General features: G+C 43.3%; 2 protein-coding genes across 5 annotated transcripts; both read left to right on the top strand.

The window, feature by feature from the left end:
* Positions 1-67,215: 67,215 nt before the first annotated feature.
* C9orf72 (C9orf72-SMCR8 complex subunit) lies at positions 67,216-93,520 on the top strand. 3 transcript variants are annotated; one of them, XM_045021976.1, is made up of 11 exons: positions 67,216-67,337; positions 72,367-72,853; positions 76,353-76,412; positions 77,380-77,475; positions 78,173-78,237; positions 81,254-81,326; positions 87,112-87,228; positions 88,719-88,954; positions 89,511-89,568; positions 90,636-90,745; positions 90,842-93,520. In XM_045021976.1, the coding sequence occupies exons 2-11, from the start codon at positions 72,410-72,412 to the stop codon at positions 91,026-91,028; spliced, it is 1,446 nt and encodes a 481-aa protein (XP_044877911.1). In that variant the 5' UTR covers positions 67,216-67,337; positions 72,367-72,409; the 3' UTR covers positions 91,029-93,520. The 3 variants fall into 3 exon arrangements, with proteins under 3 accessions (XP_044877911.1, XP_044877910.1, XP_044877912.1); XM_045021975.1 differs by lacking the exon at positions 67,216-67,337 and adding an exon at positions 67,420-67,599; XM_045021977.1 differs by lacking the exon at positions 67,216-67,337 and adding an exon at positions 67,634-67,875.
* Positions 93,521-124,970: 31,450 nt separating this feature from the next.
* MOB3B (MOB kinase activator 3B) lies at positions 124,971-285,482 on the top strand. Of its 2 annotated transcripts, none has more exons than XM_045022309.1 (4): positions 124,971-125,067; positions 190,411-190,990; positions 261,497-261,699; positions 280,386-285,482. In XM_045022309.1, exons 2-4 carry the CDS (start codon positions 190,573-190,575, stop codon positions 280,413-280,415), a joined length of 651 nt encoding a protein of 216 aa, XP_044878244.1. In that variant the 5' UTR covers positions 124,971-125,067; positions 190,411-190,572; the 3' UTR covers positions 280,416-285,482. The 2 variants fall into 2 exon arrangements, with proteins under 2 accessions (XP_044878244.1, XP_044878243.1); XM_045022308.1 differs by lacking the exon at positions 280,386-285,482 and adding an exon at positions 262,686-262,814.
* The last annotated feature ends 2,876 nt before the right edge of the window (positions 285,483-288,358 follow it).

Below are 288,358 nucleotides of genomic sequence, written 5' to 3'. Positions count from 1 at the left end.
CTGCTGGTGGGTGCAGAGCACGCACTAACTTTTCCCCATGGGTGCTCCAGCCCTGGAGCACCCATGGAGTCAGCGCCTATGCCTGTCCCTCTACCTTAGTGCATGGATCACATGCCCAAGAAATCTCTCAAAGCTATTAGAGTGCATTCTGTCTCACCAGCAGCCATGCACGAGCCTTACACCAATGCACTGCAAAGCGTTAGCACCTTTTAATTTTGAAAGTGTTATTGAACATGTGCTCCAGGAATGAGTCTTTTAAAATGTTAGCATCTTAGTCTTTTTTTCTTTGAAATGGGGGAACTTGACTTTGAATTCTTTAAATGGACCACATTTTTTTTATTATTTAGTGTGTATGCGTATGTGTATATGTGTAAATTTGGCCCATTTAAAGAATATATGTGTATAACTTTAATTGCCGGGGGGAGGGAACGTTTCAGGTTGAGGCCCTGTGGGTCAAGTTTCGGTGAATTTTTATGGCTGGGTCAAACTCGTAACCCGCCTGACAATAAAAGTTTATAATAGAACTGATGACACCACCTTAACTCTAATAGCAGAAATATGCTGCTATGATTTTCTTTGCTAGTTAATCTCCTGGTACAATAACCGCAGTTGCCCTGGGGAATTTTAAATCTCTATAGGAGGGAGGGTGGGGAAAGTGTTCTCTTGCGAGTGTAAAAAGAGGATAATAAACCAAATTAATATCAGCGGTGATTTCATGGAGTCTTTAGAGCATATTAAACGAGTGCTTTCATGTGCTAAGCTATCCAGAGGTACTGTTCTCAGTTCTTTGCTTTATATGTGCATTTAAAGAGTTGTTTCCTTACACAGGTAGGTGAAAATGTAGTTCTTTTACCTTCCCCCTTCTAATTTTTGTTCTTGTCATGTATCTCTTGGATCCCAAGGTCACCCAAGCTAAGCTCTTCCCACAGAGAGCTGGTTTTTGACTGACACAATGCCGCACTCTCATTTCTGGTAGATCCTCGTGCAGGCATCCATAATTCTCTTTATTGTTCATTTGAAATGCAACTTTCTTATCTCTGCACAGCAAAAAGGGCTGGTCTCCCTGTCAGCAGGGACTTGTGGAACAGCAGCACCATCTGCTGGATTATTCCAGCATGGTTCACCTTTGCAGCAATACCCAGGTGATCTCTGGTTTTGCTGCTGTTTGCAATGTCTTCTGTTTGTTTCTGTGGAGGATAAAATCACTTCGCCATAGCATATCTGTTTAGCTTGTTACTGACTTAAGGCCAAGTTCTTCCCTCAGCTGTGTCTGCGCAGCTTCTCCTGACTTCAGAAAGAGCTGCGTCCAGCCAAGCATCTGAGGGCAGAATTAGGTCCTCAGGGAAAATGAGATCATTTAAATTTGTGTCCCTTTACCAAAGCAGCAGGTGGGATTTGGAGGACCTCAGACAGACACAGAAGCAGGCCCCACTGCCTTGCTCTCCATCTTGTTTCTCTTTCCCTAGGATCAGCAATCTCCCCAGCTTGATTTTTTTTTCTTCTTCCCCTCAGACCAGTTTTTTTTTTTCAATTTGTCCCCAGTTTCTTTCCTTTCTCCCACCCTTTCCCTTGCTTCTTACTCCTCCATATGCCGCCTCCTTTGTTTTTCTTTTCTTTTCTTTTCCTTTCCATATGCCCCTTCCCTTCAGCCACATTTCCCCTTCCACTCTTACTAAGAGATACAAATGGAAGTGACACAACCAGCCAGGTCCCTACTATCTTGCTAACACTAAACCTCCATAATTCTCTATTATGCTCCCCTCTGCTATTATGCTGATCTGTTTGGACTCAAGCAGAACTGCATGTATCCAAAATTGCACTCACCCCTTGCTGGCCCTCCTTAGTGCGAGAGGCGAAGCAGGCAGCAACCCTGCTTCTACCTGTATACTACACCTGACACGGTTTAAACTGACCTACTTGCAGAGGCATTTATGGCCCTGGATTCCTGCCTGGACCTGGCCCACAAAAACATGTGGCAGTAGCCCTGTTCTTTGCTACCTACATTCAAGGTTATGTAGCCCCTTGGCTTCTTGATACACAATCAAGGAGGTCAAAGAAAAGCTTCACTGGATTTCTTGTCTGTTCCTTCATTATTTTCACAGGCCTAGTGTGTCTTCTTGACTGGAATAGGGCCTATTTGCAAACTAGGGAATCCTCCCATAGCACCAAAATATATGGCTGGCTTCTGTTTGTACTTGTGCACAAACAAAGGGTCATCTGACAAGTGTTGAGCTGTTACTGCAAGCAGAGAAGTGCAAAGCACCAGAGCAAACCCAGCTAATGGACATGTGCTCATCTGTAAAGATACCACAAAACTGAAACAACTACTTGGGCTGCCGCTGACTGACCAACCAGTTTTTATTAATGAGTATCACAGAGGAAAGCAATTAAGCCTCGTTTGGGTAGCCTCTACTGTATGCTTTATGTATTGGAGGTCATGTTTCTGCTCACATGGCATTTGCATTGTGCTGCAGAGGAGCAATAGGGTTTCTTCTGCACTCTGCTACAAGGCAGAAATCTAATCAAGTTCCTGATTAAGTAAGATCTCTTTGGTAACAGGGAATCATGAGCAATAAGATGGTGTACAAAGTCTCTTCTTTTTGTATAGGGCTGCTGGAACCTGGTGGCTTTTACAATCTCCTGAGCTGGTTTTTTGCATTTGCAAAGTTGGATTTGATTTGCAGACATCCTTTGTTTTTCATTTTTTGCAACAGATTCATTTAAAAACAAAAAGATTTCCAACCCATATAGAGACCTGTGCTGTGTATTTAAGATCCTCACTCTTCCCATAATAGTATGGTATAAATACTTGCTATAGTGTGTGTGTGTACATGAGAGAGAGGGAGATAAAACCACATCTATCCTGTCATAAGCATTTTTCTCTTTTCCACTCCTTCGGCCAGTCTCTGCTCATTGGAATACAAACACAATCATGTCTGAGTTCAAGTTAAACTTCTGAACCCACAGTGCTTCAGTGGGTTCCAAATTAGGCAAAATGAGTTCACCCATTGCTAATACTGGATTCATAGCAACTTGAAAACCTGGTTGAAGGATGCCCCTATGTACATACACCGTTTCAAATAGTGCTTCCATCTCCTGGACAAAGAGCTAAGCTTTACCTTGGTTAGCACCTCTTCATCCCCTCCCATCAAGCCTCTCCGCTTTTGTCTAACTATGTCCTTTCTGAAATTCCATGTGGATCCCACAATTGCTCTTTAGCACTATCCCTCTTCCAGTTTGTGGCTGCTGGGAAGGGAGGGCTCTGAGATCAGGGCAGAGGGAAGAATGTGCCAATCCGTGAGTTCAGCAACAGAACCACAGGGACCTACCTTCGGGGTCAGGAAGACAGACCTGGAATGAAACTTAGTCCCACAGTCCAACAACATGACTGGTGACAACCACATAGTTGGCCTTCAATGACTCCTGTGGCTAATTATTCATCTCACAGGAGCAACACAAGACTCCAAATACTTGTTTACATTCATGAAGGCCTGAGAGACCCAGGCAGTGTCTCACCATTTGACAATTTATTGCTGATGAGAACAATTCCTCCTCATCAGATTGCTCTAACTGTGCAATAAAAGGTATCTGCGGATAACTGGGTTTTGCCATTACTTAGTAGGCTAGCCACACCGCTGTGAGCTGCACTTGTGATTGTGAAGATTTGGACGGAAGAAGACACTGCCATTTATCACTTGTTGTTAATCTGGGTCAGTGGTCTCTCTAGCTCATTATTCTGAGACTATATTTGGCTTCCCTGTCCCTAGCTATAGTTTCTGAAGCACACAGCAACCCAGCTTCCCTTTAACAATGTATATATTTCTACTCATGCTTTTGTGAAGGTCAGAGAGAGATGAAACGTGATTTATCTGCAGTAGTGAAAGTCATAGGTTTGGTCACCTGCTGTAAACTATTGGCTTCTTGGCTTGAAATTCTGTTATTTTTAAGAAAACCACCTTATGTTAAATATAGGAGAAAGGACATGATATTTCACGTGTATACTGTTTGTTTCTACAGCTGAAGTTTGGAAGGAGGAAGACTGGGGGTGGAGGTAGGAGAAGAAAAATTGTTGGGAGGACAAAGATTTAGTGGACAGTGGTACTGGCCATCAGAATCTGTACTGAGCCAAGGCAGACTCTTCCATAGGAACTACTTGGGGAATCACATGGGGAGCTGCTAGCACCATGGACAGATCCTTAACCAAAAGCTTTTTAGGACTGTCATAAGAGCCAATTCCCCTATGTCCATATAGCAGGTTTCCAGAGGTGAGACCACCAGGACTTCAGGAAAAGGTGTATATTCCCTCGCCCTCTCATTATAACTTGTGGCCCAGACCTTCTGGACCAGCTAAGATGTAACCGGTGCAAATCCAGACAAAGGGCAAAGGTGGCTCTTTGCATTCCTCAGATCCTGGTTAAGGGCTAACTTGTCCTAAGATGAGCTGGCAAAGCACTTATCTCATAGCCTATGACGGTGTGCTGTTAATAGCTTCCATTTGGGCTCTATGGGAGCCAGCATCCTGCTCACTTAGAACACCCGTTGTCCTGGGGTTCTAAGATAGAAGGGAGCACTTACACCTGCTGGTAGCCTGATGAAATAATTAGCTCACCAGATGGAGAACAGGCAGCATACAAGGCTAACCTAGGGAGCAGGATAACTGCAGCTATATGATTGTATTGTACCTGGCATGTAAAAAGGAAACACACACACATAGTGACAGTAACTTGGTGGACCAGTGTGCTGCTTACTTCATCCAGAGGGCTTGCCAGCCAGGGTTTTCCGGGAAATAAATGGGGACTCTGTTTATATGGCCCAAAAGTTTGTTTCTCTTTACAGTGCTTCTCTGGAATCATTTGACGAAGGGGAAAATAACCTAGACACAGTGATAGCACTGAAAATACTCTGTTGCTGAAATTGGGACAGGAGGTCTTAAGGCTTTTGCAGTGGCATGTTCTAGATTATAGCTTTTTCTGCTCTATATAATCTAAGGTGTGGTGGCATTTTCTGTTACCAAACAATACATAAGAAACTTTTTGGACAAATCAAGCCTGCTGCAACAAGCTATGTGTGTTCTTTTTATCAAGGGTGTAGTAACTAGTGCAATACAAAATTTAGAGCATCTTCTAGTAGGTCAGCTGGATGGTCTGCACTGTCAAGAATCCAGATACAGTAGCAGGAAAGGTTAGTATTACTAAGACCCAGTGTCTCAAAATTAGGGTGCAGTCTACTAAGTGGGAAGGAGAGGACTATAAAATGGATTATACTGAGCAATAATGAAGATAATCATAAAATATTAGGGTTGGAAGAGACCTCAGGAGGTCATCTAGTCCAACCCCCTGCTCAAAGCAGGACCAACCCCAACTAAATCATCCCAGCCAGGACTTTGTCAAGCTGGGCCTTAAAAACCTCTAAAGAGGAGATTCCACTACCTCCCTAGGTAACCCATTCCAGTGCTTCACCACCCTCCTAGTGAAATAGTTTTTCCTAATATCTAACCTAGACCTCCCCCACTGCAACTTGAGACCATTGCTCCTTGTTCTGTCATCTGCCACCACTGAGAACAGCCTAGATCCATTCTTTTTGGAACCCCCCCCTTCAGGTAGTTGAAGGCTGCTATCAAATCCCCCCTCATTCTTCTCTTCTGCAGACTAAATAAGCCCAGTTCCCTCAGCCGCTCCTCGTAAGCCATGTGCCCCAGCCATAAATAATGCCCATTTATGAAGGTCAACTTGTGCTTCTGAGGCCATAGCTATTGCCCTATAGATAGTATGTAGCAGCAGTCAAAAAACTATGAGAATGTTAGAAACGATAAGGAAAGGGATAGATAATAAGACAATATCAGTATTGCTCTATATAAATCTATGGTACACCCACACCTTGAATACTGCGTGCAAGTTCTGGTTGTCCCATCTCAAAACAGATCTGTTAAAAATGGAAAAAGTACAACAAAGGGCAATGAAAATGATTAGGGGTATTGAACAGTTTACATATGAGGCAAGATTAAAAAGACTGGGATTTTTTTCAGCTTGGAAAAGAGACAACTAAGGGGAGATATTATTGAAGTCTTTAAAATAATGAATAGTGTGGAGAAAATGAATAAGGAAATGTTATTTACTCTTTCACCTAGCATAAGAACCAGGAGTCACCCAATGAAATTAATAGGCAGCACATTTAAAATAAACAAAAGGAAGTATTTCTTCACACAATGTACAGTCAACCTGTGGAACCCTTTGCCAGGGGATACTCCAAAGGCCAAAACTATAATGGGGTTCAAAAAAGAATTAGATAAGTTTAAGGAGGATAGGTCCATCAATGGCTATTAGCCAATATGGACAGGGATGCAACCCAGTGCTCTGGGTGTCCCTAGCTTCTGACTGCCAGAAGCTGGGAGTGTATAATTGCCTGTTCGTTCCCTCTGAAGCTTTGGGCATTGAGCACTGTCAGAAGACAGCATACTGGGCTAGATGGATCATTGGTCGGATCCAGTGTGGCTGTTCTTATGTTGTTAGTACTATGTGTGGGAACATGGGTTTAAAGGAAACCCGAGAATGGATCTGCATTGTAGTGGGTATTCAAGTACAATACAGTGTCTCTCTAGGAATTAAGAGGAGAAATGAGGAATGTATCCTATGGAGTGCGGTAGTAATAGAGCTGTCATAAACAGTTAGTTAAGGGTTAAGGTTTTTGTCTACCTGTAAAGGGTTAACAAGCAGTACCTGTGGACACCTGACCAGAGGACCAATGAGGGACAAGATTATTTTCAAATCCGGGTGGAGGGAAGTTTTTTTTTTCCCTGTTTTTTGTTTTCTTAGAGAGTCTCTCTTGGGTATTAAGAGAGTCCAGACATCTTAATCAAGTCCTCCCAGGTTTCTGCAACAAATTCTTCTATTCAAGCTAGTGAGTATTAGCAAGGAACTAGTATTCTTATACTTTTATTTCTGTATTTGCAATTCTGTGTTTTGCTATAGAATTTCTTTAAGTCTGTACTGATATTGCTTTTACTGAGAAAGGGGGAGGGGGAATTCTCTCCAGAGATTGATAAGTTTAGACCCTGTATTGTTCTATCTTGGTTACAGAGACAGTGACTTTTCTTTTTTTATTCTTTAATAAATTCTTTTCTATTAAGGACTTGGTTGGTCTTTCCTTGGGTGGATTCTCAGGGAAAGAGAAGGGGGAGGTATCCCTCTGTAGTTAGATCCTGGTATCTCTCCTAGGAAAAGGGAGGGGGGAGGAAGCAGGGGGAATGGTTTATTTCTCCTGGGTGTAAGAACTCCATGGATTTGGGGCTCTTGGAATCCCCTAGGATTTAGGGGAAGGACTGTGTCTCAATCCACATCTCTGAGTGGTGGCAGCTTACTAGATCTAAACTAGGATTTTAGTTTAGAGGGAAACCAGTGCAGATCCCCACATTGGAACCCAACAGCTCCAAGTGGGGGTGAGACCTATGACAAGAGCCTTCAAGTAAATGCTAAAACAAGGGCTTGATCCTGTGCGGTGGGGTGAGTGTCTTGAACTCCAACTAATGGCAACTGATGGAGTGCTCAGTACCTTGCAGGATTGAGCCCAAGAAAGAGTGGATCAGTCTGCAAGTAAGTTATGAGCAGCAACCCCTTCCAAGCTGCCACCACCCAAACCTCTCCTCTTACTGAGGATGGGATGGAAGTGAGAGACTTTTCTTTGGCCTGAATGTCGAACAGAAAACATTTGCCCTTCTATATCCTTGTGGATGGGTTGAAGGCTAAACAAATGCTAAATCAGGAGGCTTCCAAAAGAGGGAACGACTTAAAAGGAATGAGTGCAACCCAGCTCTGGCTTTACAAAGAAAATGCATTACTAAAGCCTTCTCTGAATTGGCTCTAATGGGCATTCTGTGGTCCCAGAGCCACCTAAACACAGATCCTGGCAAAGAGAAAATGGTTGAGTGATAACTGTGAGACAAGGGAAAGCTCTAAACAAAAGAGGGGTGAGGGGGATGTATCTGTTCTGTTTCTTCTTGACCTTGGGAATGACTGACAGGTGTAAATATAAAGGAATGAAAGTTCCTGCCTAATGCTGCTTGCTTGTCTGCAGAGTGCCTAATAGCACACACTACCCAATGGTTAGAAGCCAATGTGCCAAACTTGGTGCAATTTCCCTGACACTTACAAGAACCAGCTTGACTAAAGCACATATCTGCTATGAAATTATTGGTGTGTACTTGACATTTAAATTTATTAGCTGACAAAAATTTTGTTGTACCATCTGCTACCCTGCACTAAACTTCCTGTAACTAAAGATGCACAAGCCCTGGAGAATTGGCATTAGGTAAAATAGATTCATTTAATATAATTGAACATAATTGTGCATGTAATGCTTTAAGTTAATATTACTCAACAGATGTGCAAATAATAGCAGGGTGATTCGCCACCAACCATATGCTGGCGATCAGATAGAAACAGCATTGTGACACTTAGCAAGACTGACTCATTATAGGGGATGAGTGGCTTGGGCAATGTATGGCAAGACAGGTATGGTTGTGACCTTGGGACACTAATGCGGGCTTCAAGGAATAGTGATGCTCTCAGTCTGGGAGAGGGCAGTTGTTATGCTTTTTCACCCTCTGTTGGTTGGAAGATATTTAGTTAAAACTCTAAGGACTGCTTCCAAATAGGCACCTAAGACTGTCCTAAGCACCAACTTTAAACGGTCCTTGTGTGGATTCCAGTACAATTTTGTTTCCTCTATAACACCTCTACTAGGTGAATGATCTTTCCTTGCTTTCCTGCATGGTCACTTCAAATTGTAGATGGAACCTACACTAAAATCATACATCCAAAACCCCCTGAACTTCGTGCTGATTTGGGGGTCAGTTTGTTTTTTAAATCCTGATATGAATTTTTCAGCTTATGCTTGTGTCACCTTAAAATAAGCTTTATTTATGTATCCTGTCCTAGGAGAGGGGTACTCCCAGCTATGAATGCAGTGCAGCAGTCATAATGATTGCCATAAGACTGGGGAAATTATACCAGAGCAGACAGGTGGGCTAAAATTGAAATTTCTGAAAAGTCCTCAGGGCTCCGTTTAGATTGCCACCTCTTTGATCTCAAGTATTAGCCAGTTTCCTTTTTAATATGCCCTGCGAGAGGTCTGACAGAGATGAATGCCTGGGGCATGTTTTGTTCTAAAACAAATGCATAAGAGAGAGATGTCAAAATATTGATATTTAATAGTACCTGACTCTGATGCTAATTGCTATGGACCGGATTCTGCCATTCTTGACTTTAATGGGACTTCCCGCAGAGTGAGGTATTACTCGTCAGGAAAAAGGGTGGTAGAATCTGACCCATGGTAACTAGCATCCTACTGACTTCAATGAGTCTAATTCTCCAGGAGACAGCCTTGCAAAACTGTCATGAAAGCTTGGCAGCACAGGCACAAACTCTACTTGACTCACTTGCTCTTTATCACAACGACTGATTTAATAATAAATTTTAAAAAACATTTACTTGCCCAATGAAAGTTTCACTGCCTGGGGTGAGTAAATGGAATTTTGTATGGCTGGCTTTCATAGTAATTCACTTATTTCTTAGTAATTAATGCCATTTATTATTGATTATGGTTGAATGTGTTAAGAGTGTTGCAGGGGGGTTAAATACCAAAACATGATGGATTTCCCCCTTCTAGTCATTTGGGGCAGATTTACAATTACAAGGTGTTCAAGCACCTATAGATGCAGATAGACACCTCATGGGAGTTTAAACTGCACCATGGATTTTCAACGGGAGTTTAGCACCCATCTGCATCTTATGTAGATAGATATAGTAAATCTGGCCCTTAAGGATCTATTTTTAAGCTCCTATTCAGCATTATTGAGCTCACGAGGAGTTCTGACATTAGTTTCAATGGGTGCTGCTTAGAGCAGGGATGGTGTGTCTTCTGCATTCTGCATTGCTCTGAACACACTGTCAATGCTTGACAAATTATACATGAAGAGAAAAAGAATATGGAATCAATGTGTGAGTTTGTTACAGTTTACATCCTTAAATAGTTTAATGCCTTAAGTTATAAATGTTGGCTGTTGTTTGCAAGCGAGTGTATATGTTGTTTGTTTGGTCTAGTGTTCTTTTTCTATGACCTGCAAATGGGAGGTTTACCAGTGTAAATATGGAGTATAAATAGGGTTTTTTTTAATGTTACCCATTTTGTTAAATTTCAGCCATCAAAGTGAGAGGAATGAAAAACACCGAATAGGTAATTGGAAGAAATTATTATTCATTACCGATGCTGTGCAAAATTGTGTTGGCTAGCTGTTTAGGGTTTCCTAAAGGTATAGAATAGTAGGCTATATGCAAAGACTGCCTGCTAGTAGCAGGAACAGAATGTCCTCTACAATAAAATGCTACTTATTCTCCACACCACTGAGATACTCACTCATTATTAGAACAAACACACAAAAGCTATACTGAAGTAACTGTAAGATTATGACAAAGTTTCAGGGCAAAGAAATGTGAGTTAAAAAAGCCACCATGGCTAAACAGAGAAAAAGAGGCAGTTGGAAGCAAAAGCTCATCCTTTTCAAAAACTGGAAGTCAAATCCTACTAAAGAAAATAAAGGAGCATAAATTCAAGTCAAGTGTAAAAGTATAATTAAGTAGACCAGAAATGACTCTGAAGCTCAACTAGCAAATGACACAAGTTAACAGCAAATTTTCTTTAAGTACATCAGAAGCAGGAAGCCTGCCAAACAATCGGTGAGGGCCACTGGATGAGTGAGAGGCTAAAGGAGTGCTCAAGGAAGACACGGTTGTTATGGCTAAGTTAAATGTATTATTTGCTTTGGTTTTCCCTGCAGAGAATGTGAGGGAGATTTCCATACCTGGGCCATTCTTTTTGCCTGACAAATCTGAGAAACTGTCCCAGACTGAGAGGTCAATAGAGGAGGTTTTAGAATAAACTGATAGTTTAAACAGTACCAGATGGTATTCATCCAAGTGTTCATATTAGAGTTCCTTCAGAAATTGCAGAACTACTAACTGCGGTATGTAACCTATTGCTTAAATCAGCCTCTGTATCAGATTACTAGAAGATAGCTAATGTAACACTTTTTTTTTACAGACTCCAGAGTCAATCCTTGCAAATATAGGCCAGTAAACGTAATTTCAGGACCAAGCAAATTGGTAAAAACTATAGTAAAGAACAAAATGATCATGTGTATAGATAAACACACTATGTTGGGGAAGAGTCAACATGGCTTTCATAAAGGGAAATCATGCCTTGCCAATCTATTGGAATTCTTTGAGGAGGTCAACTAACACATGGACAAGGTTAATCCGATGGATGTAGTGTACATGGACTTTCATAAAACCTTTGACACATTCCCACACCAAATGCTCCTAAGCAAAGTAAGTTGTCATGGGACAAGGAGGACGGTCCTCTCATGGATCAGTAACTGGTTAAGGATCATTTGTTCCTACCCTGTTTTTTTTTTGTCTGTTTTCACAGTGGAGAGAGGCAAAAAAGGGGTGAACAGTGAAGTGGCCAAGTTTGCACATGATACTAAATTACTCAAGATAGTTAAATCCAAAGCTGACTGTAAAGAGTTACAAAGGAATCTCATTAAACTGGGTGACTGGCCAAGAAAATGGCAATGGAATTCATGTTGAAAAAACTGTTCTATATAGGAATACAAAACATAATTACCAGGAATGGGAAAACTATTTTTGGGTAGAATAAGAACAAGACTAAACCTCTACCTCACCTTTACTTTTAAGCCAGTTTAAAACTTTTGATGAGCATGGTTTAATCTAAATAGAACATATATTAATTTAGATCACAGGTAAGTACATTCCTCCATGCCCTTCCAAAAAGTCCTTTTGCTCTACTGATAAAGCTACAGAACTGAGGAGCTGTGACAGGCTTTCTGTCAGATCCTGGTGTCTCCTCACTCAATGTTTAGATTTTCAAAGCACTGCACTGAGATTATGTAAAGTACTATATAAATGCACAGTAGTATTAGTTTACACACACTGTGTGCAAGGCATTCTGAGACACCCTGTTCTGAGGAAAGTTCTTGTGAGTAGCAGAGCACCTAGCTGAGTGGGTCATTGGAGGAAGTTGGTTTTCATGGAGCTGAGAATTCTGTAATTTTAATTTAGTCACTGACCTGGGCCCCCTGACATCTCCCATGATGCAACCTGCTTGCCTCTGACCAAGCTTCATGGCGCATCATTTGGGGGTGGCGGGGGGGGGGGGGAAATCGCATGACTGAGAGGTAGTCTGGTCAGGGAGCTCCGCTTATAGGGGATAATTAGTGTATGGGGCTACTGAATTACAACTCCTCTGAGGCACCACAAGTAGATGCATTTCAATATTGTACTGATGTTTTGAATCAGTTCAACAAATGGATATTAAACAGTTTTTTTCAGGAGTTATCAGTGTTTTATTTCCAGTGAAAATGCTGAAACTGTTTTTCCTTTTTCTAATCTGAATTTTTTTTTTGAAACTTTTCATTTTGTTTAAAAACTTTGCTACTTCCACTTTTTGTCCTGGTTCAGGACAAAAACAGATGTTGAAAAGTCAGAATTTCATGTGGGACAGAAATGCTAAATTTAGCTCAACTCTGTCATCATAAACCCTTGTTCAAAAATGCTCAGCTACCTATCACATCTGCTGTAAGCAGTGAAAAGGTAACAGGTGGTCCATCTGCTAAATTTCACGAGACTAGCATTTGGAAAAAGAGCTTTGTCTGGAATGGCACCTAGACACCTGTAGAAAATGACCAAGTTGACTGCTGTTTTACCAATGGGGTAAAGAATGAGATTTTCTGCATGACCTTGTCTCCATTGTTCTCTACATAATTTTACAGCATTAATAATTTTTTTGCCATTAGCATTCAGTTAGGTGACCTTCTCTGTGAAGTGAGACACCTCATTTGATGCCAGATTCATCCCTGGTATAATTATTAGCCTCCAAGGACTTTCTCCAGGATGAGTTTGTCCTATGCCATAGTTGTAAGTTCAGATGGTTGATCCTTATTGGCCAACTGGGGGTTTATGCTGATCATTTCCTTGTATGACACTTTTTGTAATATGGCCTCTCTCAGGACTATATTCTAGAATCATCAGAATGCAAAAGCAGTTCTGATTGTTAACATGAATTTACTGTGCAACATCATGAGTCATTGATATGCAAACAAACAAAATAATCATCAGCAGCAGTCATCTACATAGGAGAGGGAACTTCACATTTACCTTCATAAAACCAAATCTTTATAACAGGTTTGAACAAAAGCCTGAAATTACTGAATGTTATCAGGCAGCAAACCCCACGTGTTGTTTAGTGCATGCTAAGATAACAAGGCTAATAGAATCTGATACTCCAGAGAATAAACTTATTCTGACTGGAAGTATGGTGCTGTGGCTAGGGAACTTTGGAGATCTGGGTTTAATTCTCTGCTTCAAATAGGGAAGCACCACCAACTGTGAGCCTAGCTTCCCTTCAAAGCTTGTATAAAAATGTAGCATAGCTCAGGAGCCAGTTTTGATGTCCTTCGGAATACATTCTATACTGAGTCGCATCCCATGGACTCAGTGCACTGCCTTTTATTACTAGAATGATTGAACCTGGATGCTCTCTGTGGTGTATCTACCATAGGGTAAGTGAGGAGTAACTTCACTGAGGTCAAAGGAGCCACACTGGAGTAAATCCAGAAGAGCAGGTCATCGTATCTGTGCATTTAATTATATGTACTGTTTCTATAAAAGGTCTGATTTTTGAAAATTACATGCACCATTGCACATAAATTAGCAAGACTGCAAATACAAATCTGGTACATGGATGTGTAAAGAGGTACCCTGGTCGGTGCCCTTCTCTGCATCCTTTGGCCTCTGCAGAACCCTTTTGTATCTTTCTGCCTCGCTGACTTTGCATTTCCTCTTAAGTCTCTCCTAAAAACTCACTCAGCCATTGACTATACTTAATTTCTGAATCCCTGTTACATTGTTCCTGCATTTTTTTCTATATTCTGTAGCTATTATTTATTTTATTTAATGGAGCAACATTAAATCTGTCAAACATTGTGACCCCGGGCTATGAAAGGCTCTACATCAATAGCATGGTTTTTCAGAGCTGCTGAGCTCCCATAAATCCTGGTTAAGTCAACTGGAGCGGAGTGTGCTCAGCACTCTTAGAGAATCAGGCCAAAAAAGGGGTGGTGTTGCTATTGAGCATGTTCAGGGGTTCTCTGCTGCTGGATACCATCATAAAAATAACTCCTCTATTTACCCTCAAATTTTAAAGCACAAGTACAATAGAAAGCAGCCTTTGCTGGATTTAATCATATCAGAGGAAATATTAGATTTCAAAATAGACATTGTAACAAAAAGATCTGGTCTCTCAAACTCAGTTAATGAGGGACTCTCCTGAGCTCAAGTATCAGAGGGGTAGCCGTGTTAGTCTGGATCTGTAAAAGCAGCAAAGAATCCTGTGGCACCTTATAGACTAAAAGACGTTTTGCAGCATGAGCTTTCGTGGGTGAATACCCACTTCTTCGGATGCAAGTAGTGGAAATTTCCAGGGGCAGGTATACATATGCAAGCAAGAAGCAAGCTAGAGATAACGAGGTTAGTTCAATCAGGGAGGATGAGGCCCTGTTCCAGCAGTAGAGGTGTGAAAACCAAGGGAGGAGAAACATGAAAGGTGTCCCTAGACTCTGTTTGTACTCCAGCTGAGGCCTCACTAGTGCCAAGTAGCATAGGACTCCTGTGTCTTACATACGACATTCCTGTTAATACACCCCAAGATGTAAAGATATTCGCCTTTTTTGCAACTGCATCACATTATTGACTCTCATTCAATTTATGATCCATTCTACCCCCGCCCCCCCCCATCCTTTTCAGCAATACTACCCCCTAGCCAGAATCCCCCATTTTGTGATTGCACATTTGATTTTTTTTCCTTCCCAATTGTAGCGCTTTGCATTTGTCTTTATTGAATTTCACCATGTTGATTTCAGATCAATTCTCTAATTTGTCAAGGTCACTTGGAATTCTAATCCTGTGCTTGCAACCCCTCCCAGTTTGTCATCCAAAAAATGTATAAGCTTACTTTCCATCCATTATTCAAGTCATTAATGAAAATATTGAAGAGTACCAGACCCAGAACTGACCCCAGCAGGACCTTACCAGATCCACCCTCCCAGTCTGGCAGAAAATCATTGATAACTACTCTTTTGCATATGGTCTTTCAGCCAGTTGTTGTACACCAACCTCACACCTAGACCACATTTCACTAGTTGGCTTATGAGAATGTCATGTGGAGCTGTGTGAAAAGCTTTACTAAAAATCAAAATGTATCACTACTTCTACTCCCGACTCCCATCCACAGGCCAATAACCCCATCAAAGAAGGAATGGGGCTGATTTGGCATGATTTATTCTTGCTATTCCTTATAACCCTATTGGTGCTTACAAATAGATTGTTTAATAATGCATTCCAGTATCTTTTCAGGTATCGAAGTTAAGCGGATTGGTCTATAATTCCCTGGGTCCTGTTTGGGTATATCTATACCAGGATAAAAAATACCTATGGCTTGCCTGGTTCAGCTGACTTAGGCTTGCACAGTTCAGGCTCCAGGGCTGAAAAAGTGCTGTGTAGACATTTGGACTTGGGTGGGAGTCCGAGACTCAGGCTGGAGCCTGAGCCTGAACATCTACACTGCAATTTTTAACCCTGCAGCCAGAGGCCAAGTCAGCTGCCCTGGGTGAATCATAGCTATGCTGCAGGGCTTTTATCCCTATGTAGACGTACCCTTAGTTCTCCTTTTTTAAGGATAGGGACTATGCTTGCTCTTCTTCAGGCCTCTGGCACCTCACCCATCTTCCATGAATTCTCTACGATAGTGGCTAATGGTTCCAAGATTGCGTCAGCTATTTCTTTACATATCCTAGGATGAATTTCATCAGGTCCTGTTAACTTGAATACCTTAAACTTATTTCAATGTTCTTTAAGCTGTTCTTTCCCTATTTTAGTGTGTGCTCCTTCCCCCTTATTGTTTAATATTAAATTGGGTTGAGTATCTGGTCACCATTAACTTCTTTATTGAAGGCTGAAGCAAAACCTTCAGCCTTCTTGACATCAAATATTAGCTCTCCTTCCTCACTGTGGTGGGGCGGCTGCCCCACCCATATGAGAGATTGGACTAGGGCAGGCCAGAGCAGCTGCACCGAGAGGCAGCCAATCAGGGAAGGCCTGTGGGAGAGTCAATGAGGGCTGAGCAAGTGGCGGCCAATCAGGGCCAGGCTCAGCCCTATATAAAGGCTGCCTAGGAGAGGAGCAGGGAGTCTCTCCCAGACCTCTAACAGGGAAGGTCTGTCGCCTAAGCTAGGAGACCAGCACCTGGGACAGTGCAGTGTTCGGCAGGCTCGGGGAGCCGAAGGGAACTCCAGCCTGCTACCTGCCAGGCTGCAGGCCCTGAGGGAAGGGCCTAAAGGATGCAAAGGGTCAGAGGGGAAGTGACCCAGGGAGAGTGGACAGCAAGGAAGAGGTGAAAAGGAGGGCAGGAAGGCTGCTGCTAGAGGGTCCCTGGGTCAGGACCCAGAGTAGTGATTGGGCCTGGGTCCCCCCCTTCCCCCTTATATTGCACCTGGCCATGGGAAGTGGCCATATTGGACTATACCATACCCATGACGGAAGGGTTGGACTTTGGGATGTGGATGGCCACTGCAGCAGGTGGAGGACTGCTGTTAAACCCCCTCTCCCCCGTGGAAGGGGGCAAGAACGGACTAGGGGGCACTGCCGGAGGGCAGTGTCCTGAAGAGGATGCCGTGAGCAGAAGGGAGCAACGTGGATCCAGGCACCAATGGAGGGTGAGAGACGGATGGGACACCACCAGGAGAGGATGCTCCCTATGGACTGAGCTAATTCCTGGAGCAACCAGTGGGAGGTGCCCCAGGGGTGAGTCTCGCACCGTCACACTCACTAAGTAAAAGACCTACACTTTTTCCTTCATCTTTCTCTTGTTCCGAATATATATTTAATGAACCTCTTATTGCCTTTTATGTCCCTTGCTAGGTGTAACCCATGTTATGCCTTCAGCTTCCTGGGTTTTGTCTCTACATGCTTGTGCTATTCTGTTGTACTCCTCCATAGCAATTCATGTTTCCACTTTTTGTAGGATTCTTTTTTATTTTTTTCAGGTCACTAAAAGCCCCTGATGGAGCTATATAGGCCTCTTACTATTCTACCTGTCTTTCCTTCGTATCAGAATTGTTGAGCATTTAATATTGTCTCCTTAAGAAACTGCCAGTTCTCCTAGACTCCTTTAACCCTTAGATTTTCTTCCCATGAGACCCTACTTACCAGTCCTGTGTTTGTTAAAGTCTGGGGGTTTTTTTAAGTCCATTGTCCTTATTCTGCTGCTCTCACTCCTTCCTTTCCTTAGAATCATTAAATCATTGTTTCATGATCATTGTCACCGAAATTGCCTTCCACCTTCAGATTTGCTAACAATTCCTCCCTGTTGGTCAGAATCAAGTCTAAGATGGCTGTCCCCCTGGTTGCTTCCTCCACTTTCTAAAACAAAAAGTTGAGCCAATACCTTCCAAGAACTAATTGGATATTTTCTCTTTTGCTGTATTACTTTTCCAAAAGAGGTCTGGGTAGTTAAAGCTTCTCATCAACTACCAGATCTTGTCTTTTGGTTATTTTTGTTACTTGTTCTAGAAATACCTCATCAATCATCACTTCCTGATTTGGTGCTCCATAGTAGATCCCTACCAAGACACCTCCGCTATATTTTACTCTTTATGTTTACCCAGAGACTTCCAACTGGTCTGCTTCTGGACCCCAGAACCAGTGTGTATATTCTTGACATATAATGCAACACCTTCTTCCTTTTTATGCTGCCTCTCCTTCCTGGACAAGCCATATCCCTCTATATACCAGTAGTCTAGTTGTGAGACTTATCCCACCAAGTCTGTGACACCAATTAAGTCATAATTTAGTTTATGTACTAATACTTCCAGTTCTTCCTGTTTATTACCCAAACTACTCTTCGTATTTGTGTCTAAGATTTTGAGCAGATTTCATTCTTGTTGCTTCTATAACCCTATTGTAATTTTCCAGGTCACCCCCCAGTATCTAGCGCTTGTTAAGGTCCCTTTTTTTTTGTTTTTGTTTACCTGTGAGCTTTTGCTACCTGCCCTATTTTAGCCTAGTTTAAAGCTCTCCTCACTAGTTTTGGCTTCATTGAGTAGGTCAGGAGCTGTAAGAAAGGACAGGTGTAGAGAATAATCTCTGGCTATTAGAGATTTAATATATGGGGTGTGATATGGAAAAACAACATACCCTGCAGGTAGACCCTTCTAAGAGGAGGCCGTTTGCAATAAGGGGACTATGATGGGGTGTTCACCCCCACACCAGCCTGGAAGGGGTTAATGAGTCTGAGATGGGGCCAATTAACCAGATAGGCTACATCTGAGGGGAATTACATGGCCTAAGTAATCCCTTGAATGATAACTGGAGTCCAGCTGAGAAGGAACAGGTGGGGCTAGGCTAAAAAGCCAGGAAACTGTCTATAGGGAAGTAGTCTACAGTCACCCTCTGGGAATAGGGAGGCTACAGAGTTCAGTGGTCTGCAGTCCCTCTCTGGGAGTACAGAGTTTGAACTGGTACCCCCAGAGAGGTGGGGAGCCAGAAGCTATAGGGAGGAATCCAGGGAAAGCACAACAGGGTCAGATGTAAAGCCACAGTTGCCAGGTATAGGATCCCTGAATTGCAACCCGGAGTTGTGAGTCGGCCTGGGTTCCCTATCAGCCCCTGGGGAAGTGGCACCATCAGGGTAGTGCATGAGAAGACTGCCTGAGACTGTTGGTATGGAAAGACTTGGATACCCCAGAAGAGAAGACTTTAGTGAGCTGGCCAGAGGTCCAAGCCATGGAGACAGAGTACCCTGAGTCACAGAGAGTGAGAGAAGGGGAAATCAGACCTGCAAACAGCTAACCCCCAGAGTGGCCAAGAGGAGGCACTTCTAGTGGTGAGCAGACCCCATGACAGGAACCCAAACAACAGTCCGCTTTACAACTGTCCCCTCATTGGTAGCATCTGAATTATGGGCTCTTGGGTGCCACTGTATTCTCCTGCAGTTTTGCATGCACAGAAGTACAAGCTTCAGATGTGCATGCATACTGGCTTTCTAGGCAACTAATTACACCATTTGGATGAGCACGTGCCCTTACCCTGAACAGTGACATATATTCATGTAAACTCCCCCTTTGAGCCATCTTGAGTCTTTCCAAGTGCACTCTGTTCCATTGACAGGCCCTTTGCCTTCACTTGTCCTGGGGTGAAATCCCATGATTCTCCCATTATCAAACTGCGTCTTGGGCTACAGTATGGTGGCAGAGCTAATGGGGAGCAGACAGGGCGACAGCCCCTGCCATCTTTAGGTGTATATGTGGAGCCTTTTCAAGGCTATTCTGCAATTGACAAAAGGTGTATAACAAACTTTAACACAGGGCTGGAGATTGAGTCTACTCTCTACTCACCCAGCAGTGGCTCCTGTCCTAGGTGGCTGGGCCCAGATCCCTTCTCTAGATATTGGGATGTGACACATGACGTCTCATTGTGCTGTGACCCCATGTACTAGGTTGCAATGCGACTCACCCAAATTTGGCCCAGATACACGCGCTTCTGGGGGTGAGGTTCAGACTGCTCCCCAGTTATCTCTGCCTCCTTCTGTTAGGAAGTGTCACCAAAGTCCTTTGCCTGCCTTGTGTCTCTTGTACCTGGTTAAACTGGTTTAAGGCACACTTCACAGCAGTCGCTTTTCTTCATTGTCTCTGGTATTTGTAGGGCATCTGTGTAGTCTCTGCCTCCCTTCACGCCTCCCTTCCCTGCTTGAAGTTAACCCCCTTGTAAGCCTATAGCAAAATGACAAATGGATAGATATGTGATGATAAAATAATAGCAGCATTTCCTGTGTCCTTCACGCTCCTTGCAAGTTTTTCTAGCATCAAGATTCTGATATCTGCATGCAAGTGTAAAAATATGGCAGCAAATTCAGAGGCTGCAATTTCAAAATTGTCCTAAATAGCTATAACTACTGAAATGGGTCAGACTAACAAAAGAAAAGTGCATCTTCTAACACCTTAATCCTCCCTACCTTAGGGCAGCAGCAGCTGCACCCAATTATATAGTCTATGTTGTATATACCTAGTGTATATGTAGGACATGTATTTCATACTGTGTACTCTACATATTGCCATTCAAGGGCTCAGAAGCTCCCAGCTGCTGCTGCAGCTCTGGACTCCCTGCTCTTGTGTCCCCCGTCTCTTCCACTCCAACGAGAGGCCCACGGGGAAAAGGGGAATTATTGAGAAGCTGACAATACATTTCAGATTTGGAGGGAGTAGAATTGGCTCCACTCTATCTTGCACAGGAGGGGAGAGGGAGGCAGCCTAGGAGCTCAGGACCCTCCCTCCCTTCCTGTGTAAATAGTATCTGCTCTGCCTCTTTCCTATCTGGTGTGACTAAAGAGATATAAGCTTAGGTGGTATTGTAACACCAACAGACCACGGTCATTGGCAGGTGGGATTGAACCTGGGGCCTCTGGAGCTTAATGCATGAGCATCTACCCATGAGCTAAAAGCTAACTGGTTCTTAGCTAAGGCTGTAGAGCAGAGTCATTTAACTCTAAGTGGTGTGGGTGCCACTAGATGGGACAGAACACCACACCCAGGAGATGTGTGGGTTACACTCTCATCCTCATGCTAGTGAGGTAATCAGCTATTTGCTCCCATCTTTGATGCTACTACAAGGGCATAAATTGGTTGCCACACAACACTCTTAATGTAGCATCTCCTGCACTTTTTCCCTGCTCATAGCTTTTTTACTCTCTACTTTTATGCTGCTCTGGCCTGACCCTATGCAGAATCAAACCCTTCATGTTTTCTAAGGGCCCGACTTTGTCACCGTTACTGATGTTAGGTGGGACCTAATTCCACATGTAGCCCATTGATTGCTATGAGACTATCAACATGAGCAAGATGCAACACAATCTGAGTAAGGGTGGCCAAATCTGGCCCCCAAGACTCTGCACTATATGATCGAACACTGCTTGTAACTTTTGATTGGGTGGGGCAGCGGGAGGGAAAAGGGAGGGCCACATCATTAAGGGGTTAAAGAATTTCTAAAAAAGTAAGAAATTTGCAGTGAAAGCGACAGTGAAAAAGATTTGGAACTCAGAAACTTACCACAACACACAAGGAAGTCTGTGATCAATGACAAATTGGTACTTGGGAAATAGAATAAGTTTTAAGGAAAATAGATGCTTCTGCATTGAAAAGTAAGTCTTGAACTGATCAGAATTCCATGAATCTGCAGAGTTTTCGCCTTCGAGATTGGCTTTGCCGTAATTAAATTACATGAAGAATGGAGTCGTAGTTGGAGTCAATTACATTTCTGGAAAGCGATGCTGAAATGAGGAGCCCAGAATCTGTCAGCAAGTATAGAGAAAAATGAATGGGATCTGCAAGTGCTGTATGACAAGAAGGTAGGTTTGAGAAACTAGTTAACACAGAAGGTCAAAGCTGGAAGGGCCAATGAGACATAACATACTGCATGTTAGTGAACAGGAGAGTCTTTTATATGATTATTCAAACCAAAGGGGTCTCCTATTAAGTAGGCATTTATTATCAGAATGCTCATCACAAATAAATTTCTCTATTTTATAAAATATTAGAATGGCAGGTGGACAAGCAGTTTAAGGGACCAACAGATAGACTTGCTCCCTGGCCTGGGATTTTATATGTACTTAGCCTTTTATATGTACTTGGATATTCTGGGAGAACCGAATTTGTCTCTCTTCCCTCCTTCCTCCCCCCACCCTAGCAACCTACAATACAGCCAGAATGAAAAATGGTTGTGCTAGCATGGCTGTGCGCATACATACATGTTCGTGGGTATTTTTATGATCACATGACCATATTCCATATGCTATGTTTAGGCCATTGAAATCACAAACTGTTTTAGTGTGGTGGGGTGTTTTAAAAATCCCTGTATAAACTGTAAGGCCACACTCAAGAGATGGTGCATGAGATTTACACTTTGTTTTTTGTTGTTTTTTTTTAAATAGAGAGATCTTTAAAAAGGCTGACGGGCTTCTCTCAAACGTTATGGCTTAGCAGAGCCAAGGATGGGAAAGAGATTCAAAATTGGGAAGCCAAACAGATCTCCAGTTCTGATTTTTGTGCTTTTAGAGCTGACGATGCCTGGTGCATTGTAGTGGATCCCATGCGGTGCAAAAGACCTGCAGAAAATGCAACAGGAGTTATAAATTATGGTCTAGGTCAGTGACTCTCAATCTTCCCACACTACTGTGTCCCTTGCCAGAGTCGTCTGTGTCTTGCGTACCCTCCAAGTTACACCTCACTTACTAACTACTTGCTTATGAAATCAGACATAAAAATACAGAAGTGTCATAGCCCACTATTACTGAAAAAAATTATTCTTATTTTTACCATATAATTATAAAATAAATCAGTTGGGATATAAATATTGTACTCACAGTTCAGTGTATAGTATACAGAGCAGTAAACAAGTCATTGCATGTATGAAATTTTAGTTTGTACTGACTTCACCAGTGCTTTTTATGTAGCCTGTTGTAAAACTAGGCAAATATCTAGATGATTTGTTGTTCCCCCCGGGAAGACCTCTGCGAACCCCCAGAGGTGTGCATACCCCTGGTTGAGAACCACTGGTCTAGGTTATGACATTAAGTACAGGAATAGAGCAATGGTTCTTGCCTAAATGACACCATGCCAGACGTTGCCCAGAAGCATTGTGCCTGAGGGCAAGTCTACACTGAAATGCTTCATCGGCACATCTGCACTGCTGTAGTGCTTTAATGAAGACACTCTAAGCCTACAGGAGAGATCTCTCCCATCAGCGTCATTAATCCACCTCCCTGAGAGGCAATAGCTATGTTGGCAGGAGATCTCCCATTGACATAGCGCTGTCTACATAGGGGAAGGGGAGGGGGTAGATTGGTATAACTATATCGGTCAAGGGTGTGGATTTGTGTCACACCCTTAAATGACGTAGTTATACCGAGATAGGTCTGTAGTGTAGACCAGACCTCAGAATCACAGTTTCTCCTCTGCTTCCCCCCTTTTTTTTTTTTCTTCTTCCCCAAAATGGAGAGGGCCTCATAGTGTGCTGCTGACCTATAGCAAACTAGCCAATGATGGACAGGGTGAAGCCAAGGCCCATTTCCCACCCCTCTCTCCTCACTTGTTCTGCTTATTCCTGTGTGCCAGGACCCAAGGTCTATTAGAAGTAGAGGTGGACGGTAGTCCAATTCATTCCAGCCCCATGTAATTTGCTTTGCTGATGTGAGAATTGTGAAACTTGCCATCCACGTGCATACAGTGTAGAGCATGCATGTTGTGAAACGTTTGTTGTGTGGATGACTTTTCTGCCATATTCCCACCATGAGACATGAGTTGTGCATGTGATGTAGCTTTGTTTTGTTTTCTTAATGCTGTGGACTATTTTTTCTTGCAAACCTAAACATGTTGCATTTTTGCACCACAGGAATTTGCTGTAGAACTGAAAGGCCTGTGAGGAGAAACTTTTGTTAGTCCTTTAGCATTCCATTTTATTATGTCTAGCATGGTCACTGGCAAATACACTGTGATTCCTATCTAGTTCACTGGGTGGTGTGTGACTGAGTTACTGGGAAGAGCTACATAGATTGAATACATCAGAGAAGGCTTGGCTATGTTGCAATCATGTATGAAGTTTATATGAACCTAAGACAAATTGCACTGGCAAAATTGAAGCTGCCCTTTTGAAACTGTGACACAGTAGGTCTTTACCATCTCTAAGTGTGGTGATTCTATTTTGTCTGCAGGGAATAGAGCAACCTGTCCCCATTTTGTATGTGACACAGCAACTGAGGTGGAATAGGTTTTATTTTCTTCACTTGCCGTGGCCTCTTGAAAATCTTAAACATTTGTTTCCAGATATTTGAGCAGAACACAATGGATCATACATCCTGAGAATGTGTAATATTTTTCTTCTTGCTGAAGCTGATGCGATTTGATCTATGGTAATAAAAATGCATTGGTTGTTACACTTTGAGCAATGTGCTTCATTTTATGTTGTCAGTGAATGGAGCTGGCAGTCTTTCAGATGCTGACACTCCAGTTACTTTTCTAATACCCGATATTCCTTTTGCCACCTTATCAACTTAACTACATAGAGAGGGACTAAGAATGTGTTTGGGGGGTTTTTTGTTTGTTTTTCTTCTGCCTTTTCCCAGACTTGACACTCAATAAGGAGATGTAAAACTAAAAGTGCTCTTTTTAAGCCTGTTCTTGAATTAGTTCTTTCATATATTGCGAAAGTGTGTAACAGCAAATGGGCAGGAGTATGTATAGCCATGCACTTGTGACTCAAAAGATAGCAACCTGATAGCCCAGGCAATTCAGATGCTAAGCTTCTCTCTGTTGGATGTCCTTTTGTTTAGATATCTTACCTATTCCTTCCTCTGTTTTCACCAGTGGCATAAAATCATGGAAATTAGAGATAGCAGACATACAAGATCATCACTGTCTAGGGATTTCTCCAACACACTTGTATGTATCACTGCAGTGATGTGGCTTCCATCACTTCCCTCAGAAGAATATTTTACAGACTAGTAGAGCTCACTATCCAAATGTTTTTTCCTGATGATATTCAGTCTACATTTTTCCTTTCTTAATTCTGCCCTTATTGATTATTGGAATTCGTAGCCTGTGAATTCCATTGACTTGCAATTTCCCCCCTTTTCCAGATCATTAATGAAGATGTTGGCTAACACAACTAAGATCCTTGCAGTACTGCACCTCTCCCTGATTCCACCCCGGAGTCAATATACTACCAATTATCATTACACTCTTTGTTTTCCTGCAACTAGTTTTCTATCCATGTAACAGTGCTCATATTCTATTTTATTTTATGTAGGTTCTTATATTGTACCAATCACTGTAGTATCTGATGCCTGCCAGTAGTATGTGAAGTGGTGTGACTAATGTCTGTCAAGTGTGGTACGTTTTCTCTTTCTCTGCAAGGCAACGGTGTGTTCTGGCTGGGGTGGGTGGGTTTTTTGTTTTTTTGTTGGGGAGGAGTTGCGGGGGGGAGGCGGGGATTGTAACAAATGACTACATGCTGCTGTGTGTCTATATTAGAGAAGGCAGGTCAAAGAAGTGCATTTGGAGTGGAAGGTGGTAGGTGCGGCTTGCAATGGCTCTTACTTCCTGTGGGAGTTCTCTAGTCTGTCCCCGGAGCTCTGTCTTCTGCGGAGATGAGCTTGACCCTTGTGGTACAGTGATCCATTGTTCCTTAGGAGCAGAGTTGTTAACCATGGGCCTTATCCCAGACCTTTAAGAGAGATTTTAGATATGCTGAGCCAAGGTCACTGAACCCTTGAACTTGACTCTCCGGGGAAAGCAGTGGAGAGAATGGAGGACAAATTTGATCTGTTCAAGTAAGCTTTCAGGAGATGATGTATCAAATATATGACTAAAAATAGCTCTATTATATCTATTGTGCTCAGTTTATCCACTGAGAAAAGTGAGAACCTAACTCATAAATGTCACTTGGCTGCCTTACCAGAGCATGTCTCTTATGCACAGTTTTGGGTGCAGATATTTAAAACAAATTTGGTATTGCCTATTCAGCATGTAATCAAGGTTTTTACAGTCACGTACTTGGAAATAGATTGCACCTAATAAATGCCATTTTTACTGAGTTATTTAGAATGCACCAGTCATAATTAAATTAGTAAATAAATAATTGGCCTATCTTTTCTCAGTCAGGAAACAGTGCTGTGACTGCAAGATGGATGTAATATAATGCTGAGAACCCTTGAAACCAATTATGGACTATGATTATGATGCATCCTCAGGTGTTTAATATACTGTAACCACTGTAGCTAATGAGGTAGATAAGAAAATGTGTCTCTGTGTGTGTGTATATGTATGTTGATAGCAATGGCAGAAATCCCACTGCTGGCTAATAAAATAAAAACCATATCTGATAGCAATGTCGTCATCAGGAGGCTGCATTTCATGACTATGGAAATAAAGCTGTGAAACTTCTTTTCTTCTTACCTAGGGAAAGAAAGTCCAAGACAACTTTTTTTGCAGCATTTTAAACAAAAAGGGACTGCAAGTATGCAAATGAGTGAGGTGAACTCTGTGATGATTAGCAATGCTCTCTGAAGTCGCATTCCACTGCCTTTAAAATGCAAATTAAAACCAAAAAAATCTCAGGTGTATTTGTGGGGGAGGTGTTGTTTCTCTAATGCTCTACATTTGCTTTGTGCTTTCTTGTCAATGAAAGCAAGTCCTTATTCCTCTATTTTGTGTACCAACTCTCTAGTCCAGTCTATACAGGTTCATACACTGCTCTTGTCATCCTGGTATCAGTCACAGAGTAACTGCATAATCTTACATGACCCCAACATATTTTCCCCAGCAATCGTCTACGGTCTTGTTTTTTATCCTTGTTCATTATGTCTCCTGTTAATGTCTTGGGCAGCAATAATGGTTTGTTTTTAATCTGTACAGTAAAGCACCTGACACACTTTTGGGCACTGTGGGAAATAATAGGCAGAGGAACATCTTGTATATTTCAATCGTAAAAGGTCTTTTGCAGGGAGGTGGCATCTTTTGTTAAAATCCTAGAAAGTTGGGATTTAGTGATAGAAAAATAGCTCATCTAGGCCCTGATTTAGGACAGCACTTAACCACATGTTTAATTTTTAAGAGTGGTTAAGTGCTTTTCTGAGTAAGGCTGTTTTCCTGAATCAGGATCCAGACCTACTCGAGTATAATGTGAACCTGATCTAAAGCCTATTAAAGTCCATGGGAATCTCTGTAGTCACTTCAATAGACTTTGGATAAGGCCCTGTGTAAACAAGCAGGACACTGAATATTTCCTGATCTAGAATACTTCTAAATATTTGTAGTGATAGACCTTGCACAACTGACTTTAGAAGTTCATTCCACAGTCTTGGGGGGTTTCTTCTTTATTCCTTTAAGCAATTTCTTACTGTAATGGCAAGTGACATTTTCCTGCATCTTTCCCAATGTTTCCTTTCCCTCTTTGATGTTGGCACTGTGGGGTTGGAAGGAGCAGTTTTAAATTGTTGGCCACAACGTATTTTTGTTTTAAAAATTAATATTTAGTTTAAAGAAACAAGAAATGGTAGGCCAGGTTTTAGTAATTGTTTCTCTTGCTGCCATCTCAGGCATGCGGCCTCCACTATTTAGTCATGGGAGTTTTTTACATAGCTTAGGTGTCAGTGACAGCATGATCAAGACCAAGCAAAATAAGTACAGTTATTAACCATGGCTATTTTATTATTAAAGGAAAAGAGAACATTCAACACAAACAACGGAACACAGATGATTAACTGGTTGCTTCTGTTATAATTTCTTCAGTATATCTTAGTTTGTTTTTCTCTTGGTATTGGTGAAAACCAAAATACACTGTTTTCCAAAATTATTGTGAATCTGTTCTTTAGTGTAGCCTTAGATAACAAAGAATGTTTATAGATTGGGGGGTGGGGAGGGGGACTTTGTTTTGGAGCAGGTGGACCTATTGGCTAGTTATAAATAACCATCCAGTTTATAGTGAGTAAAGTCAGCTTTTTTAACTCCATCCTATGCAACCAAAGGAAACATTTAAATCAGTAACTTAGAAGAAGCCATTTAAGGAGCTGTCTTGAAACAGGGCAATTAATCAATATTAAGAATTTTAAATTAAATTAAATCCCACTTTTTCTGTTTAACAGTGATTAACCCATCTCCTGTCCAGACCCACATGGGTTAACCACTGGGTGATTAACAGTTAGTCTTAAATTACATCAGTATTTTGCAATGAGTTTGTTGGAAAATTAAGAGTGTTAAAGCTAATCTCTTGTCAATGTCTTACCTTCTTTTCACTAATCCATGTTGAGGTTTTGGAGTGGTTTCCTTGGATGGTTTTACATCAAGTCTTCTGTTTTTCTTATCTGTCTGTGGTAACTTGCTTGTAGACATGGACAGGATACGTTGTGGAGAGGTTGCGGTCTAAGCAGAGTAGCAGGGGGGTGTGAGTGTGGGGTGCTCACTTCAAAGGGTTTTTTATATACCCTTCTTATTTGTATTAAATGATAGGAAAACATACTACTTTTATTCTTGTTTGCCTTCAAGTTGGTTGCTATTACTCTTGCATTGGCTCCAGGCCTTTGGGGTTCGCTTAGGTGACTCGTTGAACTCCTGGATATGCAGTCTGTCCAATGAATATGCAACTTTTTTTAATTGCCTTTGTTCTTGTGGCAGAAAAGATTTAGATAACTTTCGTTTCATTCAGTCCATTTTCTGAGATTTTTTTTTTACTTTTATTAGTTTGAAAGTAAATGAAATTCTCTTTTCGAAAAGTCCTAATGCTCCAGTTCTTTATTTAAGAGGATCTCAGTTCTAAAAACAGTCTTAACTTTACATGACAATTTTGAGAAGGATGATTTTCTTGTCTTCCTGCATTGGATGAAGGCTGGCTTCACTGTATGTAATTAATTAATTAACTCTCCATTAATATATTCTATACTTAAGTGGCTTCTTACATTAGTAATTAGTCTAACATTTAATTACCTTTCTATATTTGTATAACCATGTCAGGCAGCTTGCATATGAAAACTTGCATTTAGATTGCAAATATATGTATTAAAAGATGCTTATGCCATCTTAAGCATTTGAGAAACTGCACAAGTTTTCACCTTCAAGTGAAAACATAAGTTGAAAGTAACCAATATTTTCTGTAAAACACTTTCCACCATAAATGTTTTCAAAGTTTAAAGAATAAAGATAGTAGTGTGTATACAAAAGAAATGAATTTCAGTAAGGCTATTTCTATGGTTTTGTGTGGGTTTAAACTTTGAAAAGATGGGAGAGGGTTAGTATAAGCCCTCTTTATTTGTAGATTTATTGCTCTGATAAAAACAACCCTGCATTCCTTTCACAATCAAGTTTCTTCCTAAAAGTGTGTGTGTGGTGTGTCTCCTTAACATTTGTTTGCCCTGGGGAGATAAAGGCAGAAACCTAATTAGAACTCCCTGGCTGCAGCGCTGGCTGAACACCTGGTCTGGTTGGGGTGTAGCGATTGCAGCGCTGGTGATCCAGCGCTGCTCGTCAAGTGTGGACACACACCAGCGCTGTAATTGGCCTCCAGGGTATTAGCAGATATCCCAGAATGCTTTTATAAATTACTCTCTTTGTTTTGTTATGCAGCCTCTCTTTGTTTTGTTGTGAACTCGGAGCTCCGTTGATCCGTTGATCCCAGAGCTGCTTATCTACAAACACAGCTCCTGTTTGCTGTGATCAATCTGTACCTGGCTGTGAACAATCAAATGAGATAATGAGGCAGGCAGGGAGTGACTGTTTGCTTGACAGAAACGGGGCAGACAGGAGAGAGGGAGTCCGTTGGCTGCAGGCTGTTTGCAGTTAAGAGTTAAGGGTAAGAGATCGGGAACATGTTCTGATTTTTCAAGGCAGGAAGGTAACACACAGTGTTGGCTCCAAAAATCCACTCTCTCTCTCTCGCCCGCTCCCTGTCACACTACGCCCCACCCTACCCCCCTCTTTTGAAAAGCACGTTGCTGCCACTTGAACGCTGGGATAGCTGCCCATAATGCATCACTCCCAACAGCGCTGCAAATGCTGCAAATGTGGCCACACACTAGCGCTGGTAGCTGTGAGTGTGGCCACACACCAGCGCTGTTCCTACACAGCTGGATGACCAGCACTGTAACTCCCAGCGCTGCAACTTTCAAGTGTAGCCAAGCCCTAATCAGTTGGGCAGGAACAGGAGGGGCCTGTTATAAAGCCCAGGAGCTGCTAGCAGAAAAGGGGGCTGCAGGGTAGGAGTCTGCAGTCACTCTCTGAGAGAATGGAGAGTGGACTGGCAAACCCAAAGAGAGAGGGGAGCCAGTTATGTAGGAAGAAGCCCAGGGGAAAAAGCAGCAAGGGCTAGAGCTGTACAGGCCTTGGCTGTATATTATAGGGTCCTGGGCTGGAACCCAGTGTAGAGGACAGGACTGGGTTCCCCTACCAGAGATTGGATAGTGGCACACGGCGTTGCAGACATCAGCCAGACAGCTAGTCCAGAAGGACACTGACTGACCAGAAAAGGAGGAACTTAGTGACTGGAAGTTACTGCTCCAAGAGCGAGAGAGACTACAGGCTGAGAGAGGATGGGTAGAGAGACCGCTGAGGAGAACGCACCACCTCGCAGAGCTAATCCCCAGAATGGCCAGGAGGAGGCAACACCAGTGGTGAGTGGACCCTGTCACACTACCCCAGATATGCAAAAAGATAAAGTGGCTTAAAAATCATGAGATTTACAAATAAACTTTATTTGCCTTCTGGTTTTTTTGAGCGGTTGGGTCACATTTTTAAGCTATTTTCTCCAACCATTAGGGCAATAATCTTTTTTTTTTTATTAAATGAAAGATGAGATTCTTACATAAATTAAAATGCAGAGTTATGCAATTAATTTAAGTGAAACTTCTTAAGCATTTTAAAAACCTTATTTACTTTACATACAACAATAGTTTAGCTATATATTATAGACTTAGAGAAAACGTCTAAAAAGGTTAAAATGTATGACTGGCACGCAAAACCTTAAATTAGAGTGAATAAATGAAGACTCGGCACATCACTTCTGAAAGGTTGCCGACCCCTGCCCTAGATTAAAGCTTCCCCTAGCCCAGAAGAGGGAGAACTGGTGCTTGCATTTAGCAGAGAAGGGGAGTTACCTTACTCCAGTATCCCCTTATTTAAGCCCCCATGTTAATTCTGCTCAATGCCCCCCCACAAGCCATTTTGTGGAGGGTATAGCACAGAAATTATTTTAAGCTTATCTCTTTAAATGCTTCCTCTTCGTCATCTGACCTGTAGCTCCCCAGACACTTCCTGGTTCTGTGGGGAAAGAAAATGGAAAGTATTGTTTTGTGAATCTGGTGGTAATCTACACAGTATTAATAATGGGGTTAGAAAACCAACTTTGGTATATCTCAGTATATCCTCATACATAAATAAAATCTGTTATGCACTGCAATATAATATACATGAGTGCAGGAGTATATAGCTAATTAAAGGCTTAATTTTTCAAAATTGGACAGGATCAATTATGCATGCACCTGTGCCTACTCTGCCTCAGCAGACGTACTATTGCAAATGTAAATCAAGTAACGACGCACAAGTGACCCACTAGAGGTGCAACTGGCCATCTGTATGCACAAGTACCTGATTTAAACATACAATCACAGAAGTTGCACACACAGTTTTATGTGGTATTAGTACATGCCTAATTTTGAATTGTTTTTCCACTTATTTAGTGTGTAGGGTGGAGCACTGTGTTCTGCTTCTATTTCCTAACACCATTTTTGTGACTATTTAGCCAATAGCTTTTTATAGGCTTGTGACAGTGTACACAGACATCGCACCAGGCAAGAAGGTGTTAAAGAGGAGCTTTGGGCTCCATCAGCCCTGTCCCACTGCACTTGCAAAGCCTGACAGTCTTGAAGGAGGAAACTTTAAAAAGCAGAAGTTCCATTCAGAAGATGGAGCTCTCATCCTCTGCTCCCAGAAAGGCGCACTGCAAGAGGGCCAACCTACCTTCAGTATCCTGTGCGCGCAGACTGGTAGGATAGAGGGCTGGAGGAATCTGGTAGGACAGAGGCGCTCGTGCTGCCTTTTATTTTCCTTTGTTGCCTTAAGAACTGGGAATAGGGGCTTGACCTTGGGGCAGAGCTCTGCTGAGAAAATGAGCCCTCTGAATAGAAAGTGGGCCAGTGCAGGAAATACCCCAAAGAAGAAGCAAGAGCTCTGGCCAGACAGACCTTAAGCACTTGCTGTAAGGATCCCTGGGCTGGAACCCAGGAGAGAGGCAGCCTCACCAGGAAGACTAGTGGGAAGACCTTAAACCGAAGGGGCCAGAAGGACTACTGGGTGTGGACCAGGGCTGTGGAGTTGGTGTGAGGTCCTGGGTCTATTGGTGAAAACCTGGTTTTACCCTGAAAGAGGTGAGAGCAAAGATCACCCAGGACAAGGGGGAGGGGGGAGATTCAGAAGGCAAATGGGAACGATCAGTGGACCTGGTTGGCAGGACTAGAGAGAGAACCCTGCAGTACTGCACCTAACCACAATGCAGTGCACCAGTAGATGAGTCACTTTGCCACAAGCTTAGATGTATGAATAAGCCTGATTTTTTTTTATTATTATATTATTTCTCCTCGACCTCCGCCTGCTGTTCATAGTTAAAGGAGCACAGTGATCTGAGGACAAAGGGAAGCAGCCTACTGTTACTGCATTTGATATTTGGTACTCTGACACCCCAGAGGGGCAGGGGACCACCCTTAACCCAGAACACTCTATGCCAACAAAACAGTAGTTACTTTGCTGTCAACATGAAGGATTTAGTTTTCCCTCTAAAACTAAACCATCAATTTCTTGTTAGGGTTGAGTTTTGAACTCTGTGGGAGACAACTGTAATTCAGATGAATAGATTTCTAAGGTCAGAAGGGACCATTATGACAATCTCATTTAACCTTCTGCATGACACACACAACCGCACCCTATGATTTCTGCATCAGGCCCATAGCATCACTTTCAGACTTGATGTAAAGACTGCAAGTGATGTAGAATCAACTTTAGAGGGTTTTGGCTGAATTCAGTCCTGAGCAGAACTTGACGTGTGCAACTGGATTCTCCTTTAAATAAGGAAACTTGACATATTTTAACACCTGCTGAACACTCTACAGCAGTAAATCTCTAGAGCTGCAGGGTCCATACAAAATGCTTGACTTATTAAAGATGTTGAATGAGACTCAGTGAAACACAGACTGTTCACAAGATGCAGCTGTGCTGTCACTTCCAAGTTCCTAATAGTAGCTACGTGCGTCAACACTGTGTTTACGTCACAGATCGTGCCTCTGTAATAATGCAAGCAGCACACGATGATTTGGATATTTAATATGTGCCAAAATAAAGGAGCCAGTTCTGTGCTTGGGTATCAAACGGTTCATGTGGAAGATAACTAAACACTACCAATGGAAACACGAATAGGAATCCTATATTTAAAAATGAAGCATTGCTGGCTCTGGTATACTTCATCATTACCTTACACTATAGTAAGAAAGGCATTTTAGTGTAAATTATAGTGAAAAGGGCAGTGAGGAGCAAATTCAAAAACTCTTAAGTGGCCACCTTAAAGTGATACTGTAGTCATGTTGGTCCCTGGATATTAGAAAGACAAGGTGGATACATATCTTGTACTGGACCATCTTCTGTTCATGAAAGGCAAGCTTGCAGTAATTTTCCCAAATCTCAAGAAGACCTCTGTGTAAGCTTGAAAGCTTGTCTCTTTTACCAACAGAAGTTGGTCCAATAAAAGATATTACCTCACCCACCTTGTCACTTTAAAGTAGGAGCGTAAATAGATCAGAGACAAAAAGAATCCTAACAATGGTAATGGCCCATTATTGGATGGTAGACTTATCAACAATGATGCAGACAAGGTAGAAGAGTTTAATAAATATTTCTGTTCTGTATTTGGGAGAAAAAAGCAGATGGTGTGTTCACCTCTGATAAATACTTTTCATTCCAACATAATTCAAGAGGAAGTGAAACAGCAGCTACTAAAGATTGATATTTTAAAATCAGTAGGTCCGCATAACTTAGATTCATAATTCTAAGGCCAGAAGGGACCATCGTCATCATGTAGTCTGACCTCTTTTATGGGTCATAGTTTTAAAAGAGCTGTCTAAAAATATAAGAATGGCCATAGTTGGTCAGACCAATGGTCCATCTGGCCTTGTATCCTGTCTTCCAACCACAGCCAATGCCAGATGCTTCAAAGGAAATGAACAGAACAGGGCAATTGTCATGTGAGCCATCCTCTGTCTTCCAGTCGCAGCATCTGGCAGTCAGAAGCTTGCACTAAGGCCACGTCTATACTTACCCGCCGGGTCGAAGCGGCGAGTTCGACTTCTCGGAGTTCGAACTATCGCGTCTGATCTAGACGCGATAGTTCGAACTCCGGAAGCGCCGCGGTCGACTCCGGTACTCCACCGCGGCAGGAGGAGTTGCCAGAGTCGACCTTGGAGCCGCGGAGTTCGCTTCCGCGGCGTCTGGACGGTAAGTCATTCGAACTAGGGTAGTTCGAATTCAGCTACGTTATTCACGTAGCTGAATTCGCGTACCCTAGTTCGAACCAGGGGCTGTGTGTAGACCAGGGCTAAGTCTTGGAACACTGGGGAAGATTCAGAAGACTTGAAGAAATCTCTTGTTGTGCCAATATTTAGGAAGTGTAAAGGGGATGACCTAGGTAATTATGTCAGGTTGACAGGCCTATCAATCCTGGACAAAATATTGGAATGGGTGATATGCAACTTGATTGATAAAGCATTAAAGGAGTGTAATACAATTAATGCTAATCAAACTGGGTTTATGGAAAATAGATCTTATCTAACTCATCTGTTTTTTTTCTTTTGTGATTACAAGTTTGGTTGATAAAGGTAATAACATGGACACTTTGGCTTCAATAGGCATTTGACTTGGTTCTGCATAACCTTTTGATTAAGAAACTAGAATTATGCAAATCAACATGGCATATTAAATAGACTAAAAACTTGCTAACTAATAGGTCTCAAAATGCAATTGCAAACAGGAAATTATCATCAACTGAGTGTATTTCTAGTGGGATCCCACAGGGATTGGTTCTTGGCTTTATTTAATTTAACATTTTGTCAATGACCTGGAAGAAAACATAAAATCATTGCTGAAGTTTGCAGGTGAGACAAAGATCTGAGGATTGGTAAATAATGAAGAGGACAGGTCACTGATTCAGAGTGATCTGGATCTCTTGGTAAGCTGGGTGCAATCAAACAATATGTTGCAATATAGCTAAATGTATACATCTAGGAATAAAGGTTGTAGGCCATGCTTACGGGATTGGGGACTCTATCCTGGGAAACAATGACTCTAAAAAGGATTGAGTGGTCATGGTGTATAATCAACCGAACATGAACTCAGTGTGATGCTGTGGCCAAAAGGGCTAACTGCAATCCTTTGACGTATAATAATTTGACTCAAATAAGAGTAAAGAGGTTATTTTACCTCTCTGTATTTGGCACTTGTATGACCACTGCTGGAATACTGTGTCCAGTTTTGGTGTCAACAATTCAAGAAGGATGTTAATAGATTGGAGAGGGTTCAGGGAAGAGCCATAAGAATGACTAAAGGATTGGAAAACATGTCTGACAGAGATATTCCATGAGCTCAATTTATTTTGCTTATCAAAGAGAAGATTAAGGAGGAGTAGAAAGTTGATGTCCAAGAGCTCTTCAGTCTAAGAAACAAAAAGTATACATTCCAATGGCTGGATCCTGAAGCCAGATCATTTTTAAAAATATATACCTTACATCCTAGTTTAACGATGAGGGTAATTAACCATTGGAACAACTTAACAAGATCTATTTTGTAGTGGATTCACCATTGCTGGAAATTATTTAATAAAATAGGAAGATTCTCTGAAACATAAGCTCTAATTCAAACAGGAATCAATTCAGTGAAGTTATGATCTGTATTATGTGAGAGGTCAGACTAGATGATCACAATGGTCCCTTCTGGCCTAATAGTCTATTAATTTTATGAAATATTCCCAAGTTGTGTGTGTGTGTGTTGGCTTGTTTGGGGTTTGTTTTTTTTTACACAATTTTGTTTTGAACTTTGACTAAAGACTGGCTCTGCTAAGAACCATTTTTTGCTGACCCCCTGGGTTGGCTGCATAAAACAGGCTTCACTCTATAAACAAAAATAGGATTTTCCCCCACCCCCTTGCATTTGCCATAATAAATATGTATCTTCAAGCTGGAAAAGAAAAGCCAGTTTGATTACAGGAAGTTTGTGTAGCTTCTGCATAATATTCATTGGAGGGATATTTTTAAAAACCATTCATCATATAATGCATAAACCTGGGTTGCTGCCAAGGTCAGTAAGACCTTAGGCTCATTGGGCTGTAAAATGCCTGTGATGACTTTATCTTGTGCATATGTTTCCTTTTAAAAAGAAGTGGTTATGAGTTTTCCATTTAACGATGATCACCCTTTGAAGGATCCTCCTCTCCACTTCTTTTCAGACTGTTGCAGAAATCCTCCCAGCATATAATGGAAGTGTATCTCCTAACATAGTGAGGGGGTCATATTAATGAATACATTGCTCCACTTGTGCAGGATACGTGAATAGTCTCCTAAAGATTGTCAAGCTGTTCTTCAATTCAGATGGTTTTTTTGTGGGGGGTGGAGGGAGGAGAGAGTATACATGAAGCTAAAGGGTTTTTTTGGTGCATATTTGATGTCTTGCAGTAATACTACTTAGGATTTATATAGCACTCTATCCAGGGCCGGCTCCAGACCCCAGCGCGCCAAGCAGGCGCGTGGGGCGGCATTCTCCCGGCAGGGCGGCATTTGGCTCCAGCGGACCTTCCCGCGGCTCTGCTTGAGCTCCCGCAGGCATGACTGCGGCGGGTGTGCTGGTCCCGCGGCTCGGACGGAGCTCCCGCAGGTATGCCTGCGGATGCTCCACCGGAGCCGCGAACCAGCGCACCCGCCGCAGACACTTCTGCCCCGGCCGCGGGACCGGGGAAGGGCGGCACAGCGCACCACCCTGCTTGGGGCGGTGTAATTTCTAGAGCCGCCCCTGACTCTATCATTTCAAAGTACAGAACAAACATTAATCAATCAGTCCTCACAACACAATTAGAAAAAAAAAAACCACCACCAAGAAGGAACCTTTTTTTTGTTCTTTTTACAGCTGCTATAGATCTAGAGGGAGTAAGTGTAGATTTTAGTTAAGACTGGACATTTCAGAGCTACTTCAGGACTGGAGGAAAAACATTATTATACATTGCAAGATGAAGAGCAGTTAATGGGATTTTTAATTACTACAAATTCCCTCGAGCAGAAGTAAAGAGGCTATTTTACCTCTGTATTTGGCACTGATGCGACCACTGCTAGAATACCAGTTCTGGTGCCCACAATTCAAGAAGGCTGTTGATAAATTGTAGAAGTGAAGAACCATGAGAATGATTAAAGGATTATAAAATATGCCTCATAAGGATAAACTAAATAGCTCTTTGAGTCTAGCAAAGAGAAGATTAAGGGGTGACTTTGTTACAGTCTATACATATATACATGGGGCCATATACTACTTAATGGACTCTTCAGTCTAGCAAAGAAAAGTAAAACATAATCCAATGACTGGAAGGTAAACAAATTCAGACTGGAAATAAGATGTTCATTTTTAAGCATGAGTAAATTACCATTGGAATAACTTACCTAGGGTTGTGGTGAATTGTCCATCACTGACTGATTTTTAAATCAAGATTGGCTATTTTTCTAAAAGCTATGTTCCAGGAGTTATTTTGGGGAATAATGTCCTGTTTTATGGGAAATTTTACAGGAGGTCAGACTAGATGATCACAATGGTCCCTTCTGGCCTGGGAATCTATACATCTCTGTCAAGTATTAGAGGGGTAGCCGTGTTAGTCTGGTTCTGTAAAAGCAGCAAAGAATCCTGTGGCACCTTATAGACTAACAGACGTTTTGCAGCATGAGCTTTCGTGGGTGAATACGGCTTGCATCCGAAGAAGTGGGTATTCACCCACGAAAGCTCATGCTGCAAAACGTCTGTTAGTCTATAAGGTGCCACAGGATTCTTTGCTGCTTCTATAAATCTCTGTGTATAGGTTCAGAAATTTGTGCTTATTCAAGACAACTTTACAAAGATTATTCACTTTCAACAGTGACCCCTTTATGCTGTGGATTGTCAGATATATCCATTTTTGTAATAACTACATTGAAAGTGTTACTTCTCAGTATTTACAATGTTTAGTTTAAAATTGTTGCCAAATACGGGGGAGGTGGGGGGAATGAACTAAATTTCTGTTTGTGTGGGTTTTTATTTAATGTCTCAAAGTGTTTCAGATTTCTTTTAAAAAAATCTCTTAATCAGAATGACTGGGTGTCCCAGTCAAGGGGGTTTTACTGTACAATTGTATAAACTAAAGAAGACTCTCTCAGAGTAATAGGAAGAACTCGAATGTGAAATTGCAGAACTACTAACTGTAGTCTGTAACCTATCATTTAAATCAGCTTCTGTACCAAGTGACTGGCTGATAGCTAATGTGACGCTAATTTTTAAAAAGAGCTCCAGGTGATCCCGGCAATTACAGGCTGGTAAGCCTGACTTCAGTACTGGACAAACTCATTGAAACTATAGTAAGGAACAAAATATAATGTTGATCTTTGCAGACTTGGTTAACATTTGTCTTAGGCATGTCATAATTTGGTTTCTCTTGATATATCTTTTAGGGACTGACTGACAGAGCCACATTAGACAAGAATTGTTTTTACTGGTAGAGCAGCTGTGCGAAATACCTTGTCATGTTCTTTGTGAAATGTAACAACCTACTCCATATAAGACCTTTTGTTTATTGGAGTATCAATGGAAACCAGCGTTTTGTTTTTACTTTGTGGAGGCCTGACCTGAGTAAACAAGATTCCAATGAAAATGTTACGTAGAGCGTAATGTTTGGGAGCAGATTTTTCTTGATCTGCTCACTGGAATGAACTCATGTTTCCATGACAGCAGCTATGAGCATTTACAAATAAGTGATTTCATTGAACTCCTCTGGACGTAAGTTTTTCAAATGGCCTATTTTCCATTTAGGCTCCTAGGAGAGACACCATTATTTCTGCAGACTCAACATCTGGGGTTGTTGGGTTTTTTATATAGAATTCTACATATGAAATATTTGACTCCTGGTCTTTGTAGTTATTTCAGAGATTTAATAAACATAGGTAATTTCTTTTTTTAAATCACCACAAAATATCAGTCAGTAAGAGCATGATATAAATTCAGTCTTGGTGTAAATAAATGCAATTCCATTGAGAGTCAATGGAGTAGCACCTGCTTTCCCCAGGTCTGAGTTTGGCCCTTTGTGTGGTAGGTTTAGCGTAGTTTTAATTATCCTTGGAGGAGGAGATGTATGCTTGTAAGATTCAAAAGAACAAAACACCAGCAGCGGGGGTTTGCCTGACTGATCGTATAGCATGCCAACACTTGCTGTGTGCCTGTAGAGACAGTGCTGCACTTGACGTGAGATACTCTCATGAAATACAACCCCTCTCTCAGTTAGACCCAGTAGAAGATATTAGGCTATTTAAATGAAACATTGCCAAGATAAAAATCTTACGTACTGTGGTAAGACAAGATGTATCAGTAGAATCCTCAGCTAAGACTTCTGATAAAGAGTGGGTGAAAGATTGGTAAATATCTAGGTCTAATTTACCTTGACAGATGCCCTGTTAAGAGAGAAATATCAGGTCTTCTGATCCCTATATATGTGGCCATTTAAGCAAACCTGGGACCCTCTGTGAAGTCACTTGATTAGGCCACAGGTCAGCAGTTCACGCTCACTTAGCCGTCTACTTGCAGTGGCATAGCTTGAACCACCTACACAGAACCACCAATAAGGAGGGAGAGGAAATACTGTGAGATAATATATCACCAGGAACAAATGAAGTTTGTGAGGGGCGGGGCCTGCAGATTCCAAAGTGGCTGCACTTAAGGCTTAGTCCTCATGTTATACGGAGTGACTGAAGGAGGATCACAGCAGGGAGAGGAGGAGAAGCAGCAATGGCAGCATACCTCCCCTCCCCTCTGCAAAACCGCTTGCATCTCAGAGCCATAGAGATGCTGGCTGCAGATGTTCTGAGGTCCTGGAACTCGAAGGACTAAGTCATGGCTATTACCTATTGATACAGAGCTATGGGTATGCAGAGTTCTTTAAAGACTCATAGAAAGACACGCCTCTGTCATGAACAATTAATAATATAATTTTCCATGGGGAGGGTAGCCTCTTCCTGCCTCTCCCCCAGTGCAGATCAGAGTGGGATATGTAATGGAAACCATGCAGCACTCCCTGGATCTGGCCTCCCTTTTGGTTTGACAGCATGTGTGCACTCCAAGTAGTGCCAGATGAGTCCTCTCCCATCTGGCCCCTTGGCCTGCGTGCACTCAGGCAGTGCCGCACTCCCCTCCCATCCTTCAGAGACCCTACCCTGGCCCCACAGCATGTCTGTGTGAGCCAGGCAGTGCTGCACTCCCTTGTCTCCCTGCAATGTTTACCATGTGCTCTCCCATCTGGCCCCTTGGCCTGCGTGCACTCAGGCAGTGCCGCACTCCCCTCCCATCCTTCAGAGACCCTACCCTGGCCCCACAGCATGTCTGTGTGAGCCAGGCAGTGCTGCACTCCCTTGTCTCCCTGCAATGTTTACCATGTGCATGAGTGCTTGGTCACCATCAGCACAGAGTATAACCAGTCCTGAAGTCAGAGTCTCCACAGGTCATCCAGTTGACCCTGTCAGGCATCCAGCAGCCCTAGCAGGAGCTGGACACTGTCACCTTGCAAAACCTCCAGGACCAGCTGCCTGGGTCAAGGAAAACCATAGGCAGATCAATGGTGTTAAGTCAGATGGGAATATGGAGTCTCATCTGGGCAGCCATTGGGCCCTCCACTGGTTCATCAGAGAGTTCCAGTCAAAATTGAATGAGTATGTGCTGATGAGGCCCAGCTATGGACCACCCTGCAGGGTGCCTAATAAGAATGCCTGAGTGAGCAGGGTGTGCAGTATGCCAAACTGCTGAACTCATCCAAGGTGTATGACAGTTGGAGGGCCTGCATGTCATCTTCAGTGCCACTACCGAAGAGCTCATGTGGCTGAACCAGGAGGAGAAGATGAACTGTGACCAGAGTGAGCTCAACTCCTATGTGACAGCCAAGAAGGGGCTGATGTGGAAATGGAAGATAAAGGAGATCCAGAGTTCTGGGGGTAGGCTGCTGCAGGAGGAGCACCTCAGCAAGCAGACATTAGAGGCTCATGCTTTTAGATCACAGGTCCCAGGTTCAGTCCCTGCTGCCAACAACACAACCAGGGGGTGCAGTATTTTTTACCCACACACCCCTACTCCAAAACCAACCCTTTGATAGCAACAACTCTTGATTTTTAAAAAATGGTCAAATTATAGGTGGAGCTTATCCACATTGACCCCTTAATGCAAACTGCCAGTGGAACTGTTGTATTTGGGTGCTTGCTTAAACATATAATAGGATCTATCCGCCAAACCGAGACAAAGATCTGTAAAACACTAACACAGACTTAGAAGTTTTTACTACAAAGCATTGATTGAAATACCCAGCAGTTAATCAACAGATTCAAAGAACAATGGCTAATTAACAGCCATTAGATTGGAGTATTTTACAGTTATATCAGGGTAATAACATCAAGAATTTATTGTGCCATCATGATGTTTTATGTTTACAATCATTGCAGGGAAATCTTAAGTAATCTTCACAAAGATAAATTAAAACTCTGTCTACTGAGATCAAGATGGTGGTTATTACTTGCAGCATTTGGAAAATGTCATTGTGCTAGGGCTTAATCAAACAGAAATATATTATACTTGTATATAAAAATTAATGGGCCCAGGCACCAATGAGTAAAATGTTTGAGGACTAGTGGCACAGTGGGGCAGTGCATTTGCTTTCTGCCTTTGGAAATCTGGTTTGTTTGGGTGTTTTTTGCCTCACTTTGTCCCGTTCACAACCTTTTGGAATGATTAGCAATCTGCTCAAGCAAAGTCATGGACTAGCCTGATGTTTCGCTGGTCAGAACTCAGGAGCACTAGCAGGAGTGTGGCAGTCACAGGGCAGGGCAAAGAGACAATGGTCCACGGACAGTCTTTTTGTTCTGTGTGTACACAGCACCTAGCGCAGTGGGGTCCATGACTAGGGCTCCTAGGCACTATCGTAAAACAGTAATAAGAAGAGTTGATTTCTGCTGCAGAGTATGTGCTGCTACCTTATTAAGTCCTCAACTACATTATGCAGTTTATCCTGTTAAAGCGGTGTGCCCCAGAGTTTTATAACAAGATCTGGTCTTGCTTGTGTGGACTTGCTGCATGTATGGTCCTGTTAAGGATGGAATCACTTAATTGTCAGGGCTACAGCCGGGTTATTTATGGTTATTACAGTTTGGCCACAACCATACAGGCTCCTGCCCTACTCACAACTGAGATGTTCAAACATGGTTACATTTCTGATGTAAATGAAGCCGTGAGAGAAGACCTTGCTCCAAGTGAGAGCACTTTCTTGGCTTCTTTCATTGGTTAATATTTGTACAGAGCTTTGATAATGTAAAGTGAGTATTAGTAGTATGAGTATTAATTTTTTACTCTGAAAGGACCAAAAAGGCTGGTTCAATTTCCAGTATATTCTGCTTGCTTGTTGTTAATTATCATCTTAACAAACGTAGTGCTTTCTTGAGTAGGGTGTCAGCCCTGAGTAGGCGGGTAAAGCAGACAGATGGAAACAGACTGAACTATATACATGTATCTAGGGGCACCAATAGACTGCTACCAAATCTCTGACAACAGTGGACTTCAAAAGTCATAAGCCATCCCTTTCAAGTAAGTAAAGTGTGTCTATGTGTGTTTTAAAGTAAAACCCATAGTGCTACCACCATAGTGGCATTAGAATCTCATTAGGAATAAACGTGCTCTAAAACTTTCTATCATAATACATCCATAAAATTGTCAGTATATTACTTGGAAAAAACACACTGGAAGAACCCAGCCCAGCCTTTTGGCCATCTTAAAACAGTTTCAAAACATTCACAAATAGCCAGATTGCTAATCACACTGAAAACTCTGCAACAGTGTGTCCTCTTTCAAACAAATGGCATTGCATCCACTTATACCAAGACCTACTTTGGCCTGGAGAATTTAATTTAAAAAACTACATCTGACAGTTCAGCTGGGAAGGTGCAGGGGGGAAGTTCCTGGGAGAAATATGTTGTTTACTGCTGTGTATTTTCTTAATTTCTCTAACCTTTTCAATATGACAGGAAAGGTTACCTGCATTAAATTATGTTTCTAAGCTTCTCTTTTCAATGAGCGCCTTCCTTCATTAAATCTTATTAAGGTGTTTTCCTATTAAAATTGCCTAATGTTGTGGTTACAATATACTGTAGCGGAATGAGCCACGCTGAAGATAGGAAAAGAAACCAAAAACCAGAAATTGCAGAACACTGATTCTTTTTAAAAGAAACCAACCAAATATTGAGGTTGCAAATTTCTTCATAGCTCTTTCAAAATCCTTTTTCTTTGGGTTCCTCTATTTTCAATAACTTATGACAACCATCTCCACAGCCTTCCCCAGCCCCTTCCCCCACACATACATTTGCTAGATTTTTTTTTCTAACCCAATACACAATTTTCAGCCTAGTCCTGAATATCGGATTAAACCTCCTGTAGAACTCATGCAGGCAAAACTCACATTGACGTTACTGGGGCCAGGATTTCACCTAGTCTTAACTGTGCCTCCCACTGAAACTACTAGGCAGACCATGCCAGGAGCCAGCCAGTGCTCTAAACAATGTACCTCTTAGAGTTTGTCTGGAACTGCTCACATTCTGCGCCTGGAGATTTGGAATGAGGATCATTACTTTAAGACACTTTTTTTACCACTTGTGTGTATAATGAATAGAATACAATCCTATGGCATTTTGATCTTAGTTTCCCTATAGCTTCTATAAATTGGTAACCTGTGTTTGTTTGTTTGTTTGTTTTTTTAATGAAATTATCATTTTTATTTTTATTTTTTTAAACTTTTATTTTAGCAGGTTTTCCCCCACCCCCTTCCTATTCCATTAAGCAATGTAAGCACCATAGGGCCCCATCAGGCAGAGTTCCTGGAAATAATGATTAGCTGGATTAATTTTTCTGGAGGCTTTTGGAGGATATTTACAAAGGGACTTTTCAGTCTGAGTTGGGCAACTAACTTCCCTTTGTACATTTTTAAATTTCCCCATTAGTGTTCTTACTTTGGCATCTGTTATATTTTGGTTACTGCAATTCCAAATGAACTGTTTTCATTAATCACCCCTTGCTTCAAGGAGTTTGAATAGAACATGTACAGATCTCATACCTTTCTCTCGTGATACCTGGGAGACTAATAACCCCAGGAACTTCTGTATACTCTCTGTACCTCTAATTTGATCAAATTTTAAAATACCTTTGCTTAGCCTTTTTTAAAAACTTCTTTTTTTTAACTGCCACCCTGAGTGTGGTTATGTCTCTATTGCCTTGTGTTCTGAGACTCTGTTAGGCATCTGTGTGTTGTTTTTGCATAATAATAATATGGAAGTAGATTAAAGTTACACATTTCACTTAAGGTGATGTTTTAGCTTCAGATGTTACTAATTCTGAGTGTGTCTGTGCGTAATTAGTTACCCAGGGTACTTAATTATAGATCTTTCAGATGGCACCAGGACATATTTTAAAACAAATTACAATTAAAGTAATTTAAATGGTGAATTGTAGGCTTCATGATAGGAAGTTTCCAGATACTCAGGTATTGATTATTCTTTTAGGTTTGAAGTGGAAAGGAAATTTTTTTTTGACATTATATAAACATCTGAGTCACCAGCATATCTGCAATGTAAAAAACTGCATATTGGAGTTTGGCTTTGGATATTGAAGGACTGATTTAAAAAAAAAAACTGCAGATGTTGTCTAACTTGTGCACACACTAACTACAATTGCATGTCAGTTGAATGACTTTGTCCTCAAACGGCTATTTGTACATGAGTGATGGGATTTTCAAAGGGCACTAAGGAAATTCAGTGCCCAACTCTCATTGACTTTTTGGGGGGGAAAAGTTTTATCTTAATTTCCTTTGACCCATTCATTTTCTTAAAGGCTGTGGATCCAGTGTTACTAATCTGGCACTTCTCTCCATGCACATATAACCAAGGCTTATAAAAGAAGGCACTTTGTCTCACTCTAATGGCTAGACCACACGGAGGCCTGAATGCTGAGTGCATCCTTGAACATTGTTTAGGATGAACATATTTTAAAACTGTAAAGCACAGGAACCAAAACAGAGAAGGCTCACAGTTAGAGCATCAGTCATGGGATTGGAATGGTTCTGTAAAAGGTTATATCCTGCTGACATCAGAGTGGTGGAGATGTGACCCAGATGCTGTAGACTAGGGGTCGGCAACCTTTCAGAAGCGGTGTGCCGAGTCTTCATTTATTCACTCTAATTTAAGGTTTCGCGTGCCAGTAATACATTTTAATGTTTTTAGAAGGTCTCTTTCTATAAGTCTATAATATATAACTAAACTATTGTTGTATGTAAAGTAAATAAGGTTTTTTAAATGTTTAAGAAGCTTCATTTAAAATTAAATTAAAATGCAGAGCCCCCTGGACCGGTGGCCAGGACCTGGGCAGTGTGAGTGCCACTGAAAATCAGCTCGTGTGCCACCTTTGGCATGCATGCCATAGGTTGCCTACTCCGCTGTAGACAGATATATGGGTGGAATTTGTCCCACCCTGATTAGATGATGGTTCAATTACAGCAACCTTCTATTTATTTACATGCCATCTCTATGGGCAGAAGATAAAGGGAATGGTCTTTAGAGAGGACATACAATGGAGGTGGGAGATTAGTAACACTGGACTTGCCGCCTTTTAAAAAAATTAATGGGTAAAAGGAAATTAAGATAAAACTTTTTTCAGTCCCCAACTCCCATTGACTTTTGGGGGGGAATTTCCTTAGTGCTCTTTGAAAATCCCATCACTCATGTGCACTGGTAGATAAAGTACTGCTAGGAACACACTTAGCTATTGTGAACACAAGTGAATGGTTCTTTTGCTAAGAATTGCCATGCTTTTGTAGACTGTGGCCTGATCCTCTGAGATGCGAAGTGAGGTGCTGAGTACCAATGGGAGTGAAGGCTCTCAGGACCACACCTTATGAGCTAAAACTTTCTGCTTCCCACCCCTCACATTTAATGCAGCTCTGAGGAAAGAGGGAACTGAAGTAGCTACAAAATAGCTGTGCTTAGATTATGCAATATGGTGTTTGCATCTTCAGCATTTTCTTACTGGCTGCTTTACCAACAGAATGTTGTCCTCACCTCTCTCACACACATCCCCCAGACAAGTCTTGCATAACCTCTGAAAAGGAGAGAGACTGGCTTTGTACTTTAGGTACTAAAGATGTACCCGTTCAAATTTTTGTATAAAGTGTTTATAAAAAAGAACAGAGAGAGAATGGATAGCCAAGGAGATTGGTAATGGGTCTTTCAGATCTCAGTTATGAATCTAGTCTAGATTAGTAGAGTGCAGAAGTCCGCAACAGCAAGCGGCTATTTACTGGCCTGTGTAAAATGAGCAGGTGAGCTCAGTTTAGACAGACAACTAGTATCCACCACACAAAATTCACTGGTGGTGTTGTATTTAGCATTCTTGTTGGAATAACTGAATAGTTGAGGGGGGGGCGTTCTTTGAGTTTTAGTGGGAAAACATTTTGTCTGTCTATAGCCACCCTATAAATTAGAAAGGGGGGAAGGATAATTTAACATCTTCATTGATGAAGCTTTCTAAATTGTCTATGCTGCAGAAATTGTGGGATTCTCTGGATCAACTAACTTAAACCTCTGTAAGAATATATTCCGTTTCAGACATATGAAACCAACCAATATGGTGGGAGTGGTTTGTTTGCTTTGTTTTTTTTTTTATAGCTGATGAAAGGTACTCGACTGATAATCCTGGAAGTCAATCCCTTCTATTTACTCACAAAAGAGGCTCAGCATGAGCACCAGCAGGACAGGCTCCCACATAGTGTAGGGCTAGAGTGCCTCAACGCTGACCTGGACCAGGTCAGAAAGAATCATCTCTTGGGGTGAGAGAGTAGTTTAGCTTCTATGATCATTGCATCTGTGGACTCTCTGCTGGTTCTGCAGACAACTCTGCCAATACATGCCAACATTAATGTTTAAAGAAATCAGCACAACTTCACGAGAAAATTGAGTGAGCCTTTTGAACCCATTTTGCTGATGGCTCTGTAGGTTATGTCAAGTCAAATAGCAGTAGAATTTCACCTATTATATGGTGGATTATAAGAATCTCTTCACAATGCACCGCAGTGGCTCATGTCCTGAGTTCATGGCACCTGCCCACCGTGCAGGAAAGAGGATATTAAACTAAACCAGCTACATTTCTTCCAAAAAAGCCTTATTCCTGTTAGAAATTTCAAATGAACGGCAGCTGTTAAAATGCACGTGCACTTTCTGTAATGACATTGGAGGGTTTCAAGGACTTGGCTCAACTGTGAACTACTGTCAGAGATATTGAAGTCTTTACTGTATTAAGTACTCCAGCATGTAAATTAATGTGGCATCTGACCGACAAACAAAAACATTAGCAAGTATTAACCGAGATCCAAGCTGGTGGTGGTGGTAGTGCTTCACAGGCTACATAGGCAAAACATATCAGAAAATAGAGCCTCCAAGCAGCTAGGGAAGATTTGAACTACTGGAAGTGCTCATGCATTTGGTGGTATAGAGATGATCTACCATGTTCCCTTGCTTGGTTCTAGATGCTGAATGTGCTGTGGCCATGGGGGCAAATGGATTGTTCCCCTTTTCTAGTTGCACTGCAGCACGCAAGGTACCCCACCATGAACCTCTCTTAAACACCAGAGCTCAAATGTCAGCTGCTAACTGCTCATGAGCAGCTATCACTTATCCTTGTCCCTTAGGTACTTCTCAGCAATGGGCTATTGTGAAATCATTAGCAAGAGAAATGTATCCCCGCTGTGGCTTCCCATCTCCAATATTGATTTCAATAGAGAGAGAAGTTTAATCTCTGACATTGTTGCAATGTTTATTTATAGAGCACCAGTAGCTTAAGTGAGACCTTGGATTGAGTGAGGACTGCAGGATTTAGCCTTATGTGGTTTAATCTTTCTTCAGAGGGCATTGTAAGAATAGGCCAAGGGACAAGGGGGAAGTCCACTGTTTGTTTAGTCCATGTTGACTGACAGGTTATGTACATCCTCTGTATGAGAACAGATAAATAGGTTTTATGTTTTTAACCCACCTTCCCCCCCACAAAAAAAATATTTGAAGAGCAGTTTCTGATCTTGTCTGATGTCTGAATTTGGTTTAGAATAACAGATGGCAATCATACCCTTTTAATCCTTGCTTCCAATAAGTCTGCTGCTTGTGCAGTGGTATTAATAAATTCCTTTGATTTCCTGACAATAGTGATAGTGTGTTTACAAGGAAAATCAGTTGGACTAGAGTTCAAAGTCCCATCTAGTATTTTAGGCTTTTTAATGGGTGACTGTGAACCCCATCCACACTCATCATCAGAACCTAGATTTCTTGTGTTCCTCCTATGAAAACTATTTTTATAATACTACATACTTCTATTCCTCTGCTCTGTACAGTCTGCCAGCTACTTAGGAAACTATAAATTAAACTCTAATCTGCAAGGATATATGGGAATTCTACTTGGATTTACTTGAAAGTAGAGAGACAAAATATTCAATAACTTCCTGTGACATTTACTGTAGGGAAACAGACATATTACTGTCCTCCAGGGCAAAAGAAGATTGCTCAGGGATCCATTCTGTCTAATTACCAGTTTTGTTGTTGATCCATGTCTGGTTTAAATTTATGCCAATATTTTGGGCATTATTTAACACACCTTGCTCAGAAAAAGCTCCTTTAGAATTCAAGAGGATTTTTGCCTGAATGAAGAGTGTTAAAGGCCCTGTTTTTCAGTCTTAATTCTTCTCCCTTGTGTATAGAAAACAAAATGGAAAAAACTAGTTCCTAGTTTCCGTTTATCTTGTTTTTGACAGCAAATGCCAATGCAGTATATATTTTCTCTATAGTATCTATATCTAAGCACTTCTCGGTGTGTATGTTTTTTGTTTCACCAAAAAAATACTATAATTGGTGTCCAGATAATACTCTAAATTTCTATCTAAGAAAGTTAAGGAAAATTCTCCACATATCAAATTCAGCCCTGCATTCAACAATTATGTGATATTATAAGTGAGGCAATATCATAAAGTCACATGAGCATCAAATCTGTACAGAGATGTATTCATTTTTAATTTTTAAATGTTTGATACATTTTAACTGAGTCACTGGTAGAAACAGAGTAGCATGTATATTTATGCAGAACACTGAACATAAACAAGGTATTGTTTACAACCATATGACAATGACAATATTATAAGTGAATTATGCAGTCAAGGAATGCAGAATAAACCTTGATATAACACAGGAATATTTCTACCTTTATGGACTCCTTAACAGAAAATGCACAAGCCAAAATATATAAAACAGTAGCTTCCATCAGACGTAAAGCTACTCTTTGTGGCGTCTCCACAGTTAGTCAGAAACACAATTTCAATTAATTTTTCCCTTATTTTTCTAGCCACACTGTCTTCCTCTGATATATGGACACATGGAATTGAAGCACAAAGAAGGAATAATATCTGACAGACCTAGACAAGGCAGCATGTCCTAGACAAGGGCCATGATTCTCTGTTACCATGCACCTTGTGCAGTTATTTAGATAAAGGCAAATGGGTGTGAAATGCTACCCAATCAACATGGTAGCACTTTACACGCTTTTTGTAGTGGGGTAAATGACTGTACAAGTTACAGGGCAATGGAGAATCAGGCCCAAGGTTTCATTCAAAGGAAACCTTGCTCCTGGCAGCTATAGTGGGAAATTTCTTATCACACGTGGGGCCCAATACTGCTCTCATTCAAATCAAGGGGAGCTTTTGCTATAGACTTCTATGAGACCAAGGCTGATCACATGGAGAACAAACAGCCACAGCAAAATGACCGGAGCTTTAGGTTTAGCTTTCACTTTAGGCTCAAACTTCAATGGAAGTTTTGCCTGAGTCGCACTGCAGCAGTTGGCTCTAGTACATCTAGGATAGAAGCCAGTATCTGTAATGGTTTTAAAGGCATCCAAGCTGCACTGTTATTAATAAAAGGTGACAGTGCAGTCTGAGTAGTCCACGTATAACTTAAAGATCTTGCTAGATGTGTTTATAGGTGGAGTTTATTCACTCTAATGAAAGACATGCTCTCACATTTGGCTGTTTCCAAAAGACCATTATATAGTTGAGATGAATCCAGAGTTCTAGCACTTTTCCATACAGAAAGGATATGATTCTTGGCAACTGTGGTGGTACTGAGCAACTTGGCAACTGTGGTATCCTTCTTCTTGCTCTATAATTGCTTGGTGTGTCCAAGTGCAGCTAGAATTAGAGTCATAGTGAAATAACCATAATGATTTTGGGGGCACAATAGGAGAGGGGCAAGGAAATTTTAGTACTTGAGGATCCACGGTATTTGAAAATGTTTTTCAAACTATCCATAAATTCCAACTCTTTATTCTGCCACTGATCCAAATGTGGAAGCTCATGAAAACAGAGAAGCAATTAAGAGACTTGCATGCTACCCCTTCAGCACATTGTGTCTGGGAGACCACAGTACTTTTGGCAAAGTAAAATAACATACATCGCTAGTATCCACAAGCAGTGCTCCAGTCCTAAAAACAGTAGTGCTGGAATGCAAATACCGGAAGTACCATTCCAGCTTCCCAAAAAAACGGCCAAAATGACATTAAGCAGCATTGGGGCATGACTCAAGTGCTGTCTAGTAGTTGCTTAATGAGCACAAAGGAATCCTTATATGGAGCACTGAATGGCTGGGGACTATGCGACAAGAAAGAAAATCCATCTGCTGAGCTGGAGCATTCAGTGTTCATTAACTCCATGACTTTGATCATGGTCCAGCCAGTGCAAATTCAGACAGAGAACACTGGCTCCCATTAAAGTTCCTTAAAAGTATTTTATTGTGACAGACTGTGTGTTGAAATATAGCAGCACCAAAGGCACTATGATAACTGATCTGGGAATTGCTTTAAATACTTGTGAGATGGAAGAGTTAGCATTTGCCTTTTCCTAGAGTTATGAGATCTTAAATGAGAGGCAAAAGGGCAAATCTTCAGCTGGGGGTGTTGCATTGGCTTCAATGCAATCCAACAGAGGATTTGGTCTAAAATGTCTTGTTGTATACCTAACCAAGAGCAGCTTATGCATCCTTACTGCCCTCATAAGAAGTTTTTATCTGGAAATCAAAACAACTACCAACAAATATTTTGTCAATATCTGCCTTACTTGGTAAAAAGACTCCATGTTTTGGTTTTTAGGCTTTTGGTTCCCTGTAACTCTTAAGTTTTTTAATTTATTTAGATTTATAACTAACCCAGCTTTACAATAAATTCCATCTGCTGTTTGGCACTGCCTACACACACACAAATGTTGCAAGAACATTAAGTTCACAGAGTCAAGAACTCAAAAGTTAGGAAATGAATTAAAGTTGCCTATACAATGCTAATTAGGCTTGCTGTGAATATGTATTACGATCTTTAATTACATGATCACATATTATCTTTTTCCACAGGACCCCTGCCTCATTCAGTAATCTGAGAATTTAGTTGCCCAACTCTAACAAATCTCTGCTGAGCATGTGCAAACTCAGATTTTTAGGGACTCCTGATGGGCAGATATTCACAGGGATGTAAAAAATACATATCCCTGATGCCAGAGCAAATTCTTTCTCAAATTTTAAGTGCCTGCTCCAAAGCAAGCAAGAGCTTCTCAATGAAACAGGTATAAGAATTTTTCCAATATCAGCAAAACTTTTTTTCTGAAACTCATGCTTAGAATGGGCTAAATCATTTTTGCTGCACTGTCCACAAAAAATGCAGACACCTGACATAGACAACTTCAGATCAAATGGCAAAATTATAAGCAGCTGAAAACAGGATCTTATCATGGAAAGCATCAGGCAATCTTAATTATAGGTGTCACTACATCTGCTGCCTATAATAAATTGACTATCAATAACAAAGCCAACTAAATAATATGCTTTAAAAAGCCTGTCCAACTCTAGACAGTATTTATACCAGAGTTAATTTATAGACTGTTGCACTCGTTCTTGTCAACACTTTTGAGGACTCAGTCCTGTGAGTGGTGTAGTCAATGGGAACTGAAGGGTCTAATCACCTTGTACGAAGTGCTCAGCATCTTGCTGTATTGCATTCATCATGACTATTTTATTGTCGTCTAGTCCTTATATACAAAAAACCTCCCAGACAGACAGGGAATGAAAACCCCAGTACCTACAATTGAAATCTTAGCCCCATTGAAGTCAATGGGGCCAGGTTTTCACTCCTAATAGTCTAATCCTGCCCCCACTGATGTCAAGAGCAAAGTTAACATTGCCTTACTGATATCTATGTCCTTATGTGGCCCTTATCACCAGCACAGGGGTCTCTGTTCAAATAAAACAATGAATAGGGTGACCAGATGTCCCGATTTTTCACACTTGCTGTCTGGTCACCCTAACAATGAAGAGCACAAGTCTATCCTCAGATTGGTCCCTCACAACAATACTCAAGTCCAATGGGTTTCAAATTAAGGTCAGACTTTAACACTAACATCTTTAAACCCACAAAAAGTAGCAAATTTAGAGTTAAGACTGTAATACCATTCATACTGTGCTAACAGGGCAGCCAAAGATTAGACAATAATTCCCTGCAGTACGTTACATTTACATGTTATTTCAATGTCAAAGGAGATGATTATTATGCTGTGATTTTCCTGTAACACAATAATTCTTATTTTGATTGATCTGTGGATCTCTGTGAAACTTTCAACTCTCTTTTTGAAGGAAAGTGGAATATCCCATTTTCTTATGTGGTAGCCTTTCAGTGAGGCTAAAATATATTGCCATTCTGGTATTTTAACCTTCTAGCAAGCTTGCTCTGTACTGCATATGTGTAAGAGTCTCATGAACAACAACCTCATAATATCTTAATTCCGGACATTGTACTCAGGAAATGGATCTATTCATTACAAACCATTAATTCATACATACGTTCCTCCTGTGTGAAGTGTGCACTGACCACATTACCTTGTACATTAATTAAATTGACTGTAATAACGAGAACATGTCGATACAGTCAAGATTATAGGTGAATAGCAAATGGGATCTTATTGTGGAAATAATAAAACCTAATATATGCCAAAGTAAAGTATCTGCTTGCAAAAAGTTTCACATTTCAGTAAAAGAATTCAACAGGGGTATACAAATGACATGGAATCAGAGATGAAAGCCTCAGCCATGTGAAAAGGGAAAATATATGAATAGCAAAATCTTTCTATGCTATGGGGGTTCCTAATAATGATGAGCCTGTTTAACTTATAAATGCATTGGACAAAGCACAGGGCAAAAGGAATCTAGTTTGAGATGATAATCAACCTGAAATGCCACAGTCTATTTTTTTCATCATCTGTGGTTACAATGTGCTTCTCTGGGAACTCACCTTTGACTTTTTTCCTCATTTTTCATATCTTAAAATAATGTAAAGGGTTAAAGCAACAAAGCAGAAGTCTTGGGCAGCCACAGTCCTTGTATTTTGAGGCTGTCTGCCACTCCCCTGACAAATGTAAGTGGATTTTCCATTCACTGTGACTATACTACTGTGCTCGGAGTTGGCTTGAGCACGAGGGGCTAGCCAGATGATTCTTTAGGATATGCCCTAAACTAACAGTCATTTTAAATAAAAAAGTGTATGTGCTGAGGGGAGGAAGTTTAGGTTCCCATCCTTTTCCCCCCATACTCCACAACCTTCCTGATGCAGAAGTAGAGCTGAGTTCCTTGAGCTGGGATTTGTGCATCATTGCCAACCTTTTAAAAAATGTTCTGCATTTGAAAATTTTCCAAGTAAGCTTTTGGCCCATTAGGCCCTCTGCCGTGGGGAGGCATAGAATGCTAAAACCGTTCACTGCTTCCTCATCACAACAGTCGTCGTACTGTAGATCAGTAATATTACCCATGTCTTACAGATGGGGAAACTATGGCAGAGAAACTGGAGCCACCTTTGTCTTCTCCCCCGCCCCATTTTTAGTCCACTAGCCTCTGGTGCCTTTCACACTGTTGAGTTGCTTCTCCTGCCTAGAGATAATACTAGTTATTCTGTATTGGAACCAACTAAGGTGCAGGCAGTTGTTTGGGAGAGAGCTTCGGGCAGCCTAGTTTTCTTTCTAGGGTGGTCTCGATTCCATTCCTCCAACTCCAGCTGCAAAGTGATCTGAAGTCCTCGGAAAAATCAAGGCGCTATAGCCACTGTTCTGGCTCCAAAGCTCAGCCCTGGACAGCTGTGTTCATGGGGAAATATGAATAACCTGTGATCTTTAAGAAAAATCACCAGGCTCTTAAGCATAGTGATTCAGGGGGTTAGACTAGATGATGTCCTGAGGTCCCTTCCAACCCTGATATTTTATTATTTGTTTCCATTGGTTAAGACTGAAAAATGCTCCTACTTCTACCAGTGTTGAATTTGACCCCAGCAATGTTGAAAATAGTGTCAGTTAATGTGTTGGGGGAGGGGAGAGGCTCTTATCTTGTACCTTCCTTATCTTGCACCCTTAAATGTTTTTCCTGCTACACCTCTTTTGCATAGCCACCATCCCCAGATCAATGCAAGTTATGCTGCTTTACCACTTACACCCATTTTCTGACTATCTTATGTAATATGTAACTTAATCAGTTATTCACATCACCAGTGATTTTAGTCTCTTTGCCAACATATGATTTGAAAGAGTTTTGCAAGTTGTGAGAACAGTTCTGCAAGAAAGTGCTTATTTCCCTCAGCAATACCAAGTACGCACAGCAGCTAAAAATGTTAAGAAGGGGCCGGTCAACAAAGGGACAAAGAGTTTTAAAAACCAAAACTGTAATCTATTCAGCAGTAAATGGTATGATGAAAGTTATGACACTAAACTGGAAATACTGAAGAGGAAGCGGTTTTTTTTGAGAAAGGTGTCTCAATTATTTGTCGAATTGGAAGAAGCAAGAACTGGAAATGCTGGAGCACCATATGCTTTAGACATCTGAATATAACTATAATTGTGCAAGGGGATTACAAGCGCAGTTTGGAAATCTCAAAAGCTTGGATAAAGTTGAATAAGCATGTATTAACTTTGGGCTGTTGACCCCAAAAAACTCAAAACCTCCAAACACTATGAGAATCACACCTTGCTAGTATTGACATGAGGCACTCTCAGATTTTTAAACACCATTGTGAATGTTTTTATTGGCTTTCCTATCCCACCTTCATCAAATCCAAATATTCTTTTCTAGCATTGCCAGTGATACACATGCAAGTAATGGTAAGTAAACATTGAGACCAACATTTTCAAAAGTGCCTCTCCCAAGCTCCAGTGTCAGTGAAGCCACTCCATGGCAGCTGTGAGGCTGGGCTTCTGCTCTTTGAGATCATGGCAAATGGAGCATACTCAAGCCCAATTGCACGGGGTTGCAGAAGGAGTCTCATCAGACCAGGATTCTGCAGTTTGAAGGGGTGGAGATTCCCTGAATGGGTTTTCAAATCCCACCTCTCCCATGTAATAGTAATGAACCATCTGCACAGCAGGCAAGGGTCTCATCACCAGGGAGGAAGGAACAGGGTTCCTCCATGTAATTAACTCCTTGGAGCCAATGTCACTGCTTGAGGTGGATGCATAGTAGAAAACGTAGGAATGGTAAAATCTGAATCCTTGCACTGTGAGATAGGTAAATACTGCTGGAAACTTGCTGCCTCTTGAAAATGTTTTTTTCTCTGCATGGTGCTGTATGTAATGAACATACAACACATGGAAAAAAATATGCAACTGTGCCATCCTACCATCTACAGCTAATCAAACCAACATGTTTCCCAACACATCATCAGTCACCAGTGAATCACTGGGTCCTCCCTCGTTAAGAGAAGTAAAACTCAATAGAGGAAGTGAGTCTGAACAAGAAACAAACAAGGTCTTATATGAAATTACCAAAAAAGAGGAAGTTCTGCTATCACTTAAGCAGAAACATGCACTGTTTCCCATCAGTCTTAATTTATAATGAAGGTTAACATCCTTGATTTCATTGAGAGTTGTGTTTTAGAGAGTCTTTCAGTTTGAAAACCTTATCCACATGTCCTCTAGTTAGAAATGTTACACTAGGTTGCAATAGTCATTTTTGTTTGCTTGCTTTTGTAAATCAAATAAGTCACATGATTCTAACTGATATCTTTTGAATTTGAGAAAAAAGACCTACAGAGAAACCCCAAAATAGTGGCATGGCTGATGGACACAAGATCTAGTCCAAGTTATTGCTATATGTTTGGCAATCTCTGCTGTAGAGCATCAGTTTTGTGCATACATCCAGTGAGCCACAACATTTATTACTTATATTACATATATCACAGAATTTTGCAAGTATCTTGCTTCTTTTGTGAGCCAGTTTTCTGATGGGGATGGTGGCTTTCCCAAGATATACAATAGAGTTCCTGACCATGGTGGCCAATAAGGATTCTGCGTCTCTTTTAATAACATGGTCTTTATTCCCAATTTACAAGGAAATTCAGCCCTGCTTTCATTTTCAATTGGCTACAGTATCTGTCTTTTGTCTTTAATTCTTATCCTAAGCTGTGTAGTATTGCTGAGTGCTGTTAAATGCCTCCATTCTGGAGGTGGCTGCATTTCAATAATGAGTGAAGTGATCTCTGTACAAAATGGGCCAAATTCTGCTCAAACTATTGATATCAGAACCTTGATTTAACATCCCTTGTGTATTTAAAAAAATCCCATGATGTGTGTTGCTGTTGTTTTGTTTTTAAATTAGTGTGGTATGTCTCTCTACGTTTCCTAGTCAATTTCTCTTTGAGGCAATTACATTCTGCTTTCCTAATCTTCCTTCACTGCTTAAGTAAGCTTTCCTCCGTTACTTGTTGTCCTAAATGACCATATAGGGTTACTAAGTGCTGTTTAAAAACACCAAAGGTGGTTCCTTTCAATTGTAGGAGGAATGATTCTTCAACATATATAGTTTTGTAACTCTTTAAAGCTCTTTCAAAGTGATGATGAATACTATAGAAATAAGTGATGCTGATTCTGCATCCTTGCTATTGAAGTTTGCTTAGTTAGCTGTTAGGATTACTTTGGTGCTTACCTTAGCAGTTACTGTCTTGCTGAGATCTGAGAAATCACACCTCTGAGACCTACAATGAGCACTCTGTTCACCTCACCTTTGCGCTTTCCTGGTTAAAAATAATATATATATGTTCAGCAACTTTAACACCTCCCGGTTTCTTTGTTTTTTCTTCATCTTTCCATTTGTGACAATACCACTGTGATTGATGACTGGCAACAGTAATAGAGGCACTGCTTTTCCAAATGATCATAAGTGCGTAACTCTAAACTGCTCTCAGTCTAAACCCCACTTGTGAGGGCACTGTGGGAAACATATGCTGTTGCTGCCTGTGATATCTTTTTGGGAAATAGAGGGATTCAATTTCCAGGGCTCTTCAACTGGTGTATCTCATCTCTCAATTAAAAGAGGCAAATACAGCAGGGGTTCTCAAACTGGGGGTCATGACCCCTCAGGGGGTCACGATTATTACACGGGGGGGTCGCGAGCTGTCAGCCTCCACCCCAAACCCCACTTTGCTTCCAGCATTTATAATGGTGTTAAATATGTAAAGAAGTGTTTTTAATTTAAAAGGGGGGTTGCACACAGAGGCTTGCTATGTGAAAGGGGTCACCAGTACAAAAGTTTGAGAACCACTAAAATACAGGGTTGATGGACTTGTTGGCTCATTACTCTGGTAATGGCAATTTTGTCAATCAGCTCCAGTAATTGTACCACTGAGAGGAGTTGGGGAGTGGTCTGCAGTGTAAGGCAGTATTGGAAACCAAAGAAAATCACTGTGGCACAATCTTTGAGAACATAGATGTGCATAATAAGAAGCTAAGGGCAAAATTTGGGGGTGTGGAATTAATGCTTTACTAGTCATCTTTCATGTCACCATAGACAATCTGACCACTTCACATTCATGCTGGGTAAACAATTTACCCCACAACATATTGCTGTAGGTCGTAGTGTACTGCTTTTAATTTCCTTTTAATTTTAAAAATTTGAATCTTAAACTTCAAGCAGAAGTTTTCTTTCTTGAGCCTATTAACAATATAGAATTCTATCTCCATTGCTGTGATAGTGAGCATATTGGGGCAAATTCATCCCTGAATTCATATCCATTTTCATTACTGACTTCAATAGAGTTACATGTGGGATGAATATGGCCCAGGGTATGGAACCTGAGGGGAAAAAGGAGAAATCCATTTTTATTTTTCCAGGACAAATCACTTAGTATATCCACCCCATCTCACATCATAAATGGAAAAACAAGATAATGAAAATGCCTGCTTTTCCACCAGTCCTCACAGCGAAGATCTAGTAAATATTATTCAGTCTCTTTTCCATTCAGCCAAACCTCCCTTTATTTAAAAATGACATTATTCAGGAGAAGAGACCTTGCAAATGTTTTTAAAAGGGTGTTTCGTTTGGTTGTTTGCTTAAGCCCTGGCCCATAGCCTGAACTGAACCACCTCCTCCTTTTTGCTTTGTTTTATACTCTTTATAATTAACTTTGACATAGAAATGCAGGGTTAAGCTTTGCCACCAGCTGTATTTTCTGCTTGAAAAAATATCTGCTTACATAGCAGTCTGTCACTCACCACTTCTCTACTGTCTCTGCAAAACGCACCTGCATGCATATTTTTAGTCTTTTAAGATCATGTAAAATGGGATTCCTATTTTGTTGGCTGCATGAAGAAAACCCAAAGAGTTGGCAGAAAAACAAAAAGGCAAAGGGCAAAGTTGCTGCCACAGAAATGAATCGCCCTTGCAGATACCTCAACATGGCAACCAAACAGCAATATATATTAAGAGAAAAAATGTCTACTTATTTTAATAATGCTTAACGCTTATATAATTTTCATTCATAGCTTTCAAAGCAGGCTCCCCTTTTACTGATGGGAAAACTGAGGCACAGAGATGTTAAATTACTTGCCCAAGGTCACATAGCAACTCAACCTATAGAGCTTGCTGTTTGGCTCACACATCAGAGGTAGGCTTTACCCAATCTACTTTTGCTGTCCAAAAGGAGTGAAATGTAAACAGTAAACTGCATAAATAATGAACAAATAAATATATCATCCTTTCAATTTTAATAATTTAGGATGTTAGTAACTAGCATAACGAATTTTAAAAATATATATAAGGTCAAATTTAGTCCTGATGTAAGCAGCGCAAGTGCACTGTAGTCAAAATTGCTGAGCCTGTTCGTTAGCTTTGAGTTTGATGCCTGGTTTTTAGCCTGACAATTTAAATGTCAACAGCTTTTATCACTACAAGCTAGTTTTGCAACTTGTTTCACTGTTCAAAGAACAGTTGTACGCATTTGAGTGATTTTTTTTAAATTGAAATTTTACCGTTTACAAAACAATAGCATAATCCAATAAATGTACATAATTGATATAAAATAAAAATGTATATAGGCTTTTCTAAGTAATATTTTATAAAAAAATTAAAACCATGTCAACTACTAAAAACAAACTAAAAAAGGGCTATATTATAACAAAAGCACAGACGTGGTGTAAGAGTATGTTTAGAGATTTGCTTCTTGCCATGGCATGGCAAAAAGTTGCATAACACCATAGTGTATTCAGTCTTTATGAAACTAACATTATATTCTTTAATTTTAAAGGAATTTTGAGAGGAAGGATGATTTTGTGCTTGCAGTAGGAGACTGAAATTCAGTTCCGTGCTTTTGCCTTAAATTTCTTTTGTGCACATTGGCAAGTCACTTAAGCCAGGACCCCACAAAGAATTTCACTAAGCCACACCACAAGGGGCTCGTTCACCTGCACATCTACCAACAGGGGTGGCTCCAGGCACCAGCACGCCAAGCGCGTGCCTGGGGTGGCAAGCCGCGGGGGGGCGCTCTGCCTGTCGCCGCAAGAACGGCAGGCAGGTTGCCTTCAGCGGCATGCCTGCGGAGGGTCCGCTGGTCCCGCGGCTTTGGCGGACCTCCCACAGGCGGGCCGCCGAATCTGTGGGACCGGGGACCTCCCCCAGGCAAGCCGCCGAAGACAGCCTGCCTGTCGTGCTTGGGGCGGCAAAATACCTAGAGCCGCCCCTTTCTACCAATGTGATATGTGCCAGCAATGCACCTCTGCCATGTACATTGGCCAAACCGGACATTCTCTACGTAAAAAATAAATGGACACAAATCTGACATCAGGAATCATAACATTCAAAAACCATTAGGAGAAAACTTCAATCTCTCTGGTCACTCAACAACATCCAAGGGTATGTCTACACTACAAGAGTAGTTCGATTTAACCTAGGTCGAATTTGTGGATTCGACCTTATGAAGTCGAATTTGTGTATCCACACTAAGGACACTAATTCGACTTTGTGAGTCCACACTAACGGGGCAAGCGTCGACATTGGAAGCGGTGTATTCTGGGCAGCTATCCCACAGTTCCCGCAGTCCCCGCTTCCCATTGGAATGCTGGGTAGAGCCCCCAATGCCTGCTGGGGGAAAAATGTGTCGAGGGTGGTTTTGGGTAACTGTCATCATTCAACCGTCACTCCCGCCCTCCCTCCCTGAAAGCGCCGGCGGGAAATCTGTTAGCGCACTTTTCTGGTCAGTGACAGCGCGGACGCCACAGCACTGCGAGCATGGAGCCCGCTGTGATCATCGCTGCACTTATGGCCGTTGTCAACTCCTCGCACCTTATCATCCACCTCTTCCACAGTCAGCTGCTGAGAAATCGGGCGAGGAGGCTCCGGCAGCGCGGTGAGGACATGAAGTGTCAGAGTGGCACAGACCTCTCACAAAGCACGGGATCCCGCGCCGCGGAGATCATGGTGGCAATGGGTCACGTTCATGCTATGGGACGGCGATTCTGGGCCCGGGAAACAAGCACGGACTGGTGGGACCGCATAGTGCTGCAGGTCTGGGATGAATCACAGTGGCTGCGAAACTTCAGGATGCGTAAGGGCACTTTCCTTGAACTGTGTGACTTGCTGGCCCCTGCCCTGAAGCGCCAGGACACCCGGATGCGAGCAGCCCTGAGTGTGCAGAAGCGAGTGGCCATAGCCCTCTGGAAACTTGCAACGCCAGACAGGTACCGGTCAGTAGCGAACCACTTTGGCGTGGGCAAATCTACCGTGGGGGTTGCTGTGATGCAAGTAGCCCACGCAATCGTTGACCTACTGCTCTCAAAGGTAGTGACCCTGGGAAACGTCCAGGTCGTCATAGATGGCTTCGCCGTGATGGGATTCCCAAACTGCGGTGGGGCTATAGATGGGACTCACATCCCTATCCTGGGACCGGCCCACCAGGCCAGCCAGTATATTAACTGAAAGGGCTACTTTTCAATGGTGCTGCAAGCACTGGTGGACCATAGGGGACATTTTACCAACATCTACGTCGGGTGGCCGGGCAAGGTTCATGACGCGCGTGTGTTCAGGAACTCTGGTCTGTTTAAACGCCTCCAGGCAGGTAGTTTCTTCCCGGACCACAAAATAGCTGTTGGGGATGTGGAGATGCCTACAGTGATCCTCGGGGACCCAGCCTACCCGCTAATGCCCTGGCTCATGAAGCCCTATACAGGCGCCCTGGACAGTGACAAAGAACTCTTCAACTACCGGCTGAGCAAGTGCAGAATGGTGGTGGAGTGTGCTTTCGGACGTCTCAAGGGGAGATGGAGGAGCTTACTGACTCGCTCGGATCTCAGTGAAACCAATATTCCCATTGTTATTGCAGCTTGCTGTGTGCTCCACAATCTCTGTGAGAGCAAGGGGGAGACCTTTATGGCGGAATGGGAGGTTGAGGCAAATCGCCTGGCTGCTGATTACGCTCAGCCAGACACCCGTGCGATTAGAAGAGCCCAGCGGGAAGCGCTGTGCATCTGGGAGGCTTTGAAAGCTAGGTTCCTCAGAGAGCAGGGTAACCTATGACTGTCCAGTCTCTTTACAGAGAAGCTGAACCTGCCCCTGTTTCAGTTACTATGGACTTTTTTCAGCGGTTACATACCCTGTTCACCAGGTTTCCCCCCTTCCAACAGACGTTTAAAAATAAAGTTATTGGAACATTGTTAATTAACAAAGTTTCTTTACTAACAAATTCGCGTTAAAGGGTTCAAACAGGGATGCAGACTGTGGTGGGTGTGCAGTGATGTACAGACCACTTCTACACTCGAGGAATGACAGGCTCCTGCTCCTACAGCGGTCTCTGGGGGGAGGACGGTTACAGGAGGGTGTGCAGGAAGGGGTGGGTTTGCAGGAAGGGGTGAGAGGTGTGTGGGAAGGGTGAGTAGGTGTAGGGGGATGATGGCTCTGGCTGGGGCTCAGGGCATCGGAGAGGCTCATGGCTACGGTGGAAGGGCATGGTAAGGGCAGCCTGCCTTGCCATTTGTGGATGCCAGGCGCTCGGACCCTGGAGCAGCATACACCTCCCAGACTGACCTGGGGCAGCAGACACCTCCCAGAGTGACCCGGGTGCCTAGTGACTGCACTCTGTGTGTGACCTGCTGTTGATCCTGCCCCCATGTCTGTACCCTGGTAATGGTGGCTGTCCTATGCAATTAACAAACCCCTCCCCCCCTTCACACAAAGTCTTCTGCAGAGAAACATGACGGAAACAGTAATTAACAGCAAACTATTTTTAATACTCAACTACACAGTTGGGGGATGAAACTGGGATTGGGATTGGGTGAGCCAGGAAGGGAAGCAATTCTCATACTTTAGGGAAGGAGAGCTGTTTGGTACATGAGCGCTCTGCTGGGGTGGAGTGACAGTTTTCACGGCCCCTAGCGCCTCTCCTTCTTGTGATTTTGGGTGAGGGGGGGACAGGACTTTGTGGCGGGGGAGGGCGGTTGCAGATACAGTGCAGGGGGGCTCTCTCCTCCTGCCTGCGGTCCTGCAGAACATCCACAAGGCGCCGGAGCGTGTCCGTTTGCTCCCTCATTAGGCCAAGCAGCGTTTGAGTTGCCTGCTGGTCTTCCTGCCGCCACCTGTCCTCCCGTTCGCTGTGTGAGCGCTGCTGCTGAGAGAGGGTCTCCCTCCACTGGCTCTGCTGGGCCGCCTCGGCTCTGGAGCAGGCCATCAGTTCAGCGAACATCTCGTCCCAAGTCTCTTTCTTTCGCCGCCTAATCTGCGCCAACCTCTGTGAGGGGGATGCCGGGGCAGGTCGGGAAACAGACGCAGCTGTGTGATGGGAAAAAGGAAGTGATTTCCTTGCAAAGATACATGTTTGCGAACACTGAACACAGTCTAGTCTGTTTCTGTGAACAAGACCATACACGGCACCTATCTCATGCGCTCTCAGGACAAGTTCGAATTTTCGGCATTTGCTTTCATTGCCTGGGGTCTTGCACTGGAGATCAGACAAGAGGGGCAGGACAGCAGAATCCGTGTAGCAGCCAGGCCTGGTAAGCCGTAAACTTTAGGCTGCTTAAAAGTTAATGTATAGCAGTGCCCTCCTGCTGCAGGCAATCTGGAAAGCATAAACTCTGACCCTGTTCCACCCCCTCGCAGCTGTCCCCGGGAAAGATCCCTGTATGCTTCCCCTCTGCAGCCTCCACCACGTGGCTGTTAAACGACGCTTATTGTTATGCAAAGGAAAAGTGAAGCATTCCCAATAGTAACATTACACTAATTCCCCTAATTAGATGCAGCAGTCGCCGAGCGAGATCACCCTAAGGCGGGTCACTAAGAGAGACAGAGAGCGCATGCTGCGTGAAACCCTGCACAGACCAGGGCCCTATGCTGCCATGCTCGTCGAGCCAATGCTCCCACTGTACGTGAGGATAGCCTGGCGCGGAAGAGTGTGCTTCCACGGAGCACCCAATAAGGCACCTCTCCCCAGGAACCTCCTGCGGAGGCTTTTCGAGTACCTCTACGAGAGCTTCGTGGAACTTTCCCAAGAGGATTTCTGTTCTATCCCCATATGCACTGACCTTCTTTTCATATAGTTTTTATTCCTGTTTTTTAAAAAATAAATGTTTACATGTTTATAGCACTTACCGACTGATCCTTCCCCTGATTCAGAGTCCGGGTTAAAGGCCGGGGAGGGTTGGTAGGGGATCTCTGTGAGGCTGATGAAGAGATCCTGGCTGTCGGGGAAAGCAGTATTGTAAGCGCTGTCGCCTGCCTCGTCCTCCACAAACCCTTCCTCATCTTCCCCATCGGCGAACATCGCCGAGAAACTGCCCCTCGACACTATCCCATCCTCAGAGTCCACAGTCACTGGTGGGGCAGTGGTGGCAGTGTAGGGATATTAAAGAAGGTTTATATTAGACATGGTTTATATGAAAAATGACTTATTGTTAATTGATGCCTCATAACTAAAGGTTTATGTTAAAAGTAAATTTGTGATTCTAACCTGCAAGCCACCAGCTGTGTCTGTGTGAAGCCTGCTCAAAGAAATACTTTGTATAAAACTTGTTAAACATTAATTAACTCTAAGTAAGCCAAAACAGTAGCTGTTATAGTGTATAAATAGAGACCCCCACCCTCTGTAAGTTTTCATCTCACTTTATCTTTGATTGTTAAAAGACAGGGAGTCTCACATAAATTGGTAACACCCCAAAAAGTAAAGAAACAGTGAAATAGATGTGATTAAGATAGAGAATGTATGTGACTGAATGGTTAGGGAGTTACCAGTCTGAAGAATTCAGTGTTGGCTGAAGAAGGTGTCAAGTGGGATCAACCAGATGACCCACTACACCTCAAAGGAAGGAAAAACAAGCATCTGACAGAATGGAGCCAGCCATCTGCTGATTGATTTAGCAACAGCAGAATGAGGCAACTCCTATGAACTAACATAGGGAAAAATCCCTATAAAACTGGACTCTAAAGACTGAGGACTTTGAGTCTATGGTTCTGATACCAACCTCCAGGAGCATCAGATGCATCTGACACAGACTCGGCTCCATCCTCATGACCAAGGTACCTGGCCAGTAACTTGGCATGAGCAACATCTAGGCTGGTAACTATAACATCTATACAGAACCTGAATGAATGATTGTGTGGATGAATATGTGTGTGTGTTTGTACAAGGAATAATTAGTAATAGAAACAAGTAGGAAAACATTGTCTTTTGTTTTGTTATGGTATTTACAATAAATGTGGCATCTTTGCCTTATCCCTCTTAATAAGATCCTGCTGGTTTTTATTGGTACAACAGCAGACCCACCGAGAATGGCATGCAGTGCCTCGTAGAAGCGGCATGTCTGGGGCTGGGCTCTGGAGCGTCCGTTTGCCGCTTTGATTTTTTGGTAGCCTTGTCTCAGGTCCTTGATTTTCACGCGGCACTGCGTTGCATCCCGGCTGTATCCTCTGAGTGCCATGGCTTTGGAGACCTTCTCGTAGGTCTTTGCATTCCGTTTTTTGGAGCGCAGCTCCGAAAGCACAGACTCATCGCCCCACACAGCGATCAGATCCAAGACTTCACGGTCAGTCCATGCTGGGGCCCTCTTTCTACTCTGAGATTGCATGGACCCCTCTGCTGGAGAGCTCTGCATCGTTGCCGGTGCTGCTGAGCTCGCCCTGATGTCCAACCAGGAATTGAGGATCAAACTGGCCAGACAGGAAAAGGAATTCAAATTTTCCCGGGGCTTTTCCTGTATGGCTGATCAGAACATCTGAGCTTGGACTGCTGTCCAGAGCGTCAACACAGTGGTGCACTGTGGGATAGCTCCTGGAGCTACTAAGGTCGATTTCCGTCCACACATAGGCTAACTCGACATAGCCATGTCGAATTTAGCGCTACTCCCCTCGTCGGGGTGGAGTACCGAATTCGAACTAAAGAGCCCTCTAGGTCGAACTAATTAGCTTCCTGGTGTGGACGGTTGCACGGTTAAATCGAATTAACGCTGCTAAATTTGTCATAAACTCCTAGTGTAGACCAGGCCTAAAAGTGGCAATTCTTCAACAAAAAAAACTTCAAAAACAGACTCCAACGTAAAGCTGTAGAACTGAAATTAATTTGCAAACTGGATACCATCAAATTAGGCCTAAATAAAGACTGACAGTGATTGGGTCATTACAAAACCTAATTAATTTAAACTTAATTTCCCCAATACTAATTTCCCCCTACTGTTACTCACACCTTCTTGTCAACTGTCTGTAACGGGCCACTCTCTTACCACTTCAAAAGTCATTTTTCCTCCCTTGGTATCCTGTTGTTAATTGATTTATCTTGTTATTCTGACCTCACACTTGGTAAAGCAACCCCCATCTTTTCATGTATTTATACCTGCTCCTGTATTTTTCACTTCATACATCCGATGAAGTGGGTTCTAGCCCATGAAAGCTTATGCCCAAATATATTTGTTAGTCTCTAAGGTGCCACAAGGACTCCTCATGTTTTTACTAAATATCCAGACTCCTGGGCAGTTTTCAGCAGTAAAGCTGTAACCTCTCTGTGTCTCATTTGTAAAATAGGACTGTTTGTCTTGTCTGATCAGACTGTAAAATATTCAGGCCAGGGAGTGCAACACAGTGTTGCCAAATAGGATGGTGAGGTGTCCGGTTTTCCCTGTTGCCAACTCTTGTAATATTTGGTGTACATTTTTGTTTGTTTGTTTTTTTACAGATTCAGCTGCTGGAGTTATGTGATTACAAGGGACTATCATCTGATACTTGAAAAGAAAGTGTCTATCCTTCATGGTTATGGATGCTTGGAGTCCTTAATTTTGATAGGTCAAAACAGATAATTGCCTTAAAAATAATTTTTTATTTGATTATGAGTTTTGAATGCTTGGTATTGACTCTGTTACTGTATTTGTGTCAGAGTAGGGCATAAAGACCTAAACCAAGCTCCTGGTGTGAGGTGCTGCACATGGAATGACATGGGATTTTCATTTTTTAAAAAGAAAAAGGCATAGAGAGAAAAGCTTGAAAATGTGCCCTGACCCCTAAAGCCACAATCCAGGAGGCAAGTAAAAAGTACCCCTTCTTTTTAATGAATTATGAGCTAACTAACATGGTTTTTTATGCTGGGCAGGGGTTGAAAGCTGAGGGGTTGCAAAAATCAGTGCTACACAGTAACCTCCCACGACCCGGCAGCCCTCTCCGTACACGTAGACTGCCAGGGGGCAGCGACAGCAGCAGCACGCTCACGCGCACGGAGTGGCTTCTCTCCCGGCCTCGCGCGCCTGCGCGTGCGGGAGCGGGGGGGGAGCCCGCGCGCCACGGCGGCCAGCGCGCGGGCGCCCGCGAGACAGACGGGCCCGCGGGGGAGGGGCGCGGAGGCGCATGCGCGAGGGGATTTGCCTGAGGCCGGCGGCGAGCGTGGCTTGTGTGTCCGTACAGTGTGGTGGTTCCGGCGCGCGGCTGAGGGGAGTGCGGCTGCGCAGGTGAGGCTGGGGGGGCTGGGCGGGCGGATAACTGGGGCGAGTCCCCCTCCCGCGCAGGGGTTGAGGGGAACGTTGTGGCCGTGGCCGTCAGGGACAGCGGGCGCCTCCTGGGGGGGCGGGGCCGTGGACATCGCGCGGTTGGGGCTGCCCCCGAGAGCCGGGGGGGAGGCTGTGCGACGGAGAGTTACAGGGAGGCCGCCCGGGCCCGGTGGACCGAGCCCTGGACTGGGGCACGGGAGACCTGGGCTCGGCCGCTAGCCTGGTGGGTGACCGTGTGCGCCTCGCTTCACCCGCCCGTGCCTCAGTTTCTCCACCTGAGAAGTAGGGGATCGTGAGAGCGACCGCCCTTGGGAAGCGCCTCGAGCTCTAGCGGCACACGCGAGGCGGGTGGTGGTGTGAGTGGGGCATGGCTCTGTTGCCCACCTGTGGCCATTACCCACCGCCTTGGTGCAGTGAGTAGCCTCCTTCTCCAGTCGAGTGTGTCTCGTTGCTTTTGGTAGCTTATGTTTTCATGCCTCTGTGGTTTTGACACTCTGAGGTAAGGTGGGATCTGTCTCTCAGGCTGTGCAGTAACTTTCGCACCTCTTCCTCCTTTTGTGCTGTGGTGCCTTTCTTCTCCTTGTTGGGTAAGCTTTCTGCTTGAGCTTTGCAGATTTCACTCCAGTCAAAATAACCTGTTAGAAGGGAGAGGCTGGATAACTCAGTAGCGTCGCGCCTTCAAAAAATAAATACATTGTTTTTAGTTAAATCTAAATTCTATTAAATTTAAAGTTAAATTTTGAAATTGACAGCCTATGTTAAGGCCTAAGCTTGTTACAATCTATTGAAATTTAAATGAAATACAAAAAATATTAAGCGGTATGTGTTTGCTGCTGTAATAAAGTCAAACCACAGAACTGACAAAAGTCACTTGCCAGTTTTTTGACAGCAGTAGCCTCTTCTGCTGGTACAGAGAATATTTTCTTCAGTTCATTCAACTAGTTCAATGACTGGTTTATTAAGAAACCAATTGTGAGTTGAAGAAGCAAGAAAACTTGTTTTCCAGTCTATGAATAAAAATTAGGTATAAGGATGAGATCTAATAGTTCTAAAATCTTGGAGGACATGATGATCAGAAACAATCAATTCAGTTCACCAACGGCAGCTAATAATTCCTTTGTTTAATAAATGTTAGTTTTAAATGCAAAATATGTTTTGATACATTAATTTTTTTAAATACTGATACATAAGAAAAAAGTTTATTTGAATTTCCATTAGAGAATTTAATCATGTAAAAAAGTCATACACCATTTTCTAACAAAATAATGTATAAAAGAATATGAATAAATGTAAGTTATGTTAAATAACTTAAAATGTGTATAAATACAGCGTATCCTGGTTAACATTAAGAAGCACCAAGTTTAGTGCAAAGGCTTAGTTTTTAATCAACATGGCTTAATAGTTACCAGCCTGTGAGAATAAATAGTTATTTTCCTAAAGAAAGAACATACAAGCACAAAAATGAATTAAAATTGATTATTTAAATAATGATTAAAATCGGTGATTTTAAATTGCTTTTATTTAAGTCAGTACACTCTTTTTAGAAAATGAAAAGATTGAGGCTATGAGAAAAGAGAGGAGATTTTTTGGGGGAAAACTAGAGGGAGAGCTTGAAAGGCAAAGTGCACACAACACAAGAGTGGAATGGCGAGAGAGTGGCATACAAAGAGGAAGAGACTCTCAGATATAGATAGAGGCCTGGTCTACACTAGAAAATTAAATTGGCTTAACTATGTCAATCAGGGTGTGGATTTTTCACATGCCCTCTTAGGGAAGAGGATTATCTACACCAATGGGAGAATCCCTCCCTTTGGCGTAGGTAGTATACACTGAATTACTCCTGGGGGAATTCTGCACCACTGCGCATCCACAGAATTTATGTTCTACCGCAGATTACTTTGCTTCCCTGCAGAAAAATGACTTTCTGACAGGGAAGCCACGAGCAGTCATGTGACCCTCCCCAGCAGTATGTTTCGGAGGCCCAAGGCAGCCGGCAAAGAGGGAAATCACTGTGGAGCAAGAGGAGGGCTGGGGGATGACCTTTCTGGTGGCTCCTACTCTGCACCGGGCTCAGCTGCTAGGGCTGGGGAGGACAGAACTTCCTCTTCCCTTGCACAGCATCTGAGGCCGAGTCAGATCCACCCCCAGATTTCCCCCCCGGCTGAAGGAAGCTCTGCAAGCTCCACCCCCACTTCCTGCACCCATTGCTCCTCAGCTCTAGGGGGACAGATCCCCCCCCCCCTGTTCAGAGAGCTGCTCCCCCATTCATCCAGCTCCCGTGCATCCAGACCCCTTCATACGCAGACCCTCCTGCCAAGCATCACCCTCCCACCCGCACTCAGAAACCTCGCCCATGAGTCCCACTCCCCCTGTACCTGAACCACCTAGACAAGCCACCCAGATTCCCCCACCTCACCGAGTCCCAACCAGCTGCGTCTGGACACCGCTGCAGAGTCCCATTACCGTTGCACCCAGAACCCCGCAGCAAGCCCCTGTGCATCCAGATCCACCTCTGCACCTGGAACCCCCTCACTGAGCTGCCCTCATGCAGAACCCTCTCAACCCACACCTCGATCCCTCCGCACTTGGATCCTGCCTTGTTGAGCCTCCCTGTCCACACCTGGTGCACCCGACAGAGAGGGGCAGGGCCCTGGGGTGTTTCTGGGGCAGGCCCAGTCCTTGCGCTGTGACAGGGTTGGGTGCAGCCTCAATGCTGAGTCTGCCCCATGGAGAGCTTCACAGTGATCTCCCACCTCTGTGCAGCCAGTGGTCTGTGCTCCCCAGTGCCATGCTAGAGTTTCCAAATTTATTTGATAAATAAAATTTGCACAGTTTTTAATTTTTTGGTGCAGAATGCCCTCAGGAGTAACTGAGGGACTACAGTGGTGCAGCTGCAGCAGTGCTGCTGTAGCATTTCAAGTGTAGACAAACATAGGCTAGGGGGAAGAGGCAAACACTTAGGATACGTTGAAATTTTGTTTAATATACTGCTTAGTGCAAAAATATTACAACTAGAGCTGGTCAAAAACCTTTTTTTGAGAAAAGGTATCTTTTTTCAGCCAGGTGTAATGATAATAAGCCACCCAAGTGTTATGTTTTAAATAAAATGGATCAGATTGTAGATAGTAGGATGAAGGAGAAAAACGTTCTGAAATTTGCATAAGTCACTAAAACCAGAAAGCACTAGAGCTGTTTGAAAGAGTCAGTAGTCACTCAGGGTCTTGTGCTTTAAGAATGAAAAAATGTCAATAGTAATTTAATAAGTGCCTAGGGTCGGTACTGTCAATATTCCATTAGTACTGCTAATATCCTTCTATCTTGTGTTTTTCTCCATTGTGACGGGTTTCAGAGTGGTAGCCGTGTTAGTCTGTATAAGCAAAAACAACGAGGAGTCCTGGTGGCACCTTAGAGACTAACAAATTTATTTGGGCATAAGCTTTTAGCCCACGAAAGCTTATGCCCAGGTAAATTTGTTGGTCTCTAAGGTGCCACAGGGACTCCTTGTTGTTTCTCCATTGTGAGGAATTTTTTTCTGACTCACTATTTTTTTTAATATGTTGATCCTCATTGTGTTGAACTCTGCAAGTCCAACATATTTGTGAAGTAAACCCTGATTTACCTGCTTCAGACATGTTTTGAAGCTTGTTTGATTACAGTTTATAAAACATCTGTTTCCCCTCAATCCCAATTCAAGTTCTGTGGCAAGCAACCTTAAACTTCAGAGTCTTCAGTTTTCTCTTTGGAATATGCTAGTGTCTTTCCTGCAGACTCTATGCAGAGTGTTGCAGTTTAATATATGCTTTATCTGTTGCACACCCCAAATGTATATGTTGTCTAACTATGAACAAGTCTGTATTTCCTAAAATTATTTACATTTTGAGGCATTTACAGTTTGACACTTTTGGGGGTGAGGCAATAGTGTCTCGCCAGTATCTACGAAGTGCATCTGTCGTTACGCTATGTAATCTGTCTTAAGAAATTGAACTTGGTAAATGAATGTTTTTCTTCTTTTAAGCTCCAGTCATGCTCTGAAAACTGCAAGTACTCATAGATCTGCCTGCATGGTTCTCAGTGCAGGACCGGAAAATACTTAAGCAAATGTGCTATTTTTTAAGTGTATAAGCACTTATAATATTTTTTGCAGAGATGAGTAAAAAAATCTGACTTTTGTGGAAGAAATTTCTTCAGCTGTATATTATAAACAGCAGTAGCAATTGATGCTCGTGCAGAAATTGCAGGATGTAGATAACTATGTAACTGATTCAAGAGAGATGCTTTAGTGGTTGAGTGTTAGGTCCTTTCTGAGCAGAAACCTTTCTTACTCATATGGGGAAGATGTGGCTCCTCACTAAATCAATAGTGATTTTAACTTAATTATTCTTTTGTTTGTGTGTGGGGCAGGGAGACAACATATGCCAAATCATACCAAGTCTATCTGTTAATAATAGTACGTGGTATCTGTGTTTATTAAATAGCATTTATAAATTGTCTGTTTGTTGTCATGGTATCTAGATAGCATTTACAAATAAAATGGTCAAGATTTACAGCTTTCTAATTAGAAATCAACACTTTAAATTAAGTGTCTGGCACATAAACTTGATTTGTGAGTTTCATGAAAATATTCAATATATAAGTAATTTCTCAAAAATTAGCTGTAGCTTCATATTTGATGTATACTAATTGGTTTTAGTGTATTCATATAGGGAATTGAAAGAGCCTTAATCAACAATTATGTCGTTCAATTCAAACACAGGATTTATTTTATTATCCCACTGGTATGTAACAGATTTGTTACATACCATACTTAAATCAAACTATACTTAAGTCAAAAGTGTGCTAGTAGACTTCATTCATACACGGAGATTAGAATAGAGTCCCAAATGCGTAAGGTAGAAATCAAAATTTGTCTGTCATCTGTTTAGTGAAGAAGGAAAGGGGGAAACAAATAACCACTGCTAATCTCTTTTCTCTTTTAAAACTTGTTTTCTAGGTGATGGAAAAAATGTCTATGATGTGACAGTTAAGAAGCAGTCATGTCAGCTCTCTGTCCACCTCCTTCTCCTGCTGTTGCCAAGACAGAGATCTCCTTGAATGGGGACTCACCATTACTAGCTGCTACTTTTGCCTACTGGGACAATATTCTTGGACCTAGAGTCAGACACATCTGGGCCCCAAAGACAGAACAGATGCTTCTCAGTGATGGAGAAATAACTTTTCTTGCAAATCACACACTGAATGGGGAAATACTTAGGAATGCAGAGTGTGGAGCAATAGATGTGAAGTTTTTTGTCTTGGCAGAAAAAGGAGTAATTATTGTGTCATTAATCTTTGATGGAAACTGGAATGGGGACAGAAGTACATATGGACTATCAATTATACTTCCACAAAGTGAACTTGGCTTCTATCTTCCTCTTCACAGAGTGTGTGTTGATAGGTTAACGCATATTATAAGGAAAGGAAGAATATGGATGCATAAGGTAGGTTTGTTCTTCATTGCAACCAAATGTTAAAAACCTGATAAGACGTTTAATCAACACAGAGAACTTGCATAGTATAGAAAATAGGTATATGCTTTGTAAAGGCAACTATCTCCCTGAGTCACATTACTTAACAATCCAAGAAACAAACTCGCTTAGATCTATAAATAAAATCTCTACCTCAATACAACTGCTGGAGTTGTATGTTAAAAATTGATCCTAATGCTACCAAATTCAGGGCCTGCTCCTGAGTGCATGCAGCTCCTATCAGGGCTGGTAACGACTTGCCTGAAGTCCCCTACAGTTCTATTCAGTTAACGCTAGCCTTCTATGAAAACATTTTTTACCTCCCCGTGCTTATGATAAAAATTGTGTTGTTTTTATTTTTATAAAATAAAACACTGTGGGCACAAAAAACCCTGTGTAATTTCCTTATGCTGCACCGAAGCACCAGCTAAGAGAATGTATATGAGCCTTTAATGGTACTTGGATCTGTACGTCCTCAACACCTTTTGGAAAGATGCTATTAGTGTGTTTGATTCCAAAACACGAAAAGCTGAGTAAGCTGAATCCATAGACAGAGTATTAACATCCTGCACATAGGGTTTTTGAGACATATTGATGACTAACGTAAGTACTTAAAATGACAAGGAAATATGAACTTTTAGAATGATGCAGGAACGTTGCATAAAACTAACAGAACCAAGGGAAATGAAAAAAACACACTTTCATAACAAAAATCAAGGATTCAAGACACAAGTTCCCACTTAGTACAAGTACAGTTCATTTGGAATCCCAAAGGCAATTTTATTAATCAAATTGTGTGCAAGGATTACATAACTCAGTTCCGGTCTTGCTGTAAAAGCTTATTTGCAGACTGAATATGCTTTAGGGGAAAAAAAGAAAAAGCTGCTTTATCTTCATACAGTAAACGTTGTTTCAGTATAATTTTGTTGTGCAAGAGAATCCCAGTGCTTCATAGCTAATAAGTGTCTTATAATTTTGCTTGAAAAAGTGGTAAATTTTGACGTTGTTTTAAAGTGTCTGATGGGGGGAAATTCTAGTTTTATCTTTTGTACTAGGACCTAGACAATTAAAAAAAAAATCTTTTATAAAAGAGCACCTCTTAAAAGTTATTTGATTCTATTTTTGAGGTAGGAGACTCAAGTAATTTATCTCCTAATTCCCATTTGTCCGAGTACTCATTGATTCCATAGGATAACCTGTGGAAACTTGTCTTCCAGCATGTCTAGTCTTGATTTTTGTCATACTGTACAAAGGAAGAATAGGTATTTAAACTCTCATTTTCTCTAGATGAGGGCAATATCACAAATATTTCATGCCCAGTCCTATCTCCTAAAACTCAAATATGTTGTTTAGCAGTTAATTCTGTAACAACCATAGGTTAGTTATGTTTATCATGGTCTTGTGCTTGTGGACAGATCTTTAATTCATTTTGTGGTGTTCTGTGCTTTGACCTTTTTGAGGCAAAATGATCAAACTCAACATGATGCTTCATTTTTGGAAGAGTCATATATTTGTTTCCTGATGTACAGATTTAAAGATTTTCATGATGAAATCATGGAGTTGTAGCTGCACTGGAACTTGCAGAAAATGTTCTGTCAACCCCAAAAAACTAGTTGTGAGATCTTTGACTTTATTTATTTGTTTTCTCACCAGCTGTTCTTGGAACAGACAGGCTCAGTGGCAGAGTGCCAAGCTCTGAAAGAAAGTTATTTAGCTGTGGGTTTTTTTGTGCAGTTATGAGCCCTTCTACATACGTTATCTCTATCCCAGCTCAATCCTTGCCCGCAATAGAGACACCTCAGTGATAGATGCTCTAAAAATGTAGATTACAAATATAGCATTGTATACATTTTAGATACCAGTGTCTGACAGTTTCTGGGCATAATAATATAAAATTTAAATATTAATTATTAAAATGGGAAAATGTGTAATACTGTGTCTCTTGGAACAAATGTAGATTTCTGCATCAGTTATCAATTAACCCAACATGCCAGGTTAAAATGGAAAACAAATGTTTTGAAGTCTTGCCTTAATTGATGCCACCAGTGTGCGTAGGTATTCCTACCGGATACCTTATCTTCCAGGTTTTCAAGAGTTTTGTCATAGGATGGTCAGCAGTTCCAACCAGATTGTATTAGGAGAGAGAAACTCGCTACGAATTTGAAATAGCATCCTGCATTGACACATCCAATTAGATTCAGATGTATGCAGAGCAATGTTTAGAATGCTGGACATAGACAGACAAGCAACTGTTTAGAAGTCATTCCAAATAGGTCTAGAATCTTGTTTAGCTTTGTAAGAGCTAGATATTTGAAGTTTTATGTGTTTGTCCAATAATTCCTAGCAGCTGTATTTCAAAAGAGAAAAGGGATTCTAGTAATTTGTTCAGTTTCAAATACATGAAGACTGACATTTTTTTTAAAACCAAGAATCTTGTTTGTCAAGGAAGTTATTTCTCATTGAAGCCTAAGTCTAGGAGGGGAAGTGCCTTTAAGGGATCTATATAGCACCAATGTTGTTTTTCACAGGCATTTGTTTCAGATTCATTTAGGTTTTATCATTGGCAGGAGGAAATCTACTCTAACTTGTTTCTTTCCTCATCTATTCTGAGGAGGTATGTAAGCTTTCTGTTCTGCAGTTGATCAGCCTTGAGTTTCTCAGTCACGGGAGATTAATGAGTAAACCTGCAAAAGATGTGGCAACACTTCAGCTTCTATAAGAAGACATCTCTGGAGCATGCAGAATATTCATTGCCTATAATGTTGTTCTGACTGTGCCATTCATTAGGGCCAAGTTTTCATAGCATATTTTATGCTGAATTGTTGTAAATGATTACATTCATCATCATATTCACTACTGAGGTTCTGATGACTTGATGCTACCAGAGTTCTCGCTGAATTTTTGGTGTGTCCTCTTGTGTATCCTGTGGTGAAGTATCTTGACGTTTCCATGGATGTCTGCAATATTTAGTTCTAGAACAGTTAATGTGTTAAAGATTTGCCAGTATCTCAAGATATGGAACAAATCCCCTACCCAAAAGCAAATAAGTTTCCTCTTCTTGAAGATTGCATTTTTCCCTTGTTTTGTTAACTGGAACAACTTTACTCCTTTGCAGTGAAAAAAATAAGTAAAAATCAGCATAGCTGAATTCAGCATCTTTATTTTCCCTGAGACAGATCCATCCATTTTCGTGATCAGAGAGTGAAGGATATTTTTGTTTTATTTCAGCTTCCCCTCCCCGCCCCCGCAAGTTAGAGGTTTATGGGGAGGACGGGTGATGGGGAGTGGAGGGGTAGTATTTGCCACAAAATAACTCTATAAAGGAAAATGCCTTGAACATCAAAATGTGAATCAAAGAAGTGTGACTCTACAGGGAAGAAAATTTACCAGTTGACTGATGGGTGCAAAATTGTATAGCCAAATACTGGAGCTTTTATAACTTGTGTGAAAATTAACTGCTTCTCTTGCTCAGGAGAGGCAAGAACATTTCCAGAAGATTGTCTTGGAAAGCACAGAGAGAATGGAGGATCAGGTAAGAGTAACTGACTGACTGCATATGGCATACCATCAGAAAGCTATTACTGGAACTGTGGAAGTCGGTACTGCTGTTTATTTTTGGGATCCAGGAAGATATTTTTGGACTAGCAGAGTGAGCTGCCATGCACAGGAGGCAGTCTTTGTGAAGATAAGATGGTGGAAGCTCTGACCAAATTGAAGGAAATTATATCCCATCGCTTTATGGGTAAAGTGGAAATCTGTGAAGAATATTACCTTTCAGAAATGGGGAGGCCACTTACTTGAACATGATGTTCTCCAAAGGTAGCAGCTTCCTTACATTTATACTCTTCTACCCTTGTTTTCTCATGGGTAGGTTTTTGCTAGGTCATTAGTCAGCTGGATCAGAGTACTGATGCTTGGTAACTATTATCTTGTAACTGTCCAAGAGATAAGTCATTATAGATTTCATGGCTGAGATTACAAAGAAAATTTGGTTTCTGAAGCAATACTTGTGAAAGCACAACCCGAGAGCTTGTTGCAAAGTATAAGATCAGAGAAATTATCATTTGATTCCGATGCTAATCTAGCTAATGAGCCTGTATCTGTTTGTCTCCTTGTCTCTTAAAACATGTACTTTTTGAAATACAATACTGATAATTATATCTAATACACTATGATACAGTCACCTACTTCTAGATCTACCCTGTCCAAGTCAAGCCAAATTGATTGGGTATTTAGAATAAAAGCCTTGAAACTAATTATAAATATTCTTGTTACTGAGTCAGCTGCTTGTTTCCAGTTGGCTATTTTTGATGAGCAAAACTGAAAAACATATGTATCAGTTTCCTGCTCCCTTCTAGTCTTGTGGTCTTGCCACCTTCCCCACCAAAAAATAAAAAAGCTAAAATTGTTCTGTCTTTAGTGTTAAAAATTTCTGTTACTAGTAGCTTTCTATACTGCATGCTATGCTTTTATTTCACAACATGTTGTTTATTGCACAGGGCCAAAGCATCATTCCCATGCTGACAGGAGAAGTTATTCCTGTAATGGAACTTCTTTCATCTATGAAATCACACAGTGTTCCAGAAGAAATAAATGTAAGTCCTTATGTTTGCTGCATTTTGAAAAGGAAGCAACTATGCCACTCTTATTAATGCTGCCTTTGGTAATATAAATCATTGATACCATAAGTCATTATGCTCTTCAACTGTTTGGCAAGGAAACTCTCCTAAACGGTATTTTTGCTAATAGCAATTTCTCATAAATATCTGAGTAGTAGCAATAATTTTTGATCAACACTTAGCAAAATTGGCTGTCAACTGTATTATGCTTTTTAAAAAGGGAAAGGAAAGGATGTCATCAAATAAAATTAATATTAGGGGAAAGAGTTTTAATGGTGAGATCTATTAGAATGTGGAATAATCCTTCCCTGGACAGGAGAGGAAACACCATTACTTGGGCCAGTTTAAAATATTTTGATTGAAGCACTAAAAATATACTGTTGGGAATGATATCAGTGGTGGTTCAGCTGGGGAGAAATGGATTAGACGATATAATTACTCTTTTCTGTCTCTTAATATCTGTTGACCTTCAGAGGTTAATGGCTTAAAACAGGAAGAGCTGTATTTTTGTGAGTCTTAAACATGCTTGATTCCTCACAATTGTGAAACTGAGATTGTCTAGGATTCACTTAAGCTATCACCACATATCATTAAAAATCCAAAATAAAATGTTTTTAATGTGGCTTGTTATACCACATCATCTAACCCTTCTTTCTGTTCCTTTGCACTCCAGATAAGTGACACAGTGTTAAATGATGATGACATTGGGGACAGTTGCCATGAAGGTTTTCTCCTCAGGTACGGTCTTGTTCTGTTTTATGCTGTTATGAAACCACTTTAAAAGTAAATGATGCCAGTGTCTCTTAATTGGTTGTTTTTAGGCTTAGAAGGATTAGATTTCTATTGGTAAATGTTGATTTCTCCAGATATGCACAAAGCAAAAAAAAAAATCTGTCCATCAGTGTCTATCTGTAAATTTTGATTATCAAGTAAGAAAAATGCTGCTTAAGAGCTTGCAAGCATTTGATTTGATATTTGCTTTGTATATTTTGACATGAAATGTTGACAATTTGTGTTTTACCAGTAACAAAGCTTTTAACTTTTTGAATCTCAGTATCGTTTGTCATTAAATAATTGTTGTCTGAAACCCCTCTCCCTATAATTTCCCACCAATGTGAAAATTTAAATAGAAAAAATGGTTAAAAATAAACATCAGTATATGTCAAAATAATTTTTTTAAAATCCAATTCTGCAGAATCTAGTTGTATTGGTGGTTAAGGGTTAATTTGGGGTGAGGAGACATTAGCGCTCGTATCGCTTCTTTATATGTCTGCCTAAGCGATATCATTAAGATTGTTTCCTTTTTAAATGAATGGTCGTGGATTGATGGCTCTTAAAATTTGCGTGCTGATCTCTATCAACCCATTTTGGCATGAGTATAGGACAACTGCTCATTATCACTGGAATGACATGCTTAGATAAAGCATTAATTGATAAGGGTTATATTACTTTGAAAATGGCGTAGGAGCCTGGAAACTGTTAAAAGTATAAAGCGGGGGACATAGACAAAGGGTTTTGAGTTTCTTAACACAATAAGTCAGGTAGTGGTTATATCATAGGAAGTTTAGGAAAAGTCATGGGTTAAAGTCACAGATAAAGAATGACAAATCCATAAATATCATGCACATTCTTCTGTACTCAGAACGTTTAATTCTTCCATTTTCTTTAACATAAAAATAGTTAACCATTAGTAAATCAGTACACAAATGTCTCTTGTGTTAGGAAATCACATAACACACTCCCATCTTTAATGGGGGCGTTTATTGATCTTCTATCAGAGGGGTAGCTGTTAGTCTGGATCTGTAAAAGCAGCAAAGAGTCCTGTGGCACCTTATAGGCTAACAGATGTATTGGAGCATGAACTTTCGTGGGTGAATACCCACTTCGTCAGATGCATCCGACGAAGTAGGTATTCACCCACGAAAGCTCATGCTCCAATACATCTGTTAGTCTATAAGGTGCCACAGGACTCTTTGCTGCTTTTATTGATCTTCTGTCATTCCTCAAAACATCTCTGTATTGCCTGGTGAATTTAGATAGTCCGTAGCTCATAGAACTGTCACTGTGTTGTACAGCACCTAACACTCACAGTACTACACAAATAAAACATTGTCTGTGTTCATAATACCTAGCAGTTTCATAGCATTTAGTGTTCATAAAGCACTTTATTGCAAGGATTTAGTTAGGTTTTCAATCTTAAGGCAAGTTAGCTTTTAGAAAAATATAAGAATGGCCATACTGGGTCAGACAAAGGTCCATCTAGCCCAGTGTCTCGTCTTCCGATAGTGGCCAATGCCAGGTGCCTCAGAGGGAATGAACATAACAGGTTATCACCAAGTGATCCCTCCCCCGTCACCCATTCCCAGCTTCTGTCAAACAGAGGCTTGGGACATCATCCCTGCCCATCCTGGCTAATAGCCATTGACAATCCATCCTCCATTGATTTCTCTTTTTTTTTTTTTTTTTTTTTTTTAACCCTGTTATAGTCTTGGCCTTCACAACATCCTCTGGCAAAGAGTTCCACAGGTTGACTGTGCATTGCATGAAGAAATACTTCCTTTTGTTTGTTTTAAACCTGCTGCCTATTAATTTCATTTGGTGACCCCCTAGTTCTTGTGTTATGAGAAGGAGTAAATAACACTTCCTTATTTACTTTCTCCACACCAGTCATGATTTTACAGAGCACAATTTCACATTGAGTGCATATCACTACATGGTTTATTGTAGGTGAATTGATTTCCACCAAGACACATCAAGAGAAATTGATCCTGTAATAATGCATCATTCTATTAGTATGGCTCCGGTACAACAAATAACAGTACCTCACTCTTTTGTTTTTGATTAAGATATAGGTACAGAAAATAGCACTTGTTCACTGTATATTCTCATTACTGAATAGCTGCATTGTAACTGATTCAGTAAACCAAATGGTGTATGCACCAGAGCTACACATTGCAAATAGCCTGTTGCACTGAGCATCTTGTGCTGCACTACTCAGTTATGCCCTTAAGAAATAGGGGAGCTTCCTGGCTTTTGCCAGATTAAAATTTTAAACTTATTATGTCTTCAGTATATATTTTGATTTTTTTGTTCATTGAATAAAAATTGGACTTGACAAAGTGACTATAATCATTCTGACCGTGTAAGTTAAGCAGTCATGCATCCTTGTGGAACTCCAAAATGCAACTGCAGAAGTATATTCATACATACAAAGAACTCTTCAGTGTTGTGTACTACCTTAGATCCTGAAGTGGTGTTGGTTTTTTGTACTGAGATATGTGGTAACAGATGCTTGTGGGATCAAAGCCATGATGTGTTTAGTAATTGAAAGAAGCAAGACTCAGAACCTGTCATGCCTATATTCTTTACCAATGAAAGCTGTTTAATCACAGAATAATTCAAGTTCCCTTAATTTGAAGGTATAGTTTTACTTTTGCTTATCTAAATAAATTACCTTATACTCTTCGACACTAAACCCATAATTGAGTTAGCCTTCCAGTAACTTAATTCAGTTCAGCCAGGATGGCTTCATAGAAATATTTAAAAAATCAGATTGCTATTACTTAAATGAATCGTACTAAAATCTAGACGTTATGAAAATCCAAAAGTTTAGTAATGTAACTAAAGAAAAGTCTGTTTGAAGCCTGCTTCTTTTTGTTTTTGTTTTTCATTTCTGCATACAGAATTATGTTGAAGCACTTGTTTTGGAGTAGTCTGTTGTATTTATTAAGCTGTATTTCATTTTAATTTGCAGTGCCATCAGTTCACACCTGCAGACTTGTGGTTGCTCTGTGGTTGTAGGTAGCAGTGCAGAGAAAGTTAATAAGGTAAATGCATTTTATAATTCTTAAAATTGGATTCTGATTATTGTATTTGGACTGTCAGCAGATTATCTGCAGTAATGTAAAAGTGGCAATTAATGAGAAGTAAAATATTATTCAGTTACATTTTATATTTCCCTGAAATATATTTGATGTGGAGGGAGCAGCACTGTATTACTATTGAGCTTTTTTATTTGTATGATTGGTTGGCAATTGAGTATGAAAAATAATTTATCATTTGTATTCTGACAATTCTTAACAACTAATTTATTTTATTGTGTATATGAAAATATGGAAAATGAGGCTATAGTTTTAGGATTAGATTTTTTTTTTATTAGCCATATGCATAAACTGTTGGCATCTGGATTAACATTTAGCTCTTCAGCTATTGCAATGGATTTTATCTAAATAAATGAATCTATGCATAATTTTATCATATTGAATACCCGACTGCAGAGTAAAACTTGCTGTAATTCTGGATCATAAATCGCCTTTACACAATATCTAATGAGCACCAAACTATTTTGAGTCACTCATGCATATGTAAGATGCAAATTTCTACGTCTCCACCCTCAGGTCTTTGATTTCTCCTTGCACTTTTGTTTTGTACTATAGTTTCCCCATGATCCTCATAGTCTTAATCATAAATAAATGACATATTTTAAATAATTTAATGTAAAAAATAAAACAGGACTAACTGAATTCTGTTAGTGACTTGGTCAGTAAACTCAGTTAGGTTCTGAGTTTCAGTGGAAACATGAAGGATCCAAAGTGCAGGTGCAAACTTATAAAACTTGAGTCCTGCAATAGCAAGATGCCCATTGGTAGATTGGTATGTTTGCTGTCTGGAGTGTCTATGGAACTAACTTATCAAAAGGATGCTTGCTTTATGCTACCTACACCTCCATGATCAGAAAGTATAGGAAGCATTGGCTGAATGCCTTAATGGAAGAGGACTAAGGCGGAAGGCCAGGAATATCAAGATAATGCTCTTTATGCTTTCTCTCTGAAGACAGCCATCTCAGTGGTGCTACCATTAATCAGAAGAATAACTGGTTGCAGACTCCTATGGCAAACTGCCTTCTCCCCAGACCTACCACTTTTTTTGAAAAAAAGACAGGTGCAAAGGAACGGAGGGAGGGTTGGGGCGGTACCACCTCATGTAGCCGGGGGAAGGGCTACAGCTATGAGGCGCCAATACCACCTCTCTCTAAGTACTGCTAGGCACATTTATCCAGTTCTGGTGGGCTGAGCACATGCGCACCTAAATGGAATACATGTCTGCACCACATCTAGAAGAACCATAGTTACAGTAAGTAACTGTTTCTTCCTAAGCCTACTGACTTGTCAGGTGATTATACAGCTACAGGGTGGATAAAAATCCATGATTTTTTTTTTTTTAATTTAAAAATCGGATTTGTTTTATTTCAGTTGGATTTTTTTTTGTTGATAAAATGCTTTTTGAGGAAAAACCTATCTAAAGATACATTATAATTCAAAAATCTCATCATGGAATAGGAATTATAAATTCTGATTCTATAGTATGAGACAATATATTCATGTAATGTTTAAGAAAGGTTTTGTAAATAAGTTCTAATAGTTCATTGATTGGGAACACAATTTTATGGGGTTCACAGGCTTCTGTATAGATTATTTAGGTTAATATTTCTATCTTCCCAATGGGACTCAGTGCTCAGTCTAGAAGATATCATCAGAGATGCTTAGTTTTGCATTTCTCGCACTGGATTTGTCTCTCTAGAGGTAACATGCTTGTTAACAGCAAAAACGTTATTAAATAAATAAATAATATATAGAGGTGAGAAATAACAGACCTCAACTCTGTTGTCCCTCTGCAAATTTGTGTACATAGACTCAATCCCTTACCTCTCTATAAAAAGTGCAAAGTTTCAAAAAGTTCAATGAATAGAAGATTGTTGGGGGCGTAATAGATCTGGACAAGGAGAAGAAGTCTGGAGATAAATATGAGAAGTGAGGGACATATGCTTGTTTTTTTTAAATATTATATGTTTGCTGTTGAAGAGAAAAATCCAGAATACCTAACGTTGTTGTTTTAGTTAAATAAAACAATTTAAATGTCTGTTTGGTGATGTTCTCCTTCTAATACAGCATGGCAAGAAAATCCTCCAAATACTAATGATTAACCTGTTGAATTGGAGATAGTCCACCTCCCAATGACATCATAAATATCTGCTTCCATTACCTTTGGTAAATTAAATAACCAAACACCTATTCATTTTCTGATATAGCTATAAAACTAAAAAAGTTTTCAAAATAAATCATTGTTTAAAAATGTAGTGTACCTTCTAAAAATGAAACCTACATCTATCTCTGAATTGTGAAGCATATGTATCAAGGTTATAACAACCAACAAGAAAGCACTTTTATGTAGAAAACCATGATTAAATCGAGTCTTCCTGAGTAGTGATTTAAATTGTGATTTAAATCAAATCCACCCTGCATATCTACATATTTAAAAGAATAATACTTTTAGAAAACCTGCTCAGCTGTGTTTGGAAAAATGAAATGGAAGAAGCCCTTTTAAATCTGAGGCTTTCTGAATGGATTTGTATGTACAAATTGGTTACAGTTATGCAGATGTGCCAGTTTTACATGTATTGAGAGTCCCTATTAGAAAGGTTATTGGCATGATGATGTGGCAGTGTTGGTCCCAGGATATTAGAGAGGGAAGGGGGGTGACATACCATTTATTGGACCAACTTCTGTTGGTGAAAGAGACAAGCTTTTGAGCTACACAGAGGCGTCCGGACCTGAAGGAGAATTTCGTGTAGCTCGAAAGCTTGTCATGTTCACCCACAGAAGTTGATCCAATAAAAGATATTAATTTACTCACCTTGTGTTTTTATTAGAAAGGTGTCTTAAAATAGCAGGTTGATGCTAGGAGTTGAATTCACACTTTGACAAAACATTTTTCTTACATTCTTCTGGGATACATCAGATGCTTGGATCAGAAGGACTGTCCTTTGATTCCTATTTAATTAAGCCATTCTTCAGTCCACCCCCCATAGTGTGAATACTGCTAGTTAATCTCCTACAGTGAGAATTGCAGAGGCAACTCATGATGGAGAAAATAAAGCTATATTTATCAGTAAATTGAATTTTCCAGATGAATTCCCTCTCTGTCCTTCCACCAAAAGGGGGGCCTTTAATTTGCACCTTTAAGTCAGAGGAGCTGAGAAGGAATGGAGAGAAGGACTTTGTAGTAACATATAGTCCTAGAACATTTTAGGTGTGGGGCATGTGTGCCATTAATGACTGCTACCTGTACGCTGCTATTAGAGCTGGGGTTGTCCTTTGTGTGTCTGTATAGCACCCAGCACAATAGGGTTTCAATCTGTATTGGGGCCTCTGGGTTTGACAGTAATGTAAATACTTACTACTACTGCTGCTGTTTGTCTCATGAAACTATGGCATGACGCTGCAGTGTGGCTCTGTAGAGGCAATATATTCAGAGAACTCCATTCAGGGCCGGCTCTAGGCACCAGCGGGCCAAGCACCCGCTTGGGGCGGCATCCTGGGGAGGGCGGCAGAGGGCCCCGGTGGACCTCCCGCAGGCATGCCTGCGGGAGGTCCACCGGAGCCGCTGACCCGCAACCGCCAGAGCGCCGCCCCGCCCCAGCAAATCCTAGCCGCGGCTGGGAGTTAAAAGGCTCTGGACTGCCCGCCGCGGCGGGGAGCCCGGAGCCCTCTGATTCCCGGCCGCGGCTGGGAGTTAAAAGGCTCTGGGCTGCCCGCAGCGGCGGGGAGCCCGGAGCCCTCTGATTCCCGGCCACGGCTGGGAGTTAAAAGGCTCTGGGCTGCCCGCCGCGGCGGGGAGCCCGGAGCCCTCTGATTCCCGGCCGCGGCTGGGAGTTAAAAGGCTCTGGGCTGCCCGCAGCGGCGGGGAGCCCGGAGCCTTCTGATTCCCGGCCGCGGCTGGGAGTTAAAAGGCTCTGGGCTCCCCGCAGCGGCGGGCAGCCCGGAGCCCTCTGATTCCCAGCCGCGGCTGGGAGTTAAAAGGCTCTGGGCTCCCTGCCGCGGCGGGCAGCCCGGAGCCCTCTGATTCCCGGCCGCGGCTGGGAGTTAAAAGGCTCTGGGCTCCCGGCGGCTGGGAGTTAAAAGGCTCTGGACTCCCCGCAGGGGGAGCCCAGAGCCCTTTAGACACGCCTGCCGCCCTAAGGGCGCACGGACTGCCCCCCCCCCCACCCAGCCCAGGGCGGCAATTCAGTGCGCTGCTTGGGGCGGCAAAAACTCTAGAGCCGGCCCTGACTCCATTTATAAGTAAGAAACCCATATGCAGTCCTTTTATTTGATTATGCTTTGAATTAATGATGTGCCTCTTATTGAGTTCCAGTTTATTTTACAAGATTGAACTTTTCTTCATGTCAGACTTCTTTTTAGTTCTGGAAGCCAGTCTCTTAAGTGGGTGTGTGTAATACCCACTAATATTAATATAATATGCTTACAACAAGAGGACATGGTTATAGTAAGCTTTGAGGCTGGTACAGTCATCTTATTAGTTTGTACAGTGCCTAGCACAATAGGGTCCTGCTCCATGACTGGGAGTCCTAGGCACTACTGCAATATTAAATAATAATCTATATGTACATTGTTCAGTTAAAATACGTATGTATTCTAAACACGATACTTAAAATAACTAATTACTAAAGAGCTGTAGCTCTTCTTTTTTTTTTTGCGCTTAATACTTAGAGCATCTCTGATCAGATCAACAATTTCCTTGTTAGGAAATGAGAAGTAGATTAAACAGAGGAAAAAATAAAATGACTGAGCTCTCAGACAAAAGCTGCTGAACAGGGCTATTCAGCAATAATTTGGGGTTGTAGAAGCAGGAGAATGTACATATATCATGAAATGTGCATTATTGTGGCAAAAGAAGTCTGAATTAGTGAAAAAATTGTGGGCATCTAAATTGCATGCTGTGCATACACAGTATTTTTTTAAAAAGAATAGAAGCTGGGGAAATGCATGTCTGAAAACAGGTTAAGAGCATATTGTGTAACAACCACAGCAGCGCTTCTAAATACTCTCTCCTTGAACTATGTTTCTGTTAATGGTGCAGCTAGACGGAGTGCTTAAAATAAACATATACTTATGCCTTCAGGAAGTCTGATTTCATGATTTTTATTAGTTTTTCTGAAAATGCAAAAACACCTATCACTGCATCATTAAAGCAGGTTTTTGCATTTTCTGACATAAGTATTCGCTGTCAAAGTTCCTACAGCAAGAGCATCTTTTGAGCAAGACATTTGCTGAACAACTCAAATAATTGATTTGCTGCTCTATTTCATCGTGTCATTCAGCTGCTCATTATCTATTTCCACTCTATGTTCCGTGCAGCATGGACCATGCTTTTTCTCATCTTCTGAGTAAGAGCATTTAGAACACTTATTAAAGCATATCATAAAAATTATACTGGATGTACAACATGGCCAAAGCTGATGTTGCCGTGGTAACCTAAACTTCTGTTTCTTGACTCTAAGCAATTAAACTATGCCACCTTAGATGTTCCATTTAATATTTGTTCTGTTATTTTCATTTAATATATAGTCTTGAGTGTGGTTTAATTTTAATACCTCTACTTTTAGATGTCAGTATGTAACTATTTGACATAATTGTAGCATTCTTTTTTTCTAATGTGTGGTGAACTTCTTGGATAATCACTTATTTGAAATCTGTGCTGAATTGTGTTCTAAGATCAATACTTTCTTTACTATACATCTGCCTATTTTTTACAAAACTTTTTGTATTGCAGATAGTGAGGACATTATGTCTGTTTCTTACTCCATCAGAACGGAAGTGTTCCAGACTCTGTAGAAATGAATCTTCCTTCAAATATGAATCAGGACTCTTTGTACAAGGATTGCTCAAGGTAAGGCAATTTTATTGTGACTTTTGATTTTTTTTTTTCTAAATTCTTTTCTCCAGTATCCAGAAACCTACAATTTCTTAATATAATCATCTTAACTTGAAAATACCTAAATATGTTATTGTCTTAAGAAGTTTGTCCTCTTCACTTGTTGATTCCTGATGCTAATATTATAACCATGATTTCTCTCCTATGTCTGTATCCATCTGTTGCATCTTGTCTTATACTTAGAGCGAGAGCATTGTGAGGCAGGGACTGTCCTTTTTTCTTTGATGTTTGTACAGTTCATAGCACAATGAGGTCCTAGGCTACGACTAGAGCTCCTAGGTGCTATGGTAATACAAGTAATAAATTATTACCTATATTCCATGACTTAAAGCTGTTTCTAGGGATGCACGAATTTCAAGCAAACTTTTCCTCTGTACTGTCCGTTCCCTTTAGGAATAGTTTCTGTCATGTTCCTTCACTTTGGGAATAAATCTATAGATTTACTACTTTGGGGGGATCATAGACCCATATAGGCAAGAGTTTAAAATTTGCATATGCTAGCTAAATCAGACTCAGAGAAAAGAATGTTAGTCTCCAGCACTCCAGCATACTATGAAAAATAGTTTCAAAATATTTATGAAGGGCCATAGGAGTGAATGGTGCTTCATAGGCACCTGAGGGAACCACATTTTTACATTTAATGTTTATTGTATTTACCTAGCAGTACCAATATCGTTAGAGGGGGACAATGCCTTTTATCAAAACCAAATAAAAACTCAACCTGTTTGCCTCCTAACTAGGTAAACTAAGTAGTTCTTTGTTCTCAATAGCAAGTGTGCACTTGGGTGGAGGGTTCCTAACTTCAAATGCTGATTATGTGCACTATCTACTTACGTGTTGAGAGAATTTCTAAAGCTTTTCTACAAGGAGTGAAGATAAATGATGTTCTCTTCACTGAAAATATTTTTATGGAAAAAAACTTGTGCATGCTCAAACTTCTCAAATTCAGAAGGCTAAAGTTAAATGCTGTCATGCGTCCTCCATGATAAATATTGTATAATGCTGTATGGTATTCTCTCCTGACCTCTGTTCAATTCACTTGGTAGCAGATTTGCTCACTTAAAGCTGCATTCATTGCTGTGATGTTGCTGTTCTCCTTTCCCATACGGCTTTGTAACTCACTTTAATGTCAAGCATCATGCAGCATGAGAACTGGAAGGGTGTTACCAGCAACAAGACTGTTATGAAACAATGCAGTGATGTGCACGTCACTATTTTCCAACACCCCCTCCAAAAACTTTGATATTTTATGTGTATGCTGTTACTTTAAACAACCACCCTGTTTTACAACAGGGTTTAACTAGAATTATAAACACACAGACCCCTAAAATGAAATGCATTTAAACACGCTGTTTTAAACTTAAGACTGGTGCTTTAATGTTGTTTCAAATACCTGTATTTTTTTGTAACTCGGAGACTTCTCTAACTCTTTTTTGCTGTAACAGGATGCAACTGGAAGCTTTGTGTTGCCCTTCCGTCAAGTAATGTATGCTCCATATCCTACTACACATATAGATGTGGATGTCAACACAGTGAAGCAGATGCCCCCTTGCCATGAGCATATCTATAACCAACGGCGATACATGAGGTCCGAGCTGGCAGCATTTTGGAGAGCCAATTCAGATGAAGAGATGGCTCAGGATATCACTATCCATACAGATGAAAGCTTCACTCCTGATTTGTATGTACTATCCTTACTTTCAAAATTATACTGCTTAGGACAGCATAACAGTGTAGTTGCATTTTGTCAGACCTTTTCATATAAAATACAGTTCTGTTTTATTCAGCAAATGCTTTCCTCAATCAGGATAAACAGCCTGTGTTTTCTTCTTGGGGAATGGGTTATAAGAGGTTAAAAACACTTCAGAAGTAGTACCTGTTGCTCAGTATTTCATTAGCACTCCATCTCAATGAAATTACTGATAACATCCCATTCAATCTGATATGGTTGAATAATAATAAATAAGTATGCTATATAGCTAAGTACATTTACAGCTGACATTGGCTTACCTGGTTTTTGTTAAGTGCATCTGGGCTGAAAAAGTTCGGTTTCATATTCCAAAGTAACTTTTTTAAAATAAAGCCCATATCATAATTCACTAAAACTGACTTTTTTTTTTAATTTGTTTTAAATTCTGTCAGGCCCTTAACTATAATGCTATTACCAGGCACCAATATAATATATTTAGTGCCTCCTTATCACATTATGTCATGCTTTCTTTGTTGTCTCTTCACAGGAATGTATTTCAGGATGTCCTGCATCGTGATACATTAGTAAAAGCCTTCCTGGAGCAGGTAACAGCTGTTCTTTCAGAATGAGCAAAAGATGAAAAACAGTTCTCTACTCTCATATAACAAATATTTTAACACAAATGGATCCTTCCCTGCATTATTTGAAAGCACAACAATAGTAGTACAAGAGAGATTCCTCTAAACATGTGCAGAAATGTAATGACCTGCTGATTACAGGTTCCTATAAAATAGCTGTCATTCTATGACTATAATAATCAAAAAGTAGTATAATACGGAGTATGTACAGTGCCAACATGCCATTTTTGTTGAGCTGTGGTCTTTTTCTGGAAAGTACTTTACTGGAGGGACTGTGTCCAGAAATGACTACAGTGACTTTTGGAGGGTGAAAATGTGTAAGGGGGAGGGCGGAGCTAGAATCCCAGGTGCACTCAGCCTAGAACAGTACCTTTCAGCAGGGAATTGTTACCCAACCAGGCGTAGAATTAGAAATTGGTCTCAGTTTAGAATGTCTGACTGTGTAATAGAGACAAGGTGGGACCAAAACAGCTACAACAACACTGCATATTGTTGCATCCGATGAAGTGGGTATTCACCCACGAAAGCTCATGCTCCCAAACTTCTGTTAGTATAAGGTGCCACAGGATTCTTTGCTGCTTTTACGGATCCAGACTAACACGGCTACCCCTCTGATACTTAACACTGCATTTGTAACTGTGTAATACAAATAGATGGCTATTAAACACTGCAAGCTTAATTTGCAGTACTAATATAACACTGAAAATACTAGACACAGTTGTGAAGAATAAGGCACACCCCCTATTGCTGTATAATACTGCTTGAACTTGCAGCATTGTATAATCACTCAAGTCTGCTCCATTTCAAGTAATGTAAAAAAAGAGCAAAAACATGATTTGTCTTAATAGAATGGCAGAACAGCTTAACTTATCACATCTGTCCGAATAGAGTCTAAAATCCTTTCATGATTATACATTTCCTTTAGCATAATTAGGAACTGTTACATATATGTTAGTTCAGTGTTTTAGTTTCCACATTCCTGGAATGAAACTTGAGTTGCATGTAATTTAGTTTTCTACTGTAATTTTTAACAGGTCTTTCATTTGAAACCTGGCTTGTCTCTGAGGAGTACTTTCCTTGCCCAGTTTCTGCTAGTCCTTCATAGAAAAGCCTTAACTCTTATAAAGTACATAGAGGATGATACGTAAGTAAAAAAGATAATAGAAGGGAGGGGGTGGGAATTTCTTGTTCACTGGGAAATCTTCCTGTGTTGTAACAGTTTTTCTCTTTACTCTTGCAGGCAGAAAGGAAAAAAGCCTTTTAAGTCTCTCCGTAACTTAAAAATAGACCTTGACTTAACAGCAGAGGGCGATCTTAACATAATAATGGCTTTAGCTGAGAAGATCAAACCTGGTCTACATTCCTTTATCTTTGGGAGACCCTTCTACACTAGTGTACAAGAACGTGATGTACTAATGACATTTTAAAGATCCTGTATGCTGCTGAAAGAAAGCTAGTAATGTAAACACCATTTTTCCCTTTTTGATAAGCACAGTCTTGCACTCTAATGCAGTGACTGAAAGCAAGTTACACTACAATCCAGTCGAAATGGGGAGGGAGTATTAGAGGGAAAGTCACTTCAGTTAGGGAAGCACACTTCAAAAGAGCCTTTTTTGTTGTTTACAGTGAACGTAAATATTGCAGTAGTTTTTATGATATTTTGGGTTTGTTGTGTAAACTTTGCCACAGTTCTGGCTTAAACTGATTTAAAGGGAGGCTTTTGTATTGACTCTTTTGAGAGATCATACAGCTTCCCCACCATTTCTCTTCTTTTTGTGTCCCTCCTTATCTTATCAGTATTTCCCAGTGTTGTCATAGAAAATCATACTTCTTATCCTCTCCATTATGGAGGGCACTGCCTTTTGTGAAACAGAAACTGGAAGAACAGTTTTAACGCTTTTTTTTGTTCTGTCTTCTTTCTTATGTGTGGGGCTAGTGTGAAAAACACCTTCCCTGCTCCCCATTCCAACCTCACCAGAAACTTTTTTTGCTACTTTATGTGATGCATTTAAAAGGATATTAAAAAAAACAAAACTAAAGATGAAAGAAAACTGTACAGCATTATCCTTGGGAGGCAGAGTGCTGTCTTCTAGTGGATTGTAAAGCCAAACTGATCTGAAGAATGCTGCTTTTAAAACGGGGTCATTTTTTAAGCTGTTTTGCGTGTATAAGTGCCCACCAGGATTTTCTGTCACTGACTGTGTTGAACCATCATGCATTTCAGTGCTTAATGACCCAACGTAATTGAGCTCTTTCAGAAAACAAAACAGGAAAATTAGGTTTTACACTTGCATAGCCATTGCCAACCTTTCTTTTTATAATCTGCTCCTATTCTTTTTTATGAATAAAAACAAAGGCCACATTAAAACACTAGACCACCTGTGTCTTTGTTCTTTTTGGAAATAACCCCTGGAATATAGCCAAACGTCAAGATAGACACTTTCTTTTCATGTTACCTTTGTCATATGTTCAGCATAACTTCATTCAGGAATCGATGTGGCTGTTAACTAATAGGAGTTAACATTGTTGATGGAAAAACAGACTCTGGTTCAGTGAGATGCTAATCTCCCTCTTCCATGTCAACACACTCACCTCTCAGTCCACTTGTTTTGCTTTGCATAGAGAAGATAAAGAACAGCAGGAAGTCAGGAAATGTACTTTACCTGCTTTCACAGCATTTCTTACTTGAATAATCTGAGTTGTTGGATGTAGTTTTCAGATTCCCCAGATGCTTTTCAGGTTTTGCCATCATGCTACATGGTGTACTATGCTAAGTGATGCATCTGCATTGTGTGCTGCTATCTATCTGTCTTCTCTCCTTTCTTTTCTCCTCCCCCTAAAAAAAAAAAAAGTCAGGAATCTACTTCTGTAAATGTAGTCTGTTATTGATATTCCATGATGAGAGATTCCTTGCCAAAGAACTATGTTGGTAACTGGGAATCTAGGCAAAGCCATTGTTGCTTTACTACTTACGCCCTTGTTATAACGTTTTTTTATAGGATGGGTTTGCTCTGTGAACTACTCAGTTTCTAACTCAGTTTCATTAGTTGAGACATAAGACACAACACTTCAGAATAATGGATTTTTCTAAAATATCCTCTCTTCTGATGTTAAAAGGGATACTGTCAAATAGCTAATGTCCAAAATGTGATTGTCATTTTCTTATAGGAAAATATATTTTACAATCTAAATATTTAGGACTTCTAATAGGAAAAAAAAAGTATAGTATGTCATTGTGTACTTAATACATATGTGCAGTTACTACAGTTTCATATGAAAATAAGATTATACATGTGAATGACCATTACTTGCTGTGTGCATGCATAGTTACCTTATTACATGCATAATCACTCTCACAAATTAAAGTTTAACTTTAAAAAAAAAATTCAAGTCAATCTTAAAAATAAAAACATAATACACTTTCATAGAGTCCCTGCAAAATGTCTCATGCTGTTGGGCTTCCTTCTACCAGCGTCTCATCAGGAAAACTGTTGTTAGAATTATGCTGACTTAGCCCAATGATACAGAGATCATTTTAATGTGTCACCAATTTATCTTCATATATTTTTAATCAGTTTGCCTATTAAAAATGGCATAATTCATAAATTGTCTGTATTGCTTGGCTTCTCAGATGGCATTAAGAACTAAAAGTAGATGACATTACATTTCTGAAATGGAAGTAAGGTGCTAAAGTTCAATTGACTTTAGACACAGTGCTGGAATTAATTATTGTAGCGTGATTAAGCTTTGAAAACTTAATACTGACACTACTAACAGCAAAGCTCTATTGTTTACTGAAAACGTTTTTGTGCATTTTCACTTTGAAACAGCTAACTGCTGGAACTCATTCAAATGCTAGTTTTGTTGCACTATTGTCATGGATGCGGACTGTACAGTGAATAAATTATTAATGCATTTGTATGCTGTGCTGTCAAATTTATTATGTGGTATAAGGGAGGCCTTTTAGTAAACGCTGTGTGGATTTTATTTGTCCTTCTGGAGCTTCTGCTGAAGAACTATACTTCTGTGTTGAAGATGGAGTGAATTATGTAATCATTTGCCCTTTTAAAAATGGGGGAAAGACCCTTTTTCACGAAAGAAAATATTTGTACTCTTCCAAAGGCAGGGTCTTAGGGTGGAATGATAAAGGGAGTTAAACTCTTAACCAACCCTTTCGGGTGTCTTTGTGAGCAAATAAAGGATGGCTGTGGTAACTGTTTAAAAATGTTAGTCTTCTAAAATTCTAAATCCAGTTGAAAACTACTTAATTTAAATTTCCCTTCTTGTACTGGGGCCTGATCAACCTCTAGCTGACGTTAGTGTGAGCTATTTGGTTCTCAGTACTTGCCACTTACTTGCCTGAATATAGATTTAGGAGCCTGTTTTTGAAAATCTTGTTTTCAGGTCTGAAAACGTGGGTTATGTATATTAGGGAATACTGGCAGCTCAGTCATATCCCTGGTAAGCCGCTGTCACACCTTTCTACAAGGTCCTGTATTACCTATTGACGTGCTTCTCATGGATTCAGGAAAATCGCAACACTTCTTACTGATTTCTCTGGGCGGGGGAGGGAGTGGTTAAGAGGATGGCGTTCATCTACTATTAAGTCGTCCTGCTTTTTTTGCCCAACTGATATCCACTGCTTTGGGGTCTTTCTCTCTCTTCCCACCCTGCTTGCATCAAGACTGGCAGCAAAGCACCCCATGTTTTGATGTTACAAAAAGTTGCATTCTCCACCACACATTTATCTAGGATTGCTACTGCTTAGCAGGGCACCACAATGACTTCAGTCCTGTATGTGTATGTGCGCTCTTACCAATCTTGTTTCTGGCCCCAGCCCACCAGTAGGATATGCTGTCATGGTTAAAGCACAACACCCCGTGGAGTGGATGCTGTTGTTGACACCACAACCGTTTCATTTCCAGCACAAGGAGTGTAAGATTTTTTTGAGAAGAGGAATCCAAGCTTAAGACCAAGAGTGAAAGCATAACTCAAATACTTAGCCAATGTTTGGGGGTGTCTGTGTTTAGGGCCCTACCAAATTCACAGTCCATTTTGGTCAATTTCATGGTCAGAGGATTTTAAAAATTGTAACGATTTCAGATATTTAAATCTGAAATTTCACGGTGTTGTAACTGTAGGGGTCCTAACCCAAAAGGGGCCATTGGAGGGGGTCACAAGGCTATTGTGGAGTGTTGCAGTATTGCCACCCTTACTTTTGTGCTACTGCTGGCAGCAGTACTGCCTTCAGGGCTGGGCTCCCAGCCAGCAGCTGGGAGAGGTTCCCAGAGATGGGTTTGATCTGGCCCTAGGAGTGGCCTCTGCAGGGGAAGAGGAAGTCCCATTCCTCCCCAGCCTGGCTGGGATGAGCATCTGGAGTTGGGCGCACGGTAAGAGCCCCCAGACCTGCTCCTCCCCTACACTAGCCAGATTTCACAGGAGAGATGAGATTTCATGGTTGTGAATTTGGTATAGCCTTACTTAATTTGAGAGAGATCTCGCTTTAATGCCTAATATAGATGTCAATATTGATTGTCCTTTGTCCTATATTTCAGCATTAAACATGCTAAGGAGCAGAGAATGGATACCACAAATAGAACATTCTGGGGTACTTTGTTAGACTGTTCTAAATTTGTCGTATAGTTGTCCTTTATTTCCTTCAAGTGTAAAGGCCACTTTCATGAGCAAACAAGCAGTTTCTTAAACAGTAAGTGAATGGGGTGGTGGAATTTATACGTTTCAGTCCATGTATTTGTCCTAAAAGATGAGAGCATTCACCTACTCACTTGTTGAACTGTTGCTAATACACAAGAATGACCGTACTGGGTCAGACCAAAGGTCCATCTAGCCCAGTATCTGTCTACCGACAGTGGCCAATGCCAGGTGCCCCAGAGGGAGTGAATCTAACAGGCAATGATCAAGTGATCTCTCTCCTGCCATCCATCTCCATCTTCTGACAGAGGCTAGGGACACCATTCCTTACCCATCCTGGCTAATAGCCATTTATGGACTTCACCACCATGAATTTATCCAGTTCTCTTTTAAACGCTGTTATAGTCCTCGCCTTCACAACCTCCTCAGGTAAGGAGTTCCACAAGTTGACTGTGCGCTGCGTGAAAAAGAACTTCCTTTTATTTGTTTTAAACCTGCTGCCTATTAATTTCATTCATATTTATGAAAAGTCACATGCATGTGGGGGATAGGGGGGTACCAGAAGTAGAAGATCTGTTCAGTTTCCTTGAATCTTCAAAAATGGATGGAAAAGAAAAGCATAATCCTGGTAGTTACCATTGAGTAAATCTGGCTTCAATCCCTGCTAATATAATGGAACTACCCTAGAAAGAGAGTTTCTAAACACATAGAGGAAGAACAATTACTGCTCAGCAGAAAGGGTTGTAAAAGAGCCACATCTCTGTCCCAAGGAAACGAGGAGTGTAGTGGTATATTGCAGCTCCTATTTTATGTACCATCTTCATTATTGATCAGGATGGCAGGGTAAAATTGAACACAAATTACATTTGCAGATACACTGAATCGAGGAAGGTTTAAACATCCATCAGGATAGGCAGAGCAATAATATGGAGGAACCTAGAGGCATTATTGTCTACCCAGCTTGCTAACTATGTCTTGGAAAAATGGAAGGGCAAGTTAATAGAGTTGGAAGACTTGTATATTCAACAGGAGAAAAATCTTCAAAGCAGTAATGCTGAAAAAGACTTGAGGATAATACTGGACAGAAAATTAGACATGACTCATGATTAAAATGTACCAGCAAGGTAAGATCACTGCAAATTGGGGCTATATAAGCATTGTAACGACAGCATGGAGATTCAATAGTCTCTGTACGGCCTGGTCTTATCCTATCAACTTCTAGGCACTTTACTACCTGGATAAAATTGAGTAACAGAGAATGTCAAAAGGGCACCAAAATGAATTATTATAGGCCCTAGAAGGATTAATTTATGCAGTAAAATAAGATATAAACCTTGGTTAGACAGAAGACAGGGAGAGAGCAGGAGGGCATTAAATTACAGATAGCTGTATGAAGAAGGGAGGTAACGTGTTTCACAGGTGGAGCACAGGGATTTAACTAGAAGTAACTAGATGAAATTAAAGAGTCCTTAAACTGAATAAATATTAAAAATTATCTTGACTGAGTTTTGTAAGGTTATGAAATAATCTCAAAGAAGTGGCAGAAGCTTCATCACTTGGCACATACAAAACTAGACTGGATAAAATGTTAGAAAATGTACACTAGACAAAATGCCATCAGCTGGACTTTAATTCTGTGCCAGCTTCATTTACATTTAAGAAATCTGACATTTTTAATTATGTAACAATGAAAAATAACACTTAGTAACATTAGGCAAAAAGATTCCTTTCCCCAAGAATCAGGCAAGCACAGACAATACTGAAGGGGGGTTATTTACAGTATTGGGAAGACTGACAAGCAGCTTTGAAAATATGGTGCCATAGTGGCCAGTTATATACATTAATTTATTATTTTATTTGTACATACAGAGACAGACTGTTACAAGTCAAGAGAGAACCCTGAACAAAGATGAAAAATAAGAACAGTACGTACATATAGAGGTCATTCTAATTGCATTAAATATCTATGACTACCTTGTGGGGGAAGGAGGCGGGGTGGGAGGGGGGGGGTGAGTGCTTATAGACATCCAGTGGGTTGTGAAGGGAGGGTTAGCATTGTTCTACTGGGCGGGCATTGACCATGTAAGCTTATTAATTGTTTACAGTTGTTAGTGTTCTTGCTTCTCAGCAGTTTGTCTTTTCTGCTGGCTGAATTTTAACTCCTTCCTAAAAAGAGTAGGACCCCCATTATTTTAATTAAATACGATTTATTTTACATAGTGTCCATGCTTCCAATTGTCAAAACGTTGCAGACAACACAAAACTGGGTTTGGCCGCTATGTGAGATATATTTGGAGCTTGGGGCACATGGACAGGAGCAATTTAGGATCGTGGGATATGCACATTACTTGGATATTTCTGCTAAAAAAGATCAGTAGCGACATCTTAAAATGACATTTAAACCATGTGAGTATTCACACCCATTCAGATGAATGTGGCAGTTCTGAGTTTTTCAGGCTGCTTACCTCCACTACCATGGGCCTTAGAAACAGGCTTTTTAAAACACAATTTTAGATTCTGAAGCACAATTCTTTAGCTCCAGGTGACTACACAGGCTTCTTGTGCAGCCAACGAATACAGAGGGTCCTGCCAATAGGGAACAATGTTCTGTTGTGCCCTCCTATGGCTGGATTGTGGGGTCCTATGGGCTGACTGAATGTACTCCAGCTTGTTCTGTTCGTCAGAAGAGAGGACAGAAGGAGGCAATATGCCAGGTTGAATGGCAGAAAGTCGCAGAATAACTGATACGACAGTTTGACATTGCACTGATCTGTGTTTGTTATGATGTTCGTCTGATATGATGGTGAAGGCTAACATATGATTACACTATCACAATGTCTGGACTTTGTACTTCAATTACTTTAAAGCTTCCTGTGACTCCATTTGATGTTGACTCTTCAAGAGCTGGTGCTAGTTAATAAGAGGCCATTTGTCACAGTGTCTTACTAATGCATTAGAAGCCATTTTGTTCTACTGACCTACATTTCACCCAGGTATCTTTCATGCTCAAGAAAAAAACTGTCCTGTGGTTTTCTATCTAGGTAGATACAGCCCTGGTGACTGTAGTATCTACATTTAGAAATAATTTTCATGTTATTTGGGTTGGTCTATAGACAGATAAAACTGTTTCTGCATGTTGATCTGAGGCACAGGAGAAGATAGAGAAATGGCTAACAGTGACATCCCTTATGATGCAATATGGGAAAATAATTTTCCCAGTCAGTTATTCCAATTAAAAATCACAGTTCACTTTCAAAATATATTTTTCCCAGAACTGGTCAAGCCGCCTTTCAGTGAATTTTTTTTCAATGTTCTCGACCCATGTATCTGCCATATCTCAATGGGTCTCTTTGTGTCCAAACATGCTATTTCATTGTCATGTGTTTATGAAAACATGTGGTTTGCCTGACTAGTCATATGGATGTGACAAAATGAGGATCCAATGTATTTGTTCCAGGAAAACATTGGCATCAAAAGCAAGATCATGCTCATTAGCAGAAGCTAATGTCAAATCTGCAGAAGTGGCTTTAAATATTTACTACAAATTGCATTCACTTATTTGCTTGCTGATTTACAGTGCTGGTGCAGTGTCTGTACTTGCATTTTTTAAACTGCCTGGATATTTTGGTGGTGAACCCTCCATAGAGTCCAGTACTCTATATGAGTTTGGTATGCTTGTTGTCTGACTGTATTGCAATTGTTTGTTTGTTTTTTCAGGTCACAGGTTTATGAAGCATGGTAGCATAACTTTCTTGCATTTTGTCAGAAATTGGCAAAGCTAAACATTGCTAATCCAGTTGTCCTGGCTGATTTCTAGTATGGAAAAATTACAGGGAGCCACAAATACTGTAAAATAAAGAGGCGCTGGAATAGTCAACTAAAGCTTTGTCCACACTGCAGTGAGATTGTGCTGGCAACAACCATGTTTATAATTTTTTAGAATTTAAAGCACTGTTGGGCCAGATTCTGAGCTGGTATAAATTAGTGTAGAACCACTGAAGTCATGTTGTCAATAACTCTGTGCTGATTTATACCAGCTGAAGATCTGACACTTCATCTTTAAGGCCAAGAATTGAGCCCACTTCAGCAAGCTGTGGGAACTGCGATGATTAATCCTTGAAACACACTAGAAAGACTAGTACTGATTACAGCAGGGGTCAGCAAACTACGGCCGGCGGGCCGGATCTAGCTCGCAAGCTGTTCAAAGCTGGCCCGCGAGCTGCACCATGCGGCTCGGCCCTGCTCCGGGTCGGGGGCCAGACCACGCGGCTTGGCTATGCTCCAGCGCTCTGACTGGGGCACTGGGTCGGGGGCCAGACCACATGGCTTGGTCCTGCTCTGGCCAGGGTGCTGAGTTGGGGGCCGGAGAAGGGACATGCCACTGCTTCTAGGAGCGACTTGTAAACACGGTTTGGAGCCTGCAGCCCCTGAGCCTCTCCCCATGCCCCAACCCCCTGCCCCAGCCCTGATCCCCCTCCCGCGCTCCAAACCCCTCAATCCCAGCCCGGAGCACCCTCCTTCCCTCCAAACCTCTCATCCCCAGCTCCACCCCAGAGCCCGCAGCCCGTCCTGCTCCCCAACCCCAATTGTGTGAGCATTCGTGGCCCGCCATACTATTTCTATTCCCCGGTGTGGCCCTCGGGCCAAAAAGTTTGCCCACCCCTAGATTACAGTCCTGCTTATTTTATCTTTGTTCGTTGTTCCTTGCATATTCACGTGTCCGTTTTTAGACTAAATTATTGAACATGTAAAACATGTTGGGAATTTATTGCTGTAGATTTTTTTTTTTAAATGTGAAAATAAATGCAAAGTGAAAATTAAGTTCAACGCTGTTATCCCCATTTTACAGAAGCAGAGAGACTGTGACTTGCTCAACACCTCGGAGAGAGAGAGATGATTTTAGGGGCTGTATTAGGACTTTGGAGTCCTTTGCTCTCAGTCCCAGTCCAGCATGCAGATCAGGGGAGACGGCAGGGTCCAAACACAATTCACCAATTAATGACTAAGGATTTGTTTTAGGTTATAACCATGGTGCAGATCAGTGCTGTAACCTAGCATTGCAAAATGCTCTGGCTGGCTCAATAATCTTAAATACCAGCTTTCTCATGAAGAAATTAGTTCCTTGTGTGCCCTTTCAGAAGCTTGTATAGAAGAAGTGCTTTTTTGTTTTGTTTTGTTTTGTTTGCAGACTCTGGTCTCAAATCCAAATAGCCTTATTGTGCAAAGATTAAAAATATTTTTGTTTTAAGCCAAACAAAAAAAACCCTCATAATTGGAACAAAAGTTAGTATTATTCTGCTGGGCAATGAAAGGTCAATTATTTGGACTGTGAAAAGGGGGCTTTTAAATAACTTGACATGCCAGAGGTTTAAATACCACTCTGTGCTCTTCCATTTGCTTTTGCTTTGTTCATAGAGAAGACCTTTTTCTTTGCAGACCATGCCTACTGGAAACAATTCTGCTGCAATCCACTGAGTGTTTCTTGCTGACCCAATCAAGAAATAGCTGATGGGATTCCAATATGTGTAGTGCAAAGAGAATTCATAAAATGTTCTGAGAACAATTGGAAAAAAACAGCACTCTGACACAGCAAAAGCAATTGTGTTAACTGCAATGGGTGTACAGGCACATTTAAAGGACAGCACAACAGTGTTCACTCTGCTAATGCAAACAAAGGATTGGTGTGAGAACAACCCACGAAAAGTTGCAACTTACTGCATGGCTAGACCTGAAAATCTTCCTAAGCAGGGAAGGTTGAAAGCCCCACATGTGAGGGTTAGGAGCATCCAAAGAGCCCAGCCTTGTGGGAAAGGGATGGCCAGAGAGCTGCAGTAGTTGGGGGGCCAGTGATGTTCATGTGCACCATGAACATGTATGTGGGAGACTGGTGCATGCCTGGTCGGGGGGAGGAGAAAATTGGTGGGTGCATTGGGAAGCCCAGTGAACGGGATGTGGAGGGATAGCTAGTAAGTGATAAATGGCTGCGTCTCAGAGAGGAAGATATGTGAAGAAGGAAATTAGTGAATGGGTACATGAGTTACGTGGGTGTGTGGGTTTGGTGAGTGCATGAGTTTGATTAGGACAAGCGAATGCATGGTTGTCTTATGAGTCTTTTAGTGGCAGCATACGAGCGAATGGTCTGGCTAGGTAATAGAGAAAGAGACCTGAGGATAATGGAAGAAAGGAGATTCTGAGGGAATAACATATGGGGGTGATGATAAAAGCAAAGATTGAGCAGAAGGAGGAGTTCTCAAGAAGAATCGGGAAAGAAGGGGGAGAAAGTATCAGTCGAAGTCTGGTGGGGGGAAGCACAAATATTTAGAGATCTTGGGCCTCTGGTTAGAAAAGGTCTGTTTTTATCATTTATGTGCTTTGACTTCACACTTTAAAAAAAAAACAGCTGCATGTGGCGGGGGGAAATGAAATAAACATTTTCAAACTGATATTTTTTACATTCCTTTTCATTTTTCCACATCTGGTTAAGATTAGGATCGTTTTCTCTGAAGTGATGGAAATTTGTTTAGATGCATCTACGTTGGGTGATTGCTTTCAGTGCTAATCACAGGACTTGTGCTGTTTTTTATTTCTAGTAGAAAATTGCTTCATCATCCACAGTGTTTAAAAAGCTGGGAGGAAGCATGTCATGGACCATTCTTTTCTGCATATTCTTTACTGTAACTAGATTTCGCTAACTATGCCACGGCATGCAAATGCTTGTAAGCATATATGGCCTGATGTGAAGCTTATTGAAGTCAGTGGAAATATATGACTATTGACTTTAAATGGGGTTTGGATAAGGGGCTTACAATAGTCAAATAAAAAGTTGGCCAATAAGGAATTACATAATTCAGCTAACTTTCCTATAGGGTTTTATTTGCCCATTTTATATAGAATCCTAGCTATAGAATTCTATAGGATGATTCAAATACTCTATAGAAAGGATCTCATACTTTTTTTAAAATTTCTACAGGATTCTAGCATAATAGAACCCTATTACATTTCTGTACAGCCCTGTGGATTCAATCTCTATTTTATCTTACACAACGCTCGTATGAAGAAGTCCTGTATTTGTGATGTCTCCACATTTCAGAAGCTTGTTTTTTCATTAGAAACATATTGCAATGCAAACAAATCGAGGAGTCTTGGAGCCGTCTCACACTTGCTTGTGGGCAGAGACTGTGGAATGCTGACTATTTAGAGTTTTTAAAACTCCCATCTGATTGAAGAAAAATAAAAACCTTATTATAAATAGCATTGTAATTTATAATTGCAGCAAAACCACAAAAAGCCCCATCTGGTTCATATACTGTTGAAGACAACTTTTGTGAGCTTGTCCAGTGCAAAAGGTAGGTAGGTTTTTTTTTCTTTGCCGACATGGGAACACACTTATATGCTAGAAGATATTTTTAGCATTTAATGTTTCAAATCTCTTTGGTGCAGAAGACCTAAAAAAGGAGGTTTTGTTTTCTTCTTTTCAGAGCCAGGAGTGAGAAGGTGTGGTATCTCCCACAAGTCTGATGACCATTTCTAACATCAAAAGATTAAATGGAGGCCTGACTTCCAAAGGTGCTGAGCAACTTCTATGGTCTTCGCTTGGAGGAGTATGTGCTCAGAAATATCAGGATCTTTTATAGTCATCTCATAGTGTTGGGTTTTTTTCTTCCTTTCCTGGATACCTTTATAGTGTGGCTTTGTGCTGTTGAAGAGTTGCCATGTTTCTCAGTGAAGATGGCTCCTCTTTAGTCATTGAACAAACGATTCCATAGACAGACAGCAGTATCAGAAATGGGTAATAAGGTGAGTCTGCCAATCAGTGTTGTGTGATGCATCCACTGTGACAAAGTTCCTCCTCTGCCTTAGTGGGTCCTGCGCTTCTTGGCAGATTTGCTCACCTCATAGATTCACCCTGTGGGTCAGCAAACAGCCCAAAGACCTTCCCCTCTGGTAGAAGCCACAGTCCAGGTCAATTCCTCCTGTGTCTGATCAGGAGTTGGGAGGTTTGGGGGGAATCCAGGCCCGCCCTCTATGCCAGGTTCCAGCCCAGGGCCCTGTGGACTGCAGCTGTCTAGAGTGCCTCCTGCAACAGCTGCGCGACAGCTACAATTCCCTAGACTACTTCCCCATGGCCTCCTCCCAACACCTTCTTTGTCCTCACCGCCAGACCTTCCTCCTGATGTCTGATAACGCTTGTACTTCTCAGTCCTCTGGCTGTTTGCCTACTCGCTCTCAGCTTCTTGCACACCTCTTGCTCCCAGTTCCTCTCACACACACTTCCTCTCCTCTGGCTCCCCTTGGCCTGATTGGAGTGAGCCCTTTTATAGCATCAGAGGGGCCTTAATTAGAGTCAGGTGCTTAACAGCCTTACCTGACTCTTAGCAGGTTAATTGGAGTCAGGTGTTCTCATTAGCCTGGAGCAGCGCCTGCTCTGGTCACTCAGGGAACAGAAAACTGCTTATCCAGGGGCCAGTATATCTCTCTTCTACTACTCTGCTGTTCCCAACTGGCCTGGGTCTATCACACCACACATTGGAAGATGAGCTGGGGAGATGCCCATAGAACAGCAACACATCAGAGTCTCCAGCTGACTGACAGTACTGCCAAATCCAAGAACTGAAAATCCAAAGATAAACCAATCTGAACTAGGAGATCTACTTTCAAACTGAAATGAACAAAGATCTGGCTTGCAGTGCACATGCTGCCATACAGATACATACATATATGTTTGCCCCCATTGGTATTCGTATCATGTCCTGAAAAGATCAGACAACTGGCAGGACAATAAAGCTGGGCTGGGGACGACTGAGGCTGCACTCGTTTGCTAATCAGGGACCATTATTCCTGATTCAGTTGCACCACTACCTGCCACTGAGTCACCTGGTCAGCGCCATGATTCCATATGCACAGTCTTGCACAGCTAGTAAATCCTTTGCTCTAAATCACTTCTCCAAATCAGTCTTCCCTCCCTCAGTGGTTTTTTTTCTATTCCTCATGGTTTTTGGCACATACCAACACTAATAACAGCTTCTAAAGACATGATGGCATTAATGGGTGGTTAAAAAACCCCTTTTGAGATGTATCCATTTTTGTTATTAATTTAGAGTAGTTGCACAAGGTAAAATATGCTGTTTTGATGGTTGCAACAGTGTCTCCTGAACATTGAAATAAGTCAGTTTAAACTGAGTAACTGCTTTTCAGTAAAAACCAAGCCTATGCTCCAATCTCCTCCTTGGGGTGGACTAAAAAGCCTATAAACCTCAGTATTAGTCCAAATTAGGACAATATTTAAATCATAATATAACTGAATCTATTTGGGCTGACAGTGAGATTTGAATTCTAGACTTCATCACCAAAAGCATAAACCTCTAACCCTTAATTATATGTTTACTTTTGTTAACTGGCGCCAGCAATAATCTCATAATTTTTTTATGTAGACCAGCCAGTAGAGGGGGACAAAACCCTACAAGAATATAGAGCCAAAGGAGGACGCAGCATGTCATATAGCTTTGTAGTCAGTAGACTGTTCAAATTTAACTTAAATTCTCCTCAGCTGTAAGAGCTCTATTGGGGTCCCTATGATGAATGCTAAAAATGCTGCCTTAAAGAGAGCAGGATAGTCGAGGGTAGAGACAGAGTTGGAAACATAAGTTAAAAACAATTATGGAAAACCTTTCCCCCCCCTTTTTTGATTGAGGAGAAGGCTAGCAAAGCCGTGGGCAGGAGGAGCAGTCCAACTTAAATAGGATGAATGTATAAAAGAAAACAACCATATAGACACATATGGGCTTCCACCCAGCTCAAGTTCCAGTCCTGTGTGCCTTGTTTTACCAGGGACCAGCACCCAGACATTCAGTGGCTGAAAAAGAAACATCACAGGCAGGCATCTTGGGGACATCACCTCAGGCTGCTGCTCAAGCTCCCAGGCTTTGGCTGATGCTGCAGAAGGAGTGAGTAAAGGGGCTCAGTCAGACGACATCACCATTGATTATGTGAGAAACTCCTAAATGCATTTTAACAAACAGCTGGGGTTTGCAGAGTCACAGTCAGCCTAATGTGTATTTCAGTGGGCTGGCCGTTCAGTAACGCACAATTGGCCAAACAATATAGAAAGAGGAAGGAGCAAATGTGTGCCAAAGAAATAATGAACCACAAAAAACAAGAATTTCATTCTCTGCTAGGGTTAGTGTACAAAATGCCATTAAAGTCAGAAGAGCCCACTTACTCCACCAGGGAATTTAGCCCCAAAGTTTGAGTTCAGAATCAACACTGGGTGCTGTAACTGGCTGATGACTCCGATTTACTCCCACGATCGGAAAGCATGCAGCTGTTGGAGTAAAAGTGTTGTTGTTCTATATGGTGAAATCTCTGATAGTGAAATTACTTGCTCTCACTACAGAGGAGTGTTCAGTGGGAGGCCAGGAGGTGTAGCTATGACGGAGGAGTCTTGTCCTGTTGCTGGGAAGGAAAAGAAGGGAATATGGAGGATGCTTCCATTATGAGGTGTGAGAGAGGTGCAGAGGTACTGAAAACAGCATTCAAATACATAACACAGAGGGCCCGAGTCCTACAGGTTAATGCTGCTCCTGAGTCAGCCAGGGTGAGGCAGGGCATCAGAGAGCAACGTGAAGCTCTCTTCCTCTCCCCTCAAGGAGCGCAGTGTGCTGCCTTTACAATGCACCCAGCCCTGGAACAAGCAGCACGTTCAGACTTCAAACTTCGATCACCCCATATGTAGCATCAGCTGTGTGTTTAAAATATTCAGTTTCTCCCTCCTCCTTTTGGTGTCCATAATTAGTTGCATTTTATTCCCTGGCAAAGCATTTAACACGCAAACTAAGCAGCGTGTTACACGTTAATTGCATTGTTGGGAAGTTGCCATAGTGCTGTTTTTCAGTAGGACACCTGGAAACAGAGTTGAGGCTCAATGCGATATCTCCAAAGTATTTGCAAAACAAGTACCCGTCAAGAGATCAGTGTGTAAAAGTATACAGTGGAATTCAGGTTTGGAGATTGCCATTTGGAATGATACTTCAACTGCCTGGATTTAAAAAAAAAAATGAATTACTTTCCAAAAGCCATTTCGTGTTAGTGCTGATGCATTTGTCCCTGGTATAGCCTGCTCAGGGATCATAGTGTTGTAAGGATTAGACTGGAAGGAACGTATTTTGTTTTTTTCCTGAGTGTCACTTGACTTTAGGTAAGAATATTACATTTGTGATAACCGGACTTGTTCTAGCGTTGAAATGTCCAGGGGGACTTGCTCTGTTATTGCATGATAGACATGTTGCTTCTGTGCCCATTTCTGATTTGTGAAGTTCACTGTGGTTTTGGCACTGGATTAGAAAAAGTGCTCATAGAGCAGTTTTGCCCAAATCATTGCTGATGGAACAAGATAATTTGTATAATTTATGAAAATTATTTAATGCATGTAAAAATGACATTATATAGTGACACATGCCTGAAAATGTACTTGGAATGTTTTCTTTGATGAAAAATAACACAAACTGCAGCCTGCATAGATCTCATTTGTTCTTTCTTTATTATAGTTCTGAATATAAGAGGGAAACACAGTTCTTAGGCAGGTTTCTGGTGTCTGCCTCTGTGGTCAATGGATATTATTCTTTGCTATGTCTTTTTACTTGGAAAGTGCTTGGATACCAAGGATGAAAACCAATATGGGAATCTAGCTAGCTGTTTACTAGGTGGCAAAAGGAGTGGGGGGGGGGGGATTTAGCTTACTGCTTCAACTCTCTTTAGCCAACAGTCCCAAAAGCTTTATCTCTAGCTTTTTTTCCCAATTCATATTGTACTCGGAGGCTACTGTTTGGCTTTTTTGCCTGTGTAGTCTTTCTGTTTTTGTCTCTTCTCACTTTTTGTGTGTTTTCTCACATCCACACACACCTGGTTACAATACCCAGTAGATCTCTCTCTCTCTCACTCACACACACCCCGCTAGTTTCTTCCAACTATTTTAAGAGAAGGGCACATTCACACATCAGTTAGAACAAAGTTTTAACTCAAGGTTTTACCCAGCTTATAACAGTATACATCAGTGTGACTGGAAATACAGACATCTATAATACGTGGAGAGATTTGGAGACTACTAGCTGAGAACGTTTCATCATCATCATGTTGCACGCCTCATTTTAAATAATGAGCTCGCTTGACTCCCACTGAAGTCACTTGGCATTGAGGGCTCACAATACCTAATGGAACTGGGCTCTATTTGTGTCTGGGTTGTGTCTAGGAGGTAAATATATGTAGCAACATTCTCACTTCTACTTTACAGGTACTCTACAATCAGTGATGACAGGACAAAAAAAAAAAAGTCTGGGAATTTGCCCTGCTTTGAGCAGGGGGTTGGACTAAATGATCTCCTGAGGTCCCTTCCAACCCTGATATTCTATGACAAAGGGAAAGGAGGTCTCCAGTGAAAGGTGTAAAAAGAAACTACATTTGCAAGCTAGGTTTTCTGCTTTAGTCTTTCCCTTTCCTGCACAATGTGAAAGTGAAGCTGTTTGAGACGCAGTCAGGTACGCCAGGCAGAGCAATACAGTGCACTGTACTGCTTATCCGAAGGTCATTTAGGCTGCATGGACAATCCCTGCTGAATAAGACAGGTGCTTAAAGGTCAAAAATTAAAATCAAGAATGCAGCAGAATGTATTTGCCATCTCACTCCTAGAGATGCACACAGGGCCCCGTCATGCTAGGAAAAGGCCCCCAGTTCCCATTGACCTCAGTGGGAGTAGAGGGAGCTCAGTAGCTAGAAGGAAACACTCAGCACTTTGCAGGGACAAGCTGATAATCAGAGCAGTGTGTGTCTATCACACCATACTCCTCCATGGCCACTACTCGTTGTTGTTTGTATTGCAGCAGTGCCTGGAAGCCCTCGCCCTGTTGTGGTAGGCACTGTACAGACAGCTAACAAAGAGGCAGGCTCAGCCCCAAACAGCTTACAGTCACAGTGCAGAACAAGGGACTGCCTAAATGGACGGGAACAAAAGGTAAGAGTGAGCCCAATATTCCAGTTTCAGCTCCTTACATAGGCTGTTACCCCCCCCCCGCACACACACACAAAGGAGATACTTTAAATTGTTCTTCTCTTTCATAGATATGGAAATGTGAGAGTGGGTTGCCTGCCTTTGCAGGGGCCTAGCCTTGATGACCTTTCCAGTGCGATGTCCTGTGTTCCTTTCTTGGTGGCTTTCCTAAGAGGACTCCCTTTTTACTTAATCTTTCTAAACCATGCCCTAGAGCTCAGACTTCTCCAGCTCTGCTTTCACCTGAGATCAGGATTTATTTATTTTTAATGACCATTTAAAATCTCAGAAAGGAAAAAGATTTGGCATCATTTGAGTTACTCCAGAAATACACCAGTGAAACTGATATCAGAATCTGACTCTTTGACTTCAGTGGAGTAATACTCCAAATTACACTGGTGAAAGTGAGATCAGAATTGGACCATAACATTCAAACATAGTAACATTACTGTAATATTACTTTTTTAGCTCCTTGGGTGGGGGGAAGCTCAGTGGTTTGAGCATTGGCCTGCTAAACCCAGGGTTGTGAGTTCAATCCTTGAGGGGGCCATTTGGGGATTGGTCCTGCTTTGAGCAGGGGGTTGGACTAGATGATCTCCAGAGGTCCCTTCCAACCCTAATAATCTATGATCCTATCATAGGATCATAATCAATATACAAAAGGACTTCAGGCTTGTCTACATGCAAAGTTGCACCAAGTGTGATTTAAAATCAATCTAGTTAAACTGCTGCAAAAGGCTGTATGGGCACGCATAAATACATATGCCTGGCTTAAAGCAGTTTAGCTGAAATTGATTAGGAACAGGTTTACACTAAGATGTGATATTCATAAGTACGAGTCACTCTTAAAACAAAATTAAAATGGTTATACAGGGTTTAGCACTGATTTAACTGAATTGGTTTTAAAACAGATTTAAGTTCAACCGGGGCAACTTTGATGGGTAGATAAGCCCCGTTCATGCTTGCGCCCTTCCGTCCCCCTACAATTTGAAAAGGAGGGATACTTTTCAAACCAACGATATGAGCACAAAATATCAGTGAATTAGGCTTTGGAATGACTAGGCTAGCAACTATATCGTTCACATTAATCATTCATGTTTGATATTTCGCCAGTTGGAACACACGGTATAATCTCTTGTGATGTATCAGTTTGTCCTTCATGTATTTCAGGAAGTTCAAAGAGTTGCACTGCTACTTGCTCGTTACGGAATAACTATCTCAAATCACAAACTTGACTTTGCGGTGGATTCCAGCAGAGCTATTTTTAGCTCAGTAATATAACAGTTTTTAAAAGTCCTCTGCTCTGGAATGAGCGAGTTCAGGGAGGCAGATTGAGAATGTCAAGTCCTAGCTATGAATACTCAGGTGAGGTCTTGACACCTTTCGATCAAGTGGCAGTCACCTTGCAAACGGTAAGCCTGCTATCCTAATTGTGGCTCACTTCATTTCAGCAGGAGCCATGCGTGTGCATCTGAAGGCAGAATGGGACTTTTTTCTTCAGCTGGCTAACGTGAACATGTCCTTGCAAAAATGGTAGGACTCAGTGCTTGTGTGTTTAAAAAATAAAAGGCTGATTGTGCATTGTGGGTGTTCCAATCCATGCATTCAGTAAAACAGGGAGCACTTATAGGGAAAATCTGCCTGCCTTGGTATCCGATTCCAGGTGTTTCAGCAGGTGACAGTGTAAAATTGGAACAACCCTAGCTCCTGATAGTCTAAGAATGAAGGGCTCGTTCCCGTGCGGTGCTGAGCATCTCTGTCATTCTGCTGAGCCTCATCAGCCTCCACAGAAGCTGAGAATATGAAGCACCTCACAGGAATGGTCCTTAGTTTATAACGTCAGTCCTCTGCTCTGGCTGCCAGGTATTCAGTGCAGCTTGGGCACCTCCCACTTCAGCTGAGTTGGTAACTCCTTGTGGGATGTAGGCTATGCATTCTTGGACTGCAGGGTAGCTTCCCCACATGAAAGATGGATGTGTTACATTGAGGGCTGCAAGTGGCACATGGGACTGGAAGGAAGGTACATTTATTTTAACTCTTTATTTTATTTTATTTTTAATGGGGGAATAGTTCAGATTCCCCAAAAGCTGAGCTGCCGCTGCGTCTCAGGTCTCTGTTCTACCATTTCAGATCTGGCTGGTTTAAACTGTAACCTTCTGGTTTTCTGGATTTCTTGAACACACAGAAAAGCTTTTCAGAGCATATTTTAGTTATTGTTTATTTCAGTTTCTAAGACATAAGTACTAGAAACGCCATCCCAAGCTCTGACCACAACTTCCAATAGCTGAAACTGACAACCATAATTTAACTGTCACTTAAATCCACTACCAGCTGTCCATACACTCATAATCCATTCCAGCCCCACAAATTAATTATACTCCGTTAACAACTAACCCCATCCAACCTTCCACCAGCCCTCTCTCAAATGCCAGATTTAAAAGATTAACTTTGCCGCGTGTCTGAAAGGCTGAAAAAATCTGAGTTGTGATGACCACGGGGATGAAACACATTTGAGAGTCAAAATCCTTGCCACCTGCTTCTCTTCTATGCAGAGGCCGCACCAGCTCGAGTGCCTCTGCCGACGATAAAACAACCCAGACTGTGAAGAGCTTTAAAGGCCTTGAAGTCTCCCCAGAAGCCCACAGGCAGCCAGAGCAGCTGTCTGAGGATCAGAGTAATGTGCTCCCAAAATAAAGCTCCATTTAATAAGTGGCCTGCTGGATTCCAAAATAACTTCAGCTTCTGAAAGGTTTCAAGATGTAGCCCCAAGGAGAGTAGATGGTAGGAGTCTGATTTTTGAGGAGACTGGATAGGTCTCAGAACAAGGACAGAACAAGGAGCAATAGCCTAAAGTTGCAGTAGGGGAGGTCTAGGTTGGGTATTGTGAAATAGTGTTTCCTTCGGAGGGTGGTGAAGCACTGGAATGAGCTACCTAGGGAGATGGTGGAATCTCCTTCCTTAGAGGTTTTTAAGGCCCAACTTGGCAAAGCCCTGGCTGGGATGATTTAGTTGGGGATTGGTCCTGCTTTGAGCAGGGGGTGGGACTAGATGACCTCCTTAGATCTCTTCCAACCCTGATCTTCTATGATTCTAAATGTAGCCAGATCCACATCTGAAGCAATATGAATACAAATATGCAAGATCTTTGGGGGCAGGGAATGTCTTACTCCATATTCTGTAAAATGCAGAGCATGGCGTTACCACTCAATAAATAACATAAAGTGCAAACGAAAATATGCATGTATATTTTATAAAATCATAGAATCATAGAATTTCAGGGTTGGAAGGGACCTCAGGAGGTCATCTAGTCCAATCCCTTGCTCAGAGCAGGACCAATCTGCAACTAAATCATCCCAGCCAGGGCTTTGTCAAGCCTAATCTTAAAAACCTCTAAGGATGGAGATTCCACCATCTCCCTAGGTAACCCATTCCAGTGCTTCACCACCTTCCGAGTGAAATAGTGTTTCCTAATATCCAACCTAAACCTTCCCCACTGCAACTTGAGACCATTACTCCTTGGTCTGTCATCTGCTACCACTGAGAACAGTCTAGATCCATCCTCTTTGGAACCCCCTTTCAGGTAGTTGAAAGCAGCTATCAAATCCCCCCTCATTCTTCTCTTCCACAGACTAAATAATCGCAGTTCCCTCAGCCTCACCTCATAAATCATGTGCTCCAGCCCTCTAATCATTTTGTTGCCATCCACTGGACTGTTTCCAATTTTTCCACATCCTTCTTGTAGCGTGGGGCCCAAAACTGGACACAGTACTCCAGATGAGTACTATTCACCAATGCCGAATAGAGGGGAATGATCATGTCCCTCAGTCTTCTGGCAATGATCCTACTTATACAGCCCAAAATGCCATTAGCCTTCTTGACAATAAGAGCACACTGTCAACTCATATCCAGCTTCTTGTCCACTGTAACCCCTAGGTCCATTTCTGCAGAACTGCTGCCTAGCCACTTGATCCCTAGTCTGTAGCAGTGCATGGGATGTTTCCGTCCTAAGTGCAGGACTCTGCACTTGTCCTTGTTGAACCTCATCAGATTTTTTTTGGCCCAATCCTCTAATTTGTCTAGGTCCCTCTGTATCCTAGCCCTACTCTCCAGCATATCTACCACTCCTCCCAGTTTAGTGTCATCTGCAAACTTGCTGAGGGTGCAGTCCACGCCATCCTCCAGATCATTAATGAAGATATTGAACAAAACTAGCCCCAGGACTGACCCTTGGGAAACGCCGCTTGATACCGGCTGCCAACTAGACATGGAGCCATTGATCACTACCCATTGAGCCCGATGATCTAGCCAGCTTTCTAACCACCTTATAGTCCATTCATCCAGCCCGGACTTCTTTAACTTGCTGGCAAGAATAGCTGCACTGAGTGTGTGTTTGGATAAAATTATGTGTGCTCACATTGAATATGTTCTAAATACAGTATTACTTAGATCCAAGAGATGGTGTAGATTTTCTGTATACTCTGTGCATGCAAGTGGTGTGATAACTCCATGGAGGTACAACATGGATTAATTTGGTTCATAGTGTTTTCTAGTTTTCTAAGGGCCTTTTTGCATCTACCAAAATTATCTTCAGTAACGGTGGATTCAGAAAAAAAGTAGTTGATTCTTTTAATGTATAGCATGAATTCATATATTTTTTTTAAAAATGCTGAATCTTTTTTCACTAAACCAGCATGTGTATGTTTATATGTTTTCAGGGCTTGAAACTGGATGCCAGCATAACAACTGAGTTAGAGATGCTGGGTTTTCTGGTCTTTGTATGATGATACGCTGCCAGTCATGGAAATATTTCATAAACTCCCCATCCACAGTGTGGTTGAAAATGTGTTAATAACAACCATTATTCAGTGCAGGTGCTACTAGCAAGGGTCACAAAGGGACAGTTTTTAGGACCTTGCATGGTAATGCAGGCTCCTCTGCTAAGCCACTCTTCTCTGCATCTAATGCGAGGTTCCAGCCCTTAGTGCAGGTGTTAGAACCTCGTGTTAGAGGCAGAGGAATTAGTGCTGACTCAGGATAGTGGAAGGATCTTAGCTTGTGAGGAGTTGAGATGTGCTGGCGGATCAAGCTGGAGCAAAGGAATCTACAGAACTAGATCAGAAGAGAACCAAGGAACTTCCACACGTGAGGAGAAAGCTTTAAGCTGATGTCAAACTCCAGAAAGGGGACAAGTTTGGACTATATGCAGTGTGAGTTTATCCTGCCTGCTTACTCAGGATTTGAGGACAGTTTCGCTGACTACTGTGGAGGGGATCCTTCCCCTTTATAACTGTAGTTTTTAAAGACTCAGGATCACTGTGTGCTCTGCAGATCTGACACGCCGCCCTTGTGATGGGTTGCTGTAAAATTAATCCCAGTCGTGGGATGAAGAATTTTGCCACTTGGTTCCAATAAGGCATTTTTAGAATTGCACTGACAATTGTTTGTTGATGATCGCACTTATTTAAACAGTCCCATGGCTGAAGAACGTTGGCTTTTGTCAATGGGCTTTTGTGTCTTGCACGTGCTACTCAGAATAAGTGGCTGCAGTTTAAATGCCTAACAGAAATTCAGCTGGCTCTCCAGGCAGCACAAATAAAAGGAAGGAAAGCTTTGTTGACTATAACGCAATAAGGATACGGGGCCTTTTGGCCCACATGTTGGTTTGAAATAGCTTTACAGAGACTATGCATTAGGAGAGGAGAAAAAAGTTCTGTGTCATAACGAGTGGTGTGCGCACATTGCTGTTACTCCAGAGAGATGGCCCTGAGCAGGGCTTGATTTAGAGGAAACAGTAGTGTGGTGATTTCACTGTTTGCCTTCCCAGCCCAGCGAAAACAAACAATATCATAAGTCCAAATGGACAAAGGCCACTGAATTCTCCTCTCGTTGGACAATCTGGTGCCAGTGGAGTTGCTCTAGATTTATGCTAATGTAACTCAGAGCAAAAATTTGGCCCAGTGTGTTTGATGACAGAATTTAGGTGCCGCTTTAGGTATTCCCCTAAACCAAAAGACTGATTACAGGTTCACAGCAGGGTTTCTAGGGAGCTTTTCCTAGTACAGTAACAAGTCATTTTCTCCACAAAAGGTAGGGAAGGAAGGAATACTATTAAATCAGTCACACACTAGCCTTTCCCTTGCAGTCACTGTGCTGCTTGCTTCCTCAAATGTAACTAATTATTGTTCGTAGTGGCTGGACAAGGGGGCCTAGACACACAAGGTGGAGAGACGACCAGGTGTTGAAGGAGGAAAGACAAGATAACTGTGAAATGAGCATATCTGGTCCCGTAAGTAGTTGCAGCCTCTGCTTTTACACCCATGTAATTTCAGTGGAGTTACTTCTTATTACTAGTAGCGTAGTTAAGAGCACAGTGGGTCCTTGGTTGTTGTTTGGATACAGTACACAAGCCATAAAAATGGGTGTTCTAGTGTCAACAACAACAAATTTGATCAGAGTATCCTAACTGTAAGTTAGCATTGATGGCCCAAGATCAATTCGGTTAGGGTTGTTTTTTCCCTTCACCTAATTTACAGCCCAGGATCTGTCACTGACAAAAGCATATGAACCCTAGAATAAAGGCAGGCTACCCTGTGACAAAGGTGCAATGAAACACGCTCCAACTGCAACACACACCATGGAGGGGCCACTGAAGCCGTTGCTAAATACCAGCCAGCTGATGGTAATGAACCTCTCAACAGGCAGCTGTAATTATCTGGGGAATCAGCAGAGAGAAAAACTGTCTTTCTGAGCCACTGAAGTAGAAAATAGGCTTTTTATAGGATCATCATAATCTCTGGCTAACAACAACATGAAGACTGTAGTTCTAAGAAAACTATGGCAGGGCAGTTCAATTATGTATAATTTATTCATAATTTTCTCATCTTCCATTTCCCTTCTTACAGCCTTACTCACAACAAATTTGTGTTCAGTGAGCTCTGATTGGAGAGGCAGCCACTACTAAGGAGCTGGTCAAGCTTCTGCTAGGCAGTATTAGATGCTCTGGAAGGATGTGATAAGAATGACAAAGCTAGGATAAACTGCCTTCCACATCACCAGCGTGGCTATTGGTTGTCACCACTGTAAGTAAGATGGAAGTTGTCCAAATTTTAGTGTCTTTTTTTTTAATTAAAAAAAAAAAAAGTAAAGCTGTAAACAAGAGAGGCAGATCCTGCTCTCCGTGACCAAACAGAAATCTGGATTTAAAAATGCCACTCACGCCACTCACTTGTACCAGTCTTACACTGATATAACACTATTGACTTCCAGGGAGTGACATCTAATTTACATTGGTATGAGAGAATAAACAGGTAATTCTTTAGTGTGACTGAGAGCAGAATTAACTGCTGCAATACTTGTGCCTAATGTTGACAGTTTAAAGGTTTGACCTATTTTTTAACAAATCAGTATGCCTTTAAAAAAAAATTTGGATATTTGTGCTTGGTTGTTTTCCCCTGAAAATTATAGCGTATCAAAGCTGTTTAGTGATTATTATTTTTACGGCACCCAAAAATATGCTAGGTATATTTACAGTACAAATAACAAAATGCGAAGTGTAACTGTCATCTTAGTCAACTGACATGCATCCAACGAAGTGGGTATTCACCCGTGAAAGCTCATGCTCCAATACGTCTGTTAGTCTATAAGGTGCCACAGGACTCTTTGCTGCTTTGTCATCTTAGGCGAGATCAGGCCCTTTATATTTTTAATTATTTTTGTAAAACTGTCTTTTTATTAAGAATCAGAGGGGTAGCCTTGTTAGTCTGGTTCTGTAGAAGCAGCAAAGAATCCTGTGGCACCTTATAGACTAACAGACGTTTTGCAGCAGGAGCTTTCGTGGGTGAATACCCACTTCTTCGGATGCAAGACTTGCATCCGAAGAAGTGGGTATTCACCCACGAAAGCTCCTGCTGCAAAACGTCTGTTAGTCTATAAGGTGCCACAGGATTCTTTGCTGTTTTTATTAAGACTTTGTCATAATGCAGAGAAGGGGTGGTTGAGGCCCTGGACTGGGACTTGAGAGAGCTGGATTCCATTCCCAGATGTGCCATGGATTTCCTGTGCAACTTGGCCAAGTCGCTTAATCTGGGTCAGTTTCCTATTTGTTAAATGGGAATAATAATGTACCCTTTCTCCTATGCTTTGTTGCCTATTTAGATTGTAAGCGCTTCAGAGCAGGGACCGTCTCTCATTGTGTGCTTGTACAGTGCCTATCACCATGGGGCCCTGATCTAAGTTGATGCCTCTAAGGATATGTCTACACTGCAAAAATAAACCCGTGGCAGAGAGTCTCGAAGCCCAGGTCTACATACTTGGGGTCATGCTACAGTGCTAAAAATAGCCATGTAGACATTTCGTCTGAGTCTACATGGCACTTTTCAGCACCGTAGCTCAAGCCTGAGTCAGTAGAGCCAGGCTCTGAGACTTGCTGCTGCAATGTGCTGCTTTTTTTTCCTGTCGTGTTTTTGTTTTGCAGTGTAGACATACCCCAAGTGCTACTGTAATCACCTAGGATGCAGCTCTGCAGAGTCTCATTCATGTGTAAGAAAATCTCAAGGGGACTGTTTGTGAGAATAAGGACTATTATGATGAGTTGGGCTCCGCAGGATCTTCCAGTGTAATTATCTTGGGGCAAAGACTCTGCCTTACTTTGTTTGGTGCTGTATAGAACTTAGGGTTGACACTAAACAAATAATACATTACAGTCTTGCTCCAGCAACCACTGGTGATGAAAGGAAATGTAAAGGCCAGTTCCACATAACAGAAATGTCATTTGTGAAAAGCATCATTGACTTCCTTGTTAAGAATTGATTTCGTGATATCAGAGATGGTAACCTGACTCTTTGCTAGACTGAACTACATAAAACGTAATCCTTAAGATTGCTAGTGTTTTTGCCATAAGTAACATGACATTGTCACTTTTTTTCTGCAAACCTCCATGATTTTAGAAACACTGAAAGTTATGTTGCTACAAGAATATAAGAGAGTTACAAATATTGTTCTGTATAACTATTAAATGAAAGATAATGGTACAGGTACAAAATTAAGTTTCCTGTACCAAAAAAACCCCAAACCAAACAACAACCTCCAACAACCATTGGAATGCTTGACCCATTTCATAGGATATTGAAGTCATCCAGGCAGATCCAGGGCAGGGCTGCTATTACTTGTAAAGCTTCATAGGTGCCCAGGTCACTTCTTGTAGACAAGGTGATGATCCCGGCTCCAAGGAACTTACCATTGAAGACTCCATCCCTGCAACAGGAAGGATCCACTATGGTCTACCCCTGTTCCTGTCCCCCTGTCTTCAATGGGACTCTGCATAGACACACGGTCTACTCAAGAGATACAAATAAGGATCTGGGCCTAAATTAGACTTAACACAGCCAAGGAAAACCATAAATAAAGGGAGCAGGAAAGGAGCAATAAGGGTCTCCCTCCACAAAAAAAAGGTTTGTTTTGGCTGAATAACCTCTCCCCTACTCCTTTACTTGTAGCTGTCCATTTGGAGGGGCTGATTGGAGGAGAGTGATGGGTTCATTCTCTTGGGATGAGGATCACCGTTTCCTTCCTTTGAAAAAACAGTGGGGAGGGAGAGATGTGAACTGGAGGTGGCGGTGAGAGTAGCCAGGAAAGGAAAGGCACAAATGGGAGGGAGAGGAGAGCGGCTACCAGAGAGGAAACAGGAGGACAAGGGTGTGGATTAATGGGAGAAATGAGAGAGGTTACTGGGACAGATGGGAGGGGGGAAGCCCTTTCCTTTGTGCGTATGAGGCTTGGAACTGAGAGGAGGGGCATGAAGGAATACAACCATGACACAGAGGTGTCATTGGGCCTGGTGGGGAAGGAGAGACAGGTTTGACTCAGAAAATGTCTGGTGGCAGCGGGAGGAGCAGCTATGTATGGCTACTGCCGGATATCTGGGAACCTGACTACAAATACCACATTCTTCAAGAACCTAAATGCAGATACTCAATTACTAGGGTGTTTGTGTTGCACTTAATGAATAATGACCCGAATTACATGTGCCACTGCCACAGCATCTTGTTAGGAAACAGCCACCATCGCTCAGCCCAGATCAGGAGTGACCAAAAGTTGTTAACACCTGGTGGCCGTTGACTGGAAGCAGCACTGGGCCCAGAGATGGTGTTTCAGCATGAACCAGCCTTCCGCCAGGCATGTTCACACCATTGCAAAAATGGTTGTTTTCCAGAACCACCTGGGTGATCAAGTGGCTATTTTAAAAAATAGCTATTGGATGGGATTGATGGGAGGGAAGCTCCAGGATAAGGGGTTGCAGCATTGCCGACTCTGAGTCCTGTGATAGTTGGTGTTTTTCTTAAAACCCCAGCTGAGGAATGGAAGACGTTGCACGAGAATCTCAGCTTTTACTTGTAAAAAGGTAAGTTTCTGGCCCTCCTGGCTACCAAGAAATGTTTGAAAACATGAAGCAAATATGACCTAGAGGTTCAGAAACCAAAGAAAAAGATGCCCCAAAATCTCATTTTTAAGATTACCTTATGTTTTGGGGAGAGATTTTCATGATTCTTGAATGCTTGAGGTTGGCAATATCGGCGCTTAGCTACCAAGGTGACAGAGGCATTAGAAATACCAGAGAGAGACTAGATTCAGGAGGCATCATTCCAAGGTGGAAGTCTTATACCTTGGCTAATTCTTGAGCAAAAACAGAATCAAGTCCATGAAGCTTCCTGTGATGAGGTGGGAGCATGCTTACCTGCAGCATTTGATATACCTATTCTGTAGGTGTCACTTGGACTCTGCCCACTGCTGCCCTGGAACTGCAAACTGATAGAGGAGCCCTCGCCACCTCTCCCACACCTCTGGCCCGTGGAATGGTGCTGCCAGTACTGGTTGACCTTCCCCCACCTTTGATATCCAAATTATGGTTGCCTTTGGCATATGTGCTCCAAGGCAGAGTGGGAAAGGCATCCCTGTGACCTCTCCTTCCCCAGCACAGCTGTGCCGAGCAGCCATAATGTGGCCTTTCACATCAAGAGAGTATTTCCTGCTGTTCTTTAAACAATTTGGTATTGGTAGTCAGCAGTCCATTCTGTGCACAGCTCATCTGGGCCAGGATTTAGGCAGGCTCTGTAAGGTAACACTGCTGGCTGCAGTCCTCCACTTGAGTAATACCGGGTGCTACTGGGTCTGTGTATGTCCAGCAGACTCCCCTTGTGCCCCGTCTCCTCCATCGCAAGGGACTCTGGTAATAAAGGGACTCTGCAATTAGCAATGTCCCTTCTATTTCGGGGGGTTGTTTTTGACCTGCATCACTTCATTAATATTATCCCTAGTGGCACAAAGAGGTGAGGGAGGAATGCCTGCATTACCCAAAGCAAAGATGAAGCAATCAATGAAGCCAAACATGATTTCCATTCTAGTGGCATAGGACACGCTGTTGATTTATGTGGAATTACTCCTGATTTACGCTGTGGTGAGATCCCAGTGAGGCCCAGTGTGTAAGTTAAATGCAGGAGCCTAGCTGGTGACATAAGGACATTAGGCCAACAGCTGCTACCATTGTGAATCTAAACCAGGTCAGACCAAGTGAGATTATATGCAAATTCTGTTGATTTCATTGCAGGGTTTGCTTGAGGAGTGTACCATTTGTTTTTTTAAAATACAAACTAGTTATATTAAGAGACAATCAGACACATTAGGAGCACCCCAGGTGAGACTTTAGGTATACATGTATCTTTATTCTTTTTTTCTTTTTTTTCTTAATTCTATGTGAAGCATTTAAAGGGCTTGGCACACCACAAGACTTCCATAGATCTGAAAAAATTGGGACTCACAGGGTTCACACAGGGGTTTATCCCAATTTAACTAACTCAATTTATAATCTGATTTTAATTAAACCAGTGCAACTTTGTGTAAACTGGGCTTAAGTCCATTTTTTTAAAAGACCGTCCAAGTATGTGCAATTTTAGGCACATAAGCAAGTGTCAAGATTTTAAAATTTAGGTACTTTTTTTAAAAACTTGGTTATGGCTAAAGCATGATTTGCTGGAAGATGGGGCATTAGAACCATGCCCTAGTCTCCTGTACCTAGGTTAGATCACAAATTCGATGGATCCTGTCCACAGTGGTGGGTCAGTTTTGCTACAGCAGAGGTTACAAGATGCACGAGCATGATTTTTCTACTCTATAGTTTAGCCATCGTTTCTGAGGCTTCTTAGATTAGATTGCCATATTGTCACCAACTCAAGTCAAAAGCGTATTCCTTCTATAGCCTACCTAGTACAATAGGTGTGCTTGGGATATTGGACTGTGTGTGGTTGTTATTCCTCAGCAAGTTGTTTATAGCAACAGATATTAATGGAATATAATAAACAAACACGACAATATGGCTCAAAGAGAGCTAGCTGAAAATGTCCTTTCACCCAGCACAAGGCTAGCTGAACTCAAAGTTCTGTCATTAGACTAAAACAAACTTTCTGTTTTGCTTATCTGTAACTAGACTTTGCCCTGTGCTCCCCAATCGTAGGTTTCATTCTCCAGATATATAGCCCGAGAAACACCCCTTTCCCTGTCCGTCACTACAGGGTATAGTATCAAAGGAAGCCAGTCTTGGACCTTGATCCCAAATCCACTGAAGTCAATGGGAGTCTTTCCACTGACTTCTGTTGGCTCTGGATCATGCCCACATTGGGTCACATGGCCTGCTGGAAATGTCAGTACAGCCCATCAGAGGTTTGGTTTCCCGGCGTTTCGTGGTGTGTTGTTGCTGCCTGGGCAGATTGGAGAGTGCGGAGTCTGGAAGAAGATCATGTTTGCCTAGACTTTCACCCCTAATTTGGCACCTCAAGTGATGGGTAAGGAACTGCATGACAACACATGGTTATCCTTGTGGGGGTGATGGTGTTCTATGTCTCTTTGGTGGTGGTGGTACTGAGACTATCAGCCTGAGCAAGGGAGGATCATTAGCACATCTTGCAAAATTATCTTTCACTGCAAACTTAACACAGTCCCTTCCCATATCAGGATGTGCCATTTACTGGAGACAGCTGGAGAAAAAGCAAACTCAGAATTTTGTTTTCAAAGGAGGAATTACTTGCAGTACCTTTCCCCACTGGGAACCGAACAGTGATTTCCATTGAGTCAATGCTGCCGTGAATGACATTCCGTTTCCCCATGAACTACTATTGACAAAACACCAATACGAGATTCCAGTCAATCAATGCAGCTCCATATTTTAAAATGCAATTTTAAGGTGGAGAGAGAGAGACATCCACACCCTGGACCACAGACACATATCATAGCTAACCCCACATATACAGAACAGGGAGTATAATACAGCAATCCCTGATGTAACTTCACAGAAGTAAATGATCTTGACACTGTGATCTTTGACTTTGGCCTCTCTTGCATGAGCTAAAGGAGCAGCTGTATTAGCCCAGACAGTCCAGGGCATTGTTAAATCAGAGCAGGTAAGATCTGCAGGTCTATTACGGTCAGTAGAAAGCTATGATTCATATACTCCTTCTACCTCAGAAAGTGAGATCTCCTTGAAGTGTTGTAAGACACTTTGAAAGAGTGTGAAGTGAATGGAGAGATGCTCACCACCAGCAGCTATTTGTGATTACTACCACAAGAAGAAAGTGGTCATGGATTGAAGTTGGAGACGAACTGTGTCTATAGCCTGTGTTCTCTGGGCTCCGGTTTGATACCAAAAATAATGTATTGATATCAGTTTCTTTATAGTTTAATGACCATGAAGTACAAAGCAGACAATGTTGTGTTCAAAGGCTCCATCTGCTCTAGCAAATTTTCAGATCATAACATAGTTTTCAAGATTGTTTCTATCTATCTATCTAACCTGACGCATTTTTAGATCATCCTTCATTGTTGTGTCTAGGTGACAAGGGTTCTTGAACTGGCTTTGGATAACATGGGTAATATGCAAGTGCCTGAGTAGGTGGTTCAATTTTTTTTTATAATGATTGTTGAAAACCACTCTAGGATCTGAGTTTTGTAATGCTGTATTTTGGGCGAGCCAATATACAGGTGACTTCTGGCATGGGTGTATCCCAATAATTCCTTAAACCTTTGTCTGTCTTCAAATACCTGAGGAAATAGTTTTCTCAAAAACAAAACAACTCTAGTAAACTCTTAGTTTGTAACTTTTGTGCATGCATGATTTCTATTGTATTGATTAACGAACTTGATCCTGCAACTTGCTGCATGCACACCTATTGGCTTTAGTGGCAGTTTTGCACATGGAGAGATGGCACCTTGTATGAACTCAGAATATAATAACCAGAGTAAAAGAAGGTGCTGATTGAATCAAGAGATTGATGTTGAGATACACAGCCTCTATAGCTAAAATTTTCAAAGGTGCCTAAATTAGTGGTTTAAACCAGGATAATGCTGGTGGAGATTGGAAGTTTTTACCATGAACATCTGTTTGTACACCTACAGGATAGCAATTAATGGTCTCAGCACAGTTTCTAATGGACCAGTGTCCCAGTACTAAAATTACAATAACCATTAGTTCTATTGATGGTTGCTTTAGCAGGGAAACCAAAGCCTATATGGCGATCTCTCTCTCAGTAGTGATTTCTCCCAAGTGGGGAAATGAAGTGCCCCAGAGGAACAGTTAGGGATGCTTGCCTGCTCCTGCCTGTGCTGTATATGTTCTGTGCATAAATAAAGCATTTCCAATGGCAGTCACTCTAACACCTTCCAGAGCTGGTTGAAGAGTGTTTTTGACCAAAAAAAAAAAAAAAGTCTTTTTTTGAAAGCCATTTTCTATACAGTATGGAATTTTCCAGGTTTTTGTTTCCAACAAAATGATTTGAAATGAAACACTTGTTTTAATTTGAGTCAAATAGAACTGAAATAAGATTTATAGGAATAAGCTAGTGTGGTTGGAACACTTTTATACTGGTATAAAAGCATCCACAGTAGAGGAGGTTGATCTAATATGGTTAAAATAGTACAATTTGTGCGTGTAAGCGAGCCCAAAGCTTGGTCTCTGTAAAGGGCTGCTGTCAAAGACTTTCAGGGTTAGAGGTTTTCTGCTGCCTATTACATCTCTACAGTTTCCAAGAAGTCATGTGTTTGCTACCTAAGCTACCCCCTGCAGATAACTTTCTTAGTAAGCCTTGTTAATTAATATAAAGGTTTAAAAAAAATCTGACCTTGCTTATATTGCAGCTGAGTGGTGGGATACCAAGTAGAAAATGTTTTGTTCCATGTCAAAAGTCCTTTCCTGCATGCCCCAGTGTGGGTGGTTCTTTGTGCTATGAGGAAGGCGCGCGGGAGAGTAAAAATGAAACAAGTTGTAAAAGAAACCTGATAGGCCGTAAACTCTAGATTAATGAAATTATTGTGGAAAGGAGAAAGACTCAGTTGGTCAGCAACCAGGTATTGGGATGATCACAGATGCCTGTGTGGTTAGGAGCGCAAGTAAGGGGGAGCTGTGTGTGCAAAATAGCCAGCCTTGCGGTTGAGATTACTGAGGTCTCACCCTGGTCAAGGAGGATCAATCCTCCTCCCTGTAAATCTCTGGCTCTAGAAGGACTAGGGGCTGTGGTGATCTGGAGCCGGTTCCCAAGAACCGGTTGCTAAAATTAGACCTCTGTGGAGAACCGGTTGTTAAAGGACCAGGGGGTGGGCAAAGAACTCTAGTCCACGGGCCGGACCATCCTGTTGCTCCCAGGATTCCCAGTTAGGGAGGCTGAGGCTCCCCCGGCCCTTTCCCCGCTTGCCCCCAGCTGCAGCGTGGCCAGTTGGCTGGGCAGCTCAGCTGAGCTCCAGAGTTGTCTTGCTGCCGCTTTTTGAGAGGCCCGGCAAGGTGTGTGTGTGGGGGGGGGGGGGTTCTGCTGCAAGCTCCAGGGCTGGCCAGAGGGGAGGGGGCAAGTGGGGCCCCTGGCCCCAGGAGGATGTCTCCCCCCAGCAGAGCTGCAGCATGGCCAGCAGCTGGGCAGCTCAGCTGAGCTCCTGAGTCGTCCTGCTGCTTTGAGCTGTGGGCAAGGGAAGGGGGGAAGGGGGCTGCAAGCTCTAGGGCTGCTGGGGGGGCAAGTGGGGCAATTTGCCCCAGGCCCTGCAGGGGCCCCCTGCCCCACGGGTATGTCTCCCCCCCGCTGAAATCAGAACTTTTTACAGGGAACCGGTTGTTAAGATTTTGGCAGCTCATCACTGACCAGGGGCGTATGTGAGAGGGAGTTGCCCTGTGCCTGGGTCCTCTTCTCCGAGGCTGTGATCTCCCCACTGATCCAGTGCTGCTAATTCAGGCTCGCTAGTGCGTGAGGTGCTCCCGTCGCTGCCTTGTGGGGTGTCTCCTTGCACCTTCCCTGCAGCAGCTGGCCTGGCTGGAGCCCTGCTTGGCGCGGGGGGGGTGTGACTCTCTCCCCACCCAGAGGTGTGTGTGCTGCTGGGTATAAGGGTGCTGCAGGCAGCGCCTCGCACCCCCCAATACAGCACATAGCGTCCGCTCTCAGCGCCCCCCTCATACCGCTTCTTCCAGCCGCGCCCCGGCCCCCCCCCCCGCCTCCTTTTCGCGCAGTCTGAGAACTTTGGCGACGGTGCCGGGGCTGCAGCGCCCCGCGGTGACCGCCAGGGGGTGTCTGCCCGTCCCAGGCGCCGCCGGTCCCGGGCGTGTGTGGCGCTCGCGGCTCGGTGCACGCGGGGCTTTCCCGGGGGCCGGCGCGGCGCGGCGCGTGGGCGGGAGCCGGGCTCTCTGCTCCGCTCCCTGCACCCCGGCAGGCAGGAGCCTTGGAGCGCGCGGAGGCAGCGGGGCTCAGGGCTGGAAGGTAACTCCCCCCCCCCCCCCGCGCGAATTGCTGGGCGGTAAATGGGGCAGAAGTTGACAAAAGAGGGGGGTGGGGGGTAGTTCTGCCCAGTGTGCAATGGGGTGTCCAGTCCCGGGGGCAGCTTGGCGGCTCCCAGTCCCTCTCCTCCTGCCTGACTTCCCTCCCGAAACGGCCCTGCTGCGTGATGGGCGAGAGGCGCTGGATCCAGCTGCGTGGCTGGTCCCGCGGGGCCGGACCTGAGGATGGGGTGGGCGATGCAAGCCGCGTGCTGCTGAAGCGTGGGCAGTAATGCACTGCCTGGCTTCTGGTCCTGCTGCCGGGGGGGTTAGTGTGCATGGGGGGGGAGTTTTTCTTGTGTGTAAAAGAGGAAAGTTAACGTGGAGATTTCGCTTGATTTCTTTAGCCCCACCCTGTATTTAAAGAGACCCCCCACCCCCCGACAGCTCCATTCCCACTAAATCCTGATTTTTCTTGGGGTGAGGGTGGGGGGTGACAAGGAAGGCTGCAGCCGCGGGGCAACAACTGTCAAACATCTGGATTCGCAGCCCCTCCCTTCGATGCAGCGAAAGAGAATTTTTTTTGTATCGCTTTGCTCGTTTCCTTTGATGTGTTTTCCTTTCTCTCCAGCAGCCCAAGCTAGCGAAACTATTAAACGGCAAATCTTTACCCTTATCCAAGCAAGTAGGGATCTGGGTGTCCTTTAAAGTCTCTGGCATTCGTAGTAAAAAAAAAGGGGGGGGGGAACCCACCAGAACAAAACAATGAATGGGCTTTTGTTTGCCTATTGTTTGAATCAGGGCCAGGCTGGGAGGCTGCGCTGGAGATTGGGAGCAAAAGGTTTGAAATAGCAAAAGAGAAATAACTAATTGGCTGTCCTTGGAACCAAGGCAGGTATAATAGTAAATTATACTGAGGGCGATAAGCCAGTGGCAAAGCGTGTTTTCCTGCTCCCTGGATGCCATGGGAGTTTTTCTTGCTGTGCTGCTCAGCAGGGCAGGTCTTTTGTGTTGGTGAAGGATCATGACTCCTTCCTTCAGCGCCTGTGGGGAGTTTGCTTGGCTTCCCTTAGGGGAAGTGGCTGCCACTTTACTGCTTTCAGGAGATTGGGGGTTGGGGAATCAACTGGGTACATGGCTCGTGTGGGTTTGATCGATGCCTCTGAAAGCGAATGAAGTTGAAAATAGAAACGGTCAACAAGTGTGTGCATCTGATCCTGTTGTTCCAGCCATGTGCAAAAAGGGGAGTGTCTGGTTCCACTCCAGGGGAGGATTTACAGGAAGACACAGTGGAATAAGAGAGCCAGGAGGAGGATAGCTAGCAAAGTGATCAGGTTTTTCCCCCCTCCGTGCTTAACACTGGTTGGTGGTTTTCTCCCAGCCCTCTCTCCATGGATTGCTCTGAAATTGCAAGGCGGGAGTCTCAAATGAGTGAGCTCCTATTGTAGCTGCTCTGATGCTTTTGTGCTGACACTGAGAGGAAGGGAGTCCCAGAGCCAAAGCCTGGGGATTTGTGACCTACTTGTCACCCCTCCTTGGAAGCTTTCAGGCACAACTCCTTACATCTTGAAGTTGCACAATACTTACTACCAGGGCTGAGTTTACTGCTTCAGCTTAGTCCAGATAGCCTGCCAAGTCTTACTCATTTGGAGACAGACTCCTTCTCCGAGTGGTGTTTTAAATGCTCTCTCTCTCAAGAAGAAAGATTTTTACTGAGTGATGGAATGAGGGATTTAAAATCTTCCTTATGAATCTTAGTGTGACGAGCCAGATGCGCAGGCTTTTTGGAGTCTGGATCACTAGCTGAGAGAGGAATAATCAGCATTTAATCCTGAATTCTATGGCCCAGTGCAGAGAGCAGGTTCAATCATCAGTTTTGATTAGGAACTTTTCCGGTTGGTTTATAATCAGATAATGATTGTTTGTATTCGGGTAGCACCCAAGATCAAGGCTCCATTGTGAAAAGCACTGTACAATCATTTCAATTTCTCAGTTTTTTTCATAATTCACAAATGCTTCTTAAGTTGGTTCTTGAATTTTAAGATAATTTTACCCACTTTTAAATGACACTTGAACAAAGGTGCTGCTGTTCCTGTTCACTGCTCTGGTAATAACTAAGCCTGTAGTAGCGTCTATTAGCATTAATAGAGCCCCAGGCACAGAGAGACTGACGTGAGACTGCCGGTGTAGATGCTGTGCAGTGCAAGGAGCCAGCAGAGCCTAGAAGGGACCAGAGCTAGGAGGGGAGAGGGATAGGACAGCTGCCATGCGACAAGCAGCCTCTGCTGGCATGGCTCCTGAGAAGTCCTGACTGCAGTTCATCCCTGGTGACCACCTGCCATCCTCTGAGTGGAGCATAAAGAATCAGCTGGTGCTGGGAAGTGTTCTTTACACTTGGGTGCACAAAGTGGGTCATTTTAGCCCAGGATTATGAAAGCAGGCCAAGGGTAGCAATAAACAGCATGTTTCAAATAGTTCTAAAATACATCTCTAACCTAGTCACACCTTGGTAAAAATCACCAGCATAATTATAGCGCGGGGCAGAACTCGGCCTCTTGGTAGCAGAGGACTTTAATCTAACAGACAAAGGAAGAACAGGATCCAGTGGCTAGAAACTGAAATTCAGACTAGGAATAAGGTGCACGTTTTTAACAGGGGGGTAATTAACTATTGGAATAATTTACTTAGAGAGGTAGTGGATTCTTCATCACCTAAAAGTTTTAAAATGAGGACTGGATGCCTTTCTAAAAGATTTGCTCGAGCTCATCCACAAGTTATTGGTCTTAATGCCGGAATCAGTGAGTGAAATTCTACGGACTGGTTAAAGTAGGAGGTTAGATTAGCTGGTCATAATGGTCCCCTCTTGCCTTAAAAGATGTCCCTCTCTACTGTAATAAGTTTTTTTTTAAAAAGTAAAACCTTTTATTAACTTGTTTTGTTGTGTTCACAAACAAGTGAAGGTAGGCAAGTCCTAATGAGGTCTGTGACATATCGGCATGAATATAAGCAGATATAAGGGTAGCGCAAACACTAAATACTGAGAAAGTTGCAGTCCATTTGCGCCATCTCATGCAATACCTGGATCACTTTGAAATAACAAAAGAATTAAATTAATGTTTGTCATTATTGACCTGATACAGAATGGTCTAAATGTTAATAGTGAATAATCCAGATGTATACCTTTTCCTCACAAAAATACCTTGTTGTATTCTTTCTTTCTGTCTTTCTGATCCAATAATCCAGCAAAACACACTGGCAATATCATTGTTAAAGAGATACTGTCATCGAAAATGCGGTCAGTTTTTGAGGGAAAAAAAAGAGTTAAAAGATGTTTAAGCTGCTGGAATCACCTGACCAATTGTGGTTTTGCATTCAAAAGTTCCCTTTTCTTTTTTTAAATAAATGTCCTCCTTTTCATGTTGCTAGGTGGAAAAAGCCACACAAGCAACAAGGGGACATGACTGATGGAGGAATAAATGAAATGGTCAACACTCACAGCTGTCAAATACACAAAGGAAACAAACCCCTTAATAAAGAGAAATATTTTTGTGTCTCTGATTATGTTCATGTTTAGATGTTGTTTTTAACAGTAGCATTAAACACTTTTACTAGTATATGTGATATTTAAGTTGAAAGTGCTGCTTTAAAAATAAAAGTTGAAGAGTTACATTGTGTAACCTCAAATAAGAGATCCTCACACACTCCACTATCTCAGGCAATTAAACCCTCTCCATAGGAATGGACAGCTGCCTGTAAAGCCCCTATTGCGGATGAACTCTGAGTTTCAGAGAGGAGATCTTTAACATGGGTCTTGTAAAAAAACAATAGCGTAGACCTTATAACTCGAGGTAGCCAACATGTTTGTAAAGGCAGAAGTGGACATTTCACAAACATTTGTTCCAGGACACGTCTGCCTTTATGAACTCATAGTTGTTCTTCGAGTGATTGCTCCTATGCATTCCAGTTAGGTGTGCGCGCCGCGCGTGCACGGCTCTCCGGAACATTTTTCCCTAGCAACTTCGGCGGGCCGGCTGGGCGCCCCATGGAGTGGCGCCGCTATGGCGCCGAATATATACCCCAGCCGGCCCGTCCGCTCCTCAGTTCCTTCTTACCGCCCATGACGGCCAGTTGGAACAGTGGAGTGCTCTCTTACCTCCACAGCCCTAGCGTTTCTCCATCTCTTCAGTGTATATAGTTGGTTAACTTAGTTTAGTTGTTAGATTAGTTGAATAAGTTTAGTAGTTATAGTATAGTAAGGGAATTAGAGGGGTTAGCCCCTCTTCTTCCACAACCGGTGCGGGCTCATGCCCAAGGCACCGGGGTTTAAGCCCTGCGCAGCTTGCCAGCGGCACATGCCCATTGGCGACCCGCACGACTCCTGCCTGCGCTGCCTCGGGGAATCTCACAGGACAGATAAGTGCCCGATTTGCACAGCGTTTAAGCCGCGCACGAGAAAGGAGCGAGACTCTCGCCTCAAACAGCTCCTTACGGAGTCGGCACTTCAGCCTCCCGCTCCGTCCCCGGCGGCACCGAAACCGTCCTCGGCGCGCAGCACAACAGCAGCACCGAGCCGCCCCGGTACCGACGCAGCTAAAGAGTCGCAGACGGCACCGAAGTCCCGGCACCATTCCCTCTCTCCACCGAGGAAGCGGAAGACGGCGCACTCGGCTCCTAAGCCTCCAGCTTCGGGACAGCTTTCCCAGCCATCACCGGCACCTCCGGCATCGGCTGTGGTAGTGCACAAGCCGTGCACGGTTCCGTTGACTCCGGCACCTCAAGAGCCGTCGAGTCTGGTACCTCCCTGCTCCCCGGTGCCGACCGCGGTCGAGCTGCATCTCCCGTCCACGCCTGAGACATTCGCGACAGCGAGAGAGCTTATTGAGCTCACAGAGGCACCGAGCCCCCGGCACCGCCGGTGCGGGCTGTTCAGTCGGTGGGCAAGCCGGCAATGATGCGGCCCCCGACCCCCGACAGACGGGATGGACGGCGCTCCAAGTCTCGGACCCGGTACCGATCTAGGAAACGGTCGCCGTCACGCCGATCCCGATCCCGGCACCGATCTCCGTCTCGGTACCGCTCCCCGTCTCGGCACCGGTCGCAGTCCCGGTACCGCTGAGTATCGCGGTACTGGTCACACTCCCAGCGACGCTCACGGTCCCGGTCACCGGACCGACGGTACCATCAGAGGTCCGGCTCCCGGTACCGATCTCGACACCGTGACTCCCGAAGCCGCTCCCGTCACCGCCGATCGAGGTCGCGGTCAGGCTCCCGGTACCGAGGTAGTCGACGGTCCCGATCTCCATCCTGGCACCGTGACGGCCGGCACCGATCCTCGGCACCGTCCGGGGACAAGCTGCCTCCTTCCACGGCGCACTCCATCAGCGCCTCTGCCCCCCCGTGGCCTTCGCGTCAGCCATCCGTCGCCTCCCAGGCGGGCAGCGGGACAGATCTCCGGGCTGCCACCCAGAGCCAGGACCTTGGACCACAGCAGTGGGGTTTTTGGGTCCCCTGGGCCTACCATGAGCCCCAAGGGCTCCCTTTCCCCCCGCGCCCAGCGGGTGCTGAACGCAGGGTGCCAGAAGCCATGGTGAGCAGGCCTCCCCCAACACCACCGGGGGAGGCCCTGTCGCCGTCAGGTCCCGCAGTGCATCCGGGGCACAATACAGCTTCCCAAGCCCCAGAGCAACCACCGGCAGATGTGGTGGTACAGACTCTTTTCTCCTCTTCCTCACCGGATGAGGCGGTGGCGGGTGCCGCTACGGCAACCCTCCCCCGATTGACCTGCGGGCCCACCAGGACCATCTTCGCAGGGTGGCGAAAGCTATTGACCTCCCGGTGGCGGAGGTCCCGGAAGACGAAGACCCGGTGACCAACGTCATCGGAGCCGAGGCTCCGATGCGGGTGGCCCTCCTGTTTATTAAGACAATACAGAAAAATGCCACTACCATCTGGCAGTCGCCGGCGTCCGTCCCTCCTACTGCAAGGGGTGTTGAACGAAAATACTCGGTCCCCCCCACGGGGTACGAGTATTTGTACACCCACCCCGCTCCAGACTCACTCGTCGTGCAGTCTGTTAACGACCGTGAGAGGCACGGACAGCCAGCCCCGGCGCCAAAGTCCAAGGACGACAGGCGCATGGACCTGTTGGGCCGCAAGGTGTATTCGGCGGGGGGTCTCCAGCTGCGGATTGCAAACCAGTTGGCCCTCCTAGCTCGTTACACCTTTGACATTTTCGTGTCCCTCACTAAGTTTTTGGAGCTGATCCCGACGGCTTCCCGACAAGAGAAAAAGCCTCCCGGTCCTCCATCCAGGCTGCTCTGGATTCGGCGGACTCAGGGGCCAGGACTTTGGCCTCTGGAGTGACTATGCGGCGCATCTCCTGGCTGCAGTCCTCCACCTTGCCGCCAGAAGTGCAGTATACCCTACAGGACCTCCCCTATGAGACTCACGGTCTGTTCTCGGAGAAAACGGACTCCAGGATACAGACCCTCAAGGACGGTCGTATAGCTATCCGCACTCTGGGTATGCACACACCAGCTACCCAGAGGCGCTCTTTCCGGCAGCAACAACCCTACCGGCCTTTTACCCAGGCCAGGTCAAGGCCCTATAATAGTTGGCGGAATGGTCTAAACCGCCCTAGACCTTCCGGCAGCAGGCGCAACCAGTCCCAGGCGTCGTCCAAGGCCCCGTAAGGGCCCAAACAACAGTTTTGATGGGACGCCCGAGGGACGGCCCATCAGACTCTTTCCAGGATCCAACCCCTTTGTTTTGCAACTGCCTTTCCCGCTTCCTCCCGGCGTGGTCCCAAATAACATCGGACAGCTGGGTACTTCGTACTATCCAGTATGGTTACCGCCTTCAGTTTATTTCGCCCCCTCCTTCCCGCCCACCTTCCCCGTCCCTCTTCAGGGACCCCTCTCACGAGCAATGCCTCTTACAAGAGGTCGAGACGCTGTTGAATTTGGGTGCCATAGAGGAGGTGCCGCACGACAGGAGGGGCAGGGGATTCTATTCCCGTTATTTCCTCATCCCCAAGGCGAAAGGAGGTCTCAGACCCATACTGGACCTCCGGGAGCTCAACAAGTACATGGTCAAGCTCAAATTTCGTATGGTAACCCTGGGGACCATCATTCCCTCCCTGGATCCGGGAGACTGGTTTGCCGCCCTCGATATGAAGGACGCGTACTTCCATATCGCGATCTACCCTCCCCATCGACGCTATCTACGTTTCATGGTCAACAGTGCGCACTACCAGTTTGCGGTACTACCCTTCGGCCTATCCACCGCGCCAGGGTCTTCACCAAGTGCATGGCGGTAGTTGCTGCAGACCTCCGCCGTCGTCGAGTTCACGTCTACCCGTATCTCGACGACTGGCTGGTTTGCGGGCCATCCCAACAATTGGTAACAGACCAAATTTCCGAAATACTATCCCTCTCTCGGGTACTGGGCCTTCTCGTCAATGCCGAGAAGTCCTCACTGACTCCATCGCAGAGAGTGGAATTTATCGGAGCGGTCCTCGACTCCACGGTGGCCAGGGCCTGCCTCCCTCGAACTCGGCACCAGACGATGGTCTCCATCATCCGAGACCTGCACGCTTTTCCCACTACGACAGTTCGATCCTGCCTACGCCTCCTGGGCCACATGGCGTCGTGCACGTTTGTCACCGCCTACGCGAGGCTGCGCCTTCGCCCATTTCAATCCTGGCTGGCGTCAGTGTACCGCCCGCACCGCGACTCCATAGACAGGGTAGTCACGGTCACGAAGCCTACCCTCGCTTCGCTCAGCTGGTGGCTGGACCCAGAGGTCGTGTGTGCAGGAGTCCCGTTCCGCCCTCCTCGTCCATCCGTGACGCTGACCACGGATGCCTCGGCGCTGGGATGGGGGGCCCACCTGGGCGACCTCCACACCCAGGGTCTCTGGTCGCCCCAAGAGCTCTCCCTCCACATCAACGTCCGGGAGCTGCGGGCAATTCGCTTGGCGTGCCACACCTTCCACGCCCGTCTGCAAGGCCAATGCGTAGCGGTGTTCACGGACAACACGACGGCGATGTTCTATGTGAACAAGCAGGGCGGAGCCCGCTCCTCCCCGCTCTGCAAGGAAGCGATGCTCCTGTGGGACTTCTGCGTGACCCACTCAATTCACCTGGAAGCGTCCTTTCTTCCGGGAGTGCAGAACACGCTGGCCGACCATCTCAGCAGGTCGTTCCTCTCCCACGAGTGGTCTCTCCATCCGGATGTGGCGCACACAATTTTCCGGAGGTGGGGGTTTCCCCAGATACACCTGTTTGCCTCCAAGGAGAACAGGAAGTGCCACCTGTTTTGCTCGTACCAGGGTCGCTCGCCAGGCTCCCTGTTGGACGCATTCCTTTACTCCTGGACGGATCACCTCCTCTATGCCTTCCCTCCGTTCCCGCTCGTGCACCGAGTGCTACTGAAGCTTCGGAGGGACAGAGCCCACGTCATACTCGTAGCTCCGGCCTGGCCGAGGCAGCACTGGTACACCCTGCTGCTCGAGCTCTCCGTTCGGGATCCCATCCCCCTCCCGTTATGGCTGGACCTCATCACGCAGGACTTCGGCAGACTCCGCCATCCAAACCTGCAGTCCCTCCATCTTACAGCTTGGTACCTGCATGGTTGACCCACGCAGAGAGGGACTGTTCGGCGGCAGTACAGCAAGTCCTACTTGAAAGCAGAAAGCCTTCCACTCGCTCCACCTACCTTGCGAAATGGAAGCGGTTCGCGCTCTGGTGTGATCAACGAGGACTCAATCCCTTCGTAATCCCTGTCCCTACCATCCTGGACTACCTCTGGTACCTTAAGGAGCAAGGTCTTGCGGTCTCCTCCTTGAGGGTACACCTGGCAGCAGTGTACGCCTTTCGTCCATCTATGGGAGGTCGGTCCATCTTCTCCAACCAGATGGTTTCCCGCTTCCTTAAAGGCCTGGACCACTTGTACCTGCCAGTGCGGCATCCTGCCCCGACCTGGGATTTGAACCTCGTTCTGGCCAAGCTTATGGGACCGCCCTTCGAGCCTCTTGCCACGTGCTCTCTGCTCTACCTCTCCTGGAAGACAGCCTTCCTCGTCGCAATTACATCAGCGAGACGAGTCTCTGAGCTCCGTGCTCTAACGGTTGGTCCACCATACACCGTCTTCCACGGAGACAAGGTACAGCTTCGACCACACCCGGCCTTCCTCCCAAAGGTGGTGTCGGCGTTCCACCTCAACCAGGAGATCTTCCTCCCAGTCTTCTTCCCGAAGCCGCACGCCTCCCCTCGGGAGCAACAGCTTCACATCCTGGACGTCCGCAGGGCCCTTGCCTTTTACATCGAGCGGATGAAACCCTTCCGGCGTTCGACCCAGCTGTTTGTAGCAGTCGCCGACCGCATGAAGGGCGAGCCGGTCTCCTCGCAGCGGATTTCCTCCTGGGTAACAGCATGTATTCGGACGTGCTACGAGCTTGCTCGCGTGCCACCATGCCGCCTCACTGGTCACTCGACGAGAGCGCACGCCTCTTCGGCCGCCTTCCTGGCCCATGTCCCCATCCAGGACATCTGTAGAGCGGCCACCTGGTCTTCTGTCCACACCTTCGCCTCCCACTACGCGTTGGTGCAGCAATCCAGAGACGATGCAGCCTTCGGCTCAGCAGTCTTACACTCTGCCACATCTCACTCCGACCCCACCGCCTAGGTAAGGCTTGGGAATCACCCAATTGGAATGCATAGGAGCAATCACTCGAAGAAGAAAAGACGGTTACTCACCTTAGTAACTGTTGTTCTTCGAGATGTGTTGCTCCTATCCATTCCAGACCCGCCCTCCTTCCCCACTGTCGGAGTAGCCGGCAAGAAGGTACTGAGGAGCGGACGGGCCGGCTGGGGTATATATTCGGCGCCATAGCGGCGCCACTCCAGGGGGCGCCCAGCCGGCCTGCCGGAGTTGCTAGGGTAAAAATGTTCCGGAGAGCCGTGCACGCGCGGCACGCACACCTAACTGGAATGGATAGGAGCAACACATCTCGAAGAAGAACAACAGTTACTACGGTGAGTAACCGTCTTTTACCTCAAGACACCTGACAATCCATTAACTCAACAGGAACAACCTCTAGTGTTGCTAAACTCTTAGTTCTTGTGCCAATGTAAACCTAACTTGGCTTCTGAGTCTCATTGCCAGAATGAGAGCTATATCTTGCGTACAGTGACCCAACCAAGACAAGTCACACTTGGAGAGAAAACAGACTAGCAGGCAGAGCTGCTTTAAATCTCACAGAAGTATTTCTCCAAAATAGTAAATCTAATCTAACAGACTCTAACAACAGTCTGTGGTCTCAGTGCTGCAGTCCATGCGCAGCCAACGTACCCATTGATTCAGTGAGGGTTCTGCCTAAGTAAATTCGGCAGGGTTGTACCCTGCAGTTTCTACAAAGTCCTTTGCCTATTGCCTTCTTTTCTGAGGCAAAAATACAGATGTCCTGCATAGTCTAAGTATAGATATAAGTCCAGCATAAAGTCTAAGCATTTGAATATGAGTCCAGCATAAAGTCTAAGCACAGAGGTTTAGATATGTCCAGCATATATCTAAATATATAGATATGACCTGCATATATCTTGTATGGTACAATGCACATGGGGAAACCTCAGGCACAGTTCAGTAAGGTACTTAAGCATGTGCTTATTTTTAAGCACATGAATAGTCTCATCGGATTGCTCGTGTGCTTAAGTACTTTGCTGTTTTAAGGCTATAGAGCTGTTTAACAGTAGTCAATTTTTTTTCTTTTTAATTAATCATTTTAATCTGGAAAGGTTTTAATCTGCAGTGCATGTAATACTGAATTTGCCTTTGATCTTGCTGCTTTTAAGATGTGGTTCCTCGCTGCCATTCTGTCACACCTAGGCAGGCATAATCCTGTGCACAGAAGTGACACCCATCTTAATAGGCATTCTCTATCCAGAATTAAAGATTGAAATATTTTTTTTCAAAGCAGTGCATGTTTTTCATTAAGAGGAAGGGAAGATGAGTGACTAAACCCCTGCACTGCTTTGAAAATCTCCACAACTCTGCACAGGTGTGAAATAATAACAGCACTTCTGAACCTGACTGGCAGAAGATTTTAGATTTTTTCCCCTCCAGATTCTGTAAATTCATGGAAACTTTTAATTTTGTCCTGATTTTAATTTTCTTTTAGAACTGCATATTTAGAGATCTTTTGTTTTATAGTCAGAGGGGAAAAAATTGAGCAGATCTAAAAGCCATGTAGTCCTTACTTGAATACTGTGGATGGGCTCTGAGGTCTCTTGAATGGCGAATAAGCTGACGGATGTTTGAAGACTATTGTTTGTTCTATGTAAGAAAAAAGGGGAGGGTGGGAGAGATTTGATTAGATTAGTGCCAATGTATGAACTGTTTAAAACTGCCATTGTCTTTATTTGTAAACTTGACAATATAAATAAAAACTTCCTTCTTAGGTGTTCTGTATTGGTGTAAACCAAAAATCCGTACCAATTGTTGAATGTGCCATAGTAAATAGGGAGAAAACAACCCTAGAGATTACAGTGACAGGTGCATTTGAAAGTAGATGATCGTAGCTGGAAACTAACCTTCTAGGTCAAAACCTCTGCTAGCCAATGCTCTTGAGCTTTTCTTAGCCCTGGTCTACACTGGGGGTGGGGGTGGGAAGGAGGGATCGATCTACGTTATGCAACTTCAGCTACATGAATAACATAGCTGAAGTCGATGTACTTAGATCGACTTACCGTGGTGTCTTCACCGCAGTGAGTCGACTGCTGCCGCTCCCCTGTCGACTCTGCTTGCGCCTCTCGCAGCGCTGGAGTACAGGAGTTGACGGGAGAGCGCTCGGGGGTTGATTTATCATGTCTAGACTAGACACGATAAATCGGTCCCTGCTGGATCAATCGCTACCCACCAATCCAGTGGGCAGTGAAGATATACCCTTAATTTGTATATGTTGTGCCCTTTTTAATCAATCAATTTAAGAAATTCTGGTACAGTGTCAGATCTTCTTATGTGACCTAGCTAAGATCTTGGTAACCCATAGCAGAACTTTAGGAACGTGTATTGTCTTCTTGACTCAGGCATGTGTGCCCCTGAGACTTCTTTTTTTATTAATGAAGAAATCCCTATATTTCTGAAAAGACCAAAATCAATGTAATGATAAAAGGCAACAATAATTAACTAAAAGCCATAAAACAGTTGATAGACCCAGTGAAATGGACATAAAACATTTTCCCAGCTCCGGGAGAGACTACAGGAGCACTCTAAAAACTCTCCACCTATTTTTAAGATAAATGTGTTAGGGCCAAATTTTCAAAAGAGCTCAGCTCCCACTGAGAGCAGTACGAACTGCTGCATGCTGAGTGCTTTTGAAATTCTGGCCTTTTCATTTTAGCTGCCGAAACGGAAGCTGAACTCTTGGAAAGCTAGCCCCAGGTACGGGGGCATGATATTTTTGAAAATCTGCCCCTAAACCTTTTACATTTTTTTTTTAAGCAGGAAATTGCTACTTTCTATCCAAGAGGGGAAAAAATTACCTAAGTGGTTTTTTTTTTGTAATGAAATGGTCAATAAACAGACTCTTATTTCCACTTGAACTCTTTCCCGGGAACAGTTGGTGTAGTGCTTCTCTTTAGGAAATCTTTGATTCTTTGGAAGTATTTCTTCCTGTTTAGAGTGCTCTGTAGGACCTCATTTCCTGAGTTGTCTATTGCCTTCTGCATCTCTGCACCCAGACGTGTCCAGCTGCTCGATTTGCCAATGAAGTCAATTTTGGAATGTCTCTGTGCATCTTGTATTCCAGGCAGCGTGAAGATTCTTGCTCAATAAATTGAAAGTCTGATGCAAGATCTTATGGGTTGTCACCACGATATTCACCTTCTCTCTAGGTTTGAGAATGGCCATGGGGAACCTAAAGTCTGTCCTTTCATTTAGACACTGCAGAGGAAATTGCCCACCCATTCTGCACAGGAGGTATCGTTGCTCTGGTTCATTTTGGCTTGTAGAAAGTGACAGTCTGGAGATGAGATTTTGGTGGAGGATAAGCGTTTGATAGAAACGTCTTTGAGCCCAGATGAACATGACGATGAAGTTGTCAGTCTGTCTCTCCTTGTCTTTGTGCAGAACCTGTAAGCCGGGATAGAGTTTTGTTAAATGCCTTTTGTGGACTCCATAGTTGCTCTTCCATGACTCTAAATTTATTTATTCTGCATAAGACAGTTGTATTAATCATATTCGGAGAGTTGAGGTTTTCTCACTTTTTAATGTCTTTGAGGCTTCTGGTTAATGAGTTAATTGTCTGGCACTTTTATCACCACCTTTTCCCCCTGTTAAAAAGTATGATATTAAGTAATATACTGTGGACAGATAATAGACACTATCCTATAACGGACTGATCAGATCCCAAACATGTCCCCTCTTCTCCCTCGAATGCTTGGAGTAAAGCATTTTCCATACCGTCTGCTCCCAGATGGTCAGTGGTTTCTTGCTCAGCGTGGTGGTTGTGTTTTTCTTTTTGTCCCTCCCTCACCTTTGACCGTGCTTCCAAGTGGTAATTGAAGCATTAATCTAATGTTTTTCTTCCCTTTGCTGCACACTCACATTCCTCTACAGAGGTTAATGGTGAAACTCCATTGGCATGAGCCGGGGCAGGATCAGCCTACTACAAATTTCCGGGCTGCCTTGATAGTCTGAAAGTGAGAGAAATCTTCAATCTGCCGTTCAGAGCCTCAGCCCAGTTTCTTTGGGTCACAAAGTCTGGCTTTAAATATTCTTCATATGGGGCCCAAGTGCCTAATGCTGCACTATTGAAATCAGTGAGTGTTCTGGGTGCACAAGGAAGGCTGGATTAGACTCTTACACTTAACGCTGTCTTAACTTGGCCACGTGAATGGCTTTTTCTTTCTAATATAGCAGTTTTGTATAGCTCTCGGGCTGAACTGTTCTTTTTCAAACTTGTCTATTTTTTTACACTAAACATATTAAAAGGTTTTGATCAGGTCTCTGTTTATTGGTACCGAAAATCACTGGGCAGAAGTTAACCGAAACTTTAATAAAACACAGATGGTTAACAGAATGAGACATCTTATTGATTAGTCTCCACGGAGTTTGGTTACCAGCTATGGGAATTTATAGGTGTTAACTACAGGGGAGCATTCCGGGAACTCATTTAACTGAATGCTGTTGAAACTGAGTGGAGGACAAGGAGAAAAATGAATATTTAATTGACTTTCAGGTCTGTTCCCTAGGGCCTAGTTCATCCCAAGATTGAGCTCCTGGAATGCTCCCCTGTAGTTAACAATTTACGGCAAATCAAATAAATGTACTGTGTGTTTTCATGCCCAGAAATGTACACATGCCACTCCTGTTTGTTTCAACTGGAAATAAACATGAGTATTAGCAGGCAAGTTGGGATCCTGTGGGTTTAACATTTTTCACATGAATTTTTTTGTTGAAAATGGACCATTTTTTAAAACAAAATTATTCAGGAAAATTTGGCAACAATTTTCATTTGGGGGTGGAATTTGGAAATATTTTAATAGATTTAAAAAAAAATTACCTAAGCATTTACTGAAAATCAAGTTTTTAGTAAATAAACTTTCAATAATAATTTTAGCATTTTCAATAAAAAAATTACTATAAAATTTTGATAAAAATATTTTAAACCCCACAAACACCCCCCCCCCTTAAAAAAAAAAAAAGAACCAAAAAACTATATTTCAGCCAGGGGTAGTGTTGTTTCTTCACTAAAAAGTGAGAAGAGGAAAATAAAAATATTTTACATGTTAGTTACCTAATTCTCCCGTATCTAGGCACCTATGAGAGCTCATTGGGACTTGGGTTTTTTTACCATGAAAATTTGTGATAGAAACTAAAATATTTGTTGCAGTTGTCTGAAAACCAAAAATAAAAAAAGGATTTTTTTAAAAGAATTGTAATATTAAAAAGTTTCAATGAAAAAATTCTGACCAGCTGTACCACCGATTGTTGTAATTGTACATGACATTAGAGTGAGCTTGTGCAAAAAGACAAAATAAAACTATAGCGGGAAGTAAGCTTCTGGGCCAGATTTTTCAATTCATGTACATTTGTGTAGTTCCACCAGTTCACACCAGCTGAGAACCTGCCTTTCTCTAGCTTTGTTTTGATAGGTCAGTGTCTCAAGTGTGGGCCTGTATGGAGTGTAATGGCAGGGCTTGGTTTGTAACATGGCTTGAGATACTATCCCTGTTTTCATTCCAGTCCATTGGAAAGATGAGCAGTGACGGCAGAGCTGCTTGATAGGATGGCATATGATCATGAGTTTCAGGAGATTCTTGTGGGGTCCTTTAGCCTCTGAGCAGACTCATTGTGTATTTGAACTTCTGTCTCTGAAGGCTCCAGCTCTGGGAGTTTTCAACATCTGGCTTGTAGCTTCTCTTACACTCTTACTGTCTAAACCCTTAGATACCTAGGAGAAAGGAAAGGTGAATAATTTCTTGTCTATATTCTCAAGCTGTTCTTGGATCTTTGTTACACAAAGAGATGCTGAATACCAAGCAGTAGAGCAGAACTTGCTGCACTGCCTCTGCCCATGTGGCCTGATGCTCGTTACTCTGATAAAACTCCCACTGATCTCAATGGAAGCTCTGTCTGAGTAGGGAGTGGTTTGATTTGCTTAAAATACTTCTCTTACAGTCAACATACTGTTCAGTGATTAACACCCATTTCCAGATCTATTGATTACAAAGGATATCATGGCTTCAAACAGACTAAAGCATCATTTATAATTTTGTCCTTGGAACTAGTTCTTAAGTAATTGCCTTTAGTAAATCAATATTAACATGATGTATGTGCCTATACATAAAAGATCAGGACTATTTAAGAGATGGTTCCTTCACCTCTGTATTTCCTAGTACATCTTATCTTTCTCCATGTGGCTGTTTTTTAGCAGGCTGTATGCACTTTGGGGCAGGAACTGTCTATTTTTAGTGTATTGTCCAGCATTGAGCACATTGCCAGAGCTTGTATGAACAACAAGAATACTAGCATGAACAAATAAATCTTTACCTGCATGGTGCAAAAGAGGTATGAATATCTCTTAACACATTGCTAGTTAACAAGTATTCAGATTTAAAATTTTGGGGCTATTTAAAAAAGCCGAAGAAAAGCTGTAGACAATGTCTCGTGATAGCAGATTTTAGAATCGAATGCAACATGGCAAAATGAATAACTACTCAGTGCTAACACTGTTGTTGACCATTTCCAGTGTCTGCATTTGTTTCCCCTGGGATGCATGTATTTAGGAGTGTGTGTTATTTTGGGGGTATGCCTGGCTTTCTGCATCTGATGCATATAATTGCATGTACCAGGCAAATCTTTCTGGAAATTGTATGTATGCGAAGACCACTGCACCCGATTTCTCCAACTTGACTTCATGTTGCAGACTTGGCTCAAGGAAACGGTTAGATAGAGTCTGTCTTTCTTAAAGAGCTAATTGCGAATGACTGTATACTTTAAAGTGTTTATTATTGTTTACATTTATGTATAAAAATACAGCCACTAATATTTTCCATTTCATAGAATTTTTACTTCCCTGTGTTTGAAAACCTTTTTGTGTTTATGCATAAACCCTACTTACTATGATTGGACAAGAGCCATAAATGACATCACTGATATTTCTCCCCTTCCCTCCCCCCCCCCATCACTTTGTCAACTTATATGGGGCAGGTGATTAACAATATACTAGACGTTATGAGATTGTGAAGATACAGACGAGACACTGTAACTCAGACATGTAGTGCTGATTACAGTACCTGGCCTCTGGCAACTGTGGGGAGAAGTATATTAGTGTTTAAGGAAGACAGCATTGTGATCTGGATTAGGAGTGAGACAGTTATCATTTGTTACTCATAATAGGAAGCCTCTTTTTTTGTCTGTGTGGTTTTTTTTGTTTTGTTTTGTTTTGTTTGGTAAGTGTAGTGCTTCTGAGGGGACTGGATTGACCAGTTTGAATGGGGGAAATCCTCCATCCTCAACACACGGCAGCTTTGGTGTGAGTTTTCTCACACTGTCACTGTGCCTCAAAGGGGCGAGATTCTAATGTTTGGCATGTCCTCGGAAACTGCTGAAAAAGGTGGCTGGTGCTAGTGATCATCTGCTAGAAACTAAACCAAAATCACCATCAACTTGCTGCATGTTGGTCACTGAACCCTGGCAAGATGCCATGGAAATGCTATGATAACTTTTTCAGCCACTACTGACCTGTGTCAAATTTGAACAGGTAACCTGTGGTTTAATGGTGGCTCTGTAGCCCATTATCAATTCCTTTTCCCACTAGTTCCTCCAGTAATATATATATATATATATATATATAGAGAGAGAGAGAGAGAGAGAGAGAGAGTATGTAATATAGCTTGTGATCTTGTAACAATCAGAAAAGACTCATGCAAAGATGCATCTTTTATAGTAGTTGTTTCAGGTTATCCCCCGGACAGTTACCCTCTGCAGGAAACCTCTGAATTGTGTAAGTCCTGAAATAGCTCTCTGCCATTGAATGGAGACTCAGATATAGCATCATGCAGTATTCTTTCCATCCTTGCATCTCAGTAAAATTCTGTGATGCACCAAGTCATGACTCAAAACCAAAACCCTCTCATGGGATTGGAAATGGCACTTGCTCTCAAACTCTTTATCTTGGCAGTGCTGGTGAACTGGAGAATAAGTTGTATTGTGGTTTGGAGAACAGAATGCTACAGGAGTGTGGGGGAATCAGCTTTCACAGCAGAAGTACCTTAAAAGAAATTTGCAAAATCCTTGGGTAAGGAACTGTTTGAATTAAGCAGCAAAAGAAACACACCAACACTCTTGGAAATGAAAAGTGACCAAGTGAAGGTTTAATTTTGGAAAGGACTGTTTGTTCTTACTGAAGGTTTTGGACGGGGGGGAAGATAGGCTGTTCTTCAGGTAGCAACGGGTTGGCTTAGTCATCTGGATATCAGGAGCCTGATGATTACAGTACTTAAAGCTCCTGTGGCCAGTCTGGTCTACCTGTTGCTGCTGCTGCTGATTCTGGTGCTCCTCCATTAGGAGGTGGTCATATGAAGGCAATGGCAAAGTGTACAGCACACTGGACTGGGGCTCAAGAGAGCTGGGTTCTGCTCCAGGCCTACAAGACACCTCACCTCTCTGTGCGTCCGTTTCTTCATTTGTAAAATGGGACTAATGATACCAACCTCCTTTGTAAAGTGCTTTGAGATCCACTGATGAAAAGCCTAAGAGCTGGGTTTTGAGCATTCTTATCTATTATGCAGCACACTGTTAGTGTCCTGCAGGTGAAGGATGAGGTTTGGACACGGGCTCACCCTAGTCCCTCTCTTTTTCTCACCTGTCGTTAAGATATGCAGGGTCTTTAAAGCTGGAATAATCAAAATGCCGCAGTGAAACTAGAGAACAAAGATTTAGGTTTTTTTCTCCACTAGTAGATTAAAATTCCTCAAAGACAAATTGCAGCCTATTACAACAACTAACCCTAAGCCATAAATCAGGGGCGACTGATGGCTACAGTACCTCGGTGGTGATGGTGACAGCTTTATTGTGTAATGGGATTATAAAGACAGTAACCATTATTCAAAAGCTGCTTAGTAGACAGTGGGGTACTGGCCAAACATGCTGTCGTGCTGCAGCTCTGAAGCTAGAAAGACTTGTTACAATTTTTCTTCAAACTGTGAGGAAGCTGCCTTATTATTGCTATGGCGACGAGGCAGTTAAGCTGATGGGAATGTCAATCTGAACTTTTTAAGTAATAAAAAGTAACTGAAGTTTATCTCAGAGGGACAGCAACTGAGTCCACTGACCTAGCATCCTTCCCAAAAGGGTCACAGGGGCCAAACTGATGAAACAGTGCACATTTATCAGTAGTTAAGCACAGTTCAGAGCAGCAGCAAATATATTTATGTACTCTCCTTGGAAGGGAGCAGTATGAATGGTGGTAGGATGCCGCTTGTTATCATTGAGGGGGCATAGTGGCAGAAAACTCTGGCTCTCGTTGACACCAGATTATAATTGGGGCAGATGAAGTAACCAGCTCATTCAGATCTTCATACATGGCTAGGAGCATATGGTGAGAGAGTTTAGCTAAGTATGCTGGGCTGAATCAATTTCTACAGAGTATTAAAGTGAGTAAGATCTTGGTTACCTTGGTGTAAAGGCAGTGTAACTCCATGGAAGTATGCAGACTTCACACCCGTGCAACAGAAATCAGAATCTAGTGCAAGAGCTTTAACACAAAATGTGACAGGACTTCATTGTAAAGTTTCAGTCACACTATAGAGGGCCCAGATTCAGCCCTAGCATAAGCAGGTAGAACGCTGTTCAGTGAACAATGCCTGCTAATATCTGGGCTTGGTTTTGGCTCAATAACTGTAATGGAACTCTCCGGGTTAGATTCTCATCTGGTGTAAATCTGCATAGCTCCATTGCAATTAGTGGAGCGGTTGTGTCAATTTATAACAGATGGGGATCAGCTCCTTACTCTTAGAAACAAACAAACAAAAAACAAAACAAAAAACACCCAGTTGAACCATCCCATGGTAAACTTGGGCCTGATTCAGCACTGTTACTACATTTCTACCCCACTACAACCCCAATGATTTCAATGGGGTGACAATGGCGTAAAACTGGAGTCACACAGTAGTAAATCAGGGCCTTTATAGCTAGGAATAATTGAGACTGATTTTGCTGTCTCGTGTCTATAAATGAGGAATTAATTCACTGATTTCAGTTTAATTTCACATGTGTAATAGAAGTGTAAGAGGAAAATATGTCACAATTATGCTCATGGAACAAATGCTCTCCCTTCTCCTTTAAAAACCAAAACTCCTTGAGGTCCGATTCTCCTCTCATCTATTTATACCAGTTGGAGAACAGAATCAGGCCCAAATTCTTTGTTCTGAAGAGTTTATTATGACCTTCCAGTTGATCTGGAAATTACTGTGGTGTTGAGGTGTGTGTGTGTGTGTAGAGGGGAGCAACACACGATTTCAAGTGAGGAACAAGCAGTAATAATAAAAATAACAATATTTAGCTCTGTTAGGAGCAGGTGAACTATTACAATTTTCCATAAGTGTTTATTAAAATAAGTCCAAATACAAATGCAAAAAAATGTATTTGTTGCAGTTGCTCTGATTTGAGATCAGTGCCCTATTGAGTCCCTAGGCATTGTGCACACACCCATAGAAATCTACTTTACCCAAGAGAATGGTTTTGATTTGAAACTCTCCTCTCTTGAAAACACAGAGAAAGAGACCGCTTCCTGACACATTTCTCCTTCAGTGATTTCTCTTCTAAAGTAAAGCGGCTAGGTAGAGGCTAGTCTCTACACACTGACCTTTCACTAACCTAGTGTCAGCTACACATCTGCTGTGACTGCATATGTGTAAGTACTTGCCCCAGGGGACTGAGGGAAAATGACTCTGACGGGTTCCCCCCAGGGTGCCACCTGGAACTGGGGTACCACTGAGCCTGCCTGGGCTCCTTCTCACACTGTACTGCTGTGACAAATTGCTAAGCTTTCCAAGCTTGTTTTTCCACCAGCATTCACACTGGAGGGACACACCCAGCTGTGGTAACATGCAAACAGGCCTTCTGACCAGGAAAGCTAAATAGCTAGGGCACTTACCAGCCTCTCAGGCACACCCCTCCTCTGAAGGGTAAACCCAAAATGATCCCGCCTTGTGCTGCACAGGGAACTGTACAGCATAAGCTCATGAAATTCGCCTCCTCCCTCAATGTGGAGAGAGAGATGCAACAGCTTTTTGCCCCCTAGTTATGATTTTCACACACTGATTTTAGACAAAACAAAATAAGTTTATTAACTACCAAAGATAGATTTTAAGTGATCATGAGGGATAGCAAACAGATCAAAGCAGAATACCTAGGAAATACAACAAAAACGCAATCTAAGCTTAATATACTAAAGAAATTGAATATGTGTAGCAAATTTTCCCCCTAACTCTTGTTTTAGGCAGATTGCAGAGATTCTTGAAGGCAAGCTGCCCTTGCTTTCAGCTTAAAACTCCAGGTATTCCTTTTACAGGCTAGACATTTCTCTAACCTGGGTTCAGCCCTTCTCCCCCAGTTTAGCCCTTGTTTATCAGATGTGTTTAAGCTGTCATCTTGGGCGGGGAGCCAGTGAAGAAGAACCATGATGATGTCACTCACCTGCCTTTAAAAAACTTTGGCGTAGGGCGGGAACCCTTTGTCTCCCAGTTTGATCCTCATGCCCAGTCAGTGGAAAAACAGTAGTATTCTAAGATGGAGTCCAGTACCAGGTGACTTGGTCACATGTCTCTGTAGGGCCATAGCAACCATGACTTGGAGGCAGCTTGTAGCATCCTCAGGAAGGCTCCCCAATGAGAGATTAGCATCTTCTAACACGTATTGTTTTCCCTAACGGCCCTTCCCAGTTAGCCATCTAAACTGATTGCATTCTGGCTAGTGGGCGTTCCCCAGGTGTAAACACGTTTGAAGTTAGGAATATTGTCTATGTATCTATTACAGATACCAGAATGATACATGCATACAAGTAGGATAATCATATTCAATAAATTATAACCTTTTCAGTGACATCTCGTATGCCTTATCTTGCACAAAGTACATCATAATTGTCATAATCATATCATATAACAATATCTCTATGAAAAATATAGGGTGTAGTGTCACAGACTCCACTGATCAAATTAGAAACTGTGACTCTCTGTGATCTTTTAAAAATAAATAAATAAAACAAGTCCCACATTAATGTTTCACCTCTGAAAAAGCTCCCTGGAGTTTGGCAAGTGACTCATGTTCCATAAAAGAACTTGTTTACCAGAAAATGAGAGAGAATGTGACTTTTTAAAAAAGATCTCACATTTTAGATCACATTTTTTTTAAAACAACAAATAGAGGAACAAAAGGACCTATTCACCTCATTATGTTGGTTTCACACTGAAGGAGGAATCCCCTTCTGCTGTTGTGGTGGACTAGCAGTATGTGCTTCCATGTAGGATGTCTAGGAACTGGTCTTGGACCAGCCCTTTTATTCCCAGGGTCTCTGAGAGTGGTAATGTTGCATAGGTCAAGAGTTCAGGCTTCACTAGTGGGAGACAAACTGCAGGGTTTGAAAACTGTGGAGTCAGAGGTGTCTTGTGGTTAGACCTGGGGACTAAGCATCCTGAAATGTGGGTTCTAAGCCCAAAACTGACATCATCTTGATGGTGACTAAGGGAACACCATTGAATGTCTGTCTGTCTGAGTCACCCTTCTCTAAAATGGGCATAATAATAATTTCATTGCTATCTCATGTGGTCAGGATATCATGAAGTTCAATCGATGTTTCCCTTTGATATTGTTAGATGGAGGTGGTGTATTAGAATTATGCTGGTCAAAAGGCTGAAATTTGCTATATTAATTCCTGAACTGGTGGCCGAAAAATCATGATTAGTCTGAGGAAATAGTGATGGTTTTAAGATCTGATATTTTATGGATTACCAGGACTACAAATAAATGCTTTAGACTGTATCTTTGGATAGATGAGTGCTGTTTTTTTCATATTCGTTCATAGCCTTGGCAGACTATCTGATACTGGCCCATAAATTCACATCATTCTCATTCTTGACTCTTTCCCTGGTTTCTGTTATGACATGAATTTAGTAGCCACTATCTCAAGAGTTATTAGAGCTAAAAATGAGATTTTATACTTTCTGAAACCTTGGGATCCCAGTTTTCAAATGGTACAAAGCATTCATCTCTGAAGTAGAGTGTTTCTTGAGATGTAAAAGCAGCAAAGAGTCCTGTGGCACCTTATAGACTAACAGACGTTTTGGAGCGTGAGCTTTCGTGGGTGAATACCCACTTCGTCAGATGCATCCGACGAAGTGGGTATTCACCCACGAAAGCTCATGCTCCAAAACGTCTGTTAGTCTATAAGGTGCCACAGGACTCTTTGCTGCTTTTACAGATCCAGTCTAACACGGCTACCCCTCCGATACTTTTCTTGAGATGGGTAATCGGAATGATAGGATTCTGGATATTGCAGTCTGACTGAAATGCTTTCAGGACTGATAAACTTTATCAAGTCCTGGTTCTACACTGTTCATCAAAAAAGAAATGCTTTTGATTGTTGGAATGTCTTGTGCCTTTCAACAGGTTGAACCCCTTGTGGTTAGTTAAGTGGTAACATTGTTGGACTCTGAATGCAGTTCTCTTCATTTCCTCTCAGATGAAGGCCAGTGGTTGCAATATAAAACCTGTAAGTATTTATAAGGCAGCTGTCTCCTTTGTATATAAGTATTGTTGAGAGTGGGGTCGATTCAGTCAAGGAAAAAATTGGAGGGATAATCAAGATTTCATCTAGAGCATGGAGTATCTACAGAGGGGAAATAATAAGGTCTCAATAGATGGCACAAAAAGAAGGGATAAAATTTGTTTGAATTCCAAAAAGCATTTCAATTTGGTTTTATTAACAACTGTTTTGTGTGTTTTATCTGTCAACCTTCTCTTTCCCACAATCCTCTGAGCGGGTGCATGAGGAGTGGGTGGATGTTGGGTCCACCCTGCCAGCAGGACTGACCTGGTGGGCACAGGGGTCAAATTCATTGATATTGGCTAGACCCTTTGAGCAAGACGGCCATCTGCTCCATATGCCAGAGTCCATACCAGCATGCCAGCTTTATGCATTTGCGCCAACAAAATCTGGATAGAGAAGACCTCTTGGATGGCCTGACAGGTGCTGGAGGGATGTTGTGGCTTCTGACCTCACCTGCCTCGTCTTTAATATAGAGCAGGCCTCCAAATTGGCAGGAGATTGGCCTCTCTGGAAACGGGGGATACAAAGTCTCCACTAGGAGGAGAATTAATGATTGTGAAAATAACAAGATATCAAGAAACCTGGGGCGTTCAAATGTCCACACTTAAAAACAAGATTGTGCTGGTCCCCAGAAATCTCCTTGCAGCCATACGTGTCTGTGGACCACTCTGCTGCTGTGCCTTAGACTGCCCTTGGCTTCAGTTACCATAACATCTGTTAAACTCGTCATAAATCAGTTGTTATAAATAGTTGGGCTAACAGTATTGCTCTGTCTTTAAAGTGGTCATCTTGGCAGCCAGTAAAATTAGCACTCAGCAGAACATTGGTGGTGGTGATTTAGACTGGGAGTATAAGGTTCCAGATGCTTTCCTATTTGCACCAATTAGCGATATCTGCATTTTAGTCTTCTTTCTTTCATCTTTCTTTGGTGGTGGGGGGAGGAAGAGTCTAGCCTTATTAACATCGTGTACCTGTATGGTTAAATTATCCCCTAGCAGGTACAAAATCAAGATGTCCTCATAGATTCTGCAAGAGAAACGTAATCTCTTGTAATTACTTTGCATACCAAGTGACTTTCCCTTCCCATAAACAAGCAACTTTGTTGTGTGTCTTTCTTCTCAAAGAGGTGGAAGGCCTGTGGACTTGAATCACAGGATCAAATAAGCTAGAGAGGGAATACACCGCTAAATAACCTTATCTATCCCCGGCCAGTGTAGAAGTGTTCTCTAAATTTATATTTTTTAGATCTTTGCCCAGTCAAACAATGGGGTGTCCACTACTTCCCTTGTGAGAGTGTTGAATACTTTAATAGGACTTTGGTAACTTCTGTATATTTAGGGATAGAAGCCTGAAGGTCGAAGTTTCAAACCCTGCTCGTGCCCTATAGGGGTCCTTAATGTGCGGGAAATATGGGCTAGCAATTAGAGCAAGGGAGTGGAGCCTCCTGGCTTACATTCTTAGCTTAGCAGTGACTCTCTGGCCTTGAACGTGTCTCTTCGCCCCTGTGTGCTTCATTCAAAGGAGATACCAAACCAGGAGGCAGGAGACTTGGTATTTTGGGTTCTGTGGCGTGTGTTATGCAAAAGGTCAGATTCAGTGGTTGCGATGGTCCCTACTGGCCTTGGAATCTATGAATCTCACTTTCAGGACGTTTTACTTAGAGCTATTGTAGAGTGGTGGTAGTACATCCTCCACCACGGCTCTTAACTGCCAGTGGATGGGCTTTTGCTTTACTGCAGAAGGTAGGACTGAACAAGCAAAACCTATTTAAGAAAGAAGAGCAATAAAGTAGAAATCCTGCTCCTTTAGTTCTTAAAGACAGAATCGTTCCTTATTTGCATGTTTAGAGAAATCTTACTGGCTGGGGCTGAGATTGCAGCCTGTTGCGTGTGAGCTGTAGTTCCTCTCTTACAGAGATAGGGGCCAGTTACCTACAAAGCAATATAATATTAGTATTGTTATGTCCTATATTATTATGTCCTGTAATAACAGAAGATAGAATAAGGTCAATATATATTTATAGGCTATGTTATATATAATATTAAAGCAATTCATGTTGTTAATATTGTTATCTTGTAATCTGTAATGTATAATACTCAATATAGTCCTGAGTTATCAAAAATATATGCGTACAGTACCTCTGTGGTGCAATAGGGTTGCCTTATCTAGAAGAAATTTGTGCTGCTGACAAGCCCCTGCAGTTTTAATATGGGAATGGGTTTGGGTTCGAAAAGAGTTGGCCATCGTGGTTGGAGAAAGAGGAGGGGACTGTTAAGTTTAGTGACATGCTGTTGCCCAGCTGAAATGACTTCAAGTCTGAATCAGCTAGCTAAATGAAATTTAAAAATTGTCGCTAGTAATTAATTCCACATATAACTAAGAAGTTAGTAGCAAATGCTATTTGGGATGTCTTTGTCAGTGAGTAAATATACAATACTGTTGTCCCAGTGTTGCTGCAAGAGCTGGATATGCGTGGGCAAATAGGACATAAGGTGAGGAGGGAGTCCACTTTTGCGTAGTTTGACTTATCATTATGGGTGGTACCATCAGTTTGAGGCGCCAGATGGAGTTACATCCATTTACAGCAGCTGAGGATCTGGTACTGTGGCTCCAAGTTTATCAGGCCAGTTCCCACTGGACAGGTGTCCACATTGCATAAACAGCTTCCACCAGCAGTGCTAGTAGGTAACTTGGTTAATAATTTTGGCTAAAAAGCCAAAGATTGAATGGGCATGGATACATTATTCCTTTCTTGCTTGGGGGTGCCACACGCTGACGGTTGATTCACATTGGTAGAGTGACAAGGGATAGATAACATGTGCCTTTGCTGTCCATCTTGTGGGCCAGATCCTCACCTGGTGCAAATCAGCATAGCTCTATTGACATTATTACTCTACTGCGATTCACCCCAGATTAGCAGCGGGCCCTGGCTTGCTGTGTGCATAACAAAGGACTGCAGTCTGAGTCTACCATTCTGGCATCTTGCACTAGCACTAAATTGGCTCATGCTCACGTACACAGGGCACAACCCTGCCCTGATTCTGGCACTGTTGGCCAATACGTGATGCATGTGATTGGCCGAGAAATAGAATCAGGGATCCAGCATGCTGATTTGGGACTTGTCTCCCCACTTTGCAACTCATTTGTATGGGAGTTAGAGCAGTGCTGTCCTAGACACACGCCGATCTAGTCACCCTCCGATTTCCTGAGCTGTTTGTAGATCTTTGTTCCTAAGGAGCTGGGTCTCAAGTGTTTTTATTGGAATCCATAAGAGGAAACTCTTTTGAAACAGGGAGGAGTTCGTGGAGCAAGTACCTTTTCCATCGCAGTGAAGTCAGTGAGCAGCCCAAGCTTTTAGCTCTGAGGATTTATTTTGAAATGGCTCATCACAGCTTTTAATGTAGCCGAGTCAGCAGAGCAGGCTTCCATGCAACTTAGCGATATTTTGTACTGTGAGTGAACCAAGTAGCTGTGGACGTGCCAAAACAAGGCTGCAGCCCAGCTTTTCGTGAAGTTTGTTTCAAAGCCTACAATGCTGCCAGCTTTAAATCCCATGGTAGAGAAAGAAATATGGCAAAATATTGTTCTAGCTGGAAACCTGTACATCAGGCAAACAAGTGGGCTGTTGTGCCTCATTGGTGGGCTGCCAAAACATGCCGCTCTGCTGTAAATTTCTTCATCCTGGTGTGCTTGATGCTCCCCAAAAGAGTATGAGCCTGAACCAAAGCCCATTGGTCCAATCACAGGCTTTCCACTGATGTCAGTGAGTTGTGGATCAGGCCCGGAATGAGCAGCACTTTTTAAGTTTGGCCCTTGGGTGTAACATAGGACTGTTGTAGTCTCACTGGAAATAGGTTTGAATTACCACCAAGGAAAGGAAATTCTTTTCAGGCATTTAAGTAGCAAGCTGCTGGCACAGTTCCAAGAGTTTTCATTTCCATCTGCCTGCCCAGGCAACTGAGTCAAACTGTGACCGGTCTCAGTAGACCAGTGGTTCTCCACCTATTTACCACCGTGGGCTGCATATGCATCTCTCTGTGTGTTATATGGGCCATGTCCACACACGATATACAATACCTGTACATCTACATGGGCCGCAGCCGGGTGCTGATTGGACCGCGGGCTGAGACAATTGAAAGGCCAACACAGCTCCTCTCGCGTGAGCTCTGAAGACACACCACAGTGCATGGTCAGGGAAGGAAAATGGGCTGTGCTAATGACCTGCCAGTTACATTCAGTGAATCTAGTATTTAAATCCCCACCGATGTACTGATACATGTCAGAGGCTGCTCTTCAGAATGTTGAGCAGTGAATGCAGTAAGCAGAAATCCCAGAAAAATCAAAGTCGGTTGCTTCTCCACCCTAATAATTACACGTCTTGTTCTTCCCCAACGTGCTGTTGAATATCATTGATGCCTTCTTTAGGGAGTTACAACCTAATTAATTAGTATTAATGATGAGGAGTCCAGTGCAAATTGCAGTTGCTTTTAAATCAGAAAATTTTTAAAATTATCCTTTCTGTCACAGATACCATGCAAAAGTATATAGTATATATTATTTATGATTTAAAAAATCATAAGTTTAATGATTTCAGTTATTTAAACCTGACATTTCACTGTGTTGTAATTGTAGGGGTCCTGACCCAATAAGGAGTTGTGGAAGGGTCACAAAGTTATTTTGGGGCGGGTTGCGGTACTGCTACCATTACTTCAGTGCTGCTGCTGGCAGCGGTGCTGCCTTCAGAACGGGGCAGTTGGAGAGTGGCGTCTGCTGGCGGGAGCCCAGCTCTGAAAGCAAAACCGCCGCCAGCAGCAGCACAGAAGTAAAGATGACATGATATAGTATTGCCACCTTAACTTCTGCGCTGCTGTCTGCAGAGCTGGGCCCTCAGTCAACAGCCGCCACTCTCCGGCCGCCCCGCTCTGAAGGCAGCAGTGAGAAGTAAGGGTGGCATGGTATGGTATTGCCACGTTAACTTCTGCACTGCCCAGCCAACAGCTGCCACTCTCCAGCCACCCAGCCCTGAAGGCAGCACAGAAGTAAGGGTGGCAATACTGCATCCCCCCTAAAATAACTTTGCGACCCCTCCATCAACTCCATTTTGGGTCAGGACCCCCTATTTGAGAAACGCTGGTCTTCCCTGTGAAATCTGTGTAGTATAGGGTAAAAGCACACACAAGACCAGATTTCACGGGTGAGGGGGAGACCAGATTTCACAGTCCGTGACACGTTTTTCATGGCCATGAATTTAGTAGGGCCCTAGTAATAGTATATCCTTTACATTTCTTTTGACAAGTGCAGTTTAGCGTTGATTTATTTTTTCTCACGCTTCATGCTAGACAAGTAGTTGGTTTGGAAAAGTAACTAAGTCCTAGGAGCATGAGTCCACACTACTGCACTTGGTTATGATGTCTTTATTGCTGGCTGGGTCTTCTGCAGAGATTGAAACTGGCACCTTTGGAACTGAAAGCATGTCAGAGCTCAAGGACTAGTTCGGAACTGTGGGAGGCAGTAGCAGACTCATAAACTGTTACACGTGGTATAGCCACTCACGGGTGGGACAGAGAGCCTGTCTGTGTTAGCGTGGGTCATGCGAAGTGGGAGGTGACTGCATTGTTTTGTGTATATGAGAATTATGAAGTGAAAGGAAAAGTAGTATGGTCAATAAATGCCACAGCGTCATCAGAACAGATCTGTTTCAACACCAACTCTTCAGAACGTTTTAGCTTCCCATTGTTGCTGCCAATGAAGGTGTTTGAAGCCACAGCCTGTCCTTGTTCTGGATGTAGAACTCCCAGTGAGGTTGCTGTTAGGTTTGCACGCAGACTGAGGACCTGATTCTCATAGACTCATAGACTTTAAGGTCAGAAGGGACCATTATGATCATCTAGTCTGACCTGCACAACGCAGGCCACAGAATCTCACCCATCCACTCCTGTAACAAACCCCTAACCTATGTCTGAGTTATTGAAGTCCTCAAATTGTGGTTTGAAGACCTCAAGCTGCAGAGAATCCTCCAGCAAGTGACCCATGCCCCATGCTGCAGAGGAAGGCAAAAAAGCTCCAGGGCCTCTGCCAATCTTCCCTGGAGGAAAATTCCTTCCCGCTCCCAAATATGGCGATCAGTTTAAACCCTGAGCATGTGGGCAAGACTCACCAGCCAGCACCCAGGAAAGAACTCTCTGTAGTAACTCAGATCCCACCCCATCTAACATCCCGTCACAGACCACTGAGCATACTTACCTGCTGATAATCATTCTCCTCTCAGGTTAGTTTCATGCTGGTTCATTAACTTCAGTAGAGTTTACTTTTGATATAATGAGTGTGGGGGTAGCGTAATCCTTAGAGGTCCTCCCAGATCTTCTTGATTGGTTCTCAGTTTGAGGTGTAAGGACTTAAATGTCATTCATAGGGCAAACTCTAAAGAGTGTCATTCCCTCTTCAGTCTAGCGCTGCAACACTTTGGCCTGGGCTACACTAGTGGGGGTGGGGGTGGGGGCGGGCTGAAGTCGAAGTATCTTAGTTCGACTGACCTGGCCGTCCTCACGACGGCGAGTCAACTGCCGCAGCTCCCCCGTTGACTCCACTTCTCCACCTTGGCAGGAGGAGTTATGGGCATCGATTTGTGGATCGATTTATTGCATCCAGACGAGACGCGGTAAATCGATCCCTGATACACCGAACACTACCCGCCGATCCGGCGTGTAGTACAGACGTATCCTTTGAGACCAGAGAGACAGACCCACCCCAATCTGTGGGGGAGAGAGGACAAAGTATATATTTCTCCACACACCCCACACCCACATCATGCCCCACCATCTCTCACTAATCTCTCCATTGAGAGCTGAAGTGGTTTCTCACTGAGGAGTGCACATCAGTTTCTGGGTCTCCAGGGAACTTGCACAGGTTAGCTGTGGGTAGGGCAGTGTGAGAACTGGTGTCTGCTAAGCAAAGCATGACAAGCAAACGGGGGCTTCTCCTGACTTGATCCTCCCTCCATGAATAAAGAGAAGGATTTGCTGATGCCTGACAGCAGCCCTTTCAGACTCTGCTCCCTCTTGCTCAGGGTCTGTGAGACCATCATTTCTCAGGCAAGGTAATACAGTAGCTGGTTTTTAAAGTTACGTTAAGCTTAAACCTCTGTTGCACTCCAGAGTTAGACTTGTGTTTGAAGTGGTACTTCCATGGCTTGATTCCTATTGCAGTGTCCTTGTAACTACAGAATAATTGGCATTATCTGTGGAGTGAGAATCCCATTGCAGGTTTCCTAGCTCCTCTCCCTCTCCATGTTTGGTTTCTTTTATTCGGGAACTTTGTATTGGGGGCAGAGAGAAGTCCCATTAATTTGTACGAGGAGTTCTTTTTGCTGTAGCCTAAGCAGCATCTTAATTAGGGTGTTCTATGGGATGGGTAGGGCAACTGCTGATGCCTAGCGAATAAATAATAATAATTATATGACACACCAGCTCTTCCCTAGCACAGGGTAGGCGTGGAGGGGTGTCTCCCAACTTCCAGATCTGAGTTCCTCACGCCTGGCATCCTTATTATGGCTGGGACTTAATTGTGTCCTTGTTCCAATCGCTGAAGCACTGGGAGGGGGATATGTGGGTAGAGCCACAGCTCTTGAGCAGAGGAGGTCTATGGTATTTTGCTGTGCACAATTAAATTCCTTACAATCACTATTAGAAATGAGTAATACACAACATTTCTATTAAGAAGAGACTGGAAATAACTTTTTTAATTTGAGGGAATTTCCTTCTCATTTAGGTTCTGCCCTTCAGCTGACTTCTTTGCGCCAAATGCAAACGAGCTGCTTTCCCATATGTGCTCTCGGCAAGAGAGGTGTCATTCCTTTCCTCTCAGTAGTCTCAATCCACTATAAGAAGCCGCATTTTCTGACCAGACCCAGAGACCTTGGCTCCAGAAAATCTCTCACTAGAACAGAGCACGGACTGCTCCACGGCTGAGAGGATTATGAAAACCAGTCAAACAATTTTCTTGCACCACATTGGGTTGGGGGAAAGTAACAACTGCTCTGTGATAGATGTGAAAAGCAGGAAGAATTTTTTCGAGTGCTTAAGTAGTTTATTAATCATATGTGGTACAGATATTAAAAACAGGAGCCTGTTATTCTCCAGCATCCTGAGTGAGAACCACAACTTTCTGCATTAATCACAGAGCTGCCAAGGGATGCGAATGTGTGTGTAGGGGTGGCTGGGAGAGGGAAGTGGGTGGGAAATTGGAAACAATGCAAAGCTTTCCCTTTCATTCTCTTCCATTCGTCCAAGCTCTCCTCCCCCATCTGTTCAAATCTTTGGTTTCCCTCTCTTGGCCATCCATCTCCCCACCTCATGGCAATTACTAGACAGTGCTGTTGGAGGGTATCCTGTCTCTGTTTGTCTGTCTGGTATATGTATGCTTGTTAAGTCTGAGAAATCGACTGAGGCCTGTTGCCTCTGGAAACAAGGAAGAGCAGGGGGTCCACTGGAAAATGTGACTGCAGTACACAGAGGACTGTATATGGGATTTATGATTTAAATCCATCTAGATTGTGAAGGCAGAGGGAATTAGCAGAAAGAAGCCTTTACAGCTGCAAGTCCATGGGAATTCTGCTGACCTTCCGGGCCAGGCAGCAGGGGAACCTGCACCCTATTCCAAGGAAGTATTTTTGGTAGCAGATCCTACATGCTGCTTTTGGCACTCTGTAGTATCACACCTCAGGGTATCATGAAGTTCTGCTTTTTAATTTTAATCTACCTAGTGCAGGTGCCAGCTGGTTTTTTTGGCTGAATTGCCAATTCAAAATCATTGTTAGGCCTGTGACTCATGATACAATCCTGAGCGGTAAAATGGAGCATTTGAGGTTGAATGCTCATATACCTGGGCTCTCCTTCCCTGAACAGATCGGCCAGTGCAGAGCAAGCATCCCAGGGCTAATGCGGCCTGGAAGTCAATGGGTGTTTTCTGCTGCATCATGCCCAAAGGTTGCAAAATCTGCATAGGACTGTTGATGAGATTACTCGGCAAAGAGGATATCCAGTAACAAGGCCGTCATAACAAGATTATCTTCTGAATAGATCATCCCTTGAAACAGGAAGTTCACTTGGCAACAGGACTGACTTCACCACATAATAATGGCCTAGACTAGAGAGACAGCAGTACTAGTGCTCTGTGATGGAAGGAGACCAATCCAGCTTTTGTTTTTCTTACTCAGGCATAATCTTGTTCTCCATTTAGCAGTCTGGCTAGGATAAAAGATGGTGGCAGTCATGTTTGCTGGGCTTGAGGGTTGCTAGGAGAGAGTTGAGTATCTTATAGGTCAGGGGTCGGCAACCTTTCAGAAGTGGTGTGCCAAGTCTTCATTTATTCACTCTAATTTAAGGTTTCGGGTGCCGGTAATACATTTTAATGTTTTTTAGATCTCTCTCTCTATATATGTAAGTCTAGGTATTATATAACTAAACTATTGTTGTATAGTAAAATAAACAAGGTTTTCAAAATGTTTAAGAAGCTTCTTTTAAAATTAAATTAAAATGTTGATCTTATGCTGCCGGCCCGCTCAGGCCGCTGCTGGTCTGGGGTTCTTTCACCTAGGTCAGCAGTGGGCTGAGCGGGGCCTGTGGCCAGGACCCCAGCTGGCAAGGGTCCGGCAGCCAGAATCCCAGACCAGCAGTGGGCCATGCGGGGCCAGTGGCTAGGACCCCAGACCACCGCTCAGCCCACTGCTGCTCAGGGGTCCCATCCGCCAGCTCCTGCCAGCCGGGATCCTGGCTGCCGGACCCGCTCAGCCCGCTGCCTGTCGAGGGTCCCGGCCCTGCCCACATACAGTGGGTACCTACCTTCTCCCTGGTTCTGGCCCATTCTCTTCCTCTCTCTGCACTGAGCTGAGGGTGGGAGTGGACCGAGCACAGGGCTGGGGGTGAAGGGTCTGGCCAGGAGCTAGAATGAGGGAGGGGGGCTCAGGGTTGGGGCAAGAGGTTTGGGTGTGGGGGCGCTTACCTGGGCAGCTCCCATCTGGTGCGAGTGGTGCAGGTGGGAATGTGGGGTGTGTGTGTGCAAGAGCTCCCATTTGGTGCTCAGGGTGGGGATGTGGGGGTGCAAGAGTCAGGATGTGGGGGGTTCATGGGGGTGGGGGGATGGGTATGTGAGGGGGTGCAAGAGTCAGGGCAGAGGGCTGGGGGCATGTGAGGGGGGTGCAGGTGTCAGGGCGGAGGGGGCTGGGTATGTGTGGGGGTGCCAGAGTCAGGGCTGGGGTCGTGGGGGGGCGGTGAAGGAGTCAAGCAGAGGGCTGAGTGTGTGTGAGGGGGGTACAGGGTTCAGGGCAGGGGCCTGGGGGGTGTGCGGTGCTGCAGGGCTCAGGGCAGAGGACTGGGTGTGTGGGGAGGGGGCGGGGGTCAGGGCTCAGGGCAGAGGGCTGGGTGGGTGTGTGTGGGGGGGGGTCAGGGCTCAGGGCTGGGTGAGTGTGGGGGGGGGGTCAGGGCTCAGGGCAGAGGGCTGGGTGGGGGTGTGTGTGGGGGGTGGTCAGGGCAGAGGCCCCCCCCACACTCCTGCGGCCCCCAGCTGGCTCACCCACTCGGGGCCCCGCGGTGCACTGCACGAGCGCACCTAGTGCCCCCCGGCGAGAGAGTCCCCTCTGGCTGTGTCTGGAGGAGCCGCTCTGGGCGGCGCATGACCCTGCGGTATGCGAGCTGCTCGCCCCAGGGCTCTCTGGCCACCACCAATTCCCGCTCGCCTGCACCTGCTACGTGCTCAGTGCCGCCGGGCCGCGGGGCTCTCCGCTCCTGCCAACTCACGAACAGCAGATACCGGTCCCTGGCCACCCTGCGTCCTGCCGCCGGGAGTCGGGACCGGGTCCCGCAGCAAACCCGCTCCCCCGGCGCGCCGCCAATCCGCCATGGCCAGCTATACCAAGGCGGCCCAGGTGAGCAGGCCCCTCCACGCCCCCGGGCAAGTCTCCTCGCCGGGTAAGAGGACGTGGGAGCCCACGGGCAGGCCGCTGAGGTGGCTCCTCTCTCGGGGGGCACGGGCTCTGCCCCTCACTGGCTGTGTCCCCTCGGGACTCCAGCAGGCAGCAGCGTGCCGTTAAAAATTGGCTCGCGTGCCGTCTTTAGCACGCGTGCCATAGGTTGCCGACCCCTGTTATAGGTGTTAATTACTACATGGCGCAAAAGGCTGCGTATGCAGGTTTGGGAATAGGCAACAGATTTCTTTGGATCAGGATCCCAGCTGTGAAGTCTGAATTTTACAACTCAGATGTGAATTTCGTCTGCTACCCGGCAAAGACATTAAATTCAGCCTTTTAATGCCAGGTCAGGTTTCCTATTGGCAACATTCCAGATCGGGAGCAGAAAATGAAATTAAAAAAAAAAAGATAGGATGGGATGGTTTGGAGTAGCTGAGTATACAGGTCTGGCGAATATGCCCTTTGTAGTGGGATGGGCGGAGGATGGAGTATTGTACACTTATGGCCCAAACCCAGAGTCCTTAGTTGTGTTGTACACTATTTGATTTTGGTGGGCATTTTTTCTGGGAAAGGAATGCCGGCGTGGGCATACCATGTTGATAGCTGGTGTGGGGAAGCAGAGGAAAGTTGTGTTTGTCCAATTCTTTCGGTGAGACCCACATTTTCAAAGCATGGTGCCCGAGGTTCAGTTTCCAGATTCATATTTAGGAACCTAGATATAAGTGGCCTGGTTTTCAGAATTGCTAAGTACTCATCAGCTCCAACTGAACTGGAGTTGCGGGTATCCCACACCGTTCAGAGCCAGGCCACTTTTATTTAGACACCAAAATATGGATTTAAGAGCCTAACTTTAGACATCCGGGTTTGAAAATTTTGGAGACTGTTACCCAGGGTTCTCTTAACCCAAAGCTCGGAGCTTTGCAAGGCGGTGTCAGGAACAAATCAAAGGGGGACACAGCGCATCCGTCTGATTTAATATTGGCACAAACCCAACATGCTTTCATCCAAACTTACTATTTTATTAGATCTCAAGCACACACAACTATGCAGAGCGCCCCTTAAACAACAGCTACCCACAGTCTGAAGGGGTCTTGAGTGGTCAAATGACAAGGTTCAAATGGCCAGCTACCCGCCTGTTGCTGGGGATTCCAAGAGATGGCCAGAAGGTCAAATCCAAATCACCCAGACCTCTTTCCCCTTTTGTACTCAAAATGTCACATAGCTTGTCAATCACCAGTAATGGCTGAGCAACCAGTTTGTTGAGCAAGAAGTTTCAAGCCATTAGTTATACAGATGTGTTTTTGCAGAGTCTGCAGTCTATGGGCCCTGATGCACACACACCAGAAGTCAAATATAGATATACTTCCTGTCTTTCAAAACTGCAAACTTCAGCAGTTTGTAAGAAGCAAGACAGGGTGGGGCAGCATCATGCTCAATTCTCGTGGTCAGTCCCTCTCACTGGTCATTCCCTCCTCTCTGGTCACTCTGTCCACTCTCCTCTCACCGGTCACTCACCTCTTCTCCTGTTATGCTAAAGCTGCTACAAAGGCCTTACCGCCGCTTTTGGCAATTAGCATAATAATCAATATTCTGATACTGGCAGGGGCCTAGCATTCTGCTGCACAGCCAGTGTCTCCACTAACAGAGGCCAGCACACTTCCATTTCTCTGGTCAGTGGTTCATTTTATATCTTGCTCTGTTGAACCAACCGAATTGCAATGTACTTATGATGAGTTAAATGACTGAGAAAGGGACAGTAAGACATCAAAGTGCCAGCACTATGTGTCTGTCTGAGTGCAGACAGGTTTGCTTTACATCATGAGACCTCCCTTTTATGGAGATGTCCAATGGAATTTAATAGAAACTGACAATATTTCTGGAAGCTTTTTGGGCTATCCTATAGAATTTAATAGAGAATTATATGCCTGCTGGATAATCCTATAAAATGGTTCGTGAAACCTCTAGTAATGATATAATTCACTATTCAGTTCTGTAGGTTTTTGGTAATTTCTGTAGAAAATGTATTAATTTTCTATTGAACCCTATGTCTCATCCCCCCCCCCCGTATACAGTATTCAAAAATATAATAAATATTCATTTCTAAAAGTACTTGCATCTCAGGATCTCAAAGCACTTTGCATGGATAAATTAATTAAGCCTCACCTTAAATGCAGATAAGTATTATTATGCTTCATTTAGAGTTGGATAAACTGAAGTACAGAGAAGCAAAGGGACTTGGCCAAGGTCTCTCAGTGAGTCAATGGCAGAGGTTGGAATAGACACCAAGGGTACTGACTACCTGGCTCTTACCACTGCAGTGCACTTCATCCCGACTGAATGTACCCAACAAAATCAGTTCCACAACTTTATGAACTTGACTGGCATGGGACCTATTTGGGTCATCCACATGCATACTGTGGTGGTTAGCCTGATCTTGCTGGGTGAGACTGAAAGCAAGGGCTAAGGTTTCAAAAGGTAGTGGTTCCGGAATAAACAACTTCAAGGGACCTGATTTTCATAGAGTGGGTGCTCAATAATGTATGAAAATCAGGCACCTCTAAAGTGCCTTAAGTGGGCCACCCAGCACCCAAAAATCACTACTCGCTTCTGAAGATTTCGTCCAAGGTATGTCTCTCCATATTCAATGCTAAGAGGGCAGAAAAAAAATCTTTGTACCATCTTTAGCATTAAGATCCAAATCTGAACGTATGACCCAGTTGCAGTGTCTGTACGTAGAGTTAATTGCCGCTGAGATGGTTTGCTTGTTCATTTGTGTGGTTTTATGTGTGTGATTCTTTATATTCGCTATAGGTCTAGATTCTGACCTTTCATCTAGAAATGTGAAATAGCTGAGTTTTAAATTTTGTTGATGTAATTATTGAATTTATAGCATAGTGCCATTAGCCATTATTGATATGAGGTTGTATCGTTAGTGCAGTAAACCAAGTTGATAGGCTTTATAATTTATCATGTTATTTGTAATGACCTGGTCACTTATACAGCCGTGTGTTTTAATTATGGTACAAATGCTGTGTTTATATCACTGCACTAATGCTGTCAGGCATTAGTATTAAAGCCAGCTACCATCTGTACCATTTTTAATGATCTGAGATAAGCTTCTGCTTAGACAGGGCAGTGTTGTTTGATTAGATTAGTGTAACTAACTGAAAGAATATGCAATAGTTCAGAATATTTATCCAGTGTGAAAACTGCCTTTCATAAGCATCTAGTGTCTAGAGTCAACCATCTTTTTTTTTTTTAATGTATTTTATGGAAAGCAGAACAAATGATCTTTTGGAGGCAAATTTTTGTCAGTGGCCTATTAAAAATCACACCTACAATTTCTCCTAACTAAGGGCCAGATCTTTGGTCTCCCCTCTGTGCCATTCCCATGCCAGGCAAAAGGGGCAGAGAGTTTCCTTAACAGGGCAACTAAGGATTCTCCTTGTGTACGACTTTGCACTCCAACAATCCCTACTTATGTAATGGTTTATTGGGGACAGTTGCAGATCGAGTAAGTTAAAGCATCCCGAAGGCTCCTTTAAATTGTGCTGGAGGTTAAACCAATCCCTAACTCTCCCAGGGTTGGGGTAGGTGGGGAGAGGTAGGTGTAAAAAGGTGTCTTTAAGCCATCTTTGATTCTCATCCTCCAACACAATAGGTTTCAGTACTACTTAAAGCTCAGCTGAACCTGAGGGTCTGGCTCTATGTCTCTGTGTATGCAGAAATTCAGAGCTGTGCACAAAAAAACTACTGAGTGCCCAATTCTGAGTTTTTGGCTGTACAAAAACTTAAGTGTAGAGAGTTACATGCACAGAAACTTTAACCTGAAGAATTGTGAGCACAGTCCCGGAAAAATGGAAGCCCCTTTGAAAATTTGCCCCTTTCTGTCCTGCAGAAGAGTTCTTTAATGTTCTGTTGTGTTTCATGCATGTGTACTCCTCTCTTTCCCCTTGGTAACGGCAATACAAATAGATGTTCCTACTATTGACCTTCCACTAGAAACAAAACCGGTATCACTCTCACTTAGTGAGAGCTACCAACCATGGACTACAGCTCTGTAAACCTGAGGACTGGTCTACACTGGGGGGAGGCGGGGGTGTCGATGTAAGATACGCAACTTCAGCTATGGGAATAGCGTACCTGAAGTCAACGTATCTTATTTCGACTTACCTCCCGTTCTCACAGCACGGGATCAATGGCCACGGCTTCCCCCGTCAACTCCGCTACCGCCACTCGCCCTGGTGGAGTTCCGGAGTCGACGGGAGCGCGTTCGGGGATCGATATATCGTGTGTAGACGAGACGCGATATATCGATCTCCGATAAATCGATCGCTACTCGCCAATCCGGCGGGTAGTCTGGACGTACCCTGGATGAACCTAGCTGTGACAACATATAAAGGTATGAAATGGAAGGAGACTGCTAGTCATTCTGCAAATTCTGAACCTCTGAGTTTGGATATAGGAGCTCTGTTTGGAGCTCAGGCGTAAGTGAAAATAAGTTTATTTTATTACAGCAAAAGGGATCATTACATTGGTTTTGAAAATGAAAGGTCTTAAGTTGACTGCAATGGAAGCTTAAGTCCTGGGAAGCTAATTTCCCTTAGCTATGTGCTTCATCGCACACCCACCTTTAGAAAGGCAGAGAATGCCAGAGTGTGAATTTGTAGGTTTCTTTGTGCTGTCAGAACCTGACACAATTATTCTTAAAGGGGCAGGTGGGTGTGGGTGTGAGAGAGAGATATCAAAGTATTGAGTAAGAAACATAGTGGGCTTGATTTTTGGAGATGCCGAACACCTGCATTTCTCATTGACTTGACTTCATTATGTTGTGTTGTAGATGCCTCTATTTCTCCCTCCCCCCTTCCGTATGTTTTAGCCTCAGGAGAGATATAACTGAGACAATATTGTACTTAGACAAAATCCCTGCCCCCAGGAATTTACAGTCTAAATTGGAGGGGCACAGTACAGCTCCCATTGACTTCACTTGTGGTTGAGGGTGCTAAGCGTTAGGCCCAGTGTGCCCCAATTTGCAAAGTATTGTCTGATCTTAGCTAAGTGGCCCTCGCATACTCTGGTGCTGATGGGTGCCATAGGAATCTGTCTAATAATAATAATGATCAGTTTTGAGTGAGACACTGAGAGACAAAGAGAAATCAAATGATTTGAGAGAAGTGTCATCTATCTCAGCAAGGCCTGATGTTTCTGATGAGAACACTAGCTGCAGCGAATAGTGCTTTCATTCAGTATTGATGTTGTCATCTGATAGCGTCCTGGTAGCCAAGTCTGCGTGAAGATTTAAACAGATGACAAATTAAATGCTTGAAATACAGTTTTCTGTGCCCTTTGGGTGAACATAACATCTGCCTGCTAATGGAAAAATGAAGTTCCAAGTGGAGTGATGCTAACAATTCTACTAACCCAGGGACGTGATAAATAAAAAAAGCAACGTAGGGTTATTCCTTATTCCCTAGTACCTGGCACTGATCTCTCCCAAGTTGTGTACCATGGAAGCAGGTATTGAATTGATATGTTGTAAACTAGTCACAGAGAGCCATGTTCTGCGCTCAGTTACACCCCTATTAAAAACAATGAGATTGCACAGATGTGTAACCCCCTTATGGGAAAGCCTTATAAAATTTAATGGAAGCAGATCCACTTTTCTAAATGCCTTTTGGACTAGCCCATAGAACTAAATGGAGAATTAAATCCCTGCTATAGAGCTCTACAGGCTGTTTCAAAATACTTTAGAAAGGCTCTCATTCTTTACTGTAAAACTGTATAGCTTTTAATAAATTTTGTAGAACGCTGTTACATTTCCATAGAACCTCTAGGTTTAATCCTTATTACATTCTATAAGACTTTTCAGCATTGGCCTGATTGAAAGCCCATTGAAGTTGATGGATTTTGGATTAGTCCCTAAGGGAATTATGTACAGAATTTGGCCTCCAAAGTCAAATCCAGTGATAAAAAAAGTTAATATGAATATATCTGAATATTTGTTATTGCATATTTTCCATTGGCAGAGTGCAGACATTTCATGGCTGATTTTCGGAGATGTCAATTTGTTTGAGTCACTTCTGTTTTCAGAGTGTGCAGGAAGAAATAGCAGTTAGTATATTTGGGAGGGAAAAAAGTAGCCACTGAAAGGAATGGAACAATAATGACACTTTCCAAAGTCTGGAAACTCCTGATTTCATTGAGATATAAGGTTATTCCATTATAGTTGTAGAGTAGATGGTTTTAATCTCTTTGTGCTTGCTGTTTTTTCCCCTTAGATCTTTTTCTTCTTCTTCTCTTAGCTCATTGTACCATGATATGCTCTAAATTCAGATATATAGAAACCTCTTCATGGTAGGAAGTCAGGGCCAGATTCTGCCATCATTACTAACATTGATTTCATTGGGACTATGGAAAGAGTAAGGCTTTGCTCAGTGGACTTGTTTCTGATCTCACAGCATATCCACATTAGTGTGACGCTGTTGACTTCACTGAAGTTAATCTTGATTTGTACCGGAGTAAGTGAACCTAGAATCAGCCTCAAAGTGGGTAAAGGAGTAAAAGTTGGCCTTTGAGGCCTATATAACATGAATGGTAATATGTTGTCCCATTATCGTAATACATTTTCACTCTGAATACTTTTCTCTCTCATACACATGTGCTCATGCACATACATGCAAACACAATAACTGGATCTGTATGCACATGATAAAAAAAGAAAGGAATGTTGTCAGGTTACATTTTATTGCAGATCTGCCCATGATGCACTTGCCTTCTCCCTCCCTCCCACCATCCCTTTCTGAAAGCTACGGCAAACAATCATTTTTGCGCCTAAGCCTGGGTTACTTGTGTGGATGCCATAGCATGGCAAGCCTGGACCCTGCTCAGCTGTACACTGTTGTTGTGAGGGTCACAACCACCTCACGCATCATCCTGCATTATTTGCAGAGCCTAGCCAGAGCCACCATGCGGAAGATTGTGATACCACACACACAGCCGTGCTGGAAGCCATGGAATGGAGCAATTTGTACATGCTGGCGGCGGCAGGTAGGCTTGTTGACACGGTGTAACGCCACTTCTGGCCCTGGGAAACAAGCACAGACTGGTGGGACCGCATAGTTATGCAGGTATGGGATGAGGAGCAGTGGCTGCATGACTTTCGAATGCGTAAGGCCACTTTCATGGAACTTTGCGAATTGCTTTCCCCAGCCCTGAAGCACATATATACCAAAATGAGATCTGCTCTGACAGTTGAGGAACAAGTGGCGATAGCCCTGTGGAAGCTTGCAATGCCAGATTGCTACCGGTCAGTCAGTCAGGAATCAGTTTGGAGTGGGTAAATCTACCATGGGGGCTGCTATGATCCAAGTAGCCAGGACAATCTATTCATTTCTGCTAAGAAGGTTAGTGACTCTGGGAAACGTGCAGGACATAGTGGATGGCTTTGCTGTGATGGGGTTTCCTAACTGTGGTGGGGCGATAGACGGAACGCATATCCCCATCTCGGCACCGGACCACCTTGCCAAAGAGTACATAAACCGCAAGGGGTACTTCTCAATGGTGTTGCAAACGCTAGTGGATCACAGGGGCCATTTCACTGACATCAGTATGGGATTGTTGGGAAAGGTGCGTGACGCTCGCATCTTTAGGAACTCCGGTCTCTTCAGAAAGCTGCAAGAAGGAACTTTCTTCCCAGACGGGAAAATTACCATTGGTGATGTTGAAATGCTAATAGCTGTCCTTGGAGACCCAGCCCTCCCGTGGCTTATGAAGCTGTACGCAGGCAGTCTGGACAGCAGTAAGGAACAGCTCAACCATAGGCTGAGCAAGTGCAGAATGTGCCTTTGGATGTTTAAAGGGGTGCTGGTGCAGTTTACTCACTAGGTTAGACCTCAGTGAAAGAAATATTCCCATTGTTGTTGCTGCTTGCTGTGTGCTCCATAATATCTGTGAAAGTAAGGGAGGAAAGTTTCTGGTGGGGTGGAGGGTTGAGGCAGATCGCTTGGCAGCCCATTTTGAGCAGCGAGACACCAGGGCAATAAGAAGAGCACATCGAGGCGCACTGCGTCTCCGAGAGGCTTTGAAAACCAGTTTCATGAATGATCCAACACTGATGTGACAGTTATGTGTATTGTTCCTTACCAAGCTGCCCCCTTTTTTTGCATGTACTGCCCTGTAAACTAAACCCCCACCAACCACAGTGTGCACAGTGAATAAAGAGCCTCTTGTCCTCAATCCATGCATTTTTATTATGCTAACAAATGCTGAACAGAGACAGCAATGAATAGCAAAGATAACCCAGGTCTAAGGGCCTGATAACACGGGTGGTGGGGGAGGGATAAGGACACACAGCTTAGTAAAGTTGCAGTGTCTAGCAGTCAAAGCTGTGGGAATGAGAGCCTTCTGCTCCATGAACCATCCACTGGAGTTGAGTTCAAGGGATAATGTTGCTTCCCCACCTGCCGCCCTCATTCTAGGACATCTGGGAGAGGAGGATATGGAACTGGGAGAGGAGGGCAGCTGGTTCATTATTGGGTGCCGGGGGACTCTAAGGTCTAGCTGCCTTTCCTGCACCTCAGCCAGACACCTCAACATATCTGTTTGCTCCCCCATAAGCCGCAACATCTCTTGCGTATTATGCTCTTGTTCCGTGCATGCTTTCCTGCCCTCTTGGTTGATGCGCATGCACTGCGACAGTGTAAGCCTCCATGCATTCAGCTGGGCCCCGTCAGTCTCGGAGGAACACATCAAATCTTCCCTTGTCCACTTTTTTGGCCTTCTAATCTGGCCTTTATGCTGGTGTGGAGGCAGCACCCACAGACAAGGTTGCAGCTGCAAGGAAAAACATACATTGTTGAAAACAAAAGGTTAACTCTTGCAATGAATGAAATGCCTCACAGCAGTAAATGGCCACATTTTGTCTTTTAAAAGAAACGCCTACCAGTAAGGTACAACACACAGCAGAGCGCTGGGCAACACAAGAAAGGGTAGGCGATGTCAGGGCACACCCGGGGACATTTTTTGGTGAGGAAACTCTTGGCACATAAACAGGCTTTTCTGGGGAGCACCCTTTGCGTAGCTGGACTGGCCTCCACTGTATCCCAGTTATTTACCTCAGATTAAACATTAACCACAATTGCATTTAACCCCTGTAGTGTTATTACAAGTGTGCACTCACCAGAGGTGCCTTTCCCGCCATCACAGTCCTGCAACAGTAGGTCCTGGGAGGGGATTGGCTCCAGAGTTAGGACAAGGTACTGGCTGTTGGGGAGAATGGATCCTCCACTTGTCTGCTGTGCATTCTCCTCCTCTTCCTCATCAACCCGCCTAGAATCGCATGCAGCTGCTCATAGAAGCGGCATGTTTGTGGCTCAGAACCAGAGCGACTGTTAGCCTCCCTTGTCTTCTGGTGCACTTGCCTGAGCTCTTATTTTCACACGGCACTGCTTTGTGTCCCTAGACGGTGTAGCCTTTGTACCCCATGCCCTGTGTGATTTTGGCATAGATGTCAGCATTTCATCTGCTGGTTCAGAGCTCTGCCTGCACAGACTCTTCTCATCACACAGCAGTCAGATCCACTGTCTCCTGTATGCTCCACGAGCAGCCATGGTCAGCCGTGGTGGTGAGCTCTCCACGCTGATCAAACAGGAAATGAAATTCAAAAGTTCCCGAGACTTTTCTTGTGGAGTTGAAAGTGCTGTCCAGAGCGGTTGCATTGGAGCACTCTGGGACACTTTCTAGAGGCCAAACCTGTTGAATTACACAGCATTGTGTCTACACTACCCCAATTGGACCCAGGAAGGTTGACTCTAGCGCTGCTACTCTTGCCGGGGGTGGAGTACAGGTGTGCTTTAGATCGGCGGAAAGGGCTCAGTAGTGTAGACACACACAATTATAAATTTGACCTAACGCGGCATTTGTCGATCTAATGCCATAGTGTAGACCAGGCCTAGGATCTAGCCAGAAGCCTTTGCTTAGGTGGCTGCTGCTTTCATGGCCTTCACAAAGGCTTGTGCCATCTCCTGGGCTTTGACTGTGAATAGAGAAGGGAAAAGAGAAAGGATAATAAAACATTTGAAACGAAGAAAGGAGCAGAACAAAGCGGGGATATAGCACAGGGTGGTTCCAGAATTTTGCCTTGCATTGTAGATTCAGTGGGATGCATAGTTGGGATTCTCAGGCAGAGAGTTTATCCAAGGGTGACACATGGTGTCAATGGCCATTAATTAGACATAATCTGTAGTATTGCTCTGACTCATGAGCATTATGGAGTGTTTATCTCTGTGGCGTTGAAGACAGCATGAAAGTACATCCCTAGGGATGTCAGACACTATGAACCTGGGCTTTCAGAACAAAGAAGCCAACAGTAAAACAGATACTTATCTACTACTAGTGCATATAACGTTATTTCCATGTTTCAGTGCTTGTAGGATCAGGGCCATGAATATATCAGGTTCTCTTTGCATCAGCTCGTAGTATGGAGCCATTGCAATATTCCTATATACCGGTATAGCTGTAAAGACATTAAAGTTAATTTGCAGGTACTCAGCTGTCTGATTTTCAAATAGTAAAATTTGAGTGTTAATGTATAATTTTTAATATGGCAAAAGGAGGCAGCTTATTATATCAAGGACGATTATAACCTTGAAAATTTGGAGAACAATGCTGTTTAGAGAAGTTTAAACAAGCATCCATGACCTACTGTTAATTTATAAGATTCAAAACAAAAATAAAAAGTGGCCAAAAGATTTCTTAAAAAAAAACCCAAAAAACTGAGCAGATAGATTTCTCTGTCAAGGTCGTGCCTGGAGCGACTCCTTCTGGCAGAGTTAGAATACTTGAAAAATAGGATTCGTAATGGAAATGCCCTAGGGCTTTGAGCTAACAAAGCACTTTTTAAACTTTAAACTAGGGCTGTCAATTAATTGCAGTCAACTCATGCGATTAACTCAAAAAAATTAATCGTGATTAAAAAAATTAATTGCGATTAATCGCCCTTATAGTAATAGAATACTCATTGAAATTTATTAAATATTTTTGGATGTTTTCCTACCTTTTCAATATTGATTTCAATTACAACACAGAATACAAAGTGCACAGTGCTCACTTTATATTATTATTTTTTATTACAAATATTTGCACTGTAAAAATGATAAAAGAAATAGTATTTTTCAGTTCACCTTATACAAGTACTGAAGTGTAATCTGTTTATCGTGAAAGTGTAACTTACAAATGCAGATATTTTTAGTTACATAACTGCACTCAAAAAAAAAGTGTGAAACTTTAGAACCTACAAGTCCACTCAGTCCTACTTTTTATTCTGTCAGTTGCTAAAACAAACAAATTTGTTTACATTGATGGGAGATAATGCTGCCTGCTTCTTATTTACAATATCATCTAAAAGTAAGAACAGGTATTCGCATGGCCATGGCACTTTTGTACTCAGCGTTGCAAGGTGTTTATGTGTCAGATATGCTAAACATTTGTTTGCCCCTTCATGCTTTGGCCACCATTCCAGAGGACATGCTTCCATGCTGATGATGTTCGTTTAAAAAAAAAAAGTGTCAGTTAAATTTGTTACTGTACTCCTTGGGGGAAGAATTGTATGTCTCCTGCTCTATTTTACCTGCATTATGCATATATATTTCATGTTATAGCAGCACATGTTCATTTTAAGAACACTTTCACAGCAGATTCGACAAAATGCAAAGAAGGTATTGATGTGAGATTTCTAAAAATAGCTACAGCACTTGACCCAAGGTTTAAGAATCTGAAGTGCCATCCAAAATCTGAGATGGACGAGGTGCAGAGCATGCTTTTAGAAGTCTTGAAAGAGCAACACTCAGATGCGGAAACTACAGAACCCAAACCACCAAAAAAGAAAATCAACCTTCTGCCGGTGGCATCTGACTCAGACAATGAAAAATGAGCATGCGTCCGTCCTCACTACTTTGGATTGTTATTAAGTGGAATCCATCATCAGTATGGAAGCATGTCCTCTGGAATGGTGGTTGAAGCATGAAGGGACATATGAATCTTTAGCGCATCTGGCATGTAAATATCTTGCAATGCCAGCTACAACAGTGCCATGTGAACGCCTGTTCTCACTTTCAGGTGACATTGTAAACAAGAAGCAGGTAGCATTATCTCCTGCAAATTGTAACCAATCTTGTTTGTCTGAGTGACTGGCTGACCAAGAAGTAGGACTGAGTGGACTTGTAGGCTCTAATGTTTTACATTGTTTTATTTTTAATGCAGATTTTTGTACATAATTCTACATTTATAAGTTCAACTTTATCCACTCCCAATAATAGATGAGGAGGTGTCAATTCCAGGAGAGGCAAAGCTGCTTTAGTAACGAGCCAGCTACTCCCAGTTCCTATTCAAGCCCAAATTAATGGTGTTAAATTTGCAAATGAATTTTAGTTCTTCTGTTTCTCTTTGAAGTCTGTTTCTGAAGTTTTTTTGTTCAAGTTTAGCTACTTTTAAATCTGTTATAGAATGTCCAGGGAAATTGACGTGTTCTCTTACTGGCTTTTGTATGTTACCATTCCTGATGTCCGATTTGTGTCCATTTATTCTTTTATGTACGGACTGTCCGGTTTGGCCAATGTACATAGCAGAGGGGCATTGCTGGCACATGATGGCATATATCACATGAGTGGATGTGCAGGTGAATGAGCCCTTGATGGTGTGTCTGAAGTGGTTGGGTCCACTGATGGTGTTGCTAGAGTAGATATGGGGACAGAGTAGGCAACGAGGTTTGCTACAGGGATTGGTTCCTAGGTTAGGGTTTCTGTGGTGTGGTGCGTAGTTGCTGGAGAGTATCTGCTTCAGGTTGGGGAGTTGTCTGTAAGGGAGGACTGGCCTGCCTCCCAAGGTCTGTGAGAGGGAGGGATCGTTTTCCAGGATAGGTTGTAGATCGTTGATAATGTGCTGGAGAGGTTTTAGGTGGGGGCTATACGTGATGGCCAGTGGTGTTCTGTTATTTTCCTCGTTGGGCCTGTCCTGTAGTAGGTGATTTCTGGGTACCCGTCTCGCTCTGTCGATGTTTCCTCACTTTTTTGTGAGGTATTGTAGTTTTAAGAATGCTTGATAAAGATCTTGTCTCTGTCTGAGGGAATAAAATAAGTGGTATTCTATTGTTGTTTAACAGCATGAATAATCGCGATTAATTTTTTTATATTGCAAGATAGCCCTACTTTAAGCACATGAGGAGTCCCGTTGGCTACCAAAAGTCGAGTCAGACTACTCATGTTCTTAGTTACACATATGCTTAAGCACTTTGCTGTATCAAGGCCCATGTGGATGCTACTGGCAGGGTTGCCAATTTTAGTTGGGCATATTCCTGGAGGTATCATCACATGACATAATGTTTAATTAAAAAGCAATCTTTAATTCCTGGAGACTCCAGGTTACTCCTGGAGGGTTGGCAACCTTAGCTACTAGAATTGAAGTTACTCCTTTGTTTCCACTAGGTGCTATGCACTTTCAAACTGGACTGTTGTCAGAGCTACTGAATTCACATTTTCCTGATCATCGTTTGTGCCTGTCTGTCACTGTTACTCTGGAGGAAGATATTAATCCTGGAACAAATAGAAAACCACCTGTAGAGTTATATAGCACTTTCATGTGCACGTACACATGAGCATAAATAGGAAGCCATGAGTTTCTTTTCTTGGTCAGGGATTGTGTAGGAGCTAGTGAAATTATGGTATGGAAAATTTGCAGCACAAACTAGTTCTGTGGGGCGAGGGTTTAGCTATCATTAAAACTCCCACTCTTAAATTTTGTCAGATTCACAGTTAAGATTTTAAATTAAAACAAGCAACTGCTTTTTAGCAAGGACTAAATTCATCTTCGCTGTTAGGAGGAAGCTGATTCCAGTTCAAACGGGCTTCAGTGAAATAGCACCCTCCTAAGCATTTATCATCTGCACTTACCCTGGCGGCTGGCTGCTGTGACCACAAAGACCACAAAGGGTAATCAGATATTATGCTTCAAGACATAAGCTGTTTACCACAAGGACAGGAAAGAACCCAGCTAACCTTCCTTCCGGATCAGTTTGTCAGAGTCATGTACGTAATGGATTTTTTATTCCCTTCCTTCTGAATCATCAGGTACTGGGCATTGCTGGGGCAGATCCTCAGCTTGAAGTCAGTGGAGCTGTGCCAGTTTATCCCAGGTAAGCATCTGCCCCTTTGGCTCTAGTATGGCAAATCCTCTGTTCCAAGTGGCTAGAAAGGTTTGGATCCACCTGTGCAAACTGGTTTACAGAGACACATGAAACTGTTCTCGGATCAATGCTGGTGCTTGTGGGGCAAGGCACCTCTTTACTTACCCTTGCTGTGTTAAGTAGTATAGTGATTAAACAATGTGCAAAACTAGAGGAGAACCTTTGAAAGCTCGTTAAGCAACCTTAATTATTCAATCCAAATATTAAATAGAATTATGGACTTCCCCTTGAGCTTGGAGAGAGAAGAATGTCAATGCAGAGTTATTTCCCACAGTGTATTTTCTAATGCAGAGGTCCCAGAACCATGGTCTGGGAAGCCTGCTGGAGAGCTGGCTGGTTAAATGGTGCTGGCTTCTCTTCCTGCTTTCCAGCTGCTAAATTGCACTAAAAGCCAGCTGAACATATTTGTTACTTTTTCGGTGTGACTTCTACAAGTGATCATTCACTGTTGGTACAACAGTAATGTGACCAAATGGGAGAGAAGGTGAGGCTGTGTGAGATTGCGAATGGGAGGGGGTAGACAAGGGTTTCCACCTTCTTTCCTATGGTGATTGTGTTCAGTATGACTGGGTGGGAACGTAAGTGCAGGAGATGGAAGACATTTGTAGACGTTTCGTTGGGAGGGAGAGGTTGTAGGTTTTATTGGTGTGTGGGCGCATGTGCTGGGACAGGGATCTGTCTGTATGTAGTATCAGAAGAGTAGCCGTGTTAGTCTGGATCTGTAAAAGCAGCAAAGAATCCTGACTTGCATCCGACGAAGTGGGTATTCACCCACGAAAGCTCATGCTGCAAAACGTCTGTTAGTCTATAAGGTGTCACAGGATTCTTTGCTGCTTTTGTCTGTATGTAGTTTCTCTGATCAGATTTCAGGTACAGCAAATGCTCTTGAAAGCTCTGTGTTAACAGGTGTGGTCCTGCAGATGGACCCAGCAAGACTTGGTATATTGATTTTAGGCTTTTAGAATGTAGGTGACTAACAAAGTTCAGGTGCTATGTTTCTATCCTTATTTAAGGGGGTATATATTTAGCTTACTCACTGTTTTCCTGCTGCATAATACTAGGTCATTTCAACCAAATGATAAGGTTGAACATGATGAAATTACAGGGCGGTGATCAGAGAGGTTTTTGGAGGAAAATCTCTTCAGCGCTAGGGTTGGAATGTTTAGCTGTGCGTAGGAAGAGCAGGTTCTGAAGTGAGTTCTTTCCACAGACACTGTGGCAGCTTCATTTCACTGATTGTTGAAAGTACGGGGCACATGACCAGTCAGTCCCTTTGACCTCCCCACTGACTAGGGGCTGTCCCTGTAAGAGCTGTAAGCAAGCAGCTGGCCATGAAGTACAGTATTAGCATAGCTGCCCACTCTAGGGATCAAGTATATTACTGTGTTGTACCTAACAACATTTAGAAGCTCCAGCTAAGATCACGGGCCCATTGTGTTAGGCACTGTACGTAAACATAGTAAGAGACAGTCCATTCTGGGAAGAGTTTATAATGTAAATAGGACGGACATAGGAAGAAACATTACCTGGTTTTTACAGGTGGGGAAGAGGCACAGAGAGATTGTGACATAAAAGACGTCTTTGGCAAATCCAGAATCTGAACCCAGATCTGGGTTCTAGTCTAGGGTCTTAAGTACAAGACAGCTATTCCATTCAGTACTTAGAAAGATAAATTCTGCCTTGGAATTCTGAAATGAATGCATCTTGCAGTAGGTTCTCTTTGGTCTGAGTCTGACATTCTTTGTGATACAGCGGATTACTGTAGCTCAGGACGATGCTGCCACGTATCATTTTGAGTATTTCTGACCAAACCCTTGGAAACAAGATTTCTGCCAGTACTGACAGTGTGGCATCCATTAGGAGATGTAGATTACAATTAAAGTCACCACATCGAGTCCTGCAGTTGTCCACACTGTGTTTCACTGAATAGTAATACGCAAGCATCAGAAAGTTTGGAATAACAGTAATTATCTTCTGCACTTACATTGCGCCTTTCATCTGTGGATTTTGCACTGTTTTACTAAGAGAGTTAAGTATTATGATCTCTGATGCACATATGTGGAAACTTCAGTCACCAGGTTAATTAACATTTTTAATCCATAAGCAGAGGAAAATTACAAGGTTTTTGACTTAGCTTGCATTATTGCTGATATTTATAGGTAATTGTTCATTTTCTTTCATACTTATTAATCTTGTAAGGAACTAGAAATTTTGCACTAGATTTGGCAAGCCCTGCATAGGTGCTTAATAGGAACAGGCAGAACGCATCTCCCACCGCTGTAAGTAGAAACCACATTCTTGGTCCTGCACTCCCAGACTGGGCTTGTCAAATTCTGACAGGTGCTATACACCTCTAAGTGGAAGGGCATCTGTCATTGAGCAGATAAGGCTGCAAGCTGGGACTCAGGAGACCTGGGTTCTGTTATCTCTGCTACTGACTCTCAGTGATTTTAGGGAAATCTGTTCCTTAGTCTTCCCATCTGTGACATGGGGTTAAAGATACTTGCTCCCTTATTAATGAAAAACACTATACAAGTGTTAAATGTTACAACATTCATTATAATGGGGCACGCAGGCTGTGGCACCAACCCCTTCCATGCTGGCCATTGGAGCAGGGGCAGTTCATGCTGCACCCTTTAAAGGGTGCGGCAGCCCCCATGCTGGTGTGCACTTTCCAGCAGTCCCAGGATGCAGTCCAGCCCAGTAAGCTGCACCCGTGATCCAGAGCCAGTTTTGAGTCTATATTGAGAAGGGAACAAATCAAACTTGAAGGAAGTAAATATATTTAGTGGAAAACCATGTTTATAATTATTCTATTACCTGTTAATTTCAAAGCTGTTTGTGAATTTCCTTTCTCTCCTTTCACCTGCCCTGCCCTCCCATTGTTTAAAGAGTGAAAGGCAGGAATATAACAGCCCTTCATGTTTCCTTTTAAACAGTTACTGCAAATTCCAAATTCTGTGTAATGCAAAACACTTGAGAATCAAAAATTATTGTAGTGAGAACTACATCTGTAGAGATAGTTGGTAGAATTCTGGGACAGCAAGTCAGTTCCATTTCCACTCATACCGCAGTAACCAAGCCCAAGCATCAAATCGTGTATAAAAACATTAACAACTTATAAAAGCAATGTTCATAAGAACAGCTTCCCAAACCATGCACACGCCACTATAATAGCCGTATTTTATTAGCAGTGGAAGGAGGTGCCGGGTCACAAGGGCTTGGTAACTGAAAGCGTATACTGTTCCTCTACTGTCAGGGCATGTTCTAATAACTGCAGCTGCTACTGGATTAATTACAATTGAGACCATTAAATGCCCAAAGAGAGTATGGAGAGAGAGAGGTGGATAGGACACAATAGATAGCAAAATTGCAATGCTTAAAAGGACAGTGAGAAATTATAGGCTTCATGATGTGATCTGTTGTGGGTGTTATTAAAAATTCAGCATTTGTTAACCATCACTACACAGCTATGCAAGTAATCCCAATAAACTCAAATGGTGCTACTCATATGCATTCATTTAACCATGTGTATGAATCTTTCCAGCGTCGGGGCATTAGGTTGTGAAAACACATAGGGGGCAAGGACTGAACTTTAATTTAACCCATCTATTTATATGGCCTCCTCCATGGTAGATGTCAGCATTATCTAATTCTGTGGGGTGTGTTGCATATTAGGGCCCTGATCCTGAATGGGGGTCTCTGAGTGCTACTGTAATATAAATATTAAATAATAATGATAATCCATATTCCAAATACAGGAAAATACTGCAGGTATTGTGGGTACAGCTGTGTGGTAACTGTTGACATCTTAATCATGATCACTGTATCGTAATTATATTTTGTGAGAGTGTGTGAGAATTTAGAATCGGGGTAGCCATGTTAGTCTGTATCCACAAAAACAATGAGGAATCCGGTGGCACTTTAAAGACTTAACAGATTTATTTGGGCATAAGCTTTCGTGGGTAAAAAAACACTTCTTCAGATGCATGGAGTGAAAATTACAGATACAGGCATAAATATACTGGCACATGAAGAGAAGGGAGTTACCTTACAAGTGGAGAACCAGTAATGACAAGGCCAATTCAGTCAGGGTGGCTGTGGTCCACTCCCAGTAATTAATGAGGAGGTGTCAACACCAAGAGAGGGAAAATTGCTTTTGTAGTAAGCCAGCCACCCCCAGTCCCTATTCAAGCCCAAATTAATGGTGTTAAGTTTGCAAATGGATTGTAGCTCTGCAGTTTCTCTTTGAAGTCTATTTTTGAAGTTTTTTTGTGGAAAGATGGCTACTTTTAAATCTGTTATAGAATGTCCAGGGAGATTGAAGTGTTCTCCTACTGGCTTTTGTATGTTACCATTCCTGATGTCTGATTTGTGTCCATTTATTCTTTTACGTAGAGACTGTCTGGTTTGCCAATGTACATAGCAGAGGGGCATTGCTGGCACATGATGGAATATATCATATTAGTAGATGTGCAGGTGAATGAGCCCTTGATGGTGTGTCTGAGGTGGTTGGATCCTCTGATGGTGTCGCTAGAATAGATATGGGGACAGAGTAGGCATGGGTTTTGTTACAGGGATTGGTTCCTGGCTTAGTGTTTCTGTGGTGTGGTGTGTAGTTGCTGGTGAGTATTTGCTTCAGGTTGGGGGGTTGTCTGTAAGGGAGGACTGGCCTGTCTCCCAAAGTCTGTGAGAGGGAGGGATCGTTTTCAAGGATAGGTTGTAGATCGCTGATGATGTGCTGGAGAGGTTTTAGGTGGGGGCTATATGTGATGGCCAGTGGTGTTCTGTTATTTTCCTCGTTGGGCCTGTCCCGTAGTAGGTGATTTCTGGGTACCCGTCTCGCTCTGTCAATCTGTTTCCTCACTTCCCCAGGTGGGTACTGTAGTTTTAAGAATGCTTGATAAAGATCTTGTAGGTGTTTGTCTCTGTCTGAGTAAATGCGGTTGTATCTTAGGGCTTGTCTGTAGACAATGGATCGTGTGATGTGTCCTGGTTGGAAGCTGGAGGCATGTAGGTAACTATAGTGGTCAGTAGGTTTCCAGTATGGGGTGGTGGTTATGTGACCATCACTTATTTGCACTGTAGCGTACAGGAAGTGGATCATTTGTGTGGACTGGTCCAGGCTGAGGTTGAAGGTGGGGTGGAAATAGTTGAAATCATGGTGGAATTCTTCAAGGGCCTCCTTCCCATGGGTCCATATGATGAAGACGTCATGAATATGGCGCAAGTAGAGGAGGGACGCTAGGGGACAAGAGCTGAGGAAGCATCGTTCTAAGTCAGCCATAAAAATGTTGGCATACTGTGGGGCCATGCGGGTACCCATAGCAGTGCCACTGACTTGAAGGTATACGTTGTCCTCAAATCTGAAATGGTTGTGGGTGAGAACAAAGTTACAAAGCTTAGCCACCAGGCGTGCCATGGCCTCATCAGGGATACTGTTCCCGACAGCTTGTAGTTAATCCTCATGTGGAATATTGGTGTAAAGAGTTTCTACATCCATGGTGGCCAGGATGGTGTTTTCAGAAGATCACCAACGCATTATAGTTTCCTCAGGAAGTCGGTGGTGTCTCGAAGATAGTTAGGAGTGCTGGTAGCGTATGGTCTGAGGAGAGTCCAAATAGCCAGATAATCCTGCTGTAAGAGTGCCAATGCCTGAGCTGATGGGGCGTCCAGGATTTCCAGGTTTATGGATCTTGGGTAGCAGACAGAATACCTCTGGTTGGGGCTCTAAGGGTGTGTCTGTGCAGATTTTTTCCTGTGCTGTAGCAAAGAGTTTGTTGAACGGATGGTGTAGTTTCTTTTGGTTCTCCTCAGTAGGATCGGAGGATAGTGGCCTGTAGAATGTGGTGTTGGAGAATTGCCTGGCAGCCTCCTGTTCATAATCCAACTTGTTCATGATGACTACAGCAGCAAACTCCCTGCTACAGCAGGGACTTAGAACAACGCTTCCTCAGCTCTGTTGTGCTAGGTGCTGTACAAAGGCAAAACAAAAAGATGGCCCCTTCTACCCTTGAGAGTTTACAGTCAGAATAAATGGATTTATTGTCTCTTTGTTGGGCCGTATCTTGCTTACCTTTTTATCTTGCCTTTTTTTTTTTACCTGATGTTTTCTAGCTATACTCCAGTCACATCCAATTTCTTAATACTGTATATTTGTATTTGGTCATTATTTGCCTTGGATTTATGTAATGTTTTCCCCCTTGTTTCTTCAGTAATCCACAGGGAGTGTAGGTTAATTAGGCTTTTGTATCAGGGTTTTGCATGTCATTTTTGAAACCCTGTTGCTCCCATTGTGCATGGGCTAGTAGTGGATCTGGTAGGCTACAGGACTGAGGACCTGATTTTACAAACACCTTTGAGTAACTTTAGTCAATGGGATTACTCACATAAGTAAAGTTACTCATGTGGGTATTTGCAAGATTGGGTCCATAGTAGATAAAATACTGGAGTTCTTGTACATTTCTCAATATTTTGTTCTACATATTGTGGCTCTATTTCTGATCTTACATCACTGGTCTCCTGGTTTTATACTGGTGTAAATAAGATCAGACTCAAATCTTGTGTCATTTATATGAATTAATTTAATTCTCCACAGATCAATAGATTATCAAATATTGGGGGGGGGGTTCTTGTGGTCCCTTACGCTGGACATGATCCTACAACGTGGAACTAGTGGGGTAAGTCAGTAAAGTCAATTTTCCCATTTTTTTCCTTGCACAAATCGAATTGAATGCACATTATTGCTTGCTAATCAGATTTTGGTTTACATGGCAAACGCTTCTAAACATTTGGAAAAGCTTATTTCCAGTCAGCACTTTGATGAAGTGTTGATTTTTGTTGTTGTCATGTAAGGATTTAAAGTTAGCCTTCCAACAGCTATGAAGGAAGGGAAAAATGCAGGGTGAAAAAAAACCCCCTGTAATCCCTTAATGAAAATAACTTTGAACCAAATCTGAACTCCGCTGGCTCCAGTGGGATTTACACTATGGGAAATGCCGGCAGAATCTGGCCCTGAAACCGCAGACAGCTTCCTTTCACTGGACGGATTAATCTTCCCGTGTTTATATTTTATGTATAGGCATATACTGACTGTCAAGTAGTCACACAGATTGTGGACAAAGGGGTGGAGGAGCATAAAATAAAAAACATTTGAATCTGCCTGCTCCCAAACCCTCTCCCCACAAGACATGTAGAGGGGCGAGAGGTGCGGTGCGTGCATTTGTATGTATGCCTAGTCTGGCAATGGCAATGACGTACCTTTTACTATTGTTGCCAGCAGCTCAAATAATCTGGGTGGAAGGGGGGTGTGTGTCTGACGTGGGTGGGGAGGAAGAGAGGGGATGTTGCTGGTCAGATGCATGATTGAGCTCCACACATATCTGTGTGCCCATTTTAGGGCCCTTTCCCCAATGGATTAGGATTTCCTTGTTACCTACACAGTTTAATACAGGCACAACCATGTCTGCTGTATGAATCTCTGTTGCCTGATCCACCCTGTAGATGAGTCGGGAATTTTCCCTGTGTTGAGTCTCGTTCCCTGTGAAGTAGTTACACTGATATAGATACGTGTGTCGTTTTTTGAGTGTAATTCAAATTGCACAATTTTACTTAAAAGTCTATAAATAAATGGCATGATATGTTTTAGTCTTTAGCTACTGAGACGACCTCCCCCTCCCCCCACCCGTTGTATAACCAGGAAAAGTTTGTTCAGGACAGCGCTTTGTTTTTCTTATTTGGTAGGTTTGCTGCATTTAGATGTTTCGAACAGAGAATGCATTTTAGCTTGTGAAACTCTGTGGTTTGCAAATAGGAATCTGGTGATGCTATAAATGTGCACTTACACACTCGCTCGTGGGCCAAATTCTTTCCTGGTTTAACTCCATTACATCCTGGAATTACGCCAGGGATGAATGTAGCTCCTTGAACAGATAGGGAGGCAGGAGGCCGAATTTGAAAGGTGTATAAAGGGCATGTATTTCTGTTGACTTCCTTGGGCTTTGACTCAGGCCAGTAGAGTACTCAAGACAGAGAATGGCGTTTGGAATGGCAGAGGAGAGCGTTTGGGCTGGTGATGAGAAATTTTCGAGTATATTGCCAACTCGGGTGCCAGCGGAGGCTCACTGTGTGACAGAGGCTAGACAAGTCACTTCGCCCTGCTCCAATTCCTTCCTCAGTCAAATGGGGATAATACTGCGCTGCCTCGCAGGGGCATGATGAGGCTTAATGAAGGATTGTAGTGTGTTGTGACATCATTGTAGGAAAGGTATGTGTATAAACACTATGTGTATTCATAAGCACAATGTATCCTCTTTTTATTGACTGCAATTACAACTCAGTCGAATTGTGCAATTTTAATTAACAGTGTTTACACAAATGGCATGGTATGTTTTTGTCCTTAGTCACTCAGACAATATGTTTGCACATGGATTTCTTTGTGATGACTGGGTGGTTAAAAAGTGTTTTATACTCCTTTTGTGACCTTTATCCGTCTGATATTCTCACTTAAAAGCTGCTTCAAAGTTTGTCCAAATCCCGTATTTGAGTGGTAGATGCAGTGAAAGCAGCCTCTGTTTCCATGGTGCCACTGGTGAAGCTGGTAGGGATCCCACCTCTTCTTCGTGAGGAGATCTCAGCATCTGCTTATCAAACACTAAGAGAGTTGGTGTCATCACCGATAGCGCTTGTCAACATGCAATGGGAGTTCACTGAACTGAATTATTCCTCAGATCCAAATCTACCCCTTCGGTAGCTGATGGTAACTGAGATGCATCTCTTTCAAAGGATGTTGCTATTAAAAATAATAGACCCGGTTCTGCTGCTGCTGACGCTAGTGTAAATTGGGAGTAACAGTGACGTCAGTGCAGTTACAATGGTATAAGCGAGAGGAAAGCCAGGCTCAAAATGGCTTAAGTAATCTGTTACCAATACTTCAGACTATTAAAACTGAGAACTCCTCCTCAGCAGATGAAAACTGGCCTTGCGCTATTGACAGTAAACAGAGCCAGACTGATTTATACCAGCTGGGGATAGGACTTTAAATTTTTTTTTAATATTACTTTTTGTGCTTCAAGCTGCCTGAAGTTAGACTGAGGGGTTTCCCTTTTGTTTATAGTGTCGGATTCTGAAGCACCAACAAGTTTTTATTTTGTTTGTATTCCCAACACTGTAGAGGGGATGTTGAACCTGCCATCGTTAGGTACCAGTGTAGTTCAGAAGTGGCTGAAATATGTTGCCATTTAATGGCTGTTGGGTAGCCTGTGTGAAATGGCTTGGTGGTCTCACTCCAATTTCATGTTGTACCTCACTCCTAACCCCCACCCCCACTAGCAGCCTTTGATGGCAGTCTGAGCAGTGACGCTGGGGGTTTTTAGGCTTGGGCTGAGCCTAGAGACGATGTCTGGGATTTTCAACTTAAACCTAAAAGTGTTGCACGTCTCCATAAAGCCCATTGAATTCCATTGCAAGTTGGGTGCCTCACTCCGTAGACTTCTATCTAAACTAAACTATCCACTCATCCATGGGACCATCCCTACAGGCTGGAGTTGAGGCAACCTGGCAAGCAGTGTGGGACGGCTTACGCTGCTCCTTCGATGTGAAAGCTTCATTCTCCTGGGCTGTTAAGGTTTTGCCTTTCATGAGCACTCAGTTTAAAAAAGTTAAATTCTGGAAACCAAATGGAGCTGGTTGCTTTAACGAGGGGGCAGGGGATGTAACAAAACTGGGTAAGCTGGCTGTTTCACAAGAGGAAAACGCTCTCCTTTCTGTGCTGCTGTTTGGGTCAAGAGGCTGTTTAATAAGCTGGCAGAAACCCACAGCAGGCAGGGCTCACAGAATTATCTCAGATGGGTTGGTTCACCACAGGATCCCATGGAAGTCAGATGATGCTCTTTCCCATGCACTTCCACATGAGGGAGGAAAAAAGAGAGAAAATGAGTCTTTTTTACTGAAAATAGCCTTTTCTGCCTTTTGCACATTCCTTGCTTCAGTCACATTTAGCAGAGATCAAAATCACCTTTCGCTGAACATGAACCATGAATCTGACATGCAGAGTCTGGCCTTGCAAAGGCAGTGAATAGTTATACTTTTTAATATTGAATCAAGGGGCAGGGAGATGAATGAAGAACCACCTGGGTTTATATCACATAATACTGAGCACTAAATTCTGCGCTTAGGATATGTGCAGGCATCTCTCACATGTTTAAATTCTGCCTTTAGCTATTCACAAACAACTTCCTCCAGCAGCATGCGTGTATCTGAGGGCAGAGTTTGGCTCATTGAGTTTAGTGGGAGTTGTGTAAGTTGGAGTGGAGTTTGGCCTAGTGGGAATCAGAAGTGCATTTCCAAGGGCAGAATTTAACTGTAGCTCTTGATACACCGAAGACTACCGAAGATCAGAGATGACAGATACAGATGAATTTTATTTCTGTCTATGCTGAATAATTTGGACCTTTTTCTCCACTCCGCTACACCAGTTTTACACCAATGTAAATTCACTGATTTTGCTACTTGTGCGCATGTTTTACTACAATCAATAACATTTGTATTTGGAATACAAAGGCGTTGTCAGAAAAATTCCTCTGATCTCTCTCATAGAAATATAAGCCCATTGAGAATTGTCTCAGCTCGTGTCCCAGCCTGATTTTTTCAGCCTGTATTTTAAATAGATCAAGAGCCTCATCCGGCTCTTATTGAAGTCAGTGGCCAGACTCCTACTGCTGTGAGCGAGAGCAGGACTGGGCCTGAGGTTTGTAAAGCATTTTGAGTATGAGTAGTTGCTTAGCGGTGTATGTAACAGATCAGAAAGGAAAACTGAATATCGGAATGGAAATGCCGGGGCGTTTTGGTGGGTGTAATATAATAACCTGAGTTGGAATGAGCTAGGACGCCACAGTTTAGCATATCGACTCTTGCAGAAAGCACAATGGGCTCCTTGAAGTGGTTGTAACCTTGATTTTGCTTTTCACCCAAAAGTTGGCGCACATCTGGTAGCACATCACTCCCTAACTCGGTGCTGGGATACTGGCTCAGAGGGGAGCATGTCATCAAATGAATTATTAATGCAACTTCCCACAGCACTTGGCTCTTCCTTGAGAGTCTCCCATCCAAATACCGACACAGCCCAATGCTGCTTAGCATGGGTGAGCTGCAGCTGATGTGGCTTAGCATCATTAAACTGTGTTGGGAAGCTGTTTTCTAAACTTCCATAGCTTTGTGCTTAGCTAAAGAGTTACAAAGCCAGTTGCATTTAGCTTTCTTTTTTCCTTACCCTGCCTGGAGGCTTATCTGGGTCTTGATTTAACATCGCTTCAAGAAGCGTGTTGGGCATGAAACCTGGACAGTTTTATCCATCACTCTCCACTGACTTGGATGCCACTGGGAAAGTGTCTGTCAACCCATGATCCATGTATCATAGACTCTTAGGACTGGAAGGGGCCTCCAGAAGTCCTCTAGTTCAGTCCCCTGCAGGACTAAGTATTATCTAGACCGTTCCTGACAGGTGTTTGTCTAACCTGCTCTTAAAAATCTCCAGTGATGGAGATTCCACAATCTTCCGAGGCAATTTATTCTAGTACTTAACCACCCTCACAGGAAGTTTTTCCTAATGTCCAACCTAAACCTCCCTTGCTGCAATTTAAGCCCATTTCTGCTTGTCCTATCCTCAGAGGTCAAGAAGAACAATTAGTCTTCCTCCTCTTTGTAACAACTTTTTATGTACTTGAAAACTGTTATCATGTCCCCTCTGTCTTTTATTTTTCAGACTAAACAAACCCAATTTTTTCAATCTTCCCTCATAATTTGTTTTCTAGACCTTTAATAATTTTTGTTGCTCTTCTCTGGACTTTCTGCAGTTTGTCCACATGTTTCCTGAAATGGACACAATACTCCAGTTGAGGCCTAATCAGCCTGGAGTAGAGTGGAAGAATTACTTCTCATGTCTTGCTTACAGTACTCCTGCTAATACATCCTAGAACGATGTTTGCTTTTTTGCAATAGTGTTACACTGTTGGCTCATATTTAGCTTGTGATCCACTGTGACCCCCCGGATTCCTTTCCACAGTACTCTTTCCTAGGCAGTCATTTCCCATTTTGTATGTGTGCAGCTGATTGTTCCTTCCTAAGTGGAGTACTTTGCATTTGTCCTTATTGAATTTCATCCTATTTACTTCAGACCATTTCTCCAGTTTGTCCAGATCATTTTGAATTTTAATCCTATCCTCCAAAACACTTGCAACCCCTTCGAGCTTGGTATCGTCCGCAAACTTTATAAGTGTACTCTCTATGCCATTATCTAAATCATTGATGAAGATATTGAATAGAACCCCACTCATTATGCTCTTCCAGCATGACTGTGAACCATTGATAACTACTCTCTGGGAATGGTTTCCAACCAGTTTACACCCACCTTATAATAGCTCCATCTAGGTTGCATTTCCCTAGTTTGTTTATGAGAAGGTCATGCGAGACAATATCAAAAGCTTTACGAAAGTCAAGATATATGATATACCACGTCTGCCGCTTCCCCCTTATCCACAAGGCTTGTTACCCTGTCAAAGAAAGCTATCAGGTTGGTTTGACAAGGTTTGTTCTTGACAAATCCATGCTGATTGTTACTTATCACCTTATTATCTTCTAGATGTTTGCAAATCGATTGCTTAATTATTGGCTCCATTATCTTTCCGGGTACAGAAGTTAAGATGACTGGTCTGTAATTCCCTGGGTTGTCCTTATTTCCCTTTTTATAGATTGGCACTATATTTGCCCTTTTCCAGTCTACTGGAATCTCTCCCATCTTCCCTGACTTTTCAAAGATAATCGCTAATGGCTCAGATATCTCCTCAGTCAGCTCCTTGAGTATTCTAGGATGCATTTCAGCAGGCCCTGGTGACGTGAAGACATCTAATTTGTCTAAGTAATTTTTAACTTGTTCTTTCCTTATTTTAGCCTCTGATCCTATCTCATTTTCACCGGCCTTCACTATGTTAGACGTCAAATCGCCACCAATCTTCTTGGTGAAAACCGAAACAAAGAAATCATTAAACACCTCTGCCATTTCCATGTTTTCTGTAATTTTGCCCTCCTCATTGAGTTAACGGGCCTACCCTGTCCTTGGTCTTCCTCATGCTTCTAATGTATTTGTAGAATGTTTTCTTGTTATCCTTTACGTCTCTAGCTATTTTGATCTCGTTTTGTGCCTTGGCCTTTCTAATTTTGTCCCTACATACTTGTGTTATTTGTTTATATTTATCCTTTGTAATTTGATCTAGTTTCCACTGTCTGTAGGACTCTTTTTTTATTTTTAGATTATTGAAGATCTGATTAAGCCAGGGTGGCCTCTTGCCTTACTTCCTGACTTTCCTACACAGTGGGATAGTTTGCTCTTGTGCCCTTAATAATGTCTCTTTGAAAAACTGCCAACTGTCTTCAATTGTTTTTCCCCCTAGACTTGCTTCCCATGGGATCTTATTACCAACTCCCTGAGTTTGCTAAAATCTGCCTTCTTGATATCCATTGTCTTTATTTTGCTGTTCGCCCTCCTACCATTCCTTAGAATCGTGAACTGTATCATTTCATGATCTCTTTCACCCACGCTGCCTTCCACTTTCAAATTCTCAACCATTTCCTCCCTATTTGTCAAAATCAAATCTAGAACAGCCTCTCCCCTAGTAGCTTTCTCCACCTTCTGAAATAAAAAATTGTCTCCAATATATTCCAAGAACTTGTTAGATAATTTGTGCCCTGGTGTGTTATTTTCCCAACAGAGGGCTGAGTAGTTGAAGTCCCCCATCACCACCAAATCCTGTGCTTTTGATGATTTTGTTAGTTGTTAAAAAAAAAAAAAAAAGCCTTATCCACCTCTTCTTCCTGGTTAGGTGGTCTGTAGTAGACCTCTACCATGACATCACCATTGTTTTTTATCCTTACCCAGAGACTTTTAACAAGTCTGTCTCCTATTTCCATCTTAACCTCAGTCCAAGTATATACATTTTTAATATATAAGGCAACACCTACTCCTTTTTCCCCTGCCTATCCTTCCTGAGCAAGCTGTACCCTTCTATATCAATATTCCAGTCATGGGTATTATCCCACCAGTCTGTGACGCCAACTATGCCATAGTTGTGTTTATTTACTAGTATTTCGAGTTCTTCTTGCTTATTCCCCATACTTCTCGCATTAGTATAAAGACATCTAAAATACTGATTTGATTTCCTCCCCCAATTCTGTCTTCTCTCCTTTATTCCTGCTATAACAGCCCATGCTCCTCCCAAATTCCAACCCTTCTCCCACATCTCCATGTTTTTGACTTATCTGTGGGCTTTGGTCATCTGCCCCCTTCAAACCTGGTTTAGAGCCCTCCTCGCTAGGTTAGTATCCAAATATGCTTTTCCTCTTCCTCGATAGGTGGACCCCATCTCTGTTTAGCAGTCCTTCTTCCTGGAACAGCATTCCATGGTCAAGGAAGCTGAAGCCCTCCTGGCGACACCATCTTTGCAGCCAGGCATTCACCTCCAGGATGTATCTGTCTCTGCCTGGGCCTCTACCCTTGACTTGCAGGATTGAAGAGAACACCACCTGCACTCCCAACTCCCTCACCCTTACTCCCAGAGCCCTGTAGTCACTTGTGGGAGTGGTGGCTGCGATCCTCCCAGCCTTGGGGGTACATGGCTTCTCCTCATCCACCTTTTGGGAGTAATTCTTCATTGCTCGTTGCCAGGGCAACATATCAGTTTTCCATCACCATGGTGGGTGGGTTGGGAATAGGGGTGGAGCACTGCCTGCTGCCAGGAGTAACCAACGGCCAGTGTCCTTCCTGTGACTGAGACATAGCCTCCTCTCCTAGTAGTGTAACAGCAGTCCTCTCTAGCTGGATAGCTCCATCAGCCTTGGATGTCTCCATATGAATGTTCTCAAGGAATTCCTCGTGGGCATGGATGCTCCTCAGCCTAGCCACCTCCTCCTGTAGCTCTCCCACCTGCTTCCTGAGAGATTCCACCAGCAGGCACCTTTCACACTGGATGGTCCCCCAGCCTTCCTTTTTGTGAGTGGGAAATGCAGACCACAGACTCCACAAATCCACACCAGGATCTGGGTAGAGGCATCCATTGTCAGGCTGTCTGGCTGGATACAGGTGGAGGAGACAGGAGGCAGTGTTGGCAGTGCGGCCCTTCCTAACCATAGGGATTATATTAGGACTCCCTCCCACAAACACCCTCTCAAACTTCCCTGTTTGTGGTCCCCTGTCCCCCTGCAGTGCAAGGATGTGCCAGCAGCAGCACAAGGGTGTGCCAGTGTTGCTTAGCTGCTCTTGCTGACAAATTGGCAGGATGCCAATCTCTGACTTTTTATTTTCTTTATGGGTATAAATGCTCTATTATGGAGAGGATGCCTCGCACACCACATTACTGTCTGTCGAGGTCTGTGTTGGTATCTTGTGTTGATAGAAAGTGGGGGGAGGGTATTTCCTTTCTCCTCCTACCCAGTTGGCAAAAGCCTGGGAGATAATTTTCAGAAGAATGTAGATTTAGAGCTTTGCACGTGTGGTCTAGCAAAATTTTCGTGTGTGTGTGTCTGTGTCTTGAGGAAAACAGTGGAGCAGCATAATCCCCTAAAGAGAATTCATTAGAAGTTAATGGTACAAGATTTTTGTAGTTCTATGCATATTTTAAACCTTTTACTGTATTTGAATAACACATTGCATGAAATGCCCCCTCTCTAGAGATTTATTCGTAAAGCCCTTACTTGTTTCTCAAGAAAAACTCCCATGAAACTAGCCACTAACCACCACATCAGCTGTTAGTATGCTTCATTTACTTATGATGATAATCCCTGGGCACACATACATAGAACGCAGTTATGGAAGGAATAATTTCTCCCTCAGACAGACTAACTATGAAAACCATAAATGGTGTCCTGTCAGACCTATTCAAAAAACACACCACAAACTCTTGGGGACCAATATGCGTAGCATTCCCATGTGGAGAAGTCCTATAGAATTTTCTAGAAAGTGACAATCTTTTCATAGATTTTTTTTTTAAACCACACTGTAGAATTTAATAGAAAATTAAGACTGTGCTATAGAATTACACAGAATGGTTCAAAGGAGGAATATAAAGGATGTTATTCTCCATTTATTCTACACATTTTAAGAATTATTTCTATACAGTTGTATAGGTTTCAACCCATTAAATCCTATAGGATATGTACAATGATTAGGTTCACTAATTAAAAATACAGAGTTCAACAAATATTGCAAAAACATACTTGTAATCTATAGACACAGAAAGGAGAGTGTGGATTTATAATTAAGATATTGTATCGATACTGTGTGTTGTTTATGAACAATTAGTCACCACAGCTGAGATATGCAGTATTACTCTTGGTTAAATTTATAAATAAAGGAGACTTTTACTTGTGTAAAATGAAGCACAACTGAAAGGGATGTTCCCAAATTATGGATGCAATAAGAGCCTGGGAATATATTATAAATGACATGTTTTGTTCCCCTTTTGCTAGTGACTAGTGATTTTGAGGGCCTCAGGATTTGGGTGCCCAACTTGAGACATTTTAAAGTGGCCGGGTATTCAGGGCATGCTGAAGATCAGGCCCTTTTAAGGGTTCTCACAATGGGCACTAAAAAATGGAGGTACCCAAAATCCCTGGTCACTTTTGAAAATTTTGGCTGATATCTTTTGGAAATTTGCTTTTCAGTTCCCTAAAAATATGTTTCCCGTGGTTGTGAGCGTGATGATAAAACAGTAGCAAATTGACAAGGCCAGAACTGGGCTTAACACTAACATACCTTTCCATGTCTTTAGGAACATGAGGTCTTCTGGGCTTTCAAGAGGAAGAACTGGTGGACTGCATAGACATTGACAACAATTTGTGTGACGAGAGTGGGACCTGCGACAGGAAAGTCTTCGCTTTGGATATATACGTTAAATCTTCACCAGTTGCTAGAGGGCAGAAAATTACCAGACATGTCCATAGCCCTCAAGCAAGTTTTTAATAAGGACAAGACCTTCCGTCCCAAACGCAAATTTGAACCTGGGACCCAGAGGTTTGAGCTCCATAAGCGAGCACAGGCCTCGCTGAACTCAGGAGTGGACATGAAAGCAGCCGTGCAGCTGCCCAATGGAGAAGACCTAAATGATTGGGTGGCAGTTCACGTGGTTGACTTTTTCAACAGGATCAACCTGATCTATGGAACTATCTGTGAGTTCTGCACAGAGAGGACCTGCCCGGTGATGTCTGGGGGCCCTAAGTATGAATACCGGTGGCAGGATGACTTGAAGTACAAGAAGCCCACTGCACTGCCAGCACCCCAGTATATGAACCTTCTCATGGACTGGATCGAGGTGCAGATCAACAATGAGGACATATTCCCTACTAGTGTGGGTGAGTCCAAGCAAAGCCTAGAGCCACAAACTGTATTTCACTGTGTGTGCCTGGAATGCTCCATTTCTTTTCCTAATAGTAATGGCTCTTGAATTCAGAGTGTTGGACACTGGAGTGCTGCTGAGGAGGTGTCAGGCATTCCACAGGAGTAGCACGTCAAAAGATGAAAAGTTAGCTTGCTTTTTTAAAAAAAAATATTTAAAATCTTTTCCGCCCAGCCACTCATCCCTGGTAAGCCACTTAGCTTAATTATTTAGGGGTGGCAACAGCCAGGGCAGCAATACCATAGTAGCCTATCTGAACCTTCCCTCCCTTGCACCTTAAGTAGCCATTGACACCTATACAAAGTGAGCATAAGAAGCTACCTAATCAGAATAGTGTCATTTTACATCCATTTCGCTAAGGTGGAAATGGCTGTGCACAGTGCAAGACAATGGAGAATCAGGATCACAGTGTGGACTGTTATCCATGGTCCCTTTGCCCCCTCTCCTATCCCCTGTGAAAAGAAGAAGAGAGGGGAAAAGCAAGCAACTATTCTCTGGAAGCAAAAAAATCCAAATCGTGTCTGTGCCCAAGTCTTTATGACGGCGACTGCTGCTGCTAACTGTGGATGCTACATTTTTCCTTAGTCGCTTTTCAAGGTAGAGGTGCACTTTAGAGGAGTTTTGATTTAACAATTTATTTTTGTTATTTCTAACTTCTTGCAAATCTCAAAGCTGTGTGATTATCCTAAGGGATAAGGGAACCGTTGTGTTTATCAGCGTGAGGTTCAGAAACGATCTGGCTTGATTGAGGTAAAGAGTAGCAACGGGAGGGCGACACTGAAATCAAGTGGTTAGAAGATTACTCAGGCTGGCTTAGTTTAGAAGGGTTTGTTGGGAGGTGAGAGCATGCAGCGACATGGTAAATATCAGTAAGCTCTGCTGACCTTTGGATTGCCGACTGCCCAGCTCTGATCATCATGTGGGTGGGCAGACTTGTTGTGGGTTTGTGTTCCAGAGACATGTCCCTATCCCTTTCCTCTCGTTGCACATCAGTATGAAAGGTGGTGGTTACAGGCTGTAACCTAAACTCCTCCAGTTCATCGCACAGCAGGAAGAAGGCAGGTTTCAAAGGAAGCTGTGCCTCATTTTATGGGCAGCCGGAAGTGGTTTTGATTTCTCCAGGTCTCCTTGATTTTTGAACTGTCACTGAAATGTATGTGGGCTTTGTTGTACCGTGGTTGTGTGACGGCCCGTCGCAGTGTTTCACTTCCCTTTGGTAATATCAGTGACTTGGTTCATATGTGCAGAAAATATTTATGGTCAATTCTGTGGCTTTGGGAGAGGCAGATAACATGTTGACAGCTTTATTGAACCAACATAAAATCTATAATACCCCATCTTTCAGCTCTAATAATCCCCTTCTTTGGAAGAGGTGACTGGAGGAAATTTTTGTCCTGAAAGCTTGTGAATTATGAATTATTTGTTAGTCCAATGAGAGGAATCATCTTGTTATCCTCGTCTACTTTGTTGTTAAATTCCCAAAGCCTCTTTGTTAATAAAAACAGTTAGCTGGTGTCTGGGAGGTGGATTCCCCACTGCCTAGTCCAGGGTGAACTTCTCAGAGCTCTGTGGGAAAGTGCCAAGTCCTGTCATTTTCAGTCCATTCCAGAATGAAAGTCAAACAAAACAAGGGGATCCATAATACCCCTCTGCCAGCTTCCTCCTCCCAACAGCCGACTCCTGTTTGTGTATTGCATCAGGTGAAGAGAAAGATCTGGGAAGGGAAAGAGGCTGCCGCCCATTGCATCGCTCTGAAAATCTGAGGTGCCGAGCACAGCTCTGATATAAGTGGGACTGGCCAGTGCTCAGTCTCTCTCTCGGTCCTAGTGGCATCATGGGAGCACAGCACAAAATGCACCTGTTCGCTTCACTATCGACTGAGTGGGATGGTGAAAGTCAATGAGGATTTAACACGTGCTGCTGCTCCTCTGGTGGGTCTGCACTTTGGCCAAGTGTGAAAGGTAGAGGGCAGGAGGCAGTGGTGATCAGAGGGAGAAGGGAGCGATGGCAGTAGGTAGCCCTCCCACACCACTGGGAGGTGAGGAAAGAGAGGGTAGGTCAGGACTGGTTGATGTTTGTCAGAAGTAAGGATGGTGGAATGAGGCTGATGTCACTGTGCTTGTGCAGCCTAGAACTTTCATCAGTAACGTGAGCTGGGGAACCTGACCTGCTTCTTGCCCCATAGCACTGGGCATGGACTTTCAGATAACGGTGGAGCAGCTCCATGTCACCTGGATCTTGATAATTTGGCCAGGAATGCCGACCACTTGTGGGGCGAGTTATAAGGAGCACAGTGCCAATTCACAGACTAATTTCCATCACTCATTCTCACAATTGACTCTTTTCTGCTTCTACACATGGTTACATGCCTCTGAGACGTAGGCACTTCAGGAGGAGATTTTATGGATACCCAACTGAAGCATTATTGCATAATAATGCCTTTTTCTTAGTTTACCAGAAATGTCTCCTGCTCTGAGTACATCTGTACGGAAGTACCACGCAGTATTTACTGCAGGCACTAGTTTCTGGTTTGGATTGGTTGTTAAGGTTCAGATTTTGGATGCCCAACGTGAGTGAACTTAGGTGCTGACATTTAGAAATGCAGAGCATCAGTTGACTTCGGCAAGAGTTACAGATGCTTGCCACCTCTGCAAATCAGGCCCTACGCATCCCAAGTTAGGGACCCCAGGTTCATAGCCCAGTGAAAGTTTGGATCTAAATGTTGCCATGTGAGTCAGTTTTGCCTTCGAGTTTAGAGCTGATGCCCAGGCATCAGAACTTCTAGGTTCCATTTCAAGATCAGTTAGTGACTCCTTGGGAAACTTTGGGAAACTTTTCTGTGCCTCAGTTTCTACATATGGAAAATGGAGAACATTGCCACCCAACAATTAACGTATTGCTTGGAAAGCTCTTGGAATAATAGCTGTGCTTAGCTGGCACATTCCATCCATGTTCTGCCTTTCACTGTCCCCACTGTATGAGACAGAAGCTTTGGGACTGTGCTGTGCCATGGTTGCTACCGGAGCTGGCCCTGGACCAAATTGTGCCCCAGGCAAGGAGTGTGTTTGGCGCCTTCCCCCTCCATTTGTTAAACTTTTGAATACCTTACAGCACCCCAGGCGGGTCGCCTGCCCCTAAATCTGGCCCTGGTTGCTACTGTCTGAGTTGCAGCCCCCTGTGCATGTTTTCTTTTCTATTATCTCGATTCTCCTTATTTTCATTCTGAAAAATTAATCACAGTGAAATTCCAAATGCTCATTCCTTGAAGTAACTGAAATTGATTACAAACGGATATCTGAGCAAAAGAGGTTTATCTTGTGCCATGCACTATTGTTGCTACCGCAGTAGTTTTAAAGCACTGTGAGCATTGTTATACCTCTTTTTAGGCTGTCTTTACGCTGCAACTACCTCTGTGATCATAAAAAGGAGGGAGAAAAGGGTCTGCAAAAAGAAACTCTGCATCATAAAAGTCTGGCTATTAATGGAGGGATTAATTTACTGCTGTGCATCTCTGCAGTGCACAGTCCCCCATTCCTTTTAAAAAGACGTGTCCTTTGTACAGGATTTGAGCTGCCGTTTCCATTAGCAAATGAATTTACCTAAGGGAGTCCAGGGAGAGATTTGTAATGGCAATCCCATAGAAACTGTACACATTTCCAAAACTAATCCTATTAAATAACGCCCTCTTTAATTTTATATACATCATGCAGACTATTTAGAGTAGGATTTCCATAATTGCTATTAAACACAGCTTTTACTGAAGAGCTACTTGAAGGGGTTGAAAAATAATTTCAGGAGGGCCAGTCCTGTTGGATTTCTTTTTGTTTCGGTTTTGGGTGTTTTTGTTTTCGTTTTCCTTTGTGGTTAAAAACCTGTAACTAGGAACTGGGTGAGTTAAAATGAGATTGTTACCGATTTATAACACAGACATCTGTATATATTTACTCTCATCCCTGGGCCCCCATCAGGGTCAGTCTGTGTGTTTCCTGTGGTCTATGGCCATTTCCTTCTGTACTTTCTGCAGTCATTCTGAGCCATTCATTTGCTGATCTCACAGTCTCTCTCTCTCCCTCCCTCCTGCTCGCATCTGCTGTTGCTAACGCACAGGAATGACTGGAGGATGAGAGCAGGACCTGGTATGGGAATGGAGGTGCTGATAGCAGAGTGGTGAGTGGCTAACAAAACCACTTGGCTGAAGATAAGGCGCACCTCCTTCTGACAGTGTGAAGCCTTAAAGGGTCTCTTGTGGTGATAGCCTCTTGCTGTGAAGAGCGGTTTCCTTAATTTTTCCCCACTGTTCTCAGTTTGTTGGAATTTTGGTGAAGTGAGATTATAGCATGCCCGAGGCTAACAGTTCTAGAGACCAGGGCCGCCCAGGTGAGGGCAGGGGGGAAATGGGGCAATTTGCCCCGGGCCCCTCAGGGGCCCCGCGAGCCCTGGCCCGGCGGCGGTCCGGGTCTGCAGCGGCATTTCGGTGGCGGGGGGCCCTTCAGTGCTGCTGAAGACACGGAGCGACTGAAGGGTCCCCCGCCACCAAAATGCTGATGAAGACCCGGACCGCCGCCGGGTCACTACAAGCGCTGCATCTCCCCCACTTTGCCCCAGGCCCCCTGAATCCTCTGGGCAGCTCTGCTAGAGACTGAAATTATATAGCCACAAATTTCAAGCTCCCTGCATTCCCCTGATCATATGCCTCAATCCTTGCCTATAGGATTTATATCTGTAGTGTGAAAGATAGTTCAGTCTCTGTGCCCACTCAAGGCTACTGTGTTGAGGCCATCAACACTGGCTTTGATGGTGTGTTGTTTTTTTTTTTGGTAATTGTTTGATTTTCCTAATTAAAAAAAAAAAACAGACAATGAAAAGTACAAAAAGCTAAATGGTTTCCAGCTTGTGTATGTTTCCAAATACCACACGTTGCATGGGATTGCCAGCAGAATTCTAGAATTATGCAATTTTATGACTTGTCAAAGCTGCAAGGCCAAACAACACAAAGCCAGACAACATAAACATAACATGTTAGGGGGGGAATAACAGTAATAAAATAGGAGACTACGGACATGAATAGGGAGGGCGGGAAGTCGGTGGAGGGAAAATGAGAAGAGATTTGGTGGAATGGCTGGTTTGAACCATCTCAACTTTTTTATTATTAATATTTTTTTATATACAACTGTATCTAGAAATGGGGTTCAAGTTTTGTAGGCTTCGTGTCATTGCTCTCTATGGCGATAAGTCAGACATGTCTGAATACCGCTGCTCTATTCTGGACATAAGCCTGTTCTTCCCTTTTGGTAAACTCGTGCTTGGCTGATTGCAGCCCTGAAGAACCAGTCTTTGTGATAGAGTTAAACCCAGGTTAGCAGGTAGATAACCCAGGATATAATTTTCAGCTGAGGTTTGGCTACTGAAGCCTATCACTATTGATGTGGACTCTTCTCCAGTAGAGACCAACTCATCATTTAGGCCCTCAAACAACCATCATGTGGCACCAACTTTCAGTGACTGTCTACCCAGGCTGGATTCAAATTGATGACTTAGCAACCAAAGATTCAATACCCTATGTATCTCTTGGACCATCTAGTTTTTTTTTCTTTTTCCCCCTCCTCGCTGTATAATCTTTGGTCAGCAGGTAAAAGACATGGTGAACATTTTTATATTCGAGGATCAGGAAATAGTAGATACTGGGAACAATTGCAGTATTTGGTGAGTTGCAGTTTTCATCTTTGAGAGCAATTAATTACAATATGCTGTGTGTAGACAGTGCTGAGAGGGAAACTAGGTGATCTAACAGCAGTTTGATGATGTGCTCATTGTGTGCCCCGATTCCTGCACAAATTGAATTAAATTACCGATGGTTCTTCTCCCCCACCCGGTGGAGCCTTACACTGGGCATAATTATTTTTCATTTAGATTTCGGTGGAGAAATGTTTCTCTTCAAAGAGTCACTGAAAAAAATATTCAGATTTTTAAGGCCAGAAGGGACAGTTATCATCTTGTCTGACTTCCTGCATAACAAAACCCAGAGAACTTCACCAAGTGACTTTGCATCAAGCACATAACTTGAAATCAGAATTCCATATGAGAGACAGTATGTTCTGGTAGATTGAACACGGGCTGGGAGCCAAGAACTTCTGCATCATAGTTCCAGCCCTGATACGTTATTTAAGTGGTGATGTAAGTTACACATTGGATATAAATTGATCAGAAACTGGATAAGTACTAGAGGAGCACCAATTTGGCATTCAATGGAAGTGCAAAGTTACTTATGCTTGAGGCCTTGTCTAAACTAGAGTTAGGAAGGTGTTAGCTAACACATGTTAACAGCCTGTTGTAGCCAATGCTGTGTTAAAACTGAGGCTCCTCCCTAGGCTTTCACTTGATCAGTTTAACACATCTTAAAAGGTACACTGCCCTATGTACACTAGAGTGTTAATGCATGGTAGCTAACACCTTCCAGATCTTGGCATCAATCAGGCCTGAGAGGTGAGGGAGTGGTATAGTATCCTGTGGGAAAAGTTCTGTAGAATGTCATATGGATGAAACCGGGGATCCTAACAGACATTCAGTAGGGTTTGTATAGTTTCTTTTTAACCTATACCAGGAGTCATATTGCCTCAGCTTTGTCAGCTGTGAGGCTCTGTGGAAAATCATGTCAAAGTTTGGCTGCCCAAGCAAATTTATCACCATTGTAAGACTCCTCCACGACCAGATGACTGCCTCCATCCTGTGCAGTGTGTCTACCTCTGAGCCCTTTGTCATCCGAACTGGAATAAAACAAGGTTGTGTACTGGCACGCACCCTTTTCTCCATTTTTTTAGCAGCTATGGAAACATTAACCCAATACCGTCTACCAAAGGGCATTGGCATCCAATATCGGATTGATGGCAACCTCTTCAACCTTTCTCAATTCCGTGCCAGAACTAAAGTAATATTGGCAACAATAACCAAACTCTGGTATGCAGATGATTGTGCTGTAGTTGAACACTCAGAGGAGGATCTTCAAACAGCCTTTAATTGCTTCTCTGAAGCTTACAAAAGCCTAGGGCTAACTCTGAACATGGGCAAAACACAAGTTCTCCACTAGCCTGTGCCTGGTCAATCATGAGACCAAGCAAGGAAGATCTACGTTCATAAAAAAGAACTGGAAAATGTAGAATACTTTGTCTGTCTTGGCAGCCATCTCTCACAGAGGGCAGACATAGATGTTGAGATTCAGCACAGAATCCGCTGTTCCAGCCTTGCTTCTGGCAGACTGTCTTGCCAGGTGGGTGTTCAACCATCACAACATCAGAACACACACTAGACTTTTAGTTTATAAAGTGGTGGTAATCCCAGCTCTCCTCTGTGGCTGTGAGACTTGGGTAACCCACAGAAAACACCTGAAAAACCTAGAATGCCAGCACCAGCGCTTTCTTCGGAAGATCCTCAACATAAAGTGGGAGAGTCGTTGCACTAATGTCAGTGTCCTTACAGAGGCCAACATCTACAGTGTTGAGGCCCTGATTATCCAGCACCAACTGAGGTGGAGCGTGCACTGTGTGCGCATGCCTGATGTACACCTACCAAAACAACTGCTGTGCGCCCAACTCACCAAAGGAGAAAGGAAATAGGGAGGCCAAAAGAAACGCTTTAAAGACACTCTCAAGATAAACATCAAGAGATGTGGCATTAACACCAGATACTGGGAGACAGCAGCCCAGCATAAGGATAACTGGTGAAGACTTGTCAGAGAAGAAACGTCCACTTTTGAGGAAAATTGCCTTGCCCTGGTTGCAGAAAAATGCCAGGAAAGAAAGGAAAGACCGTTGTCACACAGCAATCACAGCCCAACCCTGTCTTCCAACACCACCTGCAGCATCTGCCAACGAGCCTGTGGCTCAAGGATCGGACTCTTGCGTCACCAAAGGACCCATGAAAAATAAAACCTCTGAAAGAAATCGTCCTCGACCTCGAGGGATTGCTGAGGAGCATTTTAAGACAGGGATATGATTCTCTATTAAGTCACATAGAATGGTTCAAAAAGTCTGTAGAATAGTTACAATTGTCGATTACTTTTCCAATAGTAACATAAGACTTTTCCAAATGAGCAGGAAAGCAGTTAACAAGAGAGTATAAGTTAAAGTCCCTTGTACTTTAGCTCCTCATCTGCTTATGCCAAGGCTGGATTTGGTTTAAAGAAGAGCTTTGTTTCATAGTCCATTTCCTCTTCACCCTTTGATCTTCTTCCCACCATAACCCCTGCACTCTCACTTGCACATACCCTTTTTTGGCCTTTGGGACAGCACATTTGTTGTTATGGAAGTGACAACGATGTTAAGGCTGTTGGGTAATGTTAAAAAGAGTAATGACCCACATGGTCAGTTAGCTCCAGTAACAACTTTTGGGGAAAATCCTATAGAATTAATATAAAAATCTTTGTTTTGCGGCCGTCCTATACAGCTTAATAGAGAATTGTAACCCTACTATTGAATCCTACAAAAACAAAATAGCAAGGATTTAATTCTCGATTAAATTTGACTGGTTTTAAGGGTAATTTCTATAGAAGCCAGTTCTTTTCTTCTTTAGGATCGCAAGAGAGGGGATTAGCAGCATTCAAATAACCAAGTCCAAATTAGTGATCCTATAAGTAGCTTCAGAAGAGGCTTGGTGTAAATCTGACACCACTGGCAAACAATCAAAGCAAACACTCATTTATGGTGTAGTCCACAGTTTCCTGGTGGTGTCCACAGTCATCCTGTGGGTTCTCTCTCATCTTCCAGGGGTGACAGCATCTGCCACGCAATGTTCTGAAAGGGTTCAATATGGACCATTGTTTCCAGGGTAGGCTGAAGCCTGAAAGGTCTTTTGTCGGGCTGGCAATCAGGTGCTTGTTTGAGATGTTCGTTTATCCCAGGATTCTTTCCAGTGTGCCTCAGGGTTGAGTGAGAGAGCTTTAAGAGCTTTAGTCCTGTTAAATTTCATTAATACCTTATCAGTTTAATCCCTATTAAATTACATGGGAATTTCCATTAAGGAAGAATTGGCTTCTTTAAATAGAATTTATTAATTTAACAATTTCCATTTGGCTATAAAGGATAAACTAAAACGAAAGGCATAAAACATATTGTATGCCCATGTCTCGTAGGCTCTCACCCTATCCTGGTACTGGTTATTAATTAATGGCCTGAGTAAACAGGTGTGCCGTGGACTTTGGTGAACTACTAGGGGAAGCCAGTTCTATACCGCAGCAGAGTATCCTAACTCTCTGATCTGGGAAAGCATACGTTTCTCCTTCTCTGTTTGGGACGTGAGATAGGTTAAAAGAGGGAGATTGCTTCTGCACTCTTTGCCCTGCATGAGTAATGAAATCAACAGGGCAGGGACAGGTGTGTGGTCATTGCATCTCTCCAGCCATCAAACCACATCAAGTTTGTGTGTGTGTGTGACAATTGCAGAACATTTCTGCTCTCAAGGAAGGTTTTGAGGCCCTGCTGACCTAGGTTATATGTCAAAGTCTCCACCACCCTGTTTTTTGTTCCTATTGTTCAAGAGCTAACAGATGTCTGCATAAACTGGGCCAGAAGATAAACTAACTCGCAAACTTAAAGACAAAACAAAACAAAAACAAAAAAGACAGTTGCCGCCTCCTCCAGCAGGGCTGAAAAGCATCCCACTAGCCCCCTCTGGATAATGAACAGTGCAGTTTACAAGATATTTAGAAGCCTGGCCTTTCCACCACTTCAATCCCTGTCTTGTGTAGCTGATTATTCCTGGGAGCAATTTGGGTCCTTGTTTTTACGTGTTACATAACATGCGTTAACTACCTCAGGCTCTGTGCCTATGAAAGAATAAGGGCCAAAGCATAGAAGTAGTCTGGACAAGCTCCAGGCCCAATCTCTCTTAATTTCTTTGGGGTAATAGTGATCACCACAGCTCCTTACTATCACCCATCCCATCTGTCATGCCATTTTAATCAGGAGCGATTGCACTGCTCTTTTAGTTAGTAGTTAATGCCAAGACTCAAAACACTGGCTAATTTTGAGTTTGTAAGTATCCAGTATGGAAACAGTGCAGTTCAGAACACATTGGATGTTCTGTAGCAATCGGATATTGTGAGTTTTAAGCGACTAGCTAGTGTACAGGTACAAGGTAAGAAACAGGACAGCTTTGGCAAACTGTTGCTCTCATGTAGACTGGTGTAATTCTGACTTCAGTGGGACTGCTCTGGAGTTACTGAGAGCAGAAATTGTCACTTGGACGCTCACTGTAAACGTTCCTTTGGAGGAGCTCTCAATACTTTTAAGTGCCAATATCATCATCGTTGGAGCTTTCTCACAATGACATTGGGAGTCCCAGATTTATTCTCTCTCAGTGGCATTCATAGCAGCTTTGCCCCATTTCTAAGGTATGTTTTCGAACTGCCAGCCCTATACACTCAAGCTGAAATTTGAAAATCAGACTCTGCTTCCCACTTCTTAAATCGTGACCATTAACAATCCATCAGCAGGAGTGCCTGCTGCAGTCCCCGGATGAGCTGATTTGGGCTGAAGGGCAGTTAATTGCTATTGTGTGGGGTATTGCTATTGTGTTGGAGTAAAGTGGAAGGAGGGAAGGAATAGTACCTCCGTACAGCTCGATTCCTTCCCTGTGCTGTCTCTGAGCCCCCCGCGCCCTCCACTTGCATAGAGCGGATTGGAAAACGACCGTGTTGCCCAAAATTAGAAATCAAAAGATCTCATGACCCCCCCTCCCCCATGCCATAAGTACAAATGCAGCAAACCTCAAATAAGCACATTTAGCGTTATAGTGTGTAAGATCTAATGATCTAAATGAGGAGAACCTTTTCCAAGCGCAAGCTCCGCATCGACAAAAGGCTTTGTGGTTCACCAGAGTCCCCTTCCCCAGTGAATGCTGCTGGTTTGTTGCCGTGTGTGCAGCTTAATGGAGGACAAAGTCTGCTTCCAGTTCAAACATGTAAATTACACCTTATCTCAGTCCTCTGTTGACAAGAGTCTGCAGCAGAAAACAACTGTTAGACCTTATTTCACAAGGGAATCCTTCACTCAGTTGGCATGAGGGTGGAATTGTTTCTCAACTGGAGAGTGTATATTACAAGACTGGCTCCCCATCTGTTTAGTTCCATTATATCATGACCATCACCATGGTATCTGAGAAAGTTTATTAAAATGAACCTAAAAAGGTTTCAGCTTTTCTCCATGCCACAAGGATTTTTTGTTAATCAGGGTGGGGTTAATGAAAGAAAGCTCAGGTTTAGGGCCAATAAGTGGGTTTGATATTTCATTCCAAAGGGGCTGAGACTTTTGCTGTGATCTCTCCTGGGAGATTTGTGGGCCAGTCACAGGGAGAGCTTTATCTCCTGCATACATAGGTCTCACTCTTGAGCTTGCCAGTTCAGCTGTTCCACCCTAGTGGGTCCTGAGCACGTAAGGTCATATGTCTCTTGCATTAACTAGGGCTGGTCACATGGACGGCTCACAATCATACTCACAACCTGAACTCCAAACTCACCTAGACTAGGATCTATTGCATTGAGACATTTGTACAGCAGGGGTAAAGTCAGCAGTGTATTGTATGTACATGGTGCTGGAGTTCACATGGTCTGTTTTGAGTGTGAGGAACTGGATGCTTACATGGGGGTTGGTTATCTATTAGAATGGAGAGCAAGTTTGCTAGTGAGCTGAAGCATCCATGAGTGACTTTCTTCTGCAGAGCTAAATGACATCATTATGAATCAGGGGAATAACTCTCTGTGTGAAACCTTTGAAAAGTGGCTTGTGTCTGAGATGTTACGAGATTTCAGATGTCTGTGACATTTTGGATTTGGTGTGTCTCTGGCTGTTTATCAAGAAAGACCTGAAGAAAGTGAAACTCGCAGAGAAAATTTTCAACCAGGGTTCATTTTCCCATGTTTGCTCTGCAAAAGTTAGTAAATATTTTGGCATACAAATATTGTGGAAAATTCAGTTGTGCTTGGAGGAGTTATTTAGTGTGTTACATTAGGATACATGCTTTTGAGAGCAGTGACCATGTATGTCTTTGTGTGTTTGTGCAGAACCTGTCCCAGTGGGGGCCCTGATCATAAATGGGCCTTCAGTTGCTACAGTCATGCATTAATAATAGTCAGAATACAATTTAATCATTAAGGAAAAAAGGAATTTTAATCCAGTGTTTGGTGCAAATCTCAATACAGTTTTCCCTATGGAGCTGCGAGGCTGCCTCTGTCATATGCACTACAGCTCAAATTCCAAAGCTTTGTAAGTAGGTATAACTTCATTGCATCTGTTTACACCACAGTTGCTCCGGCTACCCCAGGTCTGAACTTGGACCTGGTTTTTTATTTTTATTTGTTTGCAAACAAATGGTAGAATTAGAAATCAAACAGACAAAAGTCATTATTGGCTTACTTTAAGGCAACCCTCATGTCTTTATAGACATTTTTGGACTTAATTCAAGTATGTGCTTTAAAAGTAACTGGTTAAACACCACTTCTGATAATAAAAGCCATGTGTGATCCCTTATGCTTAAAAAAAAAACAAAAAAAAACAGAGACCACATACTCGGATAGTTTAAAACATTAGTTCACACTACTCTTGGATTCCTCGGTGCTGCAGAGAATTATTCTGTATAGGTTCTTCTCTCATCATAATTCCCAGTGTATCTGAGCACCTTCTGGTAGTGCATTGAGTGATGTGACTAACATCTGTCACATGTGGCTTGTTCTTTAATCCTCTTCTCTTGGGGAGAATTGTGTGTGCAATGTAGTCTTTTAGTTTGGTAGAATGTTGTTCAATGTATACAGGCAAGTCTCATCTTACGCGCATTTAACGTGCACAAATTCAGCTTTGCGCGGTCGGCAAAAACAAAGAGAAAAATAACAGTTTAAATACTGTACCTGCAGTGCTGGCGATTCCACCCGCCATTACACTCAATGTAATTTTGACTATAAGCGATTTTCGCTTTACGCGCTGACAGCAGAACGTAACCCCAGCGTAAGATGAGACTCGCCTGTAGGATGCTGTGCATTTATATTGGAGAAGACCGCTTGAAGGAGTGTGCCTTGCACTTGGAGTGGAAGGTAGTGAGCTTTGTGATGGTGGGTCCTCAGACTAGCTTGCCAAGAAAGCTCTGTCTCCTGCACATCCCGGTGCTTTATCCCGGTGCTAGAAAATTCCATTGTACCTGATGAGTGGAGTTATTGTTTTCATTGTTCATCCCAGAGCTTTAGGCGATCTTTTAGCTATACCGCGCCCTGGCTTGAAGATAAGGACCAGTGCAATTCAATTGCTAAACACCACTTTGGAAATTTCCGAGTGTGTGTGATAAGTCTAATAGTTTAACTGATATAGGTACAAAGTACTGAAGGAACCATGTTGCCTGCATTTTTCTCCTAGATACACAGTTGAGTTGCAGACCCAAATGTAAAAGCATAACCTTGTTGTGTATTTTATATTAAACACCGAGTTAGGTTAAGGGAACGCTGTTTAGGGAACACAGCAAAAGAAAAAATGGAGAAGAGCATGTCCTTTGTGACAGCCATTTCATAGGAATAACTCTTGTGTGCCAGAGATTTACTCTGTCACTATCAGTTGTCTTCTGCTCTGCAGAGGTCAGTGGTTGTTCTAGCTATAGTTTCTGTTCTATGAGATTGTATTTCCCGTGCTAGATGTATTAGCCAGTAACTAAAGTGGAGAGCATGAGGCCGAGTGCATTTAATGACACCTAGGCGGCCTTTGGCCCCTGAAGAATGGTGCACAAATGAAAATGAGTGTGTGATGCCTTGTTTTCATGTGTCAGAACTACTGCACAGCTTAGCACTCTGCGTCACAGAAGGCAGTCTCTGTTCAACAGATGCCCAGCACTGGAACAGCCAAAGTTATTGCAGGTCTACAGCATTTAAGACAGTTCACACCAGAGCCTGCCTGCTCTGCACTGGGCTCAAGTCACTTCTTGTCAGCCCCTGATGAATGGGAGAGTGGAGAGCATGCGGTAACTCCCATTGACTTCATTAAGAATGGGTTCAGATGTGACACTCTGATAAATAAATGAACTATTGGGCATAATAATTAACAGCATATCACATATTAAACCTTCCTAAAATTAGTGGATCAGATTCTTCTGTGTTACACAGATATAAATCTAGAGTAATGCCACTGCCACTTCCTAAAAGAATATCAGTGTAACTGAGAACAGACTTTGGCCTAATATCCAAGTGTTGATGTCAGATTCCCTCTTGTTAGAGTATGCTGTGCCAGGTTGGATATTATTTGATGGAGATCAAAATTAAAACACCATTCAGAAGCCTAAAAGATGATCAGATTCGGACCCATAGGTTTCTGGTAGGCAGGGGAACAATCTTGCACTCAAATTTATTAAGAAGAAAAGACATTTGGAGAGACTAATGCGATACGTGAGATGGCGGCAGGAAAGTGTGTGGTCTGTTGCTGATCCTAATTGCCTGCTGTCACCTTGTGCATTGGGATCACTTTTACCTGTGTCTATGAAATTTTAATAGGCACTTGTCTCAAGTGACAAGTTGCTGTTTCTAAGTACCAGTTGGAAGGGGGAGCCAGATATCGGAGGTTTCGTAGATGCCAGCAGTTAGAACAAAAACAATACAAACTCTGTGGCAGACAAGTTATTTTCACTAGCTTTTAACTGACCATCCACTGCTGTTCATTGTTCTGCAGCACACAAAGCACAGAGCCATCTGGCAAATGCTGAAATAAGGGAGAAACCATCCCAACCCTTCTTATTTGGAGCCATGACCTGTTTATCACTGAGAACTTTGATACTGGGCACACAGATAGCTGAAAATAGGCTGGAATACAGAGATGTGGACTTGAGAGACAAATGGAGCCCTAAAATGAGGTTTTCTGCCTGTAACTGCCCTGTCTGGGTCTAGCTGATTGACTTCTGGTTTCTCATACATCGAGTTTAAAGCCAGAAGAGACCCTTAGATCATCTAATATGACCTTCTGTATATTACAGGCCATTAAATGTCACCCAGTTAATCCAGGTTTTTGTTGCTCATGAAGTCAAATTAACAAACAGTTTGTGTTCACCAGCAGCACGTCAGACAGTATTAGAGTGAGGAACACTCCACTAAGTGAGTTGGGTCATGTGTGTAAATATTTATCACCTGTAATGATTGAAATACGCATTTTCATTGTATGTTGCCAGGGAGGGTAAAACAATCAGTTCAGAAATCTCAAAATGACTGTTTAAAAGTGATGCTTTGTCAATCACAGTACCCTGCAGTGCTGTAGCATTTAAACATGCTCAGTTCTTTCAATCTTTCCTCAGAGGTCATGTTTTCTAAACCTGTTATTACTTTTGTTGCTCTCTTCTGGATTCTCTCCAATTTGTTCACATGTTTCTTACAGTGTGGTGCCCAAAACTGGTCCCAGTACTCCAATGCTGAGCAGAGCAGTTACTGCTGTCCCGTGTCTGCTGTCTGAATGTAGCTTTGGCTATTTACTCCAGAAAAGGAGAAGGAATTTAGCTTTACACACCTTGGGGCTGATGAAACGAAAGTGCTGTGATGGCTGAACAGTGTAAAGGGGGAACTCAGTGCTGTTACAGCTGAGTGGCTGGTTGGATTCTTAGTGTTGTTAGTCATTAAACCATACGATGCTGGTGCTTGCAAACCATCTGGCCACGTGAATGTATAATCCTTACAGTTCTCAAGTTGAACAGATATTCAGCTTTTAGGATTCTACGTTTAGGGATGAGAACCAAGTCAATATGGCTGACTCATTTCACTGCTTTCTACCCCATCCCATTAGGAGCCCTGCTCCTAGCTCCTCTCCTGAGCCTGATGAGACTCCTCAAGATGTCTCTACTATCTTATGACCATCCCAATACTAGGAGAGACCCCTTCCCAAATCTGATGGAGAACCAGTCAGCCACCAGCCCTCTCTCCTCACTCTGACATACATGCTGCCTTCTGTGTGGTAGTTGATCCCTATTCCAGGTTTCAGCTGCTAGTCCAAGCCTGAATGAAAGGGAGGGACCATGGCAGTAACAGGGTCCTGAGTGCTCTGCCTTCTGCCTCAGTGTAGGTAAGTTGCCAACCTCAAACCCATTGTTAGGGTATAGTAGTGTAGTACCTCCTCTCCTGTGGGAAAGGGGCAGGGCAAGGTGGTTTTTGTTGTTGTTTTTTTTTTAAATGGACAGTTTGGGGCTTTCCATCTTGGTGATTTGGAAAGTTTACTTCCCCCAAAGGCTTGGTCCCATTTCAAATGAATGTCTGTCCGTTCTATAAACAGAGCAGATCTCTCTTGGTCAATATAACCAAGGTCATAACACAGGCAAAATAATATTAGTTATTATGTATGAGCTAATCAGAATTGCTAACCGCAAGCAATCAAAAATCATGGGTCAGGCCCTAAAAAATCAGGAGAGTGGCTTAAAAACCATGAGATGTAATAAATAATAAATCTGGGTTCTTTTTATTTTCCTTCAGGGTCCATGGTTTTCACTGAAACCATGAGGGCTAGACGCTTACTTTTAAACGAAAGCTAAGATTTTCGCAGAATCATCTTATTCTAGCAGCTGGGGCATTAAGAAAAATAGCAAATGTAGTAAAACTCATGATAAAATCAGTGACAACACTGGATAATTCAGCACACAAACCAGAAACTAATAAAGATGAAAGCTTGTGTTGCTTTATACAGAGATCACAAATGCACTCATCTGTAAAATGGGCATAATTATACTTACGTAATTCATGGGGTCCCCTGATGCTCAATTTATGAATATTTGTAATGTGTCTTAGCTCCAAACATGGAAAACACTATATACATTAAGTATAATACTGTACTATTGGGCTGGCTGAAAATTGTCTATCAAAACTGTTTTTCCATAGAAAATTAGGTTTTTGGTTGAATTAATTTTTTCACTGAAAGTATCTGCTTTCTGTGGGAAATTATCATTATTTTGCTGTTTGTTGAAAAACTGACCACTGAAAAATATAAATCTTTTGAGTTTTTGACCCCAAACTCAAACATTTCTGCTGGAAAACGTATTATTTTGATTTTGAAATGTCGCCAGAGATCTTTAGGGCAGGCTAGAGCATTGTGGTGATATTTTGTCTTCAATTTTGTCAGGATGAAATACCTTTCCACCCACTCTAGAGAAAAAAGCAGCATGTATGGAATAGAGGGCAAAGGTAGGATTTAGGAGCCTTTCACATATTGCAGTGAAATACTTGATATTAGCTCCTTTTCTGTCCCCCTGCCCCTCACCCACTCACCAACCTCTTCCAATCGGACATTTCCACTTTCCCAACACAAGTGTCAGCAGCAACCAAATGTGAGTGGCTGGATGGCGTTTTGCAGTGCAAAGGGGGCTAACACCTTCCAGTCTCATGGTCGGTCAGTTTTCAGTTTCCAAGGGAAATAATCTCAACCTAAGAATTTGAGAAGCCCTTGATTTTTGTGCTTTTCATTCCCTTGATAAAGTCTGGTGGGGGAGAGAGGGCGTTATTTGTTTTTTGTGATACTCTCAATACACACCATTTATCTCCCTTTGCCACGATAAACTAGAATGAACAAAGCAGCATGAAAAAAATATACTAACAGGAACAATCCTGATGGGATAGCTGCCTGGACTAGACCTGGTAGGTCTTTCACATCTGACTTCTATTGTTTTAAATTCTCATTGATTTCTGTGTCCCTGTGACGGGTTGGAACCCCCTTCTGGGGTGTCACCTGATGTACTGGGATTTCACTGAGCCTGCCTGCTCCACTAACCTGGGCTCCATTCCCCTGTTTTGCTGAATCAGGCTCCCCGGGCTCTGGCGGCATGCACACCCAGGTATCGACGCAACAGCAGTAGAATCACACAGGGGCTTCAAACAGCTCTCTATGGGAAGATTCAGCAAGGAAGTTGCCCAGCACTCAAGTGCAGCTTCCCTCTGGAAAATACATCCAAGATAATATTGTCTTGCGCCGGATAGAAAGATCTGTACAGCCCAAGCTCGTAAAAATTTGCCCTCTCCCTCAGTGTGAAGAGATATGCACAACTTCTTCCCCTCCTGCCCCCGCAGTTTAAATTGCACAAACTGGGTTATGTTATAAACAAGAAATAAGTTTAACAACTATAAAAGGTAAATTTTAAGTGATTATAAGGGATAGCAAACAGAACAAAGCAGATCACTAAACAAATACAACAAAACACGCATACTAAGCTTAAGACCTTAAAGAGACTGGTTCAAGAAGTAATTTTTCACCCTAAATGTTGTTTTAGGCGAGTTGCAGAGTTTCTGTACCTAAGAGTTCCAGTTTTCTCTTCTTACAGACTGGCCCCCTGTCTCAGTCTGGACTCATCCCTGCCTTTCCACTTGGGTTAGTTCCTTTGTCTCTTCAGGTATTTTCAGCAGTCTTTCTTCTTGGGTAGGCAATGGAGGAGAGAGTCCTGTTTGCCTTACTCCTCGGCCTTAAATAAGATTTACATGAGGTGGGAATCTTTTGTTTCCCAGTCTTGACCTCCCCCTCCTTTTAGTGGAAAATTACTAGAAGTCCAAGGTAGTGTTGAGTACCAGGTGACAGGACCACCTGACCTAGTAGTGTCACAGATATGTCCCAGGACCCCTCTCAGGAAGGAGAGAGATTAGTATCTTTAAAGTCTTATTGTTTCTTCCTAATGGCCTATCAAAGCTGATGGCCTCTTGTCTAGTGGGTGTCTTCCAAATACACACACAGTTGTAATTGTTACATAGTCAATATTTCTAACTTCAGATACAGAAGTGATACATGTGTACAAATGGGATAATCACATTCAGTAAATCACAACCTTTCCAGTGATACCTTACATGAGCCATCTTGTGTAAAGTACTTCTTAGTTATGCCATATTCATATTCATATTCACATCAAAACCATATTTCTATGAAGAATATGGGCTGTAATGTCACAGCCCTTGCTCTGGGCACTTTAATATTCTGTGAGTTCTCACCAGATATCTCGATAGCAAGCCAGAATAATAGGTAAAGCAATGGGCTGCATCAGTGTAAATATAAGATCTGGCCGTTTTTCAGAGGATTTCAGTATATGATTATTTATTTATCGTAAGTATAACAGTGGGGACCTGGAAGCCACAATGGAAATCAAGGCCCAGTTGATGTACACACACTTAGTAAGGATCCCTGACGTGAGGAACTAACAATCCAAACAGACGAGGCAGACAAAGTGTAGGAGAAAGGAAGTTCTGTCATCTTCATTTTACGGACAGGGAACCAAGGTAAAGAGATTATGACACCCATGATCATACAGGGAGTTTGATATAGGAATTGATCCAGTTCTCCTGAATCCCAGTTCATTGACCACAAGACCATCATTCTTCCCTGTCAACATAATTCCTTTTCAATAATATTTACTTTTGTCCTAAGAGAAATCCAGCACACATGACACCCTCCCCCCAACTCCCCCATTCGGTTCTGCTTTGATTCTTTCCCCATGCCCATGACAATCATATTGGAGTATCCGAGATGATGGTGTGTGATGTACAGAGTGAAAAGGACGCTGGTTGGACTGTGTGTTTAGTGATCTCCTTCCCATCCATATGTTCTAGTGTTTCTTGACTGTCGTTGTTTTGTATGATTTAATGGGAATTTCTTGGCTTCTTTGACCTTTTATAGGAGAAAAAGAAAACTTTTTAAAAGATATTTGTACTTCCTGCAGCCAATGTGCCCTCTGCTCATCTCCCTGGAGCAAACATTGTGGATATGGGTTATAGAAGCATTACATTCCTGGCTTTTTCTAAGATCACTTTTGGAACATTGAGCTGCTGCTGGGAGATGGGGAAATTAGTTATCTCACATTTACAATTTGATATCAGCCCAAACAATTAAATGTTTTTAAAGCTGGCCACTAACTTTTTGCCAGTGTTTGATGGCTGAACTATTGTCACCCGTGGCTGAATGACAGCTATGGGGATGGAGCAGAGTCACTGCCTGAAGGGCCTGAACATCACAAAGAGAAATTAATTGTTTGGGGTGATTAGAATTGTGATGGGATGAAAGAGGGAAATGTGGGTGGATATCAGGAAAAACTTCCTAATGATGAACCAACCCCCTATTAGGCTGTGCTGTGGAAGGGTATAAGCACCATCTCGAAAGGTGTTTAAAACTAACATAGCAACTAGATTATATATATAGAGAGAGAGAGAGCCTGTGTTTCCAGGGAGGACTAACTGACCCTTACTAGGTCCAGTCCATCTGTAACATCCAGCCGTCAGATCCTCAGTGGGTGTAAGTAGGCCTAGCCCCTTGGAAGTTAATGGAGCTGTGTCGATGCACACCAGTTGTGGAGCTGGCCCTAAGTTTTTGTGACGTTAAGGCCTGATTCTCCTCTCTGTTATACTAGTTTTACACTGGGTGTGACTCCATTCTTCTTAGCATATGCGCAACATGCCTCAGGTGGAACGTGACCAGGATTCATCACCAAATTTGTTCTGCTGGTTGGATCATTAGCTGCCCCGGACCTGTCCGCGTACTGACTGAGAGCGCGACATGAACGCTGACTCCATTGATTTCAGTGGTTTCATATTGCCGTATAATCAGGCTTGCCATCTCCTATGCATTACACTCGCTAAATTCTGCTTCTGCTTCCCATCCACTCCATCGTCCTGGTAAATCACTGACTGCTATGTCCAAGCGTCTGTCTTCCTAAATTCTACTGCTATTGGCTTTTCGTAGAAGGTGCTCAGGTACTGTGCAGCACTCGCCACTGGGCAGCAGCGTAAAACCCAACGATAGATAAACGTTAGCCCTCTGTTCAGGGACTCCCTACCCATCAGTTCCTTTCTCTCACCACCCTCCTGTTCTGTCTCTTGATGATAATGAAGTCTTTACTGGACAGCACCGTCTGCTGAGTAATAAGGCCGACCTCTGGGAAAAGCTTCTCCCATCTGTCTTCATTAACGTCCTGCAGCTCACGACACCGTCGTCTTCATATGGGGTGCTGTTTAGCACAGCTGGCTGACAGCATTTGAAAGCAGTGATGCAAATACCTCTTAAAAATGTCCACCATATGGAGCAGCCCCGTGGAGATAGACGACTGGTGATGAGCAAAAGGTTTGTTTTTCCTTTGATGCTTGTGTGCCATATTTCTTCAGTTCACTGCTGAACACAAGCCTTTTGTGTCTCTTGTTACTGTATGACTTGGGCCCTATAGAAAATGTGACCATGACAAATACACACAGCCCCTTGAACTACTTCTCACCTTCACAAAGCTCAGTGTCCCAAAGAGAGAGCACAGGAGGCGACACATTCTGTCCTTGGTTACATCTGTGCATCTTGATTACATCTGTGCAAAACCCAGTGACTGCAATGGAGTTGCACAAGTGTAACTAAGGCTGGGATTTGGCTGACTGTTCCCTTGCGTTCTGGTTGCACATGGTTGTGCTTGTAAGCATCTCTGAACTGACACAGCTCCTGGGAGCGCTTTTGTGCTTGGGCAGCTGTGACTGAAACCCACCAGCCAACACAATGGAGAAGCACAGGCAACAATGTGAGGCAAGAACCAGAATCTGCGTAACATCTATGCAGGTTGGTATTGGAAGCCTGCAGATGGCACACAGTCGCAGCCGTGTGGCTGTGACAAAGCAAACTCATTTAATTGCCGAGGAAGAGAGCTGATGGGTTGCTGAAATACTGTTTGGCTGTCATGCTGTCAAAATGAAATAATCCTCTCCCATTTCTTAAGTGCCAGAAGGTTTTCCCTCTGTATTAAGATTATCTTTATTTTCCCCATCCTGTTGCTGCCTGGGATAACCTTCTTTAGGTGTGCCCATTCAAGCACCAGACTTTCCCTTCCCGCTATTGCAGGGCAAAGCTGCCTCCATATGCCAAAGCAGAGTTAGAGGTAAGCCAGGTGCTAATAGACTGCAGCCCATGTTACTGTCTCAGTTCCTGGAGGAGATCTAGACAGCCTGACACAGTCACTGTTGAGCTGGACTGATAATTCAGTGCCAAAGAGGAACTGAGCAGGCATCCCTCACAAGAGAGAGACCCCTGAACCTTTTGGTTATTGTGGGTTTTCTTTTCCACCACAAAGCTTCAGCAAGAGTAGGGAATTATCAAATCACTTTCCTTGTTTCAGATGCATTTGGTGGCAGACCCAGAGCCTTGTGGTTATGAATTGAACCTCAAAGAATTCTTTTTAGGTGAAGGAGACCATGAAGCCAAGCTGTGACTGCTTCTGTTTTCCAAAGGGCTGACAGAAGACACGCTCCTAACCACAAGAGTCAGTTCCTTCACAAGCAAATACGCGATGGGAGTTTCTTAGAACACAGACCCTCGTTAGTCTGCAGTAGAGAAGAATGAGGGGAGATTTGATAGCTGCTTTCGACTACCTGAAAGGGGGTTCCAAACAGGATGGATCTAGACTGTTCTCAGTGGTAGCAGATGACAGAACAACGAGTAATGGTCTCAAGTTGCAGTGAGGGAGATTTAGGTTGGATATTAGGAAAAACTTTTTCACTAGGAGGGTGGTAAAGCACTGGAATGGGTTATGTAGGGAGGTGGTGGAATCTCCTTCCTTAGAGGTTTTTAAGGTCAGGCTTGACAAAGCCCTGGCTGGGATGATTTAGTTGGGGATTAGTCCTGCTTTGAGCAGGGGGTTGGACTAGATGATCTCCTGAGGTCCCTTCCAACCCTGATAGTCTATGATTCTAAGAATAAAAGTGTCTCCTTTTTCAAAGGTGTCATCCTTCAGTTGGCTGATCCTCTGGGCATATTTAAAATCTCTGGAATGATGAGCAAATGAATGGCTGAGGTGACTGCCTGATGACTGTTGGATGTGACTTTGAATGAGAACCCACTTTCCAAGTGGGGAAAAAGAGATGACCAAAAAAAAAAAAAAGCCAAACATATCTGCAGCTTGATGTGAATCAGGTTTACCCCAACTCTGACACACACTGTTCCTTCCTCCTCGGGACTCACAGTTAGTCGTGTGCCTCAGGAGCGCTGGCACAGTCATGGCTTTTCACAAAGCTACAGCAGAAGTTTTCAGCCCCTTCTTCCCATAACATGAATCAGCAGCACTCAGAATCCGGGCAAGGGAAGTAGACCCAGCACTGACATACGAAGTCAGAAACACGCAGGATGAGAGAAATCTAACGCTTGACAATAGATGGAAGTTTTTTTAAAAGGGCATCTTGCTTTCTTTAAATGCCAAACTGTAATGTCGGTAAGGGAGAAACGTCCTCTTTCAATAGCCAGATGGTCACCTGAGTCCAGATACTATATTATATGGTTTACCATAAAACATGTATACCAATGTTAGATTAGTGTAATAAGGGGAAATAATGTTCATATACTGTCAATCCTAATAAGCTTTAACACAAAGAAATTTGCCCAGTAATAGGCAAATCTATAAAGCTTGGAGCTATAATGCATAGCAATTGAGGACGATCCAAACCACATGCCTGGATGAGGTCAGGCCTTTTATAAAGTGTCAGCAAATTTTTAGGCATTAGAATAATAAGGCAATTTAAAATTTATACGCTTTAAAATTAGTTACATACCAGGCTGCCTTTATACGTAAACTGAAGTCATATAGGGTTTTTTTTTTTAACTGCAATTCTCAAAGTGCGCTCTGCAAATGAAGGTAAGTATAATTATCCTTGTGTCATAGATAGGGAATTGGAGACATTGATAATATAATTTATAAGGTTAAAATTCTCTGCCTTAATTTTGGGTATCCAACCTCTCTTGGAAATACGGGCCTAAGCCATTGCTCACAGTCACACAGTAAGTCAGTGGCAGAGCCAGGACTAAATGGTTACCAAACCTCATAATGTTTGGTATTTTTTAAAGCCCCGGCTCCTGGAGCTGTGTGAATACATGAGGGTCTCAACTTTCATTTAAAATAAAACTGTAAGTTTCTAGCCCTGGTTGCAGAGAGAAAACTGAAGATAAATAAAAAGAACCCCAGGTGTATTATTTAAAAAAAACAAAAACCCAAACACTCTCATATACCTCTCATGACTTTTGGTGCCAGATTCATGATTTTTGAATGCTTTTGGGGTTGGAAATACAGAATAGCACTAAGGTCTTTTGCCTTGTAGTCCCATGTTCTCTCTGCTAGAGCATGGTGCTTCCTTACCCTGACAAAACGCTCTTAGTGTTTTAGGAATCTCAGTTTTCAGCTGGTTTAGTTTCATCTTTTTGCAATGAGTGTCTCTGCCCAGGTGGTTCCCTGTAAATAATGCTGGTGAGGAAGGAGGCTGTTGGAGGCAGTGAGACATAGCACACTGGACTGGAACCGATTTGAAATGGACAGCTTCCTATTTGGGACAAGTCAGTTCCTCTTTTCTTCTTCAACTGGACGACAACGATTTCAAGGCTTTGGCCCCAGTCCTGCTCTCCTTTACGGGACTGTAAGTGAAAAGCAAACTCCATTGACGTAAGCGGCATGTTATGGGTGTGAAACCAGCATAATGAGAGGAGATGCAGGCTCTTTCTGTTCTTCATAAATTGGCTCACTTCGACTAGTGGAGCTTTTAAGGCTCTCAAGGTAACCACGCCTATCATTTCCAGGTGGTGAGACACAAGGAGGGGTTGCAATAAACAGGCTACGTTAGAGTTTTTGGTCATGCTGTAACTCAAGCTAATAGACCGCCCATAATTCAGGCTAACTAACACATTTGTAAATTCTAACGTAGATGTTCCACACACATTCCCATTCTGAGTTTCAGCATGACCAAAATCTCTGGTGGAGACAACTCCGAAGAGAACTGTGCAGCCCATGTAATTGTTTTCTGAGAGGAGAACTGAAAACAAATAAATTGCAGCTTGGTGACACCAAAGAATCAGTCATTTGTGTAACGTAAAATATTTGTCAGCAGCAGCACGGTAAGACTCTGGCTTTGCAGGTTCCATGCCTTGTGCAGGCAGCTTGGGACTTCCCTTTGAAGAAGCAGCTGTCCTGCACAAGAGCTGGGAACCCTTACAGTGAAATAAGTGATGACATAAATGTTCAGGCAGAAAAAATCTTCCTGTGGAATGTAGCCTTCGGCTGAAATGAAGGATTTACTTGTTATCTCGCCTGTCATCTGCCTGAGCTGATCCTAGCATGCCTCCTATTATGGGATCTCAGCTGTTAACAGAGACAAAACTTCCTTTCATTCCTTTTTATTAATATGTGTCTTACCAGTTCTGTTTCTAAAACAAAAACAAAAATCTCTGTCCTTCCATTATCAAAGCTAACATGGGTGAGAATGATACTTCTTTTCAAGTGTTTATGCAGGCTTTGATTTACACCCGGAGTTCCCATAGGGGTTATTTACAAAAGATGTATTCATTCCATTTGGATTTTGTTGCTTGTATTTTCTCTCATCAATATTTGCTATTTATTGTCAGAGTCACATAGGCTTCTTAGACGGAATAAAGAAATATGGGAGGGGGAGAATTTAAGAGTGCAGGACCCACAGAATTTCTGTGGGAGCTAGAGCACCTAAACCCCTTGGGCACTTTCAAAAATCTCCCCTAAAAACAAGTATTCCACGTATCATAATTTGGGGAAAGGTGAAAGGGAAGGGTGAGCTAATAATGATTTCTGTTCTTGCAAGAATCTCAGAATATGGAAGCAAAGTGCCAGGAGCAATTAGGACAGCATACATATATGGCTCAAAAATAGTGGCTGGTTTTGTGCCCCCGCTCCCCGCATCTCTGTGACACTTGGGCAATGAGATGCAGGAGACCAGGGAGAATTTCCCCAGTGCATGAGTTGTGTAGGGCCGACAAAAGTGGCACTACACTGCCCCCTTGCAGACTCCGTCTTACGAGAGACTGTGTCAGAGGAAGAGAGATTAGCTGCATCACTCAGCTCTGCTGAGCATTCTGGGTCGTAGGCAGCCCTGGGGAAGCTGCCATAAATTAGAGCAGCCCTGGGGGCCATTTTAGGCGCTGTAATAGACCTTACGGCTCCTTTGTAATGCTCTCAGTGCCAGAGAGAGGAGCTGCTGTTGAGATTATTTGTGCAGTTAGTGATCTAGTTAGTATTCCTGTATCAGAGATTGCAGTGTGGTGTTATTTTTTCCCCAGGGTAGAGTCTCCCTTATCCCACATTGGGGTGTTTGGGGTACACTTTCAAAGTGGTTCTTTAGCTTAGCTACATTGCTAAAACCCCTGTGCTGTATTGTGGAAATGGCCCCTATGTCTCCACTACTTGCCATGCTGTTGGCCCAAGAGGATTGAGTCGGGACTCGCTTTCTGAGCCTTTCAAAAAGTCCCTAGTGTCAATTGACTTCCATCTTCATTTTCCGATAGCTGTAATGGCCTTAAAGAAACAGTACAGTCCAAGAGTCAAATTCTGCCCTTGGTCAGGCACAGCTCTCCCCGAGCTCATGCTGAGGGTTATGCACAGGTCTGAGGTGAGCATTTGGGTCTACGCTTTTGTTTGCTTGCTTCTTTTTGAGGCTATGTTTCTTCTTCTGGTAAGACCCCTGATTTTTAGCTGTGTGTTAGCCTAATGATTCCTGCCATGCCCTGGGATGGGTGGCACCTGCATGGGTGAGAGGCTATACCTCCCACCTTATCTTTGCCCATGAGAAGATATTTTACCCCTTTTTCTAACCAGCTCCCACTGCTGCTTCAGGGTAGGCCATAAGCCCAGAGCCCCCATGCCTTGAACCTGCTTCCATTCCTGCTGTACAGCCTGGGTCTCTGCAGTGGAAATATGTGCACTGTGCGTGTTTTCTCTCTCCGCCTGCTCATGCACCTAGATCCATCTTTGCTGAGCCAGCACTAGCTCCCGTGCCCAGAATTGTCTCCAGGGTCTAGTTCCGAAAAGAAAAGAAATATGTTTTTAAAAACGTGTGAGCAGATATGGTGACCAACCTCCCCAGTTAATATGTAGCAGGGTCACTGGTCTCTGTGTCACAAAGGATAGCGGATACTGCCTTTCTACCAGCACCAGGGCAGGGTGAAAACGTTTTCATTAGGGACAATGGGCTTGATCCTGCAAGGTATTGAGCATTCTGGCCCTAATCCAGCAAAGCACTTGTGTGCTCAAAGTGAAGCACAGGCTTAAGTGTTCTGTTGGATCAGGGCCAGAGTGTCTGCACCTTGCAGGACTGAGTCCTATCATACCTTCACTTAAAGCTAGTATTATAGTCACTACTGTGATTATAGTTACTTCTCTTTATTGATTTTTTTTTTGCCAGTATAACAGTGTAATCTCACCTGGCAAACTAGCCTGCTCATGACACTGTACAGTTAAAAACCAGGGTTGCTACATGGCACAACCGCTGTATTGGAATCTCTCTAAGTCTTCTAGAATATTATTAATTTTCATTCCAGATGTACTGGATAGTGAAGCAGAAAGGCTATGAGCATTGTTAGGAAGCACATTCATGTGAATCATTGGCAGGGTACTGTGATGGGTTCCCCCCGGGTACTATTTGGAACTGGGGTACCACTGAGCCCACCGGACCCACCAGCCTGGGCTCCCTTTTACACTGTGGTGCTGTGATAAGTTGCCAGGCTCTCCAAGCCTGCTCTTTCACCAGCATATATACAGACAGGGACACACCCAGCTGCAGCTTCACACACACATGCTGAGGTCAGCTTTGCATGGGAAGGCTCAGCTAAGGCACCTCCCAGTTGCTAAGGCTCACACCCCCCTCTGGAGTGTAAACCCAAAGTTGTACCGTCTTGCGCAGCACAGAGAACTGTACAGCATAAGCTCATGAAATTCACCCACCTCCTCAATGTGGAGGAAGCTATGCAACAGCTTTCCGCCCCAAGTATGATTCCCACACTGGTTTTAGACAAAACAAAGACAAGTTTATTAACTACAAAAGGATAGATTTGAAGTGATTATAGCGATAGCAAACAGATCCAAGCAGATTACCTTAGTAAATAAACAAAACTGCAAACTGATCTTAACACACTAAATGGTAGGATATGAAATAGCAAGTTCTCACCCTGAGAGATAAATAGGCTGGCAGATTCTTAAGGCACAAGCTGCCTTGGCTTTCCCAGATTTTCATACACAGGCTAAAAATCCCTCTAGCCTAGGACCATCACTTCCCCCAGTTCAGTCCTTGCCCCTCAGGGGTTTCCAGGTGTGATGTTGCAGGGAGAGTGAGGTACCATCATGATGTCATTGTCCCCCTTTTCTATCCTCTCCCCACTTGCTGGAAAGCTCTTTTGCTGTGACCTGGGTCAATCCGTTCCCATTGTGTAGTGGTATCACTGAGAGGTTTCTATTGTGCACAGTCCCCGGGGTAATCCTTGTACTTGTGTGCATTTCCTCAGTAAGCCATTAACATTGTTTGGCCTTTTTACTGTTGTACCTGAAATGCTGCTTGTGGGTGTTTTCAGCCTCACAACACGTTTCAGTAACACATACATAGCCAAACTTCATAACGTCACATACAACGATAGCACATACCATCCAATGAGATATTACTGTCTAGCAGATCAAGACTTTTAGAATGATACCTCACAAGACATACTTTGTACCAAACATATCCTAATTACATGACAGTGGGGAAGATTGGGGTGCCAGGGTCTCACATAAGATGTAGCGAAGAGTATAAGGATCTGTAAAATCCCTCCAGTGTACAATTAGTTCTATTCCTTTTCGTATTCTTTAAGGGGAAGAGAAATGTATCTCAGCTGATAGGCCCATGTCTTGCAAACAGAGAGAGAAAAAGACAGGATGAAGACAAATTAAATGTATCTTGATGTAACTAAACTCCTGATCGTTCAATGCTCAGTAACCATGTAATGCAACAGGGACAACAGATCACAAATCATTGAAGCCAACAGTTCTTCGCCATTAGCACTAGCTTGACAGCAACAGTAAGGTCCATTTTAATTTAAACCGATAGGGTTTGAGCAGAGTCCAGGACCCAGAAATTCATTCTGTAGCATTTTATATTTTAGTACAAAAGAGGCCAACTACACGCTCTATAAATCATTTTCATGTTCTCAGCCTCCCTCTATTGGGGCGTTCTGCTGCTTCCCTTTTGCCAGAAATCATGTGTCAGTTTCTCTGTTGCGCGGAGCCCTGTGTAATCATTTACACCAGTGGAAAATGGTATCAAATACTACTTAATCAGAATAATGGTAGTTTAAATTACTTTGCACTGGTGTAAGTGACTACACAAAATGCAGGGCAATGGAGATAAAGCCCATTGATTATTTTTTGCTGATTTTTTTTCATAGAGATGGATATGTTGAAAATTAATTTACAGCAAGATTTTTTAGTTCAATGGTATTTTATCCTTAAAAGTGAAATTGAAAAATGTTTCCAGCTTTTGGCTGTGGAGTCAGCTCTTTTCTTGATCAGCTCCAAATTCTCTTAGGGCTCTATGTCTTGCACACATTTTTGTTTTTGAGAGTTGACAAGCATTCACGTTCACCTGGAGCAGTTTTAAACCAGCAAATCAGAGGCACAGTGCTCCATATCCTGTTACAAATCCCATTCTCCCTGGCTGAAATATTTTATTTGTAACCTATTTGTCAGTTTATATGCACTGAGAGGCAAGTTGATCTTTCCATATGATTTTCCAGGATACTCTGCTAAGCCAAGGGGCACTGCTTTCTTTTAAACTCTCCATAGTGATTCCCAGTGACTGAAGACAGACTAAGAACGTAAAGACTATTAGCTGCAGACTCCAGCTGCTGAACTCTTGCCTACAGACCTCTGTTGGGTTCAGCAGATGTTTCTTCTTTTTAGCGCTGGGTCTTTAATGAGCTACTTCCCCTCCCCTACCAGGGACAAACATCAACTGTAAAATCATCTGAAGATATTTAAAGATACCTATAAAGCTTTCCATCTGCTTACCACATTTGAAATCAGTTTACTGCCACATACCAACAGGATTATTACCACCAGAGAGACAAGCGTAAAGAGCTCCAAATCCACGTTTCCAGGTGTCTACTTTGTCTTGAACAGTGCATATCTTTTTGTTTTAGTATTTTTGATTTTTTTCCCCTAAGTAAATTAGAGTGCAAAGACACAAACACTGAGAAATTGTCTTTAGCTTTAACCTCAGAGAAAATCAAGGGCTTAACTTTTGTATTGTATTGTATTGTAGCTATTGTAGCTTTTAAAATCTCTGTACTGTAATCATTTGGGCCAAGATTTTCAAAAGTGATTCGTGATTTGGGTGCTACAGTTTTTGGGTTTCCAGTTGTGTCAACTTTTTAAAGGGCCCTGATTTTTATATATTTGCACAGGTACAAATGACTGCACATGGTGCATTGCAATGGAAAGTCAGGCCCATGCTCTCTCCTGTACTGCTCTTGGTAGCTATACAGATACTGTAAATATTAACTGATTTTTTTCATGCTTTGTCTCCCAACTCAGACATCTGATTGCCATCTGACCATCTCCAGAATCATTTTTCCTGATGACATGGTTATTTTTATGGCCAACAGAGGGGGTTTGGAAGGGCAGAAAATACCCAGATTGTGCCTAGTCCCTCTTGGGGTCATTTTGCTCCTGCTGCACATTCACCCCTCCTTCTCTGAAAGGTTTGCCTGAGGGATATTTGATGTCATGCCTCTCTTTCCTGGCCTTGAACTCATTGTATTGATTTACCTCCTGACTTTATAGTCCCCTTTTTTAATAGGACCATTGACGAGTCCAGAGCAAATGAATGGTATTCCAAAGCATAGTATTTTCACCTTTCCACTTCTTGCCCCTGATTGTGATGGATCCCTCCTGTAAAATTGTCCTCTTGATTTTCAACCTCTGTGGAGTCAGATGGATGCAGTCAAGCAAATTCAAAAGCTAGTGTTGCAAAGCTATAGAACCAAAGAGGTGCAGGCTAAGAAAATCTCTTAAATCTCTCAGCAAGTCTTGAGGACAGGATGTGTCTCATTTCTAGATAAGATTCAGAGAAGAGAATTTTGGTCATGGGCTTCAAGCTGAGAGCTCTCCACTGAGTTAGGAAACCTATTATTACACCTCTCAAGGTATTGGTGTAATTACTAATCCTGACCACATATTGGCCATTTTCTCTCTCTCTAATGTAGGTGATGACAGTAGTTAGTGCTTATTTTATATCTTCAAAGAATTGCCCAGACAGCTAACAGAGCCCTACAACACCCTGGTGAGATATGTCAGCAGGACCGGGTCCTGCTTGACTTCTGCTGGTCTCCAGTTGTTGTGCACTGAGATCTTTTAAGACACTTCATAGTTCTGCAGTAGATAAGGGAGGTATCTGTATGACAGTCATTGCATGGCTAGTTGTTCCTCCTGTTCTGCAGGAGGCAATCTGACAGCCACAGAAGAGAAGCATTGAAGCTTTACTCTGAAAACCTTTTGAGTCACTTGCCTCACTGGAAGTATTAAACCAGGTGTTGGGTTTTACTAGACTATTTTTGACTGATGAAGAGAGCAAGGTCGTTCTCTTTTGATGTTCAGACACTTTCCAGGACACCCTGAGGAGGTGCTAGGCAGTCTGGTCTGCAGCCAGGGTGTGTGATGCAACCTTTGTCCTCCTCTTATTACATTGTAATGTAATCACTAGAGAAACTCTGGCTTCATCCTTCTAGGGCAGGAGAAAGAGGTTTCTCACAGGTGCTTTCTGGAGTACTGGAACCAACATTCTACAAAGGCTTGGTGGAAGCTTTTTAAACAAAATCTCTCAATTGGTCTTAATTTTTTGAAACTGCTTATCCCATTCCTAGCTCTTCCTCCTCCTCCTCATGACAAATCCCAAATGGATGTAGCCTCCTCGCAGATTGAATGCCACCCGGATCAATCTCTGGCTAGGCCCTTAGACAGTCTGGCAGGATGTTCAGTCTGTCTGTCTTTGGCAAGTTCTGAACCAGAATTCCATTGTTCTTTTCCCGAATGTTTTATTAGAGCCACCTCATTTTCCTACTTGCAGTCTGGAGCAGTGTTCTTTCATTTAAGCAGGTTGCCCTAAAAACAGAGACTTTCTGTGGTCACTTGACTTTAATAGAAATTAAAAAATATTCATGCTTTAGACAGCATTAACAAATTCAGGGTGTGTAGCGATAATGGTTTGATTCAGGCCCCTTGCAGGTCAGGAAGATTCTGGGGATAGTTTTATTAAGTTAGTTAGCAGTATTGCCAATTCCAAGCATTCAGAAACCATGAATCAGGCCTCAAAACTGTGAGAAACAACGAATGGGATGTTTTTATTTGCCTTCTGGTTTTTGATCCTTTAGTGTTCACATTTGTAGGCTTTGCTTGTTAACTATAAAAGGCAAAAAAATTACTTTAAAAAAAAAAAGAGAAGAAAGCAGAGATTCTCAAAAACACCAAATATTGCAAGACTTATGATAAAATCGTGAGACCTGTCAGTACTGTCGGTCCCACATCAAACAAATTGACATGTTAGGGGCACTTTGTCGCTAAAGTTCTTCTTCAAGAAAAATGGAGGAGTGAGCTTCATGGGAGAAGGGCCAACTTGAAAGAAGACAGGATGGCAGAACAGGTCAGTAAGGGAGTTCCAGGTGCCAGGGCCATGTGACGTAAGGTCTGGAAGTGAGAGCATGAGAAGGAAACAAAGGGAGCAGAGCAAAAAACATTGAGGTGGAAAGTGAAAAGCGAAAGCAGAGAGGTAGACAGAAGCTAAACCTCTGATTCTGCAAAGCACAGAAGCATGTGCTTGACGTTAAGCATAAGCTGAAATCCATCCCGGTTCAGAACAAGATCCAAATCAAAACCCACTGAAGTCAGTGGAAATTTCTCTGTTGACTTCAGAGAGATTTTAATCAGGCCTTTAAGCATTCTATTAATGTCAGTGGGACCTAAGGACATACTTAAATGTTTTGCTCAAAATGGGTGGAGTTAAGCACGTGTTTAAGTGCTTTGCTGAATGGGGACCTAAGCTGAGTAGGTTCTTATGGGTAAGGATGTGGAATTACGGTATGGCCAGACCAACTTAAGGTTCAAACTTTAGCTCAGAGAGGCAGAAAAACTCAATTAATAGGTAAGATATTAAACCTTTCCTGAAATGCAGAATTTTTTTGTCAGTGAAATTAAGGAAAATCTTTTAGGTGTGTGACTTCAACTAGGACACCTCAAGTATAGTAGGAGATGATTATTACTTGAGCTGTTCAGAAAGGACAATTGTTTTTGGTTATGTGTTTTGGCAAGGGAAGATTTGTGTATTGAATAACCAGCCTGTGCATTTGCCCTTAGTTGTTGTGGGTTTTTTTTTAACATATATATAATTCTAAGCTGCGTTTGGAGGTGCCTCATGTAGTCATTCCTGCAGCATGCAGCTCACTGTGGAGTAGGGTGACCAGACAGCAAGTGTAAAAAATCAGGACAAGGGGTGGAGGGGTAATAGGAGCCTATATAAGAAAAAGACCCCCAAAATTGGGACTGTCCCTATACAATAGGGACATCTGGTCACCCTACTGTGGAGCTAGCAGGGCTGTTGGCTAGAGTAGTGACGTAGCAGGACAGCCTGAAAAACATCTGTGCTGTAGACAGGTCCGTGAGATTGGCGAGGTGCCATAGATGTCTCATGGTTCAGGGATTGGTGCAGTTTTCATTTTAATCCAAAGTTTCCTGCTAGGAAGGAAGAGAAAGTGTTGCATACTATACACACGGTTCATCATCTCCAACAGCATGGGCTTTTTTACATTCAATATTCTCTTTTACTGGGTGTGAAGCGAAATCCCCCACAGCAAAAGCCATGCTTCTGAGCTTGGAGCATTGTGAACACTTCAGTGAGGATTACGGATGACCTGCAGGTTCTCTCGGTAAAAGTGTAGCAAATGTTTTGAAAATGGATGATCCCAAAGATTCCACAGATGAATAAACACAACATAGGAGGACTGATACCTTACAATGATTTTGCACTTTGTGTGCATCTGGAAGCACAGCATAAAAAGTGTCTTCAGTCACCATAAATCTGTAATAGGAACAACCCCCAAAATGTGTGCTACCAACAGCAAGAGAGTTGGCAATATGGCAGTACACTCTAACTCAGGGGTCGGCAACCTTTCAAAATTGGTGTGCCGAGTCTTCATTTATTCACTCTGATTTAAGGTTTCGCGTGCCAGTAATACATTTTAATGTTTTTAGAAGGTCTCTTTCTCTAAGTCTATAATATAGAACTAAACTATTGTTGTATGTAAAGTAAATAAGGTTTTTAAAATGTTTAAAGAAGTTTCATTTAAAATTAAATTAAAATGCAGAGCCCCTCAGACCAGTGGCCAGGACCCAGGCAGTGTGAGTGCCACTGAAAATCAGCTCGCATGCCGCCTTCGGCACCCATGCCATAGGTTGCCTACTCCTGCTCTAACTGTTCAAAATCATGAGATTGGCTTAAAAATAATTAGCTTTTAAAAAGTGACATTTGGGTTCTTTCTGGGGTCTTCTGGTTTCTGGTTCACGTTTTCAAGCTTTCATCTGCAATTATGAGATTTAGAACCTTACTTAAAAAAAAAAGCTGAAATTCTCACAATCACATGATTCCAGAGGCTGGGGCTTTTCAAGAAAAACACCAAATATCACAAGACTCCAGATAAAATTGTGAGAGTTGGAAATACTGGATGGGCACTGAAACATCATGGCCCAATATGCACCCCTGCTCCATCCCCCCACCACCCAATTCCTAATTCAACCTCTGTTCTGTATCTCTGCATAGGTTTTTTCACCTCTACTTCAACTTTTTCATCTTAGAGGGTATGGCTACACTGGCGAGTTGCAGCGCTGGTAGTTTGCAGCGCTGGTCGTCCAGCTGTGCAGGGCCAGCGCTGCAGTGTGGCCACATTGGCAGCATTTCCAGCGCTGTACTGAGAGGTGCATTGTGGGCAGCTATCCCACAGAGCACCTCATCCCGTTTTGGCGCCGTTTTGGCGCTGAGTATTGTGGGAAGGGGAAGGAAGTGTGTGGGTCATTCCGCTTCCTGTTCCAACGCCCCGTGGTGCATCGCTTCACTTCCCAGCAGTCACACTTTCGCCGTCCACGTTTCTTGCCATTGTGAGTGCAGCACGCTGTGAAATGGAGCCTGAGCTGCTGAGGAATTTTCTGCTGACTGTCGCCAGCACATCACGTTTGGCAGTTGAGCTATTCCTTCAGCTCCAAAGTGACAGTGAGGATTCCGATGATGATATGGATTTGCCTAAAGCGGGTGACATGAAATTGCTTGTGGGGGTAACGGAAATGCTCAGCACCGTGGAACGCCGCTTTTGGGCTCATGAGACAAGCAGTGAGTGGTGGGATCACATTGTCATGGAAGTCTGGGATGACGAGCAGTGGCTGCAGAACTTTCGTATGAGAAAAGCCACTTTCATGGGACTGTGTGCTGAGCTCGCCCCCACCCTGCGGCGCAAGGACACAAGATTGAGAGCTGCCCTGACGGTGGAAAAGCGGGTGGCTATTGCAATCTGGAAGCTGGCAACTTCGGTCGGGAACCAGTTTGGAGTGGGAAAGTCGACCGTTGGAATCGTGTTGATGCAAGTTTGCAGGGCCATTAATCGCATCCTGCTAAGGAGAACCGTGACTGTGGGGAACGTGCAGGACATTGTGGATGGCTTTGCAGAAATGGGTTTCCCTAACTGTGGAGGGGCAATAGATGGGACGCATATTCCTATTCTGGCACCACCCCACCTAGCCTACGAGTACATTAATCGCAAGGGGTATTTCTCTATGGTTCTCCAGGCGCTTGTGGATCACCGTGGGCGTTTCACTGATATTTACACAGGCTGGCCTGGAAAAGTGCATGATGCACGCATCTTTCGGAACAGTGGCCTGTTCAGGAAGATGCAGGAAGGTACATTTTTCCCAGACCGAAAGATCACAGTAGGGGACGTTGAAATGCCCATTGTGATCCTTGGGGACCCCGCTTACCCATTAATGCTTTGGCTCACCGTTTCAACTACAGGCTGAGCCGATGCCGAATGACTGTGGAGTGTGCTTTTGGCTGCTGTACCCTCCATAATATTTGTGAAGCTGAAAGCCAACAGTAATGGTTTTTTGCCTTGACCAGGAGTGACGTGCACTGGTTACAGTGCTTTTAATTTCCTGTGTTTTCCTTGATGTTTGTTACCTGTGTTTTCATTGGGATCTTTCACTTTATGCAGTAATCATTTATTTAAAAAAAAGGAAGTACACGGGCAGGGGGGTTGGTTGTTGAACTGTACATTCATAGTTTTTCATATGTACTGCCAGGAGTGCTGTGCACCTCAGGAGTGTACTGTTGCATGGTGATGGGGGTTGAGTGCAGAGGGTAAGGGTCGTAGTTCTCTGGGCTCATAGGTGACCGTACAGGTGTCGGGGGCAGCTGGTGATGGTGTAGGTAAGAACCTGGATGCTGGGGAACGGGACTTGGAGCTGACAAAAGAGGTTTGGGAGGGTGGGGGTTTTGCACGGTAGTGCTCTGCCTGCATTGCGACCAGTGACTGCATACAGTCTGTTTGGCGCGCAATGAGGTTTATAAGCTGCCTCGTGGTTTTCTTCTGCGTCAACGCCTTTCTCCTGCTTTCTGTTTCCCTCCAGTGCTGCATCTTTTCTCTCCATTTCTGCGCATTTTTATTCTCTGCTGCACACTGGTTCATAACTGCCTTGACCAAATCTTCTTTGCTTCTGTTCGGTTTCCTTCTCAGGTTCTGAAGCTTTCTTTCAGTCACTGATAAGACCGGCCCAGGACTACTCAAGGTCACTATAAAAATACAGCAAATGATACATTTTAAGAGAGCTTGCATTGTGTATAATCTGAAGTAAAAGTCTCACACAAGCATTCCTCAGACATTTCAGCAACTGCTAGAGAATTCACAGCCTCCCAGAAATGGTAATGGTAATTAACCCTGGGGTTCCTGCCTGCCGCGGTATGCTCGGGCAGGGGGCTTCAAGCTTCATGGCTACACTGCCTGTTTTTGGGCTTTGTTAAAGGCAGCACTGCCATGTCCCTCAGGAATTAACCCTGGGGTTCCTGACTGCCGCGGTATGCTTGGGCAGGGGGCTTCTTGCTTCATGGCTAGACTGCCTGTTTTTGGGCTTTGTTAAACGCAGCACTGCCATGTCCCTCAGGAATTAACCCTGGGTTCCTGCCTGCCGCGGTCTGCTCGAGCAGGGGGCTTCTTGCTTCATGGCTAGACTGCCTGTTTTTGGGCTTTGTTAAACGCAGCTCTGCCATGTCCCTCAGGAATTAACCCTGGGGTTCCTGCCTGCCGCGGTCTGCTCGAGCAGGGGGCTTCTTGCTTCATGGCTAGACTGCCTGTTTTTGGGCTTTGTTAAACGCAGCACTGCCATGTCCCTCAGGAATTAACCCTGGGGTTCCTGCCTGCCGCGGTATGCAGTTGGGGAAACCAGCACTGAAACACTCCCTCCATTTCCCACAGGAGTTAATACTTGAAGATATCTCCCTTCTGCGGGTTACCAAAGAAGCAAGGGAGGGTCTCCTACAACAATGCGGATTCCGCCCGGGTCCTTATGCAGCGTGCCTCTGTGCAAGCATGGTTCCCCCACCCCTCCTGGAACAGTGGCGCGGACGCGTTAGACTGAATGGGACAGGGACCACAATGGCTCTCCCTTTAAACTTGGTCACGCGAATTGCCTATGCTCTTGCAGAAACTTTTGAAGAGATTACAGAGGCAGATTACTGCGACGTGATAGACCACATCAATGGGATATTCCATGTCTAGGCATGCAGGCATGCAGCCATACCATCCCCCTCCTCTCTCAAAACCTTTGCATTGCAATAAAAGCTGCTTACCTGGGACCTGCTCCTGTGATTCTTCTGCACCAAGTTCCAGGGGCTGCGACTGGCTAGCTTCCTCCTGGCTTGAGAAGAGCTCCTGACTGCATGCCTCCTCCGGGGTGTCTTCCTCCACCACAGTAGCCTCACTGTCTGCCCCCCCTCCCCCTCCTCTACCGGCTCTGAACTGTCCATCGTGGTCCTTGGATTTACAGAGGGGTCACCCCCATAAATCGCATCCAGCTCCTTGTAAAACCGGCAGGTCGTGGGGGCACTGCCGGATCTGCGGTTCCCCTCACGTGCTTTGCAATAGGCACTCCGCAGCTCCTTTACTTTTACCCTGCACTGCAGCGCGTCACGCTCATGGCCCCTTTCCAGCATGGCTCTCGATACCTGGGCAAAGGTATCATAATTCTTACGGCTAGAGCGCAGCTGTGCCTGCACAGATTCCTCCCCCCAAACACTGATGAGGTCCATCAGCTCGCCATTGCTCCATGCTGGGGCTCGTTTGCCACGTGGAGGCATGGTCACCTGTAAAGATTCACTGATTGCATTCCATACCTGGCTGAGCAAACAGGAAGGGGATTTTTAAAATTCCCAGGGCATTTAAAGGGCGGGTCACCTGAGGCCAGGGAAGTAGAGTCTGACCTGATGAGCAGAGTGGCTGAACAGGCATTCTGGGATACATCCTTATACCCTGGAGGACAATCACAGCGCTGGTGTGTGGCCACACTTGATGACCAGCGCTGCAGAACCAGCGCTGGAATCCTTATTCCCCATGCTGAGTGAGGTGTACGGCCAGCGCTGCAGCCAGGGAGTTGCAGCGCTGGAAGTGCCTTGCAGGTGTGGCCACTTACTAATTGCAGCGCTGGTGGAGGCTTTCCAGCGCTGCAAATCGCCAGTGTAGCCATACCCTAAGATGGAGATAATAACACCGATTTAACTATCTCACGACGGTTTTGGGAAGATTCAGTTATTGTGAAATGTTTGTGCAGACTTTACACTGCTAGTGAAAGTTTCCACAGGTGTTAATGGTGAGCACATACATGAGTAGTTGTGACCTTTGTGTGAATAAGTGCTCACTATCATGAGTAAGGGTTACAGAATAGAACCATTGTTATTTATTCAAAGAGAAAAACTCTAGCCTGATTTTAGCCCTGAGGTGGTAAGCGGTCACAAGTTCATTGAAGGCAATAGAGTTAACTTAGGCTCGCTGCAGCGCTGCAAATTTGCAAGTGTAGCCAAGGCCTTAGGCTGAATTCAGCTCACTTTCTTCAACTAGAATGACTGGAGGACATTTTCCTGTCTGATGAGACTGTATTGTCCTCGTAGATGTGTTGAGGCTGGAGTGTTGTAATATTGGGTTATTTTTCAACCTCATTACAAAGGGAGGTAAGCTTTTGATCAGTGGGCGAATGACTTGATGAAATTTCTTGATGCAAAAATCTAAACAGTTATTGAAAACACTCTTTTCGAACAGCCCCGCTTTGTCCTTTACTTTTGCCAACAGAACTACAGCTGCTGTTGCTTATAGCTCTCAAACAGGAAGACGAGAGCATATCATGGGCATGGGTGTTGTGGAGTCTCTCTACATCTTGCATCTTCGGTAGAGTTCTCCTTTGAAAACACATTTGTAGCACATTACACCTCATTAGGCAGTATTTCCATGGTGTTTGGCTAGAGGAAATGTGTCTCAGGTTGGGGTCTTTATTGTCCGGGAGATCTAATGTTTTCTGGCAGGTTAAACTGAGAACATTTGGAAGGTAAAGGGGGTAAGAGCCCCTAGTTTGTAATTATCCTGTAATGAAGATTTTAGTTATATCTGGAAATTAGCAGGGAGAGGCTGTGGTTTGTGCAGAAAGGCATCTTGTCCTATCGTGGCAAAGTAATCTTTATGAGGATTTACTTATATTTGCTTGCTCTTGGGAATGAAGGGTCAGGTTTTCAACAGACTCCTACCTTTGAAAAGTAGGAAATGGATGCCCCTGAAAATCTGGCCCCTACGTGTGGATAGCCTTTCGAAACTTTGGCACTAAATTGACATTTCTCTTCTAGCAGTGATTTTAGTTACTCAAATCCTTCCATTCGTACAGGTCTCTCGCAACTTACGCGCATTTAACATGCGCAATTTCAACTTTACGCGTATGGCCGGAGTGAGGGGGGCGTGGCCTCAAGATTTAAAGGTCCTGGGGCAGCAGCTGTGGCTGGGAGTCCCAGGGCCTTTAAATCACCCAGGGGGCTCCCAGCTGCAGAGGTGGCTGGTAGCCCCTGTGGCGAATGAAAGGGCCTGAGGCTCCAGCCACCATGGAGCTCCGGGCCCTTTAAATGCCAGCCCCAGCCCGGCTGCCAAAGCTGCAGGCGGGATTTAAAGGGCTCTTCTGGGTTCCCCACCGTGGCGTGAAGCCCGGCGGAGCCCTTTAAATCCCACCTGCAGCTCCGGCGGCCGGGCCGGGGGGGCATTTAAAGGGCTCCACCGGGCTCCCTGCCATGGTGGGAAGCCCGGTGGAGCCCTTTAAACCCCGCCCACAGCTCTGGCGGCCAGGCCGGGGGGGGGGGGCATTTAAAAGGAGGCGGGGAGCCCAGTGGAGCCCTTTAAATGCCGCCCCAGCCTGGCCGCCGGGGCTGCGGGCAGGGTTTAAAGGGCTTGGGGATATAATTTCAACTATATGCGGTTTTCGCTTTACGCGATAACCGCAGAACGGAACCACCGCCTAAGATAAGACTTGCCTGTATTATATAACAAAAAATCATCGATTCTTAGGTTCCAAGGCCCAAAGGGACCACTGTGATCACCTAGTCTGACCTCCTGTCTAACACAGGCTTCCCCGCCAATAATTCCTACAGCAGATCTTTTAGCTAAACATCCAATCTTGACTTAAAAATTGTTGGTGATGGAGAATCCACAACGACCTTTGCTTAATGGGTCCAGTGGTTAATCACCCTCACTGCTAAAAATGTACACCTGATTTTCTACTCTGAATGTTTCTATCTTCAACTTCCAGCCATTGAATCGTGTTACACCTTTTTCTGCTAGACTGACGAGCCCATTATCAAATATTTGTTCCCATGTAGGAACTTACACCTTAACCCATGTAGGAACAAATCACCCCTTAACCTTCTCTTTCTTAAGCTAAATAGTTTGAGCTCCTTGAGTTGTCTTCCTTTTCTATGGTATATCAGATAATACCACCATGGGATCTAGTTCCTCCCTCAGCAGTGTTAGGCTACGTCTACACTACCCGCCGTATCGGCGGGTAGCGATCGATTTTTCAGGGATCGATATATCGCGTCTCATCTAGACGCGATATATCGATCCCCGAACGCGCTTATATCGATTCCGGAACTCCACCACCGCGAACGGCGGTGGCGTCGTCGATATGGAGAGCCCCGGAGATCGATCCCGCGCCGTGAGGACGGGTAAGTTATCGATATAAGATACTTCGACTTCAGCTACGTTATTCACGTAGCTGAAGTTGCGTATCTTATATCGATTTTTCCCCTTAGTGTAGACCAGCCCTCAGACGCAGCTGCTAGCTCCTTCTGGTAATGGTACTAGTGCACCATTGCTGCTCTCTGTTCTCTTCACTACATTAGGGATTAAGTTTTGTTATAACAAACAGAAAGAGCGCTCAGTGACTCAGCTAGTCAAGACACTTGTCATTTTTTATCTTTGAATGCCTCAGTTCCAGTCTGGTTTAGAACACAAATGAAACAGGTTTAAGAGGTCTCAGTCTGATCTACAGTGAAGACTTGTTCAAATCCATGATTGTTATTTATCACACAATTCCGCATATTTTGCTGAATCTCAGGAGAGGTTCAGGGCTGCAATAGTGAAGGGTTAGGTTAAGAATTCAAAGTATGTTAGCAGGCCGGGATTTTGGTTATTTGAAGCATTAAACTCATTAAACCAATAACAGTTAATAATATTTAGCACATAATTTCACAAGGAAAAGATGTTGTTGCTTATAATATGGATGCTGACCCAGCAAAACACTTAAACATCTGCATAACTTTAAGCAGGGGTTTAAATCAATCCCTATTCAACAAGTATTTAAGCATGTGATTTAGTCTATTGCTGAACTGAAGCGATGTCATCTCTAGCATAGTGGTGCCTTTAGCTAGACCAGAGGTGGGAAAATTACGGCCCGCAGGCCACATTCGGCCCGCAGGACCATCCTGCCCGGCGCCCCAAGCTCCTGCCACAGGAGGCTTGCCCCCGGCCCCTCCCCTGCTGTCCCCGGTCCTCCGCAGCCTCAGCTCGCTCACTCCGCCACCGGCGCAATGCTCTGGGCGGTGGGACTGTGAGCTCCTGGGGTAGCGCAGCTGCAGAGTCCAGCCTGACCCCGTGCTCTGTGCTGCATGGTGGCGGTGGTGACAGCGTGGCTGGCTCTAGCTGGGCGGTGCGGCTGTAGTGCCACCAGCCACCGGTGCTCCAGGCAGCGCGGTAAAGGGGTAGGGAATTGGGGGGGTTGGAGTGGTGGTCAGGGGGTGGGAGTGTGGATGGTGGTCGGGGGGTTGAATGGGGACAGGGGTCCTGGGGGGCAGTCAGGAAGTGGGGGTTGGATGGGGCGGCAGGGGAGCAGTCAGGGGCAGGGGTTCCCAGGGCAGTCAGGGGACCAGGAGAAGCGGTGGTTGGATGGGGCCGGGGTTGGTCAGGAATGAGAGGAGGGGTTGGATGGGGTGACGGCAGTCAGGGGACAGGGAGCGGGGGTGTGTGGATGGGGCAGGGGTCCCAGAGGGGCCGTCAGGGAGCGGGGGGTGGTGGATGGGGCAGGAGTCCGGGGGGCGGGATATAGGAGGCGGGGACCGAGCCATTACCCCTCCCCCAACCGGCCCTCCGTACAATTCACAAAACCCGATGCGGCCCTCAGGCCAAAAAGTTTGCCCGCCCCTAAGCTAGACTGTTGATCTCAAACAGTGTATTAATAAACAGGCCTGGTAAGGAACAGAGAACACCTTCTTGCAGCATATGTAAATAAGGTTGCCCCAGAGTAATTTTTGAAATGGTATGCTGGAGAGCAGGTTTCCATTTAAGATTTCAGGAAAGGGGGATGGGGATGATGGTGGCAAGCTAACAAAATGTCTCTGGTTGTGTGTAAGGGTGGGAATGTGTTACATGATAGAAACATTAAGAAAAAAATACAGCTACATCTCTACCCCGATATAACGCGACCCGATATAACACAAATTCAGATATAACGCGGTAAAGCAGCGCTCCGGGAGGGCTGCGCACTCCGGTGGATCAAAGCAAGTTCAATATAATGCGGTTTCAGCTATAACGCGGTAAGATGTTTTGGCTCCCGAGGACAGCGTTATATCGGGGTAGAGGTGTACTTTGTCTATCTAGAGCTTACTGGATTTCTCACCCCTCCATACACACACACAGAAAATTATGGCAAATATTAAAAGAAATCAGATTTTCAGCCTCAAATTTTGAATGTTCATCAAAAACAAATTGTGCAGAAAAAGCAAAACACCAAACAACAACAAAACAACCCTTTGATTATGCTGACCAAAAGTATCCTGAGGAAAATCAGACATTTTACCTCAAAATTTCTGTTTAGTCAAAAACCTAATTTTCCATTGAGAAGTTTCAAAGGGAACTTTTCAACCTGCCCTGCTCTTTTTGACATGATACCAGTGTTAGTTAAAAGTGAAGAGAAAAAGCTGTCAGCCTAGTGAATGCATGTGGGTGTGAGGGTAAGTGGAAAAATCCAAGCTATTCCAGTACTGCCTCCCACCATTAAGGATTTGCGGGGACGCCTGGTTGGGTCTAGTCACCTCTGACTCCGGTGACCAAGTGAGAGCAGGTTTCTCTCATTACAATTGGTTTACATTTTAAACAGTTATTCTTTGCCCACTGCATTGTAGTGAGGGTTTACAGTACTGTCACCTTTCAAAAACTGAGAGTCAGGCCCCCAAAACCGAGAGATATTTTTTTTTTTAAATGTTGGGCTCTTTTTTACTTGTCTTCTGCTCTTTGAGTCCTTGGAGTTCACATTTTCAAGCTTATCTGTTTGTAATACCAACAGACCCCGGTCATCGGTGGTTGGGATCGAATCTGGGGCTTCTGGAGCTTAGTGCATGAGCCTCTAATGCATGAGCTAAAAGCCATATGGCTGTTAGCAGACTCATTAATCTCTCTCTTTAAGTGATCTCGATGCCATTAGATGGGACAGAGCACCACACCCGGGAGGTGTGTGGGTTACTCCTGCAGCCATGAGGGCTAGAAACTTCACTTTGTTTTATTTTTAATGAAAACTTAGTTTCTTCTTTAATCTCATGACTCCAGGAGCTGGGGCTTTTAGAAAAAAACAATCACTTGAAGACTCATGATAGCTTTTAGACTAAGACTAAGTTTAAAAGCACCCCACTCCCTTTTTTTTCCCTTGAGATCTGCCATGTTTGATAGGAATTACAATACAGGTTTCTAAGTGGGTTTTGTGAGAACTTGAGTGGAGAGACATCAAGCAACTGAACCTCTTACATAACTGTTGCCATACAGAAATATTTTTTTCTTAATAATTAAAATAACTTGTGATGACATGACCCGTGTTTGGATGCTGCTGAGCTACCTCCATTTAGCACAGGCCAAGAAATTTCTACTTGAAAGCAGCAATCAAGGCTCTCAGGAATTTGAAGGTCCCCAGGCAATTAAATGGTATTTACGTTTTTGTGGAAGCCAGAAATTATTCTGCTTATTATTACGGAGGAATTTTCCATTTAGATGTGCTATTGATGACTTTTCAGCGCCAGGCGCATTCCACATACTGTAGACATTTTGTGCCTTTGTTAGATAATCCAGGTGATACTTCAAAAGTCTTTTCCTTGTTGCTGGGTAGGGAGCTGAAGGAAAGGCAGAAAAGAAGCATTTCCATTTTCACATCTAGTATTCAAAGTACTTTAAGGATGAATTTTTTTACCTTGGGTTGAGCAGGGACCACTCCATTTCTTTCAGGGCTCGATTCGGCTCTAGGGCTCAAAATTCCATGCTAATTGGGTGCTACAGGCAAGTAACTTGGTTTTGATCATTATAATTATATTTATTTACATATATTGTTTGCTGTTTTTGAAATTCACTTGACCTGTGGATCACCTAACTCAGCTGGGCTACCCCTTCCTTGAGCGACCCTTAAATATAGTGTAGGGTTATTTATCTGGTAAAAATCATTGGTTAAGGTCAGGCTAATACAGCATTGGAAATTAGTTGCAATTGTCCTTTTTCTAGAGATTTTAAAATAAAGAAATTCCACTCAGAGCCATTATATTTTAACCCATGACAATAAAGATGATGCTCTGTTGCTTGATGACTTTCAGGGCCGGCTTCCAATTAAATCCATTTAAAAGCTTTTGTTGACTTTCAGGAGCCTTTAGTATTGCAAGTTAGAGGCTTTCCTTGTAGACATATATCGCACCAATGTATCAAAATTGTCACCGCACCTTTGAGTGGGCACTCTTACATGGCTTTCAGTGCACTATATTGATGCCTAAGATGGTAAGGCGTCAGCAGGGAAAGCTTACAAATCTGAAGGTGATTTTCAATAGCTATCAGAACTGAAAACAGAACTGAGTGATCTCAGCACGAAATATGCACTTCACACTTCAGATCATTTTTCACCTGCTACTTCATCACCTTATTTAGCTCCTACGTTTTGTCTCTCAGTATTTTAGCGCAATCCAAATTCCATTGACTTCACTGTGTTTTGGATCAGACCCTTAGTTCTTCAGGTTTAAGTAGGTCCACTTGGAGACCACTATACGTTTGCAATGGTGTTTTCTCAATGTTGTGGATGGTGCAAAAAATGTCTGATGCAATGAAACAGGTCACAGCACCCTCTCTTCCTCCAGCTAGTTTGATTGCTTCGGGGTTTTTATCTGACTCTCAGTCTGTGCCCCAGAGGTATCACGAGAGACAGGTAGGCTAGCACCCTGAATACTCATCATCTGGGGATAATGAACTTGCAGCAAGGAGGAGGTCTTTAAATATAAATGGAAGCACTGTTCACTTGAATACAATTTAAAGACAGTTGTCTGATACTTTAAGTTGTTTGTTTTTTCTTCAGCTGGTGGATTCATTCAGTTTTATGGTCTCTTCCATTGGATGTTTTTTAATGTTTTGCTTTTACAGAAAACATTCATTGTGTTACACCTAATCCCAATGCTATTATCAGGCTACTATAAAAACACAGAGAGTTAAACAGTGATATAAAGTTTTAAAAGCCTTTGGTAGCCTCACCCTTGAGGCCTGAGGCAGCCTGTAGAATTATTCTCTGCTGTCAGACATCATACTGACAAACCCATGGGCCAGATCGTGGTCTCAGTTGCGCCAGTTAAATCCACCAAAATCAGTGACCCAGATTCTGCTCTCATTTCCACCTGTGTATATTTCGATTAACCACACTTCTGGTTCTGAACTTGCTGGGTACTGTTAAACAGCTGTCTCTTCCACTTCAAGAAGTGGTTGCATTTCAGGGGAGAGTGAATTGATTCCTCTGTCATTTGCAATGTGCCTTTTGATCATTCCTGAGAAACTGCCCAGGTAGATCTAAGATGTTATGTTTGCACAAGTAAGATTCTGTCCAACTCAACAGAGAAACTAAAGGAGTTATTGGAGCTAGACCCACCACAAGGGGGACACCTGATCTATGATACTGAATCAGTTACTAAAACTATTTGAACATATTTCATAATTGCTCACTGAAAATCAACCTAAACTGAGTATATATCCGAAGAGTAAAAATCAAGTGTTGGGAACATTTAATTTCATCTGTAGTGATATCTCCTTTTTCCTGTTCAGTGACCTGTATTTTTAATTGCTTTTGTGAAATTAAGAATCTAAATGAAATTGCCAGTATTAGTGTCACAGAATGGATTTGGGCTGGTGTAAGAATCTAGATACTAATTGTTAATTACCAGCTAAGTGCATCTCAGAGAGAGCAGAATGTTTTGCCTGGCTTTGAGCACATCTGCAGTCATGTAATGGTGCAGGTACCTACTTGTTTCCTCTGATATTATTGTTTTTCTCCATCTGGGACAGGCCAAAGAGACACTGAGACTGTGAAAGCCTGTTAATTTCATCCATTATTTTGGGAGATAATTTGGAAAGTGGTGACGCTTCTCAACTGCTCAAACGGTTCTTTGGCCTTTTCCCCACAAATAATGGGTTTCTGGTAGTGTCATGAAAACATGCAAGAGCTTGATCTGAAGCATGTTGAAGTCAATGGGAATCTTTCCAATGATTTCAGTGGGCTTAGGAGCAGGACTTTGCCATCTTCCCTTTATTCTTGCCCTGCCGTTCACTTTGGGGATGCAATGTTCACCTATTTTAACAAGGGGTTATTCTGGTGCTGCTCCAGTAACAGAAGGAAGTAGAAGTCAAGGTAAAGACCAAACAAAGAAAAAAAGCTGCTTCTTTGCACTGACTGTGAAAGTGAAACTAAAAATCATGGCTACTCTGACCAGGCCCCTGGAGCCTTTTGATGAGAATACAGAGCAGTGGCATGTGTATACTGAGCGTTTTGAGCTTTTTTTTATTGCAAATGACATTACAGAAGCGAAGAAGGTGCCAATATTCTCAAGTGTTGTAGGGGCTAAAACCTACTCCCTGCTACACAGCTTACTACACCCTGTTAAGCCAGCAACTAAATCTTACAGTGACATTGTGGAAATCCTGGGGTCCCATTTTTCCCCAAAACCACTGGTAATTGCTGAAAGATATAGGTTCCACAAAAGAGACCAAAAGGAAGATGAAACAGTTGTACAATTTGTAGCCATTCTAAAAAAGCTAGCAGAACACTGTGAATTTAAAGAAATGTTAAATGATGCCCTGCGTGACAGGTTAGTGTGTGGCCTGTACAGTGAAGCTATACGGAAGCGCCTACTGACAGAGGCTCAGCTTACCTTACAGAAGGCTGTTGATATTGCTGTCTCCATGGAACTGGCTACAAGGGAGGCACAATACATCGGTGCACCCCCTAGGGTGCAAAAAGTGTCACAAGAACCGACCCACAAAACTGTGCAGAGTCAAGAATGTTACCGCTGTGGTAAGCCAGGACACCAGGCATCAGAATGCTGGTGTAAGGACCTGGTGTGTCGACACTGTGGCAAAAAGGGACACATTGAGTGTGCCTGTAAACAAAAGAAAAAGAGGCCTGTGGTCTGGCCGACAAAAAGAGGAAACTTGCATACTCTAGAGCAGACCCAGGATGATCAAGGAGACACCTCATCACAAGAGGAAGTGCCACTGCATGTTTTGTCTTTGGCAGCGGGCTCACATGAATACTGGGTAACCCCCTTATTGGAGGGCAAACCTATACGCATGGAACTGGACACCGGTGCAGCTGTCTCGCTGGTCTCTGAGACTGTGTATAAAGAAAAGCTACAGCATCTTCCGCTTAAGGCAACAAAAACTGTTCTGAAGACGTATACGGGAGAAGCTGTGCCCATGGTGGGCACTATTGATGTTAAGGTGGAGCTCAATGGACAGGCCGCTAGATTGCCACTGTTTGTGAGAGGTAACTACCCAGCCTTAATGGGTAGGTCTTGGCTTGGGAAGATTCAACTGAACTGGGCAGAAGTGCACCGGATGACTAAAGAAGAAACCAGTCTAACCCCTATACTAAGGAAACATGCTGCTGTTTTTGGAGATGATTTGGGAAGTATGAAGGGAATCACTGTGACATTGAACATTAAACCTGGCAGTCCACCAAAATATCTGAAAGCCCGAACTGTGCCATATGCCATCAGGCCAAAGGTTGAAGCAGATCTGGAGCGCCTGGTCACCAATGGAGTCCTAATACCAGTTACCCATAGCTCATGGGCCACTCCTATCGTTCCAATAGTGAAGAAAGATGGCTCTCTCCGGATTTGCGGGGATTTTAAAGTCACTGTCAACCCAGTGTTGTGTGCAGAGCAATACCCGCTTCCCCGCATCGATGACCTCTTCGCAGGCCTGGCTGGGGGACAAAAGTTCAGTAAGATTGATTTGAGTCAAGCATATTTACAGATGCACGTCGATGAAAAGTCCCAAGAGCTGTTGACTATTGTGACTCATAAGGGGCTTTATCGATACTGTCGCCTACCCTTCGGAATAACATCGGCTCCCGCCCTGTTCCAGAGAGCTATGGACCAGATCTTGTGTGGCTTGTCAGGAGTTCAGTGCTATCTGGATGACATCCTGGTCACTGGAAGAAATGAAGAGGATCACTTAAAGAATTTAGAGGCTACCCTACAAAGATTGGAAGAGTATGGCCTACGAGTTCGCAAAGACAAGTGTGAATTCTTCAAGCCCTCTGTTGAATATTTGGGACACATAATCGATTCTGCAGGTCTTCATAAGGCCCCTGCAAAAGTTAAAGCTATTGTGGAGGCTCCCCCACCACGAAATGTAAGCCAGCTGCGCTCGTTTCTAGGACTACTGAACTATTATGGAAAGTTCATCTCACAGTTAGCCACACTGCTAAAACCACTTCACGAGCTCCTTGGGCAGAACAAGGCCTGGAAGTGGACTGAAGCCTGTGATGTTGCATTTAACAAAGCTAAGGATGCATTGTTAAATTCTGAAGTTCTAACGCACTTTGATCCATCCTTACCCCTGCAATTGGCCTGCGATGCCTCCCCTTATGGAGTGGGAGCAGTCGTGTCACACATTATGCCTTCGGGAGAAGAGAGACCTATTGCTTTTGCTTCACGCACTCTAAGCAAAGCAGAAACTAACTACGCCCAAATCGAACGTGAGGCATTAGGAATTGTTTTTGGAATTCGGAAGTTTCATCAGTACCTCTTTGGGCGAAAGTTTACTCTTCTTACAGACCATCGACCTCTGACGTCAATTTTTGGACCCTACACAGGCATTCCCCCATTAGCTGCTAGTCGTATGCAACGTTGGGCATTGATACTTTCAGCACACACATATGAAATCAAATATCGGAAATCCACTCTGCACGGCAATGCAGATGGCCTCTCGAGGTTGCCTTTGCCGGTCAAACATCAAGATAGTGCCCAAAAGGAAATCTTTTACTTTGAACAGGTAGAGAATACACCCATCACTGCTACTCAGATAAAGAAGGCAACTCGCGTTGACCCAGTATTGTCCCAAGTTATGGACCTGGTGATGCATGGAAAATCTCGACAAACCTCTCCGGTCTCATCCGACCTTGTTCCCTACATGTCCAAACGGATGGAGTTATCGGTCCAATCTGGTTGTTTGTTGTGGGGGAGACGTGTCATTATTCCATCACCGCTGAGATCACAGATGTTAGAACAGCTACATTCCGGTCACTGTGGAATAGTGCGCATGAAGGAAATTGCACGAAGCTATTTTTGGTGGCCTGGATTGGACAGCGCTATTGAAGAGAAGGCAAAAGCTTGTATGTCATGTCAGGGTGTGAGGAATGCACCCCAGTGGGCACCCCTACACCCATGGGACTGGCCTGAAAACCCGTGGCAACGTATTCACGTTGACTTTGCTGGCCCCCTTGAAGGAAGCATGTTCTTGGTGGCAATAGATGCCCATTCTAAATGGCCAGAAGTCTCTATAATGCAGTCCACTTCTGCAGAGAGTACTATCCAAAAACTACGAGGACTCTTTAGTCGTTTTGGTCTGCCAGAACAACTTGTGAGCGACAACGTCCACCAACGGATTAGCTGAAAGATTTGTGCAGACAATGAAAAACGCTTTGAAATCAGCAAGGGGACAACACTCCATTCAAAAGCGTCTGGATATCTTCTTACTTTCCTACAGAAATACCCCTCATGCTACGACCCAGGCATCCCCAGCCTTTCTAATGTTGGGACGACAGCTGCGCACTTGCTTTGATCTGCTGAAACCTTCTGAACCCCGACAAATTGTGCAACATCAGCAGCAATATCAAGTCATCAGACGGGCACCCAGAGCAAAAGACCGAACCTTTAGCCCGGGACAGCCAGTTTTGGCTCGGAATTATACTTCCAGAGCTAAATGGGTCCCGGCCACAGTCATCACTCAAACAGGACCTGTTTCCTACACAGTCCGGACTGCAGAGAATGTAACCTGGCGGCGACATGTAGATCAGCTGTTGCCAGGTCATGCCAGTCCTCAGGACCCATCTGCAGTTGAGGGGTCTGACTTCACCTCTTCTGGTGAGGCACCGAATCACGAGTCACCTGTTCCTGACTGTTCTCCTCCATTACTGCCGGCGGCTGAGATACCCCTTTGCCCAGCACGAGCTGATACCACCTCCTCACCCGTTCGTGCTGCGGACCCTGAGCCCCTAGTGCTTTCGGGTGCAATAACACCAGAAGTTCGCCGTAATCCACCTAGAGACAGAAGGCCTCCTCATCGGCTGGATCTCTAGCTAGGGCGAACCCACGGTTATGGGGCAAAATAATCCCCAGGGTTTAGCCGGGAATGGAGGCAGTCTACCCTCCTTCTCTAGTCTAGTGTGTTTTTTTTTATTTAGGGGATGTTCTTATTAGGGGGGGAGGAATATGTTGTGTATTTGGTTGTCATGGTTTTTGCTGCTATGGCAACTGAGTTAGAGTATTATGGTCTGTAAATAAAATGGAGGTTTTGGTTAGCTGTCTGCTCTCTGGCCTCAAGTGATTGCTTCCTACTCCGGCTGCCCCAAGGATATAACAGGGTTCCCAGCAAAATCATTTTCCTTTAATGTCTGATTAAACCCCACATTCTAGGGGCATGAATGTCTGGAAGAGTGGGGAACTATTTAAATGAAACCTCTTCCTCATAACCAAGCAAGAGGATAATAGCTATTAAACTGTGTGTCTGCCAGAGAAGTTTACTTGGTTTCTGAGCATATTGACAGTATGGTGCAGTACTCCATTTCTGTAATTTGAAACAAGGGTGAAGACCTCATAGACAGAACAAGATTTTTTTTTTTTTGGTACAGCTGTTGTTGGATGCAGTCTGATCCTCTCAGGCAGCGTTTTGATGTGCCCTGGGGGTAGCGATGATTCAGCTGTATCTACAAAGGTAGGGAAAATACTAAAGGTGCGAAGGTCACCTCAACCGTCCCTTCAGTTTGGTGGCAGAGTTTTAACAAGGCCCTCAAAGGAGATCACTCAGACACACTCCATTTTGAGCATAAGATTGTTGGAAGTAAACCATGTTAATGAAGTAAATAAAGTAGAACACGGTTGTCCAGTCAGCTCCCCGTCAGCTAAGGCATCATCTTGATTGATTTTCAATTCCTGTCTGACAAGCTACGTATATATCCCCTTTTGCACCTGATTCCTCTCCCCTCCTCCAGCCTTTTCCCCCTAAAACATTGAGACACACTTCAGACTGTAAAATTGTATACACACCTCACATATAAGTCAAAGTTTGTTCATGTGACTGCGATAGGGAACGTGAAAGTAATTCAGATAAATGGGATTTGGGATAAGCTCAGAAGCCAGAAGATGCCATCATCATCATTTTCTCTCACCCATTTTCTTCCAGTCTCTGCAGGTAAGGTAAAGAGATCTGTTTTCACCCCTCTTACAACCCCTCCTTAATCACAGGGTTATGTGTGTTCTACAATATCTCAAGAACTAATGGGATAACAACAATTCTTACATTTTTAAGGCTAAAAGGAACACTGTGATCATCCAGTCCAACCTCTTGCCCAGTATGTATGGAGTGTTTTTCCTCGCCATGTAAGTGACCACTATCAAATTTAGTAATGTGTGGCTGAACTCGAGCAGATCTTCCAGAAAGGCATCCAGTAGCAATTTAAAAAGACACCAAGTGATGATGAGTTTACCACTTTCCTTGGTAAGCTTTTTCCAACGATGCGCTACCCTAACTGGCAAGAATTTTCATCTTATTTCCAACTGGATTTTTTCTAACTTCAGCTTCTAGCCATAGGATCAGGTTATGGCTCTTGTACTAGATACAGCCTAGATTAAAGGATCCAAGAATGTAAAATGTCTTCTTCCTGTGTCGGAATCACAGATTAGTGATCCCCAAACTGTGGGGCATGCCCCCGTAGGGGGGCACAGAGGAATGTTTGGGGTGGGATGGAGCCCTGGCCCACCTCCGCGGGAGGGTGGGGAGCGGAATGCCACCCAGCCTTGCTCTGCCCTCAGCTCCGCTCAGCCCCACCCCCAGCCCCCCGCAGCCGCAGCTCAGCTTCTGGCCATGGCTCTGCTCCTGGCCCCAGCTGCGGCTCAGCTCCCTGCCGCATCTTCTCTTTCATAGGCTAAATTGGTTGAGCTCCTTAAGTCTCTCATTGTGGGACATATTTTCCAGACCTCAAATTATTTTTATAGTTGTCTTCTGATAAGCAAGGTTTGATTGTGTGTGTGTGCACCGCCAGGCTATGATGGGTTATAACATGTCATTCTATAAGGTAACATTGGCAAGAGAAGTACATCTTTTTTTTTTTAATCTCATTAGTAAATAGCAATGTGTTGCTAAGGGTTTTCTACTTTTTCATGGTAAACCAGAGACCTGGAAAAAATCTATGAGAAAAATCATATCTATTTAGAGAGTAATATGGCAGATCATAAAATTTACTATGCAGCGAAGATGAGATGTGAGTAAGTAACATAATGTAATAATTCATACAATTGAGTCAGCGAGAAAGGTGACTGATCATAGCTCCATGGCCATCTAACGTATTTAGCTGGGCTGCAGTAGTAATTCTTTTCCCGCTGATTTATGGCTTTGAGCCACATTGCTCCATGAGGGAGCAGAGAGCTCATGCTACTTAATTAATTTTCATACAGTTTATCCTTAATACTACAGCACCCTGTGACAGCAGCACCTATAAGTAGGATCAGCCTTGGAGGGCAAAAAAGAAAATATCCCGTGAAAGTAAATACAGCATTCCTTATGAATTCTATCTGTAACACAGAGCATTGTAGGAGACTGATGAATCCACTCTTACAGAATGCCCATAAATAAAATAATCACCATATGGATGTTTCTGGAGGAGAAAACCTCTGCATACAGCTTGTCTGATACTTTCGTATTGCTGCCGTAAAATGCAATACAAATATTTCATGTGAAAGTTGGTAGAGTTGCTTCCCGACAGAATGTATCTAAAAGCATCTCCATTACCCTGCAATGAAATGTCTTCATTGTCTTTTATGACCATAAGAAAAAATCTGCGTGTAGCAAATACTGCACACAGTAAATCAAAATTAAAGCTGCTTTCTTTCCCATTAGTAGTAGCTAGAGATGCCACTGCTTTGGAAAATGAAATTGATCGGAATACTCCACACAGAAGACAAGATAAGCCAAGCACTCGAATAACCAATATACTGTTTATGCATACTAGAAATTTCTCCTGTGCTTTAGTCCACAGTGAAAATTTGATAACACCTGGCCTCTTGTCTGCCCTTTTTCATGTATCTAAATATTGCCATTTGCACTTGCAATAGACGATGGATTCAAAATTAGAGACTACTTCAACACAATACATCAGTACATCACCTCCCTTTTCCTACTTTCTGCATACTGGAGGCTTGCACTCACGTGGTTTTGATAGAGGAAAGCGTCAGAGAACATTGGTTGGGTCAAATTCAAACCTAGCATGACTTTTCTACACAGTCCAATTTGGCTTTCTCTCTGAAGGCCCCATGGCTGCTACATCCATCGTGAGTGATCATTCTGGAAGTTCCTTTAGTCTATCATGCCAGACAGCTTTTTAAGACTTCATTAGGAGCCACAAAGAGCTAATAAAATATGTCAGAGAGCATCTGATAAGTTGTAAAAACAATTCCAGAGGTCACTGTCAACCCTTAGGCCTGAGATGGCTTTAGAAAAATAAATGAAACACTGTTTCCAATGACAGATCTGTACCTCCTGCATAACTGCAGTGAGAAGTAATCCCAAATAAACTGCTAAGAATATTTGCTTTTGCAGCAAACTGTCCAGGGGGGAATGGGACGGGAGGGGACAGGGGAAAAGATTTGTATGAATCATTAACTTTTCTGTGCAGTCTTTAACTTGTGGTTTGCTTTAGTTGATCTCTCCCTGAATAAGTTACATATGAACGAAGGATTTACTAGATCAGATCATTGGTTCATTAAAGGCAATATCCTGCAGCTAATAGCTGATGCATAATACCCCCATAATGCACATAGCAGATTATGACAAACTGACTACAGTTGTTACCCCATGACTCTCACAGCTGCAAGAATTGCAGAGTAGCTACAAAAAAGAAGCCTAAAATAACATGCAGTTGCCTTGGAGCTTGTGTAGCGAGTAGTTCTCCTTCCATGCGCGTACTCTGCTACTTCCCCTGATTTGTCATTCGTCCCCCTCCACCTCTGTTAAAGATGACACAGCGGGTGTGTCTACCCGGGGATGATAAAGCACAGAGTCTCAGAGCCTGGGTCAGCTGACTTGAGCTCACAGGGCTCAGGCTGGGAGGCTATAAAATTGCAGTGTAAATGTTTGGGCTTGGACTGGAACCCAGGCTGTAAGACAGCCCTGTCCCCGCCCTTGCTGGGTTTCAGAGCCCAGCCTCCAGCCTGAGCCCGCCTGTCTACACTGCTATGTTTAGTCCCACAGCCCAAGCCCCGCAAGCCGACTCAGTTGACCCGGGCTCTGAGACTCAATGCTGTGGGTCTTTTATTGCAGTGCAGACATACCCTTAATTGATAAAATAATGCAGACGATACTGCTCTGGTGTGGTTCCCTTTGAAATCGATGGGAAGAGCACCTGTATTATACCAGAATTTAATTTGGCCCCATGATCCACCATCCTGTTTCCTTAATTTAAATAAAGGAAAATGCTTCCAAACTCCTGTAAATCCAAGAGCTCCGCCCTTTTCTCTCAGGAAGTTGTAGTGCACCCTTCATGAGCGAGATGGTCTATAACTATGTCCTGCTTACTTTCCACGCATTTTGTATCAGCTGTAGTAGGCTAACAAGGAAAGCCTGTATGTCCCAGCGGTACATCACTGGCTTTTGGAAACTAATAATTAATGTTAATTATTTAAAAAAAAATTATTTTGCTTGTTTTACAAATAGTGGAAACTTTCAAAGGGTACATTGGTTTTTTATCAAATATCTTTTGCCATATATGTAGAGATTTTTGGTGTTTTAGGAGTTTTTAGCTCTGTCTAGTAATTATTTTGAAATTTCAGAAATTCAGAAATAATTTTCTAGTATCAGTGTGTGGTGGGAATTTCTCCCAGTGTCATCAGACAGAGAATCTCTTCTGGGTCTACCCTTTGAAAAGCAGGACATATTGGTATATTCAGAGAACAGGCCAGACCTTGATATTCAGTAACACACCTATGATTGTGATAGCAGCGTTCTCCATCACCTGATAGGCAGTGGGGTCCCACTGGCATGCTATTACTGTCGGAGACATAGGCATGTCTCTTGTGATGCCGTGAGAAGTATGTCCAGGGGCAGTTAATTTTGCAAACAAACTGTGTACAAATTTAGTGATGGTGAAAGGAATTGGCCATATAGCCCTGAAGATTCAAGTCCTCTGTTTATCCACAGAAGCAGGTGCGGCATGGGCAGCTGCAGTGAAACTGTCTCCCCGCTGCACTGCCTTACTCCTCGTCTGGAGAGAACACCTCCAGCAATGAGAGGGAAGATCATTCTCCATGCCCATTTGTTCTCTGGCCTCTGCTTAGACTGCCACTTGTGATAGTAGATTTTCCTGCTGTGAACGCAGGTCCCCTGGGAACGAGACAGAGACCAGTGAACAGTAAGCTCATCAGTGCAGCCAAGGATACACAGGTTCATGCAAAAGGTAGGAGGAAACTAGACAACTTTTTTCAACTGCCTTAATAAAACCGTTCGCAATTTCCACTCTTGGGGGATGATGATGATGGGTGGATAGATAGAATGTAACTGAGCAAAGCAAATATAATCCTGTAGCAGAAGCATATTTTAATCCTTTCTGTGATGATAAAAAATAACACAGCCCACATGCATTACTGATGTTTAGTGCTGCTCTTTAAAAGTCATTATTCCAGTGGGTCATTAGCAGTGCAAACGCAGCATAATCTGACAAGCGGAACAGCACTGGAGCTGCCTTTTGCCACATGAATCTAGTACTTTAATGGGTAATAAATAAAAAATGTGGACCTGTTGAGTCGTGCCAGTGTTTACATTTGGCTTGTGGTTCTATATATGGCCTTGGAGACTTGGGGGTTTAATATCCCTCTGATATAGGAGGGTTTCACATATGGAACCATCTATATTAAGTGGCCAGCTCTCTTTGTATAGCTATTACCACGTTTCTTTGGTGGTGGTGCTGTACTGTAATGTGAAGTAGATAGAACAAGCTGCTAGACAGTCTAGTGTTCTAACTCAGTCACAGATGTCAAGCATGACCCTAAGGGATGAGACAGATCTGTGTAAACAAGGATAGAAATGAACTGAACTGAGAGAATCTGCTTAAAGGTAGGAATATTGAAGAAAATAAAATGAAAGACGATGGCTAGAGTAGTTGGCTGGGGTTGTGTGCTTTAAGGCTGGGATCGATATAACAGGATCTATTCTGCTGCCTTTAGGGGACCTGGGGTTTGACTGAGTTGAACATGACCTGCACAGATCAGATGGAGAGAAACTGCTCAGTGCACCATACAAAAGTTACATAATTGTCATTTTTTGTTGTTTTTTTAAAAGCCTATATACAAAACAAAAAAGCCCTTCTACATGTGGAAAATGTCCCACTGTGCAAAGTGATGATTCATACCAAACATGGGAAGATCTCACCATTCTCCGATGTGGAGCTTGTTCATGCCCCCTTCATAGGCTCAGTATAGGTTCCTATGGCATGTAGTTTTAGTATGTATGGTGCTCTAATTAGCAAAGCCTAGGATGTTTACATCTAATGATGTAACAGAACTGATGATGTAATGTCTAGTGGTGGTGCCCACAGTGAAAATCTCAGCGGGGAAGGGACACAAAGCATTCTGCTTGGAGGGTGGAACTCTTTCCTGGGAGAGACAAGAATGCAAAACAGAAAAATAGAAGCAAAACCCCTGTGCAGTGATGAAGACTGAAGAGTGGGGACACTGGATGGAAACAAGTAACAGTAGCTGATCATAGGCAGGTGGTGTGATTTAGCCTAAGGTTGTCCACCCAGCAAGACTTTGGGGTTTGATGACTGATGTAACTCATCTAGCCCTAGGCCCATCAGTGCTGGACCCAGGGCACATGTTTATTGTCTCAAGTTATGTGCTTGATGCAGAAATCCTTGGGTGAAATGCCATACCTTGAATTATGGAGGAGGTCAGACTAGATGAACAGAATGGTCCCTTTCTGGCCTTAGTGGGAGAGAAAGAAACAACATATGGACAGTGCTGGATTCTTTCTTGACTGTTGGTTCCCAGTTTTGGCCCAACCCTCTCCCCGAAGACAAAGAGCCAGATCCTCACCTCATGCCTGTAGATTTCAGTAGTGCTGTGCTCACCAGCTGGCCCTTTCTTCTTTGATACTCACAGCAGATAGTTAATAGAATAATAATATTGAAAGAAAAATCCTAATTATTCCCTTCTCTTGGCTTCCAAGTGCTATGGCAACAGTGTGTCTTGTTTAGATTATAGGTGAACAGACTGTCCTCTGTCTTGTACATGGACAAACACATTGTCATCGCTTAACACAGCAGTTCTCAACCAGGGGTCCGGGGCCCCTTGGGGGGCCGTGAGCAGGTTGCAGGGGGGTCCACCAAGCAGGGCCAGGGTTAGACTCACTGGAGCCCAGAGCAGAAAGTCAAAGCCCCGCTGTGCAGAGTTGAAGCTGGGGCCCTGAGCTCTGCCACCTGGGGCTGAAATTGAAGCCTGAACAATGTAGCTTTGCGGGGGCCCACTGTGGTGTGGGGTCCCCAGGTAATTGCCCTGCTTTCTACTCCCTTATGCCAGCCCTGGCTTTTATATGCAGGTGGTGACACAGGTGGACCATGGGGTTTTCATAGCATTTGCAAGGGGGGGAGGGGGGCTCTGAAAGAAAAAGATTGAGACCCCATGGCTTAACAAATATTACTAAAGTGACTCTTCAGGTATGTCTACGCTGCAAAGAACCCCCCGCAGCATCAAGTCTCAGAGCCAGGGATAACTGAGTCGGGCTTGCAGGGCTCGGACTGCGAGGCTAAAAACAGCAGTGCAGAAGACATTTGGGCTGGAGCCCAGCAAGGGGGAAGGGCCTCGGAACATCTGCACTGTTTTTTTTTAGCCCTGCAGTGCAGAGCTCAAGTCAGCTGACTTGGGCTCTGAGACTTGGTGCGGCTGCTTTTTCTTTGCAGTATAGGTATACCCGTAACTTTCTGTTTGGTATGTAAATATTGTGGCGATGGCGGCACTAGAAATACCCAGGTTAGGTAGATGATGTAAACACATTAAAAGGCTAAATATTAGTCTACGGTATCTTTAAGAGGGTTAATCCCCTTATACTGCAAATCCATCCTGGCCTGCTGAGGTTTGCTCTTCTCTGTATGCGTTTTAAAGTGTTTGGGTTTTTTTTACATTCAAAGAAGTTGGCATCACAATAGGTTTGCCTTCTGAAAGCGCCACTCAGAGGCCAGATGTGGCCCATGGGCCCCTTTCCTCTAACTGCAGGATGAAAATAGCTGATCAACAGTGTGTTTTTTAACACCGGGGAACTCAAGCCATTTCTTTTCTTCCTTTAAGGCAGATATAAGTACAAACAAATGTTAAGACTACATACGTGCGTGTGTGCAGCTTTTTAAAATATATATATTTGCAGAAGTGTAGCCCTTTCCCTCTTGGTGTGGTTTGTCTGCATTGTGCTCGTCACCATGGTATCCGAGTACTGACAGGTGAGTTCCCACAGCATCCCTTGGTGTCATGGTGCCTTAGTAGTTCGAGTTCTGTGGTGCAAATTCTGCACTCTGAAGTGTCCCCAAACACAAAGCCTCTTGTGTGCGTGTACTTCCCCAGTCACATGTTGGGAGCGAGACAGGACAGCCCAAGAGGGCACATTAAACTTTTGTCTCCCATCTGACCGTTTCCCCTCCCTTTAATTTTCCCAAAATGAGACCAATTCCAAGAGGCTGCTGACTGAGTGAGTTCATGTTTGGGCACTGGCCCCAACCACCCTGTGGATGAAGATTATAGATTCACTCCCTGTTATGACTGTCTTATAAACACTAGAGGTTGGACACATTTTATATCCACCAGCTGTCTTTGACAGAGCCTGTCAGAGTGGTGAATTCTTCAGGGACTGTTTCTGACAGATAAAAATGAGAGGAGGGGAATGGCTTCCCAAAGACATATCCCTCCATCCATGGTTTCAACCGTAGGGTACCTGCAGGCTGCCTCACAATGCTGTCCCAGAGTAGTTAGCACAATCTGGTATCACGGCAGGGCCTGAGGTAATCCTTCCTGACTCCCTCCCCCAAGACAGCATTCGAATTCATAGTGACAGTTGTACCATCACAAACCTCAGTGTAGTACCAGGGAAGAGACAGGTTTATGAAAATAAACATCTGTCATTTTATAATTATGATATGCTTTTTTTATTATTTTTAAAAAGGGCTGTTGAAATGGCTTCATTTTCTAGTCTGCATATGCAATAAACGGAAAACCAGAATGTGTGTTTCTAAATATACGGAGTGTTACTAACAAAAATAAAGACTCTGCTGACGAAGGATACAACCACAGAGGAACGTCGAGGCAGTGTTACTGCTCGCAGTGCCAGGACAAGCATTTTGAGGACAAAGTTATTTAATGAACCTATGGCTCCTCATGCAGTGGGGGATGTTAATCTCGATGTCTTGCCCAAAGACCTCCGTGGGGCAGTTACATTCTGCTTACCTAAATTCCCCCTGCAGATTCATCTGACGATGGTGTTCTTCTCTTCATGTGCTAAACTCTTTCGTTGGATGCTGCTAAATGGTTGCTGCATTCCTCTCCCAAGGTGGCTGCATTTCAGTAGTGAGTGATTCAGAGGTGTGTGTGTGTGTGTGTGAGAGAGAGAGAGAGAGATTGTGTGTGTGTGAGAGAGAAAGAGATTTTGGGACCAATTGGAATAAGAGGAATAATATATTAATGCTGTGCAAAGGCGCTCAAATGCAGAGTGCCACAGAATTCCATCATGTCACCCTGCTTAGTTAATATGCATCCAGAGGCTGCTTGTGGGGGCTAAGGTGTTATGATTTTCAGTGTCCTGGATACATGGCTCTGTCCTTCCTTTTCATCGCACTCAGTGCCTTCACCATGCTAAGGTCCACAGATCCATTACAATGGGTACTTAAGCCTGTTTACAGCTTGGGGGCAGAACCAGACCTGTCAGTCACTGGTAGCCTGGAAATGTCCTTCTTTCTCAAGTTTCAGAGTAGCACCTGTGTTAGTCTGTATCCACAAAAATAACAGGAGTACTTGTGGCACCTTAGACACTGACAAATTTATTTGAGCATAAGCTTTCGTGGGCTACAGCCCACTTCATTGGATGCATGCTACGCATACATGCATCCGATGAAGTGGGCTGTAGCCTGCAAAAGCTTATGCCCAAATAAATTTGTTAGTGTCTAAGGTGCCACAAGTACTCCCTCCTTCTCAAGTTCCCTTCAGTTTTTCTGCTTCCACAGTGGCTACAGGCTCAGCTATGACCCTGCCCCGCCTTGCTGCAAGCTTTTGCAGATCCCTCCCTATATACATACAGTGTCATTGAAATGTGGCCAGCTCTCATTTGAGAGGGCAGCAACCAACTGGCACAGAGCACAACTGGGAGAAGGTGAAATCTTGGCCAAGGACACCAGGTTAAATTTGCTTAGGAAAACAGCCAGGGAATCTTCAGAGCGCACACACAGCCAAGAGGATTTAAGCTCTGATTCCAGCGACCTCAGTGGGATTTGTGTTTTTAGGTCTTACCCAGAAGACACCTCCTCTGGCTAGATTGTTGTTAAGCTAGTTGAACAAGCGAAAGAAAAGTACATCATCCTCTTCCTGACTTGTGGCAGCAGAGTAGTCTTCAAATCTACTGTAACACCAAACAAGGTAGCTATATAGGGAAGATGCTTGCTGGTTGGATATAGACAGGTTTCATTTAACGGAGTTCTGACCTTTTTGTTCTTCTATCTGAGACAGGAGAACAAAATCCATCTGTCTAATGTACTTATGTTTGTGTAGCCCATCAATGTGGTATCTGAGCATCATTAGAGTATGGGAGTACACAGTAGCCCAACTAGTCATTTCATTCATTGAAGGCACATCAGATGTAACTTGAGAGCAGCAGCATTTTCATCTGCCTGCTAATAGCATTCCTGTAAAAATAATAAGTAATAATTATTGATCACAGATTAGTCTGTTTTTCTTTGTTCTGGCCCAGCTGCAGTGATAACAGGCAGGAGGGCAACATTGAGAAGGATGCAAGTACATAGTAGCCTGGTTTATCTCTAACCACTTGCAGCTGTCAGCTTATTTTGGGGAGGAACAAAGTCCCGCAACACTGGGGTTGTTTTCCTTGGCACTTGGGGCAGACGCTTCCTTGAGTAACACACGGATAACATGAAACATCTGCTTGGAAGGATTGATGCTTTGCAGAAGAGTTTCCAGGAGCAATAGCTTACGGCATCTTTCACAAGACTCTTGTTTAGGGCTGAGGGTAGGAGGAGGAGAGGGGAGGGGGAATATTATTCCTTGCTCCTTATTACAAAGCTGAGTTTTAGTTTTGAAATGGCATGTTCTCAGTCTCTTTGCCAAGGGGTGTCTGTTTTCTTTTCCCATATGTACTTTTTAAGTGAAGTATTGAGAATGAATGAATGATTTCCACGACTTGTGGAAGAATTTTCACATATCCAGTGTTATTTCTGTGCACAATCACCAAGGGACTCACCAAACTCTCCCAGATAGAACTAGAATGAAAACAAAACAACAAACCCAGAAACAGACATTTTTGATCATTGTGAACATACCATTAGGATCCCAGAAGACTTCACTGGAATGGGGTTTTATTTTCATTCCATGTCATGTGGCAGGTGTAAATCATTAAGGAACCTTACACATCTATGTAACAAGTCTGAAATGTACTGCCGGCTTCCTCAAAAACAAAAATTTCAGACCGTATTGAGGGTGGCTCTTTTCCCCATGTAGACATAGGACTGTGTAGACCTTTGGAGTTGACATTCTGCAGGCCCTTTGGGAGTTCTGCGTATGTTGAGACAGGGAGAAGAGTCAGAAGGTCTAGTCTCTGCATTTTTAAAACTGAACCCCTTCCCAGGACGTCTATTCACCCTCTCTCACTCTGGCTACATTTGGTCTTGTGAAGAGCAATTGTATTACAACCCCCCTTGGGTGACACCAGCAATGGTTGAACCCAGGCTCTTCCTCACAACAGCACATACCTCTACCATGTGAACTAACAGACCATTTGTTGGTGGGAGTAATAGGCTGCTATCCTCTAGTTGACCACCCATTGGCAAGGGACGTGTCACACACTAATCAGAGGTACCACTTATCTCATTAGCTGGTAGCAGAACTAGGCTGTTATCCTCTAGTCTTTATGATTAGATGGGCAAAGTGTACTGAAATTTTTGTTGTTGTAACATTAGGTCACAATTTGGAAAAGCATGAAGACCAGCCACTAGAAAGGGGGGGTGTCGCTCCCTTTACTTTATTAAATAATTAAATAATATGAGGGGTCAGGTGTGGGTGCACTCACCCAGCCTGGCTACAAGATCAAAGTAACTTTGTGCAAAGTGTGAAGTCATGTCCTGTTTCGGAGAGATGAGGCTGTTTTTGCAAAGAAGAAAATAACTCTTTTCAAAGTAAAAAGAAAGACAGAAGCAGTGCTCTTACTCTGTACTTCAGTAAATCAGGCTCTGAAGTTCTTACAAAGCCTCTCTGAAGTTAGTGGGAGCTTTTCAGATCAGGCCCTTCTCAGTGCAAGCAAACAGCAACAGAAAAATGGGGGAGTATGGACAAGTGAGAGGAGGTATAAAATAAAACTATCTTGATTTTATGCTGCACCCATCACCGTGGTATCCGAGAGCCTCTGATATACTTGACCTTTGTATCCCCAGAGAACTGTTTATGGGTTATGTGTGTATCCGTGCAAGGACAGAACCAAAGGAGCTTGAACTGCATGGCTGGAATGCATGAGAGCCGTTTGCATAACTTGGCATATTTTTGGGACATAATCGGGAGCCCTGGGACTCTGAACTCCAGGTTAGCAGAGAGAATCTTTCTGGCGCTCTCCTTCTCACACAGCACTGAGCCCTGGCTCAGTTTGGAGTTGAATTGAGGCCAGTTAGCTCATCCAAAAGTCCCCCTTTTTTCATTTTCTTCAGCAAGTAGCAGCTAGCTCAGAAGTTCCACTGTCATCTTTTTGTTCTGCTTTTTAATATCCATAGCTCAACAATTTAATCCAATGCCTTTGTGCTTCCTTTGCCTCCAATATCCTTTCACTTGCATTAAGACAGTAATCTCCTCTTTTGGAATTTATTATATTAAAAAATAGTGTCCAACTGTTTAAATAAATTATTTTATTTTATTTTTTACTACAAAGTGCCAGAAAAGGAAGGATTGAATTTGGGCTGTGTGTCAGATAGAGGATTGTGGAGGAGAGGGAGGTAAATAGTGTTGTTGGTAAGACAAGTTAGTGAAAAATGGTGATTTACCAAGTCAGAGATCTAAGTGAAATCAATACAAGTGACTCCTGAGAACTAATAGCGTTCCACAGCTGGTTTACATCTAAACAATGGGTGCTGCAATGGGATCAAAACATTCAGCCAAATTCTGATCTCATACATCCCAATTTAAATCTGGAGTAACTCCACTGACTTTTTAATTTTGATGTTAATGTAGTTACTCTGGGTTTACCCCAGTGTAACTGAGCCTATCTTCAAATTTAGGCAGATGCTGAAACCTGGGAGCGTTCATTTTTTTTGCTGATTTGGATAAAACAGAGCAGGAAGGACGTTGACATTTGTTCAGCGTAAAGCCGCAACCACTGAGTGTTTACATTGGTATGTGCCAAATCCTGAGGTCCTACTCAATTGTTCAGCCCTCAGTCAGGCAAAATCCCAAGGAGTAAGGACCTCAGGACTAAAAGCACAATTAATGGCCCATAAAATAGCAAGAAATATATTTAACATGCTAGTATTACATGTCAACATGCAAAGGATTTAGAGGGAGGGAGTCTAGCCATAAAACTGCCGGCTAGATAAAAGCAAGCTTACGCCAGTGATTTGATCATATAGTACAAACCAAAACACAGACCTGTGGCCTGGCAAGTGGAATTCAAATGATTTCGCTTTCTAATATACAGGGTTGTGAATTCCCTAACTCTCTGGAAATGGATGAATAATACCAATGTGTTAATCTGTGATGGAAATTAGATGCCTCAGTCCATTTTACATCTACAGTAAGTGCAATGGATTTTGCAGGCAGCCTGATTTCCAGAGGTACTGAGCATCCACAACTGATCACATCTGATCAACTGATCAACTGATCACATCCAGAGGAGCTGTAGGTGTCTCCGGGATGTGAAAATTGGTCTCATGTAGGTAGTTATGGTAACAGTGAACGTGTGCAACTTTATGGCCTGAGTCTCTACTGCCCAACCCCCTGATTGTCGTTTACACCTCTACAAAATGAGTGCAAAGTGCATGTAAAATCCTACCAACAGGAATTCTCCACTCACCCCAGCGGTAGGGTTATACACCCACTTTGCACATCAGTAAATCGGCACACAGGGTGCAAGGCAGTAGAGAATCAGGCCCTTTGCCTTTGTGGGTTTGATTTATTAAACTAATGGTAGCTAATTAATAATGGCCTACGAGTTTCTTCCTTCATTTTGACCGTACGCTAGCAATGCCATGTCACTCAATCCCAGGGAAATGGGAACTAATTACTCTCTATTATGGAGCATGTCGAAACAACAGAATATGGGGCCGTGGAGAATTCACGCTTTATCCATCTGAGTAACCCTGTAGTGTAACAAATCAATCCTAGGTGATTTCCTATTCAGACCTTAACATTTCTTAAATATATTTTAAACCATTTTCTTTTGGAGATCCTTGGGTTTTTTTTTTTAATTTTTAGAGCACAGTAGTGGGGCAGTCATTCATGGAGTTAGGCAACACTCCAAAGGCTGAAATTTGATCTGCCTTATTAGCAAGTGGCCAATTGATGCCCTCGTCATTTCCTGATATATTGTATTCACTTGGCCTGAGAAGATAAGTAATTGGGATCATTTGAAATAACCATGGCTGTTTTTAAAGGCCCTGGGATAATTCTACCCATTTGGATTCAGGTATTGCTGAGGCAAGCCGATACAGTGCCATTTCCTCGAAATCTCAGTTTTGTGGGGTCGGAATTCACAGCTCCAGCACTGCATGCTCTGTGCCCTGGGAGTCCAGCACTTTTTACAGAAGGATAGCAGTTATGATTGGATAAACCTATTGTAGCCAGCTCTGTGCCCCCTGCCTTTGGCACTGTGTGTGTGTGTGTGTGTGTGTGTGTGTGTGTCTCAGAAGTGGAGTAAAGGACTGTGATCTTTGGCAACTGACACAAGCTGCTGGCCTTTTTAAAAAGTTATTTACATCCCTAATCAGCGGGCATTTTGGCTTTCCACTGGTCTAGGATGGTGGGGAGTGGAAAGGTGATGTAGAACCCCCTCCTCGTTCTGTGCCAGGCGTAAACTCGGCACAACTAAAGATTGAGCATCATGGGTACATTTTAGTTAGGTGCGTAGGGAATTATAATGGGAGGTAAGGGAGCTCTCCACCTCCACCACCTTGCAGAATCCGGCTTTATCTTTCATTCCCAATCCCTAGCGCTCTCACTTGTGATGGTTTTTTGGGTTTTTTTTCATGAACACTGATGTAAACCATTCCTGTCTTGCCAGATTTGGTGATGAGACAAAATACGGAGGACCTCACTGGTGGTTTTGTTTGCCATTGATTTAATGCAGCTAGATCTTGTTAATCCAGGTTTATCCACAGCCTGGGGATCCAAAAGCTTTCTGCAGTTATCAGTTTCATACCACAGGCGTACTACTGAGTCGTTAATCTGAAAAGTTTTGTTCCATTTAAATTTGAACAAACATGACATTTTGACAAATGATTTGGATTAACCATTTCTGAGTGTAAGTCACCAATGCATACGGTAGGAAGGGAATATGTTCTAGTGGTCATAGCAGTATATTAGAAGACAAGATCCCTTCTAGGTTCTGTTCCTAGATATTGGCCTCATTCTGTGGCCTTGGACAAGTTACTTAAACCTGTCTGCTCCCTCATTCATGTGACATGCAGGGTAACAGATGGGCATTAATTTACACAGCGAAGGGCCAGAGAAGGTAGCTGTGGAGGAAAAACGCAGCTATGCAACCATAACATAGACTACATAGCCACTGTTAAGAGCTTCATGTAAATAGCTGCATACACCAGGTTTTTTGAGTTCTGCAAAACCTTGGAGCTATACTGCATATTCTTGAGCACCAACTAATGGCACTTTATCTATTAACTATTTACATACACCAAGATAAAGCTCTCTTGTAACAGCTGCCACCAACTCCTCTCCATTTACATGAATGAGAAATGCTGCAAACACTATGCTGTGTATCTGGCAGAAGTGGAGAAGGCCTTAGGGAGCAGCCACTTTATGCTGTTTTCCAAGGTAGTAGAAATTAGGTGCAATTTTCCCTGAAAATTAACGCGGATTACAGCAGCATTAACTAACATGGAGCAGCCTGTGCATTGGGATTCAAGCATTTGAAAATGGCTCCAGTTGTGGAGTCTCAGTATGTCTTGATGAGTTGCTACAGACCAGGGCCTGCCATTATGAGCTCCATCAGAAGGGGAATTAGTCCACCCCCTTCTCTTTTCAAACAGTGGATTGGCTGGCCATGTGCCTTCACTTGTTTCCTGCAGGATATCTATATTTTTCCCATTTGTTTGGTGGATTTATGTGGCCATGTCCCTTCTCCCTCCACAAGCTTGAAATTTCCTCTTGTAGGAGTGGTTTCTGCTTTCTGGATTTGCGTATGTTCTTATGCTTCCTATACTCTTCCGTACTTATTTATTTGGCAGTCCTTAGCCTCTGTGTGCCTCAATTTATAATATACTTCCTTGTAGCACTCTCACAAGGCTGATGTGAGGATTGAGTAATATTTTAAAGGAGAACAGATGCTTTCAACTAATATTAAATGTAAGTAGGTGGCACCATTACTGAGAGTGCTGGCTGGACGCTGGTGTTTGGAAGTGGAGGAGAGAGATCCTGAAGATGGCCTTTTCCCTATTTGGTTTTGTCGGCCTCGTGTTTGAGTTACTTATAGAGAAGACATATTTTGTATCGCCAAATATTTAAAAAGGAGTAAATCTCCTTATATAAATGCCTGGTTGGTTTCTCACTGCCCAGATGAATCATTTGGTAATAAATTATGCAAAGGAAAAAGATTAAGGTTTTCTCCCTTTTGAAATAATTTGTAACATATACAGCTGCCACCTTCACATCAATTGCTGTATTGTTTAAGTTCAAGTGTAACTGTAAAGCACTTCAGAAGGGGTAGTAAGGAAAGTTCTATCGCAGTTGGAACAAAAGACTGTGAGGGGAGCTGCGGAGTTTCTGATTACAGCTGTGCAAAACCTTCATGACACAACCCCAAGCCCAGGTGAGTGTTCACCTGCTGTTAACTTTCATTTTTAACTTAAAACTTGGGCCAGGCATTTGTGTATCTTTAGAGGGAACCTGTATCAAGTTTCAGATGAGCCCCGGCCAAGTTTGAATGGAACCTGGCCAGTGGGTGATATCTCTGCAAAACACGGTGAATATAACTTTTGCTGTTGGATCGGATCAAACCCCATTATCCAAGCAAAAATCAGGAGGGCGCACAAAGCCATGCAAAGTGACTATGTGATAAAGTTCACACTAAAACACTTCGCAAAGCTGGCTGCAGGTCAGAATTTTAGATGGGGGTGCTGGTAAATTGTATTATCTCTACATCTGCTCGTTAAAGACCTGATCCTGTGAAGAGCTGAAGGCCTTCAACTTTTACAGAAGTCCAATGACAATTGAAGATACAGAGCACTTTGCAAGATCAGGTTTCGTTTAAGAGAATTTTGAAGTGCTCTTCAGTGCTGTGTTGTGGATGTGTGGCTGTTCCCTTGCCAGTAGCAGCAGCAGCAGTGCTTACTTTGGAGTGTGCACCTATTCATTACGGTGCATGGGACACTGGGACAGCGGCCCCAAATTTGTAGGAGACATTCTATTAAAATAACAATTGTAAAAGGTGCATAGAATAGGGATGAAGGTTAAAAAGTGACTGGAGCAGTCTCTTCCACCTTAGACTTTGTATAAAGATGGTAACACAGTCAATAAGATCCATCCCCGGGAACCAACCTCATCATGTGTATCTCGTAGCACAAGGAACCGTAGTCCGGGAGGTGAAAGTGATTTATGTAAGGGCATGGCTACACTTGCAGATGTAGAGCGCTTTGAGTTAAACCAGCCTTCGTAGCGCACAGTAGGGAAAGCGCTGCAATCTGTCCACACTGACAGCTGACAGCGCACTGGCATGGCCACATTAGCAGCTCTTGTAACGGCCACAGGGAGCAGTGCATTGTGGTAGCTATCCCAGTATGCAAGTGGCTGCAACGTGCTTTTCAAATGGGGGTGGGGTGGAGTGTGACAGGGAGTGTGTTGTGTGTATGTGGGGGGGAGAGAGTGGGTTTTTGGGGAGCTGAGAGCATATCATCATGCTGTCTTGTAAATTCAGACAGCAGCAGACCTCCCCCATCCCTCGCCTCACTGTCTCACTCGCAGCATTCCACAGTAACGGTTGCTTTGTCCCGGAGTAGATAAGCAGCCGTCCGTCAAATGGAGCTTTCAAGGGGCATATCCAAAACAATGACAAGAGTGGCCACTTGACTCATGGGGATTATGGGACATTTCCGGAGGCTGATCAGAGTGCAGTAATGCAACACCTCGTTCATACTGATGCTGGGGTGCTCCAGCGGGGGCGCAGCAAATGTTATTCTACTCGCCAAGATGGAACACCAGCAGCGCTGTAGCCGCGGAGTCAAAGCGCTCTACATGCCTTGCCAGTGTGGACGGGGAGTGAGCTAGTGCGCCCGGGGCTCCTTTATTGCGCTGTAACTCGCAAGTTCCCAGGGGAACCCCCTTTCTCCACCTTGCTTCAGTGGCTACTGCCCGTCTCCATTTACCCCCACTCACTGGGGCAGACAGCAGTCTGTAAACCACTCATCATCGGCAAGGGGGGTTGGACCAGCTGCCTCTGCCTATATCTGGGCTGCCCTAGTACTGTTGTGGGCCCTTAACTCGGCCTGCAGCCTGGGGCTTTGCTAGGCTGGAGCTCCCCAGCTCCCTCTGCCCTTCCCCAGCACTGTTCCACCCTAGATACCTGTCTCAGCTTCCCAGGCAGCCAGCTCCTTCTCTCTCAGAAAGTTAGAGAGAGAATCTTCTCAGCCTCTGGCTCTCAGCCCTCTTATAGAGCTAGCCGTGGCCTGAGTGGGGCGTGGCCTCACCCGTGGCTGCTTCCCCAGTCAGCCTTTCTTTTCCCAGCTGTAGCCCTGCCCAGGTCTGTTTTAACCCCTCCGGGCAGGAGCGGGGTAGCCACCCCGCTACAGTGAGTAATCACAGTACCGTAGGTAAAAAGAAAAGCACAGGCATAAATAGAGCCCTGCAAATCTGCAGATCTCCACTCTGGAGCCGCAGATGCAGATATCCATGGACCATGTTTGTGAATCGTGGATGGATGAGGATCCAAATTTTATATCTAGAGCCCTGCATATCTGCGGATACAAATTTGGTATGTGCACAGGGCTCTAGGCGTAAGTGCTTTGCTGGATTGGAGCCTATGTCTGAATCTGCCGAACTCCCTTTCAGAAAGCAGTGATCTAATCTAAGCAATTATCCTCCCTTCTTTGTTCACAGGTGTTCCGTTTCCAAAGAACTTCCTTCAGATCTGCAAGAAGATCCTGTGCAGGCTGTTCCGGGTATTCGTTCACGTCTACATTCATCACTTCGACCGCATCATCATCATGGGAGCTGAGGCCCACGTCAATACCTGTTACAAGCACTTTTATTACTTTGTAACAGAGCTCAACCTCATAGACCGCAAGGAGCTAGAGCCTTTGGTAAGCGGGAATCTACAGCCTAACGTTGTGGAGAATTCTCCTTTTTCTTTCCCTTAACTGAGCCTTTTCCAAACCTGTCACAGTCGATTTCCGCTAGGAATGAAATGTCTGTGTTTCAAGACAGACCATTTAAATAAATGAACTCGTGCCTCTGTCAATAGGCCAATTCCCTCTACTGCAGCATTTACAATTGGGGAGGTAGTAAGAATAGAGTGCAGTGTGAGGGAGGGGAGGTGGAGGTGTATAACAGTAAACTAGGATTTCCTTTGTAATAATTATGTAGGTGTTGGTGAAAGTAGTGGGTGTGCTGCACTTGGATTTATTCACTTTCAGTCAGAGATTCAGACAATGAATAGCGCAACAAAACCAGACACTTCCCTTGACTTAGGAAACTTGGCTTTAGATAGATCAATGTTTAACTTATTGTCTCCAAAGGTTAGATTCCAGAAATGGGAAATACTTTCACTGTTTCCTGAAGGTTTAAAAACATCTTAGAGAGGAGAGGGGAGGTTCAATTTGGAAAGGGCTCTCTGCGCAAACGTTAGCACCGGGCCCAGGGGCATGTTTAGAATGGATGGGGCTCAGGGTTCTCCACAAGTCCAAAGTCGCAATTCTGTATCCTACAAGTTATTAATGAAGTCTTGGCACTGTTCTGCTTTTTTAATGGTTAAATGCACATTATGAGCATGGCTGACCAGAAATGCGTCCCTGTGTGTGAAGAAAGCAGACGTTTGCCTCAGTGTCTGTCCCTCTCTGTGCCTGCATGCACATGTGCAAAAAGTAGACGCCTTTGTGTGTATTTGTGTGTAAAGCAGATGCCTCCGTTTGTGTGTGGAGGAAGGGTTATGTGTTTATCTTGACTGGAGCAGGAAATGTGAAGTGAGACAAAGGAGACGAGAGTTTCCCAATGGTCCCCAGAAAGGAATGACCAGTTAAGAAATTTCCTTTTACGCTATTAATTAATCCACAACATCCCTTTGTTGTAGGTACCTGTTATGCCAATGTTACAGATGGGAAAACTTAAGCACAGAGGGGATGATTCCCTGTTGCACTGTGGCCCCTTTACACCACACTGGCAGCATAAAGGGATGAAGAGAGGCCCTTGAGGATACGGCTACAGAAAAGAGGCTTTCCCACTGGCATAGAGATGCTAAAGCAGCTCTACCTCACCCCCCATCTCTGTGCCCAGCATGGGGGAAATGTCAGAGGCAGGAGATATGAGAGGTGTTTGGAGAACGCTGCTCCACAAGTTAGAGCAGCCCTGAGGTCTCTGCTGGCCCCAGAATACAGAGAGAGTAAAGACGGTTTCAGTTGTTAACCCCCTTATTCCTGAATTGGGCCAGAATGACGAAGGAGCTTGCCCACGTCCAGAGTGAGTCAGTTGCAGAGCGAGGAATGTAATCCAGCTGGTGATATGTCCATTGTGTGCGAGTCCTCTTGCATGCCAGCAGTCTGTTCCTGGGAATGGAAATTCTGTTTAGAATTCGGATGGAATTCAGCAGCTTCAAAGAGGTTATGTCCCTGACCTGCATCAGGAAGTACCATGTCAGCAGGCTGATGGAGCCCCACCTGCTCTCGCCGCCTTGCTTCCAGAATCTTCTTGGCAACCATCAGCCTAGACCACAGCATGAAAATGCATAAAAACATATGTCTGTATCTTCCTCTTCTTCTGGGCAGAGAGGAGGGAACTGATTGCCAAAGTGAACACAGACATGACAAATCATCTCAAACGTTAATGCAACCGCTAAGGATGAGCTGTGCCCCAGCAAGTTCACCGTTGCAGGAAATGAGCCAAAATTATCCCACTAAATTAGAAAATGGGCCAAGCTCTGATTAAATAAACCGATTGCCATGCGCTCTATAAACCAAAAGCTGGCCGATGAATCAAAGTATTTTTGAAAAAGGGAAACAACTCCAAATGCTGGTACTGGATTAATAATAATAAAGCTGACAAAGACTAGCCTGGAGGCAGGATGCCGGCTTTTTAAAATGGGGCTTATCTGACTTTTAAATCCCTGTACAGCAGTTGTAAAAAAAAAAAAAGGCAAATTGGGGTTGTACATAGATGATTTCCTTTAGGCAGTTACCTGATTAGCTCCTTGAGTCAACCAAAAGATGGGGGGGCTGTATTTTAAAGCCCTCCTGATTAGTGGGTCATTCCCCTCCACCCCGACACCTGGTTATTTTGACAGAGTTCTAAAAGTTCTTTGTAGAAAGTTCTTTGTCCCATGTGGCAAGAGGGAGAGCTGACTCACTTGCTAGAACTGCAGGCAGTTCTAAGGAGAAATACATGGGTGGATCATAGGGAAAGTCTTTGAAAACGTGCCCTTCAGAACAGCTGATAAGCAGGACGCCTGGAGACGTTACTGTAAATATTTTGACATTTAAATTTGATTCTTGGAAAAAATTCTAACGGGACTCCAGAGAGATTGCAATATACTGAGCAGCCCTGCTGCATGTCTAATGCCTCATTCCCGATGCTTGTTCTCTTTTCCTGCAGCGAACAAAGTGCCATTCATAATAAATAACAGGTAACTGTATAGTGCGTTACATCTTTAGAGTGACTTACAGATGTTAATTTGAGTCATTCATGGTCTTGTTGTTCAAGCCCAATCTTGTTAAATGAATTGCACTCTGTTGCCACAGATTTCCTGTGTGACACTGGGGAAGCCAATTAACATCTCTATCATCAGTTTCTCATCTATAAAACCAATATAATAATACCAGCTTTTCAGGGGGGTTGTGAGGCTAAATTCATGTATACTTGCAAAATGTTTTGTGATCCTTGAATGGAAGGTGCTGTAAAAGTGCAAAATGCCATAGTGGTGGTTGTATGACGATTATCCCCTCTTCCTCCACAGAGGAGACCCTGAAACTGGCACACTGCACTTGAGCCTTCAGCTCAAGTTAGCTCTGTTGACATCCAAAAAAAAAACAAAGAACTGTTGGCCTTTTAGCAAGGCCTTTTTGGATTTGCTTTCTAGCCAGTTTAGGTGCTTCCACCAGTATCAAATTGAAATGTATAAACATCTTAGACTACGTCTATACTACAGCTTATGTCGGCATAACTTATGTCCCTCGGGTGTGTATAAATCACCCCCTGAGAGACATAAGGTACACGGATATAAGCGCCAGTGTGGACAGCGCTGTGTTGGCGGAAGAGCTTCTCACTTGTGCTCCTGAAAACTTTCCTGTCTGGGGATTGGTGTGGCTGGAGCAGGGTCTCCTGAAAAAAAAAGAGTGCTCTAGATGGCTGCCTACAAGAATTATATCTAATGGCAGCCCTGTACCTCAAGATTTTTTCTCTTGGAGGACAGTGGGAGTTGCACGTGGTAAGTACACCTTAAAATGGTGAGCTGTAGTAAGAGTGTCAGTTCAGTCACTTTCTAGCTGTCAGATGTAGATGCTGTGCGCTAGAAAGGTCTGTAGGGTCTGTTCCCAGTACGTTGCATTTTGTTGGATAACAGTGACTTGGGAGTGCAATACAATCTGTTCCTGAAAAACCGTGACTTCTGAGCACAGTCCTTGATGAACTGCAGTGTTTTTTTTTTTTTTTTTTTAACTCAATGCATTGAGCTGGCCTGCAATTTACAGGCAGGGCTGTCTCCTGCTCTTTAGATTTATTAGCATTTTTAAAGGAATTTGTTTTAAATGGTGGGAGTTTAAGGCTAAATTTAGCTTCAGAATATGGTGGAGTTCATCTGAAGGAACAAGGATCACAAAGGCAGAAGAGTTTTTAAAAGCACACTTTCTGGTTACTGAACATTACTGATTAACATGCAGTTACATTATATCTCATTAAGAGGAGAGATTAATCAAAAAATATATCCAGTCTCCTTGCTGTGGAACCCTGTGCAAGGTCACCGAGAGGGTGAGAACATATGCTGGGATTGGGTACCCAAAGTGTACTTTGAAACCAGTGTTTTAATCTACAGGTTCAGGTTACCTGAGCAAAACTACTCAAGCTTTCTATTGGCACAATGTCATAGAGCTGTGTGCAGATCCAGGGCTCCCATGCATTCCTGCATTACAAGTTACACTAGAGCAGGGATCGGCAACCTTTGGCATGTGGCCCGCCAGGGTAAGCCCCCTGGCGGGTTGGGCCGGTTTGTTTACCTGCCGCGTCTGCAGGTTCAGCCGATCGCGACTCCCACTTGCCGGGGTTTGCAGCTCCAGGCCAATGGGGGCTGTGGGAAGCGGCGCGGGCCGAGGGATGTGCTGGTTGCGGCTTCCTACAGGCCCCATTGGCCTGGAGCAGTGAACCCCGGCCAGTGGGAGCCGTGATCGGCCAAACCTGCAGAAGCGGCAGGTAAACAAACCGGCCTGGCCTGCCCGGGGGCTTACCCTGGGGGGCCACGTGCCAAAGGTTGCCGATCCCTGCACTAGAGGTTCATGGGAGTGATGGATGGCGATGAACAAAGTGATTCTTCCGCTCCTGCTATCTCTGATTCTTCCATCATGTGCTAGGAGCTGGGAAATCCCAGCACACACATAAGCTTATATTCAAATCTAGATAAAATTCTATTGAAATGTAAACATACCTATACTGGTGCTGGCAACCAATTGGCCATAGGTAGCAGTATATTTCAATGTGCGTATTCTTGTGTTTTCATAAGCATAGCAATGTTTGACATAATGCTTTTCATACAGGACAGGACTATGCTACAATGTTTGGTGGCATGACTGTGTCACTCGGATGTGAAAAAAATCCGCACCCTTTATCCAACATAGTTATGCCAGCAAAACCCTCTAGGGGTATATTGGCAAAAGTGTCCTTGAGCTTATGTTGTTCAGGGAATTGCTTTAACTAGGCAGGCAAAAGATCTCTTTATGCCGGCATAAGCTGCAAGATAGGGGGCTCTACCAGTGTAGCTGTGCCAATATAGCTATAGCAACAATGCCTTTTTAGGGTAGTCTAGCCCATGAAAGATCCTAAAGTGCCTTACAAACTATGGGTCTGATTCTGATCTCTTACACTGATGTAACTTCACTGGCGTCATTGGAGTTACTCCTGATTTGCATTGGTGTAAGTGATAGCAGACGTTGGCTCTCTGCTTCACTTTTCCTCCTGATGTGGCTTCTGCTTCTCCTCCTCCCTCAGGAAATCTGTGCTCTCTCCCAGAAGTCATTTCTTACACGTATTTTGTTTTATGAGAACAAAAAGTAATAAAATGGGACATAGATGAAGCAAATTAAAGCAAGATATTTTCTAAATGTCTGCTTACCATATGTATTAAAAACAGTTTCTCATTTAAAGACACAGCGACACATTCAGCCTTAGTGTAAGCGATTGCTACTCCAGTGGAATCAGTGGAGTTGTATTAATGGAATGAATCCAGTGAAGTTGGTACCATCTCATGCTAGGACTAAATTTGTTCCCCAGTGATCAAATATAAAATGTCCTTATCCGCTCCATCATATTCAGTATTAAAACTGCCATTGATTTCAAAACAGACAGGGGCTCCAATACGTTTTCACTTAACTGTTGATGCAATTAAAAATAAGCATCTAAAATTGCTGAAAGAGAATGGTTTTACATTTTTCTATAGAAAACTCTATTTACTGAATACAAGTCTAAGAATTTGAGTAGACAGACCAAAGAGTAAGGTGATGGCTTTTTATTACGTTAACTTAATCAGAATATCTGTATGTCTTGTTGATTTACAGTAAGCAATGCTATATATTACATCAAAAAACTTGCACTATAGTGGGCAGCATTAACGTTTCACAGTTGCACACAGGGGTGCTGGAACAATTTTTATAGTGGGGGTGCTGAGAGCCCCTGAACCAAAGTGTAAACCATCTATATAATGGAAACAACTTCAAGCCAGGGGGTGCAGTAGCACCCCCAGCACCTATAGTTGTGCACTTTTACGTCAGGAAGTTCCACGGTTCAGACTGAGTAACTTGGCTTTATCTCTGTCCCTTGTGTGTGATGATACAGGGCCAGATTTTATTCATATTTCCACTGATGTGAATGCAGAGTATTTCTTTTGTAGTCAATGTCATTACTTTTAGATTTACACAGGTATAACTTAGAGTGAAGTCTAGCCTCACTGTTTTTGAAGTACATGATCATTTCTCAAATAACGCTAATATAACATCATGCACTATTGTGTATTCCTTTGTAAAGTGCGCTTTGTCCGATGCATGTTAATTAGGGTTAATTGGTAGACTTTTCGGAGGAGCAACCAGAGATTTGAACAGGCAGGGGAACTGAAGAGATGTTCTCTCCAAGTCCTCCAGCACAGTTGCAGCTCCTAGACAGGAAGCAGGAGTTGCTGCTGTTCATGCCATAACTTGTTCTGTGGACAGAGTATTTTAGTCTCCAGTGCTGTCAGGCCAACATCTTCCTTATACTAAAAAACCCAACCCCACATAAAGTGTAGTTCTTTCCCCAAACACTGTAGAAATGGACATCTGTGTTCGCATAGGGTTTTATGTTTGTATTTGCAGGTTTGGCATATGCCAGTTAAACAATGTATTGAGGGAACCGGCAGCCCAATGAAGTCATGATCAGGCTTCACGATACTGAGTCAGTATTTCTCCATGTGTCTTTGTCTGTTGAACTGCACTTTTGATGCCACCCCTGTTTATTAGGGAGTATTAATTAGAGAGGTATTCTGGGCAAACAACGCACATTAAACACTAAGATTTCAGTTTGCCCATTGTTGGCTTACCCATGGCATGACTAGCGTGATCCCCAGACTGCAGCAGTGCATAGCAAGTACCACTTTGCTTTTATATCACACAACACTGTTGTCGCTGAGCCTGAGCCACAAGCAGCTACTGTTACTATCCAGTTTACAGCAAACAGTTCATCCTTTCACAAAACAATTGGCGGTTTTGCTCTGTGTTTATCTATGTAACATAAAATGTTTATTCATCATGCAGCTTACTGACAGACTGCTCCTATTCAGAAATCCAAAAAATATATCTCCTCCATTGATCTGTTATTAGCCCCATCTGAAATTTGCACCAGCAAGCTTTTTGGGGATGTTTTGTTTTTGTTTTAAAAAAAGAGCAGTCCCAGCCAGTGAAGTTAGTTACATTTGTCCAGCTACATTGAACTGAAAGGTATATTGGTTAAAACCAATGATTAAACAAGATTGTCATCTTGGGGAATTTTCAAACTTAGCTTAAAATATAAATCCATTTATAATGCATTAGCTTTTTTGATCATCGTTGGCATTCTTATTGAAGTTTGTGCTGAAACAAGAATTTGTACCTTCCCAGTCCATTGTCTCTCTTTATTGTACTGCATCCCACCGTGAAGTAATGGTACTGCATATATACCAGGGATGGTCATCTCAAGAACAATAGACTGAGAGATCAAAAAAACAGAAATATTATTGCACTGCCAGTGCAGCAGTAGGGGAATCTGGCCTGCAGGATGAGAAAACCACTTCATTTCACTCAAGCCACCATGTTCTCATTATCCACATCCTTTATATCTATCCTATCCCCTCTCTCTGGATATTTTGATTTTATAAAACCATCACCATGGTATCTCCGTGTCCTCACTTAGATCCTCCCTGAAGACTCATTCCTCCTGCTCTGCCCACAAGAAGTGAGTCAACAATAACATTAAGATACTGATTTTAAAACATCCTCTTCATTCCCTCTTCTGGAATTTCCACTGTGTCCTGTACTCTCTCTGCTTTGTTTAGCCTGTAAGCTGTTTGGGGAGAGACAGCCTGTATTTTGGGGTTGTATGGGTCCAAGTACATCGTTGGTGCTTAATGATGATAAATGATATGTACAAACTGTCTTCATTCCATAACCTGCCTCAGAAATATCCTCCGTACCTTTTGGCCCAGAACAATCTCAAACCAAGATCTGTTGACACAGTCAGCCAAGAGGATATGAGCACCATCATTGCTAGGAGGCGTTGGCGATGGATTGGCCATGTGCTTCAGATGGAAATTGATTCCATCACCACAGTAGCAATAAGATGGACACCTGAAGGCAAATGAAAACAAGGCCACCCGAAAACAACATGGCAAAGAGCTGTGGAAGTCAAGCTGAAAAACCGGGGGCACAGCTGAGAAACCATTGAAAGACTTGGTAGAAACAGACAGGAGTGGAGGAGCTTCATCACTGCCCTAGCTGCCACAGGCGTAATGGGAACGTGATGATGGTGATGAATGATGATCAATGCATCAAATGTTGGTCATTCAAAGGAAATAGAATCTGAAGTGCCCTAGTTAGGGGTGTGCCAACCCAACACCCAACTCGTTATTTTTGAAAAACTGAAATCTTGATTCCTTGGCCCTTCTCTAACATATCTTTGTCTACCCTCCCACAAAATTGGGTACCTCTGCTGGATGGAATGCACCATTCACAGGCTGATCATTTCAGATTGGTCCACTAAAGACCTATCACTTCTTTTTAGAAGAAATTTGCTATGTATTTGAATGTACAATTACACACCTAATTTGCATACACCATCATAATACTCTGGCATCCATATATTTTAATTGTGTGTGCAACTGGCTAATAATATTTATTTGACTGCAATCGGGCATATAAATTAGACATCCACTTGCACTTGTAATTTGTTAAGACTCAGGCACATATGCTATAATGTTACTATGCAAGCTTACAATACTGACCTCTCAAAAGTGTTCCTCTTAGTGCCTGTTGCATATAGTGGATATAAGTCCTAATACTAATACAAAAGTGGAAGAATAGAATATTGTTAGTCTGAAATACTACCCAAGAGAATATAAATGACTAGGTGTTTTTATGTGTAAATTTTGCTTTTTCATTCATGTGTGTTCCAGTACCAGACTCCTTGCTGTTAACTCAGCTGTTCTTCTTTTTAGAAGAATCTCCTTCTTAAAAATCTTTTTCAGATAGAGCTCATCTTTTGTGAGCACTAGTCATATTGACCAGTCTTTTATTTTACATGTTGTCAAAGTGACCAGAGAATTTGACAGTTACAAATTTTCTCCATCCCATGTAAAAAATAAACAAAAATTAGCATTCTAGGACTTGTGTGGCTGACAAATTTTACTCTCAGCTGTGATGAACAGAAAAGGTCAGGCCCGAGCCACAGAATGGTGCCAGAGTTTTCAAAATTGTCATCTTCCGCATACATATTTTATTGATTATTGTTAGCGCATCAGATGATTAGATTGCTCAGTGTCCAAATATGTAATGGTAAGGACAGGAAAGATCAAGAATGTTCCTGTTGATGATCTCCTTTGTCTAATTAAACCAGGCCAGGTTTTGGGTGGTACAGTTTGTGGTTTTGATAATGTTTTGGACAAACTTCCAAGCTAACTTGTATTAAGCTGTGACGCAGTTTGTCTCTTCCTTGTGGGTGCATAAATGTATGTTTCAGTTTCTTGTGGGGAGCGTACTAAATAGGTCCTGCCTTAAAGCTTGCTCCATTAACATTTGAATAGCAGACTGCTGTGGAACTTGTCCTTTAAAATGAATCCACGTTTCACAAATTGTTAAAAAATAAATACATCTGCTTCAAAGGCAATCATTAAGACATGATAAAAGCGAGAGTTACAATTTCCCAGTCTAATAAAGATAAACTACAGGCAGTAGGAATCAGTGGGAAACTTCAGACAAATCTGCAGAGATTTTATTCCTCCAAATACATGAAATGCTGAGGAGCTTTAAAAGGGCACAGTCATATTAAAAATAGCACCTCTGGGGCAGCAGAAAACCCGGAGCCGGCCCTGATTCCACTGGGGGATTGCAGCTCCCCATCTTTAATCAGCAGATACTGCTACAACATATGCGGTGCAGTGGTGAATTTTGCGGCGCTGATGCTCAGGACTCCTGCAACGAGTTTTTGGCTCTGGTGAAGGAGAGGAAGCTCATTTTGTGAGCTTTGCTACAAGCCGCACTGGATGGAGTGGATGCAGCTACCTGCGTGATGGCTATGGGCATAGCCCTGGCTCCAGGTCTCAGGCCTGCTGTGTGAAGTCCAACAGACTATTCTGAATCTCCCATTCGAGGGTTGGGCTCTCTTTTCTGAGAAAACAGACAAAAGGCTGCATAGCCTAGAGGACTCAAAAGCCACTGTCAAATCATTGGGCCCCATACTCCCGCTACGAAGTGGAAGCATTTTAGGCCATAACCTCCCCCGCGCTTCTACCAGCAGAACTGTCAGGATGGTTCCCAGAGAAGGAACAGGAATGGCAGGAAAAGGCCACACCCATCATCAGACCAGGGCTCTGGCCAATCCAAGCCACTTTTTGGCCCGAAACAGGCCTTTTGAAGGTTCAGTTGAGGATGGCGCAGCAGAACAAAAACTGGATCTATCCTGCCTTAACCTTTTTGTCCCGACTACCGTGCTTGGTCCCATATTACTTCGGATCACTGGGTGCGCCGTGTGATAGAGAGGGAATACTCCATCCAATTCTGTGCCTTCCCGCCCTTCCACCCCCTTTCCCTGTCCCTTTTCAGGGACCCCTCTCACAAGCAACTCCTTATTCAGGAGGTGCACTTGCTCCTTTTGCTAGGGGCAGTGGAAGAGGTTCCTTAGGAGCAGAAGGGCAATGGTTTTTATTCTTGCTTTTCCTAATACCAAAAGCCAAAGGTGGGCTAAGGCCTATCCTAGACCTGCAAGAACTCAACAAGTTCATGAAGAAGCTCAGTTTCCGTGTGGTCTCTTTGGCCTCCATCATCCCTTCATTGGATCCAGGAGATTGGTATGCCGCCCTCGACTTGAAGGACGCATACTTTCACATAACAATAACTCAGTTCCACCGATAATACCTCAGGTTTGTGGTAAACAACACCCACTGCCCGTTCGCAGTCCTCCTGTTCAGCCTGTCAGTGGCACCTCAAGTATTCACCAAGTGCATGGCAGTCATGGCCGCGGTCCTGCGCAAGAGCAGGTACAGGTGTTCCCGTACCTTGACGAATGGCTGATGAAGGGCCAATCCAGGACTGAAGTAAAGATGCAGGTCGCCTTCATAAGAGCTTCTTTCAGCGAATTGGGCATGCTACTGAATGAGGGGAAATCAACGCTGTCCCTGGTTCAGAGGATAGAATTTGTAGGGGCGGTACTGGACTCAACACAGACCAGGGCATTCCTTCCCGAAGCGAGATTTCGAGCCCTGGGCAACATTATTTGAGGTCTCTGACAGTTCCCCAGCACCTCAGCATGGAACTGCCTGAAACTTCTAGGACACATGGCAGCTCGTACCTATGTGGTACAGACTTTGACCTCTTCAGTCATGGCTGGTGTCAGTATATCGGCCAGCCGAGGACAGTTTGCACAGGATTGTAACCCTGCCTCACCCGGTACTCGACTCCCTCCTGTGGAGGCTTTACCCGCAGGTAGTATGTGCAATGGTCCCTTTCACCAGCCCCCAGCCATCCCTCTCACTAGTGACAGACGCGTCAGACTTGGACTGGGGGGCACATTTGGGAGACCTCAGAACACAAGGTCTCAGGTGGATCTCGCTCTACACATCAATGTCAAAGAACTGAGAGCGGTGCGCTTGGCATGCCAAACTTTCCAAGCCCACCTAGCAGAGAGATGTGTATCCGTCCTCACAGACAACACCAAGGCGATGTTCTGTATCAACAAACAGTGGTGCACGCTCCTCTCCCCTGTGTTAGGAAGCCCTCATGCTATGGGACTTCTGTGAAGAGCACGCGATACACCTGCAAGCATCGTACCAACCTGGGATACAGAACGAGTTGGCGGACCATCTCAGCAGGTCGTTCCACGGCCACAAGTGGTCCCGTCACCTGGATGTCATGAACTCAGTCTTCCATCAGTTGGTTTTTCCCCAGATAGACCTGTTCGCCAACACTCCAGCGGCAGGGAGAAGAGGGTGCACTCTCTGGATGTCTGCAGTGCGTTAACCTTCTACGTCGAGAGAATGAAACCATTCTGAAACTCAGTCCAGGTATTCGTGGCGGACAGAATGAAAAGTCTTCCTGTCTCTTCTCAATGGATTTCGTTGTGGATCACGTGCTGCGTCCAGGAGTGCTACAACCTGGTAGAGGTGCCTGTTCCTTTGATCACCGCGCATGCCACCAGGCACAGGCTTCATCAACAGCGTCCCTGACTCAAGTTCCCGCCCAGGAAAACTGCAGGGCGGCAACTGGTCCTCCATCCACACTTTCGCCATGCACTATGCAATCACCCAGCAAGCCAGAGCGATGCTCCAGTCAGTGGATGACTCCAACCCCACCTCCTGAACTGGGGCTTGTGAGTCACCTGATTGGAATGGACATGAACAAGCACTCGAAGAAGAAAAACGGTTACTCACCGTCTTGTAACTGTTCTTCAAGATATTATTCATGTCCATTCCAGGCGGAGCAGCCAGCAAGAAGGATCTGAGTGGGTGGTGGGTTGACAGAGCTCCATATTGAGCACGACTCCAGGGGGCACCCAGACTGACCCGACGGATGCTGCTATGGGAAAATCTGGCTACCGTGCACATACATGTGCACATGCCTGATTGGAATGGACATGAACAACACATCTCAAAGAACAACAGTTACGAAGTGAGTCACCATTTTTTCAGGTGCCCTTTCCTCCCTTCCCTCAGTAGCACCCCTATGTTGGGGGAGCCATAGTTGTCTCTTACTGTCCTTTCCAGAGCCAGGGCAGTTATCAAAGGATGGTGAAGAGGAGCAGTTTGCCCCCATGATTTAACCAGCAGCTGTAGCATCATGTCAGGGGAAAACGTGGCCAAGCCACCTCTGTGCTGGTGCTTGTCAGTAGACACCCTGGGTCTGACATGATTGTGAAATTACAGGGGGAGTGAATGAGGATTTGAATCTCTGCGGGAGTCCCAGTGTTTCTGAAGGGGATTATTTTTTAATTGTTTTTCCTGTGAGATTTTATAGCATTTGCCAAGTTTTTTAAAGCATCCCTGACACTTAGCCTAGTTTCCCGTTAGCTTCGTTCTAAGACAGAAACATAGATCTATGCCTCCGTCAAGTACCCAGATTGAGCTAAGATCTCAGTTCTCATTTTGTAAATTTTCCATGCATCATTGAGATTACAGAGGCATAATCTCCTGCACTTAGGTGGGATCTTTGCGTTGACCTAAATGGAACCAGGCTTTGGCTTTATATTTCTTAGTGCCTACGAGAGTTGGTGAGACAGTTTGTTGTGTTAAAACAGTGTTTTTTAATCTGTGGTCCACGGACCCCTGGGAATCCGTAATCTATGTCTAAGGAGTCTGCAAAAGGTTGCCATTTCCATAGGACTGTGGCTTTCAGCCTGTGGTCCGCAGACCCCTGGGGGTTCGCAGACTCTGTCTAAGATTTCCGAAGGCGTCTGCACTGCCATTTGAAATTTTGTAGGTGTCCATAAATGAATAAAGATTTAAAACCACTGTGTTAAAAGAGTTGACGGAAGGATAATCATTTTGCTTTTTTGAAGACAGTGCTGTGAATTTGACAAGAAAAAGCTGACTGCTGTGGAAAGCACGAAAAACAAAAGGCTTTAATTGTTTCCACATTTTATAATAGAATACTCCACATTGCTCCTACAAGAAGTCATCTCTAGTCACATTCCTTTCGTGCAGCCCTTCCTCTCAAAAAACACTCCGTCGAAAACATGACTGGGGAGAACATATTTTGCCGCCTTCAGAATAATTTCTATTGCTATTGTAGAAACCATTTCCTGGTTATTTTTCTTTCCTATTGTAAATTTCCCTTAAGGGAAACAACTAGAAATAGAAAATAAGGTTCCTCCTCTTTCTCACGTGCAGACACACACACACAAGTTCACACTCACCCCATCTAAAGAAAATAATCTGTATCTTCAATTTGTTGCTATCACTCCGAGGTCAGTTGAAGTCAATAGAACCTGTACCTATGCATAGGATGGAATTTAGCCCTGCTTGTCTCTTTGAACATTTCTCTATTGTTAACTTCCTGGGAACGGCTTCTTCTCTGCTTCAGCAATGGCGATATTGTCAGCCTGAGTGTCGTTTTCTGAATCTCTGACTCCCACGAACATTTCCAACACCAACGCCAAACAGGTGTTGGAACAGAAGGCCATTTAAATAAGAGTGTGAAGGCCAGGATGGAACTGCAGAGCAGCTTGCAGCAACACAGCCAAGTGGAGGATGGAGGAAAGGCACAGGATGGATGGGACCATGAAACTAATTATGCAGCCAGACAAAACCCTACATATTTTATGATACAAGATGAGATTTTTTTTTCATTAACATAGAGGAAAAATTCTGCCTCAGCAAAAACCTGAGACCTTGTAATGCAGGCTTACACTCCATGAATACTTTAGAGATGAAGCATCCACAGTTGTGCTTTGCAAATGCTACATTTCAGGCATTACCATGGGGAGTGTTTTAAAAACCTTCAGTAGACGCACTGTGCATAAATTCCATATCTCAGAGGGTCCCCTTGCTGCCTGTTGGACTGTTTCTAATGATCCCCTCGCTATGGTATCTGTGCTCTGGTTTTTCTTGAGTAGGGGACAGGAAGTTTGAGTTTCAAATTGTTGCTTTTTCTGCTCACTACTGATCTGGGCGGGAAGAGTTTGCCGCCCTCTGATCCTGCAAAATGGGCAGATTTACTGACACCGATTCTCTGCTTCTGCAAAATTACTTTCTTGTCTTCCTAAAAAACATAGACTGTTGGCTGACTCCTCTAGTAGCTGTGTGGAAGCAGCAGCAGGAGGGGTGTCTGTCTGCCTGTCCATGTATCGGACTTACAGAGGGCCCATTACTATGGTAGCTAGGCTCCAAATACATAAATTAAGCATCTGCAGCTATTAACACTGCTTCAGGAACCATCAACAGTTTGCTGACGGGGGAAACAACACCAGGGCTGGCTGAAGCCAGGATGAAGACATTGACATTGCAGCAGTAAGCTGCTAAGAAGTTGTTGGATAGTCTTTTTCCTGAGTACGTGTGGGTGAATTTCTGAATGTGGAAGATTTTCAGAGGATGATGTTGTACAATTGGAAAAACTAAGTTCTAGAATTTACTCTGCTAGTTTAATATCAGTGTGTTTGGCTCCACCCAGTGGAGATGACTCAGAATGCGAAGTGGCCTGGAAGGGCCTGTAGCAGCACTGAGCCACTTGAATGTCCATTCATTCTTTTAACAGCGTTGTCTGGAAAAATCGAGTTTTATGAACTCATGGTTCTTCCTAGTAGACTTCTGAGAGTTAGCAAAGCTGATCGGTATTTTCAACGACTTTTGACTGTCCCCACCAAGAATTGGTGCTTTGTGATCCATTAAAATAAATAAATAAACGATGCTGCAGAATTCCCCTCAGGCCCTAAAATCTGTTCTTTCAGGAAACAATGTGCAGCAAGAGAGCATGATATTAATATGCTGTAAATTACTTATGATTATTTGTGTGTCTGCTGGTAGAAATTTCTGTTGACCTTCCAAGGTAGTAAGATTACAGGGATCACACTTGTGTGCGAGAAAGCAAACAGCTGTGTAGTGAATTGTATTGAATGTGGCTTTTTAGTTTTCATTGTTCTGGAGCAAAAACCCAGTGTTGAAAAATTGCAGGTTTTTTTCATGAAAATATTCATGAATCATTCATCCTGGTTTTTTAACCACCTCTAATATCGATAGCAAAACAGCGTATTCCATTCTTACTCTCTGCTAGTTACGATTTGCTTTTAAGTAGCCTTGAATGACAGCATTCCATATTTTATGCAGTGTAGTTGTAGCTGTGTTGGTCCCAGGATATTAGAGACAAAGATGGGTGAGGTAATATCTTTTATTGGACCAGCTTCTGTACTGTTACTTTTATCATCCAACATTTTGACTCAGAGCAACATATCGGATGTTATAGAAATTCCAAAACAAGCTGATGTAGAAGCTGATTACAGGTGTGGAAGGCATAAAATCTGTGCAGTGCTACAGAACAAAGATGCATCCTGAAGGAATGAGCTATAAAGTACAAGATGAATTTTCAGTTACAGGATTGCCAGGAAACCCTTTATTTTGGGAAGTAATCAGCATGTTAATGTTATTAAACAAATGATAAAATAAGGTGAATTTTAGGAACTCATAAGAAGCTTTGTTTTATTTTAATGCAATTTACATTTTCCAGACAATGGATGGACTTAAGAGGCTGATGTAAATAATCTCTTGTCTACATGCCAGAATTTTAATTTGATGTGTATTTGCTGATTGAGAGTTGGACATGAATAAAAACAGTAGATATGATCACATCCCCTCAATCCGTGTGTGGAGGTGCCTTCTGAACATGGATCCCCGGGTTTCTCATTGTGGTGGTGATTCCTCAGCTGAGTTGTTTTTTATAGAAGGAAGTAAAGAATAAAGAAAATTCCACCAGGAAGGAAGGTTCTCAAGCTAAAATATTTAGTTTGCGGGGTCCTTTAGCAGAGTTGGGGGTGCCATGAATTTAGCTTATACATATAGAAATATGACTACATTCAGCACAGCTTCCCAACAGCGCCTTAAAGTGGATTGGATGACCTTTATTTACATTATGATTAGAGTCATCTACATGGCATCTGCTCGAATACCTCTTGGCTCTGCTGTGCTGCTCCCCCAGCTCCTGCTAGCCCTTGGAAACACAGCTCAGCCACATTTCCAAGGAGCTTGATGTGTTCCACAACTCAGAGGGTGAAGCAAGAAGAGTTACTATGATATCAGGCTCTATTCACTTGCAAAATTAGTTCTCCACATGTTGGGAGGAGAATCTGCAGGGGCCCAGATGGCTTGATGGAGCTGGAAACTGTGGAAAGGCATCCACAGGTTTGAGGAGGAAGGTGGAACATTTCACAGCTCTGGAACTCCCTACCTCAGAAGGGTGCTGGTTCCACTCTGCAGGAAGACATAGAAGACGTATCCCTTAGATATTATTTAAATACCAAAAGCCACCCATGCAAGTTGAGGGCTAGTGTCCCTGATCCAGACAAGCAGTTGCCGGTGTAACAAGATTACTAGTTGGTCCAGTTTTATTAAGTGAATTTAATGCATGCTGTGAAAGGTGCTATAGTGATAGATTACAGTCTGCTGCTTATCCAGAGACTAGGTACACGCAGGCAGTGACTATACCAATGTGCCTCAGCCCTGAGCCAGAGAAAGTCCTGTTAGGGCTGAGAGGGCAACTTAATCTCCAAATCTAGTCAATCCTTGGCCTTTTTGCTAACACTGCTACTTGTGATATGAATCCGGCCTTCTAGGAATTGAACTGAGACTACCAAACTCCTTTCAGATAGGCTCCAAAGAGTGGTCACATGATAGTGGGTGCTACCAAAGTGGGCTGGATATGAAGCAGTGCTCTGGAGATGAGATGCCATAATTCATTTCCAAACCCTATGCTATCCACTTCCCCAGTGAGGTGTTAAATTGACATGGTTGTGAGTGAGATGTTACATTTACATTCCAGCAGTGTAATCTTATGTAGAATTAATCTTATGTAGAATTAATGTATATTCTTGCACAATATACTTTAGCGCGCGTGAACACTTAGATCCCTAGTTACATAGGTATAAACCAATAATATCATGAGTCATTAAAAACTGCTGGCCAGTGTGGATAGCTAGTGATATGAGCCTCAGCTTTGGAACAGCTAGCTTCTCTGGCCACACGAGTTCAGATCTAAGTAGTGTTAGCTCAGTCCTTGATATTTCAGAGGTAGATTAGTTGAGGACCATACAGTTCATTTATTGTATGTACTATGATTTAGCTGTATAATAAAAAATACCTGTGATCACACGTGGAATCTTTTTTTGGATGCAACCTTATAATCTGAGATCCTGTGTGCTCTGTATTGACGCAGAAGATCCTGCAGCAATTTCAATGGGTAATAGTTTGTCTTTCGACATAATTTTCCTCTCACTGTACTTTGTTTTATCAGTTGACTGTCACCCTCCACCTGGCTGCATTTCACTAGTGCTGGCCCTCGGTAGAGCCGCACCTTGGAAACATTACTTAGTACTTACTGTCGTGTGTAGTGACCCCACTATAGTCAGTGTCCTTGCAGCACACTGCATAGACGTTCGTATGTTGAAGTCAATGAGACTGTTCGTAGCAGTAATAGCTATACCTGGTAGCAAGACTTTGCAGGATAGGACTGATGGAATAGAATTAGAGGTACTTCCACACCACAACCATGTACCAGAATACCATTAAAGTCCAGATCCAAACTTCATGGCTTGGATCCACCTCTATAATGGACTGAACCAAATCCCACATCAGAACACTGCTGAAGTTTGGGAAATTTCCCAGATCCAATTCTGAATCCAAACTCGGCTGCTCTGGCCTAAATCTAGAGAAGATCTAACATTTGTGTTTCTCTGTGTGTAACTAGCTAGAATATTTACCTTTATATTTCAGAATTGAGGATTATTCTTCTTGCCTTCAAATTCAATGACAAATTGGAATCCCATTTCTTACATTAACTTAAAATGCTTTCAGCGTGATAGCTGAAGAGGACTTTTGCAGGTGATTTATCTCCTTTATGTAGGACACAGTGCCATTTAGCTGGCATAGTTAGGGAATTAAGATAGTATTAAAGATGTCAGAAATGATAAAAGATTTTATGCTAATTGCCAATTATGTGCACTGTCCTTGAAGATAACACAGAATAGCACAGACACATGACATATGAAGCTACACGGCTGTTTCTGGTGTGGTGAAATTTGCAAATAATAAATGTGCAGAAGCTGTGAGCATATTGTAAAATCAGCGACCTTTTGATTTTTAATTCCCTCTTTTGTTTCACAGAAAGAGATGACAACCAGGATGTGTCACTAAAGAGCCACCCGTCAAACAGAAGAGAAACCCAGTTTCCTCCTTATTGCAAAGCTAGAGCTGATGAGAGACCTCCTGGGCTGAACCTGCCTGTTAATTCCCAGGGGTGGGAAAGTCAAGGACAGAAGGTTACCTTCACAGATGCTTCTCAACATTATGTGTGCTCTTAACCCTGAAAATGCTGCTAGGAGCCTCCTCTGAATGATGTGGAATACCAAGTGAGAAAGAATTGTCTTGGAATTTTTTTCTGGTTCCTGAATTATTGAGGAGGAATTCTTCAGTCACAATGACGTTCCATGTTCCTGCTGTTCAAGCTTTACTGGAACTCAGGTTTTTAGGCTGGCCTGCATATTTGTAATTTTGAAATGAACCTGTATTGTTAGTTGAAAAGATTTTGTATACTTTGATTTTGTGTATTTTGTTTTCCAAGTTCAGCACAATATTAAGAATTCTGGAACTTCAGCAAGATTTTCAGATGGAGCCTTCTGTGTCTGCATAGGACTTTAGATGCCAGCCAAGGTTTGTGCGTAAATATTCCAAAATGCCACTGAGCCTCAACGTCCATAGGAACACAGCTGCATTCCCCAGCAGATCTGGCAGTGTGTACATTGCTTGTTGTCTTGCTTCAACTCTCAGTCAGATGATGATGGGCCAGATTCTGATCTCAGCTACATCAGTGTAAACCCAGAGTAATGTCAGTGATTTCAGTGGAGTCGCCCTGGTCTTACACCAGTGTGACTGACGGCACAGTCTGGCCCGGTATCTGTACAAAGAAGGGTGGTGGTAATTAGAATTGAATGAAATGCCCTATGTACCGGTGACCACAGAGGTTTGGTGCATGCATGTAATTTTAGCTCTGTCCTATTTCTTTTTCTTCCCCACCTCGTTCTTTCCAAGGTGAGGATATTCCGTTTGGGGGGGAAAGGGGTTGTAAATTAACGAAGACTATTAGGGAGAAGGTGAGGTCAAAACCATAATGCATGACTGCATTGTCTGTAAATAGTGTCTAGTAAGACGGGCTGTCTTCCACACTACAAAGATATAGTCAAGTTCCCAGTATACAGTCTAATTTAAATCAGTGACCTCAACATCTGGCCTAAGGTATTCATCGTAAACTCATTAACTTATGTACAGTGTGCCTGGTGCCATGGGGATGGGCCCATTGGAAATATTTGTAATAGTATTTACTGAGAGAAGGTCTCTAGAGACACATTTTAACAAGTGGAAAATATACAGACTAGTCCCATATATTCTGTGCCTTCTAAGGAATTTGGCATGGACCTTTTGTTCAATAATAAAGATGATTCTTTCAGATCATGTGCTGATTCCTGCTGCCCCTAAGCATCTATTTCCACCAAAGTGATTTTAACAGTCTCTGCTTCTTCTGAGGTAGTATTGGAAGCAAACTTCATAGAGTATCCAGTGATGGAGTACTAGTGATGATATATGATGGACTGAAATATAGCAGACACTAAAGAATAACAACAAACATCTGAGCTCATATTGTTGCACATAATGATAATGTCTTATTCCCCTGCTCTGCAGCAGAGGTGCAGAAGTCAATGATCACATATATGCAGGGACAAAGGGTTTGATCTATGAAAATTGAGTGTTGCTAAGTTGGAAAGTTTTCCATATCTTTAGAATTATGCAAATAGAGTTAACCCTTGCCTTCAAGGAATGTTCAACTTTCAGTTTGTTACATTGAACTAAAGTACTCCTTCCTCTTTCACTGCTCTTTTGCAATCAAGCTACCTCTTGAATGCACTACAGGGACTATGTTACACATCATCTTCTTGACATTCATTTGGCTGGTGCTTACCCACTGCGTAATTGTGGAACTCATTGCCACAAGATATCACTGAGGCCAAGAGCTTAGTAGGATTGTTTAATAAAATAGTTATATAGTTAGAGAGAATATTAATAATTATCCATCACATGATTTCTTGTACCTTCCTCTGAAGCATCTAATTCTAGCCACTGTCAGAGACAGAACTGCTGGTCTGGTGTGGCATATCCTGTATTGTTAATTTCTAGCATTTCGAGACAAATGACGGTTCACTACCAATATTCCACAGCTTTGCCATATGCAATGAAAGTTTATATAAAGAAGATGTGAATCTGTGGAATCTTTAGGTAAAAAATCAAACCGTGACTACATAAAATTGAAAAGCCTAATATTTTATCTACAAAGTCATTTTTATTCTACCTTTCACTAAAGCCACTTACTATATACTGTCTGGGTCTAATTAACATAGTGCAATTCTAAAATGTGCAGGAATTTGTTTTGATTAACTTTTTTTGTGATTGTGATAATGTCACTGAATTTGAAAAACTGTTTTTAATGTTTTTTTTTGTTTTGTTTTTAAATTAGGTCCCAGTTCAGTTTAATAACTATTGTGCTCTCCCTAATGGCTGTTATAGATTCTGCAGCAGAGAGAGACCCCAGGGACATCATGGCTGTCTCAGCCAGAATTCCTATTGGGTGGCACTAGGAGAGTCCATTGCAAAACAGGAGCGGCACCAGCCATTGAAAGGTGTAGTGCGTGCTTGCCGCCTACACTGGCCCATGTAGAAAAGGGATGCAGACATAGACCCACACTTGGCCCATTCTGTTTGGGCACAGTCCTGCTGCTGCTAATACTAGTCTTATCCTTGTGCTGAGGGAACACCAGGACCGGATCGTGCCTGACCCCCGTACAGGGGTACAAGAGATAAGGAACGGCTCTTTGAGTTCCCTTCTCTTTGTTCTCATGCGCAAGGCTAAGCACATTTTGGCCCAAAGCGCAATTATGAAATGGGCATCTCACAGCACCCCAAGTAAGTTTGTTATTACAAAAAATCCATGCAAATCTTCATCCCTAAAGCTAACAATGCTAGGAAATAATGAAATGTTTGTTACTGCATGACCATTTTGGACACCTCTACCCTGATATAACGCTGTCCTCGGGAGCCAAAAAATCTTACCGCGTTATAGGTGAAACTGTTATATCGAACTTGCTTTGATCCTCCAGAGTGCTCAGCCATCCCCCCCCCCACCCCCGAGCACTGCTTTAACCACGTTATATCCAAATTTGTGTTACGTCGGGTCACGTTATATCAGGGTAGAGGTGTACCTGTCATTTCTGAGGTTTGACTTGGCAGATTATTTCCCAACAAGAGTCCTCTATATCTTTCTGCAGATAGTATAAGTGTTTAATTCAGCACTGGCCTGGGTGCCTCAAACAATGTGGCATGGCTCATTTTCCTCCCTCCCCATCTCTGTTGTGACGTTTAACAGCCCAACAGTAGCAAAGGGTGGAGTGTGGAGTATTGTCAGACTTACAAGTTTTAAATTAATCCCTGCATTAGAGAGCAGAGTCAGGGTGCTGTAAACATTAGTCCAGGAGATTCTAATTTCACCCTTGATAATCCACCCAGCGTCAGAGATAAATATAATCTTATTTCAATTGTTAATCACAGGCCCTGTTTTACACAGACTCATCGGCATACTTAACAAGAGAGTAGCTAAAACTTCAGTGGATGTAAATCTAACTAATCCACTTAACCTAAGAGGGGAAGTCCACCCACTAGACTTCACTGATAGGCAGAATTCTTAATGGTCTTCTGGGCTCAACTTCAAATATGTGTGCTTCTGTTCTTTTGCCATTAACTCCCTAAATACTTCAACCAGGTTTTAGCCATTGTGTCTTCTGTTTCTTGCCTTCTAAAAAAAGGATTAATCTTTATTCCAGTGCTTACCTTATCTTAATGCTAAAGATAACAGACAGTTTCAGGGGAATCCAACAAGAGAAACCTGCTTTTGTTGGTCAAGCATATTGCTAGCTTTATGCCGGGATTTGGGATGCTGCTGTGTGACCAAAACACCCCAAAACATACAGTGATGAGGAATTTTGGGAAGGGCTTTTCTTTTGGGTGTAATACATGCACTACTCTTTGACACACAAAATGACAATGCGGCCAAATGCTAACGTCCTCCCTTGGTTCTTACTCCGGGAAAAGTCCCATTGACCTTCAGTGGGAGTTTTGCCTTAGTGACAGCTAAAAGCCAAATCATGTGCTCCCATGGGAAGGCTAAGAAACTGCACATGGGAAACTGAGTTTCCTTCCAAGTTATCCCACGGTAGGCAGGAAGCCTTGCACAATGTGGGGTGTGCGGCTGTCTTGACCCAGGGATACCTCAAGATCTGTGGGGTAAGCCCACGGGGATTTACAAAGAGCTAGTACATTCATGCAAAGGCCCAGTGCCCACATATTGTCATGATTATCCTATATGGGGAAATTCCTCTGGGTTTGGAGGATGCTGCTGCCATGGATTTCTTCCCCAGCTCCACCGAGCTATGCCTCCCCAAACGAAACAGCTTCCATTCCTGCCCTTTGACAACATTTAGCTCCAAGAGCCTGGTTTTTGTTCCTTTCATTCGCTCAGTAAAGGAAAAGAAGGTGAAGGCTGTGAGTAAGAACTACAGAATTGGATCAAATGTGTATAACATAGGAATTTGTCTGCTGCCACATACAGTGCTTTAGGAATGGGATTATGCAGCAGGTATCACACAGTACTAGCAAGCTGTCAGTAATGGGGCAGTGCGTATATCAGAAGGAAGAATGGGATTTTCCTACTGGTTCCAAAGGCAAAATAAACCAAGAGTGGTCTCTGAATCACTAATGATACCTTGTAGTTTTGTTAATGTAAATTTAGTGTGATCCAATTTATCTTTGTGTTTCTTAATGAGAGAGAGAGAGAGAGAGAGAGGCAGGCAATGGTATTTGGAAGTTAGCCAAACAAAGTTAGAGCTTTGAAATGGGGAGATTGTTTCTTTTCTGTGTAACAGATTTTCCTGTTTTTAAATGGATATATTATAATAAAGTTTTATAACAGAATATTCTCCCTGGGAAGAAATGAATTCGTTATCTGAGCTTGTGTGTGTACCTGTGTGTGCATTTGTGGTTCACCCACACACACACACACAGGGTACGTCTAGACGCGATTGATTTCTCGGGGATCGATATATCGCGTCTCATCTAGACGCGATATATCAATCCCCAAACGCGCTCCTGTCAACTCCAGAACTCCACCAGCGCAAACGGCGGTAGCGGAGTCAACAGGAGGAGCCGCGGATGTCGATCCCGTGCCGTGAGGACGAGAGATAAATCGATCTAAGATACTTCAACTTCAGCTACGCTGTTCATGTAGCCGAAGTTGCGTATCTTAGATCGATTCCCCTCCCCCCCCCCCCCCAGTGTAGACCAGTCCACACACATTAAATAGATACAGAGGATTTTTTGTTTCATAATTTTTAGGGGAAATGCTTTTTTCTAACAAATGATTTGAATATACTGTTCCGTTTTTTCCTTCCATGCACCAGTGCTGTTGAACATGTTAATTTTTTTAGCAATGTCCAAGAAATTTTTAGACTATTTTACTTCTGTTTGTGATTGATTAAATGAAGGGTTCAGCTGTATGAAAAGCGAGACCGACACTAACTGTTAAAGTCATATAACAAAAAACAGGATAAAATGGAAGACTACTTGTCAAATCAATCCTAGTTTGTGAACCTGAGGAATTCAAACATCACAAATAAAAGATACATAACCCTGCTTACGTGGCCTATAGTTGTTTTGTATGTAACTCTTTTTGGCAAGAAATGCGCACATCGTTTTCATACTGCAAGATACAATCCATCAGGATCACAGCAATGAGAGATGGACAAGACCTGTTAGATAACTGTGTCAGTCCCGCTGCATATAGGCCCCTGAGAACTGACACAACACTTATCATAGAATCATAGAATCTCAGGGCTGGAAGGGACCTCAGGAGGTCATCTAGTCCAACCCCCGGCTCAAAGCAGGACCAAACCCAACTAAGTCATCCCAGCCAGGGCTTTGTCAAGCCTGACCTTAAAAACCTCTAAGGAAGGAGATTCCACCACCTCCCTAGGTAACCCATTCCAGTTCTTCACCACCCTACTAGAGAAAAAGTTTTTCCTAATGTCCAACCTAAACCTCCCCCTCTGCAACTTGAGACCATTATTCCTTGTCATCTACCACTGAGAACAGTCTAGATCCATCCTCTTTGGAACCCCCTTTCAGGTAGTTGAAAGCAGCTATCAAATCCCCCCTCATTCTTCTCTTCTGCAGACTAAACAATCTCAGTTCACTCAGCCTCTCCTCATAAGTCATGTGCTCCAGCCCCCTAATCATTTTTGTTGCCCCCCGCTGGACTCTCTCCAATTTTATCCACATCCTTCTTGTAGTGTGGGGCCCAAAACTGGACACAGTACTCCAAATGAGGCCTCACCAGTGCTGAATAGAGGGGAATGATCACATCCCTCGATCTGCTGGAAATGCCCCTACTTATACAACCCAAAATGCCATTGGATTCTTCTCCTACTGAAAGCAATAGCCAGCCTCTCATTGACTGCAGTGGGAGCTGAACAGTAGGCCTTACTCAAGCAAGTAGTCCCACAGGATTATGGATTGTATTGTCACTTTGTGATCTGTCCAGTGGAAGGGGCCCAGATCCTCAAAATTAGTTAGGTACTTAATTCCCATTGATTTCAATGGGAGTTGGGCACCTAAATAAGTATCTTTGAGGATTGTGTCTCAGTCTCCCTGCTGCTTTAGAGAAGTCTCCTAGGCTTTTTTTTATACCGCACCCACCATACTTCCCTTGCAGTGCCAGAAAAGCCATGCTTGCTGGTGTGTTGGGCGATACAGCGCAGGCTCTGCCCAGTTTCCGCACCCTCATTTGCTCACAGCTACTCATGGTTTGGGTAGCCAAGGTAAGGGGATGCCTTATACTTATTTGCTCCCTTGTGTTAACGTGAGCAGGGCCATTTTGCCTTGTGTGACTACAGTTTTACAAGATCAGGCCGCAAATCCTGCTCGCTTTAGTCACTCAGGCATTGACTTGGGTGGGACTCATCATGTGAGTAAGATGAAAAAGATTGACCCTGGATCTGAATGAAAAAAGACAGAAAGATGTCAGGGGGTGAGGGAAACAGCTACTTGCATGTTAAGAAATATAGACAAGATTGATTCTGAAAACCAAACCAAACCAAACCCTGGTAACAGAAGTTTCCCTCTATAACATGAGCCCTTATATTGTACTTTGATTAAGGACCATTAGCTGAATGGATAGTGAAGAATAGTCATGAACAGGTTTCAGGTTGTCTGCCAAAATAATCCAGAGAGCAGGGCCAGCGTTAGACTCGCTGGAGCACAGGCCAGAAAACCGAAGCCCAAGTCCCACTGCCCAGGACTGAAGCCGAAGCCTGAACAATTTACCTTCATAGGGCCTCCTGCTTGCCACCCCCTAAAACCAGCCCCAGCTTTTAATCTACTGGATATACAGAAAAACAGTTGTTGTGGCACAGGTGGGCTGTGGAATTATTATAGCCTGTTGCATGGGCCTCAGAAAGAAAAAGGTTGAGAACTGCTGCCGACGGATACAGTTTGAAAAGGTAAATTTTACGTCTGTGTCTAAAGATTCCATTGTAGCAATGTCCGTAGCAGAAGGAAACCTGCTCAAACCTGGAGCCACAAAAAGCAATTCTCTACATAACCACGACACAAGCACACAATCAATCCAGAGCAACACATGGAGGTAGATATGTTAGAGGAGTATGGTACCACGAAGGATAAACATCAAGGAACAGGTGCTCAGCTGCTGCAAATAGAGCCCTGTCCGCAGTTGAGATTTACACCCTGTAAACATAGGTACATTTCATGGATGACTTACATTGCAGTGGAAATTCTCTGCACTGTATTTAGCAATACAAATGGAGGAAAATCCCTTTGTATATCAATATTAGGCACCCTCTGCATCACTTATACTACACAATCAGATGTAGAAAGTGAGCATAGCAAATCGGAGCAATCTGGTTTGAGGGCAAGAGCATATATCCTGGGTTTTCACACGATTAAAGAAAATCAAATGCTGTCTC

Source organism: Mauremys mutica, chromosome 6, assembly GCF_020497125.1.
Source record: "Mauremys mutica isolate MM-2020 ecotype Southern chromosome 6, ASM2049712v1, whole genome shotgun sequence".
Classification (NCBI taxonomy): Eukaryota; Metazoa; Chordata; order Testudines; family Geoemydidae; genus Mauremys; species Mauremys mutica.
The sequence above is the reverse complement of the archived record's forward strand: the minus strand, read 5'-3'. Positions and strand labels throughout refer to the sequence as shown.

Excerpts from the sequence above, each read along its gene's own strand:
- C9orf72 (XM_045021976.1), top strand. The coding sequence starts at position 72,410 with ATGTCAGCTCTCTGTCCACCTCCTTCTCCTGCTGTTGCCAAGACAGAG. Across the intron at positions 76,413-77,379 it reads CAGAGAGAATGGAGGATCAG|GGCCAAAGCATCATTCCCAT; the intron begins GTAAGAGTAACT and ends TTTATTGCACAG. Across the intron at positions 87,229-88,718 it reads TTGTACAAGGATTGCTCAAG|GATGCAACTGGAAGCTTTGT; the intron begins GTAAGGCAATTT and ends TTGCTGTAACAG.
- MOB3B (XM_045022308.1), top strand. The coding sequence starts at position 190,573 with ATGTCCATAGCCCTCAAGCAAGTTTTTAATAAGGACAAGACCTTCCGT. Across the intron at positions 190,991-261,496 it reads CATATTCCCTACTAGTGTGG|GTGTTCCGTTTCCAAAGAAC; the intron begins GTGAGTCCAAGC and ends CTTTGTTCACAG. Across the intron at positions 261,700-262,685 it reads GCAAGGAGCTAGAGCCTTTG|GTACCTGTTATGCCAATGTT; the intron begins GTAAGCGGGAAT and ends CCTTTGTTGTAG.